Source organism: Mauremys reevesii, linkage group 2 (assembly GCF_016161935.1).
Source record: "Mauremys reevesii isolate NIE-2019 linkage group 2, ASM1616193v1, whole genome shotgun sequence".
Classification (NCBI taxonomy): Eukaryota; Metazoa; Chordata; order Testudines; family Geoemydidae; genus Mauremys; species Mauremys reevesii.
In genome coordinates, this window is record NC_052624.1 from 65,947,950 (window position 1) to 66,175,483 (window position 227,534).

At 41.8% G+C, this 227,534-nt stretch overlaps 5 protein-coding genes across 19 annotated transcripts; 2 read left to right on the plus strand and 3 right to left on the minus strand.

Annotated features, from left to right (window-relative positions):
- Positions 1-4,081: 4,081 nt before the first annotated feature.
- GALNT15 (polypeptide N-acetylgalactosaminyltransferase 15) lies at positions 4,082-35,891 on the plus strand. Its single transcript, XM_039522960.1, has 8 exons — positions 4,082-5,282; positions 20,948-21,115; positions 23,435-23,552; positions 24,365-24,559; positions 27,963-28,094; positions 29,349-29,450; positions 31,276-31,416; positions 33,217-35,891. Exons 1-8 carry the CDS (start codon positions 4,720-4,722, stop codon positions 33,361-33,363), a joined length of 1,566 nt encoding a protein of 521 aa, XP_039378894.1. The 5' UTR covers positions 4,082-4,719; the 3' UTR covers positions 33,364-35,891.
- On the minus strand, positions 34,241-39,031 carry LOC120397776 (vitelline membrane outer layer protein 1 homolog). Its single transcript, XM_039524227.1, has 3 exons — positions 38,090-39,031; positions 37,883-37,998; positions 34,241-35,390 (listed from the first exon to the last, which is right to left on the minus strand). The coding sequence occupies exons 1-3, from the start codon at positions 38,360-38,362 to the stop codon at positions 35,093-35,095; spliced, it is 687 nt and encodes a 228-aa protein (XP_039380161.1). The 5' UTR covers positions 38,363-39,031; the 3' UTR covers positions 34,241-35,092.
- Positions 39,032-46,910: 7,879 nt separating this feature from the next.
- DPH3 (diphthamide biosynthesis 3) lies at positions 46,911-54,572 on the minus strand. Of its 3 annotated transcripts, none has more exons than XM_039521581.1 (3): positions 54,208-54,572; positions 50,306-50,380; positions 47,057-48,689 (listed from the first exon to the last, which is right to left on the minus strand). In XM_039521581.1, the coding sequence occupies exons 1-3, from the start codon at positions 54,316-54,318 to the stop codon at positions 48,627-48,629; spliced, it is 249 nt and encodes an 82-aa protein (XP_039377515.1). In that variant the 5' UTR covers positions 54,319-54,572; the 3' UTR covers positions 47,057-48,626. The 3 variants fall into 3 exon arrangements, with proteins under 3 accessions (XP_039377518.1, XP_039377515.1, XP_039377516.1); XM_039521582.1 differs by lacking the exon at positions 54,208-54,572 and adding an exon at positions 54,042-54,184; XM_039521584.1 differs by lacking the exons at positions 50,306-50,380; positions 54,208-54,572 and adding an exon at positions 54,042-54,184 and having other exon boundaries at positions 46,911-48,689.
- On the plus strand, positions 54,062-105,517 carry OXNAD1 (oxidoreductase NAD binding domain containing 1). Of its 10 annotated transcripts, XR_005593240.1 has the most exons (10): positions 54,704-54,969; positions 59,734-59,892; positions 61,203-61,266; positions 68,472-68,578; positions 74,163-74,304; positions 78,063-78,305; positions 87,187-87,295; positions 89,607-89,694; positions 104,648-104,890; positions 105,120-105,517. XR_005593240.1 is itself a non-coding variant. In XM_039521580.1 (9 exons), the coding sequence occupies exons 2-8, from the start codon at positions 59,762-59,764 to the stop codon at positions 89,687-89,689; spliced, it is 879 nt and encodes a 292-aa protein (XP_039377514.1). In that variant the 5' UTR covers positions 54,704-54,969; positions 59,734-59,761; the 3' UTR covers positions 89,690-89,694; positions 105,120-105,517. The 10 variants fall into 10 exon arrangements, 9 of the variants coding, with proteins under 9 accessions (XP_039377506.1, XP_039377510.1, XP_039377512.1 ...); XM_039521580.1 differs by lacking the exon at positions 104,648-104,890; XM_039521579.1 differs by lacking the exons at positions 104,648-104,890; positions 105,120-105,517 and adding an exon at positions 91,001-91,175.
- On the minus strand, positions 102,493-227,117 carry RFTN1 (raftlin, lipid raft linker 1). Of its 4 annotated transcripts, none has more exons than XM_039521570.1 (11): positions 226,885-227,117; positions 219,387-219,539; positions 198,935-199,042; positions 188,033-188,219; positions 171,070-171,178; positions 146,554-146,989; positions 140,516-140,719; positions 129,733-129,851; positions 117,213-117,316; positions 115,667-115,748; positions 102,493-104,380 (listed from the first exon to the last, which is right to left on the minus strand). In XM_039521570.1, exons 2-11 carry the CDS (start codon positions 219,529-219,531, stop codon positions 103,928-103,930), a joined length of 1,947 nt encoding a protein of 648 aa, XP_039377504.1. In that variant the 5' UTR covers positions 219,532-219,539; positions 226,885-227,117; the 3' UTR covers positions 102,493-103,927. The 4 variants fall into 4 exon arrangements, with proteins under 4 accessions (XP_039377504.1, XP_039377501.1, XP_039377503.1 ...); XM_039521567.1 differs by having other exon boundaries at positions 129,733-129,848; positions 226,885-227,012; XM_039521569.1 differs by lacking the exon at positions 198,935-199,042 and having other exon boundaries at positions 129,733-129,848; positions 226,885-227,012.
- Positions 227,118-227,534: the final 417 nt, after the last annotated feature.

The window sequence follows — 227,534 nt, forward strand, 5'->3', positions numbered from 1 at the left end:
GAATCAGAGTAGATTAATGATCAACTCAAATTTACATGGGAAGCTGCAAGAGCACAGGAAGCACATAACTTTGTTTCACACTAGAAGAAATCCTGGACAGAAAACATCATTAAGCTATATTAACTTTGTAAATATGTACCATAATTTAAAGAAAGAAAACTTTAATGAAATGTTGCAATTTTATGTCTAGCAAATTGTTAAAAGCCTGGAAATTCTAAGGTATGGTTAAACTCTGAAAAACCCAAATGTTTGAAAGTGCAGAACTGAGGCAAGCCTCCCAAAATAACCGTAACTCTGCCCCTACTTATGCACAGACATAAAACAAAACTTATACACACACACCAGCACGGGATTGAGAATGGATCATGTAATCAATACTGAATAGTGAATAATATACAGTCCAGTATTTCAGGTACTAATATACACATCACTAACCCACTATATATGTACCAGCTACACAAGAAGAGAGATATCCTCTATTTCCCCATCCCACTTTGAGGAAGCAATGAAAACATCTCCTCTTTTACATTCATATAAACACATGCAAGACTTGTCCAGTGCTCAACCTGCGTTACCAATATAATTTGGTCACACCAGACTTGTGAAATTTTACAGCCATTTGAAACTTGTAGGATCCCAATACCTGCAGACATTGTAAACGTGAATGCCTTGCCATTCAACTATGAACAACCTATTTTATTATTTGTTTGTTTGTTAAGAACACAATGAAATTTGTTTCAGCTGACCACAGCAACTGGCTGCAAGCTTCTTAAAGCCCCAAGATTAATTGTGTGGTTCTTTCTAAAATGTTTAAATGTAATATTTCCCATCCCAACCATTCAAAAAGTCATGAAACTCGCTTAAAAATTGTGATTTCTTCTTTAAATTATAAATCTGGGGAAAAAAATTATTTGCCTTCTGGTTTTTTTTTTTAACTTTAAGGATACACTTGGGTCATTTTTTTGCAATTTTTTTCTCTGCAATTGCAAGGATTAGAAACTTACCTTTTTAAATAAATGAAAACTGAGAGTCTCATGTATTTACATGGTTCCAGGAGTCAGGGCTTCAGCACCAAATATTATAACACTGTAAATAGTTTGAGAAGTTTAAAGGAAAGCTCTGCTTTTTTCATCTCAGCTTGTAGCAACATAATCATTATTTAACATTTATATGGTGATAATGCCTTAAGTCCACAGCGTATTGTGCTAGGCACTGGGACAACCTATTGTGCTAGGCTGGGACAATCTCTGCCCCAAAGAACTTACAATCTAAAATAATATATTATGTAATAGCATTGATTTTCTTTTTTTAAACTAACATCAAAAAAAAGTTCTTCTTTCTCCTGGTAGCTGCCATCTTATTAATCCCTCCACGCTCTTCTGGGAACACTACTAACTTTCAGAAAATGACATTCCTCATATTTCACAGCTGCTGGGTTTTTCCTCTCCCAGACCTGAAACATCTCTCCTGTTGTTTGTACATGATTTTTAGCTGACTTCATCTCTGGATTCTGTATGGTCTGTACGTCAAGGAGGAGCCTCTGTCTCACATTGACAGGGTACACCGAGAAAGTATACATTGAATTTTCCATCTGGACAGAATGGGGGATTGGGAAGACTGGCCTTTCTGTCTCCGAGTGGAATAGCAGATGAGAGAATAGTGCTGTCTCTTGACTGTATATGGAAAATAAGATGGGATAGGAGTAGTTTCCTTACCAGAGTAAAAATTGGCACATGGGAATGACATGGCAGTGGTTGTATAGAGAAGGCAGGAAGCGCAATGCTCATATTTCTGACCCATACTGGAGAGGTGACCTAGGAAATGATCCGTGGATGGTAGACAGTTTATAGAGGCTTGTTGCTTATATATTAGAATTCTATACTATGGTGTGGTGGTGTCTAAGAAACTTCTGAGATTAGAGACTGATGCTAGGCAAGGAGTTAAGGTTTTTTGGACTGTGCAATATGGTATTTTACCCAGGTACATTTTATTTACTAGACTGTGTGAACTGTATGAGCATTTTGAAATATCTATGTACAAATAACTTCCTCAATTGTTCGGTTCCATGGTTCTAAATGGCTAGGTTTACATACCTGTTAGAATCTATGTGTTTCCACTTTAATTTTAATGGACAACCTTTAATTTAAAAGTAGAAAAGATATTTGTGTGTTTGCAAACTGGACTACTTTACCTACCACTGAAATGCAGCAAGAGAAAGATGAGCAGCAGCTGTTCAGCACTACACAACATTTCAGTAAAGAACAGAGTCATGTTATAACTCCAATTTCCACCAGCAGCACAGAAGGATCTTGACCAGAGATATTACAGCACCACATTATAACAGTTTACCTGCTAAAATATATATTAGAAATAAAATAAATGCATTTTATTAGATCAAATGGGAAAAAAATCAACAGTACTTCACCCATTTCCCTCTTCATTAATCCTTGCTTCTCCCTTCCTATGAAATTGAACAGTCTGCAAGTTGCTGGTGCCAGCTCTTTGCAAATTGCCTCGGACAGGTCTCTTCATTTACAGTTCATTTTGCTTTTCTGTAGCTGACATGCATTGTTATTTCAATGAAGGCTTTTGAACTCAGATTTTTTTCATGCAAATTGGTAATGCTTTCCAGCTGAATTGAAGACATTGCAACGTTTTCTACGAAATCCAGTAAAAAGAGCCATATTTTCTCATTAGACAATCTCTGAACTAACAGTGGCTAGGGATGTTACTGTTTCTGTGGGTAAAAGTGGAAAAGGTGCACACAATGGTGATGCATCCAAAACATTGGCTACATACCAATTCTCCCCAAGATATGCTTTGGGCTATAGCATAGCTTTTAAAGCACAACTGAGATAGGGAAGGAGTCAAGATACAGCATACTAGTGTGTAACGGTGCTATGGGAGTGCACTCTGAAGTGGCAGATGGTATACAAAGAGCCAGACTCCAGCCACTAGAAGATGCTACATCATATCTTCTTGTTTAATGGGACATCACTCATTTTAGTCTCGCAGCTATCTACATTCCATATTAATTTGGTGTCCCCTCATTTTTATTGTTGAAAATTATTTACATCAGAAACAAAGACTCATGAAACAGTTGTAACTTATAACAAAGGGGTTATTTAGACTAAAGGAATAATCTGGTAGCATTTTAAATGTCCTGCAGGAATACTTTTTCATGTCCCTCATTTAGGATCAGTCAGTATTGCAAACCCCAAGTGTTAACACATCATTAGTCAGGCCCCCAAAATCATAAGATTGGCTTAACAGTCATGAGACTGTTAAAATAATATAATTTGGATTCTTTTTATTTGCTGTATGGTTCCTGAACCTTTAAGATATACTCGGTATATGTTTTCAGGCTTTTTTCTAAAACTATAAGGACTAGAAATATACATTTTTAAAAACTGAAGCAGAGATTCTCATATAATCACTTGCCTCCAGGAGCTGAGGCTTTAAGAAAATTACCAAATATCATACTCTCATTATAAAATTGTGATTTTGTCCCATATTTGGGCCTTGCCAGGTAGAAAGGCACACGATTCCATGGGATGTGCAGTTGGTAGTCTCAGTCCATTTCCTATTCTCATCTCACAAAAACAAATGCCCCAGTCAGCACCAACTAGCATCCTTGTTAGTAGTATCAGCAAAGAGGCCACAGAGACTCAGCTACCCTTTCAGCCCCATAGGTGGTCCTTTCAGATCAGGGTTGCAGCACACTGGTGGAAAAGATTGCACTATTGCTGCCCATGCAATATCTGATTTATGGACTCCAGTCTCCAGGTTTGATAATTCAGTACCTTTTGCCAGCACTTAAATGACTAAAGACATAAATATTTATAACAAATAAAAATACCTATATATTCCAGAGTCAAGATGTTACTATGCAAACACATTTAGCTTTCAATATATCATGTGCATTCAACCCTTTGTTCAATTCAGTTTGTTATACAGGATATTCCGTGCTTAATAAGGATATTCTAAACTAGAATCATGTGTGCTTCTTGATTTGTTTTCCAAAACAGCATTTGCTTCTTTCTAGTGCACCTCTAACAGTTCCATGCAAAGTTTTGATTTGATAGGACAAGAACAGTGAGGGCATTAGGACCAAGAGAAAGACACACACATTGCTTTGTATTATGTCTGGCAAAGGGTTCCTTGACTGAGTGCTATAGTTATGTGTGAAAGAAAGTCAGGGACTGAGTAGTTCTCATCTGTTGATCACAGTTAACTTGAAGCGTCAAAACAGGGGAAGCTGTCAGATCTGCTTGCAAATATAATATCACTCCAGTCCAGATAGCAATTGGAAACTTTGCAGAGGCAGGAAATATTCTGGAAGGAAACTATCAAAAATGGAATTTATTTTTACTTTTTCTCAGAATTAAAAACGAAAATCAAAACTTCAACCACTTTTTAATGAGCTTTTTGGTCAACTAAATACATTCATTCATAGACAATCTGGGATTCTGTATAACAAAGGATCTCCTTTATCTAATTGGATCTATGTTATCTCTTATAAGTAGGTATTTTTGATTTTGTCTACAAATATACGGGAAAGCATGAAACAACATCAGTGAAATGTGAGGGGGGAGGGGGGAACCTCGCAGCAGACAGTAATGACCAGTTTTTTGCTGCAAAGAAACCAGAGAGCTGGGCTGTAAGAAATATCCAAGTGATATTTAGCATGACCATCTGTATTGTTTTGTCACCAACAGTATGCTCTTGAAGAAGAGGTGCAGATATGGATCACGTAAGCTTCAGTTTCTCTTGTTGTTGCTGATGCTGGGTTTTTTGTTACTGATGGTTACAATCCTGACTCCACCATTCCGGGACCTGAACAAAGAGGGGACATCCCAGCCATTAAAGTTCAGTCCCAGAGAAGGGTATCAGCTGGACTTTCTGGAAACCCAAGAAATGTTGGAGACTCAGGAGGAGAGTCAGCAATACTACCCCATGGTGGGGTTATCCCCTTTCATTTCCCTCCGGGAGGATGAGCTGCTAGTGGCCATTGTGTCACCCACAGCCAGGAGAAACCACAGCAAGGCAAGAAAAGGATACCGAATGGTGAAGCAGCAGAGCAAAAGGCAGGAAGAAAAGACTGATGTCAAGCCAAGGGGAAACCAAGAGTCCCAGCTCATGTCCTTTTCCCTGCAGGATGCAGAAGAGGCTGCTGGGGGTGAGCAATTGACAATCCTTGGCCTGGAAACTCATGGCTTTAATGAAGCGCTCAGTGAGCGGATTTCTCTGCGCAGGGAGCTGCCTGAGGTGCGGCATCCTTTGTAAGTAAAACATCCTAATTATTTCCTATGAGAAACCTGACCACTCCCAATTGTTCCTCTAAAAAACCTTTCCCTTGACCCCTGAGAAACCTGTCCCCTTTCTATCACATCATCTCCCTCAATTGGAGCAACCAGCCCTCCTCCCGAAAAGAAAATGTACCTGTTCCCCCAAATTTATGTCCCTTTCCCAAACTCCATGCTACAAGCTGGGACCCTGAAACACAGATCAGAAACTGGAGCTTAAACTAGCAAGACTCATCCTAGTTAGACAAAGCACACTCCTCTTCCCGTCTCCTTAAATAACTTAGGGTACAACAACTTTCATTCCATTATATCATCCCCTGGGGATATTGAGAGAACAGCAAATGCTATAACAGGAGCCATGAGAGACACTTGTCCCATTTTCTCTTAAATACTATAATTGTTTTTTTAAATACTCTCAGACTCAAGTCGAAAACACCAAGTGACTTTGGGGCTCTTGAGAATTGTGTGTCCGGTAAAAGAACTATAGGGAGTTATAGAAACTAGTAGTGGGGTTGGGGGGATGGAAGGAAGAATGACTGCAATGTAGCAGAGAGACAAGGCGGGTGAGGTAATATCTTTTGCTGGGCCAATGTACCAGTCACTCTGGGTGTTCCAGTCCCAGCAGAGGGGGACGAACAAGTGCACAATGAATTAGTGTACAAGGCTATGTTATTTGTAAAACTCTTTTGCTCCTTGTTTATGTACCGCTCCTGCCCTTTCACTCTCACTGGCAGAGGCAATCGTCCCACTTCACCCAGGTAGCCAACAAGTTCTGACTTTTCAACCTGTGAGCGCACTTATTTATTAGCCTGCTCATTTAATGAGGAGTATGGCGGCCTCTGCTGGCACATATCAGAATGGAAAAATGTTGCAGTTGTCTGCTTTATTTAACAGGTACCAGGGCCAGTCAATGCTATTTAGCCATCTGTTGGAGTGTGAGAACTATGGGGCTGATTAGTCTGTTGCAAAGGCAAGTCACACAAATTAATTGTGCTAGCCATAAGATGCCAATATAAGGGCCTTATTTATGCTTGTTTAGGTTCTTTTGTTAAGTAATCACATAAACTTATTTATTTACTGTATTCTATTCAGCTGATGTCATCCTTTGTTCTCAGAGTGCTTCATATGTAGGCAATGGTCCAGATTCTGCTCTGAGATTCACTTGTGTGAGACCACTGACTGCTTGGGACTGAAATAAGCAAAACAACTTAGGCCAAATTCAGCACTGAGTTACCCCTGTGTATAGTTATTGTGAGGGTCACTGTGGGCAGAATCTTGGTCTAAAATGACTTAGCTCCCTGACTGCTGAATATTTGGTAGTGCACTTGATGTGAACTTGCCAGGGCATTTGATTCATGTCTAAAGGGCTATAAAAGTGTTGATCTGTTGGGTGTCCATTGCCACTCAGTTAGTAAAGCAATAACATTGTTTTCTATTATATTCTGTATTCTCAAGTGGACGGTTTTGTGTATTCCCTGCAGGAGCTGAGGATACCACTAACATTGGGGAAAAGGCAGAGAATAACAGAAAATCTCTGGGCCTCCTACACTTTGTCTTGTTTGTTTAGATTGTAAACTCTCCTTTTTATGTTGTGGTATTCATATAACCTTCATCAACTTAGTATCTGAATACCTTCCAGTCATTAATTAATTTTATCTCACAACACCCCCGAGAGGTAGAGAAGGACTATTCTCATTTTACACCTGGGGGAACTGAGGCACAGGGTAGATTACAGGGCTATGGCCTGCTAAGAAGATCTAGTGAAAAGTTCATTGGGAGTTAGTCTGTGCATCAGTTGGTCTTGATGGATGAGGTTCTACCTGGTACCTAGCCAAGGTAGTGGAGGACAGAGAGAGAGAGCATCAAGCCCCCTTCCTGTATGGGTTCCTTAAGGCAGAATAAGCTCCGGAACTCATTCCTACTCCCATTATCATCTGGGGGTGTGTGACTCCAGAATGTGGTGGAGAAAGGGAGAAAAAACAGGTAGAGCCATGGGTCTGCCCCCCTCTGATCTGGCTAGCCACGTGAGATGGGTTATGTAGCAAGTCTTAGAGGGACATAGCAGCTTCCATGCTCCCCAGAGCAACGGGGGAGCTCTGAGAGGCATCCTGCCTTTCTGAGGCAGACTATCTCTGATGCATCCTCTTTGAGTAGTGCAGCATGCCAAAAAGATATGATCTACAAGCAACAGGTTTCACATAACATCTTTGGCAGCAGTCATTTTCTCATGGCTAGAGACAAATGGCGGTCCATGTTTGAGGAGACAAACTTCAAGACTTGGAGGATGTTTTCCATATTTGCTAACAGTGTTTGATATTCATTATCTTGAATTTGTTTTTATTTCAGCTGAGTTACACTGAAGGAAAACTAGAGCAATGCAGGGGTGAATCAGGCCCTCTATAATTAACCAACCAAAACCAGCTAGAAGTATTCCAGAGAGTTATTTCTATAAAATCCCCCTTTGTTGCAGCCTGTGTGAAGTTAGGTGGTAAACTGTTGTGGCAGGGACCATACCTGCTTATTGTGAGGCACCTAACACATACTTGCATGCTGCAAAATAATAATGATAAACCCCCACTTCTATATATTTCATCTACTAATAAATCAGCATTAAGATATATGGAGTTTGTCATAGAACATACTCTTAGAAGTGCTGTCCCTTAAAGCTGACAGTAAACCATAGCATTGTCCTTTGCATTAAAGCAGTGCACTGGAAAAACTAAATTCTTTTTATTTAAAGATTACATAGCTCACACACAACAGAAATCAGTGCCTGCTGTTCACTGCAGCCTGCCACTCATGCGCTATCCATAAAGTCCTGGACCCGACCATCCAATGGGGAAGGTGGCCCCTTTGACCTCTGCAGCCACACCCCACAACCTTACACATCAAGCATTGCTCCCTACAACCACTGTCTTTCCTGCTTATCCCTGGTGGATTGAATAGGCCCAGAGGCTGGATTATCTTCTCCTGTGAGCTGCTCCTGTCAGGTCACATCTGATGCACATTGACAGTGCAGGGTGGGAAGGGCTGCACTGCTTTCTCCCACGTTGTACCTGTGGCTGTTCCATGGAAAAATAGAAGACTTTTCGGGCTGCCTAAATCCTAGCTATTTCACCAACACTAAGTTCAGAAAGACAAATAGAGATAATGCATGGCTGTGCTCAGCATTCAGCAATCACCAAGCATCACAAAGAGGTTAGGGTACTTAAGTGTTTCAAGAATCATATGCAGTAAATACATACTCTTTAATAAAGAAAGGATTCTGAAGCCACTGAAAAGTAAATGTTTGAACATTAAATTATGTAACATTAACAGTAAACTAAGGCTGTTTGTAACACAATGAATTGCTGAGGGGGTGAGGGTGTATTTTGAAAAGAAAAGTATAATGCCTCCTTTAAAACACTTACTAGCTCAGTAAGTAACCATAGTAAAAAGCTGCAAACAAGGTTGTTCCCAGGCAATGAAATGGGCTGCTTTTACTGCTGACAATGGCTGCTTTTAAACTCATTCGTGTTCTCTTTTAGAGATGATTGCATTGTTCAAATGCAAAATGAAAGATGCTGCAAGTATGTGGAATACAATACTGTTCTAGGTTTCCATGTCTGCCCTTTTCTAAAAGGGTTTCCCAGTGAAAGCAGATTGCTTTGTCTTCTGGATTATTTGTGGCCCATGCTGCTGAAGCTTCATTGCTGTTGTGAGTCAAGCTGGCTTTGATCTAGTATCCAACGTCTGCACATGCTGCAATCCTATCTCTTGATTGCAATGTAGACATACCCTAAAAGAGCTACAGAAAGCCTTAAAGGAGAGTCACAGTGATGCACTGCTCCATGGAAGCTTTTTACATGCCACTTGACAGGGGAATTACAAGAGCAGGAGAGGAGGCATGGCCCATGGATCCAATGGCACAAATTCATGCCACACTGATTCACTGGCTAAAATTCACCAGGACAAGAGAGGCAGCCACCAATGCTACTGTCACCCTGAGGCTTCCATAGTGGCCATGGAGCAGCTTCACTGGTGCCTTGTGACCCATGGGAAAGGCTTCTGACCCCTGCAGCACACACCACCAACCTTTGTGCAGAGCCAATGTGCTCATTATTTACTCCTGTTATGCACAGGGAGCCAGGATTTAGTCTTGAGTAAAGGCTGCAGGATTTCTGACCCATTAATAGAAATGTAGTCTGATTTGGAAAACAGTGGAGGCCCAAATCATCCCTTTCTAAATACCATAGCAGAAGTGTTCCTACTCCAAGCAAGGGAGCTGTGTGTAGTAGTTAAGACACAGGGCTGTCAATCAAGAGAGCTGGGTTCTAGTCTTCATTCTGCATTGACTTGCTAAGACAGTTGGCAAATTATTAACCTCACTATGTCTCACTTTTCCCATCTGTAAAATGATGCTAATGCCATCTATCTGATGGTGAGGGGGCGGGGGGAGTTACATTATTATTTTTCATAAAGTCTTTGAGATGCTATGGAAGTGCAAGGCATTAGTATAATAAGCTTGAATTAATGAAGCAGGTGAGGAACTGTGAAACTGAATCCATATTCACCTCCTTATACAATAGTGAAGCAGAAAACAAAGTTTCACTGACTCACGAAACACCCACCTCTCTTCTTCACTGTGCACTAATTAAGTTGTCACTCACTCACTTTAGCTGTAAAAGAAAGTGCTTTAGCGTAGGAGAGCACTTCATCAGCTACAGAAAGTGACTCAGCAACTGCCCAGGTTATATACAGCCTTTCTGATGTCTGAACCTTTGCATGAGTTCCAACCAATAACAATCCAATGCTCTCCCAGATCTAATGTTAAAAAGGGAAAGAAAGAACAAAACAAATTTATAGATAGATAGATAGATAGATAGATAGATAGATAGATAGATAGATAGATAAAATAAAAATTCAAACTAACTTACTACAGGGAGACAAATGTGGTATTAATGTAATATACAACATGAAGGCAAAATCACGTACTTTATCTACACAGACAGCTTCAACTCTAGTTAAGTTATTCCCTGTTGAAATAGAAAATACAGGCTTCAGGCAACAGCATCATACATTTGGTGTTCTATTTCTGATATCAATGAAATAGTCATAAGCAAACAATTTCAGATGTTTGTGAAAATCATGCAGTCCCCAGATTCAAAATACATTAGGGAATCAATAATGTTGCAAAAGCAAGTTTGAAGAATAAGCAGCAGAAAGATGGTTTAATACTACTTTGCGCTCACAGTAGAACCTCAGGGTTACGAACACCTCGGGAATGGAAGTTGTTCATAACTGAACAAAACATCATAGTTGTTCTTTCAAAAGTTTACAACTGAACATTGACTTAATACAGCTTTGAAACTTTACTATGAACGCAGGTCTCCCGAGTTGCATTTATTATCTTAACGCAGTAGGAGCTGGTGAAAATAGTAACCTAATGCAGGCAAGCAGAGATTCCTTGTCATATAAAATACTGACTAATTACATGGTAATCCCAAACCAGTTCACTTTCTGCACTGGAGCGTTAGATACCAGTGTGACTACACTGTTCTAGCTGCTCTGTTGCAACTGAGCAAGTTTCAAATCAGGAGCAAATCACAGTTTATGCCAGTGCAATACTTCTACACTGAGGGCTTGTATTAGTGTAACTATATTGGTGTATCTACACCAGTTGATAAAACCTCAGAGTAAGACAAGGCCTCAGTCTCTTATGGAAAAGACCTATACAATTCAACAGGGATGAAACCAGTAGGGTTGTATATAAATTATTCTAAAAAAAAAAAAGCCATATGGAATTAAAACTTTTTCTGTAGACTTTTTAACCTTTAAAATAGAGAATATTGATAGGTTCTATCTATAGAAAGGTTCCCATTCTCCAAGACTCCATGAGGATGGATGGCAGACCCCTAAGAAATACTTAGGTGCTCCGGGAAGTGGAGGTGATGAATCAGGCGAATTGTTTTCAAAAGTTCCCGCTAACTTTAGGATGCCTCAGTTTTTAGGTGCCCACCTTGGACACCTAGGGACTGATTTTCAAACCTGCTGTGCCACCTACAGTTCCTACTGACTTGTAGGCAGTATATAATTAATAGAATTATGCAGGATATCAATGTTAACCTTATTTCTTGGGGAAAAATGCCATGGGATCTTTAACTAAGACAAGTATATTTGTTTCATCCAAGATAAACTAATTTCCACAGTACAGTGCCCTCAGGTATCATGCTGGTAACTCTGCTTCCCCACACAAATGCCAATGTCATGCTGCCTAGTGCCTGCATACATTTCCCTAAAGATTTAGCTAGGTGTGTCATTTTCCAGTTCCTGTCCTCAGATGTTGGGTAGCGTTACTGTGTGCCACTGAATTCCATCCCAAAGGGAGCTACATTTCAGTGGGGATCATCAAAATGCTCCTTATAGGTAAGTTTCAATAGGAGAATGTTAGGCAAGCTAAACTATAGGTGTGACTGCCAGCTCTGTCTATGAATGTAAAATATTATTTGCTGATTACATAGTTCTTCTCCCCAAGGATTTCACAAATACCCATTTGAGGCAGATAAACACTGTTATTCCCATTTTGCAGATAAGGAAGTAGGGAAGTGAAGTGAATTTTTCTAAGGAAGCCTGTGGCAGAGCTAGGAATGGAACCCAGGGCTCCTGAGTCACCAGCCTATGGCTTACCGGGAAGAACAGCCTGCCTAAGGTTATATAGTCCTTTGGAACACCTTGTGATAAAAGGTGCTAGAGAAAGAAAAGATTATTATAGAACTCTTTCCATCCTTATTGAAAAAAGATCACTATACACTTTATTGGATTACTGAATTCACTTAGCAGGGGCAGGGCGGCCCAGAGGATTCAGGGGGCTTAGGGCAAAGCGAGGGAGCTGCGGCACTTGTACTCACCCAGCAGCAGTCCAGGTCTTCAGTGGCATTTCGGCAGCAGGGGGCCCTTCAGTCGCTCCACGTCTTCGGCAGCACTGAAGGGCACCCTACTGCCGAAATGCCGCCGAAGACCTGGAGCGACTGAAGGGCCCCTCCCCCCATCCTGCCGAAATGCCGCCAAAGACCCAGACCGCTGCCAGGCCAGGGCTTGCAGGACATTTCGGCGGTGGGGGGCCCTTCAGTCGCTCCGTGTCTTCGGCTGCACTGAAGGGCCCCCCGCCGCTGAAATGCCGGCTGAAGACCCGGACCACCACCAGGCCAGGGCTCGCGGGCCACCTGTGGGGCCCAGGGCCTGGGGCAAATTTCCCCATTTGCCCCGCCCGCCCCCCCCAGGCGGCCCTGAGCAGGGGTACTTGACTACTTTGTATTTTTTTTTTTTTTTTTGGTTTTCGGGCTTTAGTTGATAACCTTATCAAAATTCTTTTCCCAGAAACTACGAAATCTTCCTAAAATAATTACCATGTGCACACACCCTCAAGTAAGACTTGTTTAGGATGAATTCTTTTAACCATAAATATAGATTTACTGTGAAACAGTGCAGCAGTGAAAAGATAAGAGACGAAGGGTTAGAATAATGAGACTATGGTGAGTTTTCACCATTGAGAGAGGTAAATAGTGGGATCCACCAAGAATCTGTACTGGCACAAGTGCTATTCAACATATTCATGAATTATCTGGAAAAAAGGCTAAACAGTGAGGTGGCAAAGTTTACAGATGATACAAAATTACTCATGATAGTTAAGTCCAAAGCTAACAAAACTAGGTGACTGGGCAACAAAATGGCAGATTAAATTTAATGTTGATAAATGCAAAGTAATGCACATTGAAAAGCATAATCCCAAATTATGTATAAATACAAAATGATGGGGTCTAAATTAGCTGTTGCTACTCAAGAAAGATCTTGGAGTCATTGTGGATAGTTCTCTGAAAACATCCAGAGTGGAGGAGCCATCAAAAAAGCAAACAGAATGTTAAGAACCATTAAGAAAGTGATAGATAAGAAGACAGAAAATATCATATTGCCATTATATAAATTCATGGTATGCCCACACCTTGAATGCTGTGTGCCATTCTGGTCACCTCATCAGAAAAAAGATGCGTTAGACCTGGAAAATATACATTAGGGGTATGGAACAGCTTCCATGTGCGGAGAGATTAATAAAACTGGGACTCAGAGTAGCAGCTGTGTTAGTCTGTATCTGCAAAAAGACTGTTCAGCTTTGAAAAGAGATGACTAAGATGGGATACGATAGAGGTCTACAAAATCATGAATGATGTGGAGAAAGTGAATAAGGAGTGTTATTTACCCCTTCACATAACGCAAGAACCAGGAGTCACCCAATGAAATTAATAGACAGCAGCTTTAGAACAAACGTAAGTACTCATTCACAAACACACAGTCAATCTGTGGAACCCGTTACCAGGGGATACTGTGAAGGCCAAAAGTATAACTGGATTAAAAAAAGGATTAGATAAATTCATGGGGGATAGGTCCATCCATGGCTATTAGTCAAGATGGTCAGGGATGCAACCTTATGCTCTGGGCGTCCCTAAAGCTCTGGCTGCTAGAAGCTATGACTGGATGACAGGGGAAGGATAACTCAATAATTGCCCTGTTCTGTTCCTTCCCTCTAAAGCATCTAGCACTGGCCACTGTCAGAAGACAGGATATTGGTCTAGATGAACCTTTGGTCTGACCCAGTCTGTCCATTCTTATGTTAGCTACAATATATTGTCTTTCCTTGAAGAACGTGTCATTGATTTCTAAAGAATTGCTTGACATTTCAGTTGTTCAGGGATGACTAATATAACAACCTGTACAGTGTTTTGGAAAACAGTTCAGATGCCCCTTGGATAGTTTCATCCTACAGCAGTCTATATTTCAGTCTGCTTCCAGATCAATAATAATATATAGTTTCATAGTTATGTAATTGTGACGGTTTCTTGTGTATTGCATCTTTAAATCTCTAGGAGTCTGCTGGAGGCAGCTGCCATTTTGTATTCATATCAGTGCCAGCCTGTTGCAGAGGGTGCACATACTGTGTTCCATCATGAAGATTTGGCTTTGGTTATTTCTTGTAGAAGAATGGACTCACTGCTACTGTGCCCATTTGTGGCTGGCTGTGGCACAATTGCTTTCTTCTCTAGTACCCCTTGCTGACAGTTACGCCAGTCCTTCCTCTCCTTGCAACTTATAGAGTCTTTATCATTCTTTCTGGTGCCCAATTAATATTTAATGAAGTGGAATAACTTTTATAGGAGAGATTGAGGGAGATCCACATCAGACTAATCTATAATCCAGTGTCTCGGACACTCTCCTGAGAGGTGGCAGATCCCTATTCAAATCTCTTCTTTTCGTCAGGTGGAGGGGGGGGACTTCAACCTGTAGTCTCCTACATCCTGGAAGAGTACCCTCACTATGAGCCCGTTCATTTTGTGTGGCATTAGGCAGCCTCTGAGCATGTCTGCTGGATTGGACCCCAGAAGTGAGTTTGGCAGAGGAGCACCTATCTTCTCCTGGTTCATGGATTGCCAGCAGAGAGAGGTGCCTAAATCCAGGCTTCATAAGGTAGATGGAGCGTAGGACACATCCCTTTGATCAGCATCTCCCATTGGCTAGGTTAGGCATCACACCTTCTGGCATGTTGGATTTTGTAGATCACGTTCTAAGGTGCCTATCTCTCCCCATGCATTGTAGAGGAAGCCTAGGCACTTAACTCAGGCTTTGTGAATTGCAGTGTGGTTCCTGTGATTTTTCTAGGTGCATAAAAGTTAGGTATTGCAACTCAGAGTTTGTGGAGCCTGGCCCAAAGGCTTCAAAATTGTTAAAAGATGTTAATTTATCTTCTAACAATCATGATCCCTTCATTTGGTTCTACAATGTAGATCACCAATTATTTATAAAATTGTTGTTAAATATAGTTAAGAATTACTACAGCCACTGAAAATTGCCACATTGTCCGTTTGCTGCTTTTAGAAATCAGAGTTTTGCCAGGTGTGCAGGATCAGGCAAAAATGGTTCAATTGTTTAAAAGATTTGTGTGCATGTGTTAACTTTATGCTGATTTAGCATGAAGAATGTAAATATTTTCTATAAAAATCAAACAATACCTTTCATCTCTTCTCAGCACAACTACTGCAATTCCCTTCTGCAAATCCCAGATTTCCAGATTCCAAAATTCACAGAAAACTGCTGCCTGCCTTCTCACATGCACAGAGAAGCAAGAACTCATCACTCCCATTATCACACAATGCCACCAGCTCAGCATTCATTTCAGTATCCTGTTCAACACTGACCTTGCTTTTAAAACCTTCCACATACTTAGTCCCCTGCAACTAGGTAGCTGACGTCACGGACTTTGTCTCTCTTCCTGCTCTTCTTTTCCTGCTCTCCATTTGTCTAGAATAACACTCATTAATATGCACTTATATACTATGTTCATCTGAAGATCTCACAGCCCTTTACAAAGGTGATTTCAGTGGAAATGCAGGTGCCCAGACAGTGCCCAAAGGCAGATGCTTGCCCCAACTTTGGGCCTGAGCAAGAGAGTCTACATGTAGCTTGGATTCCCAGGCCATCTCCTTTTTGTAGGAAAAGACCCACTGTGAGAATGAATTGAGGACAATAGGAACATTTTTACAGTTGTTTTTGTTACCTGTGCTCATTTTAACAATCTATTCCTTTCCAGCAAAGCATGGTACAAATCAGTACAAAGCCCTTCTAAAAGCAGTCTACAGTATATGAAACTTTAAGCAGATTGGTTAATTAATTCTTCTTTTTTCACAAGAAAAGAACACAATGTCCACAGCTTATGTAAAGGGTAACGGGAAAACATTTCATTTGCAAATTGTATTTGGTTTAGAAATCCCCAAACAGGAAGTTATGTTTGTTTGCCTTTTTGAAGGTCTCATGTGCTCCAGGCATTTGAAATATTCACAAATTAATAACGCCCCACTCACATTGGACAAAGCATTGTTGCCAGTTCTTTTTGAGTTTCCTTCCTTCCCCCTCCCCCCTCCTTCTTCAGATTCCATGGAATAAAATTAGCAGCTGTCTGCCAGTGTGAACATTTCATTTCAAAGTTCCGAGAAGGTGCTGACTGTCTGCCAGCTACTGAATTAAGAACAAAACAAATTATAAGCAACATCTTCCAACTTTCAATTACCTTTGGCTGAAAATGTGCATTTCTAGCCATGCAAACACTAAATCCACCATTGAATATGCAGAAAACAGATGTTTTAGAAAGGATACTTTAATATCACAAGAAAGATAAGGTAACACTTGATTAAAATAAGAATTGGCTATTGATTAGTTTTACTAAAATTAAAGCTACCAGATTCCTTATTTATGATCAGAAGGACCTTCTAACAATTTGAAGTTCAAGGTACTGTAAATCAGTGCAGCTCCACTAGTTTCAATAGAGCTATGCTTATTTACACCATCTAAGGATCTGACTCTTAAATTTCTAAACGGTATCTTAAAACCCTGTAAAGCATGGAATTCTGAAGGTGTTATCATTTATACAGTAATACTTTTAAAACACTGATATCAGTTTGTAGTGCATATAATTCATTTAGAAAAACAGATTACTGGTTCTTTTACTGAAGAATTTGAGGTAAGGTGCAATATGGCATATCCAATGAGTTATCAATTGTCTTCAGTTCCATAATTTTCAAAATGCAAACTTTTTATTTAATGCTTATCCAAAAGTCCTTTTTTAAAAACTTACTTGTTTTAGTTTTATATCAATCTTTCCATTGCTGAACAAATTTTAAACAGCCTCACTTATCTGCTTCTGACAGATTAAGAGAGTAGGCTAAATTGTGCAAAATGTTCAGAATACTAGGTTGTTTTGGAAGCATGTTTTTACCTGGTTTGGTGGTTGTGATTGGCTTGGTTCTGGTTTCCTGATTGGCTGAGCCCATTCCAGGTGGTGCAGAAGTTTTGTTTGCATAGCACTGAAGGTCTGGATCCAATATTTAAAAACAAAACAACAACAACATATAGTTTAAAAACGGCACTCTGTCCTGCAAACACTACTGGTTTTAGTGCTTATTGTCATGAACAATCACATTAAAGTCAAAAGTGTTATAGGAGGATTGGGCTCTGATATTGGCAACAAATTAGAGAACTAGATCCAGAAAGGATGAGATGTAAATGAATGGAAAATATAATAGTAGAAGAATTATGCCAATATCATACCCTTAGATCTAGAATTTTATCTCAGTTATACCAGTGTAAATCCAGAGTCACAATTTTTACTTCAGTCCAGTTATTCTGGATCAGTGGTATTTAACCTGTGGTATGCAGACCACTGGTGGTCCACAGACTATGTCTAAGAGGTCTCGGAAAGGTGACTATGAAAATAAAATTTCAGATCCCAAAAAAGGCATTCCATTTTTCTGATCAATCATTGGGTATGTGAATACCCCCACCTACAGGTCAAAACCTGGAAGTATTGTCATTACTAGAGAAGCCCACTGTTTAGTGCTCTGTCTCACGCTGTGTCAAATGCTGTGCTGAGCATGTGAAACATTTATAGTTAATTCTGTTCAGTTAGCTTTCAATCTAAGACTTCTATGGTAGGGGTCCACAGACCACAGGTTGAATTTCCAAAGGGGTCCGCACCTCCATTCAAAATGAATAAAGGTTGAAAGCCCAGAGTTCTAGATTTACACAACTATACATTAGATAAAAATCTGGCCTTCCTAGTCAAACATCTTTGAATTTTTTATTCTAAATAATTCCCCATTCATACTTCTCTTCCTAATCTCTCTCACTCTAAAATGAAATCTTATTCTAAAATAAACTATGTTACAACAATTAGTCACAGTGGTCCCCAACCTTTTCGTCTGGCGGGTGCCAGATGAAGGACCGTGGTGGCGGCATTTCGGCTGATGCTCGACCGCCGGACAGGACGTGGGCACATTTAGATGTGCCCGCAGGCACCGCGTTGGGGACCCCTGGTTTATCAGCTCTAGCTATGTAAGAATATTTAGACTAGAAGCAATAGACTAGAGTGTGTTCATCTAGTAGCAGCAAAGTGAAGCAGGAGTGTCTAGTTCCAATTATAATCATAAATCCCATTTCCACCCAGGCAGCTGTAAGAGGCTTTCAAGTGTTTGTGCTGGAGGAGGACTTCAGTAGTAATTTTAACTCTAAATGGTGCACACTTTGCTATTGCTTGCCATTGAAATTGTAGTTTTATTGACTTGTATTGGAGTTATATGATGTTCTTTAGGTTTTGAAATTTAGTCATGCAAGATGTATTACATTTTTTAGTTTCATCTGGCTTAGTAAAAAGAAAAGAAAATGCCTGAACCAATTAAATAAATCCAGCTGTAAACTGTGTTCAATTTTAGCACATCCCAGAAGAAGGTGGTGACTTTCATTCCGCCTCTTTCCTTTTCCCTGGTTTTCTCAGTTGGAGAACAAGGATTGACACCAGATTTCTTTGGAAAGACTTCTGTTGACTTTCATTTGAATGGAATAGTGTCATCCTGAATACTAGGAAATCTCTCAGGATATCATCAAGGAATCCAATGAGAATTTGATCTTTATTATTTGTATATGGTAATACCATAGAACTGCAGTCAGGATTGGACTCTATTATGTTAGGTGTTGTACAAACATATAGGCTATACAGTATAATGATGATTCAAAAGAAAGTGAAGCCCACCACCCCAGAATATTCCTGGCTGATTGTGCAATGTTGTCATACAGATAGATTCCTTCCTGACCCCTACTTCAATTGACTCATGCCCTGAAGCATGACAATGAGTTACTTGGTTTTAACCTGTATGATTACAAATGTTATAATTGGTCATAAAATTATCTAATCTAGTTTATAAATCCAGTGCTTGTCTCTATGAGCACCTATGATTGTGAATTCCACAGGCTGATATACTCCTTTATGAACAAGTATCTTCTCTTATTTGTTTTAAATCTACCTGCTTTTAACTCATCAGGTGACACTCCCTGTTCTCTTACCATGGAACAAAGGAGAGACTGAGCAGTTTTAACTATACTCTACATAATACTTCAACTCCCCTCTAGCTATTGAAGACCCATGGACAGTTTTTCTCCACACGTTTCTAAAATCCTCACTAGTTAGAATGACAACTGTAAAAGAAAAAAGGATTGAGTCCCTCCCTACTTTCACTGAAAACCATCACTATAGTGATTGTAAATGCAGCAAAAATATGCCAAGGTCATACAAACATCACGCAGAGTTGCCAGCTCCCAAAGCTGGCGTCAATCTCTCTTTCATTGCCATGGCAAACAGTGAACAGATAATAGGATACTGGAGACTAAGGTGTTGACCCTTCCCTATTGGCTGGAATGTATTTAAACTCAGCTTCCCTCAAGAATGATCTCAAACTAGCAGAGCTAAAACTTTTAAAGAAAAGGCCCTTGGTGTCTCTTTGGCAAAACATGCTGCTTTCTACACAGAGAGGGCCAGATTTTTCTCTCACACAGGGCTTATCTACATGCTGAGTTATTTTGGATTAGCTGAACACTCTTATTGCAGAATAACAGTATCTTTTTCTGGTTTACTTTAATCCACAACAGCTATTTCCACTTTATACGCAAACGCTAACTTATTCTGGAATAGCTTCCCTGTGTAGACAAGCCATTATACTGAAGTCAATGGGAGTAGCTCCTGAGTAATAGAGCAGAAATGGGTTACTTTGCTCTTCCAAACAGCTTTCTTTGCTGCAGCTCTCAGATCTGTAATGCTGTAGCAGTTGAACTATTAAGATGGTTTCCAAATGTCATGCACCATTGATTAGGAAACAGAAGGTTTTGATACCACGGAATTTGTTCTTTTCTAAATTACTGATAATTTCAGGACATCATGAGGCACATTGTTAAGCATCATGAGGTGTCTGACATGGAAAATACAGAATATTCAGATAAATACTGATTTCATTAAAGTTAGATACTAATTAAAGGATATATGCCCATGACGTCAGGGTTCTATTCTGGCTATTACAGACAGACGATATATGGGAACAGTACAGTGGCGAGAAAATTACAAGTATATGCTAAGAGGGAGTTAAAATGGAGATGTTAACTACACAGATTGTTACAAAGCAACCATTATAATATAGTACAGAAAAAGGATAAATATACTATATATTGAACACTTGTGTTTTCAATTTGAAATAGGTCTCTTCTAATGACCAGTCCATGGAAAATTAAAAGCAAAATACACCTCCTAAATTCCACTATTCAGGAATAGTTCTGCCCTTAGTCATACCCATGAAACCCTGTTGAAACCAGGGAGGTTGTGAGGGCAGAATTTGACCCTTTGTCTATGCAATTGAGATATCAGAAGGCAGAACAGCGGGCAGAATGTGTCCAGCTGTGTAAAAGACCCAGTGCAAGTGCTTTTTGGGGCAAGGACCATCTCTTGGTTCTGCGTTTGTACATTTTGATAGTGCAACCAAAGTAAGACCCAAATTAACAGTGAAATGACTGTGATTCATACATTCTTAATAAATTAGTGTCCCCTACTTTACTCACTATAGGTTCAATCTTCCAATAGGCAGAGCACACTCAGCTCCCATCAGCAGAGGAGTTGAGGGCAATCTGTATCTCACAGGAGTGCTCAGCACCTTTCAGGGTCAAATCCTAGAACAAATGGTTTACTAACACACTGTCAACTTATTCCCCAACTTGGCCTTCAAAAGAAAATAAATTCTTTTCAGAAATCGAATCGTCTCCCCTGTCCTAGATGTCATTGACTGGAAGACTTTTCAGTATTATCACTCTGTGGATCTGCAACGAGGTGGTTTTGACTGGAAATTAGATTTCCATTGGGAGCCGCTGCCGGAGCATGAGGAGAAGGTACGCCAGTCTGCCATCAGCCCCATCAGGTAACAGTTCATCAGCCAATATGCTTACTCTCACCTCAGCAGCACGGTCACAAAATCTAACACACTCTCCAGCTAATTGAGAAGAGACAGGATTACATTCACAGGTTTTTTTGGCTTGTATTTTTGCGAGGAGAGGGTTATTGGTTTACATATCCAGTAGGTTTTAATTTATTAATAATATTATTAGACTACAATCGGGCCTATGTTATGGCATGTGCTTTCCAGACATAGACACGGCTCCAAACAATGTACAATCTGACAGGGGTGCTGGAACCATTTGTAGAGTGGGGGTGCTGAGAGCCATTGAACCAAACTGTAAACCCTGTATATAACAGAAACAACTTTAAGCCAGGGGGTGTGCAGCACCCCCAGTTCTAACACCTATGCAAACTGAAAAGACAAGGTGGGGGGAGATGCCACATACAAAGTTATTAGGATAATGATAGTCACATGGCTTATTAATTACATGTTGATATGTTTTGTGTGTGTGTGTATAAGATAAAAATATGCTAATTTCCCCATCCCTTGACCCTCACTCAACAATTCCAATCTTGCCTCTTTCTCCTGTACCAATTTCCAGCTTCAGTTCCTTATTTCCTTCCCTCCATACAGATGAACAAGTCAGTCATGCGATAAATGAAATACATTAATAGATGATGTACTCAATTAGGCCCAGATCCTCAAGGATACTTGGACACCTAACTCCAAATTGAAAGCAAAAGGATTTCATATGGAGTAGAAGAAAGTGTGGAAATTGCGGGCAGAGAAGCAGATGACTGAGGTGGAGCACGGGGGGACAGGGATGACAAAATAAGAGACAAGCAGGGAGAAATAAAGTGTGGCAGAGGTATGCAGAGCCGTAAAGGTAGCCACAAAAAGTGTGAGCTTAATGGAGGTGGACAAGGGGGAGCCAGAGGAGGGCTTCAAATGGGGAGATGTGATCAGATCTTATCTGCTCTATTTTTATGGCCTGGAGGAAGTGATGAGGTTATCTGAAGTAACTGAGATGAGAATGTGGGGGAGGTTTTAGCTGGGTGAACAGAGAAAAAAAGATTAGAACCTCGAAATATTGTGCAGGGAGAAAAAAGGCTGCAAGATTTGGATATCACCTAGAAGTGTCCGAAGAGGGAGGAGTTGAAGTTCAGACCTAGTTTACTGTGTGACAGGGAGGATGGCGGTGTGGTCAGTAATGACAGAGAATGTGGGGAGGGCAGAGGCATTCAGTGAAGGTGGCAGTGTCGTGCTGGTTTGGCAAGAAAAATGGCAAATAAAGGGAGAGAGAGCAAATATGTAGTGGGAGAAGTCTGTGCAACAATGAGAATGATTCCTGGGGCATTCAAGTGGCATGGATCAAGACCAGACAAGCTGGAGGCTGAGGTGAGCCAGGGCTGGGGGTTAGTAGGACAGAGGTTTACAATGGGGGTCAAGAAGGAGAAAAAAGAGTCAACGGTGGCAGAGAGAAGTGAAGAGATTCAGCAACAGAGTCAGTGGAGAAAGAGGAGTGAGCAGGGAGAATGGTACGGGGGAGGGAATGAGTGTAGAAGAGCAATCTTGGACATGAATGGACTGGAGGTCCCAGAGGGCAGAGGAATGTTGGAAGAGATAAAGCAATAACATGAGAGACAGAACTCAGCTTTTGAGAGATCAAAGGCGCACCAGCCTTTAGTGATTCCACAGTTTGGTTGACTTGATGCCAGGCACATCACTTGGCCGGTCCACGCTGACCGCAAACTTATGGCCAACATCAGGTCAGCTAACTCAGGTCTTCATAACCATGTTCAAACATGGGAAAATTGTAGGTGAGCCCTACAATCTAGGGTAAAGGGTATGCTTGGTGGGAAGACTGAGGGCAGGACTCAAAAACAGAGAGGGTGCTAAGAGCAAGAGGGTCAGAGGGAAGGAAGCAGCTTCTTGTCTGCAAAGCTTTACACAATAGTGTCTTATCTGTGATGTCCGCAAGTGTAGTGTTGGCCATCTCTATTTAAAGTAAACAGCAGTTGTGTACATTTGTAAAATAAATAAATTACACTGAGAAATACTCTGAGCCCCATCTCTCTCCCACCAGCAAAGTGGCTCACTGCAAAGTCCCAAAATCTGCCACCACTCAGCAAGTGGAAAGCAACACACACACCTTTTAAACTAGAAACACAGTTGACACTTTAAAATTTCCCTGCCACCTTCTCAGTGATTGTAAGGCCCACCACAGGATCATGCATTGTTTTATAGCGACCTCTCCATGATCAGAGTAAATCTCATTCTCTATTTAACTCTCCATCTTAGATTGCAGCAAGATTCACTTTTAAACTGTGCTCTGTCTAGAAGTCCTGTGGTGCCGGGTGGAGTAGTGGCAATGGACCGACATTACTTCCAAAATATTGGCGCTTATGATTCCGACATGACTCTATGGGGGGCAGAAAACCTAGAATTATCTATAAGGGTAAGAATCTGAACAGAAATGTCAAGTAACTATTGTGTGTTGAAGAGAACAATATTTAAGAGCCCAGAGGCAACTTAGAAAATAAAAACTGAGTAGAAAACTGCATCAGGTGGAGAGAAATTTCTGTTTTCTCACAGTAATCTCCCCCTAAAGTTCTCCAGCAAGATGTCAAGTGACAACACACAGAACCACTAAGTCTCATTGGCTGACCCTCACCTCATGAAAGGACAATATTTTTAGCACCTTCTGAAAGCTGCATTTTGCAAATGAACCCTAGCATGTATGTAGTATTTGGAAAGTGTTAGTTGCAGAATCTTAACAACTTAACAACAGAACAAAACAAAGATATTGTTACAAAACAAAGCAGTGTGTTTAATATTAAAGGCTCGAGTTTAACACATGTTAAACACATGTTAAACACATGTTAAAGACACGCTGCCTTGTCTACACTAGGCTGTTAATACATGTTAGATAACACCTTCCAAATCCTAGTCTAGATAAGGCCTCAGAACACAAGCAGCCAAATTATAGCTCCCTCCTTCATGGGTGTACTGGGAGAATGGACTTCCTCCTCCTTCTGATGGCCTCCTCCTTGGGGCACCCATAATTTGGCCCCATCAGTATTGCTATCAGATAAAATGAACCCACAAGGCTACTAGCCAGAAGAGATTTTTACTCGTGTCAGTCTCTATTTCACCTTGCTTTGCACACCTAGGTTACTTACCATTTGCTAAATGGTGTTGATAGCGATGTACTGCCTGCATAGCGGATACACCATGTTAGACCCCTTTTTGTCTTCATCTGTGTTACAGGCATGGCTCTGTGGTGGTTCTGTTGAAATCCTTCCATGCTCACGGGTGGGACACATTTATCGAAATCGTATCCCGCACACTTTTCCCAATGAAGAGGCTGCAATGAGGAACAAAATCCGAATAGTAGAGACCTGGCTGGATTCTTTTAAAGAGATTTTCTACAAGCATGACACAGCGGCATTCCTAATTAGTAAAGTAAAGACATAAGTGATGTTCCATCTCAGGAGGAAGTAAAGTAAATCCTTACCATTTGGGGAAGGGGAAGAGAGAGAGAGAGTTTTTCTTTTTGTAGTTGATTAATGCTGCCCGTTAACGTCCCACCTATTGTTTAGCCACTTCCAGAGGGAAATAATTTTGTCTGCAGAGAAACAGACACCCAATACACCAGATTTAGGAAAGTGTTTATTAAGGTATAACACTCAATGAAAAGGTGACATCCTGTTTAGCTCATGGTTGTCCAGAAGAAATTGGCTGTATCCTCACAAAACTAGAGTGACGCACACTGGAAGATAGCAGAAAAGTTCTAAGAACAACAGACACCCCAATCACTATACACCAATTAGATTTTCATTTGAGGCGTCATAAGGAGGCATTGAAAAGAGGATTGGATACTAGCTGCCATTCTGTCTTACAGTTAGGGTGTGGAACCAGAATGGAAAAGCATCACTACTCACAAATCCTCCTGGAGTGACTCAGCATGCTCCACAACCACAGTTTAGCTGGTGGCTGTTTGGGTTCAGCACTGTGATTGAAATATGTCATATACCCAAACATATGTTTCTTAAAATCTGAACAGCAGAGTTGTTGACAATGCTGCTGCTAGCCCTATTTCTTTGGCTTTGGTACATTTCATTATACCTGCAACCTTTCCCACTCACTGGTAGGGCAGAAGTTTGAGCAGTTTTAGCAAGCAGGTGAAAAAGTAGACTCAGTAAAGGAGAGAGGTCATTAATTTAAAAATGCTGTGCTTACAAAACTGAAGACTGATGAGAATGCTACAGCTAGGCAGTGCGTGGGTTGGCACTTAGCACTGTATGAGTTTCCTCAAACAATTTTGGCACTGCATTTCAATACTGACCTGCCAAACCCCAGTTGCTGCAGGCCTGAGTTGCCCAATCATGCTAAATTTTATGACAAGTTTGAGACTGTATCAAACTAATTTTTTTCATCTGATTTTTCTCTTGTTACTTATATTGCAGGACTTGAACCCCATTGGCCAAATTGGCATCTAATTTATACCCCTGCAGTTTCTTTGAGTCAATGAACTAGCAGTGTAACTGAGAGGAGAATGTAAGCCCAGGTCTGCAGAGATCAATGACTGCTTTCTTATTTCATTTAATAATTAACTGAAGGTGCTTCTTGTTAACTAGGTAATAACTTTATCCTGAGCTAGTAAACGCTTCAGCCTTCAGTGCTGCAGTTTATTTGCTATCAAAACCTTTGCCTTTGGCCTCAGAGTTTATTTTGTCCAGGTTACTGTTATTACCTCACAAATATGAAATACCCTCACATGATATTCATGTTCAGCTAACATAATATTAATCTATTACCTTCTTCCACATACAATATTTTTGTGTCAGCATAGCGTGGTGTTTTAATCCATAAAGGCAATGAATGAAATAATTTCCAGTGCATTTACTTGCAATCATCATAATAGTCTTGTCCTTAAGTGATTTGTTGAATTAATATGGTAAATAGGGCCATCTACTGGCCCCTGAAAAATCCAGGGAATATTAGCTGAACATTGACTCCTACTAAGTAATTTAAAAAAAAATGTAACCCCAATTTAGATTGCTTTATACATTTTTTTCCATTCAGAATTTATTTTTTCTGGGTCTGAGCTGTATTCTGCCCAGGATATCTATGGCATGAACATTAATATTGATGAATAAATCTTTTCACTTTCAATTTTTTAGCTTATTTTGTTTGTTTAAACCAGTTTAAACTTATAACCAACATTTCATCTCAGACTGGGCTAGAGAGTGACCTGCTTCACGGTATTCTCCAGAGTTCTGTCTCCAGCGCCAAATCTAAACTGTAATTAATATGACAAAATGACACCGGCTAACATCTGCTTCCTAGACCCCAGTAATTCTCATGTGTACTGTCCCGTTTTAGGGAATCCACAGATAAATTTTACTCCCGGTTGATTTCTGTGATTCACTGGAGATCTCTGAGTGATGGGTCTGAGTGACCCTGATACTTTTGAGTTAGTGATTTGAGTTGCTGGACTGGTATTAATGAGACAAATCCCCTGTGATTTACTGCTAGAGATGGGATTAGCAGAAACATTCAAGTTGGAACTCCCTCAGTATAAATGACAGGGATCTACTAGCAGCATATTCTCCATGAGGGGTCCTTGGTTTTGGAACTTACTCCTTCACTTGGTCTGCCAGAACCCAGTCTTGTAAGCTTTCTGGACATGCTGCAAACGTTCAATCTTTAATGTTAAAGGCTCGAGTAAATCAACAAGTTAAACACATGTTAAAGACCCGCTGCCTTGTCTACACTAGGATGTTAATACATGTTAGATAACACCTTCCAAATCCTAGTCTAGATAAGGCCTCAGAACACAAGCAACCAAATTATAGCTCCCTCCTTCATGGGCGTACTGGGAGAATGGACTTCCTCCTCCTTCTGATGGCCTCCTCCTTGGGGCACCCATAATTTGGCCCCATCAGTATTGCTATCAGATAAGATGAACCCGAAGGCAATTGAGGAGTGGGTGTCCTGAGGGGAATATATTTATGGGCAGTCCTTTGTTTATGTTGCAATTTTTAATGTATGGCATAGGCACTCAAAGCAACAGGTGGGTGCCAAGAGCTGAATTTTAAAAATCTGAAGCAATAAGTAAATCACTGGCCAGAAGGGTGCAATAGGTTGCTAAGAACTGTGAGGGGTCAGACTTTGAAAAGTATTTAAACCAGGACACCATTGTGCTGGGCACTGTACAAACACAAACCAAAATGATGGTTCCTGCCCATAGAGCATCTGCAGAAACAAATTATTCACATAATATGATGAGCAATTGATGGGGAAAATAATCAAATCAATTGTTTTTATATATATATACTTTGATCATCATTACTGCATGTGTTAGACCAACTTCTAGGCTCATTTATCCGCACTGCAGGGGGATGTAAGTAAGAGGAGATTTTGGTCTGTTAAAGCCAGGGCATTAAATGGCAATCAATAAGCCAACTTCTTACAGCCCCATTGGTTTCAGTGCAGTTAGTGTAGAATTTGTTTTTTGTTAAAAAAAAGGGTAAAGAATTATTGATTTTGCAAGATAATTACACTTGTTATGGATGATGGAAATCCTTATGGCCACCCCATGTCTCATCTTTGAGACTCTCAATCCCCTTCCCACTTCAGACTAAATGTTATTTTAGTACAAATTTACAGGGGGTGTAGAAGTGGTCTTTCTCATTTGTGTAACGCATACGAGAGACACGACACTAACTGTAACTTGCTGTATATAGGGGGTGGCAGAACGGAGCCCTCCCTGGGCAGTATATTTCTTTTCCAGCTTCTCAAAAACAAATATATTAGTACTTGTTTACTATCCATTCAATTGACCTATGCTTTCTCATATAAGGCTGAGAAGCCAGATTGCAACGAGCGCCTTCAGCTGCAAAAGCGACTAGGCTGTAGAAAATTTCATTGGTTTATATCAAACGTATACCCTGAACTCCACCCACCAGAGTACAAACCAAGATTCTCTGGCAAGGTAAGAGGGAAATTATTATTATTATTATTATTATTATTTGTATTACTGGAGTACCTAGAGACCCCAACTGAGATCAGAATCCTGTTGTGTTAGGTGCTGTACAAACATATAGTAAGAGACAGTCCCTGCCCTGGACAGTTTACAATCTAAATAGACAAGGCAGATAAAGAATTGGAGGGAAAACAAAGGCACAGAGAAGTAAAGTGACTTGCCCAATATCACACAACAAGTACCAACTCCGGAAGTGAACCCATTTCTCCTGACTCCCAGTCCAGTGCCCTATTCCCTAGCTCATGCTGCCTCCCCAAAAGTTATAGGATTTCACATTTAATAATTACAACTTATTAAAACACACTTAATAAAACTGTTTTATGAGCCAAATCCTGAGACTCTTAGTTTCTATTCAGTTCTTTCTCAGGAAAGTTCCTATTGACATTAATGAGAATTTGCCCAAGAAAAGACTAAGTACTGTGTAAGGATCTCAGAATTTGACCCAATGTGAAAAGGCTTAGCTGTGCCTCAACGAGAGTGAGAGTGAGTATGGTACATGAGCAGGGGATCTCATCCTGAGCTCAGAGTGTAGACATAGCCCTAGCATTCCGCATGATAGATTCAGAAACAGTAATGTAATATACTACCAGTTATCCTCATATTGTATAGCACGATATATAATTCCACGTTTGCCATAACATACCAGCATGTGTAGTAATGGTCATTATACTGAAAACATTCTGTGACTATTGTATTAAATTCAGTACCGTATACACAAACAGGGCAATTATTAGAGCTCATCAGAAAATAGGTTTTTGTGTGGAAAATTGTGACCGTCTGTTGAAAACTGAACACCCAAAACCAAACATTTGGAGAGTTTTGGGTGTTCAGTTTTTCTGACAAAAACATCAAACATTTTTAGGGAATACAGAAAGTTTCTGCAAAAATTTTAATTTTCTCAAAAACCCAATTTTCCATAAAAAAAAATTGTTGGAAAAGATTCAACCAGTTCAACTAATTATAAACTGAAGGTTTAACTTTAACTTTGCCAGATAGCATGATCTCTTGTGTCACTCTACTGACAAGGCTCAGTTTCGCTCAATATGTGAGTCTGTTTGATCTTGCCTATGAGTGAAAGGACTCTACCTGCTGAATAATTAGCCAAAGCAAAAAGGATACAATCCAAGCAACATTAAAAGTTAATTAAAAATGTTTCCTTTTTAACTGATTGTACTTTATTTCAGTATAAATATTTATTTGCAGCTGTACAACACTGGTGTTGGCTTCTGTGCAGATTACAGATCTGCCTGGGATGCTGCAGAAGGTCTTATTGAGCTGTCTCCTTGTAGTGACAATATTAACCAGGTATTGTATATTTAAAGCTTATGTGTACTGGCATTAAATTTAAGGCCCAGATACAGGAAGGTATTTAAGCTGGTCCCTAACTAACTTTAAGCATTGCCTTCAATAAGAGTACTCATGTGCTTAAAGTATCAGAGAGGTAGCTGTGTTAGTCTGGATCTGTAAAAGCAGCAAAGAGTCCTGTGGCACCTTATAGACTAACAGACGTATTGGAGCATGAGCTTTCGTGGGTGAATACCCACTTCGTCGGATGCATGCTTAAAGTTAAACACATGCTTATGTACTTTCTTGAATCAGGGGCTAAATGATGAGCAGCTAAATTACTGCAACAATATGTCTTGCTGATTTTGTCCCATCCAAAAAATATGTTTTTTTTTTCCATTTGGGAATCAGTTCATCTGCACTGGACACTATTAAAATATTGAGGTTCACCACACTACTACCCCATGATATTTTCAGTATTCCTTATACTAAAAATGAGAAATGTATATGACTGGACTGACACACAACAAATACTGCAGTATATTGAATTATTGCAAATGGTAAATGTCAAGATTTTCATGATCTTGACTGTTATTTTTTCAATCAGTTTTTGGAAACTTAAGAAAGGGAAAAATCATATTTTAGTTAATAAAACAGAATGGTTACTTAGCACACTGCTTGACAGTACAATAATTTAAAGCAATGATTTACAATACAGTAAAAACATTCATTCATTCAAATGAAATCTCAGTAAGCAGTCTTTGTCTAATGAAAATACAACCACCATTGTGACAGCTTTACTGTATTCTGCCCCTCTTTTAAAAATGATTTCCCCTTCAACCATCTAATATGCAAAGTGTAATTTAACCAGCAACACACCTAGGATATGTCTGTTCAATTTCCACGACATATATTTAAAGCAGGCTACTGTTTTTCACCTGAAATTGTTTGTACATTTTAGGTCATTTAGATATTTAAGTATTTGATCTGCAGGCACACTCAGACATCTACATTAACTAAAGTGTTTCTGTCCAGAGATTTGTGGATGCAAAAATGAAAGCCTGGTTTACATCAAGCTAAAAATGAGGTCTTTACTTTTTATCTCCATAGAGGTCAGTCAACAACACTGAGTTCTGGAATAATGTTAAACAATTAGAACTCTATGCTCTGATCCTTATACATCCAAAACTCCCATTAAAGATAGGGGAAGTTTTGGAAGCTCAAGAAACATAAGGTCAGGATTGTATATGCAAATATTTGCATCCTGATTGGTTTGCAAAAGTTCTGCTTCCTGATTGACTCAAAGATAGATGTTTTCCCCCTGAACTTTTAAATTCATCTCTCTTTTTGAATGCTGAGAATGAACTCAGTGGGAGTTGAAACTGTCCAGCACATCCAGATTGGGCCTATGAGTACAAAGTGATTATTTATTATTTTCAGTAGCATCTGGGGAAATGGAAGACTAGGAAGTTTAGGGCACAAATATATCAACTCTAGAATAACAGAGATGGATTTTTCCCGTATTCTGGTGTCTGGGAATGTCCCACCAGCTGGAGTACCTTTAAATAAATATATATATATAGCCTACAAATGTTATATTCTGCATCTATTTTATACATATTATCCAATCCTAAAAACCTTTACTCATGGAAATAGTCCCAGGAAAGTAGTCATGCAAGGACTATTTGTAAGAGGATAGGTTTGCAGGATCAGGCCTATTGTGTCTCCTTCATTCATCTTGGAGTTGTATGTTAACAGACAGGAAATGATTTCAGATACTAGCAACTAAAAATGAATTGGAATGTTCTTCAACTTTATTAATGCAAACAAACCCTTCCTTTTCTAGCATTTTGAATATAACAGTGTGAAGGAAATCCGGTTTGGTTCTGCTCTGCAGTTTTGCTTTGATGTCAGACATGAGAAGGTTATCCTTCAAAACTGTACACAAGAGACAGAAAATAACCAGCAACAATGGGATGTCCAGGAGGTGTGTAGTGATTTTGTCATGAAGCTAGGCTAACTGAACGCAGTCTAAAAGTTGTGGGGAAGGGGTTAACAGAAGTTTTAGAGTATGGTTTCACTGCATCACAGTTTGCATCCAAGGTACTGTGAAGCTATTTGTCCTATTCACACCAACTTCCTCATACACATTTGGTTAAGAAAAAGAGTCAAAGCAACCATTCTGTAGAACCGCATGTTCTAGATTTTTGCTGTTCTAGACTAACCTATTTATTTTACAGGGGATCCTGGAATATATGAACCAGTGATTATTAAATTAACCTAAGGGCAAATGCCACCCCACTTCTGTAGGCACAAAGAACAATGTACAGTCCTGCTACGCAGGCTGGGAGAGGTGTGAGAGGACCCAGATTCTGGGAGAACATGAAGAAGGGGTTAACCCCTTGCTTGGCTTGAATTGGATCTCTTTTGGGAGTAGGATGGGGCCTTAAAATTCCCACTTTACTGCTGTATAGAAGTATCTCCTTCTATAAGAATTCAATATTATTCAGTGGAATTCACCCAGCAAGGTAGGAAATTATCTGCAGCATGCGAAATTGTAAGGTTCCAGGACAATATATAGAACAAAGTGTTGAAAGAGATCTAGACAGATTTATGAGTGGGATTCTATGATGGGTTGCTTGTCATGGTAGGGTGCAGGGCTCAGCAGCCCTGGGACTCACGGTTTATGTCTTATGTTCTTAGAAGCTCGTGTGTCTAGGCTTCAGATGGCTACCTGCAGGGGTCAGGAAGGGATTCCCTTACCGCTGTCAATGTATTCTGTTTTTTATTTTTTGTCTCCTTCCTGTGGAACATCAGAGATGCCCATGGCTGGAGATTGAACACTGGACAGGGTGGGAGAGGGCTCTGAGGTGGCATCAAGCATTCTCTGTCTCAGGTGCTTGGCTGGCTGGTTCTTGCTCATGTGCTCAAGGTCTAACTGATCACCATCTGTGGAGTCAGGAAGGAATTTCCCCCCAGGTCAGATTGGTGGTGACCTTGGGGTTTTTTCACCTTCTTCTGCAGCATGTGGCTGAGAATCACTTGCCAGGATTATCTGGGTGTATCTCACCTAATCATTTCTCTGCCATTACAGGAGCCTCGGGCACTGGTGCATGTCGTTCCCACCTGTTCTCTCCCAGTGGCACATCATAGTCTAGTCCTCTGTGGACTGTAATACTTTGGTCTAATTTCAGTTGTTGGGTTTAGTGTGCAGATGCTGGGTGATGTTGGTGACCTGGGATATACACAAGGTCAGACTAGATAATCTGGTGGTCCCTCCTGGTTTTAAACTCTGACTCGATGAACTTCCAGTTATTCCACACACAGAACAGGTGCACGGCAGTCACACGGGTACTACAGCTCTAAGTCTATTATCGTTGCAGTTATGGGGCAGTCCTGCTACCACTCTACTTCCCAAGGGGAGGATTCATTTTCCCTAGCACTGGACTAGGTTAGTCTTGCATGACACAGCCCAGCAATTTATGCTGATGACAACATTTACCCTCTAAAAAGCAGAAGGCACTGGGGGAAGGGCTAATCTTAATAGATGCTGAGTATGTACAAATCCCATTGGCTCAATAGGAATTATGGGTACTCACCACCTTTCAAGATCAAACGTAAGGCTTTTACAGTAATCAATAAATTTAAAGTACTACTCCAAACAAACAATCACCGATCTCTACTGAGTGCATTTATTTGTTAGAAGTTTAAAATACATATTCTGATCTTTATTGAAAGTTCTTTACTTTTTCTCCATTCCTTCTGCCCCTTTTTTGTCTTTTTGTAGGGTGGAATGATTGTCCACATCCTTTCTGGTAAATGTCTAGAGGCAGTGAAGAGTGAAGCTGAGAAGGACTTATCCTTACATTTGTGTAACAAGAATGAGAATCAGCTGTGGCGATTTGATCACTCACATGTGCTAGATGAGAGATGACTGACAGGTTTATGTGAAGATTGTCTCCAAACCTCACGGTCACTTTCATTTGGGATTCAAAACACACAGATTCCTTCATGCAAAAGAAAGTTGTGTGTGTCTGCCACGGTCTTCAGGAGAAGATAGAAAGATCTTGCTTGGAAAGTCTTGCTCAAGGAATTGCAGCAGGGTTCTAGTTTAACCAACTCAAGCTAAAAATTACTACTTGTTCTCTTCAACCAGAGAATAAAAGTACTGTGAGTATCAGTAATGACTCTGCAGCTCTACTGCTGCAGAAGACAAGAAGTTTGCCCTTTTAAGGAAACTTGGAAGACTAATTGCCAAAGGGTCTCTCTTCTAAAACTTCTAAGAAAACAGGAAGATGAATCTTTGTGAAACTTAAGAAACTCTCTCAAAGGAAGTCTGCCTTGCTAGGATGAGAGTTTAGCCAAGCTGTACCGTGCACTTGACCCATGTAAAACAAAGTAGGTTTTATATCTATCAAAGTAGAACATAATTACTTTTGTAAGAAATAGTTAATATATTCCTTTCCAAATACACTGAGACAAATACCCCATTCAGTGAGATTGCACAGTGTGTGTGAATTAGCACAGAATTGGGTTACATCTTGTTCTTGTTAAAAATTCTCATTGACGTCAATGGGAGTACAACCAGGCTCTCTGTCTTTGGCCCATTGTCTCTTTCTGCCTTAATACACAATCTAAATTGGATGGGACAATGACTCCAAAGAAATGAATAGATGTACAATGTTCGTGCTTTAGTTTCCATTGGGTTTTAATAACTCCTTGTCAGCAAACTTTCCAGTAGTAGGCTTCAGGACACCCAACAAGAGCAGAGTACGAAAGATTTAGGAGGAAAAAAACTCGCAAACAACATGTATTTTGACCTGTAATTTATTGGAGGCATTCAATTTTGGCTAATAAAACATTGAGATGAATTAATGTACTAAAGCAAAGTATCACTCAAGTTGTAAAACTTCCAGTTGAAAGCAGAAAATGAAAGGACTTTAGCTGCACAAGACTTTCTAGCTACGTAAGAAGAACATATTGGTGTCTACTTCCTTTTCCTGCATCTGCTGCTAGCTACTTTAAAGAATAAGAGTGTTGACATTGCTGACTCTACACAAGAGGATTCCTATAGCCCCTTACTCACCATGGGTCTCATAGATGATCCCCAAAAGTAACTCAGTAAGATTCTTTTACTGGGAGTGTGATCATGCATCCCTTCTGACCTCAAGTCTCCCACTGAAGTTAACAGCAATTATTATAATATGAGGAATATAGTGTCAGGCTCCCTGTGTCAGACAGTCTGACTTGCATGAACACTTTATCTGGAGTCCTTAAATTAGGAATGAAATCAAATAGGGCTGACACCTTCAGGTGCTTCCAAAATAGGAGGGGGAGAAGCTTGGCAAGACAGAGAGGTGATTGCAGGATGGAGCCTTTTCCTAACTACCTGGCTTTCCTTTAGATTGGCTCACAATTCATTTCCATATCAATCAATCACAGCTTTCATACAGTCATTAAGGGAGCAGCGCATCGATATTGAAACCTAATTTATTGCTGACTTTTTTAAAAGAGACAGAGAATGTTACTTTTACTAAAATTTAGAGCTAATTGACTTTGCAGTGGGGCTTGGCATAAGGCTGAAAATAACAGAATGTTCTGCTCAGAACAAGCCAGATGTCAGCCTTTGGGAAATCCCAGAAAATAACATTCAACAATAGAAATCAGTCACAACAGAAGAAACGAACATCATTGAGCGCTGTGTCATCGACAAAAGCATTATGGTATGGGTCCTGTTTGGTTTCAATGCCACAAATTCCACCTCTTGTGCAGGCATTACTCCATCCACCATAATCACCAAAGCTACCGCCTGTTCCTTCTATGATAGCACCACTGCTACAGCGGAATTTGATATTGTTAGCAGCTGTATCATCTAAAATTCCTTGTGGAACTTCAACTTTCAGCTGAAAGGCTGTTAGGAACCCTGTTGGACACCAAGTGATTCCTGACCATTGCCCAAACCTAGGGGGAGAAAGACAATTTCAATATATTTTTCTCTACTTGTTGCATAAATGCCAGTGAAATGTTATTTTAATCAAGTCTGATCAATTTTTAAAATGGGAAGTATGCCAGATTTTTCTGAATTATTTTGAATGTATTATTTATTATATGTTGAACACCAGCTGTGTTTGGACTTTGCAGAATACCCAGCGGATACCATTCCTTCAACCCAGAGCTTACATTCCAAAAATAAAGTGACAGCACAATCACGGCAGGTTGAACTTATCACAAAGCAGCAAGGAGCTTTTCCTGTTTGAGGGCAGGAAAAAGTTGGAACAAAACTGAAGAAATGTGAATGTCCTGTTCACAGTGTATGTATCAAACTCAAGAAAACCTGAGAAAGCAAGATTCACTATAGATACGTGCACACCAGAAAAAAGCCTTAAAGTAAATCTATTCACATCAGTGGAAGTAAGAGGAGAATATGTTTCTCAATATCAATTAAAAATAGCTTGGAGTTTACTCTTTGTTGCCTGCAATAATTGTAAGTATGTGCCTGGAAAAAAATTATACCCATACTTCAAAATCTGGATTTATGTTATGTCCACACTTTAAAACTTTGTTATTTACATGAATATCAAGACTATCTAGAGTGTTCATAAATAATGTCAACAAACATTTTGTAAGGGATATTAAACCTTGTGCTTCAGGACTCAGGCCAATCTCTAACTATCAGAAACCAGGATTAGACCTAAATTAAATAAATTAATGGAGATAGCCTATCTCCTAGGACTGGAAGGGACCTTGAAAGGTCATTGAGTCCAGCCCCCTGCCTTCACTAGCAGGACCAAGTACTGATTTTGCCCCAGATCCCTAAGTGGCCCCCTAAAGGATTGAATTCACAACCCTGGGTTTAGCAGGCCAATGCTCAAACCACTGAGCTATCCTTCCCCCTCTATGCAGGGTGCATTCTCCCATCTGCCTCCTGAAGGATCATTGCATGTCTTCTGAAGCACCTAGTGCTGGCCACTGTAGGGAGAGGATACTGCACACTAAATGGACCTTGAGTCTGATCTAGTATGGCAATTCCATCACCCAATAAATGGCCGAACCATATGTATCAGTGACCCACAGATCCTTTCATACACAAATTACATTTAAAAAACAAACTCTTTACATTACATAAAGACATTGATACAAACTGATAGAGGGTGAGGCTTTCAAAGTTGAAACTGATAACTTGGCCCTTAAGGGGACATAATCAATTTAAAAATAATCACATTTCTGTCTGAACATTTCCCTACTACCGTTACTAGTAATGTCAAAGACTATTGTAACTGAAAATTGAAGGGGAAATTTTTCTCTCTTTTTTTTTTTCTGTTTCTTTTCCTTTGTGTATTTGGCAGAACTCTGTGTATAGTCACATTCGCTGTTTCCCCTCTGAAGTCAGCCAGGTCCTGATCCTGTAAAATTAGCTGGACCCCTCCACTTATGCAGTGCCCCATTGGGGTGGAAGGGTCTACGCTAGTAGATCTGATTGCAGTGTCAGGGCTTAGTTACTTAGTTTCCCTTGCCTGGGCAGAACTTCTACACAACAAGGTGGGGGAAAAATATATATCTAAAAACAGGGAAATGTGATTGCCAAAATTTTGGCCTCAGGAGCAGGTAAAGTACCTGGAATTACTTTTAAGTTGTTATTTTTAAAGTGACTAAATTCCAGAATTTGCAAAAGAGAAGAATGAGGGGGGATTTGATAGCTGCTTTCAACTATCTGAAAGGGGAGTTCCAAAGAGGATGGATCTAGATTGTTCTCAGTGGTACCCGCTGACAGAACAAGGAGTAATGGTCTCAAGTTGCAGTGGGGGAGGTTTAGGTTGGATATTAGGAAAAACTTTTTCACTCAGAGAGTGGTGAAGCACTGGAATGGGTTACCTAGGGAGGTGGTGGAATCTCCTTCCTTAGAGGTTTTTAAGGTCAGGCTTGACAAAGCCCTGGCTGGGATGATTTAGTTGGGGACTGGTCCTGCTTTGAGCAGGGGGTTTCGACTAGATGACCTCCTGAGGTTCCTTCCAACCCTGATATTCTATGATTGACTGTGTCCCTATAACAGAAGTTGTTACAAGAAAATTGTAAAGGCCAAATATTCAAGTGAGGATGAGGTGTCAGTTTTAACTTTAAAGACCTGGGGCAAAAGGTAAGAAATTCAAACACAATACAAGCAATGTCTGCTATTTAAATTGTAGCCTTTTTTCTCTGAATTTTGCAAATCATGCATAATTAATACTTTGAGCCAAATTCATTGGGCTACACTGGTGTAACACAGATGATAACTTGGCCGCTTCCTCGGCAGTGGTAAACAATCATATTCCTAGCAGAAAAACTTAAAAAGAACAACCTGGAGGCAATAACAGGCTGCACTCTGGTTGACAGTGCTACAAGTTCTCAGGTTCCTCCTCATCTGGTTTACTATAGATCAAACAAAATATAAAAGGTTGAAGTACCATTAAACTTACTTTCCAGAATCAGATTCAACGGTATAGACAGCACTACTCGTACTGTTGATTTTTATGCAAAATAAACGGATCCCATTTAGTGCAGTGTCATCACTAGCTCCTCCATACTCCTCCATCTAAAATATACAGAAATACAGTAAGATCATTAACAGGATAAGAACCTATAGCTCTGACAAGGGTATGGATAAAGTAATCAGGTTCAGTTACCTTTATACTATATCCCATAGCATAGAAATGTTCTGGGCACATATCAATCCATGTCCAAGTGCCCCAAGGTCCTCCATTAGTGACATTTATTGAGCTGTAATACTTTCTGCTGGAGAAAGTGCCATTAGCGCTGATTTCTCTTTTACCAAAGACTGGGGAGACATAGGCTAAGCCAACCAAAAGGAGAATAGGAATGGCCTGCATTTTATAACAGCTGGATGAAGTAGTGTGAGCCACAGCACTAGTTTCTGCACTCTGTCCTTTATACCCCATTTTATCTCTGCCAATTTGATTAAAATAACAAATGTGTTCAAGATTGTCACATGGGAAAGTAGAACAAACAGTGTGTTTTGCAATGGTAATTTACTGGCTCGTGTTCTTAAATTAAATCTGGAAAGTCTGCAGCCCTCAGGTTCTGCCCTGAATGAAATATATCAGTGCACAGTGAAATCCCATAGTCCTTCAACATAACTTCCATTGAAGTCAATAGGAATTTTGTCTGAGTAGGCACCTGTGATGTTATGGCAATCTATGTACAGATTATGAATGCTATTTGATATTATGAACTCTGTGTATGGTTATCAGCATTGCCAACTTCAGTGATTCAAACTCCAAAATCATGATTCAGACTTCTCCTCCTCAAAATCTTGAGATTGGCCCAAAAAATCATGAGATGTTTACAAAAGATGATGATGTGTTTTTTCAGTATGCCTTTTGACTATTGAACTGCCCTGGCCCATTCGGAGTCTGTGTGCAACAATTAGTGTTGCCCACAATCCCAAATGTATTAGCTAAGGTGATGTGGACCTCCTGGTCAGGATCTCTCACCACCACATCTGGCCATCCTCTGGCTAGCAGTTAATCTTGTCTCCAGTCCTTTCATCAGTTCTGTCCCCACCCAATCCCCCCATCAGTCCCAGCTCCCATCAATTCAGCCTCATCCCTCCTGTTCAGCCTCCCACAGTGTGCTCTATTCCTCCTGGGGTTCTTCACTCTCTCTCCCATGCCTGGGTGGACTGCAGCCAGGTCCCTGCTCCTCCTGCCATGCTATGAGGGGTAAGCTCCGGCCTTTTCTCCCCCTTCTGTCCCTTCCTGGGCCAGGTGCTACAAGGGAAGGAGGTGTAGCAGGAGAAGGAGAAACGCTGCCCTGTCCATTTTTCTCACAGTAGGAGAGGGGGGACGAGGGAGCAGTGTTGCACTGAGCTGTTGAGCTCTTTGCTCCCTCCTTCCCCTGTGAGCATGGCAAGTGGAGAGGAGAGACTCTGCTGGCTTCTGGTGGGGCTGAGCTTTGTGAGGGGACTGGAGCTTCTTGCATCTCACAAGACGAGCCCCAGACACCTCTGAAATCCTGTCAATTGCACAAAACTCACAAGTGTTGGCAATACCGCATTAGGCCCTTATGGTAGTCTTTACCATATTCTGCCATCACATTTGTTGTGCTAATGAGAGAGGGAGTGGGACCTGGCCAACTAACTCTGAATGTGATAGTCACTAATGGCCATCAACAACCAAATAGACCTTGCCCAAGCAGAGCAATGGCGTTGCAGAAACCTAGGTAAAATCAGTCCTCTCCAGATTATCTATGGAGGACAAGAGAATGGAAAATTCCCCAAAGGGAACAAGGAGATGTGTGTGTTAGTGCAGGCCTTAAAAAACACAGAGGCTGAGAAGATCAAGGGTGGAGACAAAGGGGCTTGGCTTTCTGGGCACGAGGGAACCTTTAGTTTGGCACACCAGCCAAAGCTGATGCAGGAGTCAGCGAGGAGACTCCATGATCTGGAGGAGAAGCCTGGGCTGAAGGAGTGAAGTCCAGGAGATGGGCCTTGGAATTTTGAAAGGACACTGACCAAATCCCAAGGAACATTTAAAAGTGATAAAAAACCCCAAGTCCTAGACTGGTTTACAGATGATTTACTATTTTACCTACACCTGTACATCTTTTGTGCTGTCTATGAGTAAAGTGTGCTTTGTTTTAGAAATCCATCTGCAAAGATTGTGTCCATTTGCTTCAAATACATGCTCCTGAAGGGTTAAACAATAATTAATGTACCCATGAGGGTGAAGCTCTGAGGGAGGGGATGCTTAAACTGCTGGAGTGTATTGGGATGGGTTCAATACTGGCCTTGGGGCTAGGGCAGCTGGACTGTTGGATCGCATGTATAAGAAGAGGGAGCAGGCAGAGTCTATGCCCAGGGAGTGAGCCTAGTGGCCAAAGAAAGGCCTGGAACCTACCCAGACCCAGGAGAACTTAAAAGCACACAGATTCAGGGTATAGATCCAAATACAGCAGCCTGGGGTGTACCCAGCAAGGGGGAGCTTGACCAGGTCTGTGAAACCACTGAAGCAACTAACTTCTAGAGACCACAACCTGTGAAACACCCCAAAGGCCACCTCAGGGACTTTTACCTTGCTGAATGACCACATATCTTGGACACTTATAGTGCAGAAACTATTTCCTAACATTATGATTATAGAGTAGGTGGATACAGATATTGCATATAATGTTGTTACCTCTCTGCCAAGCAGTAGATGTCAGGCCTTGCAGGTCAGCTTGCCTTTGGAGGAAAAGTCAGAGGTGTGGTGTATGAGTACACAAACATACACCAGTCCTGGAAGAGAGATTCTCACAGACAGCCTGGGGCAATACCCTCTTCCAGGGTTCTCAGCCCACACACCAATGCCCAGTTTCCAGGAAACAACTCTGCCTCAAGAATGGACTGTAGTTAGAGATTAAATCCAAGAGAAAACTCATTTGCTGCTTACCACATCTCCCCAAAAGAAACCCAGGCCCCAAAACCAACACAGCATTTTCTTTCAAGTTTAAAATTTCCTCACAAATTAAGAAAAAGTACTTGTAAGATGATATGTAACAGCACCATCTAGTGACCCATTACAACAATATATATTTTCAAAAATATAATCTCCAACGCTTTTAAAAAGTGATCTATAATTTATATTAGTCACCATAAAGCTGTATTATGCCAGGCTTCTGGATGAGGTAGAAAGGTAATCAGGAACTTTGATGATATGGAACAGATGTGAGAGGTCAGCATTGATATTCTGTTCTATCTGGTGTGAACCTGGGTAGTGTACAGTACATCCAAAGGCTGAATAAGTCAATCTCTTTCTAAACAGCTGCAATATTTCTCTGCACGGACTTTGGTGTTTACACATGATGTTTACACAAAAGATAAGTTATTGCTATAAATACAAAGAGGAAAAGATAGACTTTCTACTCATTCTTAGGGGAAAAAATCCAAGGAATATTTTTAAGAGACTGATTTTTGTAAGCTACATTTGTGTAACTGTTCAAAAGGGCTAGGCCTAACACAAGCTACAGAGACAGCACGCAGCCCATGCAGATGCAGTAAGAGCACATTATTCCTTCTTTCTTCATCTAATCAGAGAGACAAACCTAAAGGGGATTTTCATTCTGCAGTCTTCAGGATGTGCACATGGTGATTTGTTCCAGTGAGCTAGAGAACCTCTCCTATTAGAGCTCCTTTTTCTGTTCCACAAAGCTAAGAGTGGAGGAGACCAGAACTGTTCATTAATTGATACCCAAGAGCAATGCAGATTTCTGCCACAGCTAAGAAACCCTGCTCTCTTAGTTTTAGGTTGGCTTGCATTGGACTGTTACGTAATGAAAAAATGGTGGGATTTCCAAGAGCAAGTTAACAAAGGGGACCTTCAACATCATGCTTCAGGGCATAAAGGTGTTTCCTACAATGCTCCATACATTTTCCTCTCCATATAGCATTGCACAATTGCCCAGGTGAACTGGGTGTTTTTGGGGGGTAGAAGTTGTCACTTTCTTCTGAAATATTCTGATGCATTATGGCAAGTTATTACAAGTAATGGTGACTCTAGTCAAAAGAACAGAGACATTTGGAGGTTATTGTCACAACAATTGTGGGATGTATCACTCTATAATGACTCATTGCACTATCGAGCAATAATACTGAGGACCTTCAGAGAGCTCAGTCAGAACAATGTTGTTGTGTTATAAAACACAGACTTCTGTCTGCAAAAGTGACTGGTAATCTGAGCCCTTCTATCCCACATGTCCAACCTGCTCTTTCAGCTGACACATGGGCATCCGCATTCAGATTCAGATTAGGAATAGTTGTTATAGGCAGGGAGCTCAGAATCTCCCTATTTGCCGCTGATGTCCTTTATTCTCTGATCTTGGGTAGTTCATCTGTTTGTAAACATCTAAGAGCAATGATGAGGGGTCAGCTAATTTTACAGTTTTTAGGATTAGTTTTTGGTGTGAAACTATGCCGGTTTCAAATACAGACTAAGAGCAACATTCTACTTTTCTTTTCATGGGTATAAATCTGGAGTAATGTAATAAAAGTAGCTTGACTTACTCCAGATTTAGTTACCATGGATTTATACAAATGTAACTGCAGAGCTTGGACCAAAATATCATTTATAAAGTACTTTATATCAACTGTTCCTCAGGGGGCTTTACATGCCTAGAGCGCAGAATAGCCCCTGCCTGTTTAATCTTAATAAACTGCCTTTGCAATGCAATTTAGAAACCTGTTTACAATTCTGGCATGATAATTTCATGGTTCCTTGAGATGATTAATCCATCAAACCTGAGCCTTTCTCCAGAACACTTTATTTTTGCAGGTGCTCCTGATATAACTGCCTAAATAGTACAAGAACAAACTAGACAAAATGTGCAGACGCTTTATTTGGCATGGAAAGAAATCAAGGACACAGCCCTGCTACAGTTGCAAAAATCAAAAGAGTATGGGGAATTTGGCCTTTCTAAGTGGAAATTCTACATTTGGGTGGCCTTGCTGCAATCTGTGTGGGACTGGCAGTCATTGTCTCTGAATGAAAAGCTTGGTTTAACCTAGCATGCTATCAAATTCTCCCTTTGTAAGAGCTCTCATTTGGCAAATGTACTGCCAGAATTTCTCTGGCTGAGAAAGCACTATCAAATCCTATTATGTATAATATCATAAAAGTGGGCCTCTTAGTTTAAAACGTTGAGTCAGACTAGGTTCTTCATGTTTTCTCCAACTGCTGATTTCTTTGAATTGTCCTGTAGCTAGGAAACTCCCAGACTTGAAAAATTAACAGGAAAACAAACAAAAAGGACTTAAAAAGATCAAGGAGTGTTTTGTAGGGAAACATATTAAATTATTCTAACAAGGTAATCTTCTGTATCAACCAAAATGAAATGTCTGTGTGTTCCTATACGTATGGCATTTCTTATTTACAACCCTGAACAGATGGAATAACAGCTTTCAAGACAAGGCTGAACATGAGGAAATCACCCACATATTTCTAATGAAGGATAAAGGTATCATGCATAGACAATCAATATATTACACATCTATGCTCCTTCTGTATCTGGGTGTGCAGCACAGTACATGAAATTGCTCACTAGGCTTTACTAATTAAGGAGCAAATCCTGTGCCCAGTGCCTAGCACAAATAGTTGTGCTGGGGAGAGGAATCTTCCCCTCACAAACTGCAATAGTTTCCCCAAGACCTTTTGCAGCCCCCAGGGAAGGAAGAACCCATATACCAGCATATCTTCCTGACCTGCCTCTGCCACAAGCTGTTCTCTCTTTGCTGCTGCAGGGTATGGAGCTGTGCACCAGTCCCCATCATCCAGGCCCCCTTACATGGCAGAACCACACCAATTCTACTGCTAAGCAGCCTTCTGTGGTTGTGGAGGAGGGGTTTCATTTGTCCCATTATAGTGAATGGGAATCCTTACTTGTTCAAAGAAGGGCTGCTGGATCTGACCCTCTGACTAGCTGCCTGCAAAGTTTGTCAACATTCAATTGTGTATCATGTTCTCAACAGGAGGCTAGCGCTGAGGCTGAGAAGGCACTTCCATGCCAACCTCATTTTAGGTGCTCTTCCTGGTGAGTCCCAAGAAGTAGCCTTTCCCTGAGGACCCTACGCAAAGGGAAGGGAAACTCAGTTACAGTTAGCCCCTTGCCCCTACACTCTGTTACAGTCATTATTAATGACTCATTAACAATCAGACTCACTATCCTTTTACCAGGGCAGTCACTAGAATGTAAGCATAGCACACTAATAAGCACTGAACTGGTCTGGTTTTCTCCTGTAAGGAGAGGGAGGTGGTACACAAGCCAATACATCATGGTAGGACCCCATTGTATAAGGCACATAACAGGCGGCATCCCCACTCCCTACAATAAAGTTAATACAATATATTAAAACTAGAAATAAACATCTCCCAGCCTCAAAAGGCCCACCAATCTCAACCAAAGAATCTGGCATCAGGGCAACCAAATAGCCCTCAGGAAAACCACTGTACCAAAGAAAGCTTCTTGGGCAACAGCTTTAAAAGTGGACATTTATGGTGCCATATAACAAGTGATGTAAATGATAATTCCCAACACAAAGAATATGGAAGAAAATGACTTAAAAGATCCAAACAAGTAAAGCCAAAGCAGTAGTGGGGGAAGGGGAGCATAAATCAGATAAGGTCAAACCTGCCTAAATGCATCACCCTTTCATCATCTGCATCAGTTGCTAATAAGGGATTTTGGTACACTTCTTCTCGGAGAGAGTTCCACTGCTGATGGCCCTAGACTCAGGGAATGGCTACACTACAAAATTAAATCACATTAATTTAAGTCAGTTGGGCATGTCCACACCACTCTCAGTCTCAGTGGAGTGCATACTCACTAGCAGTGCTTGCATCAATGCAGAGAGCAGTGCACTGTGGGTAGCTATCTCACAGTGCAACTAGCCACAGGGGGGTTTGGAAAGGGCTTGCAATGCCTCATGGGACCAAAACATTGTCGCAGGGTAGAATGGGAACATGGCTTCGACATCTCACAATGCCATTGATATCAGGGGAGGGAGGGAGGAAACTGCAAACAACCCATACTTTTTGCAAAAGCCTGGCTTAGTCACGCGTACACCATAGCCCAAGAGGTATGAACCCCACTCAGCTGTGCACTCTTGTTGTGAGCATTACAAACACCTCACACCTTAATCTGCACTATTTCCAGAACCGAGACAGGAGCTACTATGCGGAACATTGCAATGTCCTTGGAGCAGTCCTGCTGCAAGCCAGAGAATTCTGGCAGCCATGCAGTGGCTGAACATACTTCTGGTTGCAGGAAACGCGCACTGACTGGTGGGATTGCATCATTTTGCAGTTATGGGATGACGAGCAGTGGCTGCAGAACTTTTGAATGGCCACTTTCCAGGAAATTTGTGCAGAGCTTTCCCCAGCCCTGAAGCACAGCGACACTAAAATGAGATTTACTCTGATAGCAAAGTGAGTGGTAATTGCTCTGTAGAAGCTTGCAACGCCAGACTGCTACCGGTCAGTGGGGAATCAATTTGGCGTGGGTAAATCTACCATGGGAGCTGTTGTGATCCAAGTTTGCAGGGCCATTAATCGATTTCTGCTAAGAAAGATGGTGACTCTGGGAAATATGCAGGACAGAATGGATGGTTTTGCCATGATGGGGTTCCCTAACTGTGGTGGGACACTAGATGGCAAACATATCCCAAATTTGGCACCACCTTGCCAAAGAGTACATAAACCGAAAGGGATACTTTTCCAATGGTGTTGCAAGTGCTGGTGGATCACAGGGGGAATCACCAACATCAATATCGGATAGTCAGGAAAGGTGCATGACACAGATCTTTAGGAACACAGGTCTGTTCAGAAAGCTGCAATCCGTGACTTTATTTCTGGACTGCAAAATAACCATTGATGACATACAAATGCCAATAGTAATCATGGGAGACCCAGCCTACCCCTTGCTCCCACGGCTCATAACTGGTGCAAGAAAACCAAACAGAAAAATTGAATTAGTCCAAACAAAAATGGCCTACTGATATAAGTCAAGGACTGTGGTGAGATATTTAGTAAACAAGAAAAGGTGGGGAAAAAAGTTATCTATGCCAAGTTTGGCTTTACAGAAATAGATTTAATTGTTGTACAAAATAATGATAAAATGTGTCCTTCACTATTACTCTTTGGGGGGGGGGGGGGGGTGGCAGGGGCACGAGGGTCTGGGTTTTAAAAAAGCGACCATCCCCAGCTCATCTCCCAACTTCCCAGCATTGCAACTCATCTCAGCTTCAAGTCAGAAAGAGCAGATGAGGGTAACGGACTTTCTTCTCAAGAGGAAAACCAGCTAGCCTTGTTCTTGTTTAAGGCTCGCGCTCTCTCTCTCTCTGTGTTTCTTTCTAATTGCCCCTTTCCTTGTTGTATTGCTTTCTATCCCCCTTCTTTCCTCCTCTCATTCTCGGGCTTTTCACTGAATTCTGAAATCAACTATACTGCATTCATCCTTCCTTGTTAAGGAGAAAGAATCCAATCAGATGACATCCATGACCAGAGCCTGAACCAGGGTCTAAGCAGCAGGTGTCATGGTTGACTTGCCAGCTAAAGCATCCACTTGTAATGAACCAGCTGTCCAGTCTTCCAAAAAACAACAAAAGATGTATTTCACCCATTTATTTTTTATCCTGTTTCTATGCTACCTTGCATCTGTCTGTTAACAGCAGGATAAGTGAATGCCCTTCACACATCAGGACTGAGTGTAAAATGAACTTTTTCCTTTAAATCAAAGATTATTAATGATGTTTCTATTCTAAAAGGAGGGAGACTGATAGGGTCTTACTAAGTTTGTTCTGTATAATCACTCAACCACAGTTTCAATATAAATGTTTGTTTTAATTCCTTGTTCTCTTTTTTTTGTTAAATCAATAAACTGTCAACCTGAATGAATGCTTTTGCATGTCTGCCAAGTAACCATGTAAATCCAAGGTTTCTGTAAAAATAACTCTGAGCCTATCGATCACTGTTTAATGCTGGACAGTGAAAGTTTACAAAGATCTTTAACTCCTTAGGCCTTTAAAATCAGTATCAATACAACAGGGCCCCACTGTTCTAGGTGCTATACAATCAGAATAAATGATGGCCCCTTACAATTAATGATACAGTTTTAAAAACTTTTATTTAAATAAACAAAATAAATATTTGTAAAAATATATTTTAAATAAATTGAGACCACAGCAGTTTTTAAACATAGGAATCCAGCACCACCTTGTGGCCAACCAATGAAACAATGATTTGTTAAAATCATAGTATCATCCAGTTCAGATTCAGAACTTGTAGTTAATGGATACATTTTGGAACCATCTAGGTTTGGCAAAAACAAGGTTTTACCAAGCCTCATAACAATTTTTTCCCCCATGATTTTGTTTGGATTTAGTTATCCCCCTCTAACACATACAAACTCACTTATTGCAGGACTGGATTAACATAGGAAAGCTTGAAATAGTGAAATTGACTTTTTTATATTCAGTGCCCAAGCTGAGTGACATGAGTAGTAAACAAACCACATAAGTGTTATAAAGTATAAATCTGTAAAGCAGCCCAAGAATAAAGTACTTTGGAGTGTGTTCTTTCAAGGTTTTCTCTGTCTTAAGACAACCATTTAGTCATATGCAAACCTGCACTCATTCAAAGACTCCTGCTGGGAAAGCACTTACTGGACCAGGGTCTACATTGGTAAAGAATAATATAAATGTTGAGACGTACAAATAGAAACATAGCTACACTGTTCATACATTGACAAATAGCATTGAGAATAACGTGCAGCCTTATTGACTATTTCATGTAGTAGGGTCAGATGAGTTCACCCAAGTTGTTCAGGAAAAACTGGATCAAATGCTGCCCACAGTTACACCCATTCACCCCACTGGGAGTGCAGGTGCATTCATGGGAAGTTACCATGACTGCACGAATATTACTGAATGTGGCCCACCATGTCTCTCTTTGTGCAAACTAAATAACGGAATCAGAAGTTACCTAGTTTGTTTTAAGTAACTTTAGCTTGGTAGCCATTATCACATGATTGCTTAAGACTCTAGGTCTAAAGATTTGTTTATTTTAATGCAGCAAGCAACAGATATGACAGGTGCAACAAAAAAGTTGTACCCACTGAAGGCAGAAACTGCAGCTGTTTGTTTCTAACCAGAACACTTTCTATTGCCCAAACCAGAAAAAGTCTTCTACCATTTTAATAGTCCACGTTTTTCCATGTGGCGAACCATTTTGTAACATACATCATTAATAGAGCCAACCTTTTCTTAAGCTCCCACTGGTTGATGATCCAAGTATTTCATTCTGTGCAGCAACAAGGAGACTTTGCTGGTCCAGAGACTGGAGAATAACTACGCTTTAGTTAGGTTTAGCGTACAAATTTCACAACCTTGTATGCAATGGACTGGGAAAAAAAACTTGTTGATTTCCATCCTATCCTCAAGAGCTTCTGAAAGTCTTAAAACATTTTACAATAATTTAAGAATTATATGCTTTCAGGCACAAACCCACTTATGTTTTGGATTATTTCACACTACTAGAGGCTGTTGATAAATAGTAGTCAGTCGCTGGACGGGTATTTGAGGAGCAAACACTTCTAGAAATACAGAACTCTGCGAGTTTTCCACATCCACACATTGTTTTTTTTTGTTCAAGAAGAGCAGAGTCCACATAGCATTCATCAGCATTTAACCAATTCTTTGCTTGTAGGTGCTGAGACTACTTCACCACACATAAACTGTTCCTAAAAAAACAAAAATGAATAGTGTTATAACTAATTTCCACTGCCGCCCTCACAAGCAGTATAAAGTAAGATAATTTTGTTTTATCTGGCAAAACAGTTTTATTATAGCCACAGATGCAACTGAAGCCCAAAATTAAACTTTCATATAAAAATTTGCAAGAACTGATAACATACAAGTGTGTTTTAATAGGCTTGTCATTTGGCTAACGAAAAAACATCATTGCTAATTTGGATTATGGAGGTAGTGCAATTAAGGTTGTAACTAGCTTCCTATTACAAGAACAATTTTATCTACTCTTCATTTCATCTCTCCTCCTACCAAAAAGGAGTTTCTTTTAAGCTATGTATGGACTGCGGGTAAGAGGGAATTGGGGGGGGGGAAATATTAACATGAATTTTTGAAAAAAATTCTAATTCAATATTTATTTTCAGTGTTTGAAAAATAGTATCACAACAACAACTAGCTCCTATATATGGCATAGAAACTTCACATTTGATTTATGTGAGCTCCTTAACATGATCTAGTCGGTGCACAGGACTGTTTTTGCTAGTTTGAAATGTTTATTCACTCTGGGTTTCTGAACATATGCATATACGATTAGATCTCAATTATCTTTACAAACGTCAAAGCTCTGCTGATGGACTGCTGGGGCAGTGAAATGTGTAATACATAACAGAACAAAATTTACTTACAATATATGACTTTATCCTTAGAGTGCCCCTTTTATTTATAAAAAAGCCCAAAAGAATGCATCTACAATGACTTTTTCTCCTGGAAAATCTCCCACCATTGCTGGCAATGGTGGCAGCATAAATGTAAACTGGCTGTTGGCATTACCACTTATGTCACATACTTGTCTGCAGCCAATCTAGCCACATGAGGGAAAGACTGTCTGAAGCCATCTATACTAACACCTATGCGGGTGGTACCAGTGCAACCACGCAGTTCCTGAAATACAGGTAAGAAATTTCCTAGTGTATCCAGGGCCTGAGGGCAACTTCTCAGGAGACCTACCTGGATGAGCCATTTATAGCTACCAGTGGCAGCTGTATGCCTGCAGTCAGATGTCCAGACTAGAACAGTGTATCACCCAAGATGTTATAATTAAACCTCCACACTAGTTTAAAAATGTTAACATCTTCACGAGTGTTTTACACAGTCACAGTTGACCCTAGAGGGAGCCTGGGGTCCTCTGCGACAAGCCAGCATGCTATTAAAACGATAAACCCTGATTACACTAGGGCAGGGGTTCTCAAACTGGGGGTTGAGACTCCTCAGGGGGTCACCATGTTATTACATGGGGGGGGGGTCACGAGCTGTCAGCCTCCACCCCAAACCCCGCTTTGCCTCCAGCATTTATAACAGTGTTAAATATATTTTAAAAGTGTTGTAAATGTATGGGGGGGGTGGGGGTCACACTCAGAGGCTTCCTGTGTGAAAGGGGTCACCAGTAAAAAAGTCTGAGAACCCCTGCACTAGGGACTGGATAGGGTTTAAAGATGTACCAGACACCTGTTTGCCTTGACGGTGTCACCCGCTGCCACCAAGCCACCGAGGGAGAGACACACTTGTGTCCCCAGGTTCCCACTCACCCCTAGGCTGGCCCCATTCTCACCTGGTCATAGATCACCCTCACAATCAAGGAGCAGCTGGGGCAGGTGGCCACATCCTCCCCATTCTCCAAATCCTCCTGCAACAGAGCCAGGGACACAGTCATTGCTCCGCAACTGTGCTGCACTAGTGGTGTAAGGTTGTATTCCGCCCCCTGACCCGATGTGCTGCTTGGCTGTTATAAGCTTGCTCATGCGAGATAGACTGCCCACTAATATCTGCTATCCTCACTCTGCCCTTACTGCCTTGCTATTCATAGGGACTAAAGGGAGCAAATTGGAGGGGAGGGATGGGCAGAATCTGTGTGTGGGAAACAATACACAAGAGGATTAAAACAGCTGGAAGGAAGGAGAAGGGATGAGGGGCAAAATCAGGGACAGGGTGCAAAAACCAGAGTTAAGAACCACAGTAACGCACTGCCAGACAGTGGTAGAGGAAGATTCTGGGATAGGGAGGGGGAGAAGGAAAAACGTTACCCCAAATGGGAGCCATTTGCAGTTGTTACAAAAATACGGCAGGGGGCTGCTGCTCCCACACCCTCCACAAGACAGTATAATTCAGCACCCACTTCCCAGTCTAGTTCTTAAAAGCACAGAGCACCCAATGCCTAGACAAGGCAGCTCTTCCCATCTGATATGATGTATTGATCTGCTGAAGGAGTGAAATTTTTTTACATACACTCTCCTCCAAAAGTTATAATTGTCACATGTTTTTAGTGTTTAAAAGAATCTCATATTAGTTTATATGTCTGCATACAGCTGCAACAGTTGTTCACAGATCCTCCTAGCTGCTGTTCTGATTACCTGAATCGGACTGCCTTTTTCTACATTTACAGTGGATTACAAGTTTCACTCCTTTAAATGATTTACTTTTAAAATGTTATTTTTATTATTCTTAGCACTTCATCATTTACCTTTGTTGACACTGTGCAGATGGATGTTACTGTGTTAGTTCATATTTTTAATAGCAAATAAAGTAACAGTGAAAATATTAATAGTAGCTAATAGCTTCAGCAATCACATCTCAACATTTCTAGTATTGTGATATTAGTTTTTAATTCTAAATTTGTGTTTCTGATATTTATTTTTTTTATTAGACAATTTTATTCTTTGGGGTCAGATGACTTCAAGACTGACTGATTTCCTGGGTTCGTGTCAAAACTTCTTCAGTTCCCTTTGATCTGCAAATGGGGACTGTCTTTATCAACTGTTATTTGTCTCCCTAGTACTTTTTCCACGTGTCACCACTTCTGTATAGAACGTGACTCTAAAATAATCACTAAAGGCCAAGTTTTAAAAGGCTGAAAGCATCTAAATGCCTTTGAAAATCTCCCAAGTCACCTAAATACCTTTAAAAAACTGGTCCCAAGGGCATTGTTCTACCTTGTATGAAATCCTTCTCACATGCAAATTTTTACTGTAATTTTTATATGCAATGTACAATATATAACCCAAGATGGATTCTTGGGGTTCTCAGTCTAACAATCATGTGTTATGCACCTGAAAGTCATGAAATTAAAAATAATATTAAAAAAATCTTGCAATTTGCCTTTTTGTTTCTGTGCCTTCGGGGATACTAGCTTCATACTTTTGCTGTTACCTCTCCCAAAGAATCCATATACAGTAAAAGCTGTTTCCATGTTGGGGGAATGGGAGGAGCCAGTAAGTGAAAAACGCTGGTTAACTAAGAGGGAGTGAGTTTGGGTGTGGGGCTGGGGAGGAGGCTCAGGGTGCCGGATCCGGGGGGCGCTCACCTCAGGAGGCTCCCTACAAGCAGTTACCTTTCCCAGCTCCTCCTAGGCACAGGTGCGGCAGCCAGCTTTGCACACTGCCCCCGCCCTGAGCGCTGGCTCCACAGTCCCATTGGCCAGGAACCATGACCAATGGAAACTGTAGGGGCAGCATCTGCAGGCAGGAGCAGCGCACAGAGCTGCTTGCCACGCCTCCACCTAGAAGCAGCCGGGACAGATTGACGCTTGCCAGGAGCCGCCCAAGTTGAGCACCCCCCTCGGATCCGGCACCCCGAGCTCCCTCCCACACTCCAACCCCTCTCCCGTACCCAAACTCCCTACCAGAACCCCTACCCTGCACGTCCTCTCATGCCCCCAGCCCCGCACCCCCTCTCTCATGCCAAACCCCTTGTGACCAGTCATCTGCCTAGGAGCAACAGAGACATGTCACCATTTCTGGGGAGCCATGCAGAGCCAGGTAGAGAGCATGCCAACCCCGCAGCAACCAGACTATAAACTGAACTTTCTATGAAGATTAGAAATACTGGTTTATAGAGCTTTCCTGTTGGTACAGGGCCAGATAACACAGCTTTTACTCTACCTAAAATGGATGTACATTACTATAACATTAAGGTTTGGACCTCCAGGAATGTGACCCCCACCCTTTGTAACTGAAAATTTATTAAAAATCCTAATTTCTGTAAGTAATCTTCCATTCTCCAAACACTATGGTGCACAGTTTACTTTTCTATTACTTCACTTGTTGCATACATAGAAGTTGATTTTTTCTAGAAGATTATTTATACTTCTAATTGCATATTTTAAATTTCACAGCCTTTTATGTATGCTACATAGTTTGTTATGATACATTTCAGTGAAGTTCTTCATTCTAACATATTTACTGTTCTGTACCGTCAAAAATAAAGGATTCTTAAAACAGGAATGATCCTGTTACCCTTTTTCATTAATTGTGTGGGAGGTCATAGGGCTGATCTCATCTAGTTTGCCTTTGGTGGAACTAAAGTACCTGGTCTGACTCTACACTACGTTTTTACAGCAGGATAGGTAATACATGTTAGTTACCCCATTGGAAAAAACACGTTTTCTTAGCACTGAGAACACAGATTACAATGCTGACTCAGATGTTAATTAATCATTATTATTCATAGTTGACAACTCTAACACTGACTGTATGGCTAATACTGTTTCTAAGTCATCAGAAGTATTTGTCTCTGATGTCTGCATCCCCACAGTGGTTTGAGCCTGCTAAGCCCAGAGTTGTGAGTTCAATCCTTGATGGGGTCACTTAGAGGTATGGGGCAAAAATCTGTCTGGAGATTGGTCCTGCTTTGAGCGGGGGTTGGAGTAGATGACCTCCTGAGGTCCCTTCCAACCCTGAGATTCTAGGATTCTATTTGTACAGGTGTCATAGATAACCAGTTAAAACGGAGGGTGGGGGTGGGGATTGATGAGGAAAAGGCCTGAGAAACGGTCTCTGAAATAAAATCAGATGGCAACATGGCCATATGTTTGTGCCAAAGTACAGAAGTGTAAGTTCAATACGTGTAACAGTGACAACGAGGGTGCACAGGAGGCTGGATAAAGAACAGTGGCAGATGTTTCAGCCTAACAGCTTGTGTTTAAGAGGCGTTCGCGCGCATCGCGAGTACCGGTGACGCTGCTTTCCGCTGTGTTCAGCACGCCTGGTACGTTGAGCGTTCCCTCCCTGCAGACACTCTGCGGCCTAACCGGCAGTGGAAAGAGGCTAAGGAGAACAGACAACACCTTCCCCCAGCGTGGGACGTACAATAGCCCCGCGGCGCAGGTTACAAGGACACCTGACTCTACCTGCGCCACGCCGGCCGCAACCCCCCGCCCCCATCGCAACGCGCCACCCGCCGCCAGAGCACGAGCGCGGCAGCCGCAGAGCAGTAACCGCTAGCGAGCGAGCCGAGCCGGCGGCCGTTGGTGACGCGCCGGGTTCTGTGCACGGCCGCCCCGCGCTCCGTACCCGGGTGATGAGGAAGCGGTCCCCGCACGGGCACGGGTAGCTGTAGGTCTCGGTCTCCTCATCGTACTCGAAGTCCTCGATCTCCACCTCATCATGAAACACCGACATCGCCCCACGCCGCCGGTTCTCAACTGCGCATGCGCCGTCCCTCTTCCCCGGTACTCACGTCAAGTACGCCGCCAGCCCACTTCCGGGCCGACTCTTCCGTGTGCGCTAATCGCCGGCCAAGCTGGAAGCGCATTGCGCGTGCGCCGAAATCCGTTTTCCGGCAGGCCATTGCCCGTGCGCCATTCACTCGCGAGGGGGCGGGGATTTTTCTGGGACAGACCCCGCCATACGTCACAACCCGCGGGGAGCCAATGGGGAGAGAGAAGGGGTTGCCTCAGCACCGGGGAGGTGGGGCTGTTAGTCCCCATCAACGCAGCTCCAGGGGCGAGCACAGTGACTCTCCCCAACGGCCCCACCCCCATGCCCTGGGGCACAGCTCCTGGCAGGGTCGGCGGTCGTTCTCTTGCCCTTCGGGCCACTGGGCCGCGGGCGGCGGGGCGTACCCTGTCGGCGAATGTAGGGGGGGCGTGGCCTTTATCACGTGACTAGGGCGCTGGCTTCGCGCAGGGGGGCGCCCCCGTCACGTGATGCGGATGCGGCGCCGGTAGGGCAGCTGGGGTGCCGGGCGCACGTGCGGGGGAGGACGGTTGGGGGAATGAGTGAGCTGCCCGTGTGCGAGGGAACCAAACAGTCACGTAGTGGGCGCGCGGAGAAACAAGTCTCCGACCCCGCCTCTTCTTCCCGGGGTGGCGGCTGTGGCTTGGCTGGGCCCCTCTTCTCTGACCCGGGCCGGGGGAGGCCTGTGCGCCGGGGACCTGCCTAGGCAGCCAGTCGGGCGCGGAAGCGGGGCAGGGCCCTGCCAGAGAGCGAGGGCAGAGAGGTGCGTCGTGCCGCGCTTAGCGCCCAGACCTAAGGGGGGCAGGACCCGTGCTCCGCCTGCGGGAGGTGGCGGAGTTATGTTTGGCCCCAGCTTTAGTCGGAGATTTCCTGTGATGCGGTTTCGGCCAGAGGTGACAGAAATCTAAGACAGGTGTAACCCTTCCACCCGTCTGAGTTCGGGTTCAGTGCGTAGGGGTCCCCTTTCAATGACAGGCAATAGCGGTTCAGAAAGTGACAGACCTAGGAGGGTGTGAGTGGCTGACAGCAAATGTTTCAACCTGGTGCAGCAACCTAATCTAGCGATGTTGATCTCCTATAACGTATTGCACACATGTATACACTACATAAAACATTGCTTATATGCTTATTAATAGTGACAGCAATTAGCTTTAGGATACCTCTAAAGTAAGTTTGCATTTGTGACTCTTCTATAGAAGCAGCAGTATGTTTATAAGGCCCTCGTGTTATGCTCTTAAGAAAAGAAGACTGTCAGCTTTTTGTAGGTACAGTAGAACCTTAGTTATGAACACATGGGGAATGGAGGTTGTTCATCACTCTGAAATGTTCATAACTGAACAAAACATGATTCTTTCACAAGTTTATATCTGAACATTGACTTAATACAGCTTTGAAACTTTACAGAAGAAAAACTGCTGCTTTTACCCATCTTAATTTAAATGAAACAAGCACAGAAACAGTTTCCTTACCTTGTCCATTTTTTGAAACTTTCCCTTTTTTTAGTAGTTTACATTTAACAGTACTGTACAGTATTTGCTTTTTGTGTGTGTCTCTGCTGCTGCCTGATTGCCTGCTTCTGGTTCCAAATGAGGTGGTTGACTGGTCAGTTCGTAACTTCACTGGTCGTAACTGAGATTCTACTGTATATTGTTTTCGAACAGAACATTAGTGGATTGACATTTACAGTAGTGCATTCTGCAAACATATTTTACTGTCATCTAAAATGGCTTGCTGTCCTTGAGCAACTTGAATACCATTTGGAAAAAAACATACTTACCGTGGTGAAACAGAATTTTAGCCTGCTCTGTTCTTAGAAAAGGAGCAAGCAGATTGGATCCACTGTAGTGCTGTCTTGTGTGGAAGGAGAGGAACAAGGAAGTAGCACCACATCTCTAATAGGATGGAGAGGGAAAGGGAGGAATAGAGTGACTTGAACTGCTGCTGCTTTTCTTGAAGGGAAGGGAGAGAGGAAAGGAAATCAGAAATAAGGAATGGAGCAGTTCAAATGAAGAGGAGCTGGCAAATGAAAGCCCTCGTGCACATCTAGGAGGGCAGTAGCTCCCCAATAACATCTGTTAGAGTGTTTATTATCAAAGCAGTTCATAATCTTTTTTTTTTTTTTAAGATGCACTGCAAAAGATTCAGTTTAGCTGGTTTGTTTTAAACAGTTATGTTTTGAACGTGTTTGCTTCACTTCAGTAGTTTGATAAAGCTAATCTTTCCACCTTTATTTGACAGTGCTATGATTCATTAATAGGCGGGGTTTGTTGTCCTTAATTCATTAATAGGAACAGAAAACATCCAGAAGTAATTTCTACAGTAGGGTGGGGGATAGCGCAGTATTCATTAACTTAGGGAGAGGAGGAACTCAATTCATTTATAGGAGAGCATGGAATTTATTAATTATAGGGTGATGTGTTAGAATTGATTTTGTTGGGGGTGGGAAGTGATTACATGGCAATGTAAATTATATAGGGGTAGCTTTGAGGGAGCATGCTTGGTGAAAGATTTTTTCCACCAACTAGTAGGCTTAGCCTTCGTCTACACCACCAACCTACGTCAGTATAACTACGTCGCTCGCAGGTATGGAAAATCCACATCCCAGAGCCACACAGTTATACCCACCGAACTCCAGGCGTGTAGACGGCGCTATGTCAGTGGGAGAACACAGCTACTGCCTTTTGGGAAGGTAGAGTACCTATGCCAATGGGAGGAGCTTTCCTCTCAGTGTAGATAGCATCTTCACAAAGCACTACATCAGTGCTGTAAGTGTAAACAAGCCTGAAGGTCATGTTTACACTACCACTTGTGCTGGCAAAACTAATGTTAGGGGTGTGAAAGAAAACACCTCCTGAGGGACATAAGTTTTGCCAGCATAAGTGGTAGTGTGCATAGCACTATGTCAGTGGGAGAGCTTTTCGTTAAGTGGTTTTATTATGTTGACAGGAGAGCTCTCTCCTGTTGACGTAGAGTGGCTGCACGAGTGATCAGTACAGCTGTGCCACTATAAGCTCGCTGGTATAGACATGGTCTTAGTCTTTAGGTGACTATTGTGTGTGTTAATGGAATCTTTCAAGCCCTGACTGAGTATTGCACCTCTTACAGCAAAATTCTGTTCTTTTTTTCTTTGTGTTCAGTATAACTTACTATTTAGCTCATATTTTGGCCTTGCCTTCCTCAATTTTTAAAGTCTTAATTTAAAGAAAAACCACTCCCCTCTTAAAGGAAATGGCACTGTCAAGTGAAGGTAGAAAGAAGGTTAGCTTCAACTTTATCAAACTACTGAAGGGAAGCACACACATTCAAAACACAACTGTTTAAAACAAACCAGCCAATCTGAATCCCTAAAACTAAGTTGCAATGGGATTCTGAAGTTAGGCCATTTACCAGTAGATGTCGTTATGGTCAGTAGAACTGGTTTTTAAGGATATGGGAGGATTAAACAAGAAGTATCTCTGAAAAAAGACAGCTATGTTACTTGTTCTATAATTTTGTGGATTATGTCCAAAGCCTAGGTATTCTGTATCTTGTTTACAGTTGGCTATTGATTTTCTGAAATGTACTTAGCATCTTTACTATTGTGATGTTGTCACATGTTACAGTTATCTGCTGTAGCAGCGTTTGAGGTTAAGGGAAAAAGCTACCTGCTGCCATGACAGGTATTTTTTAAAAAATACCTGCCTATTCTAGTTTTTTCCTATGCAATTTAAATCAAGTCCCACAATCAGCAACAACATTGTGCTAAGCCTTCACAGAGTTTGGGAGAAATCTGTAGACGATATAAAACACTTGTCTTATTTTCTTCTCATTTCTTTTCGTCAGTTCTAACTTTTTGGGAAAATATTTTGTGACTTTAATATATATATGAAAATAGTCAGTCCATTTGACATGGATTGCTAATCAGCATCTTCTAAAAATGTGTGTACTGTAAAGTATTGAGTATTGTTTAAATTGAGTATTCTGTAGCATATACTGCAGCAAAAAGTTTTTATAAACCATTGTTCAGTCCTGGTGCCTTATGACAAGACACTTTTATAGAATCCTATATTAAAAAGTTGCAGTATACTGTGAAGATCAAAACTACAAAGTTATCACAAATTGAGAAATGTTAAAAGTAGCAGCAACACACACTTAAGTCTGAAATTGGACATTTTAAATAAATAATAAATTCATTCCATTTGAGGGATCTACTTCCATTTTCCTCTACTTCCATTTTCACAAGGTTATGGACAGGAGACTTTATTCGGTAACCAGCCAATGCAGTTCTTAGTGAAAGCCTAGGAACATACAGTATAATCAGTCAGGCATACTGGATTGTTGCCATTTTAAAAAATTCACAATGGAAAAAAAACAAAAAATCCCTTCTAAAATCAATAAATAAATCCAGTTTATGTCAAAGTAAGATTTTTAAATGAGAAATTAAGAATACTTGTAGATATGCAAGAGGCTGCAACATCAGTAAACTGCGTCCTAAAAATGAGATCAAGAATTATGGTAATCCAATCTCAAGAAAAAAAAAAACAGGCATGTACCAACAGAAAGATGTATTCATTCATCTGATCCTGAAAGTGAAGCCAAGGGGGTTTCCTAGTTTGTTTTCTTGTACTATTCTTGATTACTTTGCTTTTCTGTGGTTGGTGCAGCTGCTTGTTCAGATAGTAGGTGGTTTTGAATCAAAGCTATATTCTCACTGTATTATGTAATTGTCTGCACCTTTAGATGAAAATGTACTGTTTAGGCTTTTACAAACATGAGTCTTATGGAGGATATACAAATCACTATAGTGCATTATGCTTCTTGCATCATCATGGTGTACATTCATCATTTTTAAAGGTAGATTTTTAATGGTTAGGAAAGATCAGGGTGTGTGCAAGTGTCCTAGGCAGTTGCTATATAATCTTTCCCTTGCTGTCCAACCTGTAGGCCCCCTCAGTGATGACCTGGAGGGACGATTTGTAAGGGCGAGAATATAGTTGTCTCTATGCCTGTTCAATTCTTTGCTATCTTTGAGGAGATTACAATTTTGGTTGATTTTTGTGCTGTGGGACCTGCCCCTTGAGAGTGAACTGTGACCAATCAATTCCACATGGACCACTTAAATTTATTTTTAAATAAAGTAATTAATATTTGATGGATATAAAATGTATACCCAAAATTCGCTATGTTTTATAGTATCAGAGGGGTAGCCGTGTTAGTCTGGATCTGTAAAAGCAGCAAAGAGTCCTGTGGCACCTTATAGACTAACAGACATATTGGAGCATGAGCTTTCGTGGGTGAATACCCACTTCGTCGGATGCAACGAAGTGGGTATTCACCCACGAAAGCTCATGCTCCAATACGTCTGTTAGTCTATAAGGTGCCACAGGACTCTTTGCTGCTATGTTTTATAGTTTAGGATAAAGGGGAGATGTTCACTGCATATTGGAGGTTTTGAACTCTTTTCAAACCTGATGCTTTTGATTTACAGATGAAAGCAATCGAGCTGAATAATAAGTTGTTGAATAATTATTTTAAATTGAATTTTCAGGAGCTGGCGACTTTGATCAGGGAACACCATGGCCCACACTACCATTTCTGCAGCTTTTGCTATTCCTCAGTTACTGAGAGGTACTGCTCGAATTTTCCCCACTCATTCTGCATTGTTACGGTTGAAGTACTCTGCTTTGTGTTCCTGCACAATGAATGGGTAGGTTATCAGTCTACAAACATGACTAAATATTTTGTTTTTAAAGAGATTGTGATAACCATGTCATGAGTGCCAGAGGCTGAACAAACTTTAAAGAACTATAGAAATACAACCAGGTGATTGATAGAATATTTTAAAGACATTAGTAAGTAGGGCTGGCTGGCACACAATTCCATTAATAAAAAAATTGGGTTGTTGAAATCTTTCAACAATTTTTGTGAAAAAAACATGAGGGAGATAGAAATAACCTAGTGCTTAGGGCACTTACCTGGGTTGTGGGAAACCCTGGTTCATGTCCCTACTCTCCCTGACCCAAATGAGTGCCTTCACCACCAGGCTAGAGAGTTATTCTCTCTCTGTCTTTCTCTACTATTAGAGTTGTTCCATATTGTATAACTAGGTAAATATTCATGGGCGAGAGGTTCTACAGCCCAGTGGTTCTCAACCATGGGTACATGTACCCCTGAGGGTACTCAGAAGTCTTCCAGGGGTACATCAACTCATCAAGATATTTGCCTAGTTTTACAACAGGCTAGATTAAAAGCACTAGCAAAGTCAGTTCAAACTGACAGTGACTTGCTTATACTGTTCTATTTACTATACACTGAATGAAGTATAATTTATATTCCAGTCGATTTTATAATTATATAGTGAAAGTGAGCAATTCCAGTAATAGTGTGCTGTGACACTTTTGTATTTTTAGGTCTGATTTTGTAAGCAAGTCCGTTTTTAAAGTGAGGTGAAACTTGGAGTACACAAGACAAATCAGAGTCCTGAAAGGAGTACAGTAGTCTGGAAAGGTTGAGAGCCACTGCTATAGCCTGGTGGTTAGGACACTCACCTGGGATGCAGGGAAATCCAAGTTCAAGTCTCTGCTCTTAATTAGGCAGAACATAGACTTGAACTTTGGCCTCCCAAACCACCGGTGGGTAATCAGCAGGCTTGGCTATTATGGTGCGGGGGAGGGGATCTTTCTCTGGTTGTGACCACAGTATCTGCCCTGGACCAGAGAAACCTGTGTGATGAAAGTTTTGTCGAAACGAATGTTCCTGTGAAAAGTTTTGTTTTTGGCAAATGAGTTTTTTCTGTTGAAAATTTCCCAACCAGCTCTAGTGTTAGCATTCTAAGATTAAATCTGAGGTGAGATTAGTGTCTGACTTCATTTAATTTTTGTTTAAATTAACATGGTTTAGAATGGCAGATTGATTAAAGTGGTTAAATTGTCAATAGAAATTCCTACCTTTTAAGCGAAGTACTGATGCTTTGCAGTTGCAGTAATGACGTTAATCTTGATTTGCTTTTTGTTGCAGCACAATGAAATCCAAAAGGAAAACAGATCATCTGGAGAGAACGGCAAATAACTTTCGACAGGAGGTTAGTGTTCTGTTCTGCAGAACTGAAATGTTTTTCTTTGTGTTATGAAGAGACTGGATAATCTTATTTGATGGTGATTAGGCTTCTTTCTTTTCTATATGAGATTTTTTGCCATTTGTCATTTTTCTTTTTTGCATTTATATTCCAAAGACACTGTTGTAAAAAGGCATGGTTTTGTTTTGTTTTTTTTTGGATGGGTGAAACAAAATGATAAAGAATGAATGGCTGTCATTCTTTTTTGACATTTTTAATCAGAATAGTAGTCTCCTAGTTCAGTTTGGATCGTTCTAGTTAAGGAAATCTTAGTCACTTATTTGTATTACCATCATTGATACATAGGCTTATAAGGAACCATGGGATTTCCCCCCCCAGATAACATCTTCTAGAGATATCTGATAAGTACAGTAACTCCTCACTTAACAAAACAACATTAACTGGGATGATATTAGGTCGTTGGTCTATTAGAGAACATACTCCTTTCATGTCCTGCACTGTTCCCTTATAACATTATTTGGCTCCCGCTGCTCTGCCCACCGTTTCTGCCGGGGAGTGGGGTGGAGGCTTGGGGGCTTGCCTTGTTCCGCCCGCCCAGTGCTTCTGCCAGGGAGCGGGTGTGGGGGCTTGCCCTGCTTGGAGCACCGGGCGGACTGGGGCAAGCTCCTGCACCCCGACCCTACTCTCCGGCTGGAATGCCTGGTGGGCGGACTGGGGCAAGCTCCCACACCCCGACCCTGTTATGCTCCTGTCTCAACCAAGCTTCATAATCATTGGTGAGTACAGTATTAAGTTGTTTAAAGTTATTTAAAACTTACTGTATATGTATACGTCTTTTGTCTGGCAAAAAAAATTCCCTGAAATTTAACCCTCCCTGTTTACATTAATTCTTATGGGGAAATTGGTTTCGCTTAAAGTTGCATTTTTCAAGAACATAACTAGGATGTTAAGTGAGGAGTTCCCTGCTTTTTGATTTAAGGGGTGAAAGTGCTGCATCTTTAACAGAAGTTCTCGTTTGTAATGAATTAGTTTAAATAAGTTAACAAAAGAGTTGCAGATATTTTGAATATAAATAACTTGCTTTCTTCATTAATAAGGTTTCAGTAGTAAAGTGATGCTACATCTTTTTTTGAACTTCAATGTGGCTGGGAAGTGGAGGTGTGTTAAGGGATGGGGATTGGTTAGTTTGAAGAGGTAATGGAGAACTGTGCAGGGCGAGTAAAGAAAGGAGGGTTCAGTGCTGCTACCTCAACTTTCTGGAACATCTGGGAACTTATTTTTTTCCATGCTTAATTTCTTCTTAGTTGTTACATGTTGTCACTTTATTTCTGACCAGTTAGAAATTGGTCCGTTCGAAACTCCTGTTTAGCTATAAATCCTATGTAGTTAGTAATTGGCTTCCCTCTCCACATTACCTTGCTTGGTTTTTGTAATCCTTTGGAAAGGTTAATGGAGGATTTTTCTGTGTTGCAGTAATGTGGATAAGTACACTAGTTATCACATACTCAAGGATGTAGCACAAATAGCAAGTGCAAGAAAGACTGGCTGAAACTTTGTCCGTCTATAGTGAAATCCAGATGGAAAAAAAATGAACGTCTGGGTCTTTTATTCTGCCAAATCTTGATCTGGGCCAGTTGGTTACTCTTATGAATGGTCAGAATCTTCTCTGAAGGTCCTTGATCACCCGGGCCTACATCAAACTTAGTTTTCTGCACCAACTTACTACAGAGTAATTAAAATTCCAGTGTTTTGTCAAAAATGTAGGCCAAAGAACAATTGGGGGGGGGGGGGGGGGCTGGAAAGGGAAGGGGAGAAGGAATGTCAAAAGTGTATGCACATTTCCGGCACTAAGACCATTACATAAGAGAAACATTTAAATAGCCTACCTGACACTTGTCTCGTTAAGCAGTATGACTGCATTTCCTGTTTAATATTGTCTATTAAAGTGGAAAAGTACACTACTCTAACTTGGTTTTAAGTTGGCAAGTGTCCTGTTGTTTTACTGGACAGTAGACATGTTCAAATGTTGTTTTATGGAGAAATTCATTTCCTGCCATGTGTTTTAAATTAGAGCAAGACTGGTTAAAGTTTCATTTGTTAAATTATTTGATCTTGTACAGATGAGAAATATCACAATCATGTGGTGTAGGAAACATCAGACTGGGAGAGCTAATGTAGTAGATGGCATTCAACATTTTTTAAACATTTTACAGCCTAGGACATAGACTGGCCTATTTACAAAACCAGTAATTCTGTTTCGCTGAATTTTCAACAACAACTAAAAAAAGCCAGTGGGGAAAGGAGGATGGACAGGTATCATGCAAGTTAGCTGTTGTTATAAAAAGAATTGTATGTTTTGATACACATTGCTGACAGTCTGTTTGTATCCCTGTATATTGAAAATTAATATGATTGTTTTCTCCTGTAGATCAGGGGTCGGCAACCTTTCAGAAGTGGTGTGCCGAGTCTTCATTTATTCACTCTAATTTAAGGTTTTGTGTGCCAGTCATACATTTTAATGTTTTTAGAAGGTCTCTTTCTGTAAGTCTACAATATATAAAGAAACTATTGTTGTATGTAAAGTAAAGAAGGTTTTTAAAATGTTTAAGAAGCTTCATTTAAAATTAAATTAAAATGCAGAGCCCCCCGGACTGGTGGCCAGGACCCAGGCAGTGTGAGTGCCACTGAAAATCAGCTCATGTGCCGCCTTTGGCACATGTGCCATAGGTTGCCTACACCTGCTGTAGATGGATACTGTGACAAAGTTCCTCCTCTACATTAGTGGGTCCTGCGCTTATTGGCGGATTTGCTCGCCTCACAGATTCACCCTGTGGGTTGGGAAACAGCCCAGAGACCTTCCTGTCTAGTAGAAGCCACAGTCCAGGTCAATTCCTCCTGTGTTTGATCAGGAGTTGTGAGGTTTGGGGGAGAACCCAGGCCCACCCTCTACTCCAGGTTCCAGCCCAGGGCCCTATGGACTGCAGCTGTCTAGAGTGCTTCCTGGTACAGTTGTGCAACAGCTGCTACTCCCCATGGCCTCCTCCCAACACCTTCTTTATCCTTACCACCGGAACTTCCTCCTGATGTCTGATAACGCTTGTACTCCTCAGTCCTCCAGCAGTATGTCTACTCACTCGCAGCTTCTTGCACGCCTCTTGCTCCCAGTTCCTGACACACCCTTTCCCCGGGCTCCCTCTGGCCTGACTGGAGTGAGCCCTTTTATAGCATCAGAGGGGCCTTAATTAGTCAGATGCTTAACTGCCTCACCTGACTCTGAGCAGGTTAATTGGAGTCAGGTGTTCTCATTAGCCTGGAGCAGCCCCTGCTCTGGTCACTCAGGGAACAGAAAACTGCTTATCCAGTGGCCAGTATATCTCCCTTCTTCTACTCTGCTGTTCCTCTGGGCGGCATCCACTGGCTCCCTTGACGCCTTTGAGGAGCAGTGGGCGTTGTCTGGGGTTCTCTGCTCGGTGTCCCCATCAGGTTCCCTTCGTTTAGCCCTATGACCTCACTCCCGATCCTGTTTTTTTCATTGGTTGTCCCACGTACTTAGTTAGTATCCCAGACCTGTGGATCCTCCCCTTAGGCTGGGGGGAGGTCCTTTAGCAGTGGATACTTCCTGGATACTAATAGGACTACTCTGCTGTTCCCAACTGGCCTGGGTCTATCACAATACATTCTTCGCGATATGTATATATCTGCTGCCAAATGCTTCCCTGAATTGCATCCTTGCAGCCTCATTGAAGTCCAAGTTGTTGCATAAATATAGGGAAGAATTTGGTGTAGTGTGTTTGTGGAGAAAGCATTTATGATGCTGCAATAGGATCAACTTGCATGGACCCTGGCCCATTGAAGTCCACAGGTGGAGGGTTCAGCCTCTGTCAGCCTCCATTGTAAGATCTGGCCCTTATTTAATATAGTGTTGTTATTCTTAGCTCTTGTCCTTAGCCTTTTAGCTGTAATATTTAGTAAGTCAAAACTATGGCTTTCAGGTACTCCACTCACAACCAGAGTCTTTGCTTCCTGCCAGCAAGAAAAATATGCTTGTATAAAAGTTTCCCTCCATTCTCAGTGACATATTGGGCCTTGGGCAAAATGCTGTTATGTCACAAGTGCTCTCATCAAAATATTGAAGTATATTTTTAACTCACTTTAGTGTTTGCCATTTATCCAATGATAGAGCAGGACCACTTTCCCAAACGTTAAATATCTCAGGTTTTTGGTTGTTTTAAGAAATCTTATTTTAGGAGGTATTGTGGCAGCTAAAGCATAAACACATACCCCTAGAATGAGGTTAGTTTCTGCCAGAACCAGGTATAGATGAGAGTTTGGTACAGTGAGCCAAGATGTATTAAATTAGACATTTACAACTGGATGGCATGTGTTTGTTGAGGGAAAAAATAAACTGAGGTTTAATATAGGAAACATAGCATGAAAACAAAATAGTGATATTGGCCACTGAACAACTTTTTTTAACTGTAGCTTCCTCCTCCCCCAAGCCTCTGAAGTAGGGCTCAAGATTTCCAAAATATTTTATTACTGACCATGCAAATAATGGTCTCTTGGCTTCTCTGGTAATTGATTCACCTTATGTCTGTAGATTCCATATGTAAATGTGTAAATTCATGGCTAAATGCAGGAGGTTAAACTGCATTTCGTACAATAATCAGCCCTATGACATGAGGCAAGGGGAAAGATATGCCACTAATGTAGTGGAGATTCCAGTGGCCATTGTGGTTAAATTGTGTTTGACTGTCTTAAATGGAAACAAGTAAATATATTAATCTAGAAGTGAAAAGTAATTTTTCATTTAGAGTGACTGAAAAAACGGATTTAATTAAATGAAATGACAAGTTTAGGTTTGTTTTTTCTGCAGTCATCTTAAATATCCAATTATTTATGTAGAATAAATATTCACTCCAAACTTCTCCCAGTGATACTAGTCAGTTACTGGTCTCCTTTTAAAGGTTGCCTTTGTCAACATTTTTTTACATGAAGATTTTCTACCCACTTGTTTTGATTTTTTTGCTCTCAAAAACCAAAAGTAAACTAGACTTTATTTTGTTTTGGTCAAAACATTTTTATGTAGCTGGGCCAAGATTTTAAAAAATGACTAGTGATTCTGGGTGCCTGCCTTGCCATGGTAAAAGGGCCTGTTTTCCAGTGTGCTCAGTGCCCGCTTTATGCAAATAATGCCCCTTTAAGGTATCTTGAATTGGACACCCAAAATTCCTAGTCACTTTTCCCTGAGTCTGGTACTTACCATAGGTCTGTGGATAAATCAGATTTTACACTTTTTGGTAAACTGGAAGGATCACTTGTACAGTTAGAAGTGAACTATTTTCAGATATTTTCTCTGTGGCAAACTTCAATGTGTAACTGGTAGAAATAACTAAGTGTAACACTATGAAGTAGTAAAAAAAACCTAAAAGTTAAAAATTTATTGTGAGGGGAGGAAGGATTATGGGTAAGGAATTGGGAACAAGCAATATATTAAGAGCACATTGTATTTGTTAAATCCACTAGACCAGGGTTTCTCCGAACAAATTATCTGGTGGTCTCAGAGTGCAGACACCAACTCTTGTGGTGGCCGCTCTGACAATTTTTCATAAAACAATTAACTTTAGGAAAAAACAATAAATATGCCTATATACAGATTCCAAAGCATTGTAATTTGTTTATTGGTAGCTAGTAAGTCTGCTGTGAAAAGTGATATTAACATACAAGTATCACTTTTCACAGCAGACTTACTCAGCTCTGGCAAGTTTGTGGACAAATTAGGCCCTGGATTGGGGGGGGCAGGGGAGGCAGCAGGGCTCTAGAGCCCAAAGCCCTGTGGTCAGAGGACAGAGTCCAAAGCCATGCAGCCAGAGCAGGGGGCATACTGCCATGGTGCCGAAGCCCAGGGCTGGAGACTGAAGCCCTGGGGCCAGAGCCTGCCGCCCCGCCACCCTAGGACTGAAGTCCAAAGCCTGAGTCCCACTGCCCCTGGGAAGTTAAAGAACTCACCAGCTGCTCCTCTAGTGTTGTGCCCCAGGTGTCTCCAGAGGAGGGCAGGGCCCAACCCGTGCTGGCGGCCCCAGAAACCAACACCAAGGTGGTGTATCCAGGAGCACCAGGGAGGGGGAGAGGCCACTGCTTCCCTCCCCCCCACCAATCACAGCCCAGGAGGCTGTGGCTGCAAGAAAAGTCCCTGGTGGCCGCAGTGGCTGTGTTTGAGAGTGAGGGGAGAATGCTTATTCTGTGAACAGCCTCATGATTCCTATTGGGAGATTTCACCTTCAGAGATACCATTCTGAACGGATCTTAGTTATATTTCTGTTTTCTGTTATGTAAAAATGTTTTTCAAACTGGGTAACCCAGCAGTTTCCAAACAATAGGTCATGATCCCAAGTGGGGAAAATGTCACTTTACAAAATGGCATCCTTCACATAGCATGACTTTGCATGTACCTTTTGTGCAAGGATGTGCTGTGTGGAGGATGCCGTTTTATGGCACAAATTGGCATCTTTGATGTGTGTGACCTCACACTGTGTCCTCCATGCAGTCTGGAGTCATGGGAAGCAATACCTCTGAAAATGGGGTCATACCGTGTGTAATGGTCAGGCCTCATTGGAAGCATCACCTAGTGATTAGGGATTGGGCCCTTCTTAATGCAGATAGGGATGATAGGGGAGCCTGGACCCTCCCACTCCACCAGGCTCTAGCCCAGGACTTGTAAGGGTTCAGCATTCAGGAGCACCTTAAGGCTGTCCTCCCTGTGACCCCTTTTACCATCCACTTTGTTGTCCAAGTTTTGTTCTCTATTGTGAATGTTGTACATTATAGATATTCAGTAAAAATAGCCAGATGGGGATAATGTTGCATGTTTGTTTCTAGAGATACCTCTTTTTTTTTTTTAAAGTAATCTAGAATGTATATAGTTCAATTTAATCTGGATCAAAATAATTTAAATTTAAACACAGGTTTAGATTAACCCTGATTAAAATATCCAAAAAATCTTGGCGTTGGTGTATACATTTAATGAGGTGTGGTTTTCTGTGCGAGTCTATTATTATTTTTTATTATTTTCCCACTGTGGTGGATACGTGGTAATGTTTTTAAATTATGAAATGCTGTAGTTAATGATGCATAACTTCCATGGATGGTCTGAAGCACATTTGCTGAAAATGACACTACTATAATATAATGATTCATTCTCCTTTCTCTAGGTTATTTCTCCAGCAAAAGTGTGTGGCATCACCAGTGAATCTGAAACAGTTAAAAGACTTCGCTTGGCTGTCACAAATAAGGATTTTACTTTTAAAGCAGGACAGTGGTAAGACTTCTCTCTGATTTTGTGCGGTGGGGGAAATTGCTTACAGAAAGCCCAGGATGATGAAATGTTAAAAGGAAGATACTGGGATAATTCTTCTCCATTATATTTATATAACATACTATTTTAGTCATAAATGCCATATAAAACAGCTGATAAATTCAACCTCATAATTGTAAACTATGCTTTATTAAATACATCCATATTCATACAAATAGAAAAAAATAAAAATTAATATTTGCCAGTTTTCATTTTGCTTCCTTCAGTGATGACCTGTGGTTTATATCCATTAACTTATTGCTATATTAATATCTTTACACATTACTTGTATTCCATTACTCTGATAGCTAGCTGCACAGTGGAGCAGAGACTGAGTGCTGCAAATTTGAAAGTTAATTTTAATTTGGTTTTTACAGTTTTACCATTAAAAAACCCCAAAAAGTGATGTTGACATTTGTCCCCCTAAAATTAGATCTGCTGGGTTAGTTTGGGTAGGTGTATACTTGAAAACAAACCCATTCTGTGGATTAACTGTTATGACACTTCCCAGGGATACGCAGGGCTTTATGGCTCTTTGCTACCGCCTGTCTTTAGCATGAAGAATCCTTGTCTGTGCCTTTTAGGGGTCAGCTCCCCAATTCCACTGGCCATGAGCAATGCAAGTATTCCCCTCTAAGCCTTGCAAGTCCCGTAGTTACTCTACAGGTAGCCATTGGCACACCCCAATCCTCTAGCCCTCTAATCATCTCACTGGAGTGCCCAAGCCCTCGTTCGCTGGATGCTTGCAGTGTTCACGGATTTGCTTCTTCCAAAGAAACAGTACACCCCAGTTTACCAATTCCACCTCCTCTGCTGAACATGGAGCTCTTAGATATATTTATGGTGAAATCAGGAATAAGTTTCTTTAGCAAAGCAAGGAGATTCAAAGTAATAGCAAATAGAAGTATTGGAAACAAGAATGATTACATATAAAATAAAACCATAACATGCATACTAGACCCTAAACATAATTAACAAGATATTCTTGTGTCTAAATAAGTTTTGCTCACCCAAAAATCCTTGCAGCGATTTATAGCTAGGCTGGCTGTGATCCTCCTTTTATGAGACAAGCATGCTGTCAGCTTGCTTTCTCGGTGAAGGACCTGGTGGTGTCCTTGCATCCCAATATATAACAGACTAATCCTTTGTATTTATTCATAAACCAGAGCACCCGCTCACCCAGGTGTTTGTTTCCTACTGGAAATTCCCTCTCTCCTAGATTTTGCAATCTCTTAGCCTGTGGCTTAGTAAGCAAATAGGCATCCATTGTGAGGTGTACAATACACAGATGACCAGACAAGGACATAGGTGTATGTTACCTCCTGCCTGAATGGAACATATCTGAGCTATGCCACCTGCCTTAATTCAAGACCCCAAGAACATAATTTTTAGTATAGATATATAACTCCTTAAATATTATCTTTGTGTACATTTCACAATGAGTATGATGACCAGTAGACTACTGACTCTCAGTAGGGACCTCACATGCCACCCTTCAGTGAACTATTATGCATACATCTGACAGATACCCGTAAAAACCTGTGCATCCCCTGTGCCCTCTGGCAGTTAGCACCAAGCAGTCCCTGGGTCACAATTGCTATTTAAACAATGTTACAGTTTTAGGAGTGTCAGAATTTTTCAGGATCAGGAGGAATTCCATGTTTCAATTCAAATAGTATTTTGTAGGATAAGTTATAATCTGGATCTCTCACTCTTGACAGTGAGAGACAAGGTGGATGAGGTAATATCTTTTATTGGACCAACTTCTGTTGGTGACAGAGAGAAGCTTTCAGGCTTACACAGAATTCTTCTTCATGTCCCAGATCTGAAGAGGAGCTGTGTGTAAGCTCGAAAACTTCTCTCTGTCACCAACAGAAGTTGGTCCAATAAAAGATATTACCTCACCCACCTTGTCTCTCTGATATCCTGGGACCAACACTGCAAACAGCTCTCAGTGGTCCTTTAACTTTTTTTTTTTTTAAACTTCCTGTTGGCTTAGTCCAGCTGGAAACTGCTTTTGCTGGAATCAAAGTTTAACTGCTAGGGTGTTAACAGCATGTGTTACCAATGTAGTCTTAATATCCAGACTCTTAAATTTAGAACCAGAAAAACAAGATGTTGATTGCAATAATTTTTGTTTGTGGAGCATTTTGTTGCAGTTTTTGCACGTGTGGAGTGACGCATATTAAATTCTTGCTTGCCAGTTCTTTGAAAAACACATTTACCCATCAAAAATGTTTTAGCAATTATCACTCTGAAAAATGAAAGCTTTAATTATAATTACTCTTTTCATACTCTTTTTCCTTGTAAGTATTCTGAGGCTGTTTTTTGGCATGACAACTTCTCTGTACTGGAAGCTATAAACTGTGGTCATGTTTTCTGAGGAATAGTGCCAAGAATCAACAATTTCCTGAATAGAAAAGCCTAACATGTCAGTGAGATGCCAGAGCTAAAGTTTGTCTTCACAGTATTAACACAGAAAATGGAGCTTTCATAATCTTGGTTTACATAAGCAAAAAAAGTTGATTTGTTGTCCCAGGATCTAATAGACTTCTGTTGTCTATCGAGTTACAAGTAATAATTAAAATGAAAAAGAAGAGATTTGTTGCTGTAATAAGGAATTTTTGAATGTGATAGATTGTGCATGCGTTTGTTTGTTTCTAAGTATCGTGAACGGCTGAAGGACAAAGGACCAGTAACTTTATGCTCATCTTAATACTTCTAACTTCTTATTCCAGCAACTGTTGGATATTTATCTCTTTTCTGAATCTTTGGCTTTAAAAACTTTAACAGACAAAGGAGAATATGTGACTGAGACATACCTATAAGTTTACAAATTCTCTTTCCTCTTTTTAAATGCAGCATCTTCCCTTATTTTGGCGTCCCCTTGTTGGATATATATATTTTTCTAGAATTACTCCACTTAAACCGTCACCAGTAGTGTATTACTTTGGAAGTCCTCCCATGTCATCTCACACCCTGTTAAAGTAAGGCAAGCCTTCAGAAGCAAAAGTCAGTTCAAGATATTATATTACAGCATAGTACGTAGCCCATTAAAACTTCTGCTGTCCGTAGTGAGCTAAGTTTAAAAAATTATGTACTTTAAAAAAAAGGTACACACTTGCGTAAAATCTTTACTTAAAATTCATGCTTTTTAATCATTTTTGTTTGAATTTGGTGTGATCTCAAACAGGATTTTAAGAAACTAGTAATTTCCCCTGTCCATAACCAGAATACTTACTTTGGCATGATAGTGGACCATGATTTGTGGTTTAAGTGCCCTCCATTCTAGTCTGAGCATTCCAGTTTATTCCTTTCCTGTAGAGAGTGGTACAGAGCTTTAGTATCCTCAGCTGAGGTGTTCTTTGGTACTGTAAGTATTGCAGCACAGAACTGGATCACCTTTACTCAACTTCCCAGTCTAATTACTTAGAGCCTGTTTACCAGAGGTGCTGAGTACCAACAGCTCCATTTGAAGGCAATGGGAGTGGCAGGCACTGAGGACATCTGAAACTCAGGCCCTTAATTTCTCTAGATTAGGCAGTCTCCTCAGGCCTCCTGTTCTGTAAAACAATGTTTCTCAGCCTTTTCAGGTTGGCAACCCAAAAATGTCATGACCTCCTTACATTTACTATAAACGAGTAAAAAAATGTGTTAATGATGAGCCTAGTAACTTGTGTGTGTTTTTGAGAGATTGATGGAGAATACTTCTCTCTGACGGGTAAGGGTGTGCTGGGAGTGGAGGAGAAAGATTTTCTGTGCTTTAGATAATAACATTGCCAGTGCCTTGCCCCCTAGCCTTACCACCAGCTGCCATTCATAATCTCTTTTGGGATCATAACCCACCAGTTGAAAACACTGCTCAAAAACATCCATGCAATAGAAGCTAAACCACACTCCTCCTACCATCCTCATTTAACTAGCCAACTTAATGACTCATTGTGCATTATCTGGGGTTATTAAAGAAGCTGACACACATAATTTTGATCAGAACTGAATATTTACAGCATTTTGTGTGGGGTGTCATCTCACGCATTAATTGACTAACCAGTCATTCTCCCATATTTAGCAGTCTTTACCACAGTACTCAGTTCACAAAGAGAGCAGCCCAACTGACCTTAACATAAAATTGATAAAGTCAGAATTTTGGTATTTGCAGCAGAGAAGTGGGAATATTCTTGACTGCTGAAATATTAAGGCAGCTTTCTTTAGGAGTCTGAAAAGCACCAATAGAAGATTCCGAGTTAAGACCTGATTTTCAGAGATGATGGAACACTGCAACTCCCATTGACCTTGATTGATGCTCATCACTTCTGAAAATTACCCCTAACTTTCTGAAGTTATTTAAACTGAACTATGAGGTATCTGTCTCTTTCATTTGTGAGTGTAGCTGGATGAAAATGGAAGAATTTTAATGTTGTTGAGCATTGAATTTGACTTTTAGCTGCTCTGAAAGTAACATGACCATATTTTGCAATATGACGTGAAACACATTTACTAAGACTCCAAATATTTTTAGTAGGCTTCTTATATTTTTTGATATATTGTTGTTCTATAGCTTTACTAGCATCATTTGGGAATGATCCACATGCACAGAGAGAACCCCCGATGGCAAAGGCTTGTCTTGTAACTTGCCAGCCACTGATATACCTAGCCTTTTACAACATGTTAATTTCTGAACTTTAAGTTCTTAGGTGTGTGTTCTAAATTTAGTTTAGACCAACACACATTATAAAAATGCTTCTTGTACATTATCAAAATGTTGTATGTCACTAGAGGGTGCTGCAGTTTAGCATGTAAAGCAGTATCACTTATTTTAGTGGCTTTCATTTTTTGTCATAAAAATAAATAGGTATGTAAAGAATTTTTTAACAGTCATATTTCTTACTCTCAGAAGAGTGCGTGTGTATGTAATTAAAATCTGTTTTCCTAAATTAGTTTTCCAATTCCATTCCCAGTAAGGTACAGTAGTTTGAAAATCAAAGGGAGTATCTGTGATGCTGAAAATGGTGGGAACTGAGTCCTCTGGCTGGACCATATTGACTTTTTAAATACATAGCTAGACTTAAGTAATTGACTAATAATGTACGATTGTAGTACCCCTTTTTTATACATTGCACTTAAATCTCAAGAACAACCTAGAAATGTGCCAGTATAATACAGATGTATTTTACTTTTTGGCAATCTGGAAAGAAAAAGAAATAATCCTGCCCCTTTACAGTCGTAGGTGAAAAGAATTCTGATTTGATGGCATTACTCAAGCTGTGTGTTCGGATGCCAAATGCTTCTTATTGTTAAGCTAGTAATAAAAAGTGGTTACTCAACTTTGTAAAAAAGTTTTGTTCAGTTATTTTGTTATTGAAACATACAAATACAAAAACTGCTAGTGCACTGTCTGTTGGGTTCTGAACCTTATAGAAATCAAAATGCACACGTTTTGATAAATACAGAGTAGCTGAGATCAAGCCAGCCGTTTTGAGTTGGAGGAAACTTGGTAAACATTCTCTTGCCTTGTTTTTAAAGTTCATTTTATTTCACTATTTCTTAGGGTAGATTTCTTTATTCCTGAAGTTGCCGTAGTTGGTGGATTCTCAATATGTTCCAGTCCTGGTCTACTGGAACAAGATGGAGTATTAGAACTGGCAGTAAAACATACTGTACATCCTCCTGCTCACTGGATTCACACTCAGGTACATGATATTTGCAGATGATTACACACTGAACAAGTCATTTTTCACTTAGAACTTGATTCTGTCCCACAAAGTCAGTAGCAAAACTCCCATTGACTTCAGTGAGTAGGAGATGGGCTCTTATTAATACACAATTTCTAAACATCTCATTTAATTGACCTTAACATTTATCTTGAATAAAATAATCTGCTTTGTAAGAGACCGTGAAATAACATAATTTGCATGTGGTAACCTGAGTCTAAAGTTGTGATCTTCTAACTTTTTGGTGCCTCTCTTCTGAATCTTGCTCTTAGATACAGCTCTGTTATATTACTTAGCTATATCAAACATCCTGTGTTTGTGGAACTTTCCAGCAATCATGTCTAACTGAAGGGTCACAGTTAGTAAGTTTAAATGTTTATACAGTTACATATGGTTGACAGACAAAAATAATATGTTATAAAAGGGACCCTTATGTCAGTAAAACATAATCAGTAAAGCAACACAATACTTCAGAGATGACAAAATCCCAATACTCTGGATTACACTTTGAGACAATTTAAGGCCTTTCTTTTGGTCATGCTAAGAGTAGTCTGATTCTTTTCCCCGCTGCTGTTTTGTGATGGGTACTTCTTGAGGCCTTGGAGCATTTTTTTATCATACATTCTCCTATTTACCACAGTTTAATTATGGTCACAAGATTTCCTGCCACGCTGTCTGTTCAGATATCATCCCTCCTACTTACTATCCTATGCCTATCGTCCATAGTTCTCTAAGTGTTGCTGCAAGATCTAGGCTAACAGATTCTTCCAAGGTTACAGCCATTGCTGCTCTGTTTATTGACCAGAAGAGTCACAGTAAAAATCAAGCAGTGAGAATCCCCAGGTGATCCTAACCCAGCAGTCACCATGTGACCTTGCACTGCACTTCTGCTGCTGTTAAATCAGGTTAGTTTCATGCATCACTGGACTTTAAATGAAATGATTTGTTTTGAAAGGCTGTGTAGAAAATGTAGGACCAATGTCACTGGCTACACCCTTAATGAGAGTACACAGGGACATTTCCTATTTCTTTGGTGTTGCTCAGTAATAATATTGAAAGTCTAACTTAATCTTCCATCTCTGCGACATCTCTGAAGCTGTTACCCGTCCTTAACCCACTGTTGAATTTTCTAGGTGAATTCACAGGAAAATACTCCGTTCACATGTAAACTAGTTCAAAAGCTGATGCTGCAGAAGAATCCTCAGAATATGAACTGTGTTTTCTATTAAGCAAGTGCTTTATTTCTGTTATGAGGAAAGGAGAAGGAAAAAAATGTAATGACCTCTTTGAATCCTATGACACTTATTTGGTAGGGAAGCTATGAGATTTAATTGATTACATTTAATTTGTAATGCATTTTGAGATTCCAGGATAAAAGAATTCTGGTTTAGAAATGCTTTAGAAATGCTAAATATTATTTGTCTTATTTATTTATTGCACCTGATTTTTTCAAATTGATTTTTTCATAATTAACCTTTAATACCTTATTTATAATAGTATATTTCATCCTCCGTGTTTCCAATACACTTTATAATCTTAATAACTTCAAGACGACACACTTCTGTGGATAAAGTTGTAGTGTAGTTTTTTTGCTGTTGAATCCATCTTCTTTTTCTCTCAGCCTACGCCATTTCAATGCAATGCTTGCAATTTTAGTAGAATATGCTAGTTCTGTGCTACAGGGTGATGCTTCCCCACCAAATCACCCCAGAATTAATAGTCTTCACTAACACGGTGACTCTTAATAATAAGCTTCTTCTCTAATGTGGTTTCCATTAGTATGGCTGCATAGGTGTGTCTTTCTCATCTGTCAGTCAGGTTATTACATTGGTCCCTGAACTACACAGGGGGCTGCTGGTGTAAAAAACAGTTGCCTAACTCAGAGCCCCGTCCCCCTCCCCACCCTGAGGCCTGACTGCTCATTTTACAAGAGGCCAAGATGGTGAGGGATACACAGTGGACAGGGGCGGACACTTCTGTCTTTTCCTGTTTTATTTTCTGGGAGAAAATCTGTCTTCCCCTGTTCCAGGTACTTCTTGACCTCTTCTGAGGCCTGGAAGAAAGAAGGTGACTCTCTGAGGCATGGAAAAATGGAAAGAGCCTGCCAGTGTGTTGGGAAAAGGAGGTGGAACTGGGCTCAAAAACAACTCATACAGATTGCCTAATACCACTTGACTGGCAGATAAGAGGAACTCACTCATTTGTCCACATTACACAATGCAATTAGCAAGGAAAGAAACATTTTCGGTTTTAGGGTGAGGATGGTAGTTAGTTTATGAACCTCCTGCTTCCTTGCAATCCCAGCTGTGTGTAACACTGCTTCAAATGATCTTCTTTCCTCATCTTGGTACAGGTAGTCTTTTGGGGGTTGGATCTTTACTAAATATATGCCTGTCACTGATGGAAATCACTCTTCATGGTAGACCTGGTTGAGACAATGTCACTTAACTCTAAGCCCAAGATTTGCCTTTCTGTTTTGTAAAGCACTCAAGACAGTAATTTCTCGGTCTGCTGGAGCCTGACAAGTATCTAGCTTAATCTTCAGGTTCACTTCATAAATGGTTTGTAGTAGTAGCAGCATCCCACCAAAATGGCAAATAAGGGTCAGTCTTTTAGCCTCCTGCCTCAACATTTTCTTTATTGTTTTTTCTCACCTTAACATGAAGTGATTTGGCCTTATCTATTTCAATTGCTATGTCCTGATAATAGAAGAGACGTTCTGGAGGCAGCGCTTTTTGTACGTGACTGATGAATTGCTGTTCCTGATGGATTTTTCCCCCTTTTCTTGTATTTTTACCCCTCTTCCTTTTTCTGTTTGTCCCTCTTTCCTGTTTGTTCTTCCCCATCTGTGTGGTCTAGAGTGAGAACATAAGATTCGGATCAGGAGTTCTGGCTTCTATTCCTGCTTCTGCTACTAACCTGTGACCTCAGAAAACTTGCTTAATTTCTCTATCTCAATTTCCCCCTTCATGCAAGGGTGTCAGTCTGGAATTGAATTCTCATATTCCAAGAGGACATTACCCCAGTGTGATATACTCAGGGCAGTTTCACTTTTCCATGTATTAAACTTTCTTTGCAGAGTTGCTCTCAGAAAATACCTCTATTTATATACAACTGGAATTTTGATTTTGAGGGGGAAAGGGTAACATTTTTACCCTGTGGTTTTTGTAGTTGTTTAATAAAGCGGATAGAAATATCACTGTAAGAGAAGTTTTGGAGTGGCAGTGGGGAAGACAGCCCTTTTTAGGTCCACACAACTACTGCAGCATGACTTCCTCCTGTGGTCTGTCTCCTTTCCCCTTAGCAGAGCCTTTCTGAGAATAAGGGCCCTGGACTTAATGGGAATCTCAGACTTTAACCTTGGGTCTTCACTACAACACACATTTTCATTGTGTAAAAATCCTAACATGAATCACTCCTTACTGTGAAATATCCTGCATCAGCCCTCGTGGGGGAATGTCATCAGTCCTTTATCAGGGCCGGGCCTTGGCCTGAGGGCAAAAAATAGGCCCCTTCAGGGCACTCAACCAACTGACTTCAGATAACTGGGTTAATTTTGAGTGTGTGTTTTTAAAATACTTGAGCTTTCCTTCTTGGGTAAAATATGTAAAAACTAACAATGATGATCTTATTCTGAAGCCCAGCTTGTCTTATGACTTAGCGATGTATGAGGACTTGTATTTTGTCCTTTGCTTTTAGTAAAAGTTAAAATATTATCTTTTTTTTTCTGCCCCTAGTGCTCTCTTGACTCAGAAGTGGCTCTGCGAGTGGGAGGCAATTTCTTCTTTGATCCTCAACCTGCTGACTCCCCTGTAAACCTTGTGCTGATAGCAGGGGGAGTAGGAATCAACCCATTGTTTTCCATACTGCTACATGTAGCAGATCTTCATAGAAATCAAGAGAGTGAAAAAATTGGGTATAAAATGGGAACAGTGAAGCTGTACTATAGTGCAAAAAACACAAACGAACTCTTATTTAAGGTAGGTAAAAGGAAAGTAGTTTTCTTGAATTGTTTGTTCTTTTCAGAAGGCTTTACTGTTCAGTTGGTTTGTATCAATGTAGTGAGGAGAAGTGCTACTCAGAGACCAGGCCCCTCTTGTGCTAACTGCTCTACAAACACAGAACAAAAAGCCTGTCCCTGCCTCAAGAAGCTTATATACCTTTTTTCCTGCTCCCATTGACTTCTGTGGTGCAGAATCAGGCCCTGTATAGGTAAATTTTCTGCCTTTCCCCCTTATTGCTGTTTTATTGAACTTAAATACCTCTGATTTGCTTTCTGTTTGGGAACATCTGACCTTATGATCCAGTGCAATGGTTACCAAAGAGACAATTGAAAGTTAGTCACAGGTTGTCAAGTCAATCTATAAAACCAGTTCTAATGGAAAATGTCTTCGGAAAAATTCTTGCTAAAATTACGCACAGGCCTATACATGTTCATGCATCTTCAAGGTGCCCACAGTTGCAAAGATTACATAGTCAGGAAGCAGCATCAGTACATGCGGGGGAACTTCTAAACTAATATAGTCTTGTGGCATTAACCACAGTTGCAGTTAAAGCACAAACATTTTCAAAATAAGCCTTCCAAATTTCTAGTCCAAAAGCTATGATTCTTGTACAGATCTAGACAAATTACCTCCTCAAAGACAGCCAATTTTTCAAAAGTTGCATCTTATTTTTGATGCCTCTGAGTACTCTTCTTAAGATACTGATTTTTCTTTCTTTTCAAGAGCACTCCTTGACTTTAGTTGGAGGTGTGGGTTCTGATCATCATCCCTGATAATCAGACCTTTGGTATTTAAAGCTGAGTATATGAAACTAGTGACCACTCTTGAAAACAAATTGTATAGTTACACTGATGGAATTTCAGAGAAGCTAGGATTCAACTTTTTTCATATTGTTATTCATATTCCTGGCTTGTACAATAAGAATTTATCAAACTGATCAAAATTGTTGCTTCAAAACATTTTTGCTCCGTGTAAACGGTAACTGAATGTTGAAGTATTACACCCTGTTGAGTGTGTCTGCGCACATCGAATGGCCAAACATATTTATTGGTATTGTTTCAAAAGATTTGGTGACTGTAGTGCTAATGACTGTTGCTGGATTGATAGCCCTGCAGATTGACGTCCTTTTCCCACAGAACAGCAGCATGTATTATGCAATGTTATTTTTCAGCATGCAAAACAGGTACAGATATCCTGTGTGAAGTGGCAGTGCAAGTTTGCCAACAGTATCCCACTAATGTGTATCAGAATCCTGGTCCAGAGATTAAAGGGTTATTTGGTCTCCTTTGGCTACTTCTGGGTGTAAAAATTGTATGGCGGGCCATGAATGCTCACAAATTTGGGGGTTGGAGTGCAGGAGGGGGTGAGGGCTCCGGCTGGGGGTGCAGGCTCGGGGGGGGGGGCAGAAATGAGGAGTTCAGGGTGTGGGAGGGGGCTATGGGCTTGGGCAGGGGCTTGGGGGGAGAAGGGGTGCAGGCTCTGGGGTGGGGCTGGGAATGAGGGGTTGAGGGTAGAGGAGGGTGCTCCAGGCTGGGACTGAGGGTTTGGAGAGTGGGAGGGGGATCAGGGTTGGGGTAGGGGCCACCGGGGTGGGGAGGGGCCTCAGGGGTGCAGGCAGGCTCCGGACGACACTTACCTAAAGCAGCTCCCGGAAGCAGCATCATGCCCCTCCTACGCCTCCTACATGGAGGCGCAGCGTTGGCCATGTGGCTGTGCGCACTGCCCCGTCCACAGGTGCCACCCCTGCAGCTCCTATTGGCCGTGGTTCCCAGCCAATGGGAGCTGCGGGGGGTGACTTTGGGGCAGAGGTAACATGCAGAGAGCCCCCTGGCTGCCCCTATGCGTAGGAGTGGAGGGGGGACATGCCACTGCTTCTGGGAGCCGCGTGGCAAGCCCCTGACCCCGCTCCCTGACCAGAGTACCAGAGCAGGGCAAACCCCTGACACCTCTCCCCAGTGGGATCTTGAGGGACAGATTAAAAGGCCTGATGGGCCGGATGCGGCTGTAGTTTGCCATTCCTGCACTAGGAACTGGAGTAAATTATACATAGGCCACTAAACAGCTGTCATATAGTCATGACTTGTTCATTACAGAACTGGGCTGGACTTAGTGACCTAATGGTGAAAAGTTCTCATTAACAATCTGCTCATTGCTATTGATACATTAAATACTATTTCAACCAGTGGAAAGAAACTTTTTCATAGAAGTATAGTGTATTTTTATCTCTATGCTCTGCCTTACTGATGTACCTTGTATTTTTTTTTTTACAGTACCATTGTTGACCTGCTATGTCAGACATGCCAACCCTCCCTTATTTTCAGTAATCTCTTGATTTTTAAAAAAAAGTAATTATGAAATTACTATTCCAGGCTTAAATCTATCACTTTTGCAAGTGCGCATATATATATTAAAAAACAACAACATATGCCTGTGTCACTAACCACCACTCAGGTCCTACGAACATAACAAATAACGTTGTGCCCACTGTAAGGATCTGACAGGAGGCAAGCCATGATGGTTTCGAATGGGTTGGGGCCCTGCTGAATTAACTGACCAAACCACAGGCTGCGTGTTTTGCTCTAGCTGCCCCGTGTATACCATGCTGGACTACGTTAATGTGCTGTAAGTACCTAGAGCACGCCAGGGGGGGTCTGCATGGGGCAGTTAGAGCACAACATGTAACCTGTGCTGTGGCCCTACAGATAATCACTGCAGCTTGTCTTCTTTTAAACCCTTACCAGGGAGTCTGCAGGGGAGGAGAAGCCAGAGGGGTGGGAGGAGGCAATGACAGTAGAGAAGGAGAGAGGGAACATGACAGGAGAGAGCAGAGGGGAGGATCATCCTGGGAAGGAGGTCCAGGGCGAGGACTGACCAAGATAATTGAGGGTCCTAAGTGGCATAGGCGGGCAGCTTTCCGCTTCCCTATGCCTGCCTTTGGCCATAGACATGGAGGGGATGGTGGAGGTCCTGGTTTCTTTAGGTGGAGGGGAAGGGAAGGGAGGTGGAGAGTGAGGTCCAAGCAACTTCCCTAACTTTTTTCCCATAAACATCCCTAAAAGTCTCAGAGCAAAGTTGGCATCTCTACTATGTTTTGATGTCTGGATGAAATAATTTTATAACTTTTTTTTAAATGTTACTTTTTTATTTGTTTACATAAATTTCACACCCTGAAATGCCAAGAGACTGAGAATTTCTTGCATAATTTGAAAACACAAAAAGTCACTTTTTTGCATGAAATTTTGCATATGTGAATTTCAAATAATTGGGTTTGGTCAAATTTATACTGAAGAGTTTTGACAAAATTAAGAAGTAGAGATGGTAGCACAAAGCTGGGAATAATGCTTCCTTACATCAGAGGGGGTACTAAGGATAAAAAACATTAGCAATTATGAGGTGCTCAGAATTTGCTAATGCTGCTAATGCTATAGGTGTGTAAGTACCTATATAGATTTTCTTCAAACAACATTTTTTTAATTGCTTCTGTTTTCCTAACTCAAAAATGTGAAAACACAAATTAAATGGGGAAAAAAACTGTTAGTTCTGTGTTTTTGCCAGCCCTAGTTTTGATCAACCATCATGTTGCTGCTACATCTCATAATACTGTGTTGGTTGTTTAGTATAACATAGTCTTTGTGATAATACTTTGCCATCATCTCAATGTTTGTGACAGTTTAAGGGGTAGTACAGCACTTGGATGTAGGGTCACTGATAACACTGTTAGTGTCAAATCAGCACAGCTTCCATAAGGGAAAATTGTCTCTCTCTAATGAGTTAGGTTATTTGAAGACATCAGTGGCTTTTGGTCATAAATGATTGAAGAAAATAAACACTAGGTAAAGGGCAAAGATCTGTGTGGATATAAAAAATGGCTGATCAGTATGATCTGTTCCTCTGAATGTAGATTAGTAAATGGAATGCCTGAGGCTGAGGTCACTACTGGGTTTGGTTTAATATATTAATGACTTGGAGGAAGTAGACAGTGAATGGGTGAAAACTCCAGGTGAAACAATATTTTGGTTTGCAAAGACTGAAGTATAGGAAACTCTCGGATGTATTTAAACACATTAGGGAATTGAGCAGCAAGATGGCTGATGTACAGGTTATCCAAGGTAAAATGTAAGGTGAAGCCTGTTAGTATAATATTGTCTAAAGTGCTCACATCTGCTGGTAGACTCTGACTTCTATTATTCTCCTGAGTGAGAAAAAGAAAGTCAGTCAATTCGTGTGGGTCACTGAAGGTATATACCCATTGCATAGCCAAACTAGAATAAAATAATTTCTTGCATATGAAATTAGTAAAATAATGCAGGAGCTGTTGTGACATTTGGCAATGATTTGCCCTCATCTAATGGAATGTCTGCATGTTTGATCACAGCACTTTAATGATATAGTTATAAAGTCAAGGAAGATGGCTATAGGAATGTCAGGGCTACTGTTATCCAATGATTGTATAGTGGGGTTGTTTAGTGTCTCAGGGATAGGAGTTAGGGGCTTAATATATTAAACTACGCAAAGAACTGATGAGTCCCTCTTCTTAGTACAATAGTAAAGAATAAAATTGTCAGACACATAGAAAAACAAACTCTTGAGCAATAGTCAACATGGTTTCTGTAAAGGGAAATCGTGTCTTACTAATCTATTAGAGTTCTTTGAAGAGGTCAACAAACATGTGGACAAGGGATCATAGACATATAGTGTACTTAGATTTCCTGAGCCCTTTGACAAGGTCCTCACCAAAGGCTCTTACGTAAATTAAGCTGTCATGGGATAAAAGGGAAGGTCCTTTCATGGATTGAGAACTGGTTAAAGGACAGGGAACAAAGGGTAGGAATTAATGGTAAATTCTCAGAATGGAGAGGGGTAACTAGTGGTGTTCCCCAAGGGTCAGTCCTAGGACCAATCCTATTCAATTTATTCATAAATGATCTGGAGAAAGGGGTAAACAGTGAGGTGGCAAAGTTTGCAGATGACACTAAACTACTCAAGATAGTTAAGACCAAAGCAGATTGTGAAGAACTTCAAAAAGATCTCACAAAACTAAGTGATTGGGCAACAAAATGGCAAATGAAATTTAATGTGGATAAATGTAAAGTAATGCACATTGGAAAAAATAACCCCAACTATACATACAACATGATGGGGGCTAATTTAGCTACAATGAGTCAGGAAAAAGATCTTGGAGTTATCGTGGATAGTTCTCTGAAGATGTCCGCAGTGTGTGCAGAAGCGGTCAAAAAGCAAACAGGATGTTAGGAATAATTAAAAGGGGATAGAGAATAAGACTGAGAATATATTATTGCCTTATATATAAATCCATGGTACGCCCACATCTCGAATACTGTGTGTACAGATGTGGTCTCTCTCCTCAAAAAAAGATATTCTAGCACTAGAAAGGTCAGAAAAGCAAACTAAAATGATTAGGGGGTTGGAGAGGGTCCCATATGAGGAAAGATTAAAGAGGCTAGGACTCTTCAGTTTGGAAAAGAGGAGACTAAGGGGGGACATGATAGAGGTATATAAAATCATGAGTGATGTTGAGAAAGTGGATAAGGAAAAGTTATTTACTTATTCCCATAATACAAGAACTAGGGGTCACCAAATGAAATTAATAGGCAGCAGGTTTAAAAAAAGGAAGTTCTTCTCGCACAGTCAACTTGTGGAACTCCTTACCTGAGGAGGTTGTGAAGGCTAGGACTATAACAATGTTTAAAGGGGGACTGGATAAAATTCATGTGGCTAAGTCATAAATGGCTATTAGCCAGGATGGGTAAGAATGGTGTCCCTAGCCTCTGTTCGTCAGAGGATGGAGATGGATGGCAGGAGAGAGATCACTTGATCATTGCCTGTTAGGTTCACTCCCTCAGGGGCACCTGGCATTGGCCACTGTCGGTAGACAGATACTGGGCTAGATGGACCTTTGGTCTGACCCGGTACGGCCTTTCTTATGTTCTTATTATGTTCTTAGTTACTAAAACCCTGTTGCATACAATGAAATTAAAAGGCAAGATATTTGGATATAAAAGGTAATGTTTCTTACTGTGTCTGTAAGAAAAAAACCTGGAAACGGTATGATGCTTGCCAGCAAGCCCTCTGTTTGTCATGTCTATTTAGATTACAAGTTCTTTGGGATTCAGACCATCTCTCACAATGGGTCTGTATAGTGTCTGACACTGCAGGGCCCCTTACTGGGGCCTATAGACTTCATTGTAATACAAACAATAAGCAATAAATTGCGGGGGGGAAGTGGGTAATTACATGATCCTTGTTTCTCAGTTGTGCTAGGCAAGTCAAACTTAATCAAAGCTTATGCATCCAGTTGAAAGGTGAATTGTCTGCAGGACTCAGTAAAGAATTTTCCTTCTACACGCAGTGTTGCATAATTAAGCCAGATGCATCCTGCGTGGCAGAGAAGGTGTTTGCTTCCACTAAAGCATCTGATGTTCTTTGCTGCTGAGGGCAGAATAACACACTTGCACCAATAGCTTCATTCAGTAGAGCAATTACTAATGTTCCCGTGTGTTTTATAAATATATACTATTTTTAATGGGGGTGGGGGTGTCAATACTTTCTAAAAAATCATCATCATCTGCAGTTTTGTGAGAGCATAGCCTTTATATTTGAGCATTCTGCAAGAGAACAGAGTGTGATAATGAGCTGTGACTAGAGATTGCATTGCCACATTTGAATGATTTATTATGTATGTTCTTTCTTCGTGATCTCTTGAAATTTAGCATTAGAATATGTATGAAAAATCTTTGATAAATACATACACCGGGATGGGGCACACAAGATCATTGCTTGGCGCTCCTTGTTATCATGAGACAGCTCCATATTAAACTCCCAGGAAACCTTTAGTGCTTCAGCAAGGATACAGAGGACCCTTTAACCCCCAAGAAAAAATTCCTTGCGAAGTCGACCTTCCTTTCTATCACCTTGTCAAGTTACAGTAAATCATTGCTCTGACACTTATTCTTTTGCATGCTCTTCAGCAACTTCATAGGCAGTTACTGTTGCCCAACTCTTTGGAAATGTAGCTCTATGGTATGTTACCCACTATATACATTATACCATATTAATGTAATTACTGCCAGTCTCTGCTTAAATAGCTGTCTCAAGTTTCTCTTAAAATGAACGTGACTGTTCTTCCCCTCCCATCTCCCAGTCACTACGAGAAGAGAGATCTTTTCCCTAGTGGGGGTCTCATTGTCCAGCTGCCATATCCATTTTGTACATTAGTTGTCAACTGGCAGATTCAGACAGACAATAAAAAAAACAAAACACCTCTGACGCACGAATGCTGGGGAAGCACTGCCTTTCTCTGCACCAGGTTTTGGCACTGGGGTGTGTGCAGAATCATGGTCTGCACTCCTTGAGAGTGAACATGCAGGCAATACGTGTACAAGTAAGAGGGAAGCCTGTGAATCTGCTTGGGAACCTGCTTAGCCAGGTTCTGATGTCTCCAATCTTTGGGAGAAGATTTGGCTCAAAAGTACCCCAGTTATGAAAGCCCGAAGTAGCTTAGAATCTAGATCAGGGGAGGGCAAACTACGGCCGATGGGCCAGATCCAGACCTCCAGCTGTTTTAAGCCGGCCCTGGAATTCCCGCTGGGGAGTGGGGTCTGGGGCTTGCCGCGCTCCGCCGCTCCAGCCGGGGAGCAGGCTCGGGGGCCACTCCATGCTCCTTCCAGAAGCATAGGGGCTGGAGTGGGGATATGGCTGCTGCTTCCGGGAGCCGTTTGAGGTAAGCGCTGTCCAGAGCCTGCACCCCTGAGCCTCTCCCTGCACCCCAACCCCAGCCCTGATCCCCTCGCCTGCCTGCCGAACTCCTCAATTCCAGCCTGGAGCACCCTCCTGCACCCCCAGCTGGAGCCTGCATCCTTTCCCGCACCCCTGTCCCAGCCCTGTTCCCCCTCCCGCCCTCCGAACCCCTCGGTCCCAGCCCAGAGCACCCTTCTACACTCCAAAATCCTCATCCCCAACCCCACCCAGAGCCCGCACCCTACTCCCCTGTCCCAGCCTAGAGCCCCCTCCCGCACCCTGAACTCCTCATTTCTGGCCCGACCCTGGAGCCCTCACCCCCTTCTGGACCCCAACCCCAATTTTGTGAGCATTCATGGCACGCCAAACAATTTCTATTCCCAGGTGTGGCCCACAGGCCAAAAAGTTTCCCCACCCCTGATCTAGATAGTAACTAATGAAGTCGTAGTCGTGAGACTTCATTACAGCACTGGTCTAGTAAATTTTCACTGAGAATTGGCATGAGGCCATTGGGGTTTTGGTGAGAATGATCGCACTTGTGGATTACAGAATTGAGAATTAGTGAGTTTCTACTCAGGGTATTAATAGGATTCAAATTTATCCTGTAGGTAGTTTTGGTTTTTTTTAAAAAATAGGTCAGTAACATTACCAAGGGGAGGTGGTTCCAGGCTTGGACCTAAAGGTCTGGACAACTGAAATGCACAACTTGTTCATTTTAAAGTAAAAACATCAGGTTTCTGGAAGGTGAAGGGAGGAAATAGAGACCAGTTTGCCTTTTTTGACAGCTTCACAGCTGCAAGAGGAGAAGCCACATAAGAGCGGAAATAGTCATAAGATGCAAGTGTGGTTTAATTACAAACAGTTGCAGAAACGGAGAAAAACATCAGCAGTATAATTGGTAGCATATTCAGATTCCAGATAAAGAAGTCCAAAGTCCTTAAAAAGTTCTGGCTTGTTAAACTCAAACCATCAAATTCTTAAATAGAGAGAATTTGACGTGAAGAATCTTAGTAGATAATATAATCAGCCGTGTTCTGTGCACACATCTGCTTTGATTTAATAGACTCTGTGGTATGACCAAGTATGTTTAACATTCCAGAATAATATCTTTGGTTTGATGAACGAATTTCCTGGAAAGATCACATGCAGTTTCCATGTTACTCAACAGAGTTCACAAATCTGTGAAGAACTTCAGCCATATATCACTGGTACGTACTCTGGTGATGCCTAGAGATTAAGTTAAAGTAATTGGTTCACTGGGAGTTCTGATCATAGTGTTGTTCAGACTATACTTTGAGAGGTTTCATGTGCATAATGTAATGTTTTATAATATCTGAAAAAAATTCATCATACAAAATGGGGTAGGAGCCCAGTGGATAATTGGGAAAATTTGTACGTGAGAAACATGAATGATTTAATTGTATGTACTTTTTGGTCCTCTGAATCATCTCAAGTATGCTTGCACAAGTTCTGTGTTACACTTATGGCTGAATTGCTTCTACTTGCTGTTAATTCTTATTTACACTTCATATCCAGTCCTCTCCTCTGTGTGTTCATCACTTGTATTTACTTTGCTTAAAGCTGTAATGACAAAGCAGGATAAACCCACAGCCTTTAAGGTGTCCTTGGCATGGAGAGAGAGGGAGATCTATTCTCAACAAAATATGGGATATTTTAGTTGTACAGTATTGTTACTGTTAATGGCAATTGAAGAACTAATGTCCTGTAAATTGTCTGTTTTCTTAAACACTGATCTAAGCTTTCGTGTGTGTGTGCGCGCGCGCTTTCCTACCTTGAGCAACCTTAACCAGGCCTGCTTTTCAGAGGGCTACTGTTGAAACACCAGAATCACTACTCCATGTTAGAAACTTTAGGCCACTGCCTTTTGACTGTATAAATATCTGTCTTCATATGAATTTCTGTTCTTAACTACGTGTGTTCTTTGGTAGAGGGAAGAATATCTGAAAAGGAACTAGAAAAACATGTGTCTAAGGATACTTTATGGTACATCTGTGGTCCACCTCCAATGATAGAATCTATATCCAAACTACTAGAAAACTTTGGTGTCCCTACAGACTGCATTTACTTTGAAAAGTGGTGGTAGCAACAGCTACTTAGCAGAAAATAAAAACTGAAAACAACTAATCTATGTATTTTGATAAATAAAAAGTGCCTGAAATGCACAGAAGATGGACTCTACTATGACCTCACTGACTGCAAGATTTCACTATACGCACATGAAATCTTCTTGTATCTGGTAACAATTCCTAAATTATCCTATAATGCACTCTGGTTTGGATCATTATTGTTTTATTGCTTTTGGAAAAAAAACTGTGTATTTTATATTAAAGACATGAGCCATTTGATTTTTGTATTTCACTTATTTGCTACTGATTGATTTGTGTAGTACTCTTTTTTTGTTAATTAGGTAGCTTTTTAAACATTCAAATACTATTTTCATTACGACTATAACTTAACTTGCAATTAACTAAATGTGTAAAAATGACCAGATGTAGTCTATAATGTATTAATTCAGACCATAATTTTGTAAGCTAAGCAAGGCCAGACTGGGTCACTAGGTGGTGAGGGTCTCATCTCCCAGCTGTTGTAGATCGTGATATTGACACAATACCACTATTGGCACAATTCCCGGAGTCCTATTTAGATGCTGCAGCCTGATAAGGGTGCTGTTTTCCTGAGACTACTCTTCTTTGAATGAGATGTAAAACAGGTCTTGACCACTTCTGGGTATTAAAGATCCTATAATATTTTCAAAAGTCTAGAGCAGTCTCACCTTCTCTTGGGCTAATTCTAAATTACATTCTGCTTACCTAAACTTACTTTTATATAATTGGATACATTTACCCATTCACTTTCTGTTGTACAAGGGGGAAAAGCCATTTAGAAGGACTTCTGTATGCCACTGCCAACTGTGTTGGTGGTAAGTGAAAAGAGCGGTATAGTCTGGTATGAGTATAGTTTGTAATTATGTGAAACATTTTGAGGCTAACAAAGTGCTACGTAAATTGCATAATACAGTAGAACTTCAGAGTTATGAACTGACCAGTCAATCACACACCTCATTTGGAACCAGAAGACTCCAAGCAGCAGCAGAGACAAAAAAAAAAAGTGCCGAATACAGTACAGTACTGTGTTAAATGTAAACTACTAAAAAAAAAAAAAGGAAAATCTGTATAGTAAAGTTTCAAAGCTGTATTAAGTCAATGTTCAGTTGTAAACTTTTGAAAGAACAACCATAATGTTTTGTTCAGAGTTATGAACATTTCAAAGTTATGAACAACCTCCAGTCAGGCCCAAGGTGTCCATAAATCTACTGTAGTATGATTTAAGATATTTAAATATGCGTGTAATTTGTTTGTTGAAGACTTTTCTCTTAAGCTTGGTAATGAGCTTACTGATTTTCTCAGCATCCATGCAAAAGAGAGGTCTCCTTGAAAAGGAATCATACAGGACTCAATTATTACAGAAAAGATGCACTCTCACTTTCTTTTCCTGCAGTACACACACATCCCTTCTTAAAGATAAATGGAAACAGAGGTCACCAAGATCCATCTTGCATTTGTTTCCCCACATTCATGTAGGAGAGGTACGTATTAATTCTTTTGTTGTTGTCCACACGGATTCCACTCATGCTGTTTGTACACCCCATGCTTTTGAGATCAGATGCTTTTGGCCATCAGTTTCACTTGGGGGCCATACCTGTGCCCTAAATGTCCTTGCACCTCCAAGTCAAAGGGCATAAAGGGTGGAGCAGGCCCAACCATTCTTCAGTTCCTTCTTGCTGTCTGTAGCAGTGAAAAAGAATCCTTGCCATGTCCATCTGCTTCTGAGCACCATGTGCTTATATTAGTTAGTAGACTTTAGTTGTTAGATTCTAAAGCCAGAAAGGACCACGGTGATCATCTCGTCTGACCACTTGTATAACACAGGCCATAGAACTTCCCCAAAAATAACTCCTAGAACATGTCTTAGAAAAACAGCTGATCTTGATTTAAAAATTACCGGTGATGGAGAATCCACCGTGACCTTGGTAAATTGTTCCAAGGGTTAGTTTATATAGATAGTTCTCTGCCCATACGTTCTCTTTAGGCTAGAGCCCTCCCTGTACAGCATTATGGGAGAAGTAAAATCCCTGGGGTTGAAAATGTGTCCCTTCATTCAAAACTTCAGTGCCATTTAATGACCAGCACTCCTGATGCCTCTCTTGCCTGGCGGAGGAACATATTCCTGAGCAATGTTATATATGTCACTCCTCTCAGCAAACTCAGAAAGGTGGAGGTGCCTGCCCAGTGTTGTTCCTCTTCAAACTTTCAATGCAAGGTCTTGAAAGGAAAGATGCAACTTGACCACAATCCTCCAGTTAGTCCTTCTCCATGAGCGATGGGTGAGTCAGCCCCCGTCATTCCAGTATCAACAACACATCAGTCCAGGTGGGTCCAGCACCAACAACCAATGTCCATTCTAGCATCAACAACCTCAAGAGGCATAAAGGAGCACTACTCCAGAGATGAGCCAAGGCATGGTAACTTCCAGTGCCTACCACATGGAGAAACGAGTCACCAAACTTCTTACTTATCTTAGTCTCAACGCTCTTAAGGATAAAAAGCAGCAGAAGGGCCCCTTTGGAGTCCTGGTACTAAGAGTGTCAGTGGTCCCTACTAAATCTACTAACCAGCCTGCATATTCTGCACCTTCCAGACTTAGAGTCTCCCTCCCCAAAGAGGCAGTACAGACCAACCCAGCCAGGTCAACTAGTGCAGCCTCAGGTTCTGGAAACATAGGAGGAGGAAAGCAAAGAATAGCCTACTTTCACATATGTTCATCCTGCCCACAGAAAATTCAGATTTCTAGTATGGATCTCTTACTATTCCTGTCCTTTGGTCTTTCCACAGTACTGAGGATATTCATCAACTACTTGACAGTTGTGGCAGCTCTTCTAAGGAGATGAGATGAGGGTTTACCGTGGCTCATACATTCATTACTACCTGATCCAAGGAAGATCACCCCAAAAGGATTCAAATAATCTTAAATCTTTTTCAGTCTGGGCCTCAAAGACTGAGAAGAAGCCTCACTTACTGCGACTTAAAGCATAGAGTTCATAGGAACAGTGTTAGATTCTAGATCAGTAAAAGCTTACCTTCCACCAGGAGCGATTCCAAGTTATAGTGACTCTCATCAACTGACTTAAAGCTCACTTAGACACCAGGGAGGGCATGCCTCAGGCATTGAGAACAGTGGTCTCAAGCACTTGTGACACAGTTTGTCACACTTAGCCTACACTCCACAGATGGGTGGTTGAAATCAGCGTATTAGCTGGCACCACATCGATGTATTGGGCACAGTCCCTCCAGAAGTCTTCTCCTTGTTAAACTGGTGGAAAGACCACCTTCAGGTGTACAACGGAGTAGCCTCTGCACCTCCACCTATGAAGCCTGACAGCTGATAGCTCGCCTTCAAATTTAGGAAATTTCCTTCTTCCAAATTCTGTGGTCCCTGCAGGACACACAGCTACACATAAACCACTTAGAGCTTAGTGCCATCCACTTGGCATTCAAAGCCTTTCTACCTCCATCCCAGATAGCCACAAGCCAGCTGCTAACAGACAGCACATTATGTTAGGAGACAGGGAGGACCATTTGGCTCTGGTCTTCATCTATTTACCACCAGATCACACCACTGCTCCTGCATCTGCCAGAGATTCAGAACTCGCTAGCAGATCACGTCAGCAGACAGGTCTCAGACAACACCGAGTGGCTGATCAAGAACCCAGTGCTACAGAGAGTCTCTCACAAACAAAGCTCTAGACCTATTTATTTGCCACAGACCAGAATAAGCAATGCCGTGTTCTGCTTGAGTGGGGGGCTCCACTCAGACACTTATCATCTGGATACTGGAATTGAGGTATTCCTGCCCCCTGATCTCCATGATACTTAAGGACTTGAGGAAACTGACGCAAGAGGCAGGGTTGATGATCATGAGACCTCTGGCCAGTGGCCAAGCAGTTCTCGTATTTGTCTCTGATGAACCTCTTAGTACCTTGCCTCAGTGGTTCTCAACCTTTCTGGACTATTGTACCTCTTTCAGGAGTCTGAGGCCAAAGCTCTGCCACCCGGGGCTCAAGCCCAAGCTCCGCTACATGAGGCTGAAGCATGTAACTTAGCTTCGTGGGTCCTGGGCAGTTGCTACCCCCTAACACCAGCCCTTCACTTGCAACATGCATAAACTCATCCTGCTACCTCCCTGGGGGGGTCGCAGCCCACATGTTGAGAAACATTGATCAAGAGTTGATGTACCCCCTGGAAGACCTCTGCATACTCCTAGAGGTACATGTACGTCTGGTTTAGAAACACTGCCTTATGTGATCTAGCTGACAGGTCCTACACCCAGATCCACCTTTGTTACATTTGACTGTCTAGATGCTTGGCAGGATGATATCACCCAAAAGAGTCTGTTCACCTAAAGTTCAGAACATTGTGCTGCAAAGCAAGAAACCCTCAGCTGGGATGACTTAGAAAACTCTCTTCCACTTAGCTTTATATATGAGCATATCAGCACCAGTTTCTTTAACACTCGTTTCAGCGCTATTGGCCTATTTGCTATCCCTGAAGCAGTCTGGACTTTCAGTAAGCAACAGAAGTATTCATTCAGTACTAATAGCTGTGCATCACCTGCCTATCCCGTGCCATGTATTTTCTCACCCTACAAGGTCTAGATTCTTTAAGGGCTCTATTCATGTTTTTCCTCCAGGCAGAACCCCCCTCCCCTGAACCTCAATATCATAGTAACAGTATTGATGAGTCCCCAATTTCAGCCATCAGCAACCTATTCCTTTAACCTCCTATTGATGAAAATTGCCTTTTTAGTAGCCATTACATCAGTTTTAGAGGTAGAGGAAATTCAGGCCTTCATGGCAGGTTCCCCTTATACAGTGTCTTATAAAAATGAGGTTACTTTTAGGCCTCTGCCCAAGTTCTTGGCCAAAGTGGTTTCAAATGAATGGAGGGTGGAAAATTTATTACTAATTTCCTTTCTGGGACTGACTTCTCCCCCAGTCAATTACTAATAGGCTGTAGGAAACAGTAAGGAGAAATAGTAGGATACCACTGCTTACACATGAATCATCTTGTTTCCAAAGGCTGCGTTACAGTAATAAAGAGCTAGCTGGTAGCGTATTGGTATGGGACCATCTAGTAACCTTGGCAATTTCCTGTGCGGTAGTTGCTCTTTGGGTTCAAGTTGCTGCCATAGAGCACTGAGCTAGTTAGGGCTTTATATTATCACCTGTCACAGTAATAACTGGTCCCTGAAGCTCCTATTGCTTTTCCTGGGGCCAGATACGATTCTCAGATGCACCATTTTATTCTTCTGGCAGCACCATCCCTATCTAACAGCATCCACAAATGGGGGGTCTCCTACTACCCCTGACAATGTTGGAGCCCCTGGAAAAATTAACCACACTACCTCCCAGCACTCTGGGAGAACTGATTAGAAATATTTTCTTTCTATGGGTCAGGGCTGTGGGAAGGCATCAGGTGTGGGGTTTGCATTTGACAGCCAGAATTCCCACAGGCAGCAAATGTAAGTTTAAATGGGTCAGTGTGGCAGCCTGATGTTGATGTTTTAAAGAAAAATAGTTGCTAGTTTGCTCACACCAGAAGTGCAGAGGGAACAAAGCAGTTGTCCACATAAATAAATGTCAGGATGTGTTGTGTTAAAGAGATCAGAACTGGCATTTCAAAGCTTAGTTTGGAGGGAAGCCATCATCTTCCTGAAAAGTGAGATTCTGTGCCATTGGCAGTGCTAGAGCCCTAAAGAAGAGGCCAGAAACCAGTTTCCAACATGCTTTCCATTTCCCAATTAAAAGTCAATCTTTAAACATAGATTCCCTATGGCTTTGAAGCCATTAAACTGGTTTACACTATACCGATAGGGCATATTCTCCCTGTATCACAAATACCATCCCTTTCACACCCTGCTCCCTCAAACTGAAATATTAACAGAAAGTTAAACCAAGCTGGCCACTTAACAGATGACATTTCATATCATTTTGCTTATGTAATTATCACCCCCTGCACCTCTGGCATCCCATGTTATATGCAGATTGAGACAGGGACAAGGCCATGTCTTGTATGTGGTTATTTACATCTAAAGTATTACAAAAAATAATTTCAGCAATATGAGACCATCTGCACTAATAGGCTCAGAAGATGTAATTCAAAACAATTAATCAGATTCATAATACGTTTTCTTACCTTGTGATCTTTTAGCCTGTTGGCGAGCATGCAAGTTTCCTTTTATTACACTGAGCACAGAACATCTTAAATTCAGACACAACATGGTTGTAAAAAGTCTGACCTATCTGGAAAATGTTCTTGTAGTTCAAAAATCCCCATGGAATTGCTACACTAAATTATGTTTGTTAGACTCATCACTAACTACTTTGTGGTGATTCTTTACTTATGAATAGTTGGGCATCTTTCTTCTGCAGCTTAACGGTCTAATAGTGAAACACCAGCATTTTCATACCACATAGTAATTTATAATTCATTTGCTCTGAAGCCATCTTAATGGAAGAATTGTTCATGCAGCATAGAGACATGCAGGCCAGTAACAAGTGTTTATTTAGCCTATAGTGATAGGAAACAGGAAGAAGCCTCTGCTAGTTAAAGGGCACGAATTTAAAGAGAAACACCAATCCTGTTGATTGTGTTGAAGAATCAGTTTTATTTTGGAAAAGTGTTCTTCAAGCTTTGTGTGGTAAACGGATGGGCTGTTACTAGAAAAAGTGAGACACTTGAAAAGACAATTTTGATGAATTCTTATATATGTCTTTAAAAAATGGCTTTCAAGGTACCCTTGTGTTGGTACTATATTAAATTAAATGTATTCCTAATTTCTTTTGTATCACTTACCATGAGCTCATTTAGTAGTGTGGGTATGATGCAATACTCTTATAGGCCTTCCATTAATTAACTAGCAAATGGTTTCTGGCTAGTTACCATTAGCACATCACAGATATCCACTGCCTTCGCTGACAGGGGTTTTTAGAACAAACAAAAGAAAGCTCTTAAATTGTGAAGACTTTTTTCCTCATATGGATGAGGTGCTGAACATGGTAATTGACTCCAGTCAACAGTATAGGTAGACTGTTGCTGAAGAAAATTTTTGCACTGGCAGTCAGCCCCACTTAAATGAGACTCACATCACCATTAGCAGCACTGGACATGAATTAAACTGTGGGTAAAATCTGTGAAAAGTTTGCTGGTTTAAGAAAGGTAAATGTAATGTGAAAATAGTCACTGACCTGGTGAGGTATTAGCACATCCTTTGGCTGAGCTTTCACTGCTCCAAGCACACACAGCCCAGGATTTAACTCACCTGGAAGTCCTTTCCTAACTGCAATCATTGTTCTCGATTGTGATGTCAGCCCACTACAAGGCACACAGCTCACCCTCTGGCATGGAGCAAGTCCCTGGGTTGCTCAAATTTGGTCTTCCCTTGGCTTCTTGTTCAAGACATAGGCATAACAGGTGGCAGACAGGCCTGTCCCACTGAATACTAGAATCTGTTGACCACAGCAAGGTAATTCGCCTTTGTGCCTGCTAGATCTGGCTTGAGGATGGTGTGGGGGGAGGAGAAGGAAAGGGGACTAGCTACTCTCCCTGCCTCTTCCCTTTGAGAACCAAATTGGTTTCAGGAGAACTATCTGAAGGGGGGACACTGCAGTGAAGCTGGGTGCTTGTAGCTGGTTATGCTCCTCTGGCTAAGAAGCAAACTGGAGCTCTCTCGCCTACACTGCACAAAGCAACACAGAGGCCTTATCTCCTGCAGTTGGAAGCCAACTCCCTTATCTTGCCCCAAATACCATGCTTGTTTGGACTGGATACCCATGTCTGGGCAGTCCCAGCCATTTGCAGGCTAGACTGAGTATGATTGGTTGTTCAGGCATGTCAGTCAGGCTCCTCACCTAGCAATTCCTTTTCTTGTCTGTGCCCCGGCAGACCCCATTGTCCCAGTTTCAAGCACAGCACCTGGGCAGTCATTTTCATTTTCTTGGCCTCTGTCCCAGTCTCTTTCAAGCCTCTAAATGGCAAGGAGGGCTAACACTGACTAAATTAAACAATTACACGATCTTATCATTGGAACCTTGCCCTCTCTCCCCTTCTCCACCCCCATCACAGCCACCTTGGGACAATGGGTGAGAGTTTTCAAAGTCAACTAGGGGATTTACCCAAACAAGTCCTGTTCATTTGAGTGGAACTTTTGTGACTAAAGCTCTACTTTCCTTTGAAAATTTCAACCATTGCACTTGGGTACTGGTAAGTAATAAAAATCTCTATGAGGTGTCTTGGAGTGGCAATCATTGCCAAAATTGGCCCTCTGAATATTTCAGGATTTGGAAATAGTGTACGCAAACCACTAGGGTGTGAAGAGGTCAAATGCTCCCAGAGAAAGGGTTTTTAAATGTTCAGTACAGTACTTATAACCCAATAAAAGAATAGAGAACTGTTTTTTCAAGATTTTTCTAATAATCACTGTGAACCTGCAAGTGATTGAAAAGTGCATCCATTGGAAAAAAATGTATTGTACCTATTGGCATGATATTTCCTCAGCCTTGTCTACATGGAGGAAGTGACATCAGTTTAACTGAAGGTATCATTTTAAACCAATATAGTTAAACTGGTGCAAACTCTTTGTGGTTTCAAAGTTGTTTAATCTAAAGTGCAATAAACCATTTACTAACTGATGTAATATACACCACATTAGCCTAGTTTAAGATCCTGATTAATTTCAATTTAATTAAATCAGTTTTAAATCACCCCTTTCATTAATCTGGTTCAATTTTCTTTAGTTAATCTGGTACAAGGGTTTAATTCAGATCCTTATGGATATTTAGGCGTGTCAGGGTTCCCTCCTCACTTTGAACTCTGGGGTACAGATGTGGGGACCTACATGAAAACCTCCCTAAACTTATTTCTACCAGCTTAGGTGTAAAACTTCCCCAAGGCACAAATTCCTTCCTTGCCCTTGGTATTGCTGCCACCACCAAGTGATTTAAACAAACATTCAGGAAGGGCCACTTGGAGCCCTATCTTCCCCAAAATATCCCCCTAAGCCCTTACACCCCCTTTCCTGGGGAGGCTTGGGAATATATCCTAACCAATTTGTTACAAAGTGAGCACAGATCAACCCCCCTGGGTCTTTAGGACACTGAAAACAATCAAGTTCTTAAAATAAGTTTAAAATCAGCATTTCCTTGTTCTTACTTACTATGTCTGTAATATTAGATGCTTAGTTCAGATATGGCTTAGGGAGATGCATTTTTCCTGCCATGGTTCGTCGCTGACCCGGAGAGAACAAAGGAACACAAAACAAAAACCTTCCCCCACAGATTTGAAAGTATTTTCTCCCCTTATTGATCCTTTTGGTCAGGTACCAACCAGGTTATCTGAGCTTTTTAACCCTTTACAGGTAAAGGAGGGATTTTATGCTACCCTTAGCTGTATGTTTATGACAAGGGTCCTAACTTCCGTTAAAATCAATGAAAGTTAGGAGCCTAAATATCACTGAGGATCTAAATCTTATTAGTCTCTCCTTAGTTCTTTCAAATGGCGGCCAGTGAACTAGTTAACCAGATTTGTGACATCAGCAACTAAAGCTAATAGAATATTGCTTTAACCACCCACCAGCATGACTGCTCACGCTTATTTCTAGGCCAAGCTAATAGCAAGAGTGTGAAATAAGATGCCTCCCACTCACATTTGTTTCTTCTTTTAGCTTTGTAAATGTTTGGCATCCAATTAGAGCAAAGTAGGTCATCATGTGCAACCAAACACGTTTTCCAGTGGAAATTCACTATTTAACATACATAGTCTCTGTATCAACTATTTTCCTAGAACGCTGGTTGACTTATTTTTTAATTCAGAGAAACTTAGTAAGACACAGGCTTTAAGGACCAGCTTTATACTCAGTTAGTGACAAGATACTGTGCCAATAAAATCTGCAAACAAATGTTGCTAACTATCCAGAGTACAGTGTTTGGATTAAAATTATTTACAGTCTTTTTTTAAATATTCTGTTAAAATAAATACTCTTCAGTTATTGCGGAAAAAAATACAACATGTTTTCTCAAAAAGAACAGGAGGACTTGTGGCACCTTAGAGACTAACAAATTTATTTGAGCATAAGCTTTCGTGGGCTACAGACCACTTCATCAGATGCATAGAATGGACCATATAGTAAGGATATATATATATACTTACGGAGAATATGAAAAGGTGGGAGTTGCCCTACCAACTCTAAGAGGCTAATTAATTAAGCTGAGCAATTATCAGCAGGAGAAAAAAAACGTTTGTAGCGATAATCAAGATGTCTCTGTCTGAGGGATTGGAGCCAAGCACCAATAAGATCTCTATGAAGCATTCTTAAAACTACAGTACCCACCTGCTGAAGTGAAAAAAACGGATCGACAGAGCCAGAAGAGTACCCAGGACAGTCCCAACAAAGAAAATAACAGAATGCCACTAGCCATTACTTTCAGCCCCCAACTAAAACCTCTCCAGCGCATCATCAAAGATCTACAACCTTTCCTGAAAGATGATCCCTCACTCTCACAGATCTTGGGAGACAGCCCCCCAACCTAAAGCAAATACTCATCAGCAACCACACACCACAGAACAAAAACACTAACCCAGGAACCTATCCTTGCAACAAACCCCAGTGCCAACTCTGTCCACATATCGATTCAAGTGACACCATCACTGGGCCTAATCACATCAGCCACACCGTCAGGGGATTGTTCACCTGCACATCTACCAATGTGATATATGCCATCATGTGCCAGCAATGCCCCTCTGCCACGTACATTGGCCAAACCAGACAGTCTCTATGCAAAAGAATAAATGGACACAAATCTGACATCAGGAATCATAACATTCAAAAACCAGTAGGAGAACACTTCAACCTCTCTAACTACTCAGTGACAGACTTAAAGGTGGCAATCTTGCAACAGAAAAGCTTCAAAAACAGACTCCAACGAGAAACTGCTGAACTTGAATTAATATGCAAACTAGATACCATCAATTTAGGCTTGAATAGAGACTGGGAATGGCTGAGCCACTACACACATTGAATCTATTTCCCCATGTTAAGTATCCTCACACCTTCTTGTCAAACTGTCTGAAATAGACCATCTTATCACTACAAAAGTTTTTTTTCTCCTGCTGATAATTGCTCATCTTAATTAATTAGCCTCTTAGAGTTGCTTGGGCAACTCCCACCTTTTCATGTTCTCCGTAAGTGTATATATGTATCTCTTTACTATATGTTCCATTCCATGCATCTGCTGAAATGGGCTGTAGCCCACAAAAGCTTATGCTCAAATAAATTTTAGTCTCTAAGGTGCCACAAGTACTCCTGTTCTTTTTGCGGATACAGACTAACACGGCAGCTACTCTGAAACCTAACATGTTTTCTGTGCATGAAATGGAGTGATTTAAATTTAGCGGCAATTATCCAAATCACATGGACATTTGATGTTGTATGATTATTTTCTCCCTGTTCAGCAAATTGCATTATTGCTTTTAGATGTTGACTGTAGTTTAAAAAAATAGCTTGAACATGCATGATGTGTACTTAGAAAACAGATTTTATTGAGTTAAAATACTGTACAAAGAAAGACTGAGAATTACCAGGCACAAACTATGGGAAAAACTATATTGAACATAAGAACAGCCATACTATGTCAGACCAATGGTCCATCTAGCCCAGTATCCTGTCCTCCAACAGTGGCCAATGCCAGGTAGTCAGAGGGAATGAACAGAACAGGTAATCATCAAATGATCCATTGCCAGTCGCCCCTTCTCAGCAGCTGGCAAACACAGGCTAAGGACACTTCAGCTCATGGTTTTGCATCCCTGCCCATCCTGGCTAATAGCCACTGATGGACCTATCCTCCATGGACTTAGCTTGTTCTTTTTTGAACCCTGTTATAGTGTTGGCTTTCACAACATCCTCTGGCAAAGAGTTCCACAGGTTGACTGTGCATTGCATGAAGAAATACTTCCTTTTGTTTGTTTTAAACTTACTGCCTATTAATTTCATTTGGTGACCCCTAGTTCTTGTGTTATGAGAAGGAGTAAATAACACTTCCTTACTTGCCTTCTCCACACCAGTCATGATTTTATAGACCTCTATCATATCTGCCCCTTAGTCATCTCTTTTCCAAGATGAAAAGTCCCAGTCTTATTAATCTCTCCCCATATGGAAGCTGTTCCATACCCCTAATTAATTTGTTGCCTTTTCTGTACCTTTTCCAATTCCAATATATCTTTTTTTGAGATATGAGGCAACCAGAGCTGCACACAGTATTCAAGATGTGGGCATACCATGGATTTATATAGAGGTAATATATTTTCTGGCTTACTATCTATCCCTTTTCCTAATGATGCTCAACATTCTTTTAGCATTTTTGACTGCCACTGCACATTGAGTGGATGTTTGTAGAGAACTAGTCACAATGACTCCAACATCTCTTTCTTGAGTGGAAACAGCTAATTTAGACCCCATCATTTCATATGTATAGTTGGGATTATGTTTTCCAGTGTGCATTACTTTGCATTATCAACATTGAATTTCATCTGCCATTTTGTTGCCCAGTTACCCAGTTTTATGAGATCCCTTTGTAATTCTTCACAGTCTGCTCTGGAAGAGGGCCTCATCCTCCCTGATTGAACTAACCTCATTATCTCTAGACTGATTCTTGCCTGCATATTTATACCTGCCTCTGGAAATTTCCACTAAATGCATCTGACGAAGTGGGTATTCACCCACAAAAGCGTATGCTCCAATACGTCTGTTAGTCTATAAGGTGCCACAGGACACTTTGTCGCTTTTGAGTAGTTTTGTATCCTCTGCAAACTTTGCAACCTCACTGTTTACCTTTTTCCATCTTATTTATGAATATGTTGAACATTATTGATCCCAGTACAGACCGCTCGGGGACACTATTATTTACCTCTCTCCATTCTGAAAACTGACCATTTATTCCTACCCTTTGTTTCCTATTTTTTAACCAGTTAGTGATCCATGAGAGGACCTTCCCATCTTACGTTTACTTAAGAGTATTTGGTGAGGGATCTTGTCAAAGTCTTTCTGAAAATCTAAGTACACTATATCCACTGAATCACCCTTATCCACATGATTGTTGACCCCCTCAAAGAATTCTAGTAGATTGGTGAAGCATGATTTTCCTTTACTAAAACCATGTTGACTCTTCCCCAACAAATTGTGTTCATCTATGCATCTGATAATTCTGTTTTTCACTATAGTTTCAACCAATTTGCCTGGTACTGAAGTTAGGCTTACTGACCTGTAATTGCCGGGATCACCTCTGGAGCTTTTAAAAATTGGCATCACATTAACTAACTTCTAGTCATCTGGTACAGAAGCTGATTTAAATTTTAGGTTACATAGCACAGCTGTTAGTTCTGTAATTTCATATTTGAGTATCTTCCAAACTCTTGGGTGAATATCATCTGCTCCTGGTGACTTATTACTGTTTAGTTTATCAATTTGTTCCAAAACCACCTCTAATGACATCTCAATCTGAGACAGTTCCTCAGATTTATCATCTAAAAGGAATGGTTCAGGTTTAGGAATCTCCCTCACATCCTCAGCTGTGAAGATAGATGTAAATAATTAATTTAGTTACTCTGTAATGGCTTTATTTTCCTTGAGTGCTCCTTTAGCATCTCAATCGTCCAGTGGCCCACTGGTTGTTTAGCAGGCTTCCTGCTTCTGATGTATTTAAAAAATGTTTACTATTCTTTTTGAGTCTTTGGCTAGCTGTTCTTCAGATTCTTTTTTGGCCTTCCTAATTATATTTTTATACTTCACTTGCCAGAGTTCTATTTTCCTCAGTAGGATTTAATTCCCACTTTTTAAAGGATGCCTTTTTGCCTCTAACTGCTTCTTTTACTTTGATGTTTAGCCAGGGTGGTACTTTTTTGGTCCTCTTACTATGTTTTTTAATTTGGGGTATACATTTAAATCAAGCTTCTATTATGGTGTCTTTAAAAAGTTTCCATGCAGCTTGTAGGGATTTCACTTTTGGCATTGTACCTTTTAATTTCTGTTTAACGAACTTCCTCATTTCTGTGTAGTTCCCTTTTCTGAAACTAAATGCTACCATGGTGGGCTGCTTTGGTGTCTCCCAGCCCCAAAGGGATGTTAAATTTCATTATGTTATGGCCACTATTACCAAGCAGTTCATCTATATTCAGCTATATCCTGTTGGACCAAATCCTGTGCTCCACTTAGGACTAAATCAAGAATTGCCTCTCCTCTTGTGGGTTCCAGGACTAGCTGCTCAAAGAAGCAGTCATTTAAAGTGTCAAGAAACTTTATTGTTTATGGAGTTACTTTGTTTACAGAAAATGAAAAAATAGAAGGTATTTTTAAAAAACACCATACAGGACTGCCTAACTAATTGTAAACCGGGACTCTAAGGGGATTGCTTATTAAGAAAAGAAAAGCTACTACATGTTACATTTTTAAGCAGACTAAAACTGTTTAAGAGTATATTCAAATATGATCTAAAAAAATTGTTACACATACATTTTACTGTAAAAAATTTAATATACCTCCAAACATGAAAATGTTGACCCTTTTACATCATAAAGTTTGTATGTCAGCTGAAAAACATGGTTATCTGTTGTAAAAGAAAGGTTTAGTCATCAGGTTGTATTCTTCAGGGTCATTCAGTAGCTTTCACTGACATTTGCCTGGTAGCTATTTGATTAAAAAAAAACACCCATCTTTCTTGTGACATACACTACTCCAGTAGATAAATGATGAAAAGTCACATAATAGCAGTTCTAGCAGATGGCGAGTGTATCCACAATTAGTGAATATGTACAATTAATGAGTTACATTTTACGTGCAGTTTTCATTTTCTTTTCTATTTCTTGAAGCCCCAGCAAGCATTGCCGAAGGGCTGATTAGCAACCTAAAAATCCAGAACACCAAAATAAGAGAATAGGGAATCATAGGCATTATGTTAGAGCCATCTGCTTAACACACAACACACATTCATCAAGAGGTTTGTTTCCCCATCAGGTTCCCCTTATGTACCTACAATATTCGTGGTCTGTTTATTGCTTTATATATCTGCAAGAGAAAACTAAATTCAAGAGAATATCAATGAGTAGATATGTTATGGAGATAAATACAGCTACAGCCACTTTATCAAACTTCCCAATTCCAGCCTCTGTAAGCCTAAATACCATTTTCTTGACAACACAAAACAATGACAAAACGACATGGTGCAATAATTGTTTCAGCAATGATACTTTGATAAAATTATTACATAAGGAAACTGACCAACAATGCTTCTCCTAAACTAATATGAAATACTGAATACAAACCTGTTTTTGTTAAGACAGCACAGAGCATTAAATATCAGCATTTTTTCTTGAGTCACAGAACAAGCCTGACTATGTTTTCACTCCCAACTTGGTAATCACAATACATTTCATCTCTACCTTTAAAACTAAGGACAGTAAAGCCAGTCCTAATCTCAGTAAAGTCAGTGGAAATTTTGCCATTAACTTATGTGGGAGCAAAAGTGGGCCTTACAGTTAGTTGAAACTTTAAGATGCCTGTATGTTAATTGGAGAGAATAAAATTGTATAGGGAATTTACAAAGCCAAATTAAAAGTTGTATTAAGCAATTAAATTAGTGAGGATGATTAGCAAAACTTGTCCTTTAGTTTGGCAAAAGATCTGCAACTCTTTCAGTAATCTTGAGATGCAGGTGATTAATCGCAGGAAGCATCCATGGCTCCAGCCGCATTGTCCCCATCCCCACTGTCAGTTATTAGAACACAGCTTCCTTCATGCGTTATCTGGTTCTCACAGTTGTCCGACGTATCATTGTGACTCAAGCACACTTCCACTTCTTTTTGATCAGTATCATGACTTGGATGCCATTTTTCTTCTGATTCCTCATGGCCATGGATAGATATATCTTTGTCCTCATGCATCTCAGATGTCTTGTCTATGATACTATCCAGTTGTTCATTCAAGACTGGTTTGCAGTTCCCAACATTTTCAATTGTTGACAATTGTGCTTCTAAGTTTCTTGTATTCTCTGTAACTTCACACTCCTGTTTTTCTTCTGCTGTTTGTTTCTCCCTCGAACTTAGTTTAGCCTTGTTAGATTTGTTTGTTTGTTTGTTGTGCATCTCTTCTTTGGAGAACCTCCAGTGAAACTATAAAAAAAGATTTGAAAGTTAAAGGTCACTTTAAACATAAATAAAAACTTAAGTAAAAATTTGCTTTCTGAAATAATAATGGTTTAACTTCAGTTCAATGGTTGATCTGGTCAAAGGATCCAACCTCAAAATGTACATTGTATATGAGTACCCAGACTACTTAAAATTGTTATGTTTGTAGCTATTACACACATGTAGATACAATGCTTCTGTTCTTTTCTCTGTCTCTACTGCTTTGTATGCCTAATCGGTTTCTTGATGAAGGATATTTCAGTGCTGAGGTAATAACCCACAACATCCTGGCAGACATTCCAAACTGTTCTGAAAGCAAGAAAATGGAAAGCTGTGCTAATGTAGACAAACAGAGGAAGAGATCCTGGAGTATTAGTCCAGTTTTTCAACAAGTTAGTAGCAGAAGTAACAAAGCCTGACTGAGAACACAAGCGCACACATTCACCAAGTGTGTGAAGATAGCAACTCAGAAAATTTACAAATTCAGCTTTTAAGGTGCAATTCCACTGTTTGTTTTATGACTATTTATCCCCTCTCTCAGATATGTGTAAGCATGTATATAAAGTGCGCTATGTAGACATTGATATAAAACCAAAATGTGAAAGAGCTGTTTTATAAGAAAATCATTCAAGTATCGTGTATCATACAGAAAAGTTCTGTACTCCTATCCTATGTACTGTTTGGAATGTGCCACAAAATAACTCTAAAGTGTTTTCTTTTTCAGAAGCCCACAGTTCCCACAGGACCAGCATTTGCAAGACTAAACCAGCACTTTGAAACTTTCAGGAAGTTTTCCAAGTCAGTCTGTGGACTAAAAAATTCCAAATTTATAATCTGATCTGCTTGTGCTAAGCCATACATACAGTGCAGAATCCAGAAGTGATTTTACAGTACAATGTTTTAAACACTGAGCATTTAAAAGACCAAGTGATAAACAGTGCAAGTAAGTAGCAAAACATTCTGAGCCGTTTGTATGAAAGTTTCTGGGGCAGAATGCACAAGGCCAACTCCTACAACGCACATCACAAGACTCATCATGACCACCATTTTGGAGGATCTATGTTGACTAATGCTGAAGGCTATATTTTGACTAGCAATAAAAGTAACTATGGTTTCTTGAAACGTTGATGCAATAGTCATAGAATTAAAATCAGAAGGAACCACCAGATCGTCTAGTCTGTCCTCCAATATATCACAGGCCACCAAAACCACCTACCACTCGCATACTGAACCCAACAACTGAAATTAGCTCAAGGTATAGCCCTCAGGAGACTATTGCGTGCCACAGGCAAAGAATAGGAGAGACCGAGGGCCCTGCAAGGGCAGGAAATTGATTGAGAGGTACCCAGATGAACCTGGCAGGCAATTTGGACCACATGCTCCAAAGGAAGATGAAAACCCCCCAAGACCACTGGATAATCAGCTGAATGTGAGCTCCCAGTGTGATGCTGTGGCCAAAAGAGCTAATGCAATCCTGGGATGGATAAACAGGGGAATCTTGAGAAAGAGTAAGAGCAGAGAGGTTACTTTACATTACTTTACATTTAGACTTGTGCACCTGCTGCTAGAATATTGTTACTCCTTGGGGGATTCTGTGCACCTGCAGAAAACAGCCCTCCCTACAGAATTCTTGCTTTTCCCTGCAGAAAATGTCAGGGAAGCTGCGCTGGGGAGGCGGGGGGTGGGGGGGGAACCATGTGTGCAGTTTTTGGGGGGGATTACCACCCAAACATTGCTGAGGCATGGGGGGGCACACAGGGTTATGTGCCACTGCCCCCCCCTTTGTGCAAACGCAGAACTGCCCAGCTCAGAGGCTGCGTCTTGGGCTCCGGTGACCCTGAAGCTGAATGCAGCCTCCTGGCTCCTAGTGCCAGTGGTGCTCCCCTTCTGTGTGCTGGGAGCCTTCCTATTTCCTGTGGAATGAGTGCCCATGGTGGGGCTGGGTAACAGGGGGTGGGGGAAATGAGGGAAGGGGGCTAAGGAGATGGGGGGGAGAGGCAGTGGGGAAGGAAGGGGGGTGGAATAGGGCGGGGGAGGGGAATATGGGAGTGAGGGATGGAGAAGAAAAGGGAATCGGGGGGGAAAGGGTGAGCCTGACATGCTGTGACCCCTTGGCACCAGTGGGGTTCCCCCATTAAGCAAGCCTATTGAACCCGCATCCTGACAAGCCCTACTGCCATACACCTGGACCCCTCTGACAAGGCCCCCACCCCACTGAGCCCCAACCAGCTGCACCTGGACCCCCACCCATCAAGCCCCACTCCCCCAGCACCCAGACCCCCGCCACTGAGCCCCCACCCCCAGGCTCCCCCGCCAAGCCCCATCTCCCCACCCCCGGTGCATCCAGATCACCCACGGAGCTGCCCGCACCCAGACTGCCCCACACCTGAATCCCCCCATACTAAGCCCCTCCACACTTGGATACTGCTGGGCTGAGCCTGCCCAGCCACACCTGGCAAAGAGGGGCAGGAACCCGGGGTGTTTCTGGGGCAGACCCAGCCCTTGCACTGTGTCAGGATCAGGTGCAGCCTCACTGCCGAGTCCCTGTACTGGGGGAGGTGGAGGCTTCAGGGTGATCTCCCACCTCAATGCAGCCAGTGGCCTGTGCTCCCCACTGCCATGCTGGAACCACATTTATTTATGGACAAATAAAACGTGCAGAATTTTAAAATACTGTTCACATAATTTTTAATTTTTTTGGCACAGAATTCCCTTAGGAGTAATACTGTGTCCAGTATTAATGCCCACGATTCAAGAAGGATGTTGATAAATTGGTGAGGGTTCAAAGAAGAGCCACAAGAATGATTAAATGATTAGAAAAATAGGCCTTATGGTAATAGCTTCAAGGAGCTCAGTCTATTTAGCTTATCAAAGAGAAGATTAAGGGGTGACTTGATTACAGCCATAAGTACCTACATGGGGAACAAATATTTCATAATGGGCTCAGTTGTCTAGCAGAGGAAGGCATAACACATCCAATGGATGGAAGTTCGAGCTAGACAAATTCAGACTGGAAATAAGGTGTACATTTTTAATGGCAAGAATAATTAACCATTGGAACAATGTACCAAGGGGTTGTGGTGGATTCTCCATCACTGACAGTTTTTTAACTCAAGCCTGGATGTTCTTCTAAAAAACATGCTCTCAGAATTATTTTGGGGATGTCCTGTAGTATACAGGAGGACAGACTAGATAATCATAATGGTCTCTTCTGGCCTTAAAATGTATGAATCTATTAATCAGACCTATGGGAAAATTCCTTCCTGACCCCACATATGGCGATCAGTTAGATCCTGAGCATGTGAGCAAGAACCAGTAGGCCAAGCACCTAAGAGCATTGGCCAACTCCGTCCATTGTCCCACCTCCAGCTGTGACCATCTCTGATGCTTCAGAGGGATGAAAAGAAAAAAGAAACAATGGGGAGGAGAGAATCCCTTCCTGACCCCCTAATAGGTGTAATGTGCTTATAATGTCTGAAAATTACTCAGGGCTTGGCTACACTTACAAATTTGCAGCGCTGCAGCAGGGTGTGAAAACACACCCTCTCCAGCGCTGCAAATTGCGGCGCTGCAAAGCGCCAGTGCGGTCAAAGCCCCAGCGCTGGGAGCGCGGCTCCCAGCGCTGTCCGTTATTCCCCACAGGGAGGTGGAGTACGGACAGCGCTGGGAGAGCTCTCTCCCAGCGCTGGCGCTTTGACTACACTTAGCGCTTCAAAGCGGCAGCGCTTTGAAGTGTAAGTGTAGCCAAAGAGTCAGAGGACAAAGGATTTATCTGCCTCATCCCTGAAGGAAAAGTCAAGCTTCCCAAGCAAAGTCAGCCTAAACTTTCAAGTGGTTAGTTACTTCACCATTTAAACAAATTGTCTCACCAATTTGCCAGCACTCAGGTTCCACTCTGCATCGTGCTGCATGCCAACAGCTGGGCCCTCACCTGCCGGCTGTGAAAAACTCAGCAGCAGCTCCTATCGGGGACTGGGCAGATCCAGGAAGTGGGACGAACCCATTACCTGAAGGCTCACCAGCAGAGAGGGTAAACTAAGGAGTCGGGTGAGAAGGGAGGGAATCTAGGAGGGTCAGGTTGGTGAGGGGAGGGCTCCCTTGAGGGCCCTTGGAAGGTTGGGCTGGTGAGGGGCGCTTTGCCTCACACATTTTCAGTTCTTCTGGCACCCATGCTTTCCATACTACATAAAATATAGGAGGCTGTGGACCTTATCTGGCTGTCCAGAAGTCATTTTCCCAGTGCTACAGGTCTATACCAGAGACCACCAAGAGGACAGCTCATGATCACAAATCTTTTGCCCTCCTTAGCAATTTGATGCAAGAGGACCACCCAAAACCGTATCTTAGAGAAAAACCTTTTCCAAACCAAGTTTTGAAAACCAGCCTTCCATTTTGCACCTACAGTTTTAAGCCCACAAACAACTGTGAGCAGAAAGTCTGCCATTTGTGATCCTGTTCTGCTCACAGATAAGGTAGTTGTGTAAATCCCGTATGTTATACCCACAATTAATTGCACATGCAAATGCTTGCAAGCATATAGAGGCATGGTTGAGACTCTTACTTCATAACACTGAAGTAATGCTCCAGCTGGCCAAACTCTGAGGGAGCAAAAAATCCCCTAGCAGTAGCTAGATTTAGCCTATATTCTTTTATGTTTTATTTGAGTCTAGATGTCGTTCACCAAACGTATCTTGCATATAAATATATTAAAGAGAACACCACAATTTTTTAACTTGAGTGTCTAAATTTAGACACTTGAAAAAAGTGTCCTGATTTTCAGAGGTGCTGAGCACCCACAATTCCCATTTAAATCATTTGGAGTTTTCCGTGAGAAGAGGCTGCATATCAGACCCAAAATGTTAAAAAGTTTCTTCTGAACTAAGGTCAGCCTTTACGGGGTTTAATGGCCATGAAGCCTAATTTCTGCTGAAATGAGCCTTGATTTTGTCTCAAGAAACAGCAGATAAACTTTACGAGTAATTAGATTAAATCTGCAGCCTGTGATGGGGCAATGAGAGGTACAGTTATCGCTGTCTTATTGCAGAGTTTTTACAATTCCTTATATGTTTCCTTTCTGTTCAGCTGGCTGAACTGCATAGCACCTGACTAGTTCATATGAAGGATTTAGTTTCCACCACTGCAATTTCATTTTAATCTTATCAGCACCACATATTTTCCCCCTCCAAGTGTTTATCTACAAAAAAGTTTCAAACATGTTGTAATCAAAAATTAAATAAAGCTATCAGATCTTAGTGCCTATGCTTTTGTGCTGTTCAGAATGCTTAGCAACTGATTCAAATGTAAGGTGGTTTATATCAGGCGTTTACCAGCAGCTGAGTAACAATGACAGCTTTTTATAGAACTACTATGAATTTGGATGATTTTACCTCTCCCATATTTTTCTTGAACCTTTGACTGAAAATCATCATATTTTATTATTTGTACTTTTGTACTACATTTATTTCAAACTTCCTGCACGTAAATAATCTCTTATCAATAGACATTTGTAAAATTTGAATGAACCTTTTCAATGGTATATGTAAAAATAATCTTTTCAGTCACACTCAGGGGCGGCTCCAGGCCCCAGCACGCCAAGCTCTTGCTTGGGGCGGCATGCCGCAGGGGGCGCTCTGCTGGTCACCAGGAGGGTGGCAGGCGGCTTTGGTGGACCTCCTGCAGGCGTCCCTGCGGAGGGTCCGCTGGTCCTGTGGCTCCGGTGGAGCATCTGCAGGTACGCCTGCAGGAGGTCCACCGGAGCCGCGGGACTGGCGACCAGCAGAGCGCCCCCCGCGGTGTGCCGCCGTGCTTGGGGCGGCGAAATGGCTAGAGCCACCCCTGGTCACACTTGTTGGTTTGCAGCTGCCACTACCGTTGACTCATTAGTTATGGATGTATCTATTTGAATTTATACTAATATCTATTATAGGTTCCCATCCTCTTCATTAAAACTCACAAAGCAAACAAAAGCAGGGCCCATGATGATAACCACCCCAACCTTCAGCCCAGCTCCTCCTAAATAGCCTGAGAAAGACAGACTTTGCAGCATGCCTAGAAGAGTAATAAATCTGGGCTCTGGCTAACCAAGTAGCAGAAGTGAATTCCAACATAAAGGGCACCATGCCAGCAGCTTACTCTTGTTTATATTAAGGGGGATCCAGCTTGAGCATCTCTGCTGATCTCACCTGTGGCAACAGTGAGCAGCTAATAGTGGAGTTTCCAGGAGGGAGTTTGGGGGATTTGCTTTATAAGTACAGTTTTGACTCAGCAACAAGGATAGAGAGTCATCAGCTAGTCTGATAGTCATCAGTGGTCTGCAGTGGATGTGCTATCTTCTGCTTCGTGCCTGAAGAGAGAGGAGACTTTGTCTGTATGAAGTGCAAGCTAATAGCCCTGATGGAGGTGAAGGTTTGTGGTCTTGAGGAACAGCTGACTACCTTGCAAAGCACCAGGGATACGGAGGATTTTCTGGTCAATACTACAGCAAATCCCACAGGGGATGGTAACAGAATCAGGTGACAAGAGCAGGCAAGGAAATAAAGATAGGAAATTTGTCACCACCAGAAGTAGGAGAACCCAAAGGGCATCTTCACAGCTGGATATATCAGGTGCTGAGTAAGACATCTGAAAAGAACAACCAGCAAGACCCAACTGGAGCAAAGGACCTATAGACAGCTGAGAACTTCTGCCCAGCTCAAACTAGATGGACTCAGACAAGTTCAAGAGAGCATATCCACAACTGGCCAGAGAGCAAGACAATCCTGAATGGGGATTACATGCTAAAGAGAATGGAAAGGACATTCTGCAAGGGCTAGAAGGACAACAAGACAATTTGTTGTTGCCTTCCAGGAGCAAAGACAAGGGACATCACCACAGGAATAAACAAAATTCTGAAGTTGACAGGAGAGATTTTTTAGGTGGTGATCCACATTGGTGCCAATGACACTACATCTGGCACTATTCCAGAGATTCTGGAAGACTTCAGGGATCTAGGAAGGGAACTGAAGGAGAGAAATATCCAGATTCTGGGAATCCTTCCTATGCCTCAAGTGAGAGAAGAAAGAGGATATCAGAGATGAACAGTTGGTTAAGTAAGTGGTGTAGGGGAGAAGGTTTTGTGGAATATTGGGGTAGAAATGGTACCGATCTCCTGGGTGATAGACCAGCAAGGGTATCTGAGAGGGCTTTAAACTAACCATGAAAGGCAGAGGGTGTTAATGGAGCAATCATGGGGCCAACACCCAAATATGTAAACCAGCCACATGGTGTCATGCATATGACAAATCCAAGTACAAAGGGTCTTGTAAGGGACACATTTTAATCATCTATATTCTGATGCTAGGAGCCTAAGTTACAAACAAGAGGAGTTGGAAATGCTCATATCTGAGAAGAAATATGATATGGTTGGTATTACTAGAACTTGTGGGATGGTTCATATGATTGGAACATTAAAACTGATGGTTACAACTTATTCCATAGAAATAGAGGGAAAAAGAGGAGGGGGTAGCACTTTACATCAAAGACACAGGAGACTGGAGTGTTACCCAAGGTCCTCTTGATGCCAACTGGCACAGGGCACAGGAGATGCACAGAGTTTTACATGGATCCCCTGTGTCAGGTACGCACATAATAATTCACCAAAGGGTGGTAGGTGAGGTCTCTACTGAGAGCCAGTAGTCCATTGATGATCATAATCATTTTGAAATGCATGTACAGTTAATATTTAAGGAGCTATGTATCTTTAATAGGAATTATGTTCTCAAAGCCTAGGCCTTAAGGCAGGTAACCAGGAGATGATGTGACTCAGGCTGGTTCCTTCCAGACAGGATGTAATAAATGCTTATCTCCCTGTCTGGGCATTGTGTATTGTCCATGGCACAACACAGATCTATTTGCAACTGGAGCCAAAATGCTAATCAAGGGATTGTGAAATCTTCAAGAGAGGAAATTTACAAGAAGAAATAAAACAGCAGGAGGGGGATCCTGTTTATGAGTAAAGAGAATGAATTGCTGGAGTATATGTGGGGGGCGCAGGTACCCCCCTCTGCACCCTTCACTGAGGAGGCAAGCTGGCAGTGTGACTTGTCTCACAAACAGAAGATCACAACTAAGCCTGGCAGTAAAACGCTGGGAGGACTTTGGGATGGGCTTTGCTATATAAGACAGGAAAGTAACTTGTTAAATAAATCTAGGTTCTCGAATGCAAGTTATGAAATTACTTTATATGTAACTATTTGTTTCCAATATTCCTACTTGCTGTCATTTGAATCTCTTCTCTTTGTTAAATAAACTTTTGCTTGTTTTCCCTATAAAAATATCTAAGTGCTGCATGTTAAATGGAACTGTGATCTGAGGTGAAACTGGTAAGCTGGAGTGATCTGCTTCTTTGGGAGCAGCAAATCTGTGAGTTCTGTGAGTGTCCAATGGATCAAGGGCTAGACACTCCTGGGGGACGCTTGGAGGGCTCGGCAGTTGGAGCGTGCCCATCACTGACCGGCAGAGGGCCAGCGGTGCCTGCCTCGGCTGACAGAGGCGTGCTTGTGTTGCCCAGGGCTGGTGGAGTCAGGGAGTTGACACATGACAGACACAGATAAGGCTTCTTCATGCTAAGCACAGGTGGTAGTGAGGTGCCTCCCAGCCATGGGTAGCCTTGGGAAGTGTTACACTGAGTCATAAAGGATTCAGAATCACAGGACCTTGAACGCTTATAAATTAAAGTTCTAACTAGTAAAACCAAAGATGGGCTGTTGGCAGGCATGTGTTACTGGTCACCACTAGAAATTCCACTAGTGAGCAGAATGAACTGCTCCTTAGGCATCTGCCCATAAAGGGTAGAAGGAAAAAATGCGTTATCATGGGTGACTTCAGCCTGGGGGATATTTGCTGAACATCTCATGTAACCAGTAAAAAAATTTCCTTAAAGTTTCTAAACATTAATAACTGATGATTTCTTAACACAGAAATTCCTGAAACCAAAATGATGGGGTGAGGGAACTCAATACTGGATGTCATTCTGATGGCCAAAGATGATTTAACAGCAGGCCTAAAAATCAGTGGTTGCCTAGATACTAGTGATCATGATCTGATTATACTTACTTTGTGCAAACAGAAAATGGCACCAGCTAGTAATATGTTTATTTGGAACTTTAAGAGGGCCAACTTTCCAAAGAATAAGGCAATTAATTGTCAGTATAACTGACTGGGAATATAAATTTAAAATGGGAAGTGTTAACAAAAACTGGTAATTGATCAAGAACATCCTACTGGATGCCCAACAGCCACGAAAAAAGTTATCCTGGGCAACAAGTCATCCTGGTTAAAAGCAGTCCACATGGTGGGGCTACCCCTGAAACTGTAGACTTTGGGAGCCCCGGCAGTAGCACAGTGAAACTGACAGTCTTATCAGTTTTGATGCTGCTAGAAATAGTGATGAAACTGACAAGACTGTCAATTTTACTCAGTAGCTGTCTGAGACTGGGGAGCAGATTTTACTTTGGAAACTCCATATGTCAGTGATTCTGAAACAAATTTTGGGAGGATTTCTGGTTCATAGTAAATAAAAAACAAACTGAATTACTTCCCATTCAGAATGAAATCAAATTTTAAAACTGCAAAATTTCCTGTGAACTGGAAATCCCGTGATTTGGCCAGCTCTACTCCTAATGTCCAACTCCACTTAATAAGCAGGCTCAACATTCTGCACTAGCCGAACTTCTGAATGGTCCCAAGGTGGCATCCCATTGCATTGGTAACTAATGTTAGTGTAGCTGCAGTACATAGAACAGGAATAAAATGAAGGCAACACTAGTAGCTTCCAGGGGCGGCTCTAGCCATTTTGCCGCCCCAAGCACGGAGGTCCACCGGAGCCGCCTGCCGCCCTCCCGGTGACCGGCAGAGCGACCCCCGCGGCATGCCGCCCCAAGCACGCACTTGGCGTGCTGGGGCCTGGAGCCGCCCCTGGTAGCTTCTTCATCCTCTGATGGCTTGTTTTCACTAGATGGGTTGTATTTCATCTTCATATTTCACTTGTTTGGCTCCCTTGCATGCAGGTTGGAAAAGGTGAAACACATGTGAACAAGACCTGCTGGTTGGCAATCTGCCATTTTTTTGCCTTGTACAAATCTCTGTATTTTCTCCTACCTTTTAAAGTATGACATGTTTGGGCCAGGCTTTCTGCCTGCTGCTCATTTCATAAAGGGAAGTGAAACACTTCAGGGAAGTGGGAATAAAATGAAGATTCACCGATACCTGTCAGCTGCATGCTCCATTAACTCTAGCTTGGTTTGGTTACTTTTTATAGCAGGGGGTCGGCAACCTTTCAGAAGTCGTGTGCCGACTCTTCATTTATTCATTCTAATTTAAGGTTTCGCGTGCCAGTAATACATTTTAACGTTCCTCAAAGGTCTCTTTCTATAAGTCTATAATATATAACTAAACGATTGTTGTATGTAAAGTAAATAAGGTTTTTAAAATGTTTAAGAAGCTTCATTTAAAATTAAATAAAATGCAGAGCCCCTGGACCAGTGGCCAGGACCCGGGCAGTGTGAGTGCCACTGAAAATCAGCTCACGTGCCGCCTTCGGCACCCTTGCCATAGGTTGCCATCTCCTGCTCTAAAATGCAGAGCCCCTGGACCGGTGACCAGGACCCGGGCAGTGTGAGTGTCACTGAGGTTGCCTACCCCTGTTTTATACGTTAGTGAAATTCTCCCAATCTCATATGTTAGTATTTATTTATATTACAGAAGCACCTAGAAGCTCCAACTGAGATTAAGGCCCCACTCTACTAGACTGTCCAAAAATATAGCAAGAGACAGTCCTCTGCCCCCAAAAGTTTACAATCTTAATGGATAAGGCAGACAAAAGGTGGGAGAAAGGAAATATTATGGTCCCCATTGTACAAATCATGAACAGGGTCAGAGAGAGAGGTAAAGTGACTTGCCCAAGATCACATAGGAAGTCTGTGGCACAGCTAGGAATTGAGCCTACATCTCCTAAATCCCACTCCAATTCCTCGCTGTGTTTACTGTTTTTAGTAGACCACATAGTCTCTAGCTCCCTCCAATGGAAGGAAGAGTGACGGACAGAACCTTTCATGTCCTTTGAGTATTTTGTTATTTCTTTGGTTTAATAGTTCACATCAGAGTTCTAAAGTGTTCTGATAATATTCAGCAAACCTTCTAAGCCATTAGAAATGTTGAAACTGCTGTGGAAAATCAATTAGAGTATTAGAGTACTGCCACGATAAACGTACACAGGAATTCAAGGTCATTTACCTTAGATTCTTTCTTCTTTGCTTTCTGGGGTAGAGAAGGTCGCTGAAGAAAGACAATCTGCTTAGTGGCTAAATTCCCTTCCCTGTAAAACATAATCCTGAAAATGAGTCAAGCTTATACAAAGTAGGATTCAAAATCCAAGAAATACCTCAGTCATTTCCTTAAACTGGGCAAAAGAGAACCACCAGAAATGACCGAAACATCTGACTGTCTCAAGTGCGTATGGATAGAATGGTATTTGTTGGGAAGCATCAGCCTAATTTAGGCTCATGTCTAATTTGATGCACCTAAAATCCCAGTACAATCGCTGTTTTTTCTACCAAATGTTTTAGAATTTAGAATGTGCAACACAGAATAAAGTTTTTGAAAAAAAATCAGTCTATGTGACATGCACTATAATCTTTATGTGCACTACAATGTCAATTACACATTGCAGTGTGCTTTTCCTAGCCAACCAATAAGAGCTGACAGATTCAGCAATAGTGATAGCACTGATTAATGCACAGCTCGGGTATGTAGTGAAGCACAAGGCAAAGGCAAATGCCTGCATCACTCAGGCTGGGCGTTAATCAGCACTAATGACCAATCTGAAGCATTTAATGGAGGTAATTATAAAATGGTTCACAGAAAGGAGTGGAAAGAAGGGAGGACAAAGCACAGTGTTACAAAAGGGGATTAAAAATCCGTATTTGTGATTTTTCATCCACTGATTTATTCAAAAGTATATGAAAAATATTAGATTAGAATAACTCCTTCCACTGGTTTTCCCAGCATGTTTGGTCTCTATAGACTGTAAGAATTCAAGGACAGGAAGTGTCTTCATCTGTGTCTCATACACCACTGGGCACAATATTGGTGCTTTAATAAAGAACAACTTGGCATGTTGATCTTTTTATTTTATTCATGACTGATGAAGAACCCTATTTGAATAGCAGTTCCGGAATGTGCAGTAGGATCAACTGCTGTCACATGCCTGTATTTTTAGCCAGTCTCCATTAAGAATGTTTTACAACTATTTACATTTCTATTAATATAATTATGCTTATGATGCAAAAGTAGATATAAAAATGACCAAAACCCACCAACAAAGGAAATTCCAATTGAAGGCTACTACAGTACTATCAGTGTTATTTCACCCACTTTTGCTGAGCTACTGCAGCAAATGATGTGTAACACCACACACTGTTCTGATAGCTACTGATGAAAGACAACATGTGCTTCTACCGCTAGGCCACACCACTCTACAAACGGGACCACAGTTAGTTAGTTTATTTTTTAAATGGAGCTAAGAACTTACACCTGCAACCCGGCACATACAAGTCTGGCAGCACCCCCACCCCCTTCCTGCCCAGCAAGATTTGTGGCAGGGCTGAGGTGGGGACAGAAATGCTCAGACTGGCCCAGTGGCAGCTGCAATGTGGCTTTCCTGGACAGTTTACTGCACATGTGCAGGGAACTATATGCTAGGAGAATGGGGAGCTGTTAGCACAAACTATCATGCTGATACAGAGGCTTCCTTAACCAAAATGTAGTGCCCACACAGTACCTGTTTGTCTTTACAATTGGAGTAGGAAGCACACAAGTCAGCTGCCAACCGTATACCGCGAGAGAGTTCAACAGTGGAATATAATCTGTCTGCACTTCAACTCCCTGGGGAAGAAAAATCAACTGTTAGGATTATCGCCTGATGTGTGACAATTTTTAAAACGGTGTTTTGTGTTGTTGTTTCTTTACAAAGTTAGATCATTTTTGCAAGTTAAGAAAAGCAGGAAGGAAAATATTTGAAAACGCAAGACACGTAGGATCATTCTCCAGTTCTTGCTGAAGAGTTAAATATATTTGTTTAAACAGTGCAAATATGCAATTTCTTTTGGGTCTCTAAACCATCCATGTGACAGCTGATGAATCAGAAAAACAGGGCTAATTCATTTTGTTTTATCAGAGCTCCCTTGGACAAGTGGCCTCCTGCAATCTTCATTGAAAAAACGAAGAATTACATCCTGGCAAACAAAAAGGAATTCATGTGGCACAAAAACGTATTACACTGTGTGGTCCAGATTCTGCTCTTGACTATGCTGGTGTAAATCCTGAACAACTCTCCTGAAGACAAGCAAGTTAACTTCCGCTTTACACCAGCAGAGCTGAGAGATAAATTTGGCCCTCCGATTTCAAAGCATTTCATGGGGAGTTAAATGGTATTATGGTGATAATGAACCCATGTTATTTGCATCCAGCAGCAGAAAGAAAATATAAGTACAATTTGTTTTATTCCTTTTGTCACCACTGGCAAATAAACATTACCTATTTGTTATTCTGAATCAGGAAATATGTGGGCGAGACCAAAACATTACCTTTCACTGTAAAAGTCTAGCTTCACTCAGAGATTCTGTACAATAGACTCTTGCTAATTCTCCCTCTGCTAATCTATAAACCCAATAATTCTCTCAAAAGGAACAAACAGTAGTCTCAGTAAAGATTGCTACAGGGAGCACTAATCGTACAAAATAATCTATTGCACATTTACTCTTCAGTGTTACCAATCTTACTGAAGTATTATCATAAATTGCTAATATACTTGTCACTACAAATACTATTACACTACATGACAGTACAAATTATGCTTGCCAAAATAAATGCACAAACACATTCTGTAATGCTGTGAGTGTGTGTGTGTGTGTGTGTTCATTTTCTTGTTAATTCTCAAAACCGGGTAAAGCACCACAGTGTTCCCAGTCATCAATGTCAATCAGTAAGGTTCTACTTCACTACACTAGTTCAAACCAAAATCTATATATACTGTAATAACAATCATTTGAACAGACCTAATTCATATCCTGCTGTAGTATTTTAAACAGAGGCCCTGATTTTCAGTTTTAATTGGGCTTTCCTTTTTGTGCATGCGATTTAGGACACTTAACTATCTATATAACTGAAAGGCAGGTATAGTTGGGTAATTAATCACTTACATGACCTAAACTGTATATGAAACTAACTGAAGGAGCAAAATTGTACCCATTTAAAGGAAAGCCATTATCTGAAAATCTGTCCTAAAATATGCACATAAGCACACATTGGATTAACCTTGCTTTGGGTTTCTTCACAAAAGCTGTCAGATGCTCACGATGATACACCTACTTACAGAGGTCAGACATATTTGCAAGGGCTGGCAGCATCACCTTGTATAAGACAGCAGGAAGGTACAGGAAAGGAAGAAGATGGCCTTTAAGAGAAAAGATAAATTCTAACTTAGCTTCTGACTCATTTCCTCAGAAGCTTCTCAGAACTTCTTCAAGTCTACCATGATGGCAGAAGTGCCATGTTTATGGAGCCTCAGAGCCACACAAATCAGAGACTCCACCAACCCCACCATCTTTGTCCTCCCTCCCTCCAGCTGCCAAACTGACTTTTTCCTCTTTCCAGTTTTGAAAATGGCCCAGTGCCTGAAGAAAATCTATTAAAGGTACAGACAGATGTCCAAATGCCTTTGAAAGCAAATGCCTCAGGAAAATACTAGGTATTTTGGAATGAATTTATAACAAAATCTAAGATTTGTCAGAGAGCTCAACAACTCCTTATCTCCAGAGTTATCCAGAAAAGAAGATGGTAATATCCAGGACATGTATAAAGAATGAAACCAGAACATTTGCTGTGGCAGGCACGCTACTGGGCAGATGCAGGAACATACAAAAGGAGCTGATTGAAAAAAATCCTTCTATTGTACAGTACCATGAGCAGGAAAACTTTTGGGACTTAACAACAAAGGACATGCAAAGAGTGGCTCAGAACAGACAAGGATGGCGGAGCCTTGTTTGTGCCCTAAGCGATGTCTGATGGTGCAGGAAGGATTCAGACTTCAGATTCAGCACCTGAGGGCTAAGATTATCAAAGAGAGCCTTCCTGTTTCATCAAGAAATGTGACAAACATGTCAAAATCCAAGAGTAGTTATGGCAACCAGCAAGAGCACCACGACAACACAAATCACATTTAGCTGCTGCAGGAGCCGAACCATTTCAGCGATGCGCTGTCTCCTGCCACAGCCAGTTTTCTCAGCACGCTCCCGCAGCAGCAAGACAATGAATCCCTGTGGGATTTTGACCTGTCTGACTTGTCAGACCTATTCATCACCTGTAGCAGATGATGTTAAATGTCTCAACAGAAGCTTAGAGAGAGAAAAGAACAGGATATGGTTCAACAAAATTAAATCATTTATTAGTTCAGACGGTTGAAGTGTATAAGAAAATTGAAGGGGAATGATTAGGAAAAACGGGTGGATAGAAATTGTTCTAAAGGTGGCTTCTGTTTTCTGTGTTAGTCTCATGGTACCTTTCTATCCACCCTTTTTTCCTAATACCAGTCAACTGGGTTTTTAGCACCCACGAGAAAGCATGTCCACACCCTGCAGAGGTGCATACCTGGCCCTAGAATCACTCCCATGGCCCTCCTTAACAGCTCTGCTGGAAGTCACCCAATGCCTCTGTGGAATCAGCCAAAGTACCTCTCTTCAGGTCACCATGCCAGTGATCTGCAGGCACACACCTGCCCCATCCCAACTAGCTCTGTTCAGTGGTGGTAGGTAGGGGAGAGGACAGCAGCCTTTTTTCACCTTAAGTAATTTTTTTTTCAAGTGGAGCTCAAACTCCTCACTGGCAAATATAAGTACTAGCAGCTTTAGAACCAAGAGAGCCACAGAGACACTAACATGGAAGGGCAAGAAGAAGCCACGATGTGTAATTGTATCACAGGTAGAACTTGTGTTCCACCAGGAACCATAGCTGACGAAGACACATGGGAATACACACATCTTGATAATAAACCTGAGTGTGGAACCATGCCGAAGTGTCACCATTATGGTTCTTTCCAAAACAAAAAGCATCTAAATGCACACTAAATTTTAGCACAATCTTGCCATGCACCAAAAAGCAGTCTCTAATCTTATAGTAAATGTAATTTATATTCTTATATTAAATGTAGCTATATTAAGTTCAAATACAGAAGAGCATGAGATTAAACTACTGTAATTAGGATTTTTTGAAGCTCAGGGTTAGTTAGACAGAAGCAGTAGAAAGTACATGACAGAACTCTAATGAAAAAGAAGGTGCACAAATAATACCCTGTATCAAACTGAGAGACATTTCATTCTGTGAAAGGGAGCAAAATTGTAATTAACTCACTTCCCACTCTCCTGTGGTTGGTAAGTAATCTCTGATCACACCTTGAGTGTCAAAAAACCAGAACGCATTGAGCTGTGCTTTTTCCCTGATTTGCTGCACATAATAAGATTTCATTTTTATTTATAGTTTTGCTGTTTGGTTTCAACATTTCTTCCCCAATAGTCTCAGCTATTAGAAATTCCTAAAACCTGATTTTAAAAAGGGTAAAGATAATCCCTAGGGCAAACTATACCACATACTGTATTAACAACATTCATTTTCTTTTACAGTTGCAGTTTTAGTCACCGAGCAACATAAAAAAAAAAGACTGCTAAGTTCTTGTCCGACTGAAAAAAATTCAGTCAAAATGATTTTTTTTTAGTTAAGTAAATGTAGTTCAGTTACAAGTGAGCCAACTTTGGTCCCTGCCCAATGTATATTTTCTTGCAATGTGGACACAAAACAGACCAAGATTAAGGAATAAAAGATGGAACATCCCATTAAATAAGTCTTAATAAAGTATTTAAGGCAAATCCGGATGAGCTGTGCACTGAAAAGAATGACAGAGTTTGGAGGTGGAGGAGGAATCCTGGCAATCAGGATTGGGAGCAGAAACACAGACAAGTTGCAACTGTCCACTGCATCTCTGCATGGGGAAATGGGTTGTTAATTATTTTTATCTATTATTTGTATTGCTGTAGCACCTAGAAGCCTCATAACTATATAGGGAATGCACACCCCTGTGTCAGATTCGGACAACCTGCCCCCAGTCACACCGCAATTATGACTCGCTATAGCCCCATGGGAAGGGGAAGTGGGGACAGCAGGATTTGCACCTCAGAAAAAGAGAAAGGAATAAAAATGTGTTTGGCTCGCCGAGAATAGGCTGGTGAAGGAATGTTTTATGTCCTCTGTGCATTATGAGATGAAAGAATCCCTAATATGGAGTTGTTAATGATATTTCGTTCTATTTTTGCACTCTTCCCATAGAGTCATTTGGTTAATCATATAATATTATTTATCTATTTTAAAAAAGATATTTATTGTTAGCAAAAGAGAAGTTATGTGTTTGTGTATGGTACAGCAATAAAAGTTGAACTATCCTGCTCTCAGATTGGGATCTTCCTAAATTTCAGTACATAGCAAAACAGAACATTGCTAATTTGCACTGATTGGGAAGTCCACTGTGGATTACCAGCTTTCTAAATTAGACACAGGTCCTGCAAACTCATCAGCTTGGGAAAACCCCTGCATCCATAACACTTTCAGTTGGTTTGAGTGATATCTACCCATGCAGATCAGTTTGCAGTATTCAGACATCAGTGAGTAACTACAACAAAATCACAGGGAGGCCTTGCACATTATTCTGGACAGGTGTAGTTCAGATGGTTCATGGTATGTGTGCACTGTGTATATTTTGAGAAAGTAACAATGCTTTAGTACAATCACTACAGCACATTGCTATGACAATTTAAGTGAGAACAGGGGTGAGAGACTACCAGTTATTTTGTAAGAATTATTGGATTTGCAGATTAGCTAAATGAAGATGAGCAAAATTCTGCTGTATCAGGTACATCTTCATCCCCAAGCTCCACTGTGCATGGCCCAAATTGCACGCTCATAAATGCACCCAAATGTCACAAGTCCAAAACTGTGTGTGCTGCTGAACAGTCTTAACACCTGTGTGCACCTGTGTAAATCTCCTCTCCTAGTGGGTTTTGTGGATGCAGATTCTAACCCCAACACATGCACATGTATTAGGATTGTTCAAGTGCTCACACTTGGTATTTGCACCTGCAAAGCACAGGCACGTTTATGTAGAGATGCAATTTGCACAGTGGAGGATGAGTAGAGGCTCAGCTGTAAATACAGCTCTATGCGGCTAACACATCAATACAGTTCACTCATCACTAGAAAGTGTCTTAGTAAATGTTTTAAACTAACATTTCAATGGCAATTCTCACAGCCAGTACTGTGGGAAACTTTCACATTCTTGGCCATCGGGCATGAGAAATATAATCCAACAATTTTTTATCAGTATATTTTTTTAAAACCAATTCATCTAGACCATAGAATGCATCTGGTTTATTTCAGTAGCTACATTCTTGTGACACCTTTTTAATTAGGCTCTACTAGACTCTCACATAGCTTCACTTTGGTACTGGTTCTACTATCTGTAAGTCAACAATTTTTGGAAAAAAAATTAGCTCATTTATTGTTCAGGAACTGGTATCTCTGATGATAGCCAGGCACACTTCATAGCACACACTGTTCAATGTTGACCATTCAGCTTCCCACTGCAAGTCACCCAGGGTGAAATTCATCCCACTGCCTGGACAAAGCCCAAGTAATCAGCCTTTGTGATGACAACTCCACGAGTATGAAATTTACCACCCCTCCTGTCTTTAGGCAGTCCACAGAGCTAAAGAGCAGACCCTTCACCATCCCTATTCCAGTCGATGGAAGAGCAGCCATTGCCCTCCTCTATGCAGGGTTGGGGCCACTGTATATGTAGTCATGGATCCCCTGGCCTGCCTCCAAAGATCCCTCCAACATACTGCTCTATTCAGAGTTAGTCTGGAGGAGGGGGATGCACAGCATCCAATTCCCTGCGCAGCTGCTTTACTCCCATCTCCATTGCATGGCTTAAAGGTGACCTGCTGAGGGAATAGAAATGAATTTGTGCCTTTTTGGTTCTTTATGAAATATAAAGAAGGGCTAGAAGAGCTTTTTTTCCAGACTGGAAATTCATCTCTGTGTCTATCCTTCCCTATTTTTCCTTGAAGACTCTACGGATGAATGGAGAACTAAGAGATTTATGACAAGATCACAAAGACCAAAACAAAACATGAGTGAGAGGGAAAGTGATCATTATTAAGACTTGTCTAAAACTCTGTATTTTGTCTGCTTTTGGCAATACCTATTTAACTCAAGCCCTCTATCAGTAGACAGAAGAAATACTGCCTTTGTTAGAACTTTAACATTCCTGTCCCTAAAGTCAAGGGCTGAAAAAGGTCTGAATCCACATTTCCAGATTCCAGCAAAACGAAGAGAAGATTACACTTGGCATTTTTGTTATATTTTTAAGATAAGAAACAAACATTACAAAAAAAAACCCTTTAAAAAAACCCAATCCCCTTCCCCAAGCTTTTTAGCTGTATATACATAATAAAGGAGCAAAACAAGGACAAACCGCCAATATTTTCCCCACTGAGCGATTACTTTTATGTGGTACAGGCCTTTCATAGGACTGAATTTTGTACTCATCACCTTCAACCCTCTTGCTATTCTAGTCATGGGTCTATCTTGTGACCATAGACTGACAAGTATAACAAAGTGAGGAGATCAAGCCCACCAAACTCACTGGAATCTGAGGTAGATCAGATTTAAAACCAAATTAAGGCCAGATGTCCAGAGAAATTTCCAGAAAGAGCACTGAATTAAGGAAACTTGTAACCCAGGCAGCTGAAAGAAATAACTTTGTTTTGTCTATTGGAGTAGGTACCACATTATGAACATTTATCACACCTATAGCTGATACTATATCACATTACTTCCATTCTACCAGACACTGCAACATCACAATATATCTGGGAGCTTATAGTTTAATTCGAGTCAACACGCTGCAGACATAGAAGAAAAAAAATATTGAAGTGAGAGCTAAAGATGCACAGTGGGGAAATATCCTTTAATCAAGGAAAATATTTTCAGAATGAATGTTACTCGCTAGTGAGAAACAATGCAAATATTTGAAATAATTGTTTATAGTACTTCATTTTAATGAAATACTGGTTAATTTGTCAACATGTTCTGTTTCTTGGGTACAGGAGAGAGAAGGTGACACATTAGAGTTGGGGAGAAGGGAAACCAGACAGTCTTTGATTGATCAGAGCTGCCTACCCAAATTTGCCTGCACAAGCAGAATTAAAACCATGAAAGAAGTTTTAATGCTAGAGCTCACAGACTGTAATGAAAATAATGTGGCCTGACATTTTTAGGGTTAAAGTGATAGGGTCGAGGGAAACATTTAGTCATTAAGAGTTCTCTGGTCATTTGCACAGATACCAGAGTTCTGTTCTGTCTGAGTGGAAACAGTTAAATAACTCAGAACTATTACATCCTGTCGGTTGCTTGGCGGACCGCATACTGTGACAGCTGCAAGCTTTACATCCTCTTGCAAACTGACATTTTATACACATACCAAGTGCATCAGAGAGTTCAGCTTGTTCTCGCTCTTAGACTTGGAAGCATTACTGTTGTTTAATAGCAATTAAACAGGCAATATTTTCTCTGTAGAGAGGCGTGCCAATTCCCCCTCATTTGCCTTTATGATGATTGGAAAAGTTTACCTTTTATTTAGTCTCAGTAGATTCACTGATCTTTGTAAAGTGCTTTGAGATCTGCTGATGCAAAGCACTGTATAAAAGCAGGGTATTATTATCTTTTTAGTTATTACTTTATTATTGATGGTACTGAAAAATATATGGCATCTTTTCTTTCATAGTTGCGGCTGGACTTTTTAAATTGGAGCACAGTTAAAGAAACAACATATTTGATAAGCCAGTTCTCATCCCCAGAAGGAGCACACAAATAAGGGAAGTTGGATAAGCTCTCCAGAAATTACTCTGAAATGTACATGTAATTCTGATTCCATCCCAAAAATTCTGAAGCGTCAAGCAAGATAAGCAGGTCTGATATAAGCCCAAAATGGGAGTCAATTTATCCACGAATTTCTGACTGTTCATGGATGTTTCTTCCATCTGCCTGGTGCAAGACAGACATGTTCTAACAGGATGGAATTTTAGAAAAGATGAACATAACCTATAATGCACCAACCATGAGCTTGCATAAAGATGAGAAAGTCTGGATTAACGAGACACTTCACCCCTCTGGAAAACTCTGCTGATGATTCTTTGGTGTATCTGTAGTAGAGGCAAAGCGCTTATTAAGGTTCCAGATAATTCCATTATGTCTCACTGAGTTCTATCATCCTTGAACCTGAAGTCCCTCTCTCTCCAGCTGTGATCTAATCTTCCTCTCTGCCGCTTCATTTCCCTGCATTTGTCTGTGAACAAAGGTGAATTCTAAGAACATCTGGCTGGGAGACAGTTTGGTCTACTGGACAGAACACTGGCGGCCCACCAGCGGATTACCCTGCCAGGCCACAGGTTGCCCACCACCTGGGTTCTAACTAGAAATGATTGTGAAATTTTCAGGGCATGTTGTTGTTTTTTTGGTCAGAAAATGTTTATCCATTGAAACATATTGGCTTTGACAAAACTTCCTCAGGTCCAGGATGGACATTCTGGTAGAAATCAAAGAGAGAGACCCATTCCAGAATAGCCAACAGCCCAGTGGTCAGGGCACTCATCTGAAACATAGGAGAGGCAGATTTAATTCCCTGCTCTGAATTAAGCAGACTTGAACTGGGATCCTTCCACATACCAGAGGAGTGCCCTAATCATCCACTTCCCGGAGCTCCCATTGGCCGGGAACGATGAACCGCGGACGGTCAATATAAACAAAATGTCTTGCAGCCCACCAGCGGATTACCCTGATGGGCCACGTGCTTGGAGCGGCTCCAGGCCCCAGCACGCCAAGCGCGTGCTTGGGGCGGCAAGCCGCGGAGGGGCGCTCTGCCAGCTCCGCGAGGGAGGCAGGCAGGCTGCCCTCCGTGGCTTGCCTGCAGAGGGTCCGCTGGTCCCGCGGCTTCGGAGGTCCGCCGAAGCCGCGGGACCAGCGAACCGTCCGCAGGCAAGCCGCGGAAGGGGCCTGCCTGCCCTGCTTGGGGCAGCAAAACTCCTAGAGCTGCCCCTGCACGTGCGGCCCGCGGGCCACAGGTTGCCTACCACTGATATAGACTATAAGCTCTTCTCTCTTCATGCATTTGAACCTAACATAGCGGGGGCCTGATCTCAGTTGGTGACTCTATGGAAAACAGTAAGAATTATAGGAATACTAATAGTGGGCTAACTCTCTTAAGGGAAAGGATGTCATGGATAGCCAGCTTACATGGCTTCCCAACAAACCTCTGAGATACTTTTCTAGCTATGTGATAAATTCATTGGTTCTCAATCTTCTTGAATTGGTTTGGATGCAAGAGTTTCTTAGGATCAGCACAAACATAAAGAGCAGGATTGCCAGGAAGCATCCAGGCCATCCTGATCTCTCAAGTTACATCAGGTGATGATCTAACTATGGCTCCTGAGTTATATATTCCTAGATCCTCCCAATTCAAATCCACATCCTACCCAGTTAATGGCCTATCTTACAACCAAGTCAAGGGAACTGCACCAGGGATTAACTTGGCCCACCCGGTGTGTACCGCATCTGATGTGCATGTTACCTGCTGTATGAGAACTGATGATTTTAACACCTAGTGTACTACAGTTATGCCTGGATATCCTTCTATATCCTGAATAATGCTGCATGCAAAGAGCCTATATTACTCTGCCTTTTGATGAAGTGTTTGCTCAAAAGGATTAGTTAGCCCTAGAAAAGGCAAAAAATAATTAATTAATATATCTGAAACCGTTTTTGTAGTCAAGAGACTTGGAGAAACTGTTCAATTAGCACTGGCTCCAAAGTCCATCCCAAAGATGTTCTATGAAGAACCACTACGTCTGACAGATGATTACAAAGGCGAAATGTGAAGGGTGAAACAAGAGCACACCCTGGATATGGATATGCGTGGCATTCTTTTAGGTCACTCATTTCTGCTGGTTGGCCCACTGGCCTCTGAAATATGTTCATTCTTGCCTTTTAAAAAAAGTCTTTTGAATTGTTTCCACTCCTTCAGAAGTCACTTCCAATTTTAACTTCTCAAAAGTCTTAGATGGTTTGGGGAGAGTATTTTCATGCCTCAGCCAGTGAGGAAAACCTAACCCAAAAATCTATCAAGATAAACTATCAAGTGATATTATCAATTATAAGAGAATACACTTGCCACAATCCAACTGAAGCCAATGCTATAAATGTTTAAAATATTATACCGCAACAATAGTAAAAAAAATATAGAGTTTTAAGGCTTGTACCTTGAAAGAAACCAGTAAGACTTCCAAAGCTTCCTGTGGAAATTCACAGGATGAGTATTTATTGTTTCCTCTGAGTTGCCTGATACTTAACACCCACAACAGTTAAAATTTAGGAAAATCAAAGTAAAGCATCGCTTATAGCAAGAAAGGCTTTGTAGCTTTCAAAGGGTTTTAATTGTTTATATATCCTCTCTTTAACAATTCAATTTATACAACTGGAATATTTATCAGGAAAAAGGTCAAGCTCTTTCAAAAATAAATGTTGAAATAACTTGGTGTTAAAATGCATTCTTAAAGCACAGACAGGCTGGATTGTACCTAGCCCCTATGTGGGTAAGCAAGACAGGGGAGGCCAGAAAGAACCTGTCTCCCTAACTCTTACACTTATATAAGCACATAAGGGCTGACCACAGGTTTATTGCGAGCTCCTGAGTAAGAGGGCAGCTTTTGTGTAGCACTGTTACAGGCAGAGTCACCTGAAAACTGGAAAGGCGTAGGCAAAGCCATGGCTGTATTCCCCTCCTTACCCTGGAAAGGAGCATATGCTGCAGCTTCTGTAAGAATTTCTGCAAGGGCACTCCCTAAGAACACCTGGAGGCACAGTGCACAATTAGGATACGATGCCTCTGTGAGATGCAATGGCTCACAGGCACTCTTTGCAAGGCTCTGTCTTAATGCCACAATTTAGCCCAGAAATGTGCAGAAAATAGCCTGTTAACTTGCTTTCAAGATTATAACTATTAAGAGTGACCATAAGACACAAATTATTTATTCAGACACATTTAGCCACAAGAGGACCCACCACTAGCTAGTTAACAGAATGCCTGTATTGTTCTCTGATAAGATCTCTGAACATTATTGTATGGCCATTTTATTTCACTAAGCCACAAGTCATCCCTTGATAACCACTAAAATCAGTAGTGCTTAACTTTTTTTGTTATGCATACTTTTTGTGAATCCATGCTTTCTTTAAGCCTCTCTCAGGATTTTATACCCTTTTACTCCATATAGCAAACTAGAAGTTTAGTCATTATCTTTTTAAATACATATTTTTTTCTGCCAGCACTGAAATAGACATACAAAAAGCAAATTAAAGTAAAAATGTGGGTAATAATACAAATGCATTGTTACATTTGATGCTTCATTTTAGATGCAAAGAATTCTGAAGCTCAGTTTAGTTGAACTAGTTTTGCCTGCAACTGGAGATATACACCATTGGGCCTGATCTAAAGAGTCTTTCTAGTGACTTCATAGCAATAAGGTGATATGCTGCATGCTTAGTTTTTCTGCACTCTGTTCCCATTTCTCTCCTTTAATCTGTGAACACTCGACTCTGGTTAGTGCTGACCAGCATTCTGGCCAAAGATGCATCTCTACTCATACCTTGTCAGTTCTTTTTGTGTGGGCCAGAGAGGTCACTACAAAGTGAATTACTAGTTATGATGTGTACTCATGGCATCTATATCTAAGAGGTTTTTTTAGTATCACTACCCCCGGGATGAATGTAATGTTAGAAATTGAGCTAGCATTTGTGATTATGTTGCCATGACAACTGATGGAGATTCTCTTTATAGTTCATGTAGCAGAGGCATATATTTTTGGTCCTGAGTTCTATCTGTCCCCAACACTCATGCCCCTCAAAGTTTAGCTGAGAACTGCAATGTACAACACAGGAAACATATCTTATCAAGACACGTAGGCATCCCACTTATGGTTAACTTACCATATTATGTTTTCAAGCCCTCTTTCCTTTACCTCAGAAAAGCATAGTATTTCTGAAGTATGTGAAAGTCTACTACACCATCTTGCCAGCTTGTGATTTTGAAAAATATTACAATAACGTGAGGGTGAAAACCAAATTATAGTAAATGATGTACTTACTTCTAGGACAGTCCATTGTTCCACAACAATAGCATCATAGCCCTGTATAGTTTTACTGTCTTCCGTAGAAAGATCTTCAAAGACAAACACTCCATCTATCAAGCCCTGCATGGAATCTGCTAAAACAAGAGGTTTCTGTAAGCTGCACGGTAGACACCTTACACACAGCAAGACATTTTACTTTGTTAATGATCAAAATCTGATCTTTTTTCCCCAGCATGTTAATAAAAAAGGACACAGGCGGAGACCCCCATAAAGTCAATGAGGCTAATTAATCTTGTAGTTTTAAAGAATACCCTTGATTCTGTAAGAGCAAGTTTCATGATCACTTATGTGTTAATGTGTTTATTTTCAACAACATAACTACTTCAGTTTGAACATGCCAAATGAAATATGCCCACGTTAGGCCCCAAATCAATGGGACTGCTCACACGCTTAAAGTTATACACATACTTACATGCTTATGGATGAAGACCAAATAACATAATATTTATTGCCAAATTTTCACAGGCCTCATTATATATGCTTACAATATTAACGAATACATCCACTTGTCCACACAAGTCATATAATCGCACATGCACTTGCAGGTGCAATTACCTGATCTACATGCACAAAGTAATTATTAGCATATGCAAATTAAGGATTGTGTGTGAGCAAAGATGTGCTCACAACTATTGCACGAATTATAAACGTATTTTGGTCACTAGGGCCACTGTTTCCCACCCCTTCTCAATCATATATATAACTGCATGTTCAGCCATTCTCTTGGTTTTCATAGATCATTAGTAAGTAATTTTAGCAGCATGTTCTCCCAGGCCTTAGTCATGTACTCATAAGCAGAAGTCACTAACCAATTCTTTTCTTTAGTGTTTTGCAGTATGCGCTCCATTAAGGAGCTATTTTGTAAGATACACAATTGAGAAGCAATTGAGTTACTGTTCCTTGTAAGATAAATAATCTAAATTATGAAACAATCAACATATATTTCAAAAACAATCACAAAAGATTACTTTGTGTATGATATAATGTACTGTGAATTATTTTTACATTGCTTAATAAAACATGTTTTCAGCCAGCCTGCCTTAAAATAGCTCCTAAATAACACATTTATTTTGGATGACTGATTATAAAGGACCTTGCGCATGTTTTCCCCTTTCCCCCTCCCCAAAAATGACATTTTATAGCATAGTTTCTTTTCATTTTTAATGAAATTATTTTCTGCTCATGGCCATGATCTGTTGTTTTGCAATGGAACCAGATATGCCCAACCAATAGATCACAGAGAGCTGATATGACAGCTAATGAAAATCACACATATCCAAAGAAAAGCAAACCTAGTGATGGATTTTCCATAGAAGAGTGACTTCACGGGCATATTTTGTTCAGTAAACCTGTTATTAAAAGATTTTAGTTATTGTCATATTTGCTATTGGAAATAATGCCGGTAAACCATACAAATTACAGCTGGAAAAGGCGTTTTCAGTCTGAGCCAATGCCTATATTTATTGTCTAGTGCAGGGGTGGCCAACCTGAGCCTGAGAAGAAGCCAGAATTTACCAATGTACATTGCCAAAGAGCCACAATAATACATCAACAGCACCCCACCAATCAGTGCCTATCCTGCCTGCCCCCATAATCAGCTGTTTCACATGCGCAGGAGGCTTATGAGGGGGAGAAGGAGGGGGCAGGAGCGAGGGCATGTAAGGCTCAGGGGAAGGGGCAGGGGCCTTGGGGGAAGGGGTGGAGTGGGGGCAGGGCTTGGGGCAGAGCAGGGGTTTGAGCAGTGAGCACCCCCAGCACAGTGGAAAGTTAGCATCTGTAGCTCCAGTCCCGGAATCAGTGCCTACGTAAGGAGCCGCATATTAACCTCTGAAGGAGCCACAGGTTGGCCACTCCTGATCTAGTGCCTTGTCAAGGCTTCTATCGTTTCCTTTAGTTGGGGTCTTTATTCACCTACATTTACCTGGAGGGAACAGAAACTATCCACACAGCACTTCTTTGACAATGACACTAACATGAATGCAGAGCTCACAACCCATTTGGACAAAGGCAGTGGCCTTCTTTTAAAGGCCAATGATAAAACCATGGGCACAACTGCTGCTTTTTTCCCATGGCTCACAAAGGAGGTGATGCAGAGCCACATCACTCAATAGGTGAGCCAGACATCACAGTACCCCCCAGACCTCCCAGGCATGCAGGGAGCACACCCACTGCTGCACCCCTGACATATCTGCTTGTCCATACAAGTCTGCTTTGCTCTGATCCCACCTCCTTCCCACCCCCCACTTTGGAATGTCTTGAACTCACGGGGTGCTTGAAAGATAGCACTGCTGCCTTCAAGGGAGAACACATCGAAAGTGTGCCCAGCCATTGCATGAGGGCCAGAGGGGGGCTTCTTGAACCTTCTTCTCCCTTTGTGCATCATTCTAGACAGAAACCAGGCACAATCTGGCGCTACGTCTTTTGAAGATATTACTTCGGGGGAATGTCTCTCACATTCAGATTATTATGGTAAAATATAAAGCCCAGGTTTTTAGCAAGCCTTCAGTACTGCAAGCTGTGTTCACAATTACATGGTGAAGAACTGCAGGTGTAGGCATTTGCAACAGTTATTGCACCTATTTACAGGCTGAATTACTTTTTTTTTTTTAAAGATTCAATCAAATCATTAGGCTCTAAACGAGTGCAACTGCAGGTGCAAATTATTCACACCCAAAATAATGAAGGCTATTTTTGTAAGCTTAGGCCTAAAGAAGAAATATGTAAAAATTCTGTTAGTGATTTCTTTTAGGATTCTGTTGGGAAACCAAAAGCATCAAGGAACCATGCCATTTTCCTCAGTTACCTCTGTCCCCACACCTCCAATGACCTCCCTCCAATCCCTTTTAGAATTAAAAAAGGGTCCCAAGAAGCTTGGGTTGATTGATTAAAAAAGGGAAGAAGGAGAATCCAGGGAACTACAGACCAGTCAGCCTCACCTCGGTCCCCGGAAAAATCATGAAGCAGGTCCTCAAGGAATCCATTTTGAAGCACTTGGAGGAGAGGAAGGTGATCAGCAACAGTCAGCATGGATTCACCAAGGGCAAGTCATGCCTGACCAACCTGATTGCCTTCTATGATGAGATAACTGGCTCTATGGATACGGGGAAAGTGGTGGAGGTGATATATCTTGACTTTAGCAAAGCTTTTGAAACGGTCTCCCACAGTATTCTTGTCAGCAAGTTAAAGAAGTATGGATTGGATGAATGGACTATAAATAAGGTGGATAGAAAGCTGGCTAGATTGTCTGGCTCAGTGGGTAGTGATCAACAGCTCGATGTCTAGTTGGCAGCGATATCAAGTGGAGTACCCCAGGGGTCGATCCTGGGGTCGTTTTTGTTCAACATCTTCATTAATGATCTGGATGATGGGATGGATTGCACCCACAAGTTCGCTAATGACACTAAGCGGGGGTGAGGGGGAAGGGTAGATATGCTGGAGGGTAGCGATAGGGTGCAGAGTGACCTAGACAAATTGGAGGATTGGGCCAAAAGAAATCTGATGAGGTTCAACAAGGACAAGTGCAGAGTCCTGCACTTAGGATAGAAGAATCCCATGCACTGCTACAGGCTGGGTACTGACTGGCTAAGCGGCAGTTCTGCCTAAAAGAACCTGCAGATTACAGTGGATGAGAAGCTGGATATGAGTCAACTGTGTGCCCTTGTTGCCAAGAAGGCTAATGGCATATTGGGCTGCACTAGTAGGAGCATTGCCAGCAGATCAAGGGAAATGATTATTCCCCTCTATTCGGCACTGGTGAGGCCACATCTGGAGTATTGTGTCCAGTTTTGGGCCCCCCACTACAGAAAGGATATGAACAAATTGAAGAGAATCCAGCGGAGGGCAATGAAAATGATTAGGGGCTGGGGCAGATGACTTATAAGGAGAGGTGGTGGGAACTGGGCTTATTTAGTCTGCAGAAGAGAAGAGTGAGGGGGGATTTGACAGCAGCCTTCAAATACCTGAAGGGGGGTTCCAAGAGGATGGAGTTAGGCTGTTCTCAGTGGTGGCAGATGACAGAACAAGGAGCAATGGTCTCAAGTTGCAGTCAGGGAGGTCTAGATTGGATATTAGGAAAAACTATTTTATTGGAGGGTGAAGCACTGAAATGGATTACCTAGGGAGGTGGTGGAATCTCCATCCTTAGAGGTTTTTAAGGCCTGGCTTGACAAAGCCCTGGCTGGGATGATTTAGTTGGGGTTGGTCCTGCTTTGAGCAGGGGGTTGGACTAGATGACCTCCTGAGGTCCCTTCCAACACTGATATTCTATGATTCTATAATTCTAAGCTTGATCCGTACTTTCTGTCCTTAAACCACTGGACTGCAAACTAGACAAATTGGACTACAAAGCAATGACCTGTCCAAAAGGCACCTCTTTTCTGGGCTCAAGTGGATCACTCTGTTCAAACAAGAAAGGAAATTTCTGTTAATGAATAACTAAAAAGCTGACTAAGGAGCTAGGGTACAGGTTAGAAAATGTGGAGACTCAGACAAGTGCTCACTATATGCACATGGCTGGCCAGGGAGTATCTTGTATATTTCATTCAAAAATGGCACTTGTAGGACTTAGCTTTAGATGCTAAATATGACCCAATTTATGTAGAAAGTGCACATGCCAAATCTACGTCCAGCAACAGAATGAATGGCAAAGCTCAAACAAGCCCTTTAATTTTTTAAGATAGGGATCCGAAGAAGGGACTCAAGGCTGATATATAAAAGACTGAGATTCAATTCCAGAATCAGTCTTACTTACTCTCTGACTTTAGGCAAGTCACTTAACCTCTCAGTTACTACATCTGTAAAATGGGGATAATAATGCTTGCTTTTGCAAAAGCTCTGAGAGCTACAGATATAAAACATTATGTAAGTGCAAGGTTTGAATATTACTTATTACTATTCTATTTTAGCAGTGAGACAGAAGAGGGAAGGTATATATAAGGAAAATATCTGCCTGTACCTAGAAGTATGCCCCCCCAACTCAGAATAAATATTAGGAAACCTAATTTCATTGTACCTTCCTGGCACTGGGAGCAGCAGTTTGTCTATTCTATCTGGGCCAAGCTGCACAACATCTTTGCATAAAGCACCCATCTCTTTTGTGCAGGGGAGGGCGGGGGGAACAACACAGATAAACAGTTACACTACTTGAAATTCAAAAACGCACCAACTGAAGACAATATCAGAGGCAATGAAGCAGCATCAAAAGAGAGCCACTAGCCAGATTACCACATTGTCGAACCAAAAACAGAGGAAGGGGGTTAAGTGAAGCTGAATAAATACACTAAGGGATAAATAGAACCATGTAAAGTAGTGGAAAAAAGTAAAACTGGAATGCATAGCAATAAAGCTCCAAAATCCTATGGCAGGGATTTATTTCACTTCTCAAACCTTGGAAATGGATTTTCCACATCTGTGACTCAGTCTGATAAGTTTGGCATGGAACAGATTTACATGGAGTTAATGTTGTATGTGTTTTTGATTGAAGTTTTTGAAAGGATACAAGTTTGTGAAACCACTGAGACAGATTAACCTCTTCTCTTAAAAGGAACAGGTCTGGTCACCCCTCAACTGTTAGGATGCCCAACAGGCGATCATAATGGCAGGGATAGCCAAGAAATAAAGTGTTGTAGATGAACTAACAATACACTGGTCTAAATCATACAAGAGAAAGGTTATATGTGGTAGTAGATGCTTTGTGCAGGTTATGGTCTATACAAAAATCCAATAAAATATATTTTCATACACTTGCATAACTGTAGCCTCCACCTGCTCACCCACCCATGCTTGAAGGTTCAAAACAAACCAGCACACACGTCTGAGCCCACTCTGAAATCATCATGTGTGCCTCATTCCACTGCATATTAATCTACTCATGCACAATTCACAGCATTCACATATGTAAATAAACAGTGCGGGGGGCCTGGATCAGTGTTCATGTCGCACTCTCCATCAGTACCCGTCCCAAGCCAGGGAAGCTAATGATACAACCAGCGGACCAAATTCGGTGATAAATCCTGGTCATGTGCCACCTGAGGCACTGTATGCATCTTTTTGAGAATTAGTCTATCATTGGCTGAACTTGCAAGGGCATGCGCTCAGCCTGATGGCATTTTCTTGGCCGTCTATAATGCAATGACTTCTGAACCCCATCTTTGACCAATTCCAAAATTTCAGGGAATGTTTCAGGTATCAATTGGCAGAACCCTATTGATTTAGGAGAGGAAATCAGAAAACTGGAAGGGGAGAAATGGGGGACACACAGAGCCCCGGCATCTGTTTAGCAGAGCCACAGCACTCTGTAATTATCTATAGATAAAAAACATCAGTTGATAGAACCCATCAAAAACTTCTAGCACAGCAATATCCCTATCTCATTTCTTCCTGCCTTCTCAATAGCATTTAACATGTTGACAACCTGAATGACTTATCTCCCACACAGAAAGAAGAGAAATAATAATGGTGGGGGGAAAGGATGCATGGGGAAGAAGAGGTGCCCTGGTATGTGGTGGAAGGAGGGTAGAGGCAGGCATGGGGATCCACAAAGAGCATGTGGCCTTGGTAGAGAAAGGGGGACCCTGCAGTGGAGCTGGGGGGAAGAAGAATTATGGGGCACAGACTCATTGCCATGGGGGGAGGTGGGAATGGGGGACACTCGATACTGCTGGCACATGGGAAGGGGAAGAGGGAGTTGCAGGGAGTCCCTGAAATAAAGGGCGATGCAAAGGAGACACACAGGGTGCTTGCGGGCAGGGGAAATAGAGGGGTGCAAGGAGTCCCCAGAGTGTATTATGAGCTCCACCTAATGAAGATATTTAAAGGTATGTCTACACTTCGAGCTGGAGTTGTAAATTCCAGTTCAAGTTGATATACCCACACTAGCTCTGATCGAGCTAGTGCACTAAAAATAAAGTGTGGACAGAGTGGCATGGGCAGAAGGAGGGGCTAGACACCCCAAGTGCAGTCCCAGCATCTTGGACAGTTATGTACTTGGGTTGGCTAGCCCATCCTGCTGCTTGCACTGCCACAGCTACACTCTATTTTTAGCACACTAGCTTTGTCAGAGCTAGTGTGGGTATGTCGCCGTGAGCTAGAATTTATATCTTCAGCTCGACATTGTAGATATACCCAAAGTATATACCCTAATGTGCAAGAACATGTGTGTTCTGGGACAGAACCATCATGTCTCGAGTCTAGAAAAATAGTCATCCAAAACTTTGCAGGCCACACAACAAGACTCTTTTTTACAATTCCTACAGTAGTCTGCAGTAGTTACACCATCTACCATGCCAGCAGTTTAATGTCTCCCTGATTCCTGTGTGTTTTTCTCATCTTTCAATAAACTCTTCATTAGTGTGATTAATCTCTTGGAAGTCAGTGTATTATATTCATCCAGTTAATTCTCAAATACTAAGTTAGCAAGCCCTGTGTTGCAATCAAACATTGGGCCATTTCCATTAGCAGCGGTTCATTGGGCCACACAGCTGGTCATGCTATTAAAACAAACCATGTTTCGATTTTGTCTGGTTCATGGTGTCATTTTCCTCTCCATCCTCTTAGCTCATGCAACTTCATTCTTTCTCAGACTGAAGGCTCAGAATACAAAGGTTAAATCACCCTCCTTTACCAACAAATGGTCCATTATCACTGCATTTTTTATTAAGGTAAAGATTCTCCCCCATTGTTCACAAAAAGCTATTTTCATTTGGCTGTATAAATATTTGATGCAGGTCTATTGGCAAAATGCTGCTGTAATGTTCTTGCTTGTGATTTAAATGAAGGGTATGGAAAAAGATTTCTTATTTTATCATGACAGCTATACTAGTGGACAACAATTTTCCCACAGCTGTCTTTGAACTATTAAGCCACCTCATCTCTGAAGCTAACCTTTACGTTGTTATTGTTTTTACTGAGTGAAACATACTGGCATAAATTCTACTTGGCGTGTGATCTGTGTGTTAGCCTTTGGCTGAGCTCTCTCTCTCTCTCTCTCACACACACACACACACACACACACACACACACACACACACACACACACACACACACACACACACACACACAGCATAAGTGACCAATGACTACTGTCCAGTGTGACCAGTAATGTCCCAAACATTTTGGTTTTCCAAGCAATTCTTCTATTTTTTTTAAACATTGTAGATATTTTTTAAAAGTCCAAAAGTTGGAAATTCATAGTTAAGGTAACAAGCAAATGTAGGAAAACTAAGAATTTAGAGGACTGTAAATCAACAAAAAACCTAAACATCATCAAATCTGGAAATACTCATCTAAAGTATCAAACACCACGCTTAACTCTGACCCTATTTGCCTTCATCTAGCCTCTTCTTACTGGTGGAAGAACTGCACTAGCTGTCACATGAAAATCTTTATATATTATATATGACTCACAATAATATGGTCTTTTGTTCTCCAATGACATAACCTGCAGCTACACTTCCAAGCTCCCTCAGGTACGGGAGGATTTCAAGCCCATCTTAGAAGGGCAATTAGACTATGGAGGGCCCATAACTCATTAGTTCTGGATGAATATAGAAAATTTGACTTCTGATCTGTGTTTGGAATATGAGGTTTTTGACTAATACTGGGAGAGTAAATGGATAGAGTCAAGTGCTATCATCTCATGGAGAAACAGGGACACCTAGATGTTGTAGTCTTTGATCTTTACCATGAAGGTAGTAAAAGGGCAGGCGTCTATCTGCTACTGAGTGGGTTTAGCCACAGTTTATACAGTGAAGGTCTAGGGCCCGGAATTGAAAGTGATCAAGGATAAACAGCAGAGTTAAGGATGGTGTTGGCACCATACTGACTATTTTTAAGCCTCGTGACATTTAGGTTGAGTCAACAACAATGTTCTAAATTCATTATTTCCATACTTTTTTTCTTGATTTTCAAACTTTTTGCTTTCGCAACAATAAAATTCTAATAATATTGCAAATTAATTGTCTGTTTACAACCTTTACTCTATCTTAACTCTGGATCTGGCCATTTTTACACAATTCTAAACTAACTGTACTATTCAGTTTGTTCAGAAAATAAACAACATTTAAGACTCAGCCTCTAATCCCTCTTCACTGCTGTGTGTAGGCATTTTCCAAGCTCTCTTCAACATAGTATCTGAGTGCATGAACCTCCCCCAGAGCAATATTATGTAAAAGCACTTTTAATGTTTAAATAACAAAAGAATACTTTTCATCTGCTGTGTTTAACAGTACACTGATGAGGGGCCAGGAATAAATACTTGCATTAAAAAGCAGACATAATTGGGCAGATCAGGCTCAGTGACTCATACTTTATAAATTGCAATTTTTATATACACAAAATAAATGACCATTTGTTTCTAAGCAAGTTAACTAGCAATTACAGGACTCGCCAGGAAGCTCTGAGAAAGCATTCCATCATGTGAACTTTGGACCTTCTCTTTGCTGCTATTTGTTGCAGAATGAAAAATTAGGAGTGACTGTTCATTTCCCAATTGAATTTTAACAGGATAAATTAATTTTCTTGTGTTTTATCATTGGCCAAGAGACTTTTGCCAGCAGCAAAAGAGGAAGAAAACCTCTGGCAGCAGTCCTTGTCTCACTTTGCCACAAACCTTGTGCCCCCAAATCAGCGCTCTATCCAGTGAATTACTACTGAGGAGTGGCTAAGCAAACTCAGTGAAGTCAGGGGAATGCGAAGGCACTCAGCAGTCACAGGATCAGGCCCTTATTTCTCTAGTCGTGAGAGGACTACTATCATATTCTTCCAAGAAAGTTAGTTTGTTGTCTATGACCGGAACATTTGTTTTGTCCTAATATTTTCCCTCCCTTGGCCCGTCTTTTCCTTCCCATCCTTCCTGGGTCCTGAACACCTAAGTCAATATTGTCCCTCTCTGTAAGAGGGCTGAGGGCTTGATTTTAAGTAAAGCATTGTGGCCAACTATATTCTAAGTATTGGTTGTGGAGCCAAGAAAGCAGAGTTCAAATCCTGGCAATGATGCTTAATTTTCAGAACAAAACCACTCATTTCTTTGATCTACTCTTCTTACTATAACATCAACAAAACAAATGAACCACCTCACTTCTCCATCACACACTCCAGATCGGAGAAGGCAAAGTAAAAGAGAGATTTATATGTACATTTTGTAATTTTGTGAAGTACTCAGGTGATGGGTGCTGTGTAAGAACCTAGACAGACTGATTATAATGGATAAACGGAATCAGTAGTGTCTTTGCAGTGACCTACACTCAGACCCAGAAGCAGTGTACAGCACAGCAGTTTATAGGAAATGCCTCCCTTAGTTTATTTCAACTGCTTTAAAATGTTGAGATACTATTTCACAAGCTGCTGTGGGGGTGAAATCTACAAGTAATCTGCACGTATGGTATGTGATTCCAGAGTGTAGTTAAAAAAACCAGACTATTCTTTGTTAAAACTTCAAAGATTAAAGATCAAAAACTGACTCGTGTAAATAAACGGATACTATCTGTGTTTGCATACTTCTGTGATTGCAGAAGCATCTCTACAATGTACATAAAATATAACGCATGATCTCAGGGTTCCTCATTCAATCACCAAAGTATTTCCTGTACTTGGCTATTTCCATCACTGAAATAGGTTGATCAAAAATAAAATCTGCTTTGGCTTATCCTAAAAACACGCACCAAATGTCTTCTCTTCAACTACAGTAAGCCCCTTAAAAGGAAAAAGAGTCACAAGGTAGTGCTTTCAGTAAATTCCATACCATTTACCATTCCAAGGCTGAAGATGGCATTCACCAGCAAGCCTCCTTTCCTGAAGTGATCTGTCATGTGCTCCAGCCAATTTGCTTCTAAGCTGTTGACAGTCTGCCCATTCCTGGAGATCTTCATAGGAATCATCACAGTATAGTACTGGCTGCATCTTTGTTGAGTCTTTGGCTTGTTGAAGATAGCAAATATTTCCATTGCTAAAAAAAAGTTTTTAAATAGTAAGACTATAAACAAACATATTGTGATATTATAATTATTGTTTCCTATTATAACTATCATAATCAGATCCTTCTCCTTTTGTCTGCTTGTCTTTCTGTTGTAACCCTTCAGAGCAGGGTCATCTCCTTTACGTGTTTATACAACACCCAGCACAACAGGGTCCCAAATCCTGACTGGAGCCTTATCATAATATAAATATTTACTAGTTGTAATATGGAACTCCTGCTCAGAAGGAGAGTCAACCAGCATAAATAAATAACATAGTAGAAACAAATGAGTTTTACTAGTAAAATTTATCATTGTAGAATATATTACTAGCAAATTCACCCAAATTGTATACTTGTTTGCCTTTGTGTAAGCGCCACAAAGGAGATAGCTACTAACTGTGATATCAAGAACATAGCTCAAATCTGAGATCTTACTGCAAATTTAGGACAAGTAACATTTCCAATGATATGACCTTCCACTAAAGAAGTAAATAACTTATTCTGGTGTTATATGGGTTGCGCACGGAAATGGCAAGTGGGAGAGCCAAGATCAGGAATTCACAGTGGATCAAACAAATATAGAGGCCAAATGGGTCTGAGAAGAGGCAAAGCAGTAAGAGATGAGCAGAAGAACAGGAAGGAAAAGTGGAATTGTGAAGATCCCTAAAGATAAGGGCATTAGCTAGATACTGGTGTGTGTAATGTAGCTTCCAGCCCACCTGAGGAGCGATTAATTTAATCTCATCATTAGGTAAGTCTCAGTAGACAACAAAATCACCACAGACATCTGCAATATTGGGGCTAAGTGGGAGTTAAAGAGATAATCAAAACTCCCAGGAAGGAAGGAACACTAATTTAACAGTAAAACGTCTAAAATTAAAAATATTCATATATTGTTATTTTACATATTAGTGGCCTGATTAATGGCCTAGTGAAGTCAATGGTAAAGCTCCCATTGATTTCAAACACAGCAGGAATGAACCCCACTTGAACTGATTTTTTTTTCAAAGGGAATAAAAACAATAAAACATTCAGGAAGCCCATTAACTTGGAAGTATCTCATATTATATTGTAAAGGTAATATCTTCTAATCTCAGGTGTTACTATGATACAGTCACTCTGACAGTTCTTTCTCATGGAGGCCTCATCGTGGAACTAAAAGAACACAAAGCAAACAGGGACAATTTAGAGTAAGTCACTACTGTGAACAAAGATGGTGGAACTGGGTTCCATAGGATTACAATGCCAATGACTTAGCTAAAGCCTGGTTGAAGTAAGCATGGTGGAGAGCGAAAAGCTAATGAAGGCTTAATCAAGTACAGAGAGTGTACCTCAGAGAAGAGCTCAATACTCTCTCTATATAAAGGAAGGTTGGGAAACAACAGCTGATGGGTCCTGGAGGAAGGGGATGCAGAGAAGAGACATATCTCAAAATTAACACCACCAAGGGGATGTTCACAGGAATTCACTCACTACACACCACTTGTTTAGAAAGAACAAAGTGATGATAAGGTGACTCAAAAGGGTATAATACTCAAAAAAGCATATAAACAGAGAACATAAATAAATCAGGAAAGATGCTAACTATCTGGAGATAAACCAGGACATGATTATTAAAGGTAGAAATAAATGGAGAAGGTTTTTTGTGGATATGATAACTATAACACTTTTAAACTTAGAAATAAAGGGAAGTAGGGAGGTAGGCTATTTTGATTTGGTTTTGAGCTGTGCAGGTCTGATCCTACACACATTTGTGGTTAACTGGATTCTTTCATTGGCCTTAATAGGCATTAGTCCAGGCCCTTGATGACGTGAGTGAAAGTGTAAATGTAGGTAAACAAACATTAGCAAGAAAAATCTGGTCTGGTTTGTAATCAGAACTAACTTGATATCAAAGAAGTCCTGTCTACACTTGAAAATAGACCATTATTGACAATGATTTTCAGCAAAGTGTAAAAAGATCAAAATCCTCTTCAGTACAGTTCAGAAAGCATGGTATTTTCTGAACTGTTACTCAAAATATTTAATCCTGGTTACATGTACATTTAAAATCATTCTCAATCCAGGTTTGGAGGACCCCTTGATGAAAGCCACTGTCAATAATGGTTCAATTATTGACAGGTATACAAGCAGAAAGGACAAAGATTCTGAATTTCAAAAGAAATAAGAGAAGAGAGGAATTCAGTAAAGAAAAAAAACCAGAAAAGAGAAATGTTCAACTACTACTACTACTACTATTATTTGTGTAGCTAAGCTGGGGATTGGCTCTTTACAGGTATAAAAATAAACATGTTGGCTCAAGAATGTAACAGTAGATACAGATAATAAAGTCAAGAGAACAACTTCTACATAAGGGGAGAATTAGCTAGGTGACAACACAAAGGCAGGTGGGAAAAGCACTTGGAAGAATTTCTTGTGAGAAAGTACTGTATGCCAGTGAGTTGTATACAATATTTGGCAATACATACACATGGGAATAGAAAAAGGTCAATGTGGATAAACAAAGACATGCAAAGAGTAATAAAAAATGAGAAAAAGTCATGTGGGCTCTACAAAATAATTAGGCAAAGACACAGATCAGCTAGCGTAAAAATGACATTGTAAGAGTGTAAGAATGAGAAACACAAAGGGTTCATTTATATTGCAGCTGGAGATGTAATTTCCAACTCAGGTGGACATACACATGTCAGTTTTGATTAAGCTAGAGTGCTACAAGAGCAGTGTAGCTACAGTGGCAGCACAAGCTAGCTGCCTGACTACAATCCCATCCAAGACCCTACATAAATTCTTGAGTGGACAGCCTATCCTGCCTCCCATGCCGCCGTGGCTACCCTGCTGTTTTTAGCACATTAGCTCAATCAAAGCTAGTGCAGGCATGTCTACACAAGCTGGTAATTAAACATCCAGCAACAGTATAGACATACCCTAAATTAAATAATGAAATGAAGACTGCACAAACTGTAACAAATACTACAACCATTTAAAAAAGATGAATTCAGGAGAAGAAAAGTCCAAGAGAGAGCAGAGACTGTGTGGTGAAAGAAAAGGGAAACAATGCAAAAATTATGCAAGGATTCAGTGTTCACAAGGGAGGATGAAGGGTTGATGCCAAAGACTGAAATTCATTTTCCAGGGAAGAAAAAGGAAGCACTGAAAGAACTCACGGGCACTCAAGAATAATAAAGAAATCAGCTATATGGTGGGGACAATATATTTGGAAAAATCCAGCTACCGGTGAGATACTTCATAAAATTGTCTTCTCCGATCCTCATTCTTGGAAAATGGAAGCATTACTCAACCCGCACACTGGCTGAGAAGTACTCTCAAATCAGAAAGCACTCAAAGAAAGAAGTTAAACAAAGAAGGTCAGCAGAGAATGAGAAACTGAAGATCTTGTCTAGTGAATCAGCAGCTGGGGTGAAATTTTTGGGGGTTTCCAGAAGGCCTTAAAATAAGTTCCACAACTAAAAGGTTCAGTACAATTGTCAGAAAGTTGGGCACAGATGAGCTATCTCAGAGTCCGTAGATAGATGGAATTAGGGAATGGAAACCGTTTGTGGCAGACAGACAAGTGGTGCCTTTCAGGAAATCAGATTAGAATCGGGTTTTCCTGACTTTATGTATCCAATGACCTGGATAAACTTCATAATACATTGCACAGACTACAAGAATGGGCAAATGCAGTAAGAGGCTCATACAATTCAGTGTAGAAAAGTGTAAAGCTAAGGAGAAAATAAAACGTGGAACATGAGTATTCTGAAAAGTACTCTTATGTAAGAAAGAGAGAGTAACTTGCCTGGCTGAACTGGATATACTCCTTGTTTAGAAGCAGTTGCAAATGCAAATACAATGCTGAGATGCATAAGGGTCTAATACAAATCCAGATAAACTATTCTAATAAGAGACAAATGCAACCACTTTGGGATATACTTTGGATAAATCTGGCTGCTTTACTGTCCCACAAACAATGAAGAAAGTATAGTAAAAGCTGGCCAGTTTGATTCAGCCCCCCTCAAAACTTAGTTATGTAAAAATACAAATAATCAGGCCAATATTCTATGGAGGAGGCTAAGAAGTCACTCTCACTATCAGATATAGAATCCTAAGAGGAACAGAACAGTTTGGACGTGCTTATGTAAAATATAAGGCATGGGAATAAACTACAACCAAGGAGATGATGGTTGTGAAAATAATTAAGGTGGGATTTCATTATATAAAGTAATAATTAATACCAAATGGACAACTAAGCAAAACAGTATGAGAAACTAGTGTAAAAAGTGTTTTATAAGAAGCTAGACAAGAAAGGGAAAAATATTATAAGGTCTAATTGTTAATCATGAGATTCAATTCAGAATAATTTGGGAAAAGGTAAGAGTAAACATTTCCTTCCCCCAATGACACTGTGTGTTTCTAAATTGTTCTAACCCGTGTCTTATTTGTAATTGCAGGTGAAGCTACTGAGTACCCCACACAGAAGTAAACAGATCAAATAGGGAGTCTGGTGGCATCTCCCTGCCAAGATTTTTTTTTAGTGGTGCAAAATGGCACATTTAAAGTAGAATGTGCAACTAGAGGACAACAAAACAGACAAAGGAAAATAGTTTATGATGAACCACCCTCCACTAACAAATACATAAGAATAAGACAGGGCTGGCCAGAGGATTCAGGGGGCCTGGGTTCTTCGGCGGCGGGGGACACCTGCTTCGGCGGTAATTCGGCAGCGAAGGGTCCTTCCGCTCCGGGACCTGCCGCCGAAGTGCCCCGAAGACCCGCGGCGGGGCCCCCCTGCCGCCAAATTACTGCCGAAGTGGGACCCGCCGCTGAAGTGCCAGGTCTTCAGCGGCAATTCAGTGGCGGGGAGGTCCCTCAGAAGGACCCCACCACCACCGAATTGCCACCGAAGACCCAGAGCGGAAGAAGCTCCGGGGGCCCCAGCCCTGCGAGAGTTTTCTGGGGCCCCCGGAAGCAAGTGAAGGACCTCGCTCCAGGGGCCCCGAAAAACTCTCGTGGGGGCCCCTGCGGAGCCCGGGGCCTGGGGCAAATTGCTCCACTTGCCCCGCCCCCGGGTGGCCCTGGAATAAGAAGATGAAAATGATCAAGTGTAATGAGAATGAACATTTACCATGAATAACTATCCCTTCCCTCTTACTGCTATCTGATGCTGTCCTAACTGGAGATCTGCAACTCCCATCTCCACTGGTCTGAGAGTCTAGATCCTCTGTGTTCTCAGAACTCTTGGCCTGGTTTATTTTCTGCTATCTGTTCACCTACAGTGGTGCTGATACACACTGAAAGGGTTTGAGGACTGTCCCATTTGTGAATGAGAACTGTAAAGCCTTCTCAGGCACATTATCATCTTTTCAGATGGGGAAGTAGTAGATCAAAATCAACCAAGCTCAGGAGCTCTGAGGACTTCAGTACCACAAGCAGGGAGCAGTAGCAAACAAACCCAGATGAACAGCAAGCATATGAACTTTCCATGTGAGAAAGAGGCAAAAATAAGTTAAAGAGGGAAGCCCAAATCTGAGACGACAACTGCCCCCTGCAAACGACAACCCCACTAAAATAGCACAGAAGGATAAACCTAATTGGTCACAATGGAGTTGTGCCTGATCTTTTATTGCTCCTATGAATGCCTAAAAACTCATGATTAAATGATTATGAAGTGTGCAGCCAAGTTGAAAAGTGGGTTAAAAGGTTTTATTATTCATAGTGCGCATCTTTTCCCTGTTGCAATGCTACAATCACTCTTCCAAGATGCTGTGATCATAACAAGGGCAGTTTAAAACTTGCTTGTTCATATCGGAGGTCACTACAGTACTTACTTCCAGTAAGTGGTTCTGTACACAATGCTGATGTGTCGCTTTGTGCTACCCCTTCTTGATTCTCTGTTGCTTCTCTGAGTCTTCGTGAAACACTCGGGCTCTCTCCTTGAAACTGCTCTCCATTCTCCCCTGCAGAGTTTAAGCTCAGATGCTCAGTAACTGGTTCTTCCCCTCTTACATCCCCACTGAGCTCTACACTCTGGCCAGCATTTTCCTCACTTGGGGCTGGTGCACTGCATCCATTGGCATCATCTGCTTTCTTGCTATCCAATGAAGCATGATCCTCTGAATAGTTTGATGTATTTTTGACATCTTGTGGTTGTGCAGAGTTGTTACTGGTGGGTGCCACTGCGGTGAAGGCCTGGGAGTTCACCTGGGAATTGTACTGAGGTATAATTCCAACAAACTTCAAGCCTTGACTTGCTGCATCTTGAATCTACAAATCAAAGGAGATTATGTTTTAATTTGCAAGTTGTCTTATAGGACTAGACATATTCTGAAAATAACACACTTAATGGGAACTAGCATGTAATTTTAGTATTTCATCTGTTACTATAGGACATTCTCATAATTAGCTTTACATAAAATGTTAAATTCTAGAGAAACAGAATGACACAAGTTTTTTCAACTGTCTGTGAAATGTGAAAATCAAAAAAGAAAGAGAAAGGCCTGTGCAATGACATGCACATTGGATTTCTTCATTGGGAATGAATATCTGTGTTTGAAAGGCTTTATTTATGACACATTAGCAGATGTAGCTTTGCCTAACCCAAGCTTTATAGTGCCAGGTTAAAGACACCTGGAGTTGAACAACACTGCATATTCTGCTCCATAACAGAATGTTGTGTATTCTGCTTACTCGATGGGTATGCAAGTGAAAGTCCCACAAATTCCCTGGGCTACATATACATCTTTGTTAGCCCCTTATTTTAAATTGAGGAACAAATGACAAACTTTCACATGATGAGAGTATAAAGAACAAAGTTATTGTAGTACCATTTTAGTATTTGAACTAGTTCTAGAGATAAAGATACATTTGGAATAAAAATGTCTGTGTGGATAAACAAAGAAGCATAATGAATAATCAAATTTAAGATTTATTTATAATTCACAGAATCATAGAAGACTAGGGTTGGAAGAGACCTCAGGAGGTCATCTAGTCCAACCTCCTGCTCAAAGCAGGACCAATACCAATTAAATCATCCCAGCCAGGGCTTTGTCAAGCCAGGCCTTGAAAACCTCTAAGGATGGAGATTCCACCACCTCCCTAGGTAACCCATTCCAGTGCTTCACCACCCTCCTAGTGAAACAGTGTTTCCTAATATCCAACCTAGACCTCCCCCACTGCAACTTGAGACCATTGCTCCTTGTTCTGTCATCTGCCACCACTGAGAACAGCCAAGCTCAATCCATTTTGGAACCTCTTTTCAGGTATTTGAAGGCTGCTATCAAATTCCCCCTCCTCTCTTCTGCAGACTGATCAAGCCCAGTTCCCTCAGCCTCTCCTCGTAAGTCATGTGCCCCAGCCCCCTGATCATTTCTGCTGGACTCTCTCCAATTTGTCCACATCCTTTCTGTACTGGGGGCCCCAAAACTGGACTCAATTCTCCAGATGTGGCCTCACCAGTGCTGAACAGAGGGGAAAAGACAGTTACCATTTCTGTAACTAGTGTTCTTCGAGATGTGTTGCTCATGTCTATTCTACAATAGATGTGCGTGCTCGCCACGTGCACTAGTGTCAGAAGTTTTCCCCCTAGCAGTACCCGTAGGGGAGCACCCCTAGCAACCCCTGGAGTGGCGCCTCTATGGCGCGGTATAAGGGGCGCTGCGCGCTCCCCCCACCCTCAGTTCCTTCTTGCCAGACAACTCCGACATGAGCAACACATCTCGAAGAACACCAGTTAACGAAAAAGGTAACTGTCTTTTCTTCTTTGAATGATTGCTTATGTGTATTCCACAATAAGTGATTCCAAGCTATATCTGTTGGAGGTGGGTAGGAGTTCACAGATTCTTCAGCCCTGCTGAACCCAGCGTCCTCCCTGGTTTTGGAGACGATCGCATAATGCTAGGTGAAAGTGTGAACTGAAGACCACGTAGCAGCCCTACAAATGTCCTGAGCCCTAGTCAAGTGTGCCCTCACAACTGATGGCGGGGGGATTCCCGCCAGGTCATAACAGGTACAGATACACGATGTGATTCAGTTGGAGAGCCGCTGCATCGAGATCAGCCGAGCCTTCATGTGTTCGGCTGAGGCGATGAACAGCTGTGAGAACTTTCTGAACAGTTTTGTCCGCTCCAGGTAGAAAGCCAGAGCACATCGCACATCCAGCATGTGGAGGTGGCGCTCCTCACTGGACAGGGGGGCTTGGGGCAGAGGACCAGCAGGAAAATATCCTGACCCATGTGGTAGGCAGAGACCACCTTTGGGAGGAACGATGGATGTGGACAGAGCTGGACCTTATCCTTATGGAACACCATATACGGGGGCTCGGAGGTCAGGGCCCTGAGTTCCGAGACCCGTCTAGCTGCCGAGTTGCAAACAGGTCCACCGGGGGAGTTCCCCACTCTTGGGTGAAGAGACCACTCGTGCTGAGAGGAGAAGTCCCTGCACAAGCGATTCACCTGTGAATTCCGGGCACCCGGTAGGGTGGTAGGCCTGTAGGCAAATGTCGTGGGCTATACAGAAGTCCCACAGCTTGAGGGCTTCCTGGCAAAGGGCAGAGGATCGGGCCCCGCCTTGCCTGTTGACGTAAAACATTGAGGCCGAGTTGTTCATGAGAACTCTGACCTCCAGGTGTGAGCAGAAAGCCATGCACACCAGCCTCACCGCCCTGAGCTCCTTGACATTTATGTGGAGGGCCAGGTCCTGCACAGACCACAGACCTTGAGCCTGAATGTCTCCCACCTGGGCTCCCCACCCAGGTCTGATGCATCGGACACCAGTTCCATCGACGGGGGCCTGCCTCTGAACGGGACCTCATCCTGAGTCTGGCGTGGCGGACCACATACATGCACGCCGACATGTGATCTAAGAGCTGGAGGCACGCTCTGGCTGTTGTCACTGGAAACCTTGTGACCGTGCCGATGAGCCTTTTCAGGGTCTCGAATCTGTCCTGAGGGAGGGAGGCTCTGGCCGACATGGCGTCCAGGACCGCCCTGATAAACTCTATGCATTGTACCAGGACTAACGTGGACTTGGTATCATTTACCAACAGGCCCAAAGTGGCACAGATGGACAGGAGCGCCACGTGATCCCACACCTGCGACCAGGAGCTGCCCTTGACCAGCCAGTCATCCAGATAGGGGAAGATCTGGACCCCGCGGTGCCTGAGGTAGGCTGCTACCACCAACATACACTTTGTAAATACACCTGGAGGCAGCGGACAGGCTAAACGGGAGGACTGTAAATTGGTAGTGCTCCCGCCAAACCGTGAAACGGAGGAAGCGTCTGTGCCCCTCGAATATATGGATGTGGAAGTACGCGTCCTGCAGCTCGAGGGCAGTGTACCAGTCCCCAGGATCCAGGGAGGGAATGATGGAGGCCAGGGAGACCATACGGAACTTGAGCTTCACCATGTACCGGTTCAGGCCTCACAGGTCCAGAATGGGCTGAGCCCTCCTTTGGCCTTCAGGATAAGGAAATAGCGGGAGTAGTAGCCCTTGCGTTTGACCTCCACTGGCATCACTTCCACCGCTCCTAGGCCAAGGAGCCGCCCCACCTCCTGCTCAAGCAGAGCCTCGTGAGAGGGGTCCCCCAGGAAGGACGGGGGTGGAGGGTGGTTGGGCGAGGTAGAGGTAAACTGGAGGGTGTAACCCCAGGAGATGGTGTTGAGGAAAAGACGGTTACTCACCGTAGTAACTGTTGTTCTTCGAGATGTGTTGCTCCTATCCATTCCAGTTAGGTGTGCGCGCCGCGCGTGCACGGCTCTTTGGAACATTTTTACCCTAGCAACTCCGGCGGGCCGGCTGGGCGCCCCCTGGAGTGGCGCCGCCATGGTGCTGAATATATACCCCAGCCGGCCCGTCCGCTCCTCAGTTCCTTCTTGCCGGCTACTCGGACAGTGGAGAAGGAGGGTGGGTCTGGAATGGATAGGAGCAACACATCTCGAAGAACAACAGTTACTACGGTGAGTAACCGTCTTTTCTTCTTCGAGTGATTGCTCCTATGCATTCCAGTTAGGTGATTCCCAAGCCTTACCTAGGCGGTGGGGTTGGAGTGAGACGTGGCAGAGTGTAAGACTGCTGAGCCGAAGGCTGCATCGTCTCTGGATTGCTGCACCAACGCGTAGTGGGAAGCGAAGGTGTGGACAGAAGACCAGGTAGCCGCTCTACAGATGTCCTGGATGGGGACATGGGCCAGGAAGGCCGGCGAGGCTTGCACTCTCATCGAGTGAGCGGTGAGGCGGCATGGTGGCACGCGAAAGCTCGTAGCATGTCGGATACATGCCGTTACCCAGGAGGATCCGCGCGAGGAGAAGACCGGCTCGCCTTTCATGCGGTCGGCAACTGCTACAAACAGCTGTGGCGCGAAGGGCCGGCGGGCTTCGATATAAAGCGAGGGCCCTGCGGACGTCGAGGGTGTGAAGCTGCTGCTCGCGAGGTGAGGTGTGCGGCTTCGGGAAGAAGACCGGGAGGAAGATCTCCTGATTGAGGTGAAAGGCCGGGTGTGGCTGAAGCTGCACCTTGTCTCCGTGGAATACGGTGTATGGTGGACTAACCGTTAATGCACGGAGCTCAGAAACTATGTAATTGCGTAATTGCAACTAGGAAGGCTGTCTTCCAGGAGAGGTAGAGCAGAGAGCACGTGGCCAGAGGCTCGGCCATAGGCGCAGAATGAGATTTAAATCCCAGGTGGTAAATCGCCAGGTCGGATACAAGCGGTCCAGGCCTTTAAGGTTGGAGAAGATGGACCGACCTCCCATGGATGGACGAAAGGTGGACACTGCTGCCAGGTGCACCTACAAGGAGGAGACCGCAAGACCTTGCTCCTTAAGGTACCAGGATCGCAGGGATAGGGACTACGAAGGGATTGAGGCCGCGTTGGTCACACCAGAGCACGAAACGCTTCCATTTTGCGAGGTAGGTGGAGCGAGTGGAAGGCTTTCTGCTCTAGCAGGCTTTCTGCTGTACTTGCTGTACTGCCGCCGAACAGTCCCTCTCTGCATGGGTCAACCACGCAGGCACCAAGCTGTAAGATGGAGGGACTGCAGGTTCGGATGGCGGAGTCTGCTGAAGTCCTGCATGATGAGGTCCGGCCACAACGGAAGGGTCATGGGATCCTGAACGGAGAGCTCGAGCAACAGGGTGTACCAATGCTGCCTTGGCCAGGCCGGAGCGACGAGTATGAGGAGGGCCCTGTCCCTCCGAAGCTTGAGCAGCACCCGGTGTATGAGCGGGAAAGGAGGGAAGGCGTAGAGGAGGTGATCCGTCCAGGAGCAGAGGAATGCGTCCGACAGGGAGCCTGGAGAGCGACCCTGGTACGAACAAAACTGGTGACACTTTCTGTTCTCCTTGGAGGCAAACAGGTCTATCTGGGGAAACCCCCACCTCCGGAAAATTGTGTGCACGACATCTGGGCGTAGGGACCACTCGTAGGCGAGGAACGACCTGCTGAGATGGTCGGCCAGTGTGTTCTGCACTCCTGGAAGAAAGGACGCTTCCAGGCGAATCGAGTGGGTCACGCAGAAGTCCCACAGGAGCATCGCTTCCTTGCAGAGTGGGGAGGAGCGGGCTCCGCCCTGCTTGTTCACATAGAACATCGCCGTCGTGTTGTCCGTGAACACCGCCACGCATCGGCCTTGCAGACGGGCGCGGAAGGTGTGGCACGCCAGGCGGATTGCTCGCAGCTCCCTGACGTTGATGTGGAGGGAGAGCTCCTGGGGCGACCAGAGACCCTGGGTGTGAAGGTCGCCCAGGTGGGCCCCCCATCCCAACGCCGAGGCATGCATGGTGAGGGTGACGGATGGGTGAGGGGGGCGGAACGGAACTCCTGCACACACAACCTGTGGGTCCAGCCACCAGTTGAGGGAGTTGAGGGTCGGTTTCGTGACTGTGACTACCATGTCTATGGAGTCGCGGTGCGGGCGGTACACTGACACCAGCCAGGATTGAAATGGGCGAAGGCGCAGTCTCGTGTACGCGGTGACGAACGTGCAGGATGCCATGTGACCCAGGAGGTGTAGGCAGGACCGAACTGTTGTAGTGGGAAAGGTGTGCAGGTCCCGGATGATGGACACCATAGTCTGGTGCCGAGGTCGAGGGAGGCAGGCCCTGGCCACCGTGGAGTCGAGGACCGCTCCGATGAACTCCACTCTCTGCGATGGAGTCAAAGAGGACTTTTCGGCATTGACGAGAAGGCCCAGTACCTGAAACAGGGATAGTATTTCAGACATTTGATCTGCTACCAGTTGTCGGGATGGTCCGCGAACCAGCCAGTCGTCGAGATACGGGTAGACGTGAATGTGACGATGGCGGAGGGATGCAGCAACTACTGCCATGCACTTGGTGAAGACCCTCGGCGCGGTGGACAGGCCGAAGGGTAGTACCGCAAACTGGTAGTGCGCACTGTTGACCACGAAACGCAGGTAGCGTTGATGGGGAGGGTAGATCGCGATATGGAAGTACGCGTCCTTCATATCGAAGGCGGCAAACCCGGATCCAGGGAGGGGATAATAGACCCCAGGGATAACATGCGAAATTTGAGCTTGACCAGGTACTTGTTGAGCTCCCGGAGGTCCAGTATAGGCCAGAGACCTCCTTTCGCCTTGGGGATGAGAAAATAACGGGAATAGAATCCCCTGCCCCGCATATCGTGCGGCACCTCCTCTATGGCACCCAAGCTCAACAGAGTCTCGACCTCTTGTAGGAGGAATTGCTCGTGAGAGGGGTCCCTGAAGAGGGACGGGGAGGGTGGGGGCGAAATAAACTGAAGGCGGTACCCGTGCTGGATAGTATGAAGTACCCAGTTGTCCGTCGTTATTTGGGACCACGCCGGGAGGAAGTGAGAAAGGCGGTTGCAAAATAAACGGGAAGGATCCAGGGAAGAGACTGATGGGCCGTCCTCGGGCGTCCCGTCAAAACGCCTGCTTGGGCCCTTGCGGGGCCTTGGACGACGCCTGGGCCTGGTTGCGCTTGTTGCCGGATGGCCTACGGTGGTTTAGACCATTTCGCCGACTATTATACGGCCGCGACCTGGCCTGGGTAAAAGGCCGGTAGGGCTGCTGTTGCCGGAATGACCTCCTCTGGGTAGCCGGTGTGTGCATACCCAGAGTGCGAATAGCGATACGACCATCCTTGAGGGTCTGAATCCTGGAGTCCGTTTTCTCCGAGAACAGACCGTGAGTCTCAAAGGGGAGGTCCTGTAGGGTATATTGCACCTCCGGCGGCAAGGTGGAGGACTGCAGCCAGGAGATGCGCCGCATGGTCACTCCTGAGGCCAAAGTTCTGGCCCCTGAGTCCGCCGAGTCCAGAGCAGCCTGGATGGAGGACCAGGAGGCTTTCCTGCCCTCTTCGATGAGAGCAGAGAACTCCTGTCGGGAAGCTGTCGGGATCAGCTCCGAGAACTTAGTCAGGGACACGAAAATGTCGAAGGTGTAATGAGCTAGGAGGGCCAACTGATTGGCAATCCGGAGCTGGAGACCCCCTGCCGAATACACCTTTCGGCCCAACAGGTCCATGCGTCTGGCGTCCTTGGACTTTGGCGCCGGGGCTGGCTGTCCATGCCTCTCGCGGTCATTAACAGACTGCACTACGAGGGAGTCTGGAGTGGGGTGGTTGTACAAATACTCGTATCCAGTGGGGGGAACCGAGTATTTTCGTTCGACACCCCGTGTGGTAGGAGGGACGGACGCCGGTGACTGCCAGATGGTAGTGGCATTCTTCTGGATAGTCCGGATGAACGGGAGGGCCACCCGCAGCAGGGCCTCAGCTCCGATCACGTTGGTCACCGGGTCATCGTCCTCCGGGACCTCCGCCACCGGGAGGTCAATAGCCTTTGCCACCCTGCGAAGAAGGTCCTGGTGGGCCCGCAAGTCAATCGGAGGGGGGTCCGCCATAGAGACCCCCGCTACCGCCTCATCCGGTGAGGAAGATGAGGATAGAGTCTGGACCACCACATCTGTCGGTGGTTGCTCAGGAGGGTGGGAAGCCGTATCGTGCCCCGGATGCTCTGCGGGACCAGGTGGCGACAGGGCCTCACCCGGTGGTGATGGGGGAGGCCTGCTCACTGTGGCTTCTGGCACCCTGTGTTCAGCACCCGCGGGACGCGGGGGGAAAGGGAGCCCTTGGGGCTCATGGTAGGCCCAGGGGACCCAAAAACCCCACTGCTGTGGTCCAAGGTCCTGGTTCTGGGTGCCAGCCCGGAGATCTCTCCCGCTGCCCGCCTGAGAGGCGACTGACGGCTGGCGTGAAGGCCACGGGGGGGCAGAGGCGCTGATGGAGTGCGCCGTGGAAGGTGGCAGTTTGTCCCCGGACGGTGCCGAGGATCGGTGCCGACCGTCGCGGTGCCAGGATGGAGATCGGGACCGTCGATTGCCTCGGTACCGGGAGCATGACCGCGATCTCGATCGGCGGTGACGGGAGCGGCTTCGGGAGTCGCGGTGCCGAGAACGGTACCGGGAGCCAGACCTCCTACGGTACCGGCGGTCCGGTGACTGGGACCGGGAGCGTCGCCGGGAGTGCAACCGGTACCGCGATGCTGAGCGGTACCGGGACTGCGACCGGTGCCGAGACGGAGAGCGGTACCGAGACGTTGATCGGTGCCGGGATCGGGATCGGCGTGACGGCGACCGTTTCCTGGATCGGGACTGGGACCGAGACTTGGAGCGCCGTCTATCCCGTCTGTCAGGGGTCGGGGGCCGCATCATTGCCGGCTTGCCCACCGACTGAACAGCCCGCACCGGCGGTGCCGGGGGCCGGAGGCTCGGTGCCTCTGTGAGCTCGATGAGCTCTCTCGCCATCGAGAACGTCTCGGGCATGGACGGGAGATGCAGCTCGACCGCGGTTGGCACCGGGGAGCAGGGAGGTACCGGACTCGACGGCTCTTGAGGTGCCGGAGTCAACGGAACCGTGCACGGCTTGTGCACTACCACAGCCGGTGCCTCTTCTTAGCCTTCTTGGCATGGCCGATGGACAGGGAGTGGTGCCGACTGGTAGATGGTGCCTGGGGGTCGCCGCACACTGACATCACGGTGCCCGGTGCTGACTCGGAGCAGTGCGCCAGGGTCGAGGGTCAACGCCGACTCATGAGGATAGCCTAGAGCCTAATGTTTCCCTCTCTCTTGGTGCAAGGCTTAAACAACTTGCAAATCTTGCAGCTATCGCTGAGTTTCACTCAAACAGCGTAAACGGTCCGCATGCGGATCACTCATTGGCATCAGGCGCCTACAAGTGTAGCACGACTTAAAACCCAGGGCACGGGGCATGGTCTGCCCTGGGCGCACTAGCTAAACTAAACTAAAACTAATTGAGTACTAACTACAGGTCACATACACTGAATGAACAGGAGATCTGGGGACAAGCTACAGCAAAGCTGGAGCAGAGCAGTTCCGAAGCAGCTTCACTGGCGACAAAAAGGAAATGAGGGTGGGGGGAGCGTGCAGTGCTCCTTATACCGCGCCATGGAGATGCCACTCCAGGGGTCACTAGGGGCACTCCCCTACGGGTACTGCCAGGGGAAAAACTTCCCACACCGGTGTCAGGGAGAGAGGAGACTGGCTGCTAATTCATGCATCAGAATCCCCTCTGGGAGAAGAAAGACACTAGTGACTAGTGGGTTTGTGGTGCATATTCTTAGTTATTTTGATTTAAGCAAAACCGCAAATTATAAAAAGAAAAGGCCTCAAACTGTAGGAGCTCTTCAACCTCAGGCTAATACTGTGTTTTCAAGGCAAATAATCCAGCAGAATCAGAGCATACTGGTTATTCTCTACAGTTCTGATTAATATGAACCTAAATAAAAGCAGCTCAGGCTTTTCAATTGCAAGTGAAAGAATGAATTATCCAGTGAACCCATCACATTAGTTCTACCGCACTGGGAAGTGAGGTGGGTGGGGAAGAAGGTTGAGATATTAACAATTTTATTTAACACTAAAAAATAAAGAGGAAGCTCATTTCTGCATTTTGCCCCCACCCACGGACATTTTTTATGAATCATCTATTTCCTGAGAATCACATTACTGTGCTGAATATATACACAACCTACAGGTGACATCTGATCAACACAGAGAACTTCCTCTTTCAAACCATTGGGATTTTTCATGTTTAATTAACCTTTAAAGAGTGTGATGGTAGGAACTGAAGCATGGTTCCCCAGGAAACAGGCTGACAGCAGGACGAGTTTGCAGATGGACAGGAGCTGCTGACTGGAGTGAGGCTCATTGCTAAACTGGGATAATTACCACAGTGCAATCTCATCTCAATTAACAGGAAAGTAAAAATGCTATTGCAGTGGCCTATTTAATAGAAGAAAGCCGGACAGCATTAGCGGTCTCTATAAATAAACTGAAGTATGTTATTTATATTGGGCTAGAAGAAAGCCAGTGTGTGACTGGCTTGCTCAGTTGATCCAAGTGCATGCAAATGATATGATGCACTCATGATAGCCTATTGTGTCCGACTCCTTGTTGCAATTTTACAAATACTTGTAATACACTCATTATTAGCAAGTGTTACAAAGTCTCTTCATCTTCCAGTGCTAATCTAAACTGCATTTGTATAGTAGAATGTCAGCTCAGCTAATTATAGTAATTTAACTAGTAAGTAGCTGCCAGGGTTTGAGTACAGTACAGGGTACAGGGTAGAGGGTACAGTACAGGGTTTGAGCACAGTACATAATTTACTGATCTTGGAACACTGGCTGTCACCCCATAGCAAGCTAACACACACTGTGCCCTGAATTACAGCAGCATTCACAGCAATGTGATAAGATCTCAACACATCCAGAAAAGGTGTTTGTTCTTAGAAATATCTGTTCTTGGAAAATGGCTCTTGTTTTCAGAAGGGACAGAGGGGAACTGAGGATGGATTAATATTCTCATCGTGATCAACCTAGGATTGTAACCATATTGTAGAGACTGAAAAAATCCATATAGAATTTATTTCAAGGCACTTTACAAATAAACTAATCAGCAGTAAAGCAGTAACCAGGATACAGCGCCTTGTTTCAAATCCCGTTGTACATGGTCCCAATAAAATCAGTGGGGCAAGCATCTAATTAATTTCAATGAGGCAGGGATAGTGAAAGTGTTACCCTAGCAGTGCAATGAAAGGTATAATACATCAGCAGATGTATCATTTTACTGCAATAATGCTTCCTCCCCACTCTCCACAGAAACATGTAGGAGCTGACCCTTGGCACAAATCAAAGAATCAACTCCTAACATTTTATATTTCCAAAACGAGGGAGTTTTTCTTTAGAATTTGATTTTAGTTTTAGAACCCTACCTAGAGCCCTGAGAAATGTAGGTTTTGTTGGCCTAGTGAACTAATCAACTTAAGCCATCTGCATGGAGTCTTACAACCTCTGTGCCATGATTGGATTAACGCATTTTCAAACAGCTAGTATTTATTGAAATCTCTCATATTTTGAAAAGTTATTACTGCATTTATTCAGCAATTATTTTTCAAATGTAAATATCTCAAACTTATATATATATATATAAGGTCATTGGGGTTTACCATGCTCACCCTTATTTTAAGTTTCAATTACCCACTGAACTTCATTGCTTAAATTTTAAACTATTTTTTGAAATCAGAATGTTTATGATGAGTTCAAGTAACTTGCAGCATAGGCTCTGTTTCATTTTATCTGTTGTTGTTTTTAAAAATAGACAATCACCAACGTCCCCAACCCCCACTTCTTTTGAGGCTGAAACCATGAATGCCAAATTTCAGCTTCGAATGACTGGGAAGCACCTGACGGTAACCAAAACCCAAGCTTTGTAAGCAATATACTGGAGCTGGTGTGGGTGCTAATACAAGATAATCTGAAGTTTGATGCTTCCTACCAAAGGTGTTTGAGTTGGTGACAGGACATAAGCAAGCGCTTGGGGGAAAGCCTGAAACTTGTGCTGCTGACTGAAGTGTGTGTAACTTGTGCAGCACATCTGCTAAACTTTTTTGGACAAATTCTTTTAAGAATGTAAATAGCCTGATTGTAGATGTAAAAGTAGCATTCAAAACTGCTTCTGTAAGGACAGTCAGGTACAAGCTTCTCTCGCAGGCTGAAGACAAATCTTCAGCATTGCCACCCAGCAAGTTATCAAAAGATGGAACATGCTTTCTTGTTATTTTCTACCATGAAAACTACTTGGATGGTTACATCTCTTAAAACAAGAAAAGAAAGTGCTGCATGTGCTAGAGCTGCAACTTTTCTTCATCACAAAAAGTCAAATGTAATAGTAAAAGGGTAGCAAAGCATGCTGCTGTTTTATATTTAAGAAGCACGAGGCAGATCAAATGAAAACTCTCTGCGTGCATGATGAGAGAGTGTACTTACTAGAAGTCATAGAATATGCTTATAAGAACAGAGCTGTAAAAAAAAAAAAAAATCTCCCCAACACCATGAGAGGTTGTGCCCAGAAGCGGTGTGACTACATGGAACAAAATGTTTGTAAGCCAGCTGCAAAATTCTTTGAAGAAATGCAGATTTTTTTAACCCTTCAAGGCATCATACAGGAAATCAAATCTGTTCCAACATACCAGCGTTTGAGGAAAATATCCCTGCGAATGCACAATTTAGAATCAACATGGGGGAAATACATGTAGTGAAGCTGGACTGAATGAAAAGAACACTATTTCATTTTGGCAGGCTAGTGCTGAAAGTATTCCAGATTGGACAAATATTACAATTGGTTGTCTTTATGTGCCAATCCACAGCACAAATAGTGAAAGGTCCTTTTCACGTTATGTTCTATTGCTAAATGAGAAAAACAAAAGCATAAAAACACAGAAATTGCATCTGTACAGCATGCTGCAGCAGAATGAACTCAACATAACAAAAACTTCCCTACAATACATGCTCCAGATTGACTGAGGCTTTTATTAAAATTTGTTGTGTTTTTGAACATGTTATACGCAAATTAGCCTTTAATTCTTGGAATTTTTCAAAGGGAAGCTCCAATAAGATAAAAAAAGTATAAAAATTTCTTGTTTCATTCCTCGGATACATACAGAAACATTTCTAGCACCTTATAAAGCATTGCTTAGTTGATATGGGCCATTATAATATGGGCTGGTCTACATACACAACTTATTCCTGTTCAACTAGAATTTTCAAACCAGTTTAGTTCAACCAGTGTAAATCCCTACGTAGACATTTTAAATCAGTTTATAGCTGTCTTATATTAATGGATTTGCACTGATTTAATTACATCAATTCTAAAACAGATTCTGTTTAACCAGGTGCAAGTTTCATGTGTAGTCACAACCTATATATTTTTGGAATTTAATACTGCCCATGTAATTTGCTTCATAAAAATGGCATTTTGTCTTGAGGAAAAACAAAACAAAAAACGACAGCTTTACCCATTGCTGTCAGTGAAGTAAATGGCAAATCTCCCGTGGACTCAAGTGGGAACAGGAACAAAACCTTCATCAAATCTCTCCTGTAATTACCAAACTTGGAATTTGGCCAGGACACTTTGACTAGCACCTCCTAACACTTGTGAAAAGCATCATGGATTATTTCCTAAGTGGTTGGGACTTTAGTTTTATGCCTCAGCTGAAAAAAGGCATTGTCAGCAGCACAGTGTAATGCGGCCAAACACCATGCTAGGGCAATAGATCAGAGTGCCGCCTACTGAATCACTTGCTGAGGCACCTGCGATTTCCTTGGAGATCTCCTATCTAATTACAGACCCATCCCAACTTTGCTTTTAAGATATAGTAAAATCACATCTCATGGTGGGATAGCTGATTTACAAAATGCTATTTTCAAAAATTAATCTGTTTGAGTTACAGGCACCAAAAACCATCACAGAAATCCACATTTTAGGAATTGGGGGCATTGTTAGTTTTATAAATGAACAATTATAAGTGGATTTTTTTTCGAATTATTTAAATGAAATCCCCGGCAAGCTGTTTTTTGGGGGGTTTTTTGGATTGTATATTTATAACTGCATTATGAACTGTCAAATAATCGCTGATGTATAATGGACGGGTGACACTGCTGTCAATACAGAATCATGAAGAGTACAGATATAAACACTGAGTAGCATACATTTTTTTTTGCCAGTTCTGTAATTGTTCACAATAGCAGTCTGTGCATTTCTCCCATGGGCTGACATTTGTAGGTCAAACATTTCTTTCAAGTTCAGAACAGTATTTCATCTAAATCAACAAGCACGGAAATTACAGCAGAACAATTTAATAATGAAAGCCCATCTATTGGAAAGGGCTTTCAAGCACAAATACAGTTGATTTTAATAAGACTCGTGTTCTAAACTTCTCTTAACTTTTTGATGCCAGGAGCTGGAATTTCTTGGCATGCATTCAGAGTAAATATACATTGTACTAATGCCACCAGTATACTCTAATTCGTCACAGCTGGCAGTGTTTCTGAGGTTGAGACTCCCTGGTGACTTAGGTAATAATTTTTCAGAAACTAGTCATTACAACGGAGTGGTTATTTCATTAAGGCTTTATAGACTGGTTTGGTGTATGATTCATGCTAGAATAAGGTGCCCAGTGAATGTAGTAGCAACCAATTAAAGGGGACTGTTGCTAACACAAAATAAACAACAGAAAACATTTGCCGAGAACAGATGAAGCAGAATTCCATTTGGACAGAGGAAAAAAGTCACTCTCTAGTAACAACCCACCAATTTTCCACAAGCCACGTGCATTAGGTTAGGCCTGTAATAAGTTCGGAGACAGAAAGTTGCTACTTAGTGCTTCTGATGAGAAAATACATTACACTAGAAACAATAGGCTGGTCAAATTTGGTCAAAAGATATTTTAAAAAATCAAGTCTAGGCTGTCCCAGTTAATAAAATAAATATTTCTTATTTTTTATAAAACTTCACAGCAGGTATCATACACCTAATGCATATAAAGAAGCGAGCCCATGGTCATCTGTCAAGTCCCTGTCACAAGTCATACAAATATACTTTTGATAACTGACATACCCTCAAAGGTCTTGAGGCAAAGAGTACATGTTGGTGGGGAGCAAGGAGAATAGTATGTACTGTATCTCAAGAATTGGTATGAAAATGCTGTTCCAGGCTACAGCATTACAACTGGATTTATTGGTACATATTTTATCATAAATACCAAACCTCCCCTTTTTTGGTTTCTGTATTTGTTTCTGAAAAAAAGATATTTACAATTAAAAGCAGATTTTAGTTAGTCTTGAACATTTTCTGTAAGTCTGCTATCCTCATGCTCATTTCCTAAACAGAAACAGTAAGCCAGGCTTTAAATAGGCTAAGCACAGCCAATGGCATGAAGGAAGATTTTTGTAGTTATTTCTATAACCATTCAGAAACAGTGTTAAACTTTATACTTCCAACACTTTTGCATCCTGAATGTTAGGTTGCAGAAAGTGACAGAGTGCTAGGAGCTAGCACCTACTGAGTTCTGGGGGTGGGCAGGCGCAAGCCCACCCACAAGCTGGGAACTGGCAGGGGAGCCAGCACTCTGATCACTCTGGCACTAATTCGTTTCCCCAGGGAGGTCTGACTGGGGAATGTAATGTAATTGGCAAACCAGGCTGGCTGTCTAGGTGAGCTAAAGGATTAACTAGCCCATCAGACTGATAAAAAGGCACAGGAAGGAAGCACTGGGGAGATGAACAGGGCTAGCTGAGCTTAGGCTGATAGAGCTTTGGGGAAGACCCTCTGTTCCTGCCAGGCGTCGGGGAAAGGGCTGAAGGTACAGGGGACGCTGTAAATAGCATTACTGTGCAGGACTATAAGGGTGTGGGTGGTGGGACCATAAACAAACTACAAAATATGACTATCCACCCGGCAGAGTCTGAGCAGGTTTCTGTGATTCCAGAGAGCAGGGGCAGAATGCTGTCCTGTTACACTTAGCAAATGGCAAAGAGACACCAGCTCAATAGTTTTATATATTATTAATCTGAAATACTATATCAGGTTTTCCAGATGTTCAACATATGGTACATTTCTGATGGGGATGAAATGGACTAAAAAACAGGGCTTGGTGGGGCAGTGCACAAGCACCGTTCACTTTACATTCCGTCTTACCTCCACATCAAAACAAATCTGATGATCTCATGTTAGGACTGAAATTATACCCTCAGATATGAATGTGTGGCTTTGGTTTGTGGCAGTAGGATCTCTGAAAGCAGGAATTTTTCACTTCACAAACTTATCAAACAATTTAGTATGAATGGCAATTTTTGTTCAGCAAAGGCTCCAACCTTAGCGGCCCCAAATAACTCAGTATCCTGTCAAGCAAAACTTTCACTGAAGTCAAAGGAGATTTGCTTAAGTAAGCACTGGATACTGATATAGTAACAGGAGTTGAAAGTTAAGATTGTGGTACAATAACAGAGATCAGGGATTTACCCATCTCAATACAGCTCAACCAGGCTGTCAGTGACCTTGCCTGAAATAAGATTCTTCTGAAATGTATGGTCCTAGCGCCAGTGCAAGCTCCATTAGAGATAGCAGTGGTGAGAGCACTAGTGGAGACTGTACACAAGTGTATATACCACTGTGTCATTAGAGCAGTGTTAGATGACATAATTATAAGAATTCTAGTGGCTACCTAGGGCTAGCATGGGTGCTAGAACTTCAAAAAACCCCACTTCACCCTAGCCATAGCCTTACTTTGTCTAAGATTTACTCTTTAAAACTGGTATATACCTGGAACGTCCTCCAGGCTTCAAGCATCCTTCTCCTCAGTCCCCATCAACCTCTGCATAAGCTTTAATCACAGGTCACTTTGGATAAATCTTACCAGTGACCTGCCAGAGGTTTGTTAATGGCTTGATATAAGGCTACAGATTTGTGACTGTAGCTTTGAAGTCTGAACACCGCCTTGAATCTGAATCATCTGTTAAAAAACACAGTTTCTAATGAGTGAATATAAATAGGGAACAAGTAAAGATTTATGCAAATACAAGTTTGAAAATTGATTTCAACAACCATGTCAGCTGGCTGAATACGATTTAGTGGTCAGTGTATATCATGACAAACTGTGTTCTATGCTGGGTTTACTCATAGTCAGTTGACACAATACTAAACACTGACTTAGTGTATCTTTATTGTCCAAGCTGGGAAAAAACACAAAATGTAAAGTGTAATGTACATAAATTAGATATTACAAGTTGTCTTAGTTTTAGGTTATCTTTAACCTGAGAATATCAGTCTAAAACCATACTTGCTTTCACCTAACAACCATTTAGTATCTACAGTAGAAGCTGCAGTTCAACAGACTGAACGATTTGCCCATACCTTCCCTCAGGACAATACCAAATACAAACAGATCTACTGTTTCCAAATATTTTCTTTTTTTCCAGACAACTACTGGAACACTGAAGACATAGGCTGTATATTTTACAACATCTATTTTTACACTGGTCAAGAGGATGACCCCAAAATCTGCTGGGACAAAGGATTCCAAAAGCACATCAAGGCCCCTGGGAACATCATGAAAATAGTTTTATGACATTCATGGAGCTTATATCTCAACACCAGAGTTAAATGGCTGAGTCAAAAGAACTCACATTGAAAGAAGTTTAACCAGGAACAGCTGTTCCCCTTCACACTATACTGCTTAACATACAGTATATGTGATTTTTCACCATACTTTGTTTTACATATTCTTTCAAAATGTTAACAAAACACACTTCGACAAATACCATTATTGCAGCAGACAGCACACAGCTGGGCCATTGCTGTCCACTTTTAACCCTTGCTTCTAGATCATATCTACAACAGGAACCCAAATTTAAAAAAATTAAGCACTACTCTGCACTGAAAACATGCAGAAAACAAAGCTGGTCTGAGATGGTATTCATTACAATGTGTTACAGAAATAAATGTATTGTTCTCTTGTACATACACTTGAGAACGAAGGGAAGTTTTTTCTGAAGGATGGAAATGATTTGAAAGAGTTTCAGATCACATATAGATAAGTAATCCCTCTGGGTAATAAATGATATTCTAGAGGGGTCATTTCCCAACCATTCAAGTACATTCAGACTGTTTATTCATTTGAAGAATGACCTCTACGACCAATACTCATGGTCCAAATTCTTCTCCCTTTCCATCTTTTATTTCCACCTGCTCTGCCTATCATCTGATAGGCTCTGTAATAAATTTCTAAACAAAAAGCATATCAAGAGTGTCAGTTTAAACTACAGAATAATGTTTGATTTTTTTACAAAATATTTTTCTACTGAGCTTTGACAGAGACAACGTACTCAGAGAATGCAGGGAAGAGCTCTTTGTACCACTATGCAGCAAGCCATCAACCAGCCCAGCAACAGCATTAATAGACTCCAAAAATTGCCGTGGCCAGCTATTCTTTCCTGCTGAAAAGAGGGTTAAGTCCAAAGCAGAGTACTAGCAATGAAGAATTAGAGATGTGGAATAAAAGGACCCAAAACTGGAAGAAATCAGGAACAGCCATCTAACAAATAAAATAGTCTGAAAGATTTTTTGTGGGTTTTTTTGTAGAATATATAAATAATTGATTAGAAATCAAAGTGTTAATACTTTTTACTTAAAAACAAAGTTGTTTTTAAATGTACTACAGAGTGCAGCTCTTTAGCCTTTCCTCCTCTCCAGTTAATACACACGTATCTTGTCTAACTCCCCACCTGTCCTATGACACAATTGCAGTCTTCCCCATCTATCTGCCCTTTCATGCATTTAAGGAGAAAGGTGCTTCTGGAACAGCTCCACTATTGTAACTATGCGGCGACAATGATGGAAGACGAGAAGAATTTCTTTGCTTTCCTACATCATTCTGGCAAAGATTTGTACAATTGTCTTGTGATGCTGTCCCACAGATTTAAAGCTGCCATTCCTCCAGCAACAGTCCATTATCCTACCCTCCTGTTTCATCTGTTTCAGCTTGCCTTTGAGCCAGGGAGACCTGGGTGGGGTGCTGACTCCTGGGGTTAAGTAAATCAATGACTATGGATAGCAGATGATTGTAATGTCCTAGTGATCTGGCAGTTGTGTGGTATGCCTCCTCCAGACTGCCTGGAATCTCACTGCGTTCTACTGTCTCAGAGGGGGGACTATCACTGCTCTGGCTCAGCACTTCCATTTGCAGAAGATGAGTACAGCCAGCAGTCAAGATCAGGTCCAGGGTGAGTCTGGCTATATGACTTACTCAGGAGATCAATGGGAAGAACCCCATGTTGAACATGGACAGATTTTGATGTCATCTGTGTGGTCCCTGAAGTAGCTTAAGACTACAGGGGGATGCTAAAAACAGGCTTGATAGCAGCTTGATTAGCTCCAGTAGGAAATCCACAGGAGTGTGGTTATATACAAGTATTACATGGCTACTCTTTAACCTGGAATTCACATACCATGCAAACACACTTGAATTAGTCCACTGTTGAGAGTGCAAAACTATGGCTGCTACTCCTTCCTTGTCCCCCCCCTAGAGTCAGGCATCACAAAATTACCACTTGGCACCAGTTGTTAGTACAGGTCCACCAGAGTCATCCAGCCAGATTTCAGTGATACACAATGAGTTTATGTCATGAGTTACAGCCATGATCAGGTTGTATATGGTGTTCATTCTGCTGAAGACCAGTTAAATACAATAAGCCTCATCTTATGGTCACTTCAGAGAAAATGGACAGAGCATTGGAGTAAGACTTGGGTGTGGTTGGAGAGATCCAAAGACGATGCCCACCACTGGGTTTCAGATTGTGGTTTTTGGTCCAGCCTTCCCCAGGCCAATCACAACTGGAACAGTGAAGGATATTGAGTTCAGAGAAGGTGAGGGAGAGAGAAGCAGGCTGTCCAACCTCTGCAGTGGGATCAAACTGAAAGCTTTCTACAGAGTAGAACATTATTTGGCTAGGAGACAAAGGTGCAGAATGATGCGTATCAGCAATTTTTTACTGCCAAAGAGCAGAACAACAATGGTGTCGAAAATGAATCACAACTACTAACTGCTTTCTAACCATGAATGCCTCACTCCTTTCCAGAATCGATCTGGAATGTATGAATCCTCTATGTTTGTTACAGAACTTCTACAGAAGAGGATCGCAGATTGATGTGTAAAGCAAAAGTCCTGAGAGCAGCATATCTATTTTGCAAAGTTTGGTATTTACATATTGACACATTTTGAAAATTACTCTCTCTTTCCTACAGACATCCGTCCAGTTTCCCCTTCCCTACACTTCTGTCTCCACGTAGCTCCATAACATTTCCTTCAACGTTTGTTTCCATAACACTTCCTTCATGCATCTAGCCATGGCAGATCATTTATGGGAGATCAGAATATAAGGAAAAGTGGGAGGCTAGAGGTAGGTCCCATCATAGAGGATTCCTAACACGAGTTATACCTACAATACAGAAGGATTTCCTTGGGCTTCTTGTTTTGTTTTCAAGTAAAGAGAACATATGCTCACATCATGTCTCAGTGTCTTTCAAGTGAAATATCCTGTTTTTCTTTAATCGATGAAAACTTTTTTTTGTTTTTTTCTTTTTATTACTGCCAATGTTTGTTCAAGACCTATGGCTATACCAAGCAGAATTTCCCCTGCATTTTCCAGGAACAAATAGTCCAGTTGTGTACAATGTGATGGCTAGTGTCTGGAGCGAAGCAGAGAGTTAACTGAGGACAGACACTATCAAAGATGTTCCTTTGCTCAAAGTCAATGCTAATCACCCTCGTTCAGCATTGCATAATAAAACTCATAGAGAAATTAAGTTACTGGAAAAAAATCTCCACTCCAAGAAAAGTCACTGAAAAGGTAGTAAGAATCCACATGACTGAGGATCTGAATATTCAATAATCACAAATTAAATAGTTTGTATTGTGTTTCATGGTTTGGGGAGATTACTGGTGGTGTTCTCTTTTTAAAACAAGCAACAACCCTGTGCCACCCAGGCATCCCCATATTCACCATCATATAATTTTGCAATGTTTTATACAAAGTATGCCTTGTGAGGTATCATCCTAAAAGTCTTGATCTGCTAGACATTAATATCTCATTAGTTTGTATGTGCTATCATTGTATTTTAAGTTATGAAGTTTGGCTATGTATGTGCTACTGAAACATGTGAGGTTGAGAACACCCACAAGCAGCCTTTCAGGTACAATAATAAAAAGGCCAAACAATGCTGATGGCTTATTGAGGACATACGCACAAGCACAAGGATTACCCCAGGAACTGTGTACAATAGAAACCTCTCAGAGATAGCACTACACAATGGGAACTGTTTGACCCAGGTCACAGAAAAAGAGCTTTCCAGCAAGTTGGAATAAGATATAAAAGGGGGAAGTGACATCATGACTCACTCTCCCTACAACACAACACCTGAAAGTCTGGAGGAAAAGAGACTGAACCAGGGGGGAGTACTGGTCCCTGGCAGGAAGGAAGGAAGCCTGCCTTTGTATGTAAAAGCTAATCTGCTTATACTATCTAAGGGTACGTCTATACTACCCGCCGGATCGGCGCGTAGTGTTTGATATATTGGGGATCGATTTATCGCGACTCGTCTGGACGCGATCAATAGATCCGCTAATTGATGCCCGTACTCCATCTCAGCAGGAGGAGCAAGTGGAGTCGACGGGGGTGCCGCAGCAGTCGACTCGCCGCTGTGAGGACGGCCAGGTAAGTGGAACTTAAATACACTAAGCTGAAGTTGAAGTATCTTAGTTCGAACCCCCCCGCTAGTGTAGCCCAGGCCTAAGTGATTTAAATCCTATCTAGTACATTAGGCTTATATTGTGGTTTTGTTTTATTTCTTATGGTAATCTACTTAGATCTGTTTGCTATTATTTATAATCAATTAAAATCTTTCTGTAATTAATAAACCTGTTTTATGTTTTATCTTAACCAGTTTGTTTTTGAGTGAAGTGTTTAGGGAAAAATCTCAGCTCAGTTAACAAGGGCTTGTGCATCATCCTCTTCACATCAAGGGAGGGGCAGATTGGGTAATAAATTCATACTGGTCAAATTCTGACCAGGGTAGGACGGTACAGCTCCAGGGTCCCAGGCTGGGGAGCTGGAGGTATTTTGGCTGTAGATTCTCTATTGTTGGTTCATGCAGTGGCTGGCCAGAGCATTCATGAACATAGCTGGGCATGGCACTTACCAGTGGATGTTGGTGTGAGCGCAAGCTTGGAGGGCTTTGCAGCTTGTCACAACGTCAGTGTGAGAGGGAACTCAGATTGGTAAAACAGAGGGCTCAGCTGTACCCCAGTTCCAGGTGGCACACTAGAGGGGACCAGTCACAAATCCCACCATCAATTGCTTACATTTTTTATCCTGATTCCTTTGAATGAGAACTTATTGGTTTTTGGGTTTTTTTATTGATTTGGTTTTAAAAATCTATTTTTTTCATCCTGAAAAGCAATGGACATTTTTGTTGTTCAATTAGTTAATATGACAATTAATTCCTACTCTCAATCAAGTAATTTTTCTCCCCACCTCCTGGACTAGTTATACATGAAAGTGTAGAGATTTTCACATTGTTTTTAATCAGATACAGATGGTGAGGCAACATGCACCTGACAGTAATGTTTTCAAAGAACTTCAAAATCTACTACATCAAATAATCTCCAAAAATGAATGACATACACAACACTAAATATACACTTTTATATATCAAAATGTCAATGATTATCTTTCCAAAAGGTATTTGTATAACCCAATAATCAAGTGAATCCAAGCAACAGAAAGATCTCTGAAGACAGCATGGGAAAAAAACATTCTAGAAACTCAAAACTTTTTTATTTATGGCGTATTTGTGCATGCACAGGTGTGTGGTTCTTGACCATCATTTTGCTTTCATGTTAGCCACACTCCTTTACTGGAATTGTGTGCATTGACATATTACTACTAGCAGGTAGCAGGTCACAGCATATCAGGCTTCTATGTAGCACAGCTCATAGAACTGAAGGACGAATTTAAACATATTGAGACCGATTCACCGCTGCATTACTTCAGGTTTACATAAGTGTGACTAAAATAACAGAAGTTACTTCTGAAAAATTTCAATACATCCAATCCACAACATTCAGATTCAGATCCAAACTTTCCCAAAATAAAGTGTGTTTAGATTTTGGTTTGAGCCCGTATCTAAAATTTATAACCATACCTATATTACAAGATGAACAGTCACCCTCTTTTGGGTTTACTCTTTCAGAATGTTAGACACACTCCCAGAAATCTCTCCTGTTAGATTTGGACTTCAGAGAAGTATGGGGCTAATATTTAGCTTTCCTAACTACTCACCACAATTAAAATGTAAATATTTTGTCATTGCTTTTTAATAAATTATTTCAAGACCCAGTAACAGAGGATGTATAATCTGAACCATGAATAATGCAATGGTGTTCACTAAACTGGATTTAATCTGATCAATTTACAAATTAATTAAATTATATGATATCACAAGCAGTAGGAAAAAGGCAACAAATCACAATTAAGAGTATTCTCTTTAAATTCCTCAGCATGAATCAGAGTTTGTGGAAACCAGTACTTTTCTGGGTGGCAAAGGGTTTGATTGATCTATCTAACTTTACCTGATGCCGAAATATAACTTAAAACAATACTCCCCAACCCCATTCAGCCCCCAGTCCTGCTCCGCCTCCAGGCCCAGCTCCACCCTCATTCCCTCTCTGCCACCAGACCAGCTCCAACCCCAGCCTCAGCTCCTCACTGCCCCCAGCCTGGCTCTGTCCTCATTCTCTCTCCACCCGCAGACCAGCTCTGACTCTAGCCCCAGCTCTTCCCCCAGCCCCAGCTCTGCCTTCAGCCCAAGTTCTGCTGCTGAGGAAGCCTTGGCTGTGCAGTAAAGGGGGAAGGGCGCAGACAGATTCCATTACTGGTAAGGGGGGAGCTTGACTGAAAAAGTTTGAACACATCTGGCTTAAAATAATTCTATGCAAGGATAACTCTGGGAAATAATGAGCCTCTACTGTATTATCCAAGTGTTAAACTCAAATAATTCCGAACAATTGGCACCACGATGGAAATATATTATTTTAGCTGAGACTGTGCACAACAGTCAATTACAGTGCATGGATAGATTGTACAGTGATAAAACAAGTTAATTAACATCTACTTGAGATCACTCACCCTGTGGTACAGTAAATCATTTTCTCATAACAGATGGTCAATGACTTGATTCACCAGTCACTATAACGAGAAGATGCTATCCAGATATTGGAATCATAAAAGAGTAACAAACTTTACTGAAGCCTTGTTAATATTTGAAATATACAGAACACAGGGAGGAGGAGGAGGAAAGATGAACTTGCAGTGGCTATTTGCCCTGATGGACACAACTAGCAGAAGTTATTAGGCCTGTTGTGGCCTTTTCAAGTTGTTTTCCTTACACTTACTTTCTCAATAAAATCTGGTATCTTTTTTTTGTCCGAAAGTTGGTCCAAGGAGGAGCAGCATTCTAGCTCCAGTGTGTATCCTTCACTGTGAACATCACTTTTCACAGATCTGAGGAGACAGAAAAACACAAGTAGAGCTTTTAAAATTAGATCCCCCAAAATCCTTACATACTTTTTCTTAATAAAGTTTGGTTCCATGCAGAACTAGCATTCAGTCAAATCTTGGGTCCCAGCACATGTTACACAGAACCCAACACAGCTTCATAGCTCAGGTGAACCCACAGCTTCAGAGACCTATGTATTACCTAAAGAGGGAAGCGATCCCCAAATGATGGCTGGGTTATGCCTAAATGGCTGCCTAATCCCGTCATCTGCCCAAGGTATCATGCCCCAGCTAGGGTCTTCAGAATGATATTGGGGAGGCAGAAATATGCATGTGCCTCTTGGACTGTGGAGGGGGCAGGTTCCACCCTGATGGATTGACAATGGATCTGACCCCACACAGACAAGCAAAATAGGCTTGCTTTACCAGGCTCCCCCTTCTTTGCAGGTATAAAAGTGAGAGAGCCAGGTATCACAGAGATCTAACAGAGGGACAGAGCTAAAAGGAGAGAGTGTTTTATGTGATTTATTTGTAGGTTAAAATAGGGAAATCCCTTCCATCATCGCCTATCTGGCTCCAAGAACCAGATTTTTCCTCCTTTTAGGAAGAGTCATCAGTTTATTAATGTGTCACAAACAAAAAATCAAATAACCCAGGGCTTTCCACGTTTAAAAAAAACAAGAATAGTGGTTGACTTTACAGAATAAGGGCTATAAAATGTGCCATTTTCTGAGCAAATCATGGAGTCAATCTGGGTAGGTAAGAAATATTTTCCAGCTCTCACAACATAATAAATAAATAAATAATACATGTAACTTTTCGTCCATAGATTTTAAAGCATTTTACAAACATCAAATAAGTCTCATAATACCGTTCTGAAGTAGTCATTAATATCTCACTTTTATAGATGGTTAAACATAGACACAGAGACCCCAGTTCTGCAACTCTTACTCCCACTGTGTTACTTAGATCAGTAAGAACATAAGAACAGCCATACTGGGTCAGACCAAAGATCCATCTAGCCCAGTATCCTGTGTTCCGACACTGGCCAATGCTAGAAGCCCCAGAGGAAATGAACAGAACAGGTAATCATCAAGTGATCCAACCCCTATCGCCCATTCCCAGTTTCTGACAAACAGAGGTTAGGGACACCATCCCTGCCCATCCTGGCTAATAGCCATTGATGGACCTATCCTCCATGAATTTATCTAGTTCTTTTTTTTAACCCTGTTATAGTCTTGGGCTTCACAACATCCTCTAGCAAGGAGTTCCACAAGTTGATTGTGCATTGTGTGAAAAAATACTTCCTTTTGTTTATTTAAAACCTGCTGCCTATTAATTTCATTTGGTGACCCTCTAGTTCTCCTGTTATGAGAAAGGGTAAATAACACTTCCATATTTACTTTTTCCACACTAGTCATGATTTTATAGACCTCTATCATATCCCCCCTTAGTCATCTCTTTTCCAAGCTGAAGAGTCCCAGTCTTATTAATCTCGCCTCATATGGAAGCCATTCCATATCCCAATCATTTTTGTTGCCCTTTTTTGAACCTTTTCCAAGTCCAATATATATGTTTTGAGATGGGGCAACCACATCTGCACGCAGTATTCAAGATGTGGGGGTACCATGGATTTATATAGAGGCTATATGATATTTTCTGTCTTATTATCTGTCCTTTTTTAATGATTCCCAACATTCTGTTAGTTTTTTTGACTGCCGCTGCACATTGAGTGGATGTGACTCCAAGATCTCTTTCTTGAGTAGTAAGAGCTAATTTAGACCCCATCATTTTAGATGTATAGTTGGGATTATGTTTTCCAATGTGCATTACTTCTCATTTATCAACATTGAATTTCATCTGCCATTTTGTTGCCATTTTGTTATCCAGTTTTGTGAGATGGTTTGGTAGCTCTTCGCAGTCTATCTTGAGTAGTTTTGTATCATCTGCAAATTTTGCCACCTCACTGTTTACCCCTTTTTCCAGATAATTTATGAATATGTTGACTAGGACTGTTCCGAGTACAGACCCCTGGGGGACACCACTATTTACCTCTCTCCATTCTGAACACTCACCATTTATTCCTACCTTTAATTTCTTATCTTTTAACCAGTTACCAATCCATGAGAGGATCTTCCTTCTTATCCCATGACAGTTTACTTTGCTTAAGAGCCTTTGGCGAGGTAGCTTGTCAAAGACTTTCTGAAATTTTTAGTACACTATATCCACTGGATCCCCCTTGTCCACATGCTTCCTGATCCCCTCAAAGAATTCTAGTAGACTGGTGAGGCATGATTTCCCTTTACAAAAACCACGTTGACTCTTCCCCAAGAAATTATGTTCATCTATGTGTCTGACAATTTTGTTCTTTACTATAGTTTCACCAGTTTGCCCGGTACTGAAGTCAGGCTTACCGTCCTGTAATTGTCGAGATCACCTCTGGAGCCCTTTATAAAAATTGACGTCACATTAGCTATCCTCCAGTCATTTGGTACAGAACCTGATTTAAATGATAGGTTACAGATGACAGTTACTAGTTCTGCAATTTCACATTTGAGTTCCTTCAGAACTCCTGAGTGAATATCATCTGGTCCTGATGACTTATTACTGTTTAGTAGGGCTGTCAAGCAATTAGAAAAATGAATCGTAATTAATCGCACTTTTAATAATAGAATGCCATTTATTTAAATATTTGTGGGTGTTTTCTACAATTTCAAATATATTGAGTTCAATTACAACACAGAATACAAAATGCACAGTGCTTACTTTATATTTATTTTTGATTACAAGTATTTACACTGTAAAAAAAAAACAAAAGTAGCAGCATTTTTCAATTCACCTACAAATACTGTAGTGCAATCTCTTTATCATGAAGTTGAACTTACAGATGTAGAATGATGTACAAAAAACTTAATTCAAAAATAAAACAATTTAAAATTTTAGAGCCTGCAAGTCCACTCAGTCCTACGTCTTGTTCAGCCAATCACTCAGACAAACATGTTTGTTTACATTTGCAGGCGATAATGCTACCTGCTTCTTATTTACAATGTCATCTGAAAGTGAGAACAGGCCTTCTCATGGCACAGTTGTAGCTGGCATTACAAGATATTTACGTACCATAGGCGCTAAAGAGTCATATGTCCCATCATGCTTTAACCACCATTCCAGGAGACATGCATCCATTCTGATGACTGATTCTACTCAATAACAATCCAAAGCATTGCGGACGGATGCATGTTCATTTTCATTATCTGAGTCAGATACCACTAGCAGAAGGTTGATTTTCTTTTTCAGTGGTTCGGGTTCTGCAGTTTTTGCATCAGAGTGTTGCTCTTTTAAGACTTCTGAAAGCATGCTCCACATTTGTCCCTCTCAGATTTTGGACGGCACTTCAGATCCTTAAACCTTGGGTTGAGCGCTGTAGCTATCTTTAGAAATCTCACATTGGTACCTTCCTTGCATTTTGTCAAATCTGCGGTGAAAGTGTTCTTAAAATGAACAACATGTGCTGGGTCATCATCTGAGACTACTATAACATGAAATATATGGCAGAATGCAGGTAAAATAGTGCCAGGTACATACAATTCTCCACCAAGGAATTAAGTCACAAATTTAATTAACACATTATTTTAACGAGCATCATCAGCATGGAAGCATGTCTTCTGGAATGGTGGCCAAAGCATGAAGGGGGATACAAATGTTTAGCATATCTGGTGTAGTAAGAGGAGGCCCTAAGATATAAACCTTGGTATCAGAGGCCTGGTATGAGGCCTGAGGCCTAAACTAAAGTAATGGTCAAGACTTTACTAACATAAAGCAAAGTTAAGCTGTGAGCCAGAGGCAGGCCCTGCTCACAGAAGCAAGGAAAGGGCTGATGCTGTAAGAAGATACGTACCTAAAAGGTACTGAACACTAGATATCAGAACATTCACATACTTGCACATTCCACACAGATAACAAAGAACAGGCTGGCCCATCCCAATGACAGGGGCAAAAGGGTAATATGATGGATAGAGTTGTTTTGATCGAACCAACATGTACAAGGTGAGAGGCGGCACCTTAATACGTAGAGGGGTTGTACCATGCTACGTAGAAAGGTTGCACCTCAATACGTCAGGTGTGATGTGTAACTTGTTTGTATGTGTATAAGAATGCATACCTGGGGCGGTGTCTTTGTCCGGCCTAGGGGGCAGTGGAAAGTCCCGCCACTGACTGAGCCGGGTCCATTGCCAAGAGGCACTTTCTCGTAGTATGCCCTGAATTAGGCTAAGAAACCTACAGGGAACTGCAATTGTGTCCGAGGTCGCAATAAACCTAGCCGACGTGGCTTTGCATCTTACTGGACTCTGTGGTTATTGGGGGTTCTCGTCGGGTCTGCTGTGTCAGCTATCTGCGCAGAGCTGGGGCAGCACACAGAGGGAACTCACGCACGCAGCCGAGTGATATCAACAAGGAGAAAGCAGAGCACCACACCACACGTAAATACCTTGCAATCGGCTACAAAAGTCCCATGCAAATGCCTGTTCTCACTTTCTGGTGACATTGTAAATAAGAAGATGGCAGCATTATCTCCTGTAAATGTAAACAAACTAGTCTGTCTTAGCGATTGGCTGAACAAGAAGTAGGACTGAGTGGACTTGTAGGCTCTGAAGTTTTACATTATTTTATTTTTCAGTGCAGTTATGTAACAAAAAGAAAATCTACATTTGTAAATTGCACTTTCACGATAAAGAGATTGCACTACAATACTTGTATGAGGTCAATTGGAAAAAAAACTATTTTTTTTGTTTATCATTTTTACAGTGCAAATATTTGTATTAAAAAATAATACCCACTTTTATTTCAATTGCAACACAGAATACAATATATATGAAAATGTAGAAAACATCCAAAATATTTAATAAATTTCAATTGGTATTCTATTGTTTAACAGTGTGATTAAAATTGTGATTAATCGTGATTTTCTCTAATCGCGATTAATTTTTTGGAGTTAATCGCGTGAGTTAACTGTGATTAATCGACAACCCTACTGTATAGTTTATCAATTTGTTCCAAAACCTCCTCTAATGACACCTCAATTTGCAACAGTTTCTCAGATTTGTCACCTAAAAAGAATGGTTCAGGTTTGGGAATTTCCCTCACATCCTCAGCCGTGAAGACTGATGCAAAGAATTCATTTAGTTTTTCTGCAGTGGCCTTATCATCCTTGAGTGCTCCTTTAGCATCTCGATTGTCTAGTGGCCCCACTGGCTGTTTAGCAGGCTTCTTGCTTCTGATATACTTAAAAAATATTTTGCTATTACTTTTTGAGTCTTTGGCTAGCTGTTCTTCAAATTCTTTTTTGGCCTTTCTAATTATATTTTTACACTTCCTTTACCAGAGTTTATGCTCCTTTCTATTTTTCTCATTAGGATTTAACTTTCAATTTTTAAAGGATGCCTTTTTGCCTCTAACTGCTTCTTTTACTTTGCTGTTTAGCCACAGAGTTAGTCTCATTGCTTTCAAAAGGACTTTTTCCATTCATAAGGGTTACGGGCCTTGTAAGGGCACATTTTGCAACACGGGAAGTACTTTCCACTCCAAGTTCTCCAATTCATTCATGATGAAGAGCTGAAGGACACTTTTCCTAATGTGTGGATAGCTTTGAGGATTCTGCTCACGCCAGGGCCAGCCCACGACATTTTGGCACCTGAGGCAGGGAGCTCAAATGATGCCCTCACACCCCCTCGTTTGGGCCAAAACTTTGAAAGGTCTCAATTCTGCCTTCTTCCTGTTCTACTCCTCTCATGGTACTGCTCTGCTACCTACCCCAATGAAGGAGAACTAACAACTTAAAATGCCTTGTTCAAAAATTTTAAGTAACACTTAACTTTCAAATGCCTGAACAGCAAATGTAACTTTTCTTGTCTGCATAGTAAACATTTTTATCTGTTTGAATAATCGAAGTGGTGCTTTCCGTGCCTTCTTGGTTGCCAAGATTTGAACTGCTTCCTGAAGGTCCACAGTCTGGGCCAGCTCATGTTCTGTTGAGACGGTTGCAAGGCCCACCAGCCTCTCCTGCGTCATTGTGGAGCGCAGATGTGTTTTTATTAACTTCAGCTTGGAGAAGCTGCGTTCTCCACTGGCAACTGTTACAGGAAGTGTTAGAAGTATGTGCAGAGCAACAAAAGCATTTGGAAAGAGGGTGGTCATCTTATTTGCGCACATATATTCCAGAACAGCCTTTGGAGTTGATCCTGCTGAAATGTATCTTAAAAAGGGCTTTCAGTTCATCACCTAAATCACTCGCATCAATATTGCGCATGTCATCATGTGTCAACACTGTTCTCACAATGGCAATGAGCCTTTTCAGAACATTTTGCTAGTAAAGGGACTCTGATGCAATCTTCTCTTGATGCTGATCATCTATGGTGTCCTTTAACCTTAGTCTCATCTCAAGCTCTTTCCACCTATGGAATGCTCTCTGGTGATTTGCTACCTTCTCATGGCATGCCAGATTTCTAGCCAGATTTTTCCAGTCCTTTGTTCCCGTAGAATCCAATGTGGCTGGAACATTAGACTGGAAGAGTTTGCAACAAAAGCAGTATGCAGCATTCTGGGTTTCTGAGTACATAAGCCATGGCCTGTCCACTTTGTCACCACTGGTGATTTCATGCCAGTAATGTGTTGGATGGAAATCCTCCATTTTTAAATGAAGATACAGCAAAATTTCAAGTCTGCTACAGATTCCATGGACTTTGCCACAGACTTTAGGTCCAGCTTGCCACTGTGTATACAGGGCCTTGATTACACCAAGTAAAACACTGTTAGTTGGAGTCATCTGGTGCTATTTTGTTTTGTTTTTTTAAATAAATTGCAAGTTATACAATAGATATAATTCTTTTTTATTTAAAGCTATGCTATTTTGATGAGTCACCTTGAACTCTCTGTCAGATTCCTTGGCAGGTAAGTAAAATTGGTATTGTCCAAATTGTGAATATTTGTGTTTTGAATTGTGGGGAAATAAGAAGAATGAAGCAGCATGATCTCATCAAGAGTGTCACTGTACAGCAGATTTCATTATTTTAACAGAAAAGGAGAACAAGTGTAAAGTTTCTCAGATAAACCCAGCGCTCTCCTTTGAAAATTTACCCCCAAATAATAAAACCACTGATTCTAAATTTGCACTGAAATTCTTTCCTTAATTATTATTTTAATGATTACAGCTGAAACCTGCATAAGATAAATCTTAAAGATTGTCAGCAATATGGCAAAAAAGACCTTGCCAGGACGCAATTTATTTTTAGCTACCTCAATTTATTACTGTACGCATGAACACACAAGCACTATTCTAAGCAAATTATCCATGAACCTAGGATAGAGATCTCCTAACGGAAGAGAATGTGGCTTTCTTTTTGGCACATACTAGTCAGGATGGGAAGTGCAAACATCTTAATTAACACTGAACTTTGAAACTACAGCACACTAGACAGGAGTGTCACAGCAAAGGCAGCTGAGACAGCAAAACAGGGAGGAAAAGCTAATGTAGGCCTGCACAACTCGTAAAGCGGCGAGGGCCACATTACTCCAAAGAAAACAGCTGAGGGCCGAAACCCCCTGGCCCCGCGGAAACACCCCCCCAGCACCTCCCGGCCCCGTGGAAACACCCCGCTCCAGCACCGCCCAACCCTGCAGAAACAAACCCTCCTTCCCCAGCGCCGCCCCACCAAAACAGCTGTGGGCCAAAAAGGAAGGTTGGGGGTGGGGAGGTGATACTTGATTTTAAATCAACTAGGTGCTCCCAGCTGAAGAGGTGGCTGGGAGCCCTCAGGGGCAAATTAAAGGGCCCAGGGCTCCAGCGGCTGGGGGAACCCGGAGCTTTGCGGGGCTAGGGCAGGGATTTAAAGGGCCCAGAGCTCCTGCCACTGAGTGCTGGGTTCCATTAGCTCAGGCCTGCACAACATGCGGCCCGTGGAGGCTCAATGTGCGGCCCATGGGGGGATTCTAAATCCCGTGCACACAGCGCTCTGCGGGCAGCCCAGAGCCCTTTGATTCCCGGCTGCGGCTGAGATTTAAAGGGCTCAGGGCTCCCCGCGGCTGCGGGCAGCTCAGAGCCCTTTGAATCCCGGCCGCGGCTGAGATTCAAAGGGCTCTGGGCTGCCCGCAGAGCGCCATGTGCGCAGGAATTAGAATCCCCCTGCGGGCCACACAGTGAGCCTCCGTGGGCCGCATGCGGCCCGCAGGCCATATGTTGTGCAGGCCTGAGCTAATGCAACCCAGCACTATGGAGCTGATGCAGACAACTCATTCAAAGGCCAATGTTGGGACTCCTGTTAGGCGTAGGTTTGCCGCAACAGCAGTAGATTCTCAGATCTAATAATGTGCCAAATACCTAAACAAAAGATCTGAGATGAAATATTAAAGAAAGAGTCAGAAAATAAAATACCAAAGAGGAATAGTTGGTTCCCACAAATGGACCACTAATAATCTCCTCATTTAAGCTTTTGTTCCGTCTGCACCAGTCACAGATCTAACTGATTATTCTTATTCTGGTTAGCCAGAGCCTTCTATTTATTGGAAATGAACTGATTCTCTACGTTCCATTTGCCAAGAGAAACATACTGTGATAAGCTCTACTACTATCACATACTTTCTTCAAGTGTAAATCAGTGTGAATCAACTTTTTTCAAGTGTGAATCAGTAGACTCTAGGCTAAACCTTATGTTTGCCTCCCCGCCCCCTACATAAAAGAAATCCCCTCTTGAAGAGTCTGGATTCACACATTGCCCCTTGCACATCTTGTTTAACTGATAAATCTCTCCTCTGAAGATCCAAATTCTCAGAATTCATGTCTGTCAGAGTCAAAGTCATTATTAAAACAAGATATGAAAAAAGCACTACTTAGATCACTGCCAACTACTTTTAATTAAAGAGGTTAAAAAAATAAACATACAGTTTTTTGCAATACCTTTTGAGAAGCTTAAAATAGAGTTTTTTACCCTGCTAATTTTGTCCTTTTCCACTTGAGTCCCAATCCAACTCTCATCAGTTCATTAATGTGTGAACACTCAGGCTACTACATTAACAAGGATATAGTAGTATTAAGATAAAAATTAAAGTCAAAACAGAGTTTTCCCACTAACTTTAAGGGAGAGCTGAATCAAGTCCATCATAATCATGACATCCTGCCATCACCCCTATTGTTTCTAAAGAATTAACATGCTTATATTTGTTTATGCACCATCATAATTAATAATCTCCATAATGCGATGTAAATTTTGATGTTGATTGAAAAATAGCTGTTGTCTTTCTAATATTCTTTGTAACGAAGTTAACATTTTAAGGGGAAAACCCTTCCTTAAGATGCACACGGCTCCCACTATCTGCTATGAATACCTCTTTCTCACATACATCCAGAAGCAGAATTTAGCCCTGTTTCCATATTCACTTGAAATGGGTATTGTGGCAGGGGAACCATTCGCTCCTGCCTCTGCTCAAGTCCACAAACCGCTCAGAGACCTTTATGCTGGTAAAACACCTGGTACAGTTTATTTACAGTCTTGATACCCACCACCATTGTACACCATACAGCCTTACTCCTTCAGTCTTAGGGAGCCTTCAGTTTCTGAGGCAAGCTGGGAAGAGTAATCTCTCCCTCTCTCTGTCTGCTTCCCTGCCTCCCAACTTCCTTCCTTCCAGTGTTTAACTGGACCTGCAGTGACTAGAGCACTGGCTCAGCTGCAGTTGTCCAGAGCTCTCTCACACACCTCCCCCCGTTACCTGACAGTAAGTTTTCTTTCCATGTTCTCCCACTCTTACTAGAGGTTTCACCCTGTGGGAGTCTCTCTCTGTCCCTGGGGTGATCATCTGGGTTGTTTTGTGGGGTCTGCACATTCTCCACCCACAGAAATCACACTTTGTCAGGGAGCAGACCCCCCATAGCTCCATCTCAGCCCACAAGTCTTCACACCAGGGCACCCTGGGGAATTACTCCCCCATTATCCCCCTTTGTATCTGGCAGAGGATCAAGATTACTCCCTTTATCCCCTGATCCCTCAAAGTCTCAGATTCTCCCAAACCTCCAAACAGTGCCTGGGTTTCTTCTCCTTGGGGCTGTGTTGCAGGGGGCACCATATGTCCCTCAACCTCTACTAAGGAGTTTGCGCTGTCTGTTTCCCCTGTACCTCCTTCCTGAATTCCTATCCTCCCGCCTTCAATTTCCTGGGGAGGTCTCCTTTCCTCCTGACTTAGGCTTTGTTTTTTAAGGGTTTCTATTGTTTCTCCCATGGGCTCATTCTTTTCTCTCCTTCTGGTTTCCCTTTCCTGAACCTGGGATTCTTTATACTACCTTCTTTCCGTACTGGGATGGGGCTCCAACCAGTGCCCCACACAACTGGATAGGACAGCCCCTCCACTACCACAACCTGTTTCCAACTAAACCAAATGGCCCTCCGGAGCACTTGGGCCACAGGGCAGTGTCTCTTATCCCCACGGAGACATTCCATGTCCATAGCAGCTCCTGGAACCATCCAGTGAGACTTCACCAGCTCCTCCAGACAAGAGAGCAACCTGAGGCCATATCCACAAGTCCATATCCTCCCCGCCACTACCAAAATGGTGGACAGTTTTTGTCCTTGTTTCTTCCCTCCAGTTCTGACCCAGCCACAAAACTTGGCAAAACTGCAGTCCCTGTACACGGGCAGTCCCTTTTTATGTGTCCCTGTCGCCTGCACTGATAGCATGTAGTGGGACAAGCCCCAGCCAGAGCTCCTCGGGGTTCTTCCTTCATCCTCTCTATGCCCCTTCTTGCGGTGGGTTCTCCGGTCTTCCTCCCACGCTCTAGATCTTCTTTTCTGGGTTGTCCCTTTTTCTTAGGAAAGTCTATCTCTGTATTCCTCTGTCAATTTCACAGCCGCATCCACCATATCTAATGGCCACATCCAACTGACCCACACTTGTACTTTCTTAGAGAGGCCCTGAAGGAACTGTTCATTATTTCCCCTCTGGTCTCAACCACAAGGTGGCCCAATCCATAAACCTGTGGGTGACTGGCCAGGGCCGTAAACCCCAGTTCAACTTGCTGATCTGCACTTTTGGCAGTACTTCTCAATTGACAGATCCACCTGATCCAGGATGGCTGCCCTCACCATCTCGTAATTCCTGGCCTGCTCCTCACTCAGAGCCATATATGCTGGTGACAGATAGGAAGCCAGAATCAGGGCCCAGGTTGCCTTATACCAACCTGCACCCATAGCTACCCTCTCAATAGTGCACAGGAATGCATCAGGATCATCTCTCAGGGCCCATCTTACATAATCCCAGGCCCTGTGTCCAGGTGCCATCCACCACCATGGGACTCACCACATTCTGTAGGAGCTGTTGCTGCATGTTGGCTTGTTCCCTTATGAAATCTTTCAGGCTTTTCTGCTGCTCTGCCTGCCAAGCAAACAAAGCCTGCCTCTCCATGTGGTAGGATTGTTCAAAACTTTACAGGGTCTTCTGCATTTATTCTTGCTGTTTTGCCAGCCATTGCAGGGCCTCCTCCATCATACAGGCCACCAAACCCTTGCACTGGCTAAGATTCCAGACAAGCCTCCATGTGTGGCAGGGCCCACTCACTCCTGCCTCTGCTCAAGTCCACAAACCACTCAGAGATCTTCATGCTGGTAAAACACCCAGTGCAGTTTATTTACAATGTTGATTCCCACCACCCTCTTATCTCTCCCCATCCCCTTCCTTACTTACTTCCTGTGCCTTTTTGTATCCTTTGCCTAATGGCTTAATTAGCCTCCCAGGTCTCCTCCATCCTCCAATTAGGTACAGCTCTTCTTAACAGAGTTTGTTCTGCAGTGTTTAATTGCAGCTGCACTGACCACAGTGATAGCTCAGCGGCTGTTGCCCTGTGCTCTGTCACAGGTACTGTATAAGGTCAGCAAACGGGGTCAATAAAAATACCTATGTAAGTTAATGGAAATGTCCAGGTAATGCTAAAAAAAGCCATACAATGACATTGCAAGTCCGCACTGAGCACGTTAAAAGACAATGTCAAAACAACAGCAGCAGCAGTAATACACTGCACTTATATTGCACTTTTATCCATGGATCTCACAGTACTTTACAGGGCGGGGTAAGGATTATTATCCCCATTTTATAGCTGGGGAAGCTCAAGCACAGGAAGACTACAGTGAGTCTGGATGCCTTGACATCCATTTCCTGCTCTGGCCACTAGGCATACCATCCGCTAGCACACGGCTAGAAGGAGGGGTGATCCCATGAAAAACAAAATTCTAGAAATGTATGTCAATAGCAACCATGTTAAAATATCAGTCTGAAATAAAATGGAGTAATACTGATGGAAGTGTATAGACTAACTAAAATGTACAATTAGATGTGTAGGTACACACAAATACCTGACTGATAGTACTGCATAAGAAAAGAAACTAACAAAACTCTTTGATTTATGCTACCTTCAGAAAGCAAGGAAGGAAGTGGGAGAAAAACAGGACAGATAACGATCACTGTAAGAGTACTGAAAGTTTAAATAATAACATCAAAACAATTGGTGTTAATAAGAAGCATCAGAAAAATAAGTAAGCCCTACAATCTTTCAGATGCACCATACAGAATGACAGTGAATAGTGAGGTTGAGTGCTCATGAAAGCTAAAAGATTTTCTTTTGACATAGTACAGCTCTTGTGTGCATTCTTGGTGATATTACAGAAAACAGAAAGAGGCCATTTCTGGTTCAAAGGGTAGGTGACTTTGCTAATGAGTTTACGCTTAGAGCTGGACTGCCTACAATCTTCTAACACTAAACATAAGCCCTCATTAGATATAGTGTGTTCAGAAAATACCATAATCATCTACTTCCATCCAATTGTTTAATTTAACAGAGGTGTCAGATGCCAGACCTTTGCCAAACTTAAAGATACTTAACTGATCTTTTTACTTGATCACAGATTAATCACATCCTTTATTTTATTTTATAAAATGTCTTCTAATAAGGATGATTTTTCTGAAGCAGCTTTGAAATTCTTTTCTCTGTGATGTAAAATCAGTGTTATTCCATTTAGACTGCAGAACAGACTGTGCAAAAAAGCCTTCTGCCCAGCCCCTTGCCACAGCTATCTCTCTTCATTCTGCTTTGAGATCTTCAAAATTGGCATTTCCCCCTTGTTCCATGGCATTAGCTACCATCACACATTTGGCCAAAGTCAGAGGTGCATCTAAATGATTCGAAGGGAGTCTAAACTGGTGTAATTCACCCTTCTGTTAGGGTTTTTTTTTCCAGCTATACTCCTTTTTCATTGCCTAAACACATAAATTACACCATCTTAGACCCATTCAGCCTCAGTGAACCAAACTGAGAGATGGGAGTTACGGGAATGCAAACAAATGGAATGTGAATATAATGGGACTCTGACTCAGACTCTCCACTGCCTTATATCTTGTATACGCATTCACAGATGTGCAAAGTGGGTGTAAAACACTGTCCCCAATACAAGTGAGCAGAGAATTCAGATTTGGTTCAGTTTCACTCAGGTGTAAATTACTACACAAGGTGCAAGGCACTGACAAATCAAGCTCATTGAGTGTAAGATAATATCATCTACATGCGCGCTAGCCCACTTTTACAGGTCAATCCTGAAAGGTGCTGAGCTCTCTAGCCCAACAAAACACATAAGCATGTGTTTAATTTAAGCAAGTAGTCCCAGTAACTTCAAGGGAGCTACTCACATGGGAACTACTACCCATTTTGCAACTGGAGAAACTGAGGCACAGCTCTGATAAGTGACTTGCTCAATATTATTGAAGACATCTGTGAAAGAGTCAGGAACAGACCCCACATCTCCTTATTCCCAGTCCTATGTCTCAGTCACAAAACTGTGACCTCCCTTTGCCAAGAACATTGGTAGGTTGCAAAATAGCATGAAGTTCCTTATTTATAAAACAAAGGGCTGGTCTACACTACCGGGGGCGGGGGGGAAGAGGAGGGATCGATCTATTTGTAGCTGAAGTCGACATACTTAGATCTACTTACCGCAGTGTCTTCACTGCGGTGTGTCGACGGGAGACTCTCTCCCATCGATTCCCCTTGCACTTCTTGTTGAGGTGGAGTATCAGAGTTGACGCTAGAGCGATCGGCGGTCGATCAATCACATGACAAATCGACCCCCACTGGAGCAATCACTGCCCATCAATCCGGATGGTAGTGTAGACAAGCCGCAAAGCAAGTCAGTATAGAATGACAATCCTTTTAAAAAGTCAATCTATCTGGGATACTTAATGCCTAGATGTAATTGGTAGTGAAACATGGAGCCTTTCTCCCTTAGGCCACTGGCTCAAATTTGGCCCTATCTGTAGTTGGTAAGGATGTCAAGTCACTACTGTCTGATGATCATTTGGTAGGCTGTGTGAAGTGGGACTGTGGTCTGGCTCCAATTTCTATTGAACAAGTATCCAAACCACAATTAGCCTCCTTGTCTAAATCCTCAGCAGAAAAGATAAGGACAAGAATAGGCAAAGGAGAATGAAATACCCTCTAATTCCTATAAATTGTTCCAGCATAGTAGGGCATCTTCTTATGGCTGATATAGATGTAGAACAACAACTATAATTTTACATGTAGTGGTTAAGTCAGATAATTGAATCAGCAGTAGAGGAGTGTAATGCTGTGATGCCTCCTTTGTATTTTTGAAGCAGCCATTATGTTGTTATATGTTCCACAGTCTGTTCGGGGTGCTCACAGTCACACATTGGAGGGTTTTTAATTTTCCATTTGTGCATCAAGTGTCCGCATCTGCCATGGTTTATGTGGATGCTGTTTGGGGCTGCCCATAAGCTTCACGGAAGATCAAAGCCAGAGATCTTCTGCATCGGGTCTTTCACAAGGTGTTTGTGACTTCTTGTGAACTCCATTCAGCTTTCCAAGCTCCATCAGGGTTGAAGTCACATTGCTGGAAGTTAAGCGCATAGGTCCAAAAGGGCTTAAATGACTTCAAGTGGTGGTGAGGGACATCATTGAGGTCCTAGTGGTTGGGGAGACATTAGTTTTTCTCGATTCGCTTGACTTCCCAGAGGGTTAGGGCATTGCGGTGAATGGCTAGGAAAGCAATGTGCAACAGCACAGGCAGCCAGGGTGTTGGGGTTAACTTGAGGGTTCCAGTGATGCATCGCATTGCAGTGTTTAGTTAGACATCAACGAATCGTGTGGCGCTACTTCTGTTCATACCGGTGTACAATATTCAGCTACAGAATTACACAGGGCCATCACTGATATCCATAGCACTGATGCTCCTCAGCTTGTGCTTGCCAGTTTCTGGACCAGGTTGACCCTTGTTTTCGTCTCAGTGGCTACCTTCTTCAGCTGGTTATGGAAGGTTAGCATGCAGTCCAGCTTCACTCCGATATAAGTTGGAGAGAGGTCATGTTGCACAGTGTTGCTGCAGAAGGTCACTTTCAGAGTGCGCTTAGCATTCCTATTATCAAGATGGAATGCAGTGACTGTTGTTCTGTGGGGGTTTGGCCTGAGCCTCCATTTCCAGAGATACTCCTCCATGGTGTTTAGGTCCCTGTTCAAGGTTGTCTTGATGTTATTGAAGATGATTGCTTGTGTCGCCAGAGCAAAGTCATCTGCATATACAAATTTGCGTGACTTCCCTGGTGGCATGTCACTCGTGTAGGCATTGAAGAGCGTCGCTGCGAGTACTGAGCCCTATGGCAATCCATAGGAACCAGGGCGAGCTGACTTTGTCGCCCAGATGGACACATAGCCGCCTACTGCTCAGCATCATTCATAGCAGGCTTAGTGTTTTGAGGCAGGGGATGATCCTTGCAAGCTTCAGCATCAGGCCTTTAATCTAGACTGTGTCGGAGCAGTGCTGAGGAGCATTTGTGATATGGGAAGATTGCACTGCTTGTTTGTACTTGTCCTGCAAATAGTGGACTGTGGTCCCCATGGCTATCAATCCAGCATTAAATGGATTCTCTTTGAAGTCTTTAAATACAAAATGTGAGGACTTCAGTAACTCAGGCAGAGGTTATGGGCCTACTACAGCAGTGGGTCAGTGAGGTTCTGTGGCCTGCAATATGCAGGAGGGCAGACTAGATGATCCCTTCTGGCCTTAAAGTTTAGGAGTCTAAATGTATTTTTAAAAACTCTTTACTAAAAATTTTAATACTATTATGAATGTTTATTCTCAATTTCTCTCTCTCTTTTTGGAATGATTAAGCAGAAAAATCTATTGATTTTTATTAAATTGGGAGATTAAAACAGAAGGAATTGTGTTCCCTTTTATTTATTCATCCCTAGCCACTGAATGTATTACACAAAGATATTTAATACAATTTAAAACACAGAACAAAGCAAACAGACTCATGTTCTGTTGGTTTAAAATGAGTTGTACTGGGTTGGAAAATTAAAAGCACTTTTATAGTTTTGGGAGTAAAGTTTGTAGATAAAGTACAAAAATGCACGTTACTTTACAATTTTCAGATTAATTGTGTTATCCACTGGCTTTACGCCTCTTCAAAGTTAATATTTTTCTGGCTGTATTTAATCCACTAATTTATTAGAATAAAGAACAAAAAATGAACTGTCTTAGCAAATTATTAGGCACTGGGTTTGTTTGCTTTTTTCATGATAACATATTCCAAAATATAAAGCAGATTTCAACTTGTTATTTTCTGTCTTTGCTGACAAAATGCAGATGGATTATAAACACGAAGAACATGTTAAGCCTATTCAAGCCTACAAATAAATATCCAAGCCTTGCACAGCAAACATTAGCAATGACATTGCTATAATTTCCTGATCTAGGTCAAAACTCAGCAGGAAATCTCATTGTCTATTTTTATCCCAGCTCACTGGAAGTGCTTTACCTTTCTGTTTTCTTGATCAGCACAGCCCTGAAGATTTGTTCCTGGGGAGTCCTCTCTTTTTCATCAGTTGGCTGCACAAAAGGGTGGACAGCAGCCAAGATGAAACCCTGCTGATACAGTTCTTGCAGCTGAGATGGAAGATCATGCCAGGAAGAGAGCTTGATTGCAGAGGATCTTGGTAGCTCAGCTGGAAACAAAAACAAAAAATAAATCGATCAATAATCCTAAATTAAACTATTTTTTTTGTATTCCAGCCTCTCTGGAGGTAAGCATGCTTCACACTGATGTGCACCATTCCAGCTGATATACCTGTAGCTAACTGAGGTTTACTTGATTCCAGAATTCTTAACAGATTGTCTTGCAAAAGGTTTAATTACTGCATAAATGACTGGTCCAATTACATGTAAAGGGTCAGAATCACATTAAAATACAAAGTGTGTTGGATTTTTGGTGGATAGTGTGGGGAGGGAACACTTAGTAAGCATGTAGCAGCAGGCACCATTCCAAGTTTCAGGAGACATCATTCTATCCCAATATAATGATCAGCACCAAAGGTCAAAATGTAACACAAGAACAAGGGGAAATTCATTAATGAATGTAAAAGATGACAAATTCAAAAATAATAGAAGGAAGCACTCTTTTCCCCACACAATGCACAGACTGCAGAACTCATTGCAACATGATGCCATTGAGACCAAGATCCTAGCAAGATTTAAAAAAAATGGATATTCATAAGAATAAAAAGTATATCCAGTTATAATAAAAGGGATAATCTTCACACCCCCACTCTACCTACTACAGATTCTACCCCTTTCTCTGAAGCACCTGGTGCTGGCTACTATCAAACAGGACCCTGAACTAGATGGACCTTGGGTCTGATCCAGTCTGGCAGATCCTATCTTATCCCAGTAGCCCTGCATAGTTACAACAACCTTCCTGCATCTGCCTCCGCCATTCTCCATACTTTTTCAAGTGTTATCTGCAAACACATCTTTCCTCCCTGGCTCTGCTGCTTAATTCCCCTCTCCCTTGGCTATCATTTATTTTTTAACTAACTACAACCTAAGAGCCTAGTTTTGTGAGGTGAGGTGCCAAGTGCCTTCAACAACCACTGAAATCAATGGGAGTTGAGAGCACTCAGCCATTTGCAGGAAGTGCTCAGCTCCCCACAGGACTGGACCCTTGCTGTAAATAGCTCTGGAATAGAGTTTGTTGAAAGATGCTAGTTATGCAAAATAAAGATTTATTGTATTGCATTTCTCATCAGATAGTGTGGGTATCCTTTATGAATAATGTAAGAAGTTACCAAAAACTAATAAATATTCTAAACCAATAATAGTGAGGAATAATTTAAATAATAGGATAGCTATGCCATGTACACTTTTTCTTAACACATAAGAACGTGTTCCAGACAAGGATACTGAAGCTTTTGATTGAAGGCGATATGACACAGTTTAATTTGTAAATAAAGAGAGAAACCTAAGAAATGTATATGGTGACAGATAATTCAGCTCTCTAAGATCTATAACGACACACTAATCACTTGGGGTTCATAAAAAGAGCTATCCAATAAATAATGTATAATAAATATAAATAATCAAACACACTGTTAATTATATTGCTCCTGCTAGGGAGTAAAGTGGAGGGAAAAGCCCAAGTGTCCAAACTCTACTTATGTGTTGTTCAAAATGCCTACCTCCTCTGGAGGGCTCTCCCTTCCACTTCTTCTAATGACTATTCACTGTGAGCCCCAGAATACAGGAGAAATAATTATATTAATAACAAGAAAATGTAGGCTGAAATAGCTTTCTAACAGTGAGATCTATCAAGACTGTGGAATAGTTTCTCAAAGGGAATGGTGGAAGCCTTATTGTTTGAGAAATTTAGAACTGACCTCGACAAACCCCTGGAGCATATGCAGTAGAGAACAATGCCACACTAGCCAGTGGACAGTGAAGAGCTAGGTTATATAGTCTACTCTACGTTCTGAGAAAGAAAAAACTAACCACCAGAACATTTCTGCTAAAATGTTGACAGTTAATGTTGACATTGATTTATCCTCGGTGAGCTTCAGAGTTAACACCCTAAAACAATGAGTAGGGGTGATTTCACTTCTCAGAGCCACGGCCGCCCAGAGGGGGGGGGCAAGTGGGGCAATTTGCCCCAGGCCCTGGGCCCCGCAGGGGCCCCCACGGTCTTCGGCGGCAATTCAGTGGCGGGGAGTCCTTCCGCTCTGAGACCCGCCGCCGAAGTGCCCTGAAGACCCGCGGTGCGGGGTCCTTCCGCCCCGGGACCCGCCGCTGAAGACCCCAGGCCCCCTGAATCTTCTGGGCAGCCCTGCTCAGAGCTATTGTTTAAGGCACAATGGGAGCTGCAGGGGCCGTGCCAGCAGGCGGAGGCAGCGCACCGAGCTGCCTGGCCACGCCTTCACCTAGGAGTTGAGCAAGGTGATGTCACTGCTTCCAGGGAGACCCCCAGGTAAGCGCCACTCAGAGCCCGCCTCACCCCACGCTGTGCCTCAACCCCTGCCCCCTCCCACACCCAACTCTGCTATGGAGGTGGGGGGAGGGGAAATGCAGTGGCCTTAGAACTGCCCCAGCAGTGGCCAGTGCATCTGGTGCAGGGGCTGCCTGAGCTGCCTCTGAGCCAGGTGCACTGGCCACTGCAAAATTCACGGAGGTCACAAAGTTGCGGAATCCGTGACAAACTCACAGCTTTACCCATGCTTACCTTGGGCATGGACAATGGATGTGTCTTTACTTATGTCTGGATTATTCTGCATACACTCTAAAAGAAAGATTTGGGTATCTAATAGAAGGTCAGCACATAAGTATGAGACAGTTGCCTAATTACTTCCTCCCAAATGCCAAATACGATGGGAAAATGTCAAAGCAAACATATGTGTGCCCCAAGACAAGCACTTTAAAAATCCTTAGTATTATCTTAACATTCTCATAGAGCCTCATCCAACCCTCAATTAAAGTCAATGGAAAAAGTCCTATTGACTTCAATAACAGATAGCATTTTCACCTGTGATCTCAAAGCATTTTACAAAGTATGATCTATCCATATTTTAAAGATGGGGAAACTGAAGCTGTGAAGTGAAGTGTCTTACCCAAGGACACACAGCAGGTCAGTGGCAGAGCAAACCTTTCCACAATTCCAGTATTTACAGTAATTACATACGGCAAACCTGTGTATCCTGCCAAAGGTCCAATACATTCTTAACAGGTTTTTCCGTTGTATCAATCTTGGTTTTAAAGTGACTGTAGCTCTACTAACATTTTTGCAAATTCTGCTCCACATTCCCATGTTTATTGTTATACTTCACATCCTGACCTCAGTGATTGCTCTGTTTATTCGGTCTAGGTTTAGATGAGAATGTGAGAAGCTTGTAAATGACAGATGCTGTGTTTTTCAATTTAGCTATAGTTGAAAGTAGAAACAGAAGTGTGGGGTGTGTTTGGAACTGATTCCCAGGCAAATTAGGTTACTGCTTGGCTGATAATTGAAGCTGCAAGTATTTCCAGCAATGCTCATTATCAACAGATTAAACAGTATCTTACAGATCCTAGAGAAGGAAAAGAATATTCCCCCATGAAACAACTGACATCCATAAGGGCCATGCGTTTCCTGGGGTCTACAACTCCGGGGTTAGCCCATAAATTCTATATTGCTAATAGGAGAGATCTCAGATTGTCTCCCTCCTGCAGAGAAACACAGGGAGGCAGACCGGACACAGAATTCTAGAGGATGAATTGTGAAAAATTTAAAATTGATTGTCCCCTCAGGTGTTCGGGCCCATCCGAGGGGCAGTGCAAGGTGGAGGTGCAACTTCCCAGCCTCACAGATCCTGAGGTCCACAAGGGGGCAAAAGCTGAGAATCACAGATGAAGAGGCAGCTTCAGTTAGGAGACTCCTTGGAGCTGTTCTAGTGGCCTAATCTTCTGACAACACAGCTCTCTCTGGAACAAGGCTACCATTTGGCGAACCCTTCCTGGCTGCAAACTAACATCTGGGCAGAATCCACAGAAATCAACGCTGCTTCCAACAGCATTAACTTTAGGGTGACCAGAGAGCAAGTGTGAAAAATCAGGACAGGGGGTGGGGGGTGATAGGCATCTATATAAGAAAAATCCCTGAATATCGGGACTGTCCCTATAAAATTGTGGCATCTGGTCACCCTAATTAACTTCCTCTTGGAATTTGAAACAGAACTCTGAAAGGCTAGCAAGGAATGGAGGCACAGAGAGCAACTAGTATCTAGTTCCGTATCTTTCTTCCCCAAAACCCTGCAAAGCCTAGTCCCTGCAGAGAGGCTTCTAACAAGTTCTTATGGTGGGCAGATGATGCCATAAAACTGCAACTCCCCTAGTGTCCCACAGGAGATAGCCCACTGTATCTCTGTCTCCTCTGCTTGTTGTACCAGAGGGGATAATTTGGACTTCTTTACTTTTTATTTGTCAGCCTTATCCAAAGCGACCCTCCCAGAAGCCATGGAGAGATATGGAGAGTATTTACTTTGGTAGCACTGTCCTCCTGTTTGCGTAGAAAGTGGCACTGGTGATGTCTAAAGCTCCCCAGTGTTCGCTCACTTAGGGTTGTCCTGGTTCTTGTCCCTGAACCACAAGACAATCTGTTCCAAAAGACAATGAGCTAAATCCACAAAAAGGACTTAGGCTTTGCCTAGAGCAGGGGTTCTCCAACTTCATTGCACCATGACCTCCTTCTGACAACAAAAATTACTACATGACCCCAGGAGGGGGGACCAAAGCCTGAGCCTGCCCGAGTCCCACCACCTCGGGTTGGGGGCGGGCGGGCGGGGGGGGGGCGAGCCCAAGCCCCACCGCCTTGGGCGGGAGGGGGGAAAAGCCAAAGCCCCAGAGCTTCAGCCTAAGTCAGGGGGCCTGTAATCTGAGCCCCGATGCCCACGACTGAAGCCGTTGGGCTTCAGCTTTGGCCCCAGGTGGTGGGTTTCGCGCTTCTGCTTCAGCCCCTGGAAGTCTAAGCTAACCCTGGTGACCCCATTAAAAAGGGGTTGTGACCCACTTTGGGGTCCCAACCAACAGTTTGAGAACTGCTGGCCTAGGGAACTTTAATGGTGAAAACTGAGGTGCCAAGGGACTTTAGGCACAAACAGAATTAGGCAGTGGGTGAGTGGGATTTTGATTGTCTCTGGTGCCTAAATGTTGGATTTAGGAGCTTAATGTGACAGTTAGACACAAGTCTTTTTGGGGCTCTGGGCCAATGTATATAAATACTGCTGTTCCGTTAAGGACTCCATAACCCCTGGAATTAAGCCACAGATGATCTCTAGCAATTGTGCTAGGGTCTATATTGAGATAAGCAGATGCACCCTTCATCAGATATTAAGAGAGAAGAATATTACAAACGCAGTGGGCTGTTCCACCTGTATCAAACAATTAGACTTGGATAACTCTGGGAAGCTGCAGTCTACACCTTTCACAAATAAGAACTACAAAGACATTCTGTGAAATAATACATCAGTTGTCCTCACCCATGATTAAGATGACAATCATATAAATACATTAAACTTTCATATTATGCAAATATCTTAAAATCTGAAAATAATCATAGAATCATAGATTCATAGAATTGTAGGACTAGAAGGGAACGTCGAGAGGTCTTCTAGTCCAGTCCCCTATACTCATGTCAGGACTAAGTATTCTAGGCCAGTCCTGACAGGTGTTTGGTAACCTGCTCTTAAAAATCTCTAATGATGCAGATTACACAACCTCCCTAGACAATTTATTCCAGCGCTTAACTACTCTAACAGGAATTTTTTCCTAATGTCCAACCAAAGCCACCCTTCCTGCAATTTAAGCTTCTTGTCCTATCATCAGAGGTTAAGGAGAAGAAATTTTCTCCCTCCTTCTTGTAACAAACTTTTATGTATATGAAAACTGTTATCATCTCCCCTCTCAGTCTTCTCTTTTCCAGACCAAACAAACCCAATTTTTCAGTCTTCCCTCATAAGTCATGTTTTCTAGACCTTCAATCGTTTCAGTTGCTCTTCTCTGGACTTTCTCCAATTTGTCCATATCTTTCCTGAAATGTGGCACCCAGAACTGGATACAATACTCCAATTGAGGCCTAATCAGCATGGAGTAGAGCGGAAGAATTACTTCTTGCTTACAACACTCCTGCTAGTACATCCCAGAACAATATTTGCTTTTTTAGCACCAGTGTTACACTGTTGACTCATATTTAGCTTGTGATCTGCTATGACCCCCAGATCCCTTCCAGCAGTACTCCTTCTTAGGCAGCCATTTTCCATTTTGTATGTGTGCAACTGATTGTTCCTTCCTAAGTGCAGTACTTTGCATTTGTCCTTATTGAATTTCATCCTATTTACTTCAGACTATTTCTCCAGTTTGTCCAGCTCATTTTGAATTTTAATCCTCTTCTCTCAAGCACTTGCAACCCCTCCCAGCTTGGTATCATCTGCAAACATTATGAGTGTACTGTCTGTGCCATTATTAAGGATACAATTCTGTCACAGAGGTCATGAATTCCGTGACTTTCTGGGACCTCTAACACTTCTTCTGGGGTAGGGCTGGAGAAGCTGTTAGTCCTGGGGCTGCCAGAGCAGCAGCCACCAAAACAGCTGGCTGGCGGTCAGCCCCGGGTCCGTTGTTGCAGCTGCTGGCAGCCAGTCTTGGGGCCACCAGAGCAGCAGCAGCCAGCCCCAGAGCAGTGGCCCCTGGAACATCTGGCTGGCAGTCAGACCCAGGGCCACTGGAACAGCAGCCAGTTGCCAGCCCCAGGGATGCTGGAGCAGTGGCCGGGGATGGGTCAGCCCCTACCGCAGGAGCAGCTGCAAGCCCCGGCAGTGCTCTGTTTGACCTCCTCTCAGGGTAGCTGTAGTAAAAGTCAGGGACAGGTTGTGGGCTTCCGTAAATTTTTGTTTATTGCCTACCATCTGTCCCTGACTTTTACTAAAAATAACCATAACAGAATCTTAACCTTAGCCATTATCTAAATCAGCGGTTCTCAAACTTCTGTACTAGTGACCCCTTTCACATAGCAAGCCTCTAAGTGCGACCCTCCCTTATAAATTTAAAACACTTTTTAATATATTAAAAACCATTATAAAGGCTGGATGCAAAGCGGGGTTTGGAGTTGAGGCTGACAGCTCACAACCTCCCATATAATAACCTCACAACCCCCTGAGGGGTCCCGACCCCCAGTTTGAGAACCCCTGATCTAAATCATTGATGAAGATATTGAACAGAAATGAACACAGAACCGATCCCTGCGGGACCCCACTTGGTATGCCCTGCCAGTAAATCACTGATAACTACTCTCTGGGAATGGTTTTCCAACTAGTTATGCACCAACCTTCTAGTAGCTCCATCTAGGTTATATTTACCTAGTTTGCTTACGAGGTCATGTGAGACAGTATCAAAAGCATTACTAAAGTCAAGATATACCACATCTATCACTTGCCCCTTATCCACGAGACTTGTTACCCTGTCAAAGAAAGCTATTAGGTTGGTTTGACTTGAAATGTCTTCCTGTGAATTTTAACCTTTCCCATTTGACAAGGAATAATGTCCCCTCTCCATACCTTTTGTTTCTAACACAGCTAAAGTAAACATTACTCTTTTGGTTTTCTTTCTACTTGTGCAATGACATAATCATGGAACTCAACATAGCCCTGGGAAGAGCAATCGTTAGTTATCCGCCAAAGTTGTATTTATTTAATCTCTCTGCACTAGAGGAGTATTTTTTTAAAATATTTTTTTAAGATAGTTAGAAAACTAGAGGAAATCCCTCAACCAGACTATAACATTTTTAAGACAAGTGAAATTTAGAGCCTCAACTTCTGAGTACTGCCACTTAAATTAAAAAAGGAGAATGGGCATAGTGCTTCACTCTAAACTTTAATAACCTATGTTACGGGATTTTTCTTTTAAAAAAAATCTATTTATTTCTTTATGTTTTTACTTAATGTGACTTTGGAGCGTTAACTTTTAACATATTTATCTGATTAAGCTTTTTAGCCCTTGGCCACAGTCACCCACAGCTGCTAGAGACTAATTTACCCTGTGATGACAGTGGCACTGCTGATAAAATTGTTGCATAAAATCAATATTTATTTTTTAGACCCGTTTTAACTCACTTGTGTTCCCTGGTACATAAGTTTTCATGCTGGCAGGAATCCTTCTCGTCATTAGGCAATTATTATGAAATTCCAAAAGATCTAGATGGCTGCACAGTTTGCAGTGTGATGCAATATAAAATGGTCTATTTAGAATTTTTATGACATAAGGCAAAAATACATATTTAAAAAGAAATATGTATATGCAGAATATAAATATATCTTCCCTGCTATGTGGTGCAAAGGCAAGCAGTCTATAGCAGCACATGGCTAAAACATGGTGCACACTTGGTGCATAAGATGAAAGCAAATAAAGGCAATGCTCCACTAACATGGCAGTAAAGCTGCAGTGTGCCATGCCACATTAGTGGACATTCTGCAGGGTTTTACAATGGAGCAGGCAGACCCCTGCATCTAGAAGGAGCTAATCGCAGGATTGGAGTCCAAGTCAGCATCAGCTTGCTCTGTTGCATCCTGTGACACTCACTCACGGAGTCACAACTGCACATCTGCTGGAAGGGAGCTAATGGTGGCACATCCAGAGAGCAGCAGTGAGGTCAGTGCTAAAAGAAGGGGGTTTACAGCTGAGCACAGGCATGGATGATGAATAAATTAGCCCTATGCTCACAGAGTTTCTTACATTTTTATTCAAAAACCCTGGTTCTATGTGTGAATTCCTGGCCATATTCACTACCTCTTTTAGCAACCCACCAGTTGTATAGACAGAATAGGAAGATGTGGTGAATGACTCTTCCATGTAATTATCTATCTTCTGTATGTAGATTCTCAGAGGAAAGCACATGACATTTAGTTAGCATGAGGACCGGTACTTTTATTTACTCCTTTCCAAAACACCCATTTTTGCTTAATTTAAATAAATATTAATAAAAAACAGGCTTTAGTTTCCTTAAGTCCAAGTTCTAAACAGGCTTCTAAAGTATCACCTTCAATACTTGAAGGCATTTCCATGGGCACGTACAAAAAATCTTTATTTGCAATAAATACAAAAAAAAGTTTGTGTTTTTTTGACAGAACAGTTTTCTGACAGAGAAGGCAGTTTCATCAAAATCTAAAATCTAAACGTACCAATTTCAACAAAAATGTTGACTAGACAAAATCTATTATTATTTAGATTTTGTTTCAATAACATCAAAACATGTCTAGTTTATTAATTTGATTCATTTTGTTTCAACTATTTTATTTATATAATATATATTTAAATATCATAAGCCATTGACATTATGAAAATGATTCAACATTATTGAAAAGAAATGTTTCTGTGGTTCTGATTAGAAATTTTGAAGAATATTTGTTCCACAGCAAGTTTCAAAATTTTGGCTTTCTGTTTTGCTCTGTTTCAGATCAAAGCAACAAATAAAAATTCTAATTTCAGAATTTCCCATAAAATAGAAATTTGGTTTCCAACCAGCTCTAATTTGTATGAACAAGTAGGAAGTTTGACAGGTAATTATCCACAAGTTTTGAGGATGCATTTTATTAGAGCTGCTGAAATTACGGCCTTTTAACAGTCTGTAGTACACATGAAGTCAGCACAGGTTGAAGATGCTAGAATTGGGGGATAGCTCATCTCAATTGATTAGACTCTTCCTGTTGGTATACATACTTCCACCTTTTCATGTTCTGTACGTATAAATATCTCCTGTTTGTGTGTTCCACTCTGTGCATCCGAAGAAGTGAGCTGTAGCTCACGAAAGCTTATGCTGTAATAAATTTGTTAGTCTCTAAGGTGCCACAAGTACTCCTGTTCTTTTTGTAGAATTGGGAGAGAAACTGCTCTTTGCAGAAAAGCCCATATTTCAAGAAAAGAATCTTGAAAATCTTTATTCAGATCAGGAAAAGAAAATTACAGGAGGTTTTTCCTGAGCCAAATCAGTTTCAGTCTGACAGCAAAACCTGCCCAGCTTGGTTTTAAAGGAAAATTCCAGTAATTACTTGCAATGCTTTAGATAGATAAATATTGACTAGGACATGCTTTTAAAGAATTTTCAAAGAGGCATTTACTTGTCACTGTTTCAGTTCTCCATTTAGTGAAGGGGGCCATATTGTCTCTCTCAACAGGGATTTCTACTCTAGACTCTTAAGTTCCCCTCCTGTGTAAAAATGCAGAAGAGTGGAACACTTCCATGAAAAACTGCTGTGAGGGAGGATGAGTAGCATCACTGTATCCTCCCTTGCACCACAATGCTAGTGGCAATGTAGGTGGGGCAGAAGGTGTGGACACACAAGTTACTAAGGACCACACACCACCAATCCCTGAGAAGATGCTGAGAGGGTCATCCTCTATGTTCCTCTCAATCACCCCAGCCCTGGCAAGATCTTTTGCTTCACAGTCATTTATTCCTGGGGTTCAGTTGTGTTCAGTGACCCTTCTGTGTGGAGAAGGGTGTACACAGAGCTGCAAGGAGGAGCTAATGGGCTCTGAGCAGCATTTTTTTTAATGAAAACATGAGGCCACATTAGGAGGGGAAACATGAGGCTCACTACTCCCTTACTTCTCCTCATTGTTCCCTAGCCATTCCCTTATTTTGCCCAACAACCACACAGGGTTTCTGCAGACACGACATTGGCAGCTACGTGAAGGAACAACTCACAGAGCCTCACTTCCACTTCACACAGGCCCTAACCTCATTCTGCGAGATTAAGATGTGGAGTATATAGCCCTTAGTGATAGAGCAGTGGTTTTCAGCCTGTGGTTCGCAGACCCATGGGGGGGGTCGCAAACTATGTTTAAGGGGTCAGCAAAAGGTTGTCATTACCATAGAAGAGGGGTCTTCGACCTGTGGTCTGCAGATCCCCGTGGGTCTGCAGACTATATCTAAATTTTCTGAAGGGGTCCACACCTCCATTTGAAATTTTGTATGGGTCTGCAAATGAAAAAAGGTTGAAAACCACTATGATAAAGCATTGACCTTCCCAGCAGTAATAGCATGGTGTAATGATACAGCATAGGCCTGAAAGGGTCAATTTTCCCTCTTATAAATCAGAAAATTTAAAAGCTATTGTAATGCAAGCACTATGTATTTTTCACTGGTTAATGTAACAGTTGGTTTTGAACACTTAAAGAGGTCACCATCACCATTCCTTCCAACAATTAACCTTCAATAAGTCCCGAGCCCCGCTGCTGGAGCTTAAACGGCGCTTTAAAGGGCCCAGGGCTCCCAACAGCAGCCGGCGCCTCTGGCCCTTTAAATCGCTGCCTGAGCCCCAACACTGCTACCCCAACAGCGGCAGTGCTCCAGAGGCAATTTAAAGGGCTCGGGGCTCCCTGCAGTGGCAGGAGCACCAGGCCCTTTAAATCCCCACCCAAGACCAGCTGCTAGAGCCCCAGGAGCTGGGCTCTGGCAGGGATTTAAAGGGCCCGAGGCTCCCCGCAGCGGCCAGAGCCTCTGGCCCTTTAAATCGCTGCCTGAGCCCCGGGGCTCCCAGCCGCCTCTGCAGCTGGTAGCTCCAGGGTGATTTAAAGGCCCTGGGGCTCCCAGCCATAGCCGGAGTCCCAGGACCTTTAAATCTTGAAAGGCCCCGCCTCTTCCGGTTGAGGCCCCGCCCACTCAGGACTCCGGCATACCGGTAAGTCCTTTAAATTACTTTCACCCCTGAATAAGTCTAATTATTTATTCTGAAGAGGAGTGGTCAAGAAGGTAATATTTGAACATGATCAAAATATTGGTACTCTCTGAGGCCATGATTCTGCACGATTAAAGCCAACAAGAGCTTTGTCATTGACATAATAAATGTAAGATCAAGTTCTAAATGACATTTCCAAGCAAAAGGAAATAAACAGTTGCCCATTGCAAACAAAGTTTTATCCTATGTTACACATGACAGAGCTAAACTTTCTTTGGCACAACCATAAATAGTTTGCATTGGTTGGTCATACAATCGAGTTGGTTCTTTCTTAACTGTTAAAAAGCATTTCCTTATTAAGGATGCAAATAAGATTCTTGTCAACAGCAATGAAAGTGTCATCAAAGAATCACAATATACCAAGGAATTTCCTTCATCGGTAAGTAATGATAACATTGTTAGTACAACTTGGAGAAAACACAAAGCAGTAAACACATTTCCCATGAGTATTTGTGTCCGGACAGCATAGTAAAATAATAAAATAATAATAATAAAATGTCCTAAGAATTCTTGAACTGAAAGCAAGATAAACATCCCTGACTTAAATGCTAAACTAATTAGACTTACAGAAGAAAATAAGATGTCTCTGACACTATGCTGCTTGGATTTAATCATTTGAGACATTAATATTAAAATGCAACTTGTTATGAGCTGAGCCCAATGGTTTTAAAGTAATATTTAATTAAACCTATATTATTGACTTATTTATTAATTATTATTATTATTTTAAAGAAATGAGAATGGAGAGCATGGAGATTCCAAAATTCTAAAGAACCTCCAAGCAAAATAATCTCAAAGCAGAGTTCAGGCTCCGTCATAGTCAGGCAAGAGACTGGTTGTTAATATTTCATGCTGTTTTCTTGATTTATTATGTTAAGTGACATTCTCAGTAGTTTTTCTTTTGACTTTGAAGGGCAGTATGTTACATATTCCCATCAAAGAAAACAGTGATGAATATGCAAGAGAACTCTGGAATTTAAACAAGAGGGAATGTTCAATAAGCTCCTCGTGCTTACTTTTATGACAATATCTAATAAATGTTAAAATTAAACAAACGCATTCAAAGGCAAAATCATAGTATCTCAGGAAGGCAAGAACTGAGCATAAAGGACACTTTTAAAAATAAATATATATTTATTCTTCTGTTACCTCCAGGAAATAACAGAGACATCATTATCAGTCAAATCTAGAAAGTGTTCCGATTACCCATCAAAATTTAATTAGATAAGACAGAAGAATATATGTACTCTCAGTGGTATGGAATTTGCCTTATAAAATTGTATAATTTTTGCATAAGTGATTTTCTCTCCCTAGCTCCTATTCTTACAGTCTCTGTCCAGCAGGATGAGTTTATGGGGGACATAGTATTCCAAAGAATATTAAAAAATGTGAGACTGAACACTGTCTGGGCTTGTTTTCGTTTTTTAAACTAAAAAAAAACTAAAGGAAACTAAGGAATCCATCTGATGCTCCTCCTGCAACTATCCACAACCTGTCAGCCAGCTTCTGTTCAATCTACATGTCCCACCAGTTATGCCAGTATGACTGACACCTTCATCTGACGCTGGCAGGGGCACAGAGAAAGCAGGAGTGCAAAGTGGAGGCAAGTCTAATAGACCAGAGCAAGGCTAAGGGAGAAGCAAAAGGGGGGAGGACAACCAGGGCTTTGGAGTTGTGCTCCGGCTCTGCTCCAACTCCAGGCAAAAACCTGCAGCTCCACTGCTCCGGAGCTGCTCCGCACTCCAGCTCCGGGCTCCGCTCCAAAGCCCTGAGGACAACGGGCTTCTGGGGAAAAAAATCAGTGTGTTTTTTTTATGTACACTCTACCCTGTGTACAGCATTCTATCACGAAACTGCCTCCAACAATGAACAGTAAATCAAACTTCTTTGGACTCATCATGGGATAGGGGGTAGGATTAATTCAGCCCAGCCTACCAACATACAACCATTTCCACTACTGAAAAAGCTGTTGCTTTCACATCTTCTGCTTGTACTGAACTGCATTTAACTTTTATGACCCATGAACTTGGAAGAATGGGGGTGGCCCAGACCAGCTGCAGGAGCATATCACTTAGGTTCAGACGGCCCTGCAGGATTCTGCAAGGCGGGAAGAGCCCAACCCCCTCCCTCCAATAGTAGAATTCATAGGAAGCTCTGTGGAGAGAACTTTGCGGTTATGTCCCTTCCCACATAACAGCCTGCATGAGGGGATGATTTGCTGCCATTGCCCAAGTTGATAGGGAGTTTTTCCTCACATAAGTACTACAGAACCAGACATGTGGAGGCAGAAAGATAATTTACATGCCTTGTTCAAAATTATAACATTCCATCCGAATGTACGAATATGACCCACATAAACTGGAAAAAGTGGGTAAGTGGCTGAGTTATGGGGTGAGTGATGGTCACGTTACTTAAAGCTACCGAGGCCCAGCTTCAGCCAATATACCCCATTAATTTCAAGATTTCAACATCTTTAGAAAGGAATCTAGGAATTGTCATAATTGGCTCACACCAGTAATCCAACTAGTCACCTCCTGTCATAGCCAGTAGTCATTACATGTGCTTTAAAGTGAGATTCAAGAAACCCAACAATTATGAAATAATTTACCATCTGGAGAAGTTTCTTCCAAAATCAGGTAATTTGTGGTGCTTTGACATGAGAAGTTTGATACATCTTATTATTTCATATTCTCTTGCTAATATATCTGTGAATGTTCTTGTTCATATACATACCATTTATTTATTATTATATTTTATGCAATCCTTTTTAATCTTTCTAAGATCTTGGCCTCAACAACAATTTATGGCAATGAGTTTCAGAGGTTAAATATGCACTCGGGAAATTTTCTGTTCTTTTTAATATGCACTTCTTTTTATATGGGCATTTCATACTCTGGCAAGTTTTTACTCCACATTCTAATGCTAATGAAACAATAGAGAAACAAACTGAGAATCTTTGCCAAATCTAAATTAATCAAGTTTGGCCCAAGACAGATATTTACAATATCACAAGCATATTTGTACCAAGTATACACATATTACAGCTTTAAATAAATAGCAAGCTATACAAACCTTGTTCATTTTATTGCATTCTACAGTAAATGAGAAATAATCTCCTAAAAATTGAATGTACAATTTTTTGAGAGCCTCTTATGTATTATCACTGAACCCTACTGTCATTAAAATTTGCTATCTGGTAACTGTTTGATGAGTTAAAAAGGTACAAAGAACACTGCATCAGCCTACAAATTTCCATCCAAACCAACAGAGAATAATTTTGGGATTATTGTTTTTTCTTAATCAAGCATAGAGGAAAAAATAGGTTATATGCATTATATTATGAGGTTTTTCCATATTCACAAGATAATTAGTACACAGAAATCTCACTGAAGCTTCAGGGGTGGTTTCCAAAAGGTAACAAGAGAATTTCAAATAATTCATGAAAAAGGGGAAGACAAGAGAGTGAAGTCAACAGCAGTTTTGATTGAGTAAACAGGATTTGAGCCTTCATCTTTAGAAAGTACATTTATTGGTGTTACAGTTTTCATGTACACTTAAAATGAAAATTGAGGCCAAGGCTTGGCCTATGCATTAAATTAATGCAGGCTCCAATATAAAGATCTAAATTCTTCAACAGCACATCCACTCACCCTTGGAAAAGGGCTTTGGATTTATCAACACAGTCTCTGTCCCACAAGCCAACTTATGCAACAGAGGATTGGTAGCCTCCAGGGAAACCACAATCCCCTTGGCACATTATGCCTATATATTTTATACATGCTGCAAGGTGCAACATAGAGAAAAAGGGACAAATGGCTGCATACATGTTTGAGGGTTTCATACAAATGTTACCTGCTGGTTTATGTTTCCTTTCACATTAAATCTACACAGTTTCATATACATTTTCCCTTCTGTTCTTATTGTTATCTTCAGTGCAATTTAGAAAATTATATAGGATGATACTGGTACTGTGCGCTAAGTTTAGGATATTTTTTAATTTAGATTTTTTTTATCCAATCCTATTACTACTACCAATTCATGTCCCTGTTTCAAATGTTCTTGTTTCTCAATTGCCTGTATGTATAACATTCTTTCTTCTGTACAGGCAATGAGACTTACCAACCTCTTAGTACTTTAATTAGATCAAATAAGGCACAGCAGTCATTTTCATCTTTTTATTTTACTTGGTTTAAAATATTTCAATTTTTAGGCAACTTTCTCCTCTTTATTTCAAGATTTATTCACATTTTTCATTTGATTGAAAACATGTTATTCAAAGTATAATTTTCTGATGTGCTTTCAAATCGAATTCTTTTATTAGGGCAATCTGGTTTGATTTCTCATAAAAGTAAATTGCCTTGTTTCAGCTTTAATAGAGATATGACATAGTCATAGGTTATGCAGTTACAGTATTTAGATAGAGCATGCATTCTGCATTGTACAACTAAGAACCCAGTTTTATTTAAAGACACTGTGGACTGGACTTTGCCCCCCAAATTAGATTTTGTTTACAAAGGGAGAGAGGATGGGTCTTGATGATATGTAATATGAACATGTTCATAGGGGGAGGCGATTATATTCAGAGAAAACTAAGGTTGGCAGTGTTTTGTTTTTTAAAAAAAAACATTCCCTTGCAGTGATGTGAACACAAACAATACCATGGCCTTGTACATGTGAACCAGAATACCAAGTAGATAAACAAAGTTAAACTGCCCTATCTAGTTTCATACAATTTTCCACATAGAGTGAAATGCAAAATCATAGAACAAAACTTCATGAAAAGGTGAAACATAAGTTAGATTTTTCTTCTTTTATAGTAATTCCAGCTGGTTGGAAAGTTGTGATGAAAAACAAATGAAGTTTCTCAAAAAAAAAATGTTTTGTTTGCAATTTCCCCTTTATCCCCATCCCTTTTTCTTCCATATATGAGAACACCCCGGCCTTGTTGGGGCAGGGTTTGAGTTTCATCCTGGAGTTTCCTTCTTATTGTTGTGTCAGAGGAGCAGGGTTTACTTCCACTCTGTCAGCTGATCTTGGCCTGCGGAGGCCCACCATCTTCACACAGTGGCTGTGATTGCCTCTTAACCCCAGCAGTTAGCTGCTAATTGTAGTCTTCCCTGTAGCTACATAGCAGCACAGGAGGAAGTAACCCAATGGGAGTTAAGGCTGATCTGATATTTGCAGGAAAACTTGTCATGAAATGGCTGCTCGCCTCATCCAGCTCCTTCAATCTACACATCCTCATGGAGCCCTGACTGACTCCCAGGGTGTACTCACACAGAGGTAGGCCTGTGTAGGGACAGGCAAAAACATACAGTGGTAATGATGCCTACCATGCCACTCCCTCAGCAGTCTCTGATAGGCTTGGCATGTAAAAGTAGAGGGAGAAACTCAGCCCAGGATTTTTATAATGGCAGCACAAACTCAAATAAATTAATTCCAGAAAAGATCAAGCTAAAGGAGAAAGAATAGATTAAACATATTTAGGACTAAAACTATGTAATTATTTCCTTTGGAATCGTGGCAGGGGTAGGCTACATCCATAATGAACAGTAGCTGCATTAGAAACACATGTTCTTGGATGTGCGACCGTTGCCAACACTCCAGGATTGCCCTGGTGTCTCCAGGAATTTAATTAAAGATTAATCTTAATCAAAGATGTCATGTGATGAAACCGCCAGGAATACATCCAACCAAAATTGGCAACCCTAAATGTGCCAACCTTTTAAGACTAGATATTATGTAACTTATTAGTAAATTACTTATGCTATGTTGAAACAAACAAAGCCTTTATGATGCCTACTACTATTTTATATAGCGCTTTTCCCACAAATTGTTACTTAAAAAAAAAAGCGTACTACACAACTAAAATCCTTTGAGTCAAAGCCTGCACCTCTAATTCATGCAGAAAGGTCTCCAGAATTTTGCCCTTTATCTTTAGCAGTGCATTTATCAGGAATAAGGTTTTTATAGTACACTGAAAATGACAATAGGGGCAGAGGCTGTGGCCCAGCATTGGCAGCTGAGAGAGATATGTCACCACCAACACACCACATCACATCTAAGTAGGCAGGAGAACCTGTTAGGGAGCCAGATAATAGTGGAAAATGCACTTAAATATTAACAAAGTACTTCCCAAGAGTACCATTTTGTTTTTTTTAAGCACGCCAGCCAGAGCAGGGGTGATGGATTCACTAAGGAAAAATAAATTTTTGTTGCCAAAAAAATTGCTTTTTTTTCTTCTTTAACTCAAACCTTGCTGTTGCCCTCCAGCAGTTGAACTTCTACTCCCCTTCTGCACAAAAATGTGGCCAGTTTCATTTGTGTGTGAATAATTCTCACAGAGTTATATTGGTAGTTTGCAAGTCTATTGGAAAACCACCTCATAAACCCTAAATATGGGTCATAGGAGCATGGTAACAAACTCCAGCACTAGAGAATAGAACTGAACTGCAAAAACAAACAAGAGGCCAGTGCTGACAGATCAAAAACAGAGATCTGGACTATTTTTCATAATTATGCCTGCTAAGAATAATAGAGCATTCCCCCAAAATATCTGATGAGAAAACAGAAGTTTAACTTCATTGCTTTGTACAGTCAAGAGTTCACGTGATCCTTTAAAAAACAGTGCTATGTGTAAAAATACTTGGTGGAAATAAAAATGCAAGTACCAGAAACATCTTGCTTTCAAAGCTGCCAAAGAATCAGTTACTGGAGGTATAATAATCTTATCCAAAAGTAATAAATGCACATAATAAAGACATAACAGGTGTCCCATCTAACAGGGATAGGATTCTACTTCACTATGAAGACGGTAAACATGAAGCATCATGCAGCCCATCTTAACAAGATATAAACCTCTTCCTCACCCCCTGAAATGTTCAGGCTCTTATCATCCTTTACGACAATTAGTGGCATTGGAATTAGTTTTATAATCCTACCTCCTGCATAGCATCTTTTTTTTTTTAAAGTCAGATTCTCAGTCCCCCCCAATGAACACGTTAAAGAGGTTTTAAAGGCAGCAGGATACCACAGCATAAGGGGTCTCCCGAGCCAGTGGCAGAAGCAATGCAACAGCCTAATACCAGCCTCCAGCATGGAATGCATGGCAGGAGTGACACTGTGCTCTGGTTAGTCTTGGTTGTTCACAATCCTTAGCAGGCCACAGGAAACCCAGGCACAAGTTAGAGCAGCTTTACGGCTGCTCTTAAGTTCCACTGGGGGCCAAGAAGCGTCTCAGCAAGGTCCCACAAACCAGAGGGTGCAGAGGTGGCTTAAAAGCCACCTTTCTTCCTCTCCATTCCTGTGCTGAGTGCATATCAGCTGAAATGGAGAATTGCTCCCAATGTGTATATAAAACTACCAGATTCTAAGTAGTATTAGGGCTCCCATTGCCCAATAATGGAATTTCATAAGTAGGGAAATCTTCCTACATGGTTAGGACTTCTGAATAATGCCTTTTGAACAATTAACCAAACTCAAAGGAAAGGCAGCTTGAGCTTCTACCACTGGTTTTGGAAAGGCTTTTCCTGGAAATATCAGCTGCTGAGCAGATCATTTCTCCCCCCAAAAATTTACTAAAACAAAAACAAAAAACTGACAAATATTGTAAGGGTGCAGCTTGATAACAAAAAGTCTGACAATTATAAAGTATTTTATTCAGTGCACATGTGGTGAAGAACAATGAAAATAATCCTGCAGAATATGTACAATTTTATCTATTTGATCATTTGAAAGGCTTCATCAAGGCAGTAGACCCAGCTGGAAAAAATCGGATAGAAGCAGGACCACAGAGAAAGGCAGATGCTGCATCTGAGCTTAGCATTCCTAAGTAAATAAATAACAAAAACAAAACAAAAAAGATTCTGACACTGTTCCAAACTTTACACAACAATAACTTAACAAAAGACCATTTATTCTGTCGGTCTCTCTTTTCGTTCTTTTGTTTCGTGCTGTTTGATACAAGTAGATGCTAATTTTTTGCTTTTTAATAAATTTTACAATAAGTGGTGGTGAATTAACCCGTGCAATTTAGCACCATTTGTCAATTCTTGTGTCAGTTGTTCAGAAATTCAGGAAATAATTGTTTAAATAAAAGAGAACCAATACAGGGCTTAGCAACCAAAGAATAACAACAGCAGACTGGTGTTTATTTATATTTCATGAGTAACCATGTCTTGACTCATCTCTAACTTTTTCAAAACTCTTTCTATTTAATTTGTAAACCTCATACCTCATTCCCTTTCAGATTAAGGCTTTTATCATTTCATTTCAAAACACATGGCATCTTTAGGACTCCTCAGGTCTTTGATGTTTTGAATTTTTTATGTATCACATACCATGTAAAGGGTCTGTATTTCAGAGTTGAGATGAATTCTTTTACGCCCATGACTGTTTAAGAGAGATGGGTAGAATTTCTGCCATTTTTAACGCACCTGATGACTGTCAAGCTTGTCTTTAGTGCATTGATCAAGAGCTGCAGTTCATAGCAAAGACTTAATGAGATTTTTCTCCCTCAAAGAAACTGTTTCTTTCAAGAAAAATCTACAGCTAATATGTGCATTTCTATTTTTTTATTTATTTATTTTAACTCTACAGAAAGGACTGTTTATACTAGGTAAAGAGGCTTTATTAACTACTGGTTAGAATGCCTTGAGCTTGCAGCTTCAGTACAATACCTTACTTCTAAACACAACAGCCATGCTCAACATTTTACAAAAGTTGGTCATACCACTTGGCTGTGATGGTGGGAGGGCCTTAGGTCCAGCTGAACCTGTACACATTATACATTAAAAATAGAAAACAATTATATTTAATCCCTTCTAGTAACATATTTTCCCTGGAGCATGTGCTGCAATTCCTTTTTACTCTCCATTGCAAACTTCAAACATTCATAAGCCATAAATCAACCCCTCCTTCCCCCAAAATTCATGTGATCAACTTAAAAATGATAAGATTTAAAAAAATAAATAATACATTGCAGGGGTTTTTGGTCTGTCCTGATTTTTGAGCCATATACCTCTAATTTTTTGAGTGATCATTTCAGTTCAAAATTCAACCTTGAACACACAAACAAGACGATGCGCCTCACTGTTGACAGTCTGGAGCAGAAGTCTACTTAACCTCTCCATAACTCTTGTAGGAGGGTGGCTGCCATTCTCTCTGAATGCTCATCACTATCTTGTCATCCGCTCCCTGGAGGAAGTACTAGCCCACTGGGGGCCCTAAGCCGGAATATTGTGGGGGCCCACACAACACATACTATAAAAGTGAATAAAGGGCTGCCTTGAGCTGCTCAGGGCCCTAAACAATTGCTTAGTCTGCTTAATGCCTAGCCCCAGCACAGCCCACTCCTCTCCTCCTTCTCTGCCTCACTCACCCTGTTTTCCCCTATGCCCTACTGTCTCCTACCTGCCCCCTTTATTCATGTGGCCACATTATTATGCTTTCCTTTCCTCTCATGTTCTCCATCTATAACACCCAAGACTCCTGTCGCTCCTTCAGTGTCCTCTTGTTCTCAACATTTCCCTGTTCTTCCCACAGTCTCTGTTCTACCATTATATTCTCCTGTCTCCACACACTTTCCCCATACACTCTCTTAACCACAAAACCCAGGAGGCAAGTAGCCTTCTGGTGTGCAGCTAGGCTGCAATCCCATTGGAAGCAATGGGCAATGGCAATTATTGTTACGAGGGCCGCCTCACTTCCACATGCCAATGTTGTAGGGAAATGGTGACCTTCTTGACTGAAGGCAGCCTGTGGTTGCTAGGGTTGCCAACTTCCTAATCGCACAAAACCAAAAACCCTAGCACCGCCCCTTCCCTGAGGCCCCACCCCTGCTCACTACATTTCCCCTCCCTCAGTGGCTCGCTCTCCCTCCCTCCCTTTCACTGGGCTCGGGCATGGGGTTAGGGTGTGTGGGAGGGTGAGGGCTCTGACTGGGGGTGTGGGCTCTGGGGGGGCAGGGTACGAGGAGTTTGGGGTGCAGGAGGGCGCTCCAAGCTGGGGGGTGGGGCCAAGAGATTCGGAGTGTGGGAGAGGGCTGTGGGTTGAGGCAGGGGATTGGGGTGCAGGAAGGAGTACGGGCTCTGGGCTTGGGGTGTGGGCTCTGGAGTGGGGCCAGGGATGAGGGGTTCAGGATGTGGGAGAGAGCTCTGGGCTGGTGCATGGGGTTCGGGTCCAGGGTGGGTCAGGGCTCCTGCTGGGGGTGCAGGCTCTGGGGTGGGGACGGGGATGGGGGGTTTGACATGCAGGAGGGGGCTACTGGTGTGGGGGGGGCTCAGGGCTGGGGCAAGGGGTTGGGGCACGGGCTTACCTCAACCGTCAGCGGTGCAGCGGGGCTAAGTCAAGCTACTCCCTACGTCTCCTGACTCTGTGCTGCACTGCACCCTGGAAGCAGCCAGCAGCAGGTCCGGTTCCTAGGTGGGAGGGCCAGGAGGCTCTGCACACTGCTCTCGCCCACAGGCACCGCCCCCCCATCTCCCATTGGCCGTAGTTCCCAGCCAATTGGAGTGCAGAGCCGGAGTTCAGGGTGGGGGCAGCACACGGAACCCTGTGGCCCCCCGCCTAGGAGCCAGACCTGCTTGCCCCTTCCAGGGCGCAGTGCAGTGCCAGGACAGGTAGGGATTAGCCTGCCTTAGCCCCACAGCACCATCGACAGAACTTTTAAGGCCCGGTTGGCAGTGCTGACCAGAGCCACCAGGGTCCCTTTTCGACTGGGCATTCCAGTCGAAAACTAGATGCCTGGCAACCCTAATGGTTGCAGTCACATTCAAAGTAATGGAAGTAGTGGCCATCTTGAATAGAAGCCACATTTTGCAAATTTAGTGCCCTCAACTGGTTTTAAATTCTCATGATCTACAAAATCAAATCAAATATCACAAGACTCAGTAACTCCATTCACTTTTATTTAGTCAATAACTTAAAAAATAACTGTAACTTTAGCGCCCTCGTAGCCAAGATGGAGTCTGCTCTGCAGGCAGCTCTGGCCAAGAGAAGGCACACACAGGAATGCAGCAGGAGAAATTCCTTCCACCCCAGGGGCACCTGTTCCAAACCCCCCAGAGTGAACGCACACACCCACAGGAAAAGTACAATGGACATAACAAAGGGAGATATTTATTTACAGAGGGCTGGGAGGAGAAAAGCAACAAGGAGAAATATAGGGGGAGCAGTAAAACAGGGCTGCATTCAAAACAAGGCCCCACGGACCCAGTGGTAGCACAGTCTGGAGGGGCAGACACTAAGCAATGTGTCTGCACACACAGTTCAGGAGGCCTGAGCAAAGTTCCAGTCTGGTGGTGAGTCCTGGGTGCTCCTGGTCGTCTTCGGCGCCAGTGAACTCTCCCCAGCAAACCCCTCCGGTGCCCTCTTCTGCCGCTCTCTGCAAAGCCACCCAGAGCGACCCCCTCCCCACTTAACTATCTAGCAACCTCCCTCCTTGTTCCCAATGCAGAGTCACAAGCCCCAGTACTCACAGCCCCACGCAGCTCTGGGCAGCCGTGATACTGGGTCCAGCCTGTCCTCCTCGGGTGATTCCCCCCGGCACAGGACTCCTCCTGGCTCCTGTCCTGGGCTGTCCCCGATCGGGCCTGTCCTCCTCAGGCCTCCGGCAGGTTCTCTCTGCTTCCTTCTCCAGGGCCAGCCATGCTGCTTCTCCTCTCTCTCCCCCTAGCTCCAGCCCTGCCCCCTGGAGTTTCCCTCCTTTTTCTTACTCTCCCCCTCCCCCTTGGGAAAAAGATTTAAAGGGGCCATGCTCTCTAGACCCCAAAGGGGTTACATAACAAATATATGTCAAAACACTTGATTTACAGAGTTATATCAGACTTTTCATGTACATTTCTCAGACTTCCTAAATATATTACAATATCTAATTATCTAATAACCTAAAATATCTAAAAGGGAAGAAAAAACAAGTAATAATAAGAAAGTCTGAAAAATTAGTACCGCTGTTAAATCAAATGTGGAGTCAACCCTTCAGACTAAGTATGACCATTAAACATTATTTATTTTTTTATATCTATATAAATAAATAATCTGGTCTTCTTAATATAAATTATGATGTCCAATCCTATACTCTTTACTCAGGCAAAAATCCCACTAATTTGCAGAATCAGGCCCATAAGTGGCTATCTTGCAATTTCTAAGCACAATGGGAGATGGTAGCAACATTTAAATTAGCTAAAGAAAATTCTCATCTCATGTTTCAGTTTTTATTGTAATTTAATGTAGCTTTTTCCATTTATGGGTTCAAAACAGGCTTTATACTGCTCAATAATTTTGGGAGGGGAGGGTTATCTCAAAACTACACACTATGTTAGAGGAAGACAGGATTTGAAACCACAGATGTCTTGTATTGCATTGAAGAAGCCACTTTACTTTTGACCATAACACTGCAACTGCCTATGTACCCAATGCTGTGGTCCTTATGTTTCGCTGACAGACCCCGGTCGTCCATGGGCAGGATCGAACTGGGGATCTGTGGAGCTTAGTGCATGATTCTTTACAGCATGAGCTAAAAGCCTACTCGCTCTTAGCGAAGGCTGTAGAGCAGACTCATTTAAAACACACACACACACACACACACACACACACACACACACACACACACACACACACACACACACACACACACACACACCCACCCACCCCCCAATGGGACAGAACACCACACACAGGAGGTGTGTGGGTTACATGTACATAAGCAGAACTCTCAGAGAAGTCAACAGGAACTTTTCCAAAATGACTGCAGAGTCACTTAAATACTTCCCTTTTCTTGCTAAAATGGTAGAGTTCCTTATTTGTCAATGGAGTGAAAAAATCTTTTTTGCTTACTATTCCTGTATCTCTAGTTGCTTGACTGTGGCTGTATGTATATAGATTGTTATAGGTAGGATTATTTTGATCCTATGCCCTTCTGTTATAGTAAAAAAGTCTGGCATCAGCATGATGACCCCAAACCACATGCAGCCTATGACTCAAGACTAAACTGTTCACCCATACACTCAAAAGCAATTATGCTTTTTCCTCATGGGCCTGTCATGTATAACAGTTAAAGGTCCAAGTTATTTTTCTCATGGAGAGGTTTTTACTTCCCCTGTAGTTGGTGGGCTTACAGTGCAAACTAAAAAGAAATGAGTTATATTTCCCCAGGGTTTTCTTTTCAGTACGATTAAGAAAAGTGACTTCTTAGTCAAGAGCTAAGTGACACCAAGATTTCCTGTTTTCTCTCAGCAGGGAGGCTGTCACCACTCAATATAAATTGATTTTAACCCTCCATCCATCACGCTACAGTTCCACAAATTTCCAGTCAAAGATCAACTATTGTTCTCAAAGTAAACTATTCAGAACTTCTCCATTAAAATTAAGTGTTGCATATATTTTGTATGTTGTCTGTTACTTGACACAAGTTAATGGATATTTTCTCTAAATATGCAGTTAAAAATTATGGAAAATCCCCTAACATTTTACCTCAGGGTTCCTTCCCACTTACCCCAGTTCCATCATGAAGCTATTATGGTTTCATTATTTAATCCATAACAAATTACAAGCAACTCTGGGGCCTGATTCTACTCCAATTTATATCAGTGGAAATCTTGCCACTAATTTAAATAGAAACAGGATCGGGCCCTTTTGGCTTGTAGCTGTTGAGGAATTTTCACCATTCGATCAGAAACAAAGCCTTTGCACTTGGCAGCTGATAAGACCAATTCCTTGACTCTGAACAACATCAGGAGCGTGTAACCCTCATGCAGATTGGAAAAAATTATAAAGATGGAGGCAACAGACTCTATAAAAGCAAAGAAGGAGATTGGGTGCAGTACTTGAATTGTTAACAGGATGAGAAGGTTTCTTAGAAATACAAACCTTTCTTTGCAGATAGATTTGTAACTGCTTTTCCATTATGGGAAACAGAGATCAATCTTAAGAAAGAAAAATAGTTCAACTACAGCTTTAAAAGAGGCTCGGTTCTTTCTGTAAATACAAAGCAACAAATCAGAAAGGGTAAGAATGGAGAGTTCTACCTGCCTACTGCTATCTATTTTTAAGGTTAATCAAGTCAATATGTTATAAATGCTGTAGCACCTGGGAACCAGGCGTTCCCATTTTTTTTCATAACACAGATCTCAACAGAAAGATTGTCTTGCAGACCTCTTCGCACAGACCACCCCTTCCTTTTGTAATTTTTTAACATCTCTGTGGCAACTACAACTATTGCCTACCTTGAAGATATTAGTGAAGTATTTAGGCTGGGAGTGTATAAAAAAAAGCACCTAAGGGATCAATTCACTCTCAATGGAAGCTGGACACTAACTTCCTTAGGAGCTTTTGAAAATCTCACCCTCACTGTATTTTTAGCATCTTGTATCATGATGTAGCAGATGGAAACCAGGAGAAGACTTAGACCTATGTGACCAGAAAGCTCTCCACAGACAGGCAGCAAGTGCTTTGCAAAGCATCAAAACACTGATCTCTAATACATACACCATAAGTTTACATACACCATAAGTGTATATTCATGAACTACATATTTACACGTGTGTTCTTTATCAGCAATTGGTAGGTTCACAAGAAATCACCAAATAATAGCTAGGTTTTCATCTACCTTACAAAAAATTACCCTGTGGGGATCCTGTTACAATATGGTATTTCCCCAGAGCAGCTTGGTCTTGAGTGCACAGGCAAGACTGATGGCTATTTAAAAATTTTTAGTGCATATGCATGCTATTAATAAGACCTCAGTACAGAAATTTTGTAGCATACTTAGTAATAAAGTCAGTCTGACCTACTCCTTACTTTAGATCCATTGATGAACATGCATTTGGGCAAGACCATGGCCAGGTAGGTAAAATACATAACTGGATATCAGGTTAGGATTCTATTCTTAGCTCTGCCACACAAATAACTTTAGATAAGGCACTTAAGTTCTATGTGCCTCAGTTTCCTCATCTGTTACATGAGATTAATCTTTCTCTACCTCATTAGGATGTTGAGATAATTTATTAATTGAAGTTTAGAAGGTGTTTGGAGATCCTTGGACAAAAAGTACTACATAAACGAAAAATACTACTGTTTAACATTTTGTTTTACAAGAAAAGGTAAAATGATGAAATCATCTAAGACACATGCTGTTGGAATACTTAGCATATATCATCAGTAAAATATACCTTGTCAAGAGGTATGAGGCTGCAAACAAGAAACTATCTAACTATGTCTAAAAAAACAATTTTTGAGTCTATCATAATACAGCTGTATACACAAAAAGTATGGGAAGCAAGTTGCTATTTAAAAACTAGAATGTAGTTGATATGCTTTCCCAAGCTATTAAACTTTAGTTAAAAGCCAAACAGGGTAAAGAAATCTGAAGTTCTACCTATCAGTTATACCAGTTAGAGCAATTATTTTTAATAAAAGCAATAAATCTGCAGCATATAATACTAACATGTTTAATGTTCTTTTTATGTCATATTACATATAAAAATTGTTTTCTATGCCTTGGAGAAAACATTTTATGCATTGCTGTAGTCTGATAATTGGGTTTTGCTTTGACCTATAGTGGTGAGCAATTTTACTGCAGATTGCTTTGAGCAGCTGTAATTCATTTGAAGAAAATGCTGAAGTGCTTATCAGAAGACAAAAAGTATAATATTTGCTTTCATATTTGATTGTGATACTATTACTGGAGAGGGAGTAATGCCCTGATCCTGCAAACACGTGCTTAATTTTTCACATGAATGTAGTCCAATTGAAATCAATGTGACTATATGCATGAACAAAGCTGAGCCCACATGTAAGTGTTTGCAGGATCAGGGCCTACAGCAATACAACACTTAAACTCAGATATTTGAGCGATAAAAATTTTCAGACAAGTAATCCATCTAGGGTAACCAGATTTCCCGATTTTCTGGGACAGTCCTGATATTTGGGGCTGAGTCTTATATAGGTGCCTATTACCCCCATCCCCTTTCCTGATTTTTCACTCTTCCTGTCTGGTCACCCTAAATCCATCATCCCCTTCTCCTTCCCATTTTACTGCTGTCAATCTGTGGATTTTATCTTTCCATATTTATCTGCTAGGAAGGCAGGTTTATAAGAAGTAAGTTCCTTTCTAATTTATCTGTGTTTTACATATGGTGCATGATCTCATTGTAGCTAATGCACAAAGATCTCTGAACTAATAATATTTTACCATGCTAACTTCATTTAATCACTCTCAAGAACAAAATGGTGGTAACCTACCTGGTCAAGTGGAAATACAAAACTAGAATGCTGATTTCCTTCAAACACCTCTGCTTACAAAATGAAAGCAGGTAATTAAATAACTTCAAATTGGAAAAAAATTGCTTTTACCAGTCTTAAATCAAATAAAAACACCTGCAAATGCAGTATTTTTAAAAATGTACAGCCACATACTCTAATACAATTTTTAAAATGAATGGTGAAAGGAAACAGAAGGCAGAGACCAGGCACAAGCTACTGTTTAATGTAATATCAAAATCACTGGTAGAAAGGGAAGGTAATCAATGAAGTAAATAGCAAATAATATATCCTGCAGAAAATAGAAATTTGTTGATGAAAACTTGCATCTTTTTCAGTGCATGAGGTTTCCAAATCCCAGCTATGAATACAATTAGATTCTCCCCAGTGAGATTGTGATCAGTTAAACAGTTAGACTATTGTCAAGACAATAACTGAAATGTGATACTATTTTAAGTATATTTCAATAGTAAAGGTTCACTTAACTTTTGATTTTAGGACATAAAATATGACCGCATAAAAGGCTCATCTATACCATAATGGTGTGTTTTGATTAAAAAAAAACACGACTTCAATAAATCTGAAACAACTGTTGTTTGAACAATATAATTGAACACCAAAAATGTTACTTGTCTCATGTCCAAGTCACACATTTTAAATATATATAGAAAGATAGGTCCATTCTCTGAATAGATTATAATCTAAGATCCCAGTTCTACAAAGACATGCATGTACTTTAATGTGCACACTATGAGTAAAGAACTGGGAATATAATCTTAAAAAGAGAATACGGATAAAGGAGTGGGGATGGATGTAACTCAAGAGTTCTCTTTTTCTAACCTTAATCTCTTTGCTTTTTTTTATTCTGCTCTCTTTTACGATAAAGATGCTAGCTGTTACACTAAGGAATTCATTACCATACAAACACACACATAAGATACGAATCAGTTAAACAATATACAAAACTAAATCAATTTCTAACGTCCTCTTTTGGATCCAGGCTTTGCAGCAGCGTGTTTATAAAGGGACTGATCCTGCAGACAGACCCATGGACATTCTTGTATATCTCTTGTTTCAGGACTTTTGCATACAAGACCTAGCGTGTGAACCTGCTAATCAAGGGACCAGGTATAGGAGGATGGATGGTTTTGTGGCTAAGACACTTAACCAGAATGCAGGGAATCTGAGTTCTGTGACAGAGTTCCTGTGTGGCTATTTGCAAGACACATCATCATTCTGTGCCTCAGTTCCCCATCTGTAAAGTGAGGATAACAACATCTCCAAACCGCAGAGTGTTAGGAGCAGAGCTTAAATTCAGCTGGAGCCATCTGAAGCAGAGCTCCAGTAAATATTTTCAAGCCCACAAGAGCCCCGGCACACCCCACTAGGCTGAAATCCCAAGCCGCAGGGCTCCAGAAAATACTTGGGGAGAATTTAAGCCCTGGTTTGGAGGATACATTCAGTAAAGATTCTGAGGCACTCAGATATGGTGGTGATGAGTGACACAGAAAAGACTTTAAATAAGCAAACGTCCTCAATATTAATTCATTTCCACTAGCTCCACAGTATGCAATATATCACAGTAAGATTGCTTAGAAAATCAAAGAACAGACATGAAGGCTCTCAGAATTTCAAAATGAGCTATTTGACTTGGTTTTGTATTTATTTACTTCAATTTCAACACACAAATATAAAAGGAATGCCTATCCCAGCCTCCCGATGTTCTTGACAAATAACTAGAAACGCATTCCAATTAAGACAGAAACAGCTGTAAAAATTCAACAACCCTTCTCCAACAAAAGGAACTAGTCCACAAAGCCAAAATTTCTGTACCCCACGTCCCCAAACTCCATTTCCCTCAAATCCACATTCCTACTCAACCACTCCCTCCAAATCCTCAGCTTTCTCTCAATGTCTGGTCAAAAAGAAGGGCTTTGCAGCATGGAGGATAGGTTGATCAATGGCAGTTAATCAAGATGGTCACAGATGCAATCCCATGCACTGGGGAGTCCCTAAACGTCTGACTGCCACAAGCTGGGACTGGACGACTGGGGATGGGTCATTCGATAACTGCCCTGTCCTGTTCCTTCTCTCTGAAGCATCTGGCATTGGCCACTGTCAGAAGACAGGATATTGGGCTAGACAGACCACTTATCTGACCCAGCCTGGCCATTCTTATGCCCTAAAGGTTAAACAATTCATGCTATTTTCAATGAAAAGTGAATTCTAAAATCAAGAGACTCTCAAGGAGAACATTTTGCCAGCAATGCCCTCTCTCCCATAAGTGACTTCCAGCTTGAGCATCTACACTGACAGAGTTGCACCAGGAAAGAAGTGATCTCTCAAATAGACAGGTCCCTAGTCACTTAGCACTTTATAGGGCGGAACCATGATTTTAAACTCTGTCTGGAAACCAACAGACAGCCAATGCAGATTCCAAAGCACAGTTGTCATATGTTAAAAAGTGGGCCTTCTGCACCAACTTCAGGTTCCAAAGAAGTTTAAGGTATAGCCCAATGTAGACTGTACTACAGTAGTCTAATCTTAAAATAACAAAAGGCATGGATGACTGCAGCCTGGCATTTCTGGAAGAGCTTCTAGGTTCATAGATGCCAACACAAGAGAAAATAAATGGAATATTCACGAGCAGTCATCGGATTAAGATGTGGACTATTTGGCATACTGTTGAAAGGAAGAGGCTCATTGCTGGACAAAGTTAAGAGATATATTGAAACTACAAGGCTCTGTGCCTTTCAGCTGTTTTTTTTTTAAAGTGGGCTTCTGCCATTTTCCATTTTTCAGGCATACGAATGCAACAACACAGCCCATAGACATTAGTCACAGCCTGAGGGTTATGAATGACAGGTCAGTAAAGTGACATCGCTGAATTCAACCTCTGAAAACAGTGATCGAGAGTGACAGTGGGAGGGGGAAACAGTGGAAAACTGTCCAACATTCCAGCTCTGAATCACTTTATCAAATGAAATCTGGATAATGTGCAAACGTAAAGGAATCTAAACATATCATTCATATCAAATACACTGAATATAAGGAATCCCTTCTAAAATCTGAATAGCTATATTTTATGCATTAGTTTAAAATCTATGGTAGAAAAAAAACGTTGAGTAAGATATTGTCAAGATGGTAAAATCATCAAGATCATTGTGACTGCATGTATTAAAGTTATTTAAGGCCAAAGAGATTAAACAAGACTTTTTAAAAATATATAAATACTCACATGTACTACACTAATTAAAAGCATTATGAATTGATTGGCTTCTTGGTGTCATCAAAAATAAGTGAAAAGAAAAAGACTTTTGTACTTACCATCATTCAGGGTTGTGAACTCCAGGAAACGATACTCATAGGAAACATCTATCTTGGTTTCTACCTGGGGCCTCTTCAAAGTTGAATAGATATTACCAGGCCGTTTTTCATCACGTTTCTCTAATTTGTTTAGTCCACAACCCATTTCAACAGCTGCTGATTCAGAGAGGTAGGGGAAGAGGGAAGAAAAAAATAACAGCACTCATTTTTCTATTTCATATGCCAGTCTCAAAGTTTCTATGATTTATATTTATTTTTAAAAATACACTAGCCATAGACCTTTACAAAACAGCATAATTTAATAAATGTTCAGATACTAAACAATCTATATTTATCATGCCTGACTCACTTTTTTAAAGATAAAATTACCAGGTGTACTATTATTTTATTGAAAGCTGAAAATGTAATGTACCTCTAATATACTCTGAAGGACACATGTTCAGTTATAGCCAGTGATATAAAATGCAATATAATGTTATTAAGCAGTCAACATATATATAAAGCAACAATTATATTATATATCTATGACTGCTATAGGAAAATATAGTTATACCTATCCAACTGCAAGATCTGTCCTAATATTAAAAGTTATCACTAGATCTGTATTTAAATGAAAAAAAATGTATCTGTAACTAAATATTTCAGCTTTTATGGGATTTTAGATAAAAACCTGTATTCATCCTATCCCTCCCGGCTTTTTCAGGGTAAGCTACGGGCAATAATAGTTACCTTAGGAAGTCAACTTTAGAACAGAATAAAAGCTGGCTGAACACTACTGATAGCCTAACACAAATTGAAAACAGAAATCAACATGTGCTAAAAAGAAGATTTGTTGCTTTAGTATGAAAGTGTCCAGAGAAATGTTACACAAATGTGTGTTATATGTTGTGCCAAGCTTTAAGTGTTTTGCCATTTACCCTATGGAAAAAATAATGCTTCTCTGTTTATTTTGGCAGAATTACACAAACTTCATTATTTTAAATCATTTCTATAAAGCTGGAGTTAGATATTTTACTTAGTGAATTAAAAGCTAAGCACTGCTAATGTTTTTCTCTATTTTAGACAGCATACAGTCTGCGATCAATGATGAAAATCAACACTGCAAAAATGTTTAGTAGCCAAAAATATTTAACAGAGTTATATAATGACTGCGCTTCCTTTTACAAATAAGAATTTCTTTGCTTTGCTTCTTTAGCTACATCCATTCACAATACAACAAAGGATCTTGGTAATATGGCTAACACAAAGAAAGCAATATGTTAAAACAATGTGACAAAGCAGCCTATACTTTAAGGTACTGATTTGATAAAGTACTTAAAGCATATGCTTAACTTTAAGCATGAGAGAAGTCCAACTGACTTTAACAGGACTACTTTAAACATATGCTTAAGTTCCTTGCTGAATCAGGACCAAAGGCCGCAAGAAGTCTTATCAAGCAAATCAATATTTGGCTGTATTTCAGTGGTGGATGAGATAATCCCTATGTAGAGCGTGTATAAGTATTACGGTTGTCAACTGTCTAATTGCACAAACCCAAACACCATTGCCCTGCCCCTTCCCCAAGGCCATGCCCCTTTCCTGCCCCTTCTCTGAGGCCCTGCCCACCACTCACTCTAGCCCCCTTCCCTCAGTCACTTGCCCTCCTCCACCCTCACTCACTTTCACCGGGCTGGGGCAGGGGGTTAGGGTGCGGAAGAGGGTGCAAGCTGTGGGCTGGGGCAGAGGGAGTGTGAGAGGGAGAGGGAAGGGGTGCGAAAGGGGGTTAGGGGGTGGCGCTTACCTCGAGTGGCTCCCGAAAGCAACTGAAACATCCCTCTGGCAGCAGCTCCTACGCGAGGGTGGCAGAGGGTCTCTGCGCACTGTCCCTGCCAGCAGGCACCGTCACCGCAGTTCCCACTGGCTGCAGTTCCCAGCCAAAGGGAGCTGTGGAGTCAGCGCATGTTCCTGCGGCTCCTGGAGGGCAGGGTAGGGGGGTAGGGCAGGGAGCTCTGTGTGCTGCCCACGCCTGCAGGCTCTGACCCCTCAGCTCCCACTGGCCGCAGTTCCCGGCCAATGGGAGCTGCGGAGTCGGCGCTCAGGGCAGGGGCAGTGCACTGAGCCCTCTGACCCTTCCAGGAGCCATAGGAAGGAGGGGGAGAGGGATAGCTCAGTGGTTTGAGCATTGGCCTCCTAAACCCCAGGTTGTGAGTTCAATCCTTGAGGAGACCACTTAGGGATCTGGGGCAAAAAGTTGGTCCTGCTAGTGAAGGCAGGGGGCTGGACTCAATGACCTTTCCAGTTCTAGGAGATTAGTATATCTCTAATTTTTATTTTATTATTAGGAATGTGCTGGCCACTTTCAGGAGCAGCACAGAGCCAAGGCAGGCAGGGTGCCTTCCTTAGTTTCTCTGCACCGCCAGACTTTTAGTGCCTAAAATCTCCTGGTTTGTCTTCAGTAGCCTTTATTCCAAGAGACTCCCGGCGAAACAGCAACCCTAATAAGTATGCAAATGTTTATAAAGTGCTCTGGGTGAAACTGCTATGTAAGTTGTTAGTATTACTAGTTCAGGGCCTGCAGCCCTTCTTCATGTGAGGAGTCCCTGTGAAATCCATAGGATTCCTCATATGAGTAGGGGTGCAGGAGGAAGTCTTTAAAGGCTTGGTGATGACTTGTGAGAAATTACTAAAAATGTTGTTCAATGTTATGTTTTTTCTGACTTAGCTTGACAGCCCTAGAGAATTAAAGCCTCTGCTTACCACAGAACAGTATAGCAACACAAGCTTCCCCAGCAATGTTTCTCTATCCAATTCTGAGAGGACAATCCTTTGTGTCTTCAGGCTCATACAGATCATAGAATAACAGGGTTAGAAGGGACCTCAGGAAGAGAAGTCATCTAGTCCAACCCCTTGCTCAAAGCAGGACTAATCCCCAGGTTTTTACCCTAGATCCCTAAATAGCCCCCTCAAGGATTGAACTCACAATGCTGGGGTTAGCAGGCCAATGCTCAGACCACTGAGCTATCCCCTCCCAGATGGTGTGGTCTCTGTTGAGAATGGTGAGTTTTAAGATGTGGACCCCTTTGCATGTGGTATTGCATTGAGACCACCAACTATTTTCATATTGATGCACTGAATAATTATTTACCCAATGGCTATAACTTTCAATTAACTTCAATTAATCACCTAACTTCAATTAATGACCTAATGGGGAAAGATGCCATAACCCATATCTAATCCCTGAGACAGGAAGTCCCACCTTTCTTGTAATTAGGTATTTTTTAAATGCCTGGGGTAAGGGTATGAAAACAGGATCTTTTCTCTGGAGTTAAAAGGATAAATAAGCAACAGAAATGGGTTCCACAGTGACAGCATAATCAATTGCTATGGAAATGCTTATGATGTCACAGAAGATTATGATTCAAGTGTGGTGACAGAAGAAACAAATTATTAAAAAATAAAAGAACCTGCATTCACATGAAAATTCTTAGTAATAAAAAAAGATTTTTAAAAACCTGGAAATCTATAAATCACTAGAATTTTTCTTGAGTGTTTTTCAAATTTTCTACAATTTCCATCATGCCAGCTTTTTAAGAGATAATTAATTTTAAAGTAACAACATGCTCTTATTCACAATTCAACAAGAAGAATTTGATTATTGATCCTTATTTACTTGTTAGTATAAGGTGGAAAATTATTATTTTTCAACCCATTACATTTAGCATGAAAATGAGAATAGCAAATATTTGTCTGTTCTAAGTTTTCAAACAACTGTGTTTCATTGAGAATGCATCTTAATTATCAATACAACAGCTTCACGTTTCTAGAAATTACTTTAATGATTTTTTTAAATGGCAAAATCTAATGAAGATTGCTAAATATTAGAAATGAAGACTTTTCATGGATCCTTAGAGTTGTAAGAAATACATCTTTTAATAAAATCTCTTGGAAGTTTGTTTCACAACATTTTGGAAGACTGTGTTTTTAGTGGCAATTGTAAGGGCCAGGAGCCAAGACACTTCATTCTATTTACAGGTCTCTCTGTGACCCGCTCTCTGACTTTGAATAAGTCACAACTGCCTACTGCCTCAGTTTCCCGTTCTGTAAGACAAGGACAATATTTACCTACCTTACAGGGACGCTGGAAGGCTTTTTAAAAAATAACTACAGGGCTTTAGATTTGCTAGGCAGTCATGGGGATCACACATTTTTTAAAGCTCCCACAATTTTAATCCTCCCATTTTGGAGAGGATCTACTCATGCAGCGGCCTGCCTGCCATGTGAACTGATAGACTCAATACTGAAAAGGGCTTTGGCTCTGACTCTGCTCAGTGCTTTGGCCAGCCATTGGCCTAATACATCACTGGAGAAGAAAGCATCAAAGCTCCTCCCCAAGTATGTTACTCAGTTACAGAATGGCTCTTATGGAGGGAATTGGTGAAAGCAGCTTTGCTCTGCAGAAGTTTTCGCTTAGCTCAGTTACTGCCAGTCTAGGGCAGATGGGCATGGCCTCAGCTCCCTCTTCCCTACACTGACTGCAGAAACATAAAGAAGTTCTCAGCCCCAAACCCACTCAGCCTTTTTAAGCTAAATCCTGAGGACAGGAGTTGCTTGAAAGCTGATTCCTCCCTCCACCACGGTTAAACAAAAGTGGTTCAGTGTGACGCAGAAGAGTGACAATGGGGGCAAGAAGTACCAGGGAGAGAACCAAGACTGGGGAAGATGATGGACAGCACCAGACTTTGGAAACAAGGCATACAACCAACAAAAGCAGAGAGCTCATTATGCTGAAAGTGGACATACAGAAGGGACGGTTGACTCCTGCCAAGCTCTCACAAAGCATTTGAATTCATCCTTCTTTTACAATTTGTAATCTCTCACACACTTTGTAGGAGTTTTAAGGACTTCCTTTCCCATGAAAAAAGTGAAACTGTCCTGAACTATCTACATGTATTTTATAAGTGTGTTTACAAATAACTTTGTATGTAAATATAAAAGAATAGTAGGTGACATCGCTTTGTTACACACAGGTAGGCAATGGTTGTTTATGTCAGTGGTGCTCAACTGTTCCAGACTACTGTATCCTTTTCAAGAGTTTGAGTTGTCTTGCGTAACCCCAAGTTTCACCTCACTTAAAATTGCTTACAAAATGAGACATAGAAATACAAAAGTGTCACAGCACACTATTACTGAAAAATTGCTTACTTTGTCATTTTTACCATAGAATTATAAAATAAATCAGTTGGAATATAAATATTGTACTTACATTTCAGTGTATATATAGAGAGAAGTATAAACAAGTCATTTTCTGTACTGATTTTGCTAGTGCTTTTATGTAGCCTGTTGTAAAAGTAGGCAAATATCTTGATGAGTTGATGTACCCCCTGGAAGACCTCTGCATTCCCCCCAGGGGTACATGTACCTATGGTTGAGAACTACTAGTTTATGTAATTTAGGTTTCCAAATGATTTGAAAGAGCAAATTATTTATGTTTCCCAGCACAACTCAGGGCTGCTGTAAGTATTTAGTAATATTTATACATACTTGCTCTGCACTACATTTTCATTCTCAGTCCAGGAGAATACCAATGTTCAAGGAGTGGAAAACCCCATGCCTGATGTAACAAATTTATGAGGCCCAGTTAAATGTTCCTCTAAAAATGCAGGGAAGGTAGACTGAAATAAAGTCATAAATGTGACCACTGGTATTGTGAAAAAAAACATTATTCACATAATTTATTACTAATTGCAAAAACTGAAACTAATAGATTAGAAGCACTATAAAGGAAATGTAAAAGATTAACAACATTTTCCCCTTGTAAATTGAAGATCATTTATGTCTTAGCAATGTTAATTATTTTTCTATTAAGTCAAAAAAAGTTAACTGAGTACTACTGCATTCCAAATAGAAAAATTGGCAGTTTATTTTAAACAGATAAAATATCAGTTTGGAAACTACATGGAATATTTACAGTTTTACTCCCAATAAATACTTTTTAGGATAAAACACATCTATCAATTCAGCTTGGTGGCTTGGCTTAGTTGGTGCACTGTACTGCCATACAGCAGCCTCTAGTTCCACTTGCTTTCCCCACCAACGCTATGAGTGCAATAGGAAGAGCATACTGAGCCTTACAGGAAGCCTTTGGCCAAGTTGCAAACATTACAGATGAGCTCATTCAATTCTCATTCTGTACCATCCCATCCAGTTCCCCTTTTCCAAGAGTATGCAGGGTTACTGGGACAATGACAAGCAGAGAAACTCATAGCTCTTACAAGGATGCAAATTAAACAATGCTAGAAAAAAAGTACATAATTCCCATTTTCTAGATTAACCAAGTTCATATTCACACACTTGTAAACACATTCCTGTACACGCACATTTAATAACTGTTGTCCTACATTGCCGAAATGTCACTGATATCCATGATCTCTGTGAACCATATCACATCAGTGTGTCACTGTTCTTGAGTCTCAATTAATTTCTGAGGAATTTCAAGCCAGAAAGACTAACAAGCCATTACCACACTGGTCCTCATGGAATCATACAATAGCATCCTCCTCCACTTGAAACCAGAGTGAAGCTGTACTACAGAGCTTAGATTATGTACATGGTTTTGGTCATTATGTTGCTTACCTAATGGGAAAAAATTCTCTAATTCCTTCCTCAATTCGGCCTTTATCATATGTATTAAGTTCTGGAGACACTATCTCCACCAAGGTGGTAACTGTGACCTGACTTACCAGCCCTAGGGGTATAACTGCAATGTCTTGAAATCAAGGACACACAGCATGAAAGAATCAGAAGAGCTAGCCATGAACTAACGTGTCAGTTTCCAGCTAAGAGTATTTTGAATGAGCTGCCACTTTAGTCCCAACATCACCATTAAGGTGTACAGAGCTGCTTGTCAGAGATGAATCAATGCATGTGCTTGGCCTGATCCAAAGCCCATAAAAGTCTTTGGAAAGCCCAGCTGTCTTCACTGGGCTTTGGATCAGGCCCTGGAACAACACGGAAACAAAGGGAAAGTTGGTGTTTTTCTGCCCAGCTACAGTTCATAACCCACCCCAGCCCCAGAAGTGCCCTGGGGAACTGAAGGCATCCAGCGGCGCATTAAAACAACACGCAGTAAAAACCCGTTATCCCATTGCTGCCGCCCTATAACTCAGCTCCCTGTTCAGGAGAGGCGGGTGCCCGGGGATCCTTTGTCAAACTTCAAGAAGACGCACAGGAAAAGCCTGAGCGCCGCTGCCCCGAGGGGCTGCTCCCCACTGCTCCAGGGGCTGCAGGACGGGAGAGCGGGCTCCCCTCCCGCCCAGCCGCAGCGCAGGGCAGCGCATCCCCCAGCCCTGGCGATGGCTGGGGCGGTGACTGCCGCGGAACGCGCCCTCGCACCTACGCCCGGGGGGCGGCGGGAGACCCAGGCAAGTCTGCCGGGCGAGCAGGGCTTGGAGCCAGCCGTAGCCCCGCGGGGGTGAAAGGTGCCCGGCGGGCGGGCGGGCGGAGGTAGCGGATCCCTTACCTAGGGCGGGCTCCTCTCCGCTGGCTCGCTGGCTCGCTCCACCTCCCGCGCTCAGCGCCCGGGCAGGGACATGCTGTTGCCGCCGCTCGCAGCCCGGCTTATCGCAGGGCAGAAAGTTTGTGCCGCGCAGCCCGGCCGGGGAGGTGGGGAGCGGAGACCGACAGGCTGCGGCTGCCCGGGGGAGGCAGCGCTTCTGGGACTGGGAGGCGCCTCGGCGGGGACAGGCAGCTCCGCTCAGAGCCCAAGCCGCAGCCGCTGCACTTCCTCTTCCTCTCAAGCCGGCGGCACACGCTGCTCCGCACCGCAGCCGCCCGCCAGAGCGCACGGGCCGCGGGGCGCAGGAGAGCGGCTCCTGCCCTCCCTTGGCGCCTCTGCCTGTGAAAGGCACCACCCACCAGGCCTGGAACTGGCCGCTCCCCGGAGCCAGTCTAGAACTGCGCTCCCCATCACCACACCCAGAGCCCGCTCCCCTTGGCCAGTCTAGAACTGCCCTCCCCATCACCACACCCAGAGCCCGCTCCCCTTGGCCAGTCTAGAACTGCCCTCCCCATCACCACACCCAGAGCCCGCTCCCCTTGGCCAGTCTAGAACTGCGCTCCCCATCACCACACCCAGAGCCCGCTCCCCTTGGCCAGTCTAGAACTGCGCTC

Excerpts from the sequence above, each read along its gene's own strand:
- GALNT15 (XM_039522960.1), top strand. The coding sequence starts at position 4,720 with ATGCTCTTGAAGAAGAGGTGCAGATATGGATCACGTAAGCTTCAGTTT. Across the intron at positions 23,553-24,364 it reads ACCTAGAATTATCTATAAGG|GCATGGCTCTGTGGTGGTTC; the intron begins GTAAGAATCTGA and ends TCTGTGTTACAG. Across the intron at positions 24,560-27,962 it reads CGGCATTCCTAATTAGTAAA|GCTGAGAAGCCAGATTGCAA; the intron begins GTAAAGACATAA and ends TTCTCATATAAG.
- LOC120397776 (XM_039524227.1), bottom strand. The coding sequence starts at position 38,362 with ATGGGGTATAAAGGACAGAGTGCAGAAACTAGTGCTGTGGCTCACACT. Across the intron at positions 37,999-38,089 it reads CTATGGGATATAGTATAAAG|ATGGAGGAGTATGGAGGAGC; the intron begins GTAACTGAACCT and ends TGTATATTTTAG. Across the intron at positions 35,391-37,882 it reads GTTGAATCTGATTCTGGAAA|GTTTGGGCAATGGTCAGGAA; the intron begins GTAAGTTTAATG and ends TTCTCCCCCTAG.
- DPH3 (XM_039521581.1), bottom strand. The coding sequence starts at position 54,318 with ATGGCCTGCCGGAAAACGGATTTCGGCGCACGCGCAATGCGCTTCCAG. Across the intron at positions 50,381-54,207 it reads GGGCTGGCGGCGTACTTGAC|GAGGATTTGGAGAATGGGGA; the intron begins GTGAGTACCGGG and ends GCTCTGTTGCAG. Across the intron at positions 48,690-50,305 it reads TGAGGGTGATCTATGACCAG|GAACAGTTTATGTGTGGTGA; the intron begins GTGAGAATGGGG and ends TTGTTTTTTTAG.
- OXNAD1 (XM_039521572.1), top strand. The coding sequence starts at position 59,762 with ATGGCCCACACTACCATTTCTGCAGCTTTTGCTATTCCTCAGTTACTG. Across the intron at positions 59,893-61,202 it reads TGTTCCTGCACAATGAATGG|CACAATGAAATCCAAAAGGA; the intron begins GTAGGTTATCAG and ends TTTTTGTTGCAG. Across the intron at positions 78,306-87,186 it reads CAAACGAACTCTTATTTAAG|AATAATATCTTTGGTTTGAT; the intron begins GTAGGTAAAAGG and ends TTAACATTCCAG.
- RFTN1 (XM_039521570.1), bottom strand. The coding sequence starts at position 219,531 with ATGGGTTGTGGACTAAACAAATTAGAGAAACGTGATGAAAAACGGCCT. Across the intron at positions 188,220-198,934 it reads TCGAAGACCCCTCTTCTATG|CTGAGCTACCAAGATCCTCT; the intron begins GTAATGACAACC and ends TTTTGTTTCCAG. Across the intron at positions 115,749-117,212 it reads CCAATTGTAAAGACAAACAG|GGAAGGGAATTTAGCCACTA; the intron begins GTACTGTGTGGG and ends TATGTTTTACAG.